Genomic DNA, 288,358 nt, shown 5'->3' with positions numbered 1-288,358 from the left:
TGTCACTCAAGCTCTCTGATCTCAGACACTATGAACTTAGCAGCTTTCCTCTGCCATGCCCTCTGCCATGGTGGGCTGCCTCACCCGGGGCCCAGGGCTATGGATTTGGCCAAACATGGACTGAAGCTCAGAAACCATGACAAGCTTTGCCTCTCTAGGCTGTTGGGTATACTAGTCACAGTGAGGCAAAGCTGACTAACAACCTTTTGTTTGGATAAAAAAATAAATAAACGCTGCCCCAAACAGGCAGATTAATGACCCCAGAAGGTAAATTCAAATTATGGGGTGGGGAGGATGGCTTAGATTGTAGAGAGGTCCTTGGTCTAGGAAAACAGCCAGACCCAACAGGGTCGTAGCAGGACGCTCTGTGGCCATCTCCATTCTGATCCCATCTGCTGGGCTACATCAGGGGCAGTCCGACAAGTGGGCCAAGGCTGTTTCAAGGAATGGGACCCAGCCAAAGGTCCAGACAGCCTCTGACACGGTGCCGTTCAGTGAGCATGCCCATGAGCCCTACATCAGAGATGCGCGGGGCCAGCAGACACACGGCAGGCACTAAATGGGCCATGTGCCTGGGAGCCTGGCACTGTGACACCCAAATCAGACCCAGCAGCTTTCCAAAGCATCAACAACGGCACTGAGTCCTCCATGACTCTCGGGCTGGGCTGCTTCAGTCCACTTGCCAGTGGTTTCAGGGGTTCCACACCCAGTGTCTGTGACTTTGTTACTTTACATGGCAAATGTGAAGGTGCGAATGTCACTAAGTTAAGAACACTGAGTTTCAAAGACGTCCTGGATCATCCAGGGTCTCTCTCGCAGCTGTGATCAATCAGGGAGATGTGACATTTCTGGCCTTGAAACTGGAGGAAATGGCAACAAGCTAAGGGACACAGTGGCTTCTAGAAGCTGGAAGAGACAGGAACATGTGTTTTCCCAAGGACCTTGGGAAAGGAATGCAGTCCTGCCAACACCTTAATGTTAGACCAGGAGAGCTTTTGTCCAAAGTCTGACCAACGAAACAAGATGACAGATCCGTACCGCTCGAAGCCTTGAAATGTGGCAATTTGTTATGAAGTGATAGAAACACCCAAAGTCACTTCACAGGAAGCAGCTATGGTAGAAACCTGTGCTCACTGACATCCCCAGTGGAGTGGTCCCACAGGTGACAGGGGCAGTGCAGGGGTCCAGGGAGCAACCTTTTCAGACCCTCTCAGAAGCCTCAGGCTCTCGGATCCATGACACTCCCAGGGTGGGGACAAGGCAGCCTCACTCCCAATTCTGCCTCAGGCTTCGCACTGCTTCTCCTCTGCGCATCCCTGCCAAGCCCCCATCTCTCTTTCCCTTACCAGGAGACAATCAGGATAATTCAGGGAAAAGCCCCATGTGCTCATCTTCCTGTGCCGAGGCCCACTTTATATAGGTCCTGATTCTCCCAGGCAGATCCAGGTGGGCGCGGAGACCCTGAGAACCTGCCTTTTCCTGTAGCTAACTCCTGTTAATCCGCACACTCACTCAATGCAGAGGCCACTTCTGTCAGGGCTGCTTCAGTCAGCTCAGCCCAGACCTCTACCTGTGCACATCAGCCAGATCTAGTTTAAATTCCAACTATTGAAAATAACTTTTCCTCTGCAGAGAGCCTCTGCTCTGCAGGGCACGTGCCTACTTCATTTCTAATCCCACAGCCAGTTAATTGGTGACTGTAATATGATGTCCCTGTTTACCACTAAAGAACTGAGAACTCTAGGAACGCATGCCTCCATTCTCATCCACAGCCTAGGGGAGCAGGGAGGGTCTGCCTTCCCGTTAGCCTGGCTCAGAAGGTTTTCAACACTGCTCACTGGGCACTGTTGATTGCAAGCTTTTGAAGCTGAGGGACTGTGTTTCATTTAATTACAAGGGCCTAACGTGATGCTCAGCCCAGAGCCTGGCAGAAGGCAAGCTGCTCAGTAGGGTATCCTCTGCTCAGGTGCTCATTAAGTGTCAGGAAGGAATGGGAAAGATGGGCAATGTAGGGCTCCTCACCTCTGTGGATGGTCCCATAGCTGTAAACACAGTAGGCTTGGATTCCAAGTGATAGTTAAACTTAATTGAAATGAGACCTGAAAAGAGGATTTGAAGTATAAAACATTTTTAGAAAAGTGCAAAAAGCTACTAATCATTTTTTGAGTCTTCTTGTTTTAAAGAGATATGTAGTAGTGATGACATGCTAAAGACATGCAGGTCAAATTAAACCTCTCCGTGTGTAATAAATCCTGGGCTCTTGCTAGAAGGACGCTTTAGAGAAGATGAATAATGAGGGATTGAAACGCAAGGCTGTGGTTGGCACCCAGCTTCCCACCACTCCCTGGTTGACCAGAACTCCCTTTGACTTGCTTGGCATTTCTGTGCTGAAATGTACTCTGTTTGGCTCTCAAGGTTTCTCTCCAGGCCACAACCTTCTCTGTGTCCCTATCTTGCCTCCACAGATGACATCAAACAAGCTCCCTTGTCCTGCAGCACTAAATTGGTCTGGCAGTAGAGGAGGAGCAGGATACGACCTGGTGAGGTGGGGGTGAACCCATGGCCCAAGCTCACCTTCCTGCCCAGGGAGTGCAAGCCCTGCTGAGTTCTCCACAGAGCATGGCTGCTCTCTGGGGGGTTGAGATCTTTGCAGCCCTCATCAACAGCTGTCTTCCCATCCTCTAGGCCCAGAGACAACTCGAAGTGTCTCTAGTTCTGAGTACAACCATCACATGTAGTCTTCCTCACCCATGTCCCACCTTGGAAATGACCCTTCAAGGAACCACTTGCTCACAGCATTAGCTCACCAGCTGTTCACTGCTCACTACTGCAGTCACTGAGAAGACCCTCAGATCTCGGTGGCTTAACCCCAGAGTCGATTCCAACTCAGATAAAGTCCAGTGAGAGATTTCTGTAGGTTTCACCAAGACCCCTTCTACCATCTAGAGATGGAGATTCCATGGGCCAATCTTGGACATGGCATCTATCACTTCCTAGAGTTTTGTTGGTCGGGATGTAAATGCAGAGGAGGCTGGAAGCAGTCACCTTGGACCCTGGAGCAAAGTAGATGGTCCTGGAGAAAAGTCAGGCAATCTCTGCCACACTGGTTTAAATTTTAATCACCGAAGAAAATGGACATATCTTCCATGACAATGTTTGTGTCCTGCACTGGGAGCTCTTGGGAGGAGGCATGATATAGGTAGAACTTGCTGGATTCCTGTTCAAGGAAGCACCCAATTTTGCCACGAAAGACCTGTGGAGGACCACGATCTTCATGTGTGAAGGCTCTGGCTCAGGACGTCTGACTGTCGACCCCTTGCACCTAGGAGCCAGTGGAAGAGCAGGAGAGAAGCAAAGGACACACATTACAAGTTTTCCCAGGACATCTCCTTGGAACTCAGCTCCGTCACCCTGGAGAGAGGATTTGTCACTCTACATTCCATCAGCTGCCTTCCTGCCGAGCCCCTGAGACCAGGGCAAAGGACAGGTAGCTGATTACCAAATAAAAAAAAGATGAGTAGGTGGCACTCCCCATCCCCCTGACGCTAACAGCCTCCAGGGAGGGGAAAGGTCCGCACTCTCCAGCGCAAGCCGTCCTCCCAGGACTGCTCTCTTTCCGGCCTTTTGTACTTTGGGTCGCCTAGGCAAGATCAGAGGAGCAATGGTTGTGCAACTGATGTGATTCTGCAATCTGTATATGGGGTAAAAATGGGAGTTCATATCCCACTTGAATCAAAGTGTGAAATATGATATATCAAGAACTATGTAATGTTTTGAACAACCTACAATAAAAATTAATTAAAAAAAAAAAGATCAGAGGAGGAGGACACAGGAGAAGAAAGGAAACCTGAAATCTGTCAAGGGATAGGATGTCTCCCCCCTTGGACACCAGCTCTGGACCCCTTCTTCTCCAGAGGAGTCTCTCGCCCCCCCCCCCCCTTCTGTTTCTTAAATAGAATTTACTTTTCCCTCTTTCCTCAGCATTTAATCTTCAAAACCAGAACGAGGAGCTGATCCTGAATTCAAGACCCATTTCCCCACTTCCCCAAGCCCTACCGAGGATCCCCACTCTTCTCAAATAATGGACCCACTGAATCGGAATCTTTGGCTGGAACTCTTCCTCTAAGGGGACTGATGAGGTCTAGGCCGTGGCACTACCGGGATGGAGTGGGGCCTGTTGGACGTCTTCTGGTCACTAGGGTGCTGGCTTCTCCCCCGCCTCCCTCTCTCTCTCCACTGCCACCCGTACCCCCTGCCATGGTGAGTGCCTGGCCCAGGAGGAGGGGGAATGGGTCCATGTCAAAACCTTGGGATGAGAGCCTTGGTGGGCCCCTTTCTGCATGTTTACACAGGAAAGATGATGGAGGGACACTGCTGTTGGCTGCAGGGAAATGGGAGTGAATTAGGAGAGAAGGACATGAAGGCTTCACTTCTGGAAGGAGAAGAGGAGCTAGTGACACCATGACAGGCAGCGAAGAGCTTGGGGGACTGGGCAAGACCCTGGGTGAACAGAAACAGCAGGAAGAGAGAAATCAAAATCCAGTTACTTTGAGACAGCCCCAGCTCTCGTGAAGTCACTTTGTCACCTCTTACCCTATACAGACACAAAGGCCACAGACCCCCCTCGGAGCCCTGAAGGGGTCAGGCTTTCCTGCTGTCCTGGGCTGCCCAGTCCCTGCCTTCCCATCCCACCCTACTCTCAACCTCTTGTGCATTTTTTTTAATCAAAATGCACCCTAAGGGACATGTCTGTGCCTGCCACTTGTACTGACATAGGCATTAGGGCCAAGTGGTACCCTGCTGGGGACTCCAGTGTCAAAGTCCAACGTGGAGAGAGGAGCTTCAGCTTCACCCCTCTGGAGAAGTAGACATAGTGACAAATGTGCTCGTGAGACCCCGACTGGGTTGTGACTTCCCTCCAACCAGTCCCCATGGGTCGGCTGCTCCTGAGCTCCCTGCATCCTGCACCCTCTGAAGCCACCTGGCCCAAGTTCACTGACCTGCCTGTGTGCTCCTCTGACTGCTCACACCTGCAGAGTGTGGGCTAGTTTTGTAAGAACTCTGATTCTCAGTGCCTTGTGCAATGCTGGGTGCTCAGGGACAGGTGCAAACCACATTGGCAGAGACCTTTGAACTTTTGTTGTCTCCATGGAAGTTCTCTCTGTTCTTTCTGGCTGTGTGTTTTGAACTTCTTTCCTCTGTACCTATTCTCATGATCAACCATCTCTCTCAAATGCCCAGCTCCTGCCAGCTGCTCAAGAGACTTTTCAAACTTTCCTGTTTTTAATATTCCCAGAGTTGAGATCACCTGTCCAAAGACAGAAGAATGATGTTCAGTGCCCTGTGTGGTGGCCACACCTGTCATCCCAGCAATTTGGGAGGCTGAAGCAGGAGGATCTCAGGTTCAAAGTTCAAAGCCAGCTTTAGCAACTTAGAGAGGCCCTAAACAACTTAGCAAGACCCTGTCTCAAAACGGAAAATAAAAAGGTCTGAAGATGAGGCTCAGTGATCAAGCAACCCTGGGTTCAACCCCCCCTACCAAATATGTGGGGAAAAGGACTGGGGATGAAACTCAGTGCACCCCTAGGTTCACTTCCGGTAAAAGGGGGTGGGTAAGGGAGGGAAGAGGGGCTGGGTCGTGGCTCGATTGTAGAGTGCTTGTCTATCATGAGCAAGGCACTGGGTTCCATTCTCAGCACCCCATATAAATACATAAAATAAAGGTCCATTGACAACTAAAAAGAAGAGAGAAATGAAGAGAAAGGAAGGCAGGCAGGCCCAGGATTTCGGCATGGAAACCCACTGCATGAGCCTTTCCCACCTTGGTGGCCTCCTCCCACCTGCTTGCTTTACACGTCCCTCTGTCCCTCTAGGTTTTTCTAGTGGTTCATTTCTTGCTTTCCCCCCCTTCCCAGCTGCTGTTCTCCTCACGAATGTGTGTGGCAGCTTCATGTCTCTCAAGAGGCTGGCAGGCTCCTGTCCCTTGGGCTGAGGCTCATTTCATCCCCAGGGCGCTCAGCTCCTGGAATCCAGGACACCCGGCTTGACTTCTGGACACCTCCTCGGCTTGCCAGAGCCACCTGCAAACCCAGTGCTGAGGAAGGAGGGAGGAGGGAGAGCAGACCTGCCCGGGCCTGCAGGGCCCTCGCCAGGTGCATCCATCCACCAAACACAGGAAGACGTTGCCCGTCGTGAAAGTCAGACTGCATCTACAAGTGAGTGGTAAAAGTACTGCCTCTTAAAATAAAAATCTATAAAGATATTTAGAATTACAATAACATTTGTAAAGAAGGGTAGAAAATGTTCAGTATTATCATTATATTCAAAATGTTAGAGGAAAAAAAAAACACCTTAAAACCTAACAACATGCAGAAAGAAATTAATAAAAAAAATGCATTTTTTTAAAAAAGGAAGAGGGTAAAAATTCAAAAAACTAGTTATTTGGGGAAAAACTTTAATAAAACAAAAAATATTTTGCAAAACCAATAAATTTAAAAGTTTTAAGAGCCATAAATTCATAGTTTTAAAATTATAAAGATTAGGGATGGAAAATAAGTTAGAAGAAAAGTGTAGTGTCCTTGGATGGGGAGATTAAAATTTAAAAATAACTAAAGATTAGGAGTGAATTATATGGAAGTATAACTATAAATAAATGAATCAGTATTTAGAAATTCAACAAAACCCAGCCAAACAAAAAGCCCTCCATTCCAGACAATTTTAGATAAAAATTCTAATAATACTTCAAGAAACAAATATCCTACCACTTTAGAAATTGTTTAAAGGACTAAAAATAGAAAGTCTTGTCTCAAAGCTGGTATTAAAGTTGTTTAGAATAGGGACAAGGACGTTATGAGAAAGGAATGGAATAAAGTGATCTCATTATTGACCATAGAAAAATGTTATATATATTAACAAACTAAAACTACTGCTATACATAAAAGTAAACAAGATGGACACAGCAGGTAGCCACCAAGAGTGCAAGAATGACAAAAAATCAAGCACTGAAATGCAAAAATGAGATGAAAATCCATTAACTTAAAATGTACATACATGTGTGTTTGATAAATTTAATATACACTCAAAATAGCTTTGTAAAAACATGACAAGAGTTTTCCTATTGTAATGAAAGATAAAGCCTTGCAATAAATCCGGTAATTAGTTCTGAAAAAAGAAAAACATTATCTTTAAAGTCAGGAGCAAGAACACAATGGCAATTTGTTTCTAGGGATTTTTTGTTTGTCTGTTTGTTTGTTTATTGGGCATCTAAGATAGCACTCTGAAGCAAGCATACCAAAGTAACTTTTACAGACTGGAACAGTCAGTATTTTCATATGCATAGAAAATGCTCAAGAACCTTGAACCAAATTATTGGAATTAATAATACAACTTACAAGATGTAAAATCAATTTATGAAAACTGCATCCCAATAAAGTATCAATGAACAAAAAATCCAATCATAAACACATCTTTTACAAAAAATATATATACTATTGAGGAAATCTAACAACACATATGCAATAACTTTATGGGAACAAATATGAAACATTATTAAAGGACATAGAGTAAGAGCTACATAATAAGAGCACACGGTGGAGAGGAAGATGCAGAAATCAGGTTGGTCAATTAACAACAGTGACTTGAGACGTGACGATGGCACAGGGAATGAAGCACAGGTGAACACAACACAGACGGTCCAGACAGACTCCGACCCACACAGAGACGGACACTGGCATAAGACGGCGGCCACAAAGACACTGACATATTTAATAAAAGGGACGAGGAAACTAGTCACCAAAAAATACAGAAGTTTAAATCACAATTTAAATTTCAACCATTTATCAGATTATCACTCTCATCAGGGTAAATGGGGTAAAAATCTAAAGATAAGATACAATACTTAAAAAATGTGTCACTGGAGGTCCTTATGCTCAGGCCATGCGAAGCCAAGCGCTGGGGGACGTATCCACACTCCAAACAATGGGACGCTTGACAAGACAGATGAGATGGGCACACGTTTTAATACTGGACAATACGTAGCTGAGAACCCTGACCCCTGACAGAGGAGATCAAGTCAGGGGATCCCTCTCCCCAATTTTTGCCTGCAGGAAAATTCTGGACTTCTGTTCAGGAAGAGAAGTCCACGCAGAGCCCTGTATCTTACTGGGCTGGAGCAGGGATTGCACTTGAAGGACCCTGAGGGGCTGGACGGAGCCGGACGGCAGAGGATATAAGTGGTGGAAGAAGGTGGCCCCTCGAGTCTTGGTCTGACTTCTCTTCTGCCCAACCAACAACGGAAACTCCTTAAGACTGGAAATAGGACTGCTGCCGAATTCAGCCAAATTACCTCTGAACACTGCCCACCCCCACCACCCCCCGACACACAGATGAAGATCTTTTGAGTTGCCACCAAGAATGTATTTCATTGAGTGCACACAGCATTTTGGTAGAGTTCCCAGGGAGTCAATAAGGATCTAGAAGACATAAGGAAGTGAGGATAAAATATTCCTAAAGTAAAGACTATTTCATCTATGTCCTAAAAAATGCATGAAACTAAGTTACCAAAGGTTAAACTGACTCTTAGTGCTGAGTGTCTGCTGTGTGCCTGCCAAAGTCCACCTTACACTCAATTTTCAAGAGCCCAAAATCATAAAAGATACAATGTTTAGAATCCAGTCAAAAATTACTAGAAAAATAAAACCAGAAAAAAACTAAGTCAATCAAAACAGACTCAGAAAATATCAGAGATTACACAAGCTCTTTTAAACAGCTAATTATAATATGGTCAGAAAGAAATCATAATGAGGAGAAAAAACTGAAGGTATAGAGAAGCTCTTGTATCTTTTAGAGATAAAAATACTTCATAGCTATAAAATGCCGTGTTCAAAAAATTTTTCCTCTGGGAAAATTTCACTAGATAGTATTGACAAAAAACTTACATATTGTAAAACAAGTAGAAAACATTAAAATAATAACTATAAAATATGAAGCATAAGAGAATTATAAGGTTTGGAAAATAGAACTCATTAAAACTTATTTAAAATCCCCAAACTGATACTTGCATTAACTTCCTAGTCAAAAGAAAATCTAAGTCATTCCATGTACACAGCACCAGCAAAAAGAGAACATTCTCTCTTTTTATTTTAGCTCTCTTTTGTTTAGTTTTCCTATTATAAATAAATTTTCTTATTATGGTCAATTTAATAACACTTTTTTTTGCATTTTTGTGTTTTGTGTCATAATTTTGTTGAAAATGGCCTCCCAAGCATATGCCGAGGTGCTGTCCAGCATTCCCAAGCACAAGAAGGCTGTCTGGTGCCTCATGAAGAAAATGAACCAACTGGATGAGCTTCATTGAGGCATGAGCTAAAGAGCTCTTGTCTGTAAGCTCAAAGTTAATGAATCAATGATACAAAACAAGTAAGAATCAAAGACACAGGAAAATGCAAAGTCAAGTATTGATTCATTGATGAACATGTCAGTTCAGAGAAACCTAACTACTTAGCCTGTGGAAGAATGGTTAGAAATCCATTAATTCAGTATCCATGATGATTTCATAGAACATAATCACCATAAATAAGAGAAAAGAGAATCTTCCTTATATCAATGAAATTGATACTCTTTCATGTAGAACTATTATAGCAACTGTACTAAAGAAGGTATGCTTTCTAGTATTAGAGAAATGCTTTGCATCATACTAACTCTAGTGCTAACAATTATAAATTTTGCACAAACTTGAGCGACCTTTTGAAGGCATGGGAAATTGAATAAAATTTGGCATAAGCTAGAGGCAGTTCGGCCATTGAAAGAAGAAAACCATGCCTGGTGAAATCCACATTTCACGCAATCTTTCCTCTAAGAAATTTTCTCATTTCTTTGCCATGTCAGAGTGAACCAAGTAGCAATCCCCAGTCATATGGAGTTGAGAAGTCAGAGGATGGAGCTCAGGCAGCTACTTTTAGTGGAAATGGTGGGGAGACAGGAGAGAGTCCCACCCTTTCTGCTGAAATGGCCCTGAGTCCTTGGCTGACCCTTAACTACATGGAAGAGGCAGAGGAGAAAAAGATCGAGCAGAAGATCCAACAGCTCCTCAGGACGGGAAGACAGGTTCTGGAGTTGAATTCCAGTGCTCTGAAGGCTTGTTACGTTTTACTTTAAATGGGAAGTCAAGAACAAATATCACTGGAAGGAAATTGAAAATAGATAAGCATACACAAAGATAGCTTGAAGATGTCTAGGGAAGATTAGTTACAGCTCGGTTCATGGAAAGAATTTTGTAACAAGATACAAAGCCCAGTAAGTAACCTGTGGAATATTTGCAAGAATGCATGCATTTTATGCAGAAAAATTAAATTCTTAACATTATGGATTGTAATCAATCCCCTGAAAAAAGAGGCAATGGATTGAGTGGGAACAAGGAAACAGCAATAAGATATAGTCTCTAGTACTAGTCATTAAAACTCAAATCCACAGGGTGATTTTTGAGTTTTGAAAGCCTCACTAGAATGGAATATTCTAAAAGAGTGATCAATGCAGAGTCTTGATTTCAGCAGAGATTTGAAATTAGTAGACTAAAATTTAAAAAAAAAAAGAAAGATGAAGCAGTAATAAATTTAACTGAGCACACACCCGAGCAGGGTGTATTTGAACTCTGCACTATTTTCTGGTGTGCAAGAAGCAGCTCCATCTCATCTCAGCACATACTCAGCACTGGATCAAGAACCATCCCAGGGCACGCAGGCCACACTGGGCTGCACTCAGGGGGAGGCGTGTACATACGGGTAGTCATGGCTGCCCTCAGGTGGGAAAGGGGCCATCCTTACCCTGCTCGCTTTATTGATTTATTTGTGTGGGAAATTCTATTCCTAAAATTCTCTTCCCTCAGGAATCTGAGTAGAGCATCTCCACATCTATTAGATGAGGCTTCTTTTGGGTTTGTGCACAACATTTAGTTTCAAACACAATTAAGGAAAGGAGGATTTCTAGAGGTAGGAGGTAAGTGTGATCCCCATATTCATCATCCCCCTTAGTCTAATTAAAAGGCAAATAGCAAGTGTTGGTAATTCATCCTTTTACATAACAATATTGATGCCATGGGTTCCCTTCTCATGGAAGGATTTTTTTTTTTTTTTTAAGTCAAAGTAAAGTCAACTGTGAGGTTATAAAGACACTCATGCAAAGTCCTTTTGGAGGGATCTTGGTCACACACACGTGGCCCCCAGCCTGCAGACATGCTGACCATTTCTATAAATTTCCAGAAGCAGCCTCTATGTGTTGATCTCCAGGCAGCATACAGGACGAACCTGCACACAGCGAGACGGCTCTCTGACACGGCCACTGCTCTCAGCTGGCTGCGGGACTCACTTTCCAGATGCTCATTTGTAAATCCAGACTGTGGTTTAGGCCCATGAAGACCCGACCAGCTCAGGGTCTGAGCTCCTGTGCTCTTCGGATCTCCAGTGCTATTTGCCAAGAGGGGAAGGAGCAGATAGTCACAAGCCGTGCAGGGGACAGAATTTAAGATGCCTCGCTCAAGCCAGCACTCCTGGGGCTGTGGTTTCACTCTTGCAGAGAGAGCTCAAGGAGCTGGGAGATGTGCACAGGAAAGAATCTTGTTCATCTTGGAAAGCTGGGCAAAAAGGGTATCTACCTGGCCTACTGAATAAATGGGGGTGGGTGGCTTCTTATATTTCTCATCAATCTTTAAAAATTAAGGTACATTAGTTTTCAAAAACTGTGTTTGTTTGCATATTCATTTATTTTAATCCAATGAGGCTGCGAGTTGCTATGCTTTTCCAAGATGCCACATAGATTTTACTCTCCAAGTATTATTTCTTGGATGAAAATTATGAAGAACTCTGGCATCCATGTCAGTAATTTTTAAAATGGTTGCCACTTTGTTCCCTTCTGCAAGGATCTCAGGTATAAATGCTCAGGTGTTAAATAAGATATTTGTAGGCAGTATACTGAATCATCATCAGAAAAACACAAAGTACTGCAAAACATATTTTAGAGGAATAATCCTAAAAATATTGCTAATATATTTCTGAAAATTCATGAATTGCGGAAAACTTTTATAATGATGATGATATAGTGAGAATTAACTAAGTTTTAAGTTCTTACTGCAATTTGGGAACTAAGTGTTTCATAAACATGGTTTCTTCTTAAGCTTCATGAAATAGGTAATATAATCACCTCCATGATACAGATGAGTGGACTGAGAACTAGAGACCTAAATAATTGGTTATACAACCATCATGTGGTTATCCAACTAGTAAGTGGAATTCAGCCTCAGAACAAGTGATAAAAACTCAATTCTATACCACTGAATAATCTGTCAAGTAGTAAATTCTCTTTTCCTTTGATCTCTCTGAATAAATTTATAATTTTAAGAGAAAATGAGATCATAGTACTCCCTCTCCGTGGGTCAATCTACGTTGCTAATGACATTGTGAGTCAATCTCTGTTTCAAAGTCGGTCTTACAAGTCATTGTTTTCAATAGCCCCATGGCATTCTGATAAATGGGAAGTTGTAAAAGGTGTTAGTTAGCTATTTCTCTGCCATAAATTACTCCCAAAATGCAAAAGCTTGAGATCACAAGCATTTATGTGGAGTCTTTGAGGGGAGGGCTTTGGGGGAAGCTGAGCCGGAGGTTCTGGCTCAGACTCCCCTGCAGGCCACAGTCAAGGTGGTGAGCAGGGCTGCAGTTAGGAAGGCTTGACTGAGGCTGGGGGAGCCACTTCCAAGACAGCCCCCTCCTCACCACGTGGACCTCTCCTTAGAATATAGAGCTGACTCCCAGGGAGGGGGACATAGGAGAATGCAGGGGCCTTGGATGGACTAAGGCACACACCATCACTCCCTGTTTATTCTCTACAGCACAAGAGACTTCCGAGTCCCATCCCAAACCCCAAGAGAGGGGAGTCAGTTTTCTCTTGCAAGAAAAAAGTATCAAAGATATTGTGGGAATACTTTCAAAACAGAACATGAAACAGCTCTGTGTTTGCACTTAAATGTTTTCTAATTGACTTCTAATGGTTTCTGCTGTTAATAACATCACTACAAGCCTCTTTGTGAACAAGCCTCTGCGTGTTTTGCCTTAATTTCCTCAGGATAACATCCAAGGGAGATGATTGGGATGAAGGATGTAAGTATTTTGGAGGTTTATGACACACATTGCCTCTTAAATGAGAGTCAAGAGAACTAGCTCTGGGACCTCTGTGGAATACAGCATTTTCCAGAGATAGCTGGAAAAATAAATTACATTATAGGTATTATTCTTACCAAGTGATGTTGACACATTGCATGGGACGCCTGAGTCCTACTGTTTTGTTTTAGTTCAATGACAAAATACCTTAGACTGGGGAATTTATAAACAACAGACAGTTACTGGTCAGCACTGGGATGTTGGAAGCCCACTGACCAGAGCAACGGCAGATTCAGGGTCTGGTGAGAGCTGCTTTCTCATAGACCATGCCTCCTCCTGGTGACCTTACGTGACAGACAGGGAGAGCCAGCTCTCTGGTCTCATTTAAAAGGACACTATTCCCAAATTTGAAATCTATGCCTTCATGACCCAATCACTTCCCCCAAAGCACCTCTTCCTACCACCATCACCTTGGGGGTTAAGATTTCAACATTCAGCTACCCCCCTTGAACCTAAGTGAAGTTTGTTTAAACCAATGAGAGACGACAAGGACAATACTTTGTGACATCTGAGTAGGTCATTAAAAATGCCACTCACTTCTGCCCTGAGCTCCTGGGACACTTGCTAGTGGAGCCCCCCCGTCATGCCTTGAGGAGTCCAAGCATGCCGGGGGCAAGGCCTTGGGTACATACTCCAGCTGAGTGTCCAGCTGAGGCACTGGCTGTCCACAGCATCAACCACCAGATATAAAGGGAGCACGTCTTCCAGGTCTTCAGTTCCCAGGGACCTGGGTGACGCTGCTTGGAGCAGAGGCAAGCTGCCCACTGAGCAGGATCAAGTTGGAGACTTGTCAGAAAAGCAAATGACCAGAAATTCCACTGCAGAACATCTACCTACAAGAAATGAAAACATGCATCAACAAAGAGACTTGAATGTGAAAGTGTTATAGTTCCTAAAAGCTGGAAAAATCCTGTATGTCCATTGACAGAAGAGATGGGTGTTGGTGGTATGCCCATTAAATGGAGAGTTAGCAAAAACAAGAGTGAAGTAGTAACACATACAGCATAGGTAAATCCTACGAAGGATAATACACTGCATGATTTAACTTGAGTGACATGGGAACACAGTGAAAACTAACCTGTAGCAATAAAAGACAAGGCTGTGGTTGTTGGGGACCTTGTGTGGGATGGACTCAGAGGGGGCAAGTAATACTTTCTGAAAGGATGGAAGTGTTGTGTATCTTGGATGTGGTTAATAGGGGTTTACAATTGTCAAAATTCATCACACTGAACACCTATCATCTGTATATTTAAGTGTATGTGAATTACAACTCAGTCTTTTAAATGATACCTGCATGACTGCATCCACCTTTCTGAATACTTTTGCTCTCTCAGTCCAGACACAGTTAACAGCACCACAGAGGGACACTTTCCATTAGCAGTAAGTGGATGGAAAATGAGAAGTCATATTTATTGAAGTCCACTTCCCATTACCGAGGCTTCATTAATTCAACTTGGGAGCAGATGATGCCAACAAGTAAAGCTAACCACTTGGTGAAAAATGGGGTCCGAAAATAGGAACCTAAGCATTAGCAATTCTGGGAGATGAAGATTAAATTGGGCTCTCCTACTACTAATGTTCCCACATGAATTTATGAAAAGGGAGTTAGCACAGGCAGTCGATGTATTGCTTAGTCTGCTCTGCTCCTTTTAAGTCGCAGGAAATAATTTGGGTAGAATTAGGGTTATATTAACATGATTGATATTTGCATTCAAGGTCCTGAAACACGTTTCTAATTGACAGAGAAAAACCTATCTTAGTTACGTGGCAGTGCTTTTGTGAGAAGATTAAATTCGGTCTGGATCAAGGGAAATACCAGAATAGAAGTGAGTCCCCCAGCCTGCCATCTTGATCTTTCAAAACTGGAAGCAGTAAAGAAAGAAGTATTATTTGTGGGGAGCAATTCCTCTCTTTACTCAGTGAAGTGGAGAGTGGTTCTGTGTTGTCTTCTGAAATAAAAGCTGGCCCAGTCTCATCTCTGTATCTTAGCACATCTAACAACAGAACATGAAGTTCTCTGTGTCTCAGAGAGTAGACCTGGAATGACATCAATAAAATATTGAAGTGGCACCACTGGTTCTGTGGGTCCTGTTATTTCCTCTCCCCTGATATCATCAGCCATGTGTTAGTACAAGGAATCTGAGGGAGAGAAAAAGCCCTCAGTCTGGATTTATCCACAGTTGTCTTTCAAAGTCAGATATGGAGACCCCAGAGCAGGGCAATGAGGTGAGAAGATGAACCATTGGGCTATGGAAAGAAATGTAAAAGCTTACCTTGATATTAATTTTAATTTAAAAAGAGGCAGCCATACCTAATGTTTAATAGCAGGTCTTCAGCCGTGCCCTCGACAGATCAGCCTGCCACTGCACCTCACAAGGTTATTTCTTTATGGTTGTGCTTTCTCACTTAAGTGTGCCAAACCAAGTGCATGTAAATAGGTGCATGAAATTGTATTGCTTAATTTCGCTCAGCAATCTTTTACCAATAGAAAACTGGCTTCAAAAAATGTAGGCACAGACACCAGCTGCTCCCTATTAGTCATGAGCCCCTGTCAACAGGTGAACAGAGGATCTGGAAGGAGCCCAGGATGCCCCTGTGCATGCCTCCATGGGGACAGAGCTTCTGCCCTTCTCAGACAGGGGGACTGAAGAAATGTCCCTTGAAACAGCCAAGTTTAGGAAGGATGACTCCCAAGACCCAGAAGGTGGACAATAAAGGACAGGCAGGAGACAGATGGTGTGATCCCTTACAATGTCCATGGAGTCTCTCTTTTATTTTGTATCAGGGATTGAACCCAGAAGCCCTTAACCACTGAGCTAAGTCCCCGGACCTTTTTATTTTTTAATTTGAGACAGGGTTGCTAAGTTGCTTAGGACCTCACCAAGTTGCTGAGGCTAGCTTTGAACTTGCAATCCTCCTGCCTTAGCCTCCCTCCTGAGCTGCTGGGATTACTGGAAGTTTCCAGACTGCAGCTCAAAATAAAACAGGTGGAGGAACACAGTGAACTGTCTGAGGAAAAGATAATGTGGAGGGCCCGGGAGTTCAAGGTCATCAGAGTTGACCTGACAGAAGACAGGAGACAACAGGGCCCTGGGAGGGAGTTTCAGAGAGGTGCAGAGGGCTGTCCTCAAACACTCAGCTGTTTCCTGGTGTCCAGGAAACTCTGCAAACCCAAGGAAAGGACTGAGAAACTCCAGAACACAGCCCGGTCCTCCCACAGGCCTGGGACAGTTCCCTTTCCTACCCGCAGCCTGGAGGCTGCATGACTCACAGGACCTTGTGTAGAAACCTAGTGTGGTTCTGCCCCAGAGGAGAATGATTATCCCTGGATTGAGCACTGCTGCAGTCCTGCCCAGCACATCCTAAGAGCAAGACTCAAAAGGATCAAACTGTTTGCCAGGAGCTTAGCTGTGCCTCCAAAGAAAGCTCCAGAACATTTATAGGAATGCAAAAATATGCGGGAGCCCACAAGGCAAAACCCAGAATGCCTGGCATCCAGTCAGAGTGACAGGCACACCATAAATCAGAAAAATGTCATCTCACTGGAAAAAAATAAATCCACTATTCTACTGGAATATTGTAATCTGTCTCTCAAAAAATGGTAGCTAAAATTGACAGAAGATCAGTAAGGATATAAAAGCTTCAAATAACACTAGCAACCAACTTAATCTAATTAATATTTATAGAAAATTCCACCCAGTAAACAACAGAATACATAACCTTATAAAATACCCACAATCTTTTTTCCAGGATAGATCTATTAGTGCCATAAAATAAGTCTCAATGAGTTTCAATAACTTCCTACAAAGTACGCTCTCTGACCCCAGTGATTTAAATTTAAATCAAAAGTAGAGATATTTTAGAAATCTATGTATGTAGAAAGTAATACCTGTGAATTAAAAAAATTTACCTGGTTAAAATGAAATACATAATATTTATGTAATTACACTAATGCACATTTAGAGGATGGAATATTTAGCACAATATATCAGTATAAAAATTTCAAATAATCAGCTTATGTTTTCATCTTAACTAACCAGAAAAAGAAAAGAGCAAGTGAAATCCAAGGTAAGCAAATGGAAAGAAATCACAAATAGTAGAATCAAATCAAGGAAAAACTAAAAAGAGAGAAATCAATGAGATCAATATCTGCTTCTACAAGAGTATTGGTAAAATTTGTCAATTTCCACCAGACTTGTTTAAAAACAGGGTAAGATACATTGTACTAATGCCAGTAATAAAAGAGGCAATACCATTACTGATCACATAGATATTAAAGGAATAACAAGAGGATCCAATAAATGACTTGACACCAATAAATTTGACATTAAATTGGACAAAATACTTGAAAAACACAAAATACTGAAGCTCATTTAGGAAGAAAGAGATAACCTGAATAATGCTATTTGAATTCTATATCATGTACAACCAGAAGAATGAGACTATACTTCATTTATTTACAAAGTGTCAAAATGCATTTTACAGTCACATATAATTAGAACAAATAAAAATACATTTAAAATTTTTGAATTATAGACATTTCCACAAACAAAACTCTAGACTACATTTTTTCCCTAGGGAATTCCACCAAAAAAATAAACAAGAAATAATATCAAGTCTACATAAATTCTTCCAGAAACTGAAAATGAGAGATGGTTCCCAAATAATTTCATAAGACCAACTGTACCTGTTACCCAAACCACACAAAAATATTAGAAGAAAAGAGACTGCAGATCAAACTCATTCATAAACATTAATTTGAAAGTTCCAAACAATTTTTTTGCCAATTAAATTCAAATAACATCTAGCATCACATCATAAAGCATCACAACAAAGGTGGATTTATCTTAAGAATTCAGAGGTGGATCTACATTCAAAAAGCCCTCAATGCAGTTCACTATATTCACAAACCAAAACAGAAGAGTTACATGATTATGCAAACAGACACAGAAAAGCATCTGATGAATTTCAGCAACCTTCATAAAAACTTTCAGTAAATTAAAAATAAAAGGAAACTTCCTCAATCTAATAAAGGTCATCTCTGAAAAATTGTGCTACATCCCTTACATTTAAACTAATGATTTGCTTAACAGTAAAAGGCAATGTTTCAACTCAAAGATTAGGAAGAAGATGAGATGTTTGCCCTCAAAACTTCTTTTCTACTGTGTACAAGAGGTTCTAGCCAGTGCAATCAGGCAAGATTTTTTTTAAATATACTTGTTGAAGCAGGAGAAGTAATACTGTCCTTCTTCACAAATGACAGGATCATCTATGCAGAATATCTAAAATAACCTATTTTCAAAAGCTAGTAGGACTAATAAGTCAATTAACAACTTTAAAGAGTAGAAATCAATGCACTTCATGTTTCTATATATTTGCAATAACAATTGGAAACTAAAATTAAAGCAGAAATACCATTAGCAAGAGCATTGAAAGAATCAAGTAATCATGGATAAACCTGACCAAATGCATGAACTCTCTCAAGACAATAGGACATTGCTAAGGGAATGTCAGGAAATAAGTGGCAAATCGTGTTATGTACAAGAGTCAGAAAATTCTGTATTGTTAAGGTGTCTGTTTTTCTGAAATAGAATCAAAGCTATCCCAGTCAAAAATCCCAGAGGAATTTCCGGTCATTTTAATTGACAAAATGATAATAACATTTGTATGGAGATGGAGATGTCTGGTAGAAACCCAAACAACTGCAAAAGAAAAACAAACCTGGATGATTACTACCGCCTGATCTCATGGCTCATTATGAAGTCACAGTAACACAGAGAGGGCAGAACTGTTGTAAATGGAGACAAGCTTATCAGTGAAACAGAGAGAAACAGAAATTGTACAGACATATATGTACAACTGATTTGGCAATGGGACAAAAGCAATTCAGGGTATAAAGAATAGTCTTTCTGTACTAAAATTCTTGGATGTATCTATCTCTCTCTCTCTCTCTCTCTCTCTCTCTCCATATATGTTTAAAAAAAGTAAAATTCAAACTATATCCTGTGACAAAATGGACCATAAATCTAAGTTTAAGATCAAAAACTAGAAAACTTCTAGAATAAAATGTAGCAGAAATGTTTGTGACCTTGTGTTAAGAAAAGGCTTATTCAATAACCACCAGAAAAGTACAGTCACTAGGGGAAACTGATAAATTGAACTGCCACCAAGTTTAAAACACGTCTGTTCTTGGAGGGCAATAAAATGTTAAGAGAAAGAAATGGTAAGCCCCAGACTAGAAGGAAGTATTTCAAATCAGATACATGAAAAAAGACTTGTAGACACACAGAGAACACTCAAAACTCATGATAAGCACAGAAACAAACCAGTTAACAAGGCAGTAAGAGACGTGACCATCCATTTAGCAGACCCTCCTCTAGAGAAGCTGTGTTACGCCAAATAACCACCTGCAAAGATGCAAACCTCATCACTCATTAGGGCAATTAAAATTAAAATTACAAGGAGACACCACCAAGCTCATATCAAAACAGCTGAAATTCCAAAATCTGACCTTTCCTGGTAATGAGCAGGGTGCAGAGGAGCCGAACTTCCAGAGGGTGGGAGGAATGCAAAAGCACTTGGAACACAGTTTGGAAGTCTCTTAAGCAGTTAAACCTACAGCTCTCATTTGATTCAGCCACTTGGACTCTAGGAACTCCCCCAAGAAAAGGCCGTGTAAGTGAACGGAAAACTAAGCAGAGCATACCCTCATTCTTAGAGTAAGGCTTTTGTAAAATGAATCACTCTGTAGCCACTCTTCACATTTGCCTTTTCTCTGGGTCTGAAACCCTCTTCATCTACTGTCTTTAGAGTCCTCCTCTCACAACATCCAAATCATGGCACAAATGTCACCATCTTGTTGAAGCTTTCTCTGGAAACCTGACTAAGAGGGCACCTCCCCTCTACGTCTCCCCTCTCCATGCACCCTCTCCCAGGAGTGCTCCCACCACTAACAACAAACACATCAGTAAGCAATTCCCCGCCCACGCACACCCGGCAGAAATAGCCAAAACCAGAGTGGGTATTTGATGAATGACGTTGTTGCAAAGTTGGCTGAAACTTTTGAATTCTTCAAGAGGCTGATTTTAAACATGAATTTATATACACTACTGTTAATTAATGACTTTGCTCAAAGTCTGAGAAATGCCTTGAGATGCTGACTTGTGATGAAATAGGAATTGTGAACTACAAATACCTAGGTAAACATACACATACTTTCAAACATGGTCAATAGCAACACACTGTCCCCAACACACTATCCCCAATACTTGGTCTAGGTGGAGGCCAAGTACAGGGCATGGTGAGTGTGTAGCAGCCCCCCCCCCACTTTAGGGAGGTGGGGATTGGCTTCCTCCAAGAGTGATGCCAGACCTGGCTTGGAGGATCACTGAGCAGATTCATTTTAACATTTTTATTTCAATTGAAATGTTTTGTTTGACATTCTTCCTACAAGATGGGAAAGGAAGAGGAAGGTGGAAGAGTGATATTGATTTTTTAAAAGCATTCTTCGGTGTCCCTGTGGTTGTCTCTTGAGGTAGGCTCAGCTTTCCCAGACACCTCCGTAGCAAAAATAGCCATGAATGGCGTGTTGGCTGAGCTCCCTGGTGTGGTTTTTTTTTTTTTTTTTAATTTCATACATCATTTACTGTTTGCTGCAGTGATTACACAACACAGTCCATAACCTCCAGAGAGGAAAGATGAAAGAAAACCAAGCACTGTGCGTGGGCTCAGGCACACACAGCACACAGGGTCCACGGTGCCTACACAGAGCTCGGCTGAGGAGGGGGAGGTGCACTTGAACCAAGGACTTTTTTTCCTCCTGAATTTGCTGGTTTCAATAATTTTGTAAGTTATCTAACTGTTTAGGAATATGTTAAGTTTTTGCTTTTATATTTAGAACAGAAAAATAATTTAGTTTTAATGTCTGTGACTTGGCAGGGCACAAGCCTGAGGGACCCACTTGTATTCTGACTCAGTATACAGAAAATCAGTTTTGATTCTACACACATATGCAAATTGACAACAGAATCGGGGCCATCATATTTCCTTCTGAATTCTGCTTTGGGGAAACCATGAGACCATGATCAGAATAAGAAAGGTAACTTTTTTTTCTTAACTCAATATTTCTTATTCTTTTACAGATCACAAGTTATGGGTACACTCCCAGGAATGATGGTGAGTGAAGATCACAATTTTTTTTTTCTATACCATTTCCAGAGATGTGCTGTCCACCGGGGAGAGTCCCTGCTCAGTATCTAAAATTCAGCCTACGCTGACAATGATGATGACTTATAATTCAGTAGGAGAGACGAGGGGAAAGGGACCTTCATTCTCGTAACAATAAAGAGCAGCTGCTGCGTTTCCTGGAGCCTCCCCAAGGCCAAGGCCGGTCTTGGATTCCCTGTCGGTTTCTACAAGGCCTACGGCTGTAACGGTCCTATGCCCAGCCAGCCTCAGAGAGTGAAAGGGCTGAGCGCTTCTCCAGCCCTCCTGTGTGGCTCTTTTATGTGGGAACAATTCTAACCTGGGGCCCAGTCAGGAGGGAGTCAGAGTGATAGACCTGCCCAAGATGCCCACCCACTCTCTCTGTTGCTCTGGTCACTGAGTTCTTCCTTGTGCCCCCTGTTCTGAGGAGGGGCCTGGCCTCCTAAGCCCAGTTATAGTCAGAAAACCTTTTTTCATTTCAGATATGCTTGGCAGCATTCACTCGTCCTGTAAAGTCTTAAAATGAGAGGTTTAAAAGGATAGCACGTCATGGAAACCTCATGTCTGCCCAGCCTTCCCCCAGGTGAGAAGGGTACAGAACAACAGAGCCCTCTTCTCTCCTGCTTCCAGATTAATCCCTGTGGTTACCTGCAAGCTGTTGTTCAGAGGCAAGCTTAAGTATGGAAAATCATGTGGTGGTGACGTTGGTTTGGAGGTCCCTAACCAGCATGAGGGGCTAACAGCACCCATGGATCTGTAGCATGGGCTCTTACCTGACTGTGGGCCTGTGACCCCAACAGGCTGGCCTACAGGTGAGGCTACATATCCTTTTACCTCAGGAAGCCTCCAACCTCCTGGGAGCTGTGAGGGAAGCCCTGCTCCCACCACCCAGAACCTTCAGAGACTCATACTGCAGGAGGAGGCCCCTGCCTGTCATATCTATGCAGGGCCCAGCATGGACAGATAGAACCCCACTCTGCTGCCATCCTGCCTCACTGGACCTCCTGGTGCTGACAGTCACCTTCACGTCTGAACCGAACTTCTCGACCTTCTCTAGGAAGGCTTTGGTTTCCCCGAGAGAACAGCTTTCTCTGCGTCCCCAGCCTTCTGTCTAAGTCTCATTTGGTTCTGCTTCTTCATCTTCAAGAAGATGCACGGCTCTTGGCCCCAGAGGACACAGCCTGAGACAAAAGGATTCTATTGATCGCTGTTTATTAAGAGGCGGAATCCCAGGGAGCAGGAGGGAGCATCGCTGAGGTGCGCCACCAGACAGACCCCTTTTTTGTTCACACAGCCATTTATTCAAACTTGAGAGCCCACCTTCCCAGAGGCCATATGGCTTATCCTAAGTGCATGGATTATTATTCCAACGATATATCGCTGATTCTGAGAAGGAAAGAGGATGAAATGGCTCCCAGCTCCTCTTGGGATGAGAAGTTTCCCCACTGGGCATTCTTTACCTCTGACCTTCAAGCTGGGTGTGAGTGGAACCTCAACAGAGCTTGAAAAAAATTGATATTGATAGAAAACAAGGGCTGAGGCCCTCACCTGAGTCACCGGGCTATTGAGCTGTGTCATCAGGAGGTGCTTGGAAACCAGATGAAGTCGAGCACCACAGTGCTGAGAGTTGGGGCTGGAATCGATTTATGGACCATCTGTGGTGCATGATAGGTATCTAGTATACACAGGTGTGCAGCCTCCATGTCCAGTGTCACCTAATTAAGTGGGTACATGATAAATGTGTTACTTAGAGAAAATTCAACCATCTCTGAGTTGGAAGAGAACTTGATCTAATTGACAACCCTCTGCCGCACCCTTGACAGAGTCCTCGAGACCAGGCTCAAAGATGCAGTCTCCTGAGGTGACCATCAGCTTCTTGGGGCTGTAAGTCTTAGAACCTGCTTTCCCTGGTAAGCAAATGGTCGTCTCTCTGCTGCATGCAAGCCCTTCCCATGCTTCTAGAAACCTGACGCTGAGCAAAACCATCACAGGTAAGAAAGCAGATACCGTTTGATGACATTTATGTTACGTCCACCCAGCCATAGCTACCTATGCCTATGGAGGAGGATCCAGTGAGAGAGACATGTTTGTCCAAGAGACTTGTGAGTTCCACCAGTGTCCCAGTCCCTGATCTGGGTGCTGGCCACACGGTTGTGCTCATTTGTGAAATTCATCAAGCCATTTGCTTATGCTGTGTGATTTCCCTGATTGCATACTTTCATTAATATTTTCTTGTGATGTCAAGTCTCATCATATTATTCTTGTGAACCAGTGTCCATTAACTGTTCACCATCTGTATTGTCTCTACCATATGGTGCCAAGCTGAAAGTATGACCTGTTGGGCTGAGGGTGAGGTGAACTCCTCAGCTGCAGATGTTATCGAAAAACCATTTCCATAAAAAAGACTCTATACTTCACCAGTGCACCCTGAAGCCATTTCAGAAGTTTGAATATTTTTCAAAATAAGAAGCCCATAACTTTTCACATCTACTTTATTTTACTTATCATGTACTTATCAAGAAACTGAGCATATGGGCCAAATATTCAACAAATACAATAAGAAATTCAATGGCTAACATACAAATTTTGCAGAATGATATGAAATGGAGCATAAGGTTTTAAGCATTATGTTTCACCTTAAAATTTTCGAGTTCAAAGCCAGCCTCAGCAAAATTGAGGCACTAAGCAACTCAGTCAGACTCTGTCTCTAAATAAAATGAAAAATAGGGCTGGGGATGTGGCTCAGTGGTCAAATGCCCATAAGTTCAATACCTGGAACCCCCCCCCCCACAAAAAAATTTCTAACTTAATCATAACCTTTCTATTTTGTTTACACTCTGATAAATCATAATATACCCATGTGAGGGGATTTTATTAAGGTATTTCCTGAGGTTTGGATCAAGAATGTCCCCAAATACTCACGAGCTCAGAGACGGGGCTGTTGGACTGTGACTGGGTCATGGGGACTCTGATCTCATCAGTGGTGGCTGCATGGACAGCTGGGAAATGGGACCTAGTGGGAGAAAGCAGGTCACTGAGGGCATGTCCTGGCTTTATCTTGTTACTGTCCTCTTCTCTCCCCGCAGCCCCGGGCACCGTGAGCTGAGTAGCTTCCTTCTGTCCTGCCCTGCCTCCAGGATCTTCTCAGATCCAAAGCAATGGGGGCAGCCCACCATGGACTGAGACCTCCGAATCCACAACCAAATTAAAGCTTTCCTCCTGTGAGTCGCTCTTGCCAGGTATCTTAGTCCCAGCGAATGTGATCAAATGACACCTGAGTTCTCAATACGAAAAGTATGTCGGCTCCTGAGTGCACGTGAAGAGCAAGAAACCTAGAAGGCTGCAGAGAGCGCCGCGGCGACGGCTGCCCTCTTATGAATGTCCCTCCAGGGTGCTCATCCTCAAGCCAAGGAGCTCCCAGGCAGTGCGCCTAATCCAGTGTGTGTGGGGGGTGGGGGGGTTGGGAAAGGTATCCCTGGTGCTGTTAATGATGAGCCACATCCAAGTGCCCCATGACAGTTTTCTGTCATAGAGAAAACCCCAAAGGTAAATGAGAGAAAGGAAATATTTCAGTGGGACTGGAAATGATTAAGAGTGAGTAGGGGAGCTAAAAGAAGGAGGTGCAGAGGAAAATGTGGGCTCATAGACGAGAGTCAACTCCTGAAGGCCTGGGGAGCTACAGAAGGCTTTCTGTGGAAGAGCGAGATCATCTGTTTTGAGTGTTCAGTAGCACGAGTGAGATGCAGTGTTAGGAGAGATGGAGGATGGTCAGAGAGGGTGGAGTGGCACACAGGGAGCTGTTCAGTATCCGTGATGGCACACCTTGACCTGCATTGAGCTGCTGGTGTCGTGGAAGGACAGGGGAGTAAAGAGTGTGCATGGGGTGGGGTCTGCCAGCCCCACTTGTCCCAGAATGTGGAATGTGGGTGTAGAAGATGACAGCTCAGGAGCATCCCCTGGCTCCCGGCTCGTGCATGTGGGCTGATGGTCTTCGTGTACCAAGGAAGAGTTGGTAGACGTGTAAGGCAGGACGGTTGCTGCATGCATCTGTGCCCACTGTGACTTCACACCCCTGTGGGACAAGCACTTGGAGAATTTCCCATGGCAGCAGGGTCCTGGGACCAGGATCTCCTGGTGAAAAACAGGTGATGGTTCAAGACTCAGACCCGGGAGTAGCAAATAGGATCCTAGATGATTTAGACCAGGTGAGGGGATGCTGTGGTGCAATGTGGTTAAAGGGAAGGAAAAGGCCAGGGAGAAGCTGGACACCTCATGGACCTAGAGTCCAGGGACAGGCCGAGGAGGAGCCCAGAACCTGAGCAGCAGCCTGGAGGTAGGAGGTCAAGGAGAAAGGTTCAGCATGGAGCACAGAGCAGGAGCTTCCCCAGGGCTGGGCAGGTTGGTGACCGCTGCTCAGGCCCCAGCCCTCACATTCTGACCAGTGAGGGGGAGCTCCCTGGGGCTGTCTCTGGAATGCTGGAGGGTCATCTGCTCATCAGCTTGGACCATAGCTCCTGGCTTCTGTCCAGATGACTGATTCCTACTCATCTCCTTATGGGAGGGTCCCTTTCCCACTCCCTTGTTCTTCCTGGGACAGTCTTCCATATTTTTTTTTTCCAATATGATTAGTTGAAGAATTTTCCAAATCTTTAAGTTTTACTTCCTTTTCGATTGACAATCAGACTTTATTTTTTCCATGTTTTTATTGGTGTGCTCTAACGGTACACAATGGTGAGATTCACTGTGGCATATTCATACATCCACACAGTATAACAACGTGATTTACCAGTAGCATTCCCCAGCATTTCCCTTTTCCCTGTCCTCCTTCCCTCCCCTCATCCCTTTCCTCTATTTACTGAGCTCCCTTCAATTTTCATGAGGACCCTCCCCTTGACTCTCTGAGTTTGATTTATTTCACTTAACACAGTGTCCTAAAGTTCCGTCCATTTTCCTGCAAATGACACAATTTTGTTATTCTTTATAGATTAATAAAATCCCATTCTTCATACACCACATTTTCTTTACCCATTCATCCATTGATGGACACCTAGGTCAGTTCCGTGATTTGGCTATTGTGGATTGGGCTGCTTTAAACATGGGTGTGCGTGAATTGCTACAGTGTGCTGACTATGATTCTTCAGGATAAATACAGAGAAGTGGCACACTTGGCTCATATGGTAGTTCCATGCCTAGTCTTTTGAGGAACCTCCATACTGATTTCCATAATGGAGGTACCAATTTACAATCCCACCAACAGTGTGTTCCTTCCAGCAGAAGCGTTCTTTCTCCTCCGCATTCCTCCCGCATTTGTTATAGTGTGGTTGCCACCGATGGCTGCCATTCTAACTGGAATGAGATGGGTTCTCAGTGTAGTTTTGATTTGCATTTTCCTAATTGTTAATGTTGAACTTTTTATATAAATATTTGGTGGTCATTTATATTTTTTCTTTTGAGGAGTGCATGTTTAGTTCATCTGCCCATTAATATTGCGGGGATGGGGTGGGGGTGATGTCAAGTCTTTTGAGTTCTTTATATATTCTGGATATATTTTTTTTTCAACAGAACAGCTAGCAAAGATTTTCTCCCATTCTGTAGGTTCTCCTTCACATTTCTAATTGTTTTCTTTGTTGTGCAGAACTTTTTAATTTGTTGCCACCCTATATTAACTCTTGGCATTATTTTCTGTGCTTTAAGGATCCTATTGAGAAATTAATTCTTTGTACCTATATGCTGGAGTATTGAGTTGCATAGTTTCTCCATAATTCCTAGATCCTTGGTCCATTTTGAGTTGATTTTTTATGCAAGGTGAGAAATAAGGTCTAGTCTCATTCTTCTACATGGCAATAGCTAGCTTTCCCAGCTCCTTTTGTTAAAAATAGTGTGTTTTCTTACACATGTGCTTTGACCTCATTGTCACAGACCAGATGGTTCTAACTGTATGGGCTTGTCTCTGTGTCTTCTACTCTGGACCACAGAGTTTGACATGCAGCTTTATGGTATAATTAAGTCAGTATTGTGATGCTTCCAGCATCGCCTTTTTGGCTTAGAATTGTTTGGCTATTCTGGGTCTTTAATTTTTCCAAATGCATTTTAAGACTTTGTTTATTTGTTTTTATTTTTTTGAAGAATGTCATTGATGTTTTGATGGGAATCGCACTGAATTTGTATATTGCCTTTGATAATAAGGCCATGTTAACAATATTATTCCTCTCTGTCTATGAACATGGGAGATCTTTCCATCTTCTTGGGTCTTCTTCAAATTTTCTCCAGTGTCCTTTGTTTTAATTGTAGAGGTCTTTCATCTCCATGTTATATTTATTCCTGGGTATTTTGTTATTGTTGTTTGAGGCTATTGAGAATAGGATTGTTTTCATGATTTCTTCCTTACCAGGTTCATTATTGAGGTATAAGAAAACTATTGACTTTTAATGTTGATTTTGTAACCTGCTACTTTGCTGGATTTATTTATTAATTCTAGCAGTCTTCTGGGGAGCTTTTTGGATCTTCTAAGTATAGGATTAAATCATCTGCAAATAGTGATGATTGAACTTCTTCCTTTCCTATTTTTATCCCTTTAACCTAATAAGTTGGAAAGTCTAGAAGAAATTGTTCCATCTCTAGACACTTGACATAGTTTAATTAAGAAGACACAGAAAGGTTAAATAGACCAATAACTAGCAATGAAATAGAAGCAGCAATAAAAAGCCTTCCAACAAAGAGAAACCCAGGACCAGATGGAGTCTCAGCTGAATTCTACCAACTTCTTTGAAGAAGAGATAATGAAAGTGCTCTTCAATGTATCTACCATGAAATAGAAAGGGATGGGACACTTCCAAATTTATTCTGTGAAGTCCCTATCACCCTCATACCAATACCAGACAAGGACACATCAAAGAATGAAAACTATGGACCCAGATCCATGATGAAATTAAGTGAAAAAATACTTAATAAAACATTAGCAAGTTGTGTTCAACAATACATTAAGAAGATTGTATACCACAACCATGTGGTCTTATCCCAGAGTTGCAAGTGTGGTTTAACACATGCAAATAAACATAATTCACCACGTAAGTGGCTTAAGGACAAAAATCACATAATCATCTCAATAGATGCATAGAAACAATTCAACAAAATTCAGCATACATTCATGATAAAAATAACAAAGAAACCAGATAGAAGAAACGTCCCTCAACATTCATAAAGACCATACAACAAACCCAAAGCCAAAGCCAACATCATGGTAAATGAAGAGAAATTGAAAATGTTTCCTTTAAAATTTGGAACAAGGCAATAGTGTCCACTCTCACCCCTCCTGTTAGCTGAAATACTGGAAATTCTAGTCAGAGCAATGAGGAAACACTTCTGTCTTTAAGTTAATGACTCTCTTCTTGAATCGACTGTAAGCAGGTTAGTGGAGCGGGGCTGTTTCTTTAGCACCTTGCCTGGGTACCTCCTCAGCCACATGCCCAGGCTCATTGCTCACAAGTTCCACTGTCCACGAATCACCAGCACACAAACACAGCCCAGCCTCATTATTTGACACTTTATAACCAGGATGGCCTTTCCTCCGTTGTCCAATAGATGTTCCTCCTTTCCATCTGAGACCTCTCTGGAGTGGCCTTATCTCCAGCCTTCTACCAGTATCCTGCCCTGGTTATGTAGCATCCTCTAAGAACACCGCGGTTTTCTCTCCCACCCTCCTCCTCTCCTTCTGCACCATTGGAAGAATCCACACAGTTTGCAGCCATATAGACTTTTCCTATAATGTACATCAAAACTCTTCTAGCTCTGTCCATTACCCAGTTCCAAAGCTATCTCCACATTTTTTTAGGTATTTATTATAACAACACCTTTAATTATTGATAATAATTTCTTTGGGGGGTTTTCCAGAGAAAAAGAATCAAAAGGATATATAGATTAGGTGTAGACACAGACCTAGACAAAGGTATGTAGAAAGAGGTTTAGCCTGAGGGATTTGTTTCTGGGATTATAAAGGCTGAACCCAGAAGAGCAGGGTATTTCCAATAGAAGCTCAAAGGACTAGAACCAAGGGACCCAATGGGTAAGTCCAGGACTGAGTCTGAGGCTCAAGACACAGGAGTGCTGGTGTGGAGGGGTAGAGGATTTGAATGTCCCTGCTCAAGAAGAAAATGACTCCATTCTTCCCCTTCTCTCTTTCCCACTTGGTGCCTTGGCAGGGGGGACAGTTCTGTCCCACACTGGCCAGGGAAATCTTCTTTAGTGAGTCCACTGATTTCAATGCTATTTTTTTCCCTCAGAAATACCCTCACAGACTCAAATAAAAATGGTGTGTTGCCAGTCATCTGGGCATCCTTAACCTAGTCAGAGGGACACATAAAATCATGCTTACGGAAGGCACCCCAGGCCCTGATACCAGTCACCTGACGACCTCGGGCAAATGGTTCAAGCTCTCTGTGCCTCACGTCCTCGCCTGGTAATGGTGACAACAGTGAAATCACCTCCTGTGGTTTGTCATGAAAGGCATTGGGACAACCACAGCTATAAGATGTGGGGCAGCCTGGTGGGTCCCGGGGTACCAGGGGTAGGCCTCCTCCACTCTCTGCCCAAGTCATGGGGCCCCCACCACTGAGCACCAGCTGGAGACTGCACACTCTCCCATGGAGCAAGTGCCAGTCCAGGAGGAGACTGAATATGACTCAGTTCTTCATGCTGGGCACAGGATGAGGTCACAAATCAAGTGCTGTTTTTGTCAGACAATCCCGAGGAAGTTTTCTGGTTTCCTCTTGTTTCCTCTTGATGGTTTCAGGATTAAATATGGTAGAATCAACAGGGCATTCAGCACCATGCCTAGCATACAATACTTTCTTATCAACTACTTTAGTAATTTTAGCACTTTTACATGCTTTACATTTTTGCTTCTGGAAGGATTCAGTAATTTAGTTTCCATTTTTTCAGGAGACTGACGTTCCGACGAGCTATATGATTTTCCCACGCTCACTAATCGTCCTCAGTGTTTCGATGCAGTGATTGACACTTGGCATGCTCATCGGTAACTACTGAACTGAACTGGTAATTAAGCGAATTAGTGACAGAATAGGAGGCTACACCCTGAGCTCTGACTCTGGGGTGAGCGTGTGTCTGCGGAGAAGCCCTTTCCCTTTCTTACTCCTCTCCTTCCTCAATTGATCCCGACTTCAGAATCTCCCTGAAGGTTGTTCCAATTGTGCTCTTGACCTATGAAGAGTGGCAATGTGTCTGACTTCCTCAAAACAATACAAAAATCTCACTGACCTTCTGGAACATCCTATGGAAAAATGCAGGGAGGAGTCTGCATTATGGGCTCCCGTTGTTCCCAGACTCTGCTCCCACGTGCTGCTTGGGCTCAGGGTGATCCATCCCTGTTTTAAGCAGCCAAGAAAAGCACCGACTGCGGCCCCCCAGGGGCCCATGGAGTCACGGAGACTTCCTCTTTCACAGCTCTGCTCCTCTGTGGTCCCCGCGCCAGATGTCTCCTGCTCGTCACTCTATTGCTTACACTCTAAAGCTTTCGAATTTTTCTGGGGTCTTAACTTTAGGCATCTGAGTCACAGCTAGTTAGTCTTCAAATCACCAGGCAGTGGCTCATGAAATCTAATTCTCCATTACAAAATGGCCAGCTCCTGGGGTGCTGCGCTCTGAGAGGCGTGACTCCACCACCACCTTCCGGGGAGATCCCTCAGAGCTATGGAGCTGCCTTAAAAGGGAAAGTCCAACAAGTAAGATGGCTGTTTCCAGCTGGACAGAGAATCCTCAGCCATCTGCCTGAGCTTCAAGAGCTTCCCCTGAAATCGAGGATCTGGATTAAGCCGTATAAGGTAAGCTTTGTCCCTGCAGAGTGGTGTGCTTGTCTTCTGATCGCATCCCATTTCAGTAACAAAACCTGTCACAGGAAGAGCTCCCGACGTTGGCTGCAATCACATAAGGACATCTGAGTCACACATCTGCTTCCTGTCTGCCTGCACTGAGGCTTCTCCAACTGGTATTCGTGAATGCCGTCAGTCTCTCAAGTCCAATAGTGCACTCCTAGGGCATGGAATAAAGAAGAGACTCGCTTCTCTGCTATGAAAAAAATCAAGATAGAAGAGCCCTTGTGTCCTGTAACCAAACAATAGAAATAGGATATTGTACATAAAGTAAGGGTTACAAGAATTTTGGATAACAATGAAAGAAATCATAATATCATCGTGATAAGCAGAGAGCTCAAGTTCAGAACAATAATCACCACAAATCAGAGGTTTTAGAAGTCACCTTTCAGGCAGTTTATGTACCAGTGTAGTATGAGTGTGTGCATATCTGAATAAGGGAACTACCTTCAGCAAGCACTAAATAGAGAAATCAATGATGTTTGAACCATTGAGTGTTTTTGTTTTGTTTTGTTTTTTAGTTTTATTGATGTTATTTTTTTAAAATACACAGCAATGAAATGCATTACAATTCTTATTACACATATATAGAGTACAATTTTTCATATCTTTATACATAGAGTATGTTCACACCAATTCATACAGAAGGCACCCCAGGCCCTAATACCAGTCACCTGACGACCTCGGGCAAATGGTTCAAGCTCTCTGTGCCTCAGTGTCCTCACCTGGTAATGGTGACAACAGTGAAATCATCTACTGTGGTTTGTCATGCCTTTATACATGTACTTTGGATTTTTTTTTGCATTACAATTCTTATTACACATATATGCCACAATTTTTCATATCTGTTTATATAAGTATGTTGACACCCAATTCGAGCCGTCATACATGTACTTTGGATAATGATGTCCATCACATTCCACCATCCCTGATAATCCCCTGCCCCCTCCCTTTCCCTCCCACCCCTCTGCCCTATCTAGAATTTATCTAATCCTCTCATTCTCCCCCTCCCCACCCCACTATGAGTCAGCCTCCTTATATCAGAGAAAACATTCAGCATTTGTTTTTTTGAGATTGGCTAACTTCACTTAACATTATCTTCTCTAATGCCATCTATTTACCTGCAAATGCCATGATTTTATTCTCTTTTATTGCTGAGTAAAATCCCATTGTATATATATGTCACATTTTTTTTTTATCCATTCATCCACTGAAGGGCATCTAGGTTGGCTCCACAGTCTAGCTATTGTGAATTATGCTACTATGAACATTGATGTGGCTGTGTTCCTGTAGTATTCTGTTTTTAAGTCCTTTGGGTATAGTCTGAGAAGAGGAATAGCTGGGTCAAATGGTGGTTCCATTCCCAGATTTCCAAGGAATCTCCATACTACTCTCCATATTGGCTGCACCAATTTGCAGTCCCACCAGCAATGTATGAATGTGCCTTTTCCCCACATCCTCACCAACACTTATTGTTTGTCTTCATAATAGCTGCCATTCTGACTGGAGTGAGATGATATCTTAGAGTAGTTTTGATTTGCATTTCTCTGATTGCTAGAGATGATGTGCATTTTTTCATATATTTGTTGATTGATTGTATATCCTCTTCTGAGAAGTGTCTGTTCAGGTAGATCCTTGGCCCATTTGTTGATTGGATTATTTGTTTTTTCGGCACTTAGCTTTTTGAGTTCGTTATAAACCCTAGAAATTAGGGCTGTATCTGATGTGTGAGGGGTAAAAATTTGCTCCCAGGATGTGGACTCTCTGTTCACCTCACAGATTATTTCTTTTTCTGAGGAGAAACCTTTTAGTTTGATTCCATCCCAATTATTAATTCTTGGTTCTTGGTTTTATGCCACAGAGCAGCTAGAAATGGAACCTCCTCTATTCCGCCATCTTGGATTCTTTCCTCTAATGTTTTTTGAAAGTAATTTTGAAATTTAACATTTGAAATCTAAAATGATAAAATGATATTTTAACAGGGTTTTAATTCATCATTTTTAACTAGCATATATCAATTCTTGACAAGCAACTGATTTAAATTTACTTGAGGGAATCTGAAGAAAAATATGATTATATTAGCATACAAATTTATAGGCATAGTTATTTTCTTATCAGTGTCTTTCTTTGCTGAGAACACCGTACACTAGTCATATTAAACAACCAAAAATTATAAATTAGGAGATAATTATCAAAACATTATGCATTTATAAGGAAGTTAAACTCTTAAGATATAAGTGTATTTTTTCTCAAAATAGGTGTGTGTGAGTGTGCGTGTGAGCTGAAGAGTCTCAATATCTTCAAGATAATATAGAAATTCAATATAATACAAAAGAAGAGAAGAGAAAACACCAGCTTCCCACACTCTCTCCGCCAAAGCTGCACTCGAGATCTTCCCCCTCCTGTATATCACTTTCTAACTTTCTAGTTCCTGTCAAAATTCTCCTTCTTAATAATTGTTAATCAGCATTAATATTTTTCCTTGTAGGAATAAAAGTGTTTAATGATCTTCAAAGCTGGGACAGTGTTCCAAACGGGTGTTTCTTCAAGCCTCAAGACAGTGAGGCGGGCGTGACACTGTCCTGCTGCAGGGCGACTTTTCATGCCAGGTAAGTCCCATGCCATGGCAGGTGAACTGCTCAGGGGACAGTGTGTGGTGTAGCAGCCCAGGTAAGAGCACACATGTCAATTCATACATTGTGTTCTAGAACCCGACACACTCATTACTGTGGGTGCTGGTTTTGCCTTAGGAGAATTTGGGGATTCACCGCAGGTGTCTCTTTTCCCTGGTGCGTAAAACACAAGATCATGGCCTTGGGAAATGATTTTACAGGGATTCCTGTTGTTTTAGCCAGCTTTTTGCTGCTGTGACTAAAGGACCCAACCAGCACAATTATAGAGGAGGAAGAGCTTATTTGAGGGCTTGTGGTTTCAGAGGCCTTAGTCCATAGAAGGCCGGCTCCATTCTTCAGGACTCAAGGTGAAGATGAGCATCAGGCAGAGTGTGTGGCAGAGGGAAGCAGCTGACGTCATGGTGATCAGGAAGCAGAGAGACTCCACTCTCCAGATACAAAACACACACCCCAAGCCACGCCCCAATTCCCACCTCCTCCAGCCACACCCACCACTTCAGTTCCCTCTCAGTTAACCCCTATCAGGAGATTAATCACTGATTGTGTGAAGACTCCTGCACCCCCTCATTTCTCCTCCAGACCTTCTTGAACTCTCTCACATGTGAGCTTTTGGGGGATACCTCACATCCAAACCATAACACCTAATTTCAGAGAACAGACATGGCCTTGTGCTTTGTATAAAAGGCACCTGGAAGGATGACTTTGATGAGGGACATGAGGAGAGACTTGAAAAGAAACTTTCAGGTCACTTTTTAACACTGAGAAAGATCCAACCTGAATCAGTGTTCATCACACTTCAGGTGTCCCGAGGGCTTCCTAAAGGAAGGTCACCATGGCTGTGCTGTTTATCAGACAGTCTCTGGAGGGTCCTTCTTGCAGACTGGTGTGTTCCACAGTGCTTGGACCCTGTGGGCTACAATGGGTTGGGCACGGTGAGGTGTCCACAGCTCCTGAGGATAGAGTCTCTGTGGTTCAGGAGTCTGGGGGATTCAACGTGTCGGGTTCACACACCTGATGTCTACTTAGGGTAGCGTAGTGGGTGAAAGGGCTTCTGCAGCTTGGTTGAATCTTTATCACATTCTGTGAGCAGTTGTTACTGTTCCCATGTTATAGCTGAGGAAATTTAAACTCAGAGAATGTAAGCAACGTGCACAAATTGCCAGCTGATGATTGCACACGTGACTGCAGCCACGTCAATAAAGACCAGCAGGGACGAGAGCTCAGAGAGGCCAGCAGCCCCTCTGCAGGCCAGCGTGGGCCCCCGGAAGGAGGCTGCACTTTCTTCTGCTCTGCATTTCCCTTAAAACACCGTGCGTGGAATTGTGTTGGGTTTTAATTCATTCAATACTTGCTTGTTTAGATCAACCCTCGTCTTCCCCAGCTCTACTGCTCACAGTGTTCACTGTTGCTTCCCGGGTCCAGTCCTCATCTCCGAACAATTCCCTGTTTCCTTCTGTCACTAAGAGATGCTCTGCAGAAGCAGGTAGCTCAGAGCTCTAGCCTTGGCTTTCTGCTTCCTGAATTGGCAGGTTCAAGTGTTCAGCGCTTTGAAGGGAACTCCTCTTGTCACTGGGGGAGACACCACCGATACCAGCTGTCACTCCTTCCCGAGCAAGCTTTCCTCTCTGTCTGTCTTTGGAGCTTTTTTCCCTGATATTTGACATGAAGAAACTGCATAACAAAGTGTTTATGGGTGTGTAACTTCTGTATCTGGCTCAGGGCTTGGTGAGGTTCCTGAACACGTGTCTCTTCTAAGTTTTTAGTCACTATTTCTTGAATAGTTTGCTTCATCCAAAATTCTATTAAAAATGTGCTAAACTTTCTTCTTTCACTAAGTTAAAGTGAGTCATTTTCAAAAACCTCCTGTCTTGGTCTCTCTGTGTCTAATTCTGAGTGACTCCTGCAGGTCTGTTTCCAGCCGATCATGGTTTCTCTGAATCCATCTCATCTAATGCGTCCTTTGCTGCTGGCTCTTTCCTGACCCTTGTCATAGTGACCTGCCATTGCATCAGGGACTCTGCCCGTTTTGTAAGTTGCCTAATAACTTTAAACATTCTTTATCCTATGACCTCTCTCTGAGTCCTTGGGAGTTTGATAATGCTGTCTATTCTGTCTCCCGGAGAGCTGACTCCTTAGGCAGTTGTTTTCATTTTCATTGTGCATTCGTTTTTATGGATTCTTTTCCTCCACATTTTATTGTAGTGGTGTGAACTTTGCAAATCCTACCTACACGTTTCTGGGTTACCCTTAAACGTCTGACTGTTCGACACAAGCATTTCATCAGTGTCTATCAGCCGCACCCTCTGATTCCCCTCCACCCCCCATCATCTCCCACGTTGTCACCATCTGTGAACTTATTTTAAAGACATAATGACTGCCGTACTCCACTCAATCACATTATTCAAAATCAACCCACATTTCACTGGTACTGCTCGGTACCCAATGTTCATGTCTGATATCTTCTCTCTCATTGTGTTCATTTGTGTTTTATAATAATAAATGTTAGATAGCGTCTCTGGAGAGGGTGTCTGGTGTGCAGCCTGTCACATAAGGTGTCATTACCATGACGGGAATTCTTTGTGGCAGCTGTACCTCAGGAGTGATGAAGGTCACTCATCCAGAAGAGGTCATTTATAATGATTCTACCTGGGTTCAAAACAACTGTGAGTGAGTACAGCGTTCTCCCTCTGTTTTTCTCAGTCACACTGGTCAAGTATAATCCCATAATCACCAAGACCTTATAAACAGTGTTAAACCTTTCTGTATTCTGTGTGCTTATTCTTTTTCTCCCTGGCTCTCATACCAGCCAATAGCATTTACCTCTTTTTATTTATATGAATGAGTTAGAAGTTTCACATTCTCTTGCAAGTCTTATGTGGCATATTTTAAATTTCAACATTAGATATTTGACTTAACAACAGCGCAGGCCACCAAGATCTCTGGGTCACTCATGGCAGAGGGCCGCGGCCGAGATCAGCGCCCTCCATGTGTGTGCTGCTGCAGCTCAGCGCCCAGGGGCCCTCTTCACCGGGGGCCACAAACCGTGATTACTGTTTGTGTTGTCTTAACAGAGGATGTGCATTTAGATTTACTCGTATTTTCTCTTTGTTGTTTATTCTGGCTTCAATGATCTTTTTTTTAATAAGTGTGTTTTCTTCTTTTACAGGAATTTAGTTAGTGGTGACATTCCCCAGTCTTGTCTGAAAGTGACCCTATCTAACTTCTCCATCAAACAGTACTTCAGCTGGGTATAGAATTCCATATAGAAGATCTTTTCCTCTTTTTTCTTTGATACTTTGGACATTATTCTATTACCACATGATTTTTGTTCTTTCTTTCTTTTCCTTTTCCTTCCTTTCTTTCTTTCTCCTCCTCCTCCTCCTCCTCCATCTCCTCCTCCTCCTCTTCCTCCTCCTCCTCCTCCTTCTTCTTCTTCTTGGAAAAAGAAACTTTAGTGTTTTGCTAACACAGAAAACACCACAGGGTCTCCTATCCCAGAGGCTGTGGTCCTCCCCATCAGGGGACACAGGAGGTCTTTAAGTAGGTTAGTTAGAAGCTACGTTCCATGTGTTCCCTGTCTGGAGTCGTAATTCCCTTGTGAATTTAGGAGACAGTCATTTCTTAGATCTTCTGGTGCCATCCCTGAGTCTGGATTGCTTCATTCCTGTGGTGGGTGTGTCTGAAGGACAGAGGATCCTGCCTAGGGTGGGGAAGAAAGACAGTCCTGCTCCCCGAGATTAGGGAGGGGAAATTAGGAGGGGAGGGAGGAAGGAAGAGAAAGGAATATGTTGGTGTTAACAGTCACAGTGGCAGAGCAGGGCTGTATGCAAAGCATAACGTGGCCCACTGTCACATCTCTTCACAGTCAGGTTCTAGTTCCATTTCTATGGGACGACAGGTGACAGCTCCAAGCTGCTTGCTGCTGAGAGGGGGCAGGGTTGGAGGGAAGTGGCCTGAAGTCCTCCTTCTCTATCAGGTGGTGCGTGGAGAGCTAAGGCTACTTAGCATCAGGGCTGTGTGGGGGCCATGGTGACAGTTAGCAGGTGACTGGACACGGCCCCAGGAAGGGCCGGGATCGTGACATCAAAGCATTGCTTTCTTGTAAAGAATTAGCACAAAAGCAGTTAGTATTTCAGCCAGTCTCTGAAAACCATGGAGATGAGTCACCCTAACTTCAGGGGAGATCCAACGTGCCCTTGATCCCGAGCTACCACCTCATGGCTTCTGCTGTTGACCTGGAGAAGCCTTTCACCAGGCAGATTTTGATGTGATGTAAGTAAATCTCTCTTAGGCCGTTGGTCCAATTGGAGGGAGGGTTTATGGTTTATAGAGTTTACAGTTGCCCTCTGATGGCCTAGTACATCCATCTATCTTTCGTGTGTTCAATTAGATGCATTAGAATTTATGCTTAGGAGAACTGGTATTTCCCTCAATTCTGAAAAATTTCTAGTTATTATATTTTGGAGAGTTTTTTCTTCCATTTTCTTTATTTCCCCATCTGGAATTCCTATTCCATTTTATGACATTGGAAAGTAATTTTTCCCTGCATTTCTGCTAAATCTTGAAATATATATTTATGTGCATTTCATGTAAATATTCAATTCTATGTGCTATGTATTTATTTAATGTATTTAAAAACGATTATTCAGTACTTACATTTTCTAGGTATTACATACATACAATTTGATTCTTTAAAACACCCCTTGAGGTAATATTGAGCACAGCTCTGGAACAATCATTTTATCTCTACTCTGCTTTGTATAACATCCTCACTCCCGTGATTTTTTATTTCTTGTATTTGGTCGTATTTTATATCTTACTGGCTTGTTGGTTATAACTGTCACAGAAAACTTGGTCCTTGACCCTAATGCTCATCCAGTAACCAGGAAATGATTTTGAGAAAAAGGAAAAAGAAGATTTATTGCTTTGGTAGCAAAGGAGAAACACAGGGGGTCCTGTCCCAGGGGCTGTGGCATCAGAGGGAACAGGGAGTTTTTAAAGAGGTGATTCAAAGAAATCCTGTTTCCTGGGATTAGGGAGGAGAAGATTAGGGAAAGAAGGTTGGGGAAAAGGAAAAAAATACAACAGTTTTAGAGCAACAAGCGATATAGTCGAAGCCTAAGTTGACCACTGTGACATAACTTGGCTTTTCTCACACCTCGACTCCCTGTCTGGTGCTTCTGCTGAATTAAGTGTCCTTGTCCCGTGGCTTCCCCAGAAGGTCCACCTCTTGAGTCCTTGGACATCTCACTGGCTGGTCGTGTTTCCAGACTCTTGCCATAGTAGGTTCTCTGTCTCACAGCTGGGTTGGGAGTCATCTCGGGTGGACATTATGTCCAGGACTCCTGGGCAGACTAGGTTGCAGGTGAGCTCCTATAAGATGGTCTGGGGTTTCTTTTGTGGTACCCCTGGACTTTCGGGCTGGGCACCACTTTGTACCAATTAGTCATTTTTGGAATACAGGTAGCATTACTTCAACAGGTAGGCTGCCTGTGTTATATATTCTTAGGAAGTACCTTTTTCTTCCCAGTCCAGTTCCAGGCAGGAGAACTTGTTTGCTTGCTTTCTGAGGTTACTTCGCCTTTTTTTCTTTTCACCTTTTCACTGAACAGGCCATTTTGTGCGCAGTGAAGTTGTGCCAGAGACCTGACATTCACCCGTGGTACGGTCACAGAGTGCCACTCCTTCCCGGGCCTTGTCTCCTGCTCTTGTATCCCTGAGGCTACAGTGACAGCTACACCTCCACCCTTCTTTTCAAGGCTCTCTCAAATTCTGCTGGACTTTTCTCTTACTTTCCTGATGTCTTTTCTACCTTTAAAATTATATCCGCTGTAATACAGCCAGCATGTCTATTTCCCAACTGATTGGCAATGCTGCGTAGCATCCTGATGATGTGAACCCTGAAGCCTGTCTGCCTTGGTTCAAACCCAGGCCTAGCACTGAGCAGACTATTAAATGCTTTATAACTTCTCTGTGCTTCAGTTACCCCGTTTACAAATTGGAAAGGATCGTCTTGCCTGGCTCATCTTGTGCATAAGGAATAAATGAGTTCACATTTACAAGTTTTTAGAGCCATTCTCAGGCTCTGTGTAAGTGGCAGCTATCATTATAATTGCTTGATACTCAGGATTTTACAATGTTGCCAGAAATAGATGTCCCCTTCAATGCCATTTTAATATAATAAGCACCCTTTCAACTGTGTTTTAAATAATCAGTTCAACTCTGTTTAATAAAAGTTTCATTTTACACTGGTATATTATGAACATAAATTGTCTGGTAAAGTGCAATTTCTACATAAGACTCGAGAAGTAGATAATGTCTGTAGCTAGAAAATGGGGAAAGCGGAAATGCAGGTAACTCAGAGGCTCAGCACTGATGGAGGGTTCGGGTTTCTCTCTGTCTCTCGCCATCCTTGCCCTTCCCATTTGTTATGAAAACAGGCGTTCTCATCTCCAGCTTGGGGAACGATGTCTCCTTCAGGGCACCATGAGACACTGGCCCTACCTCCCCCCGAGTTCCTCTTGTCAGGAACCTGGGGTGCTAAGTCCAGGAAGGGAAAAGGAGAGAAGCCAGCGCTGAAGTTGAAACTCTAAATGATACCAGGATGCTGAACATCACACACAGAGTAGGCATAGGCTATGTTTAGGAACCATGGTTGCAGCCAGGAAAAATCTAAGACTGTCCTGCATTTACCACCTTTGGCTCTGCAGGTAGACCTGGCCTTATGGGCATTGGATGCAATGAGAGAAAAATATATTTCCAGCAGGCACTGGGAAAAGCCAATCTAACCCCATGCCCGCCATGTCTGGATTCAGGCACCTTGAAGGAGAGGGTTGTGCAGACCAACCAACATGAAACTCATCGCAGCACCATTCTGAGATGTGTTTTGCCATTTGAAATTCACTGCTGCTGCAACAGGGACTTCTGCATTTCCTCACAACCCTGTCAGAGACAGAGTATGCCCCCAGGTGGAGCACATGACATTGACCACACTCTAGATGAGCAGCCCTGGCCAGCTGCAGCTCACGCCCATTCTGTGCGAAGGCTTAAGCTGAGCAGAGCTCTGCACACACCTTCACGTGAGCTCTTGGGATTCAGTCTCCTTAAAAGTTACAACTGGTCATATGAACATTTGTTTTGGTATGTTCTTTTTCTACGAGCAAAAAGCCATTGAGTATTTCCCTTTGAACTCTTTTTCTTTTCCTCTTCTCCATGAGAATGAAATTCAGTTTAGTCTTGCTCACAGGAACATTCAGATGCATCAACAATGAATCACAGAATTGGAGAATATCTTTCCATCGGAATTCCTCTTTCGTTATTCTTCACATGTTCTTGAGGCTTCTATTTCTGGTGGTATTTTGTCCTCAGTCACTAAAAGGATTCAGCCAAATTGGATGGGTTCCTTCTCAAAGCCATGACTTCAGGGTTCTGGCCAACCACAGAGGCATGGAGATGTTGTGCTGGGGTGGAGGTGGGATGGGAGGTTGTGTGGTGTCCCTGCAGGGGTTGGTGGTACAACTGGAGGGGTTGGTGGGTAAAAACTCACCAGTGGTTTATGTTTTATCCACAGTGTTTTCCTTAGAGAAAAATTTTGCTCTGTGAATAGAAATATTCAGACAGGAGGTCAACAGGCGCTCTCTGCCCAGACCCTGTGTCCCCATGTTGGTGGCATGACCCTTCCTCCTGAGTCTTTGGAGAGGGGGATGCTGAGTGATCCTAAGGCCCCTGTTCTCCATGCCTCTGTGCCATGGTTACAAGGCTCTGCTAGCTTATTCTGCTTTCATGAAATTGTTATTTCTTCCATCCCGATTCCCAGGTGCTGGGAGACACTGGTTCATTCCTTAACATGGATCCATTCATCCTCCTGGATGAATAAAAGGAGTCCTCATGAGGATCGAGATCCAGAAAGAAGAGCCTGTAAGTCACAGGAGAGGTGACAATCCCCAGATGGTGCAGGATCGATCAGAGGCAGCACTAACAGGCAGAAAAGGCAGGGGCCTCACTGCCCACAGGCTGCCGTCTCAGCTCTCTTTAGGGGAAGTCGACGATGCAACAAAGAGCTCAGAACCACAGAGGACCAGTAGGTGCACCTGCGATGTCTGCGTCTCCTCTCTGGTTGTTTAAAGGCGCTGTCTAGACACACTAGGCTCTAATCTCATTTGCTCTGCCCTGTGATACGGCAAGCTGCGGCCCTTGCTGGGAAGCTGTCTGCCATTCTCTCCATCCTGAATAGAGGTTGAAAGGGACACAAAATCTTGGGCTCTGCCACAAGAGATGCTGCTGCATGGAGAATTCTAGAAACTGGTCTATGTAAGTTGGAATGGGGGAGGAGAAGTAATTAAGGGAAATATGCAGAGAGCATGAGTCTGCCTGTCTTTCCCTTAACTTTGCTGCATCCTGCAGAGGGCAGGGGGCAGAGGCTAGAGAGGGACAGAGATTTGTCCCAGCTTCTGATATGCCCTCTCCCCTGTATCACCCTGCCTTCCTTCAGCTGCCCCACCTGCCACCTTGTGTTAAGTGAATTTCAGTTGCTTTAAATTAAATGTCTTCATGCCAAACATAGACATGCAAAATTTAGGTACAGCCCCTCTCACATGTGGCTTGAGCTGCCCCCATACCCGGAGGCTGCCTCACCAGCCATCCCAAGGCTCCTGGCTCCAGGGTTCATCCTGCTAGGAAGAGATGGAGAGCTGAATGCCCCGCACCAGTGTCCAGCCCCCGGAAAGCAAGGTCTGAGAGGATGCTTTGTTTTCATTAGAACTTACGCAAATCTGTTACAAGTCCCTTTTTTTCTTTTAACTTACATTTTTTGATCAGGGAGCATGTAAATATTTACCTGTAAAGGTAAAAACATTAAGTCTTCTATTGGTCTGTGTCTTGAAATCCCAAGTGATTTTGAACTCACCTGTTTTCTGTTTGTTTGCCACAGTGTCCAGGGCCAAGATTGAGAAGAACGGGGGACACAAGAGACCTCTGGCTGCCTGCTCCTGGTGTTCTCCTATAGAAAGCCAACAGTGGGAGCAGGGCAGTGGCTCGCCTGCCCTCCCTGAGGAGCTGTGGCTCAGTCCCCGACCTGAGGCCAGCACGGCTGTTCTCTTAGGAAGTGCTGACTCTGGGCTGGCCATGGGCCACCACTCCCACGCTCAGGCCTCCTGTCCTTAGCTCTAGTCTGCCTGTGGCCCCAGTGACACACTGCATTTTGGTCCAGAGCTCTGGCCAGACTTAATCAGGGGGTGCACTGGACTTTCATTTTTAGATGCAACTGATCCAGCAAAATTTTTAAAATCATACTGTAATTGTTAAAATTTCAAATATAATCTATATAGAGTTTCCAAACATTCTTTGGAAAAATGTCAACCCCCCCCCTTAATTACATCTGTTTTCTATAGTCTGGGGGAACAAATATGTACAAAAGGAGTTCAAGGTGTATATGTGAGAGGAATATAGAGGTCTCATGTCACTCTGGGCTGTGGACCTGTTTCATCATCTGCGTGCTGTCTTCCTTCATCACAGGCTGTGATAAAACCTCCCTCCCCCATCTAAGCCAGCCCTCTGCTGAATGTCAGTACTTCTGTGCCGCCTCTGTCCGCCACACTGCAGTCTTGAGACAGAGAAATCAAAGGAAGCAGCTGCCTGTGGTCTGCAGGTGGGTCCCCAACCAAGGCCGATCAACGTCCTCCCCGACTCCCGGTGGTCAAGGTCTACCCATCCTTCTGTGTGACATGATGCCATCCCACACTGTAGAAGCAGCAGGCCAAAGAGGTGGCTGGACAGGGCCCTGCACTACCCACTGGGCAGGGGCTGCTCTGGGTGTGGGTCCCAGTGTCCTTCATGAAGGCTGTTTTCAGCCCCCCTGAGCAGGACCGGAGAGGAGCAGGCGGGGGAGGAGGGCTCCCTGGACGTGCTCCACTCCATCTTCTCTGAAGCCTCAGGTAGACCCGCCAAGTTGGCAGGTAAATCAAAAGTTCCCGGCTTAAATTAAAAATTTTAATTTGATTAAATAATTAAAGATGGCTTTTCAGGAATAGCTGCCTTCCAAGTGCCGTCGCTGTCCTGGTGACGTGCACCCCTCCTTGTCTGTCCCTTCGCCTTTCCTGCCCTACCCTTCTCCCCCATGGCTCTGTTCAGGGGCAGCACTTGCCTAAGGAAATCGTGTTCCCCACAAGCACAGACCCTGCCAAAAGCCCCTGAGGATCGGCGGGCCAGGCCAGGGGAGTGGAGGGGCCCAAGGGGCCGCCTGGCTGGGGCACACTCGTCCAGGTCTGACTGTGGCCTGAGCTTGCATCTGGCGCCTCTGTGGCTGCATCGAGCTTTCTCTTGTTCTCACGGCTTTGGTTAGGTGGCTCCTGTGGTTTTCGAGGCAGATGTGCCTTTCTTCTCTGACTGGAAGTGCTCTGCCCTGAAAGGGGACCCTACAAAACACACGCAGCTGTCACTCCAACGCCAAAATTCCTGGTGCCAAGAGCAAACTTCACTTCTGCCAGATGAACTTACATCTCCATCTATTTAGCCAGCGTCTTCATTTCCAAGAGCCCAAAGTACCGTCACGACACTACTATCCATTAGGGGCTTCCTAGGCACACCCGGGGACAGCCTCTCTGAACCTGGAGACATACCCCAGGAGCCCTGGGTGCCGTGGCCAGTGTTGCTGTGCCTTAGCCTCCCAGAGCCCACACGCAGTGCCATGTCCTGTCCCTGGGCTTAAGGGCTTTCCTAGAAGAAGGCTAAAGTTCCCAAGTACAAGGAAGGGAGACAGACATCTAGACCCTCCCTTCTGTCCCAGGTCCCCTCACAGCCCCTGTCCTCACTTCTGTGTGGAGGAGGGAGTCAGTCACAGCCCTATGTAGAGGCCAGGAGGGCAACCTCGGAGCACCCCCGACTCCCACTGCCCTGCAGGACGCTCCTCCAGTAGCCCAGGACTCACAAAACTGTACTAGAAACCTGGGGTGGCTTCCCTGCAAAAAGTGTTTAACATTTTTAAAATGCCCAACCAGACAAATCACTCTCATTACAATTCTACCTATGCATATTAAATTGGGAGCTAATAGTACCCAGATGATTATATTAAAAGGGAAAAATAAGCACCCCAGCTTATTAATGAAACCAATTACACTTTCTTGGAAATGGAAAAAGCCCGTAAGTACTAATCTAGAAATAATCTCCATCTTCCCTTCGGTGCTCTTCCCCGCATGCCACGCCAGCCCAAGGGTCTGAAACCACCTGTAACCAACTTCCTGCGAAGCAGCAGCCTTCACAGCCCTAGCAGCAATGGAAGGACAAGGACAGACTTCTGGGGTGACCTGAGACAGCTCTAAAGCTGTCTGGCTCAGCTCTCTTCTGCAATCCTCAGAGCCAGCCAAGGATAGAAACTGGGAGAGGGCAGTTTTCAGACTTCACAGGTGCCAGAAGCATCTGGTGTCTCAGGATAAGTAGTGAATTAGCCCATGCACATCCCACCCTCAGGGCTGCTCTCGTGGAACATCTGTGAGCGAGGTCTGTACAGCAGTAGAAAGACCACAGCCCTGGACTGCGGTCTCTGCCTCGGGCTCCAATCTTCACTCAGAGAGATGTGCCCTGCACATTCACGGACTCTAGATGGTTACATTTGACAGACAGCTATGGGATAATATGGCAGGGCGTGGGGATAAGTAGGACCCAGAGTTCACATGAAATAAGTTCAGAATGGCTTAGTCAGCTAGGTGCTGAGGAGGAGGAAGCTTGGCCCCTGGCCTTTGCCCTGTGCGATATTCCCCGTGCGGCTCTCTTGAGCTGCGACATCTTCACAGGCAGGTCTGCTCCCCTCTGAGGTCAGGGCAGCCGGCAGCCCTGGCTTGTGCTTGATGAGTGCAGGACTCCACGCACGGTTCAGAAGATGCCCTGACCTTGTGCCAGTGGAGCTGTGTCGGAGACCAGCTCCAACAGGGGGTCTCAGGAGACGAACGGATGGTGAGGAGTCGGCGAAAGAGGGGTGGAGAAACAACACAGACACCAAAGTGCAGGTGTTGATCCCAATCTTTACTTGTGAACTTGATCATATATACTTTTCATTTTGGCAGGCTCACAGTACTTTGTGGTTACAAAACAGGAATCATTATTCAAAGAAACAAAATATTACCTAGCTACAATCAGAATAGAAGAATGTATCTTGGCTTATACATAAGCAAACATTTGTACTTTCAGTTCGTGTTTTGCTTTGAGCTGTTTTTGCTTAGTTAACTTTTAATAATAGTTACAAATGTCCCAAACTATTGGCCTATACCTTGACTATTCTTCCTTGACTTACTGACTGGAACCGGTGCCATGATTATGGCAAGTGGTTGACTTGTTATTAGTTTTAATCAAACAAGAGTAAGAGCACAAACCATTGTGCACAGGAACAAGAACAAGTTGCCCAGTACTAAGCACTAATCTGTCTTCTTAACATTAATTTTTCTTCTCTAGATTTTAATTTAATTTCTCAAAAACTTCCTTGACAGGAATACAGGGAGTTTTTCATTAGACATTAACAATTTACACTCCACAGCTGAATCATTGCATTTAGAGCAAACAGATCCATTCTTTAGAAGTAGTTGTATTAATTGGGAAAGTCATGTTTTTTCCTTCATACTTAATGGTCATATGAGAAGTCACAAGTATACTTATTAAAGGAATACAAAAACAAATCAGCCCATTCCCAGAAACATACTGCGCTCCTCCAGAGGATGGACGCCTTGCGCCATCCACCTCAGTAGGGCCTTGCCATTGCCTGAGTCAGGGGAGGGGCGCAGCATTTTCCCCTTTTTTATTTTTTAATTTGAGGTGTTCGATTTGGACGGAGATGCTTCTGATTGATTTCCAGACAAGTCTGAAGAGGACTGGAAGAATGAGACAAACAAGAACAATGAATAAAAAGCCAAAACCAATATTAATCATATATGACCACCAAGTACTATTGGAAATAGTTTTTTGTACATTTTTGTATAAATCTGCAGCAAAGTCAGCTGTAGAGTCAGTAGATAAATAAGCCTTACTTATATATTTTACTTGTTGTTGTAAATCTTGTATATTGGGGCCTATTTCAGTTTTATTCCAGATCCCTAATAAATGAGTTTGTACTTGATTCCATCCATATTTAGTTTGATTATATTTTAAGGGAGTAACACAGATCCATTTGAAATTAGCATGACATTTGGTTGTCATTTGAGTTTTTATGTTTTGAATCTTGTTTCCTACATATAATAAAGCTTCCTCTAAGGCATTAATTTGGGCCTCCAATTTCTTATCTATTTTTTCTTGAATAGCTAATGCTAATGAAACATTATGAGATAAATCATTAACATGATGAGCAGTATGAATTTCTTTAACTAAAGCTGTAGTAGATAAAGCTAAAGAAGTAATAATTCCTATTAATGCTGTAATTCCTAAAATTAATGTTGCAACAAATCGCTTAGGTCTAATTAATTCATTAAATTTTTTAAGAATTTGTGACCCTTCATCATCATACCAATCATCATTAAGAAGGACAGGAATCATTACATAGGAAGGCTGATGTATAATTATAAAAGTAGTGTAGTTTTTTGGAAGATTAGCATGTATACAATTAGTTAACATACATTGATCACAGGAAATAGAATAAACACTATTATTACGATTAATTGTCAAGGTATTATTATTACCTACTAAAATAGCATGAGGAGCATTAATGCAAGCACGAACATTGAAAGGTTCTGGAGTTTTACCAGGTCTGGTTAAAAGAACCATATTAGTAGCTGCAATTAATCTAAAAAGATCTGGGAAGTATGAAACCTTTCCATTAGGGAGCTCACTCTGAAATATGGGAGTGACCCAACCAGGTGAGAACCATCTATGAATAGGAGAACTTGTATACATTCCTTCAGTATGATTAAATTTTTGAGATTTAGTCTTAAAATAATTTTTATAATCAAAATGAGGGGCAGAAGCAGACCAATCATAGATCTTAACATCTGAAGACTTAGGCTGAAAGACTTGTGCCCTTTGTATAAATTCACATTGAAACCAATGAGGAAATTCTTCCCAAGGATCAATCATATTATTCCAATAAAAATCTTTTTTGTTATTCTTTAATCCACATGGATCAATGGCTTCAGGTAATGTTTTATTAACATAGGTTTCATTAACTATATAATATCCTAAAGAAACCATTTCGAGGAGCCAAAGGCTCCTCTTTTTATCATCCATGTCTGGGAAGCCAGGAGGGCAATCAGTAAAATATTGTCTATAATTAATAGGCATACATCCTTGAGGGATGAATTTATTATCAGTAGCAAAGCAAATAGGAGTCTCTTCTATTAAACCCTTGAAATTAATATTATAGGACATCTTATGAGGAATAAGGGAGTCAGAAATCCCTCCTAACAAATCAGGATTATCAGTAAACACCTTAATATTAAGTTTTCCCCAATCAGTAACTCTTAAAAGAGGAGGGTCAGGAAAATAAGCCCAATAAGATTGATTAGCAGAAATCAGTGATACCTGACAGGATAAGAGTGCTAGCATAGCAAGAAACACCTTTTCAGGAGAGGCAGAGGCACCTTGGCTAACAACCAAGTTTTGTGCCTGACTGGTCAGATGTTTTATTTGACCCCAGGATGGTAATTTTGATGTCAATGTTGCTCGTGCCTGTCGAGGGGAATGAAGGTGAAGATTAGTCATGTCCTTGGCAAGTTCTTCATCCTGGGTCGATGGCATCCTTGGGTATGGCTTGGGGAGGAACCTCCGCCTGCGATATGGGTGAGTCATAATGTCTGATGAGTCGATCTGGAATCCACAAAGGTGAAGTAGCGTCCTGTGGAAACACACAAGCGTATCCTCGACCCGATGTTAAGAGAATATCAGGTCCTTTCCACTGTCCAGTAAGAAGATCTTTCCATTTAACTAAAGGTTTTTGAGTTACTGTTTGCTCAGACCAATGACGTTGCATTGGAGTTAATTTAGAATCATTTACATTTAAATGATTAATAACAAATAGAGCATGTTGAAGAATTTGATGAGGAGAGCTATAATGTAGTTCCCCCTCTTTTAATTTATTAATTTGAGATTTTAAGGTCTGATGAGCTCTTTCCACTATGGCTTGTCCTTGTGGGTTATAGGGGATGCCTGTGGAATGAACTATGTTAAGTGTCTGACATAGGTGTTTAAAGGTTTTTGAAATATAAGCAGGAGCATTGTCTGTCTTAATATGAAGAGGTAATCCCATATATGCAAAGGAGGCAAAAAGATGTTGGGCAATATCCTTATAAGCTTCTCCAGTACGTGCTGTAGCAAAAATAACATGTGAGAAAGTATCTACACAAACATGAACAAAAGATAACTTTCCAAACTCTTGAATATGAGTAACATCCATCTGCCACAATTTGTTAGGTAATAAACCCCTAGGGTTGACACCCATCTGTGGAGAAGGAAAGTGAGTAGGACAGATTTGACATTGTTTAACAATTTGTCTAGCTTGTTCTTTAGTTATATGAAACTGTGCTCTAAGAGCAGCAGAATTTTGATGATGTAATTGATGATCTTTAGTAGCTTGTTCAATAACGTTATAAACAGTCCTAGTTAATAAATCAGCTTTAGCATTTCCTGCCACTAAAGGTCCAGGTAAGTCAGAATGTCCTCTAATATGTCCAATAAAAAATTTATAGGATCTCTGTAATATTAATTTTTGTAACTTTTGTAATATATTAATAATTGATGAATGAGAGGACAAAGAAGATGTTTCTATGGCTGGAAAGAGATTAACTATATATTGGGAATCAGTATAAAGATTAAAAGGCTGTGTAACCTTTTCAAAAGCAGTTATAATAGCAATTAATTCCGTCCTTTGAGCAGAGGTTTCAGTTGTTTGTTGAACTATTGGCTCTTGGTCATCTATAATAGTAACAGCTATTCCATTAGAGGATCCATCTGTAAAAATTAGAGAAGCCTCATCAAGGGGCACATGAGAAAAGTTTTTAGGAAAAATAGTATTTACCTTAGTCATAAAATGTAGTAATGGGTGGTTAGGCAAATGAAACAATATTTCTCCATAGAATCCCTGTAATGCTATAGGCCATTCATCATTAACATTTAATAAGAAATCTAATTGTTCCTTTTTATATGGAATAATAATGGAGGATGGATCTCGTCCAAAGAGCTCTCTACTTCGAAGTCTACCTTTACAAATTAATAATGACACCTGGGTGGGATACGAAATATTAATCTTTTTTGGAGTAGAAGGCAAATGAATCCATTCTAAAGGATCATCCTGCCATAGGCATCCAGTAGGAGTGTGTGAAGTCTGTAAGATTATTAACATCAAGGGCTTATTGTAGTCTATTTGTTGTAAATAATGATCTGAAATAGCCTTCTCCACCTTAAATAAAGCCTTCTTTCCCTCAGGAGATAATTGTCTAGGTGAATTTGGATTTGAATCTCCCTGTAAAATTTCAAATAAAGGTTTAAGGTCAGCAGTGGTTAATTTTAAGTGAGGCCTAATCCAATCAATATCCCCAAGAAGTTTTTGAAAATCATTTAAAGTATGTAAAGAATCAACCCTAATCTGTATTTTTTGAGAAGTTATATTGTTGGAATTAATTAATCTTCCTAGGTAAGAAAAAGGAGCCTGAGTTTGAATTTTATCAGGAGCAATTTTTAATCCCCAGTCTTGTAAACTTGTAATCATAAAATTAAGTATTTGTTGGAGTATCAAATAATCAGCATGAGCTAATAAAATATCATCCATATAATGAATTATATATCCAGATGGAAACTTACTTCTCGTGGACACTAAGGCTGCATCAACAAACTTTTGACATAAGGTGGGGCTATTTTTCATTCCCTGAGGCAAAACTTTCCATTGAAATCTTTGGAAAGGTCTTTGTAAATTAGAAGATGGTAAACTAAAAGCAAAACGTTTACAATCCTGTTTTGCAAGAGGAATGGTAAAAAAACAGTCCTGTAGATCTATAACTGCAAGATATTGTCCTTTTGGTATAGCCACAGGAGAAAGGAGGCCTGGTTGTAGAGCTCCCATGGTTTCCATAGTTTTGTTAATAGCTCTTAAATCCTGTAGGAGTCTCCATTTGCCAGATTTCTTTTTTATAACAAAAATAGGAGTATTCCAAGGACTAGTAGATGGTTCTATATGTCCCAACTCTAATTGCTCTTTAACTAGATGAGAGGCAGCATCCAGTTTTTCCTGAGTTAAGGGCCACTGATCCACCCAAACAGGGTTGTTGGAATTCCAAACAATAGGATCAGCCTCTTTAAGGACAGCGGCCCCTAAGAAAAAGGCTGTTTTGAAATCTGAGGTATATCATTTGTCAGAACAACATTAAATTGTTGTAAAATGTCTCGTCCCCATAAAGTAAAAGGCAAAGAGGGGATGACATAAGGCTGAAAAGTCCCAGTTTTTTCTTCACATTGCCAATGTAATATTTGTGTACTCTTGGCAACATTGGAGGCAAGTCCCAATCCTATAAGAGTAGAAGGAGACTTACTAGTGGGCCAAGAAGGAGGCCAGTCTTTTCCAGCTATACAAGAAACATCAGCTCCTGTATCCAAAATACCTTTTATTTGTAAACCTTCCACAGAAATATATTTCATAGGTCTAGATTGTGTAATCTTTTGTATCCATGCAACAACATTACTAGAACCAAAACTTTGATCTCCTCTATTACTTTTAAGTACAGTATTAGGATTGTTTAAATAAGGAATAATTAAAATTTGTGCAATTTTTTGCTGAGGTCTAATTTGAACAGTTTTAACTGGAGGTTGAATTATAACTTTAATTTCTCCCTGGAAATCTGAATCAATAATACCTGGCAAGATAAAAATGCCTTGGGAAGATAGAGAACTTTTTCCTAATATTAGACCAAAATAGCCTTGGGGAAGAGGTCCATAGACCCCAGTTGGAATCAAAGTAACTTCAGAATCTGGAGTAAGTATAGCATGAACTGAAGAGGGCAAGTCTAATCCTGCACTTCCTGGAGTTGCTCGGGCCAAGTCGCTAATTGAGAGCCCACGAAAGAAGGGATTTGTCTGGGAAAGCCCCTGTTGTTTTGTGGGGCCCGGGGGGAGCCCCATTGCCCGTTTTTTGATTCCGTTGGATTCTGAGAAGTAGGGACTATAGGGTTTCCATCCTTGTCAAATTTTGATCTACAATCTTTGGCCCAATGAAAGCCTTTATGACACCTGGGGCAGGGAATTTTTGGAGGATTATTTTGTATAAAAGGATTTTTATTAGATAGCTTATTTGGGCAATCACGACTAAAATGTCCTGTTTGTCCACAAGAAAAACATTGACCTTTAATATTAGGGGTATTATTTTTTGAAGGAAAATTTTTATTGTTATTTTTAGTACTATAACCCTTTAAAAACTGTGAGTAAGTCTTGCCTTGTAATGCAGCAGCAATAGCAATCCCCTGAATATGGGCTGGAGTAGAATCCATGCATATACGAATAAAATCAGATAAAGACCCTGTTTTTCTAATGGGTCGAAGTAAAGCTTGACAAGTGGGATTAGCATTTTCAAAGGCCAACTGCTTTATAAGTATATCAGCAGCTTCAGTATTAGTAATAATCTTAGAAACAGTTTCCTGTAGGCGGGCCACAAAATCTTCATATAACTCTGTAGCCTGTTGTTTAATGTTAGAAAGAAAATTTTGTTTTGTTTCAGAACTGGGTAAGCTTCGCCATGCAGTAACAGCACACTTTGAGATTTCAGTTAAGGTTTCTTTGTTAAGGGAAAGTTGGCTCTGAGGAGAAGCATAATCTCCAGTACCCAGTAACATACCTAAAGTATATTTTTGTCCTCTTTTAATAATACCTCTTCCTATTAATTGTTTTGCTTGATCTTCAAATTCAGATTTCCAGAGTAAATATTGTCCAGGAGGCAGACAGGATTTGGCTGTCTGCTGCCAGTCAAAAGGCGTAAGCCATTCAGCAGCAACTGAGTCTACCAATTGTAAAGTATAAGGGGAAGTTGGACCAAAATTAGTAACAGAGGTTTTTAATTCTTTTATTAATTTAAAGGGAAGAGGTTCCCATTGAGGTGAGTCATCAAATTCCCCTTGAGGGATAACAGGAAAGCATAAAGAATAATCACCCTGATTTTTTGCTTCAGTGATGGCTCCCAGAAAGGGAAGATTTTTAGGTTGTTTTTTAGGTGTCTTATATTGTTGAGAATAATCAGGAGGAGCAGAGGGCTGTGTAGGAGGCACAGGAGACATAGAGACTAACAAATTTGGTGGCCAATCAGAGTTATGATATCGAGCTGCAGCCTCCTCTAAGTCCTCCTGATCTTGAGGAGAAAGTTGTTTATCCTCCTCTTCATCCCCTTGTTCATCATCAGATTGAGACTGTTTTTGAGGGGATGTAGTTTTATAAAATCTAGATGTAGCAGCAGCCCCAATTAAGGGGGTTTGTTCAGACTCAGTCACTTGACGAGCCAAACAAACTGCCTCATGGGTCGGATCCAAAGCATCTTTAAAAACATTCCATAATGCAAAAGCATCTACAGGAATCTTTTTTGGCCCATGATGATCATAATAAACTTTCATCTCTTTACCTAGTTTTTTCCATGTTTCTAAATTTAAGGTTCCTTCCTCAGGGAACCAAGGAGAGCATTCTTGAATAAAATGAAAAAAATGTCTTAACTGCTTAGAAGAAACTGAAATGCCCCGTTTATGGAGTATATGCTTAGCTATATCAATAAAGAGTCCTCTTTCTTTAGACTCTTTATGGCCCATGACTTCTCAAAATAAGTTCTCTGATTACTTACCCTTCACTTACTTAGCACCTTGCTAAGGGGTCTGCAGTACCCTAGGTAAGAATCCTATCCTCACCCGGAAACTTCTGAATGAAATTAATGCATCAGACTTACGGATTACCGATCGTCCCTGTTCGGGCGCCAGATGTCGGAGACCAGCTCCAACAGGGGGTCTCAGGAGACGAACGGATGGTGAGGAGTCGGCGAAAGAGGGGTGGAGAAACAACACAGACACCAAAGTGCAGGTGTTGATCCCAATCTTTACTTGTGAACTTGATCATATATACTTTTCATTTTGGCAGGCTCACAGTACTTTGTGGTTACAAAACAGGAATCATCATTCAAAGAAACAAAATATTACCTAGCTACAATCAGAATAGAAGAATGTATCTTGGCTTATACATAAGCAAACATTTGTACTTTCAGTTCGTGTTTTGCTTTGAGCTGTTTTTGCTTAGTTAACTTTTAATAATAGTTACAAATGTCCCAAACTATTGGCCTATACCTTGACTATTCTTCCTTGACTTACTGACTGGAACCGGTGCCATGATTATGGCAAGTGGTTGACTTGTTATTAGTTTTAATCAAACAAGAGTAAGAGCACAAACCATTGTGCACAGGAACAAGAACAAGTTGCCCAGTACTAAGCACTAATCTGTCTTCTTAACATTAATTTTTCTTCTCTAGATTTTAATTTAATTTCTCAAAAACTTCCTTGACAGGAATACAGGGAGTTTTTCATTAGACATTAACAATTTACACTCCACAGCTGAATCATTGCATTTAGAGCAAACAGATCCATTCTTTAGAAGTAGTTGTATTAATTGGGAAAGTCATGTTTTTTCCTTCATACTTAATGGTCATATGAGAAGTCACAAGTATACTTATTAAAGGAATACAAAAACAAATCAGCCCATTCCCAGAAACATACTGCGCTCCTCCAGAGGATGGACGCCTTGCGCCATCCACCTCAGTAGGGCCTTGCCATTGCCTGAGTCAGGGGAGGGGCGCAGCAGAGCTGCAGTGACCTCGCACACCTCCAGCCTCCTCTGCCCCTTCAGTGCCCCATCCCTCTGCAGTCCACTCCCTGGAAAACAGGATCCATAAAGCATGAAAACTCTCCCTTACTCCTCTCCCTCCTCCCTTCTGCCCTCCAGTCGATTGTCAGAGCTGGTGGCTCACCTTGTTCCCTGCCTCTTTGCGACAGCCTTTCCCGGGGAATCCAGCGCTGAGCTGACTAGGCTACTTTGAACCCATTTCCCTGGGCCTCTGTCCAGAGAAGTCTAACCTTGCCCAGCCTCCACCAGCCCTTGGCCCTGCCAGGACTCACGGTGAAACTCAGGCTGCCACTCTGGTGCTGCGCTGTCCCTGGTGACTGCTCCCTCCTTCATACACTCTCCTGCCTCCCTCTCTCCTACAGGTTGGAAAGGGCTCGGACAAGGCAGAGAGAGGTCCAAGCCAGGAAGGAACACTGAGTGAGGATTAAAGGCAGCCAGAAAACGGTGCACAATGAAGCCAATTAGGAGTCCAGGATGAGCGATGGTAGCTACAAGAAGAAGAGACTTGGTACGGAGCTTACCACCAATAGTGGCTCGTGTCCACTGCCATAGCTGTGGGATGAATAGGTGATAGGTGGGTAGAGAGATGTGATGGACAGATGATAGACAGGTGATGAAAAGATAGGTAGATAGATAAGATACATAGGTGGATAGAGAGATAGATAAGGAGGATAAATTAGATAGATGATAGATAAGGTAGATAGATAGATAGATAGATAGATAGATAGATAGATAGATAGAAGGATAGATAGATAGATAAGCAGACAGAGTGAGCAAGCCAGGGGATAGATGGCTAGGTAGATCATGAGTAGATAGATGGTGGAGAGATAGATGTTGGACAGATGAATAGATAGCCAGTTAGATAGGAGAAGATAGGTGATAAATAGATAAATAGATCATAGGTAGGACAGATTAACAGAGATAGCTATAATAGATGGAAAGGGACCTGGGCAGACGATCATTTCTCCAGCCAATAGACAGAGAGCTGGGGGAATAGGAGGACTTACTAGTTGGCAAGTGTCCCGCTGAGACTCCAGCACAGACTTCCTGTCTCCAGAAGGCACACCTCCCTGCAGTCCCCAGCAGCCTGGGCAGACCCCCAGCCTCTGCAGAGCCCATGCACTCTCTAGGTCCTCCCTGAGTGCAGCCCTGTCCATTCCTTCTCCTCTCACAATGTTTCCTTGGTGGCAAGGATCTCCTCCCTCTGGACCTCTGTGCCTGGTCTCCAGCCCACCACAGGTGCTTGGCAGGCGGTGCGTGCCCAGTGGTCTTTTATTGAATAACAGTGGACAGGCAGCTGATGCCCTGCAAGGGGATCTGGAGATACTCCCTCAGAAGCCCAACCAAATCTAAGTGCAACACAGGCCTCTGCAGCCCTGTCCAGCGCGCAGTCCTGCAGGGGTACACAGAAGAGTCCTCTCGCCTCCCCCGCAGCGGAGCCACACCGTACGCACAGTGAGTTTTGCGGGATCTGTCCCCTCTGAGGAAGCAGGTGGCGCTTTACCCAGTGGCAAAGGGAAGAGCAAGGAGAGCTCTAGTGCCTCAGGGACATCCAACAGCAAGGCCACTCCCCTCACCCAGGCACTCAGGGTGGACGCCTGGATTAAAAGTGAAAACATGGCCTCGTGAGTGCACTGGGGTCCCACTCATGACCAGTGGACTTGGAAGTGGACAGGACCCCCACCTCTGAGGGTAGGCAGTTTGTGCGGGAAGCCTCTGGGTCTTCTGTGGAGGGCGGATCTTCCCAAGCCCAACTTGATGGTGGAGCACAGGTGTGGCCTGTCTTTTCCTTATATCTTCATACCGACGGGTTAACAGAGGAAGTGAGGGAGACTCGGCCGGCAGCCCGGTCAAATCACAGGGTTCTCCTGAACTCTCAGGCCGCTGACCCACCTCATTCATTTTCCAGATCAGTGTGTGACCTTTTGAAAACAGGAGTCCATCTTCTCAGAGCAGTGTCCCGGGTCAGTGTGGTGGGAGTAGGGTCAACCGTGACTCCTCCTGTGAGGTCTCAATGGCCCGGGATGCTCTGGGAGCCCCTCAAAGGAAGGAGAATGAAGCCCCCTGTCAAAGGTCTGGGCAGGTGGTCAGATCATCATGGTCCTGGACCCCCAGGGCAGCCTGCCAGCTCCCTGTCCCGCTTCTCCCTCTGCATTATGAGGGTGTGGAAGCCCGTCCCCACTGACTTCCAAACAGCAAATCACACTCCCACAGGAAGTGGGAAGAAGACACTGACCAGCTCATCCCACCAGCCTGACCTCCCAGACCTGCCTGCAGCCCTGAGCGGAGACAGCCTTGCAGCATCCCATCCCCAGCATCCTGCAGGACTCCCAGCCCTTCCTCCCAGCATCGCACCTGACTCTGCCAGTGTAGCTGCTTCCAGATGTACCGTACATGCTAACAGCAAGAGGGAGGGGCCCGTGGGATTTTCTAAAACTGCTCAGACCAGGCACCTGGAATGAGACTGGGTTTGTATCTATTTCCAAATCGTGTGTGGCTGCTCTTTGGAAGCAGTCCTGAAATGAAGCAAAGCTGCTCCAGCCAGGCAGCAACCTCCCCTCTTCCCAGCCTGCTCATAGCACAGGCGAAGTTCTAAAATAAATTTCCCCTGGCTGGGTGCCAAAATATTTACATTTAGTACAAGTAGTTAATTCATTAGAAAGGATTTAGAACTGATTTATTATGTGATAAAAATGTGAGGAGATAATCTCTCTGGGTTACCTGTATTTTTAATTTGCATATTATATTGAAATCCCAATTAATTTGCAAATAAAAGCAATATAAGTTTAAAGCTTTGCCATTTATTTAGAAAAAAAAAACCCACATATCTCCCTTGTCTTGGAATTTACTGATTTTTTTAAGGGATCATAAAACTCTTTTATATTTCATGTGTTTATTCATATTTGTGAGGTGCTCAGAAGTCAAAATTAGCTCTAATGTGACTTTAATGTACCTGACTTAGTGTCAAAAGCACAATGTCAGCACATTCTGGTTTGTCATCTTATCAGTGATCAAGGTCTGCAACCTCATGGTAGCCCTCTTTATAAAAACAGAATGCTTTTTCTGTTTCTAGAACTAAAACATGCTCATTACAGAAATTTTGGAGGGAGCAGAAAGAAATAATATTACTCTTCATTCCAAAAAATCGCTCTTAGACTTGTGAGAAATTTATAACTCTGTTAGTTTATAAAGGCAGAAGGTGAACCCTCAAATCCACAGCACCCAACAGTGTGTAAGCCCAAAGGGTTCCCCTGAAGCTTCAGAACTCTGTCCAGAAAGGCAAGTCAAACATGGCTGGGTTCCATCCTGGGCAGACGTCATCAGAACACCTGACTTCACAGTTAGAAAGAGGCTGTCATCTGCTGAAATGTGGAAAACAGAACTCATGCATTATTTGTATCCCCTGAAGAAATGCTATAAATCATTCAATCAAAGGGAGAGTTTTCCTGTGAAATTCAATCTGCAAGGAGATTAAATAGTACGTCCCAAAGAAGGAGTCAAAAAATGTCACCTTTGCTGGGGCAACTGCGGGCGCCCTTGAGTGATGACCAACACTTCCTCTGCAGGGCCCACAGGACAGGCAGCCTACCAGACAGGTAGAACAAGAGTGCTCCTTCAAAGACGGCTTCGGCCACTCCACACGTGAGACAGGTGAAGGGCTTAGTCCATGCTTACAACCTCAGGTGCGTGCACGTGTTTTCCTTCTGTCTGTAAGTGAACATTGAAGGTGCACATTTCTCAGGCCCCTCATCTTTTGGATCTTTGGTCTAAATGACACAAGGAATTGTTCCCCTCTCTGTATGTTTGTCAGGTAGATACAGTATTGGGTCCTTTAAAGCACTGAATCCTGTAGGGATGGTGTTCATGTGTATTTAGGGTCTAGAGGAGTTTGTAGTAGCTGTACGGTGTGCACCGGCAGGTGCCCCCTCCCCCACACACAGGAGCGAAAGCTCTGAACCAAGCACTTGGCCAGGAACCCTGCGGTGTGCACTGCTTGTTCTCACAAGCAAACTCCCGTCATCCCCATTTACAAGCAATGAACCCAGACCCACAGAGGTTCAGCCATTTCATTCAAAGTCGCACAGTGGTGAAGCCATAATTCTGTATACCTCCCTCAATTTTAACATTACAATACAACATGGATCGTTTAAAACGTGTCATCAGAATGACATTAGCCCAACCACGGAGGAAGTGGAGGGACAGGCCTCATGATGTGAAATTTGCCTGAGTTCACCATGTACTGAAAGAAGACGCTGCCTGTGTAGGAGCTATCTTAGAAGCAGAGGATGCTGAATCATGCTTTCCTTTTTTGCCTCTTATTAGCAAAATTATGAGATGGACATTTTTAAAATCATTCATCCATGAGACAGATCTTTGTTGCCCACTAAGGGTACCCAAGGCATCAGGGTAAGAACAGAAACCATCAAATGTGGCCAATATCACCTCCCAGAACTTCTGCTTTCTCTCCCCTGCTGTGTTCACGAACAAATATGTAACACGGAATCCCACCATTATGAATCATTATAATGGGCCAACAAAATTTCTGGGAAAAAAGGAAATGAAAAATAACATTTGGAAAAATGCATTTATACTTCCCAACTCTACGCACCTATGTCCAATGGGGCTTGGGTTAAGGATGATAAAAGTACTTTTACTAAAATGACTTGTGTGTGCCTGAAACACAGAGTTTAAGGACAATGATATTTAGCCTTCATCTTGGGAGGTAGCATGTTGTGCTCCATGTGGCTCTCCACGTGCCGGTGAGCATGACTCACAATGTCCCCTACCTGCAGGGATAACTGCAGAATGGAAGCAAGCACCTACCCATGCCCTACAAATAAATTGTGATTATTAGCATTTCTTCACCAGTATTGCTTCATAAAGAGTCCCTGCTAGCCTGTCTGTCACTTAGAATACTATTACACAGATTTTTACAGTATATTTTATATTAAATAAAATTCACTCAACTTAAATTTATAGTTTGATGTATTATGATTAAATGATATCATTGTTCAAATACCATTACACTCAAGTTTTTGAATAATTACATCAATTCTCAAATTTCTCTCACATCCCTTTTCCATAAAAGACATTTTACAGAACTCAGCACTTATTCACACAAAACAAAAAACAAACAAAAATACTCCGAGGAGTGGCAGGGAGTGTCCTCCACCTGGTAGGCTGCATCTACAGGAAACGTCCAGAAAACGGAAAAAGACTAACACTTCCTCCTTATAATCACGAGTAAACCCAGAGGTCTATTTTCATCACTCTACATGACATTGTGTAGGAAACACTAGCTAGGGCAATAAGACAAGAAAATGAAATATCTACAGACTAGAAAGGAATAAGTAAATCTTTATTTGCAGGTAACAACTCTATATATATTCCTAAGGAATAAAAAAAGTCATTACAACACATAAGTTAATTTAATAAGATTGCAGGATACATAGTTGAAATAAAAAATTAACTATTACATTTTTCTGTATTAGTAGCCCAGAATTTAAAAAAATAATTCTAACATCACAAAAATAAGAATAAATGCAATAAAAAATTGTGAGTCTTCCTCTGTGAAACAACAGAAATGAATACGTAGAGATGTAGGGAGTTCTTTGATCAGAAGACTCAATATTGACAATATGGAAAATTTCCCCAAGTTTATCTGTAGCTACAGGACATCTCTATCAGTATCCCAGCAAGAATTTTATAGAAATTGGCAAACTGGTGGCACAATTCATGTAGAAATCAGAGGGCCTAGAATAATAAAACAATTTAGAACAAACTAAGCAGACATATATTATCTGATTTCAAAATTTTCTATAAAATCATAGCAAGAGAAGAGTGTATTGCTGTAATAAGCAACATATAGATCATGAAAACCTGACCTGTGGCTTAGCATGAAGTCTGTCCTGGTGAAGGTTCTGTTTGTCTTTGAAGAGGTATGTGCTGTTGGCTGGAGTGTCTCACAGGCCCCACAGCCAAGTCTTCAGCATGCTCACGGGTTTGTTCTGCTCACCAAGGGTGGTGTATCCCAGTCTTCAACAATGCAGAATGATATGGAGAACTCCTTTTTCAGTTTTTTGAGGTTCATTTCATATGTTATGGGAGTGTTTTTAGGTTCATAAACATTTACAATTGTTGTATGTTCCTTCTTCAGTTCCCCTTTTCTCATTATGGAATGCCTGTTTTTCATCTCTGGTTTTGCCTTCAGCTATGTTTTGTCTGATATTTAAATAGCCATTCTATTTTCTTTATGCATAGTGTTCACAGAAAACATATTTTGGCATCTCTTTACATTTATTCTAGGCATGTCCCTGAATTTAAAGTGCATGTCTTGGGCAGCCTGCAATGCTTTCTCGCCCAGCTTGATAATTATACCTTTGACTCTATTATTTATTCCACTCATATTTAATGTAATTATTGACATGACTGAATTTCTACCTGCCATTTTTCTGTTTTTCTTGTCATGTTTGTTTGTTTCTCTGTTCTCATTTATCCAGTCCTTTGCTTCTTACCTGCCTTCTTAGGGTCTCTCACCTGCATGTGAGGTTAACAGTCACCAATGGATGTGTGGTGCATTATCTCAATTCTTATATTTTCCCCTTGCTCCCAAATCTCCACCTTGTAGCTTCTCTGCCTTTGCATCAGTCCAAGTTTGCCACCCACAAGCAAGAGAGCTTCCTGTTTTTGCTGCTTCTGGGTGGAAATGTCCATAGAGGGCTGACGCTCATCATTTTAGCCTGACGCAGAGCCACTTTGTCATGAGAGGGCGTCCCTCTTGTTGTGGCCTACCTTTGGTCACTTCACAGTGCCCTGAGGTTATAGTTTTTGATATTTTGCCTGCTTTTATTCTTATTTTCTATAGGAGAAATTGACCAGCATTTTCATATAATTTATAGTGGAATTTAAGTCCTTCAAACACACACTTTAAAATAATCCTCATAAATAAAACCTTGACTTATTGAGATTCAAGGTTTTCCATAATTTTCCCAACACAGAAGAAAAAAAAAAAACATTGTAATGAGCTGAAATGATTCTCCCCCAAAGTATTGACAGATGGAATTAATAATCAATAAAATGGCACTTTCTTTGTATCATCAATGTGCCAAGTACTTTGTCTCATAGCCCATATGAGGAATCCATATGAGAAAAACACAATGTGCCAAGTACTTTGTCTTAATCCCCATATGACGAAGCCATGTAAGAAAAGCATTAACATACTGTCCTCGTTACGGGTGGTGAAATGGATACAGTAAGAAAAGTTAATTTGACTAAAGTCATACAACTATTGAGCAATGAACCCAGGAATCAAAATCCAACCCCTCTGGCCCCTGGGTCCATGCTGGCGCGATGGCACCTTCTGCCACCTGAGCTTCTGCAGTGGACCCAAGAAAATCTGACTCAGGTCTACAAGGACACGTCATCAGGCCAGCTACCCCTCATGCTGGCTTCCTCCTGATGCTGCCGGTGAAATCCAGCCTCACAAAATTCCTTTAACTCATACATAGAAATGAGGGCTGTGTTTTTGTGCATTTTTACAATTTGCACATTCGGTATTTCAGCTCTGAGAACACGACAAAATTCATGATCTTTGTTAAATAAATGAGAGCTCCTGGTCAATCCAGAGACCTGAAAAACCTCCCTGCACAGGAACACTGGGACGCCACGGCTGGGTTCCTCCAGCAGCACACAGGCAGGCGTGGATTCACTCCAGGTGTGGATTCACTCCAGGTGTGGCTGGGAAATGCTGGACAGAGGGGAGGAGGCTGTGTGGGTGTGTGAGGAGTCAGGGGGAGGTACAGGAGCCCCGAGGATGGGACTGGACGTTCCAAGACTCAGAGATGGAGGGAGATTACTTGTTTCACATTATGCAAATTACCCAAACTGCTTCTGAAGAGGGGTCCACTTCGCCTGCCCTGTGGTCACCTGCAGTTGATGCTCCGATCACCTGACATGCCTGGGAGCTTGGAAGGTCACACAAAAAGTAGAAGACATGCTGCAAGGTGACACTTGGGCCCCAGGATTCTCACAAATGCACCTTGGGTAGTGGCACCGTCCTGAGGGTGCAAGCTGTGGAGTCCTGCAAGGTGCTCATCAGGCGTGCGGAAGGCCTGGCTGCCTCCCTGGCCCCCGGCTCCTTTTCCGAACCGATCTGAATTGACTATTTGTTGTCCTTGGCATCGCCTCCTATGTGGCACCAATCTAGTGTACTCTCCTCTGTCTCTCCCTCGATTTTTCATTTGTGCTTTGGGATTCTTTCCTAGCTTATTGAATCAAGTACAATTATTCTTTTTATTTAGCATCTCTTCCTTAAAATGATAGCAGACTTTTTATATGCAGCATGAATTTTTCTCCATAGATTTTGGTATTTTTTTTTTTTTTACTGCTTTCTAAGTAATTTTAACTGCGATTTTGGTTTTCTCTTTAATCCATGAGTTATCTAAGAGAGTTATCTAAAGAATCAAGGCTTTTGTTGTCTTTTATCACTTATTTCTAACTTTTATCAGCTCATAAATTAGAGAATATGAACTGCCAAAATCTCAATGATATTGAGTTATGATATTGGGTTATTATAAATGAGTTGTCTTTTACAACTAAGTACATATCAATTTTATAAGTAATACATACATGAATTTATTAAAAATAATCTTTAAAGAATGTACATTTTTCCATACTTTTTTCTTACTTATGCAGGTATAAATGTGTAATTTTTTAAATTAATGTGATTTTCCTGGTAGAAATATCTGAGCAAAGTTTACAAATGCCTTGTACTGTACTTCTACTTTTTCTTTACTTGTTGAATGTTAGGTTGTTTTGTTAATAAAATTTTATTACCAATGGATGTTTTCATAAATTGCAACTGTTGTTATTGGTAGAATAACCTTCTACTTTGTTTAGAATGTTCAATATCAAATTCACTCTGTCTGTCTGATATTAATATAGCTTCTATAGATTTTTATTTGTTTATGTTTTTCCAGAGTCTCTTTGTTAATCTCTTTTCAACCTTTTGCTTTTTACAGACTTTGTCCATTACACGTCTCATAAGCATAATTTAACCACATTTAATTAGGATTTTGTTTATTTGCATTCATTTTTTTCTGACCCAATCTAAAAGTTTCTTTTCTAGGCAGCCCAAGGATAACAGCAACTACCTAGATCTGAAAGCCACCAAGATACTTTATAAATGCAGAAGGAGGAGAAAGAGGAGGGGGACAAATATAAATTTCTCCATGTAGTTAATGTCACCACGCTGTCCTGACACCAAGCCACGACCCTGGTGCTATCCTCAGCTATTCTCAGTGGCTCAGCACTGAGTTCTGCAGATCCCAGCCCAGCAGTGGGAGCCCAGGCAGGCTCCTCCCTTCCCAGGACCAGGCCTGCCTTTCAGCCCCTGCAGCCTTTGCAGCCACCCAGTATCCAGTAGAGCCTAGGCTGTCCTCGTCCACTGCGTCACCACCTGTCCATGTGCTAGGTTTCACGTGCAAATATCTGACGCTGTCACTTCTGGACTTCAACACACACCCCATTATTTGAGTGAAAAGTCAGACAACATGAAGACCACAGAGTCCCTCCTGTTCGCAGACCAGACTCGGGAGCCGCTGACTCCTTCTGCTCCAACTATCAGGCCCAGAGTGCACAGGTTTCCATGGTTTCCTCCTGGATGCGAACCCAGTTGTGCACTCACCTTTCAGGCTGGGCCATGGTATTAGTCTTCCCTTCCAAATGATCACAAGAGGACAAAATGAAAAGTGGCCACACTGTGAAGTTCAGGTTGAGGATTCAGAAGAGGATGTTCACAAAGACCCCGGCCTTGGCCTGAGGAGCAACCCCCTTGGAAGAACCTGAAAAGCCCCCAGGACAAAGGCAGCCAGCAGCTGACTATTGTGAACAGAACCGGACACCGGTGGCTCCTGACCCTCTCCCAGGCTCGGCCTCCCTAGCCTGCTGCACAGCCTGAGGCAGGTCTTATACCCAAACAAGGGAGAGAAAGCAGAGAGCATCTCAATAAATCCAATGAGATTAAAAGTAAAGCAGAGTGCTACAGGGATTTCCAATTTGAGGGTCCAGAGGAAGAAGGAGGGTGGGTTCTTAATGGCACCCCAGTGGCCCTGAGTAGATGGAAAGCCATTTCCATAAATTATGGAGGCAGGCGCTGGCCTCAGTGCATCCATTTTTGTATTGTTCTGCTGCCTTAATGACACAGGCTATTTTGTGCATCTGTGTTGGGGACCCTCCCTTCCTCCCCCGCAGCATTGACATTCAGCAGTGCTCCTGCACAATCAGTGGGTGCTGGCGCTGGGGCACGTGGATGCTCTGCCGTGGGGCTGTGCGGTCATGACGTGGGAGCTGAGATGGGGTCGCTCAGAGCGTGTTCTAATACGGCCCTGGACCAAGAGCTGGGTGGTGGCCACATAGGTGGATAGGCCTTCCCTGAAAGACCAGAGCTCAGGGCCTGGGGAAGATTTCTGGAAGCAGGTGGATGTTGTGTTTACCTTTCCAAGCAGCAGTTTGAATTCAGCGAGGCTGATCTAGACAGTGCTTGATGAAACTTTAAGAAAATTCTGATTTATACCTCACAGTACCAGCACTGCATTTCTTAAAGAAATAGCACACCATAAAATTAAATTCCAGCTGTCTGATTTCTCTAAGCAGCACGAACATAGTGTAACTGTGAGGGTCTGTGTGATTCATGACAGTTCCGCAGCTTCAGGTGGCTGGAGAGTGGATCTGCATGGAGACACCAGGTATTAAAGTGGCAGTCACAGAGCACCACACTTGTCCTGGGGTTGCAGGTGAGCAAGACAAGGAAGAACAGTTGGCAGGTAGGAAAGAAGAGGAAGCACAGGAGCAACAGAAAGGGCCGACCCTCCACAGCCTGCCGCACAGTGGGGCCAGACCAGGCCCAGCGGGGAGCACACTCAGCTCTCAAGGGACCCAGCACTCCCTGGGCACTGACCTCCAGTGTCCAGGAAACACCCCTGTGTGACCCCAGGGATAAGGAGCCGGAAATGAGCTGAGATGGGCTTTCTGGATTCTTCATATCCTCATTTTATTTTGCAATTTTGAAATCTGTATTTTGGTATGAATTTATAGGTCTTCACATCATGAAGATATGGAGATCGATTTCCTAAAGTATAATATGTAAATCTGAATTCCAAAGGAGAAAATTTGAAAATCATATTACTTTTGATTTCTGAAGAAATGAATCCATCATGTTGTAAGCTTAACAGGTTTCTGGCTCCATCACACTTAAAATGGAATTGAAATTAACCGTCTCCTTTTGTGCCATGCCCCACTGATCTGCCTCACCCTCTCCTTGCCTTCCTCCAGCTCCCACCTGGTTCTTTTAAGTGCACGTAATGCATATGTGCATGCGCACACCCACATGCACACACATGCACACACATGCACATGCACACACATGCATGTACACACACCCATGCACATGTGCACGCACACACACACATGTGCATGCACATACATGCACACACATGCACACACATGTACACACATTCATGTGCACACGCACATGCACACACGCACACACACACATGCACATACACATACATGCACATAGAACATGTGCACTCCCTCCCATGCACCCTGGTGCTCCCTCATTGCCGGTTGGTGTGTGTGATTCTGGAGGGCATCATGCTCTGCTACAGTTGTGGGAAGGAGGGAGGGAAGGAGGATGGTATTTCTAGCTCTGATTCTGGCTTGGCTATCTTGTCCTTCTGGCCTGGATCCAAAGCTGTGTCTGCATGGAGGCAACTGTCACCATGGGCCTGGGGACCCCTGCATTGCAGTAGCGGTTTGCAGCCTGAAGTGAAACGGATCTGCTGATGGATTTACACGGCTGCCTCCTCACTTAGTTTGCCATTTGATCCAGACATGCTGCTGAATTAAGAGGCTCAAATCCCACTCCAATTCAGCCAGAAAGTCCACTCTAGGCAGCAGCACAGGGAAGGACAGAGGATACGCAAGTCCCAGACAGACTATGTGATGAGGAAGTGGACTGCCCTCTGCAGAGCCTCTGTTATGAAATAGAGGAAAGACAGGATACACCTGTCTTACTGAGGTGCTACAAAGACCAGCTCCCTAAAACCATCAACTAATCAAATGCCTAGAGCCAGGTGGCTAGCTGGGAAACAGCTTGGAACAGTTCCATCATATTTAAAATGAAGACAGTCATCCCTGTGGAACGGAACCATTCCAAAGATCATCTTAAATAAGGGAAGTGAGTGGCCAATGGTTCCTCCAAAGGAGAGTGTGTGTGTGTGTTTCTGAGTATGCCTCTGTGTGTTCTGCTACCGGACACGGTTCTCTTTTCCTCCCAAGAGAGCTTTAAAAGCTGATTGTGGAAAGATTGCTCTGCTGGAGAAACCGCCTCTGCTCATGTTTCCCGTCTCTGAGGTTGGCATACCCCCAGGAACTGGCAGATCTGAGCACCTCACTGGAGCACCTCTGCACTCTCTTTTCTGAACAGGAGACCCTGAAGTAAAGCCATCTCCATCCAGGGTTGGAGCCCACGAAGAAGCAATATCCACTCCATGCACAAGTCCCCAAGCTTCAGCACCACTGTGGTTTGGAGGTGACCTGGTGAAAGGTGATATTGAAGATCAGGGTCCTTGTACAGCAAAGATGCTCACTTGTTGGCTCTGGGGTGTCTGGAACCTCCCTCTGCCTGAAGCCACTGGGCAGTGGCTGCTACTGCAAACGTCATCTTTCTGTGCCTACAGATTTCTCTGGGATGAAGGATCATCCTTATTCGAGGAGCCCTGGGCAGACTCATCTCTGAGGTTTCAGTCCCTTTCTTCAATGCCTGTCTTCAGGACCAGGAACCCGCCCTGCTTCGAGAACACAGGGACTGTTTCTCTCCTCTCACTACTCCTCACTCAACCGGCTATCTCGGCAGACGTGGGCATTGCTGACGTTGCTCAGCAGCAGGATCACGGCGATTTAGAGGGAGCATGCTGCCAAGAGAAGGAGCAGTCATGGGCACAGGAAGAGACCAGCTCCCTCTCCAACATCCCCCCACAAGGACCTGCAGAGCTTCCCAGGATGGTGACTCTGCACCCTCACACAGCAGGTGCACTGCACGGGTGGGTGCCTAACCGAGCAGGCTTGAGCACGTCCTTCCTGTCCTGTCCTGTGAGGTGGGCTTTTTTTTTTCTTTTTAGAGAGAGAGAGAGAATTTTAATATTTATTTTTTAATTTTCGGCGGGCACAACATCTTTGTTTGTATGTGGTGCTGAGGATCGAACGCGGGCCGCACGCATGCCAGGTGAGCATGCTACCACTTGAGCCACATCCCCAGCCCTGAGGTGGGCTTTGTCCAGGTGGAAGCACGTGTTTGGGTTTAACTGGAAATGAAGATGATAAATGCCCACAACATTTTTCCAGCCCCTGATGGTAACACACTGTGAACTCTTTGCACTCGGTGTTTCTTTCCTTGACCATATTATTATTATTTTTTTCAATGAAAGGCTGACATTTATACTCTGACATTTTAGAATGCCTCTTCCGTTTCTCTCTTCTAGTTCTGTACTCTTGGCCTGGTTCTCCTTGGCAGGTGAACTTGAGGTGAAGGGAAAGTTCTTTGGCAGAGTTGCACTCTAAAGTGACATGAGCTATTCCTGGGGGACTTCAGTGTCCCCTCTGGATGGCGGCACTGAAAACACACAATGGTCTTCAGAACCGTAAGTGCTCACCTATTTGAAAACAAAATTACAAACAGTTTTAGTTAAAGTTTTTCACACAGGCAAGGACAAAGCATCTTTTATCATAAAAACAAAAACAAAAAAGTGAAAGACGCTAACTCTACCACATCAATGTTCTCAGCTTTATTTGCATTATATGTTAGGGTTCTGGTATGACGTGTCCCCCAAACGCCCCTGTGTGAGGCAATGCAGGGGAGCTCAGAGGTGAAATGACTGGTTATGAGAGCCTTCACCTGATCAGGCCTTAATCCCCTGATAGGCACTAACCGGGTGGTAGCTGTAGGCAGGTGGCGTGTGGCTGGAGGGAGTGGGTCACTGTGGGTGTGCCTTTGGGATTTGTATTTTGTCTCTGGGAAGTGGAGCTCTCTCTGCTTCCTGGTGCCATGTCCTGAGCGGCTCTCCTCCACCATGCCCTTTCTTCATGATGTTCTGCCTCACCTGGGCCCAGAGCAATGGAGCTGGCCATCTATGGACTGAGACCTCTGAAACCATGAGCCCCAAATAAACTTTCTCTCCTCTAAAATTGTTCTTGTCAGCTCTTTTAGTCACAGTGGCAAAAAGGCTGACCAAAACACGACACTTCATGAAGAAAATTATGTATTCTTCCATCTGTAGGTAATATGCCATCTTCAACTTAAACTCTAAAATCATTAGCTGTTCTGCAAGCTTTACAAGAGTCTAGAAAATACTTAAAATTAGTTTGCAAGGGTTGATTTCTTTCACTAAGACCATGGATGAACAATTACATCCTCAGGTTTATCCCATGATCAATGAACGTGATTGATTTTCAAGATGTTAAAATTGGAAATATGGTTATTTGAGCCATATTTAGACCTATTTTTGTTCTTAATAAATGCTCATTGAGACAAATTCAATGGCATTCTATAAGAGCATAAATTAAGATTTTTTTTAAAAAAATCCTCAGTTTAAACACAGGAGCATGACTGGGAAGTAAACATTGGGTCTTTGGGGAGGGATATACTGGGGTACAGGGACACTCAGCCACTGAGCCACATCCTCAGCAATTTTTCATATTTTATTTAGAGACAGGATCCCACTGAGTGGCTTGGCACCTCACTTTTGCTGAGGTTGGCTTTGAACTTGCGACCTCCTGCCTCAGCCTCCTGAGCTGCTGGGATTACAGGTATGTGCCACCACACCGGGCATAAACATTATTTTTTCAGTTGAAAATAACGATGAAAACTATTGTTAAAAGGGGAATTTCATATAAGTAAGTAGAGAAATAATTCCCATAGGAAAAAAGTAATCAAAATATAGGAAAATGAACTGTATTTGTCTATTTTCTGTTGCTATAACAAAATACCAGAGACTGGATACTTCATTAAAAAAAAAGAAGTTTATTTGACACATTATGTGTCTAAGATACAAGGGCCACCAGCTCCGGCTCAGCTCTGGTGAGGATCTCCACATGACTGGACCAGGATGGCAGGAGGCATGAAGGGACAGCTCTTTTCATTTCTCCTGAGTTACTCCTGGTTACTTCCAGGCCCTGGGTGGCCGGAGCTGAGGGACTCCCAGCAGTCCGCGGAGGCCGACCGATGGCGCTTGCCCTCCCCGCTGAAAATCCAAATCGTATACATAATAAAAACTACCAGTAAACTAGGGATAGAGAGGAACTTCCTCAATTCAATAAACAATAGCCACAAAAACATACAGCTAACATGATACTTACTTTGAAGAAACCAGACTTACCATCAAGACGGAAACAGAAAAAAGATATCTCTTCCTCTCATCACTCTTTTGCAATGTCATTCTGGAAGTTTTATCTAATTTAATAGGGAAGGGAGGGGGCAGAGGGTTAGAAATGATGGTGAGATGTGACAGTCATCATTATCCAAAATACATGTATGAAGATATGAATTGGTGTGAATATACCTTGTATACAACCAGAGATATGAAAAATGTGTGTTCTCTATGTGTAATATAAATTTTAATGCATTCTGCTGTCACATATAAATAAAAAATTAATAAAAATAGAAAAAAATGAAAGAAAGATAAGATATTGGGAAAGAAGCAAACCTCTTCATATACAAGGAAAACTACAAAACTGTATTGAACTACATCAAAGAATTAAGTAAATACAGATATTGCATGATCATAGATCGAAAGACTCAGTTTTATGAAAATGTCAATTCTCTAATTGATCTATAGGTTTGATGCAATACCAATTGAAATCATAACAAATTTGTGTGTGTGTGTGGAGAGAGAGAGAGAGAGAGAGAGAGAGAGAGAGAGAGAGAGAGAAAGAGAAAGAGAGAAACTGATCTTAAAATTTATATGGATAGGAAAAAGATTCAGAATAATCAAGACAATGTTGAAGAAGAAGCGCACCATTAGGCTGACTGCATTCGACTTCAAGTCTTACTAAAATGGTACAATAACCAAGACAGTGTGATATTTATAAAAGAGCAAACAAACAGAAAAATAGAAAAAAAAATGAGATTCCAAAAATAACAAAAATGTGGTCTATTGGCCTTTGACACAGAAGTAAAGGCAATACAATAAAACAAAGATAAACTTTCCACATGTAATAATGGAACTTTCATATGAAAAAAATATTAATCTAGAAATATCTTACACCTTCCACAAAAATTAACTAAAAGTGGATCATAAACCTAGACATAAAACAAAACAAACAACCAACCTATAAAACTCTAAAATGATAATGGGGGAAATCTAGGTGATCTTGACTATGACAATGACTTTCTAGATACCACACCTAAGGCATGATCCATGAAAGACAGGCTCAATAAGCTGGGCTTTATCAAAATAAAAAAATTGTATTTTGTAAAAGACAATTAAGGAGAATGAGGAGGCAAACTAGAGACTTGGTATAAAATATTTGCAAAAGACACATTTGATAAATGAATGTAGTTTAAAATACCAAAAAAACCTTCAAAACTCAATAGTAAGAAAACAGACAACTCAATTATGAGCCAAATATTTTAACAGACACGTCAACAAAGGAGATATACAGGTGACAAATAAGCATTTGAAAAAATCTTTCATGTCCTATATGATTGGGTGAGAAACAACTACTACCATCTATCTGTTAGAATGCACAAAATCTGGAACATTGATATGGAGCAACTGGAATGCCCATGGACCAACAGGGAACTGCAACGTGGTGCAGCCCATTTGAAAGGCAGTGTGGAAGTTTCATACAAAGCTACATACACTCTTAACATGCAATCCTGGGATGGTGCTCCTTGCCACATAGCCCAAGTGTTGAAAACTTATGTCTACAGAAAAACCTGCACAAGATTAACTGGGGCCAGGGAAGTCATAAAGACAACCTTTCCAACCAGAGACCAGCAATGAAGACATGTTGTAAGATAATCAGCATATTCTTTCCATTGCTTAAGTCTCATTCAGTTTTGCAAATAAGAGAACAGATTTATTCTATACCACGTTCCATCCAGTACTACCAGGAGATGAAATGCTCAACAGAAAGAAATTCCTCAGTTTCCTGAGGTGCACCCTTTCCTGTACTCATACTTCTCTTTGTCCCCGTCAGTATGTCCCTCCAAAAGCACATGGTGCATGCCCTGCCCTCTAAGGCTGAGCTGCTGGCTTTCACCTACCCTGCTCACTTTCATCACAATGAATATATTTAGGTAAAGCCATGTGCTTTGGGCTCCCTGACCTCTTCTTCCCAAGTCCCTGGCTACCTTTGTGCCCTAGTCCCATAGCCTCCCCAGTGCCCCCTGGCCCAGTGCTCCCAGTGTGCTGAGGGGCAGGACCTGGGCCATGACTCAGACTCAGGTGGCTTACCAGCTGAGATTTGATTAGACCCTGAGTGAGGGCTGGAGGTTAGGGGTCTGTTTCTGGCACATCAAATCCCTCTTCAGTCTTTCTTTGAGAGTGGCCATGTTCCACATGAATGAGGCTCAGGACTTCCAGTTGGTAGGGTTACTCTAAACAGTAGCCATCAAACATGGCTGCATGTCTAAGAAGCTTTGAAGAACACGGGTGCTTAGTCCACCTTGAAAGAGCGTCACTTAACTGGTTAAGATGGAACCTGAGCATCCACACTTTGTAAAGTCATCAGTTTACAACATGAGGCCCCCTCTGAGACTCTAAGTGCTAACACAGGTCTTGTGTTGAAACAGGATCTTGAGTGACAGGGGAGAATTTGGTCTAGGATCATAGTAGTTCTTCATAGGTGTTATGGGTAAAATGTGCTCCCCCCCCCAAAAAAAAATTATTTGTGGAATTCCTAACTCCCAGTACATCACAATGTGAGCTTGTTTAGAAGTAGGGCAATTGCAGACGTAATTAGTTAAGCTGAGGTCAAACTGCCCAGAGGTTGCAGGTTCTGCCACTCAACCCTCTGCTGCATAATTCAGGTGACAAAGCCTGATGAAGGAAGACAGAGGAGACCTTCTGTGTCTCCAGTCTCTATCTTTAGGGCATTGGAGGGTATGAACAGGAAAGAGGGTTCAGTGGGATAAGAGGCAGGAAATACGCATATGTAGATTTAGCTAGGCAATGCCAGCCAGAGAAGGTTACAGTTCCAGGTTTCAACCCTGCTGTTGCCTGCCCAGGCTTTGAGGCTGGTTATTCAGTTCCCATTTTCAGCATGAGAAAGCTTATGGGGAGATTGGTAGCTTACGATGCTGGGGAGAAGGGCCCTAATGCAGTGACTATGCCTCTATCAATGTGGGAAATTTGCACAGAGTAGTACTTGGAGAGAATGTAACACAGGATGAAGGCAGAGAATTACAAGCCATGGAAATTCAAAGATTGCCCGCAGAACCCCAGAGTCTACAGAGAGATAGGAGTGGGCCTCTTCCTCATCCCCTGGGAGGGGAGGCCTTGCTCCTGCCTCCATCTCGACTTTCCAGCCTCCAGGACTCTGAGGCAATACAGTTCTGTTGTTTAGGAACCTGGTTGGCAGTGCTTTGCCCTGGCAGCCCTAGCAAGCTAATAAGCATAGCTATAAATTCTCAGAATTTGCTTCTGGAAGGTGCACGAGATACACCACGCATCTGCCACAGATCAGCCTTGATGGAGGTGTTGAGAAAGTACACTGGGGACTCAGGAAAAAGAGGGAGCTCCGTTCTGAAACTTACCTAGGAATTTCTGCCTTGCATAATCAAATCAGATAGGCAACGCACTAGGAAAACAAGACTCCAAATAAAAAATCTACAGGGACACTCTGATTTGCATGTGCAAACAGCATGGGGAGCTGTGTGTTTAACTAATTCACAGTCATAAATGTAGAAGGTTCGTAAATTTGCATTGCAAAATATTCTTGCTCCAGATGCTGAGTTTACAAGAATTTCAGTTGCTTTATAAATTGTCATCCTTCAATGACTCTGTGAGATCTGATATTATTGGATCTATTTCATTTTAGGACCATCCTAAATCATATTTCAGACTATTCATCTATGAAAGAAAACCAGTTTTATGTAGTTTCTAAAATGACCACTGACTGGTCTTTTGTGAAGTGTATGTCTCTGCCTGTTCTTGTTCAAGAAAAGCAAGCATAGAAATATGATTTTCAAGTGTTTTGAATAAGACAGTAGCTTTGGGAAAATTAAAATCTTTTTTCTCAAAAAAAGAGAAATTAACATTTCATACAGCAGCAGAATTTACCATTTTCATATCACTGATGTCATATTGGCATAATAAACATGAGATGTTGAAATCCCAATGACTTTATTTTATAATATTTGCTGCTCGGATTTTCTAAACATCACTCAGGAAGGTACTAGAATTAAGAAAGAACAATATTGGGAACTTCATGAGACACTGATGCCCCCGTTGGTCTCCAGAGACCACGGACTCCCTGCCATAGGAGAAGAGAGGACCCTGGACCCCAGGGCTGGGGTGCAGAGCCTCTTGGCCCCCGTCTGCTGTACCTGAGGAGGGGAGACTCAATGATCAACCGCTTGGAGCAGTCGGGGTCTTGTTCCTTGTGCAGTGAGTTGGGGCTGGGAGCTGTCCATGCACAGTTTCACACAGTCCATAGTGAAACAAGGTCTGTAATAGACACTTCAATAACTTGCTCATCAGGCCTTCTTTCAACTCATACCTAGGAGATAATAATTAAGATAACAATGCCAGGCACAGTGGTGCACACCTGTAATCCTAGGGGCTTGGGCAGTTGAAGCAGGAGGATCGTTAAGTTCAAAGCCAGCCTCAGTAACTTAGTAAAGCCCTAAGCAATTTAGCAAGACCCGGTGTCTAACTGAAATATAAAAAGACTGGGGATCTGGCTCAGTGGTTAAGTGCCTCTGGGCTCAATCCCTGGTACAAAACACAATGCCACATTTCTTTAGATGTTTCTTTGTAATCTAGCATTTTCATTCCTTAATCCACCCACATATTAATCTAAATTAATGAACATTTACTGACTTTTACGTTTCCTATCATCTCCCCCAGTAATTAATGCATTTTAAAATTTTGATCAGTGAAGGAGGACTTGAGTTCTGTTCTAAGAACCTAAAGGACAAAGAACCTAAGAACCTAAAGGACAAAGCATAAATAATACTCTGGAACTCCAGAGTATGGATTCGGGGAAGGACAGAAGGGGTGTTCCAGAGCAAGGCGACAGATTTATCAACAGCTTTTCTTTTTCTTTATTAGGGCTTAAACTTTGCCTTTGTTCCTGTCTGTGTTGAATCACTTTCTCCAGTCAGCTGGATTCAGATTAAACTGCATTTAATCTGATTTTAATGTTGATCTCTTTTCTTGGACAGGTTTCAGGAGCCCTAGCCCAGCTCCAGACCTGGTTTCCTTGCCTTCACAGAACATCACAGCGTCTGCGCAGGAGGGTCTTCCCATTCCACTCAGGGTTGGTACCACTCACAGTGTATTCCTGTGCACAAAGGGCACGTAGCTAGCTTCGGGAGAGCAGGAGTTTGGACATTCTGTGCCCACTGCTTTCACAGTTTATGGTCTACTAAGAGTTGAAACATGGTCACAGAAATGTGGTTCAAGGTAGAAAGGGGTGAATCTCTCTGAAGGAGTCATGCACAGTGTCGGGTTCCAGCGAACAGAGAGGATTAGAACAAAGCTGTGCTGCCGGGTGCCCCGCAGCACAGACTGAGGATCCCCATGGCTTCGGGGAAGGATCCACCCGCAGGGTTCCGGCTGCAGAGCACGCGTCAGGTCAAGCCAGACTTGGGAAGGACTTACCTAAGTCAGCCAACTAGAGAAAGCTCAGAATTTTTATGGGAATTCCAGGGCAAAGACATTTGTTTTCTGCTCTTTAGGGATGAAGAACGTGTGTGTCCAAAGCTGCAGGCGGGTCTTGGCAATGTGGGAGAAACTTCCTGGGCAATAATCAGAGGAGCAGAGAGACAGTGCCATACTGCCCCTGGGCCCAGGACAGAGCTATGCAGGGTTCTGCTCTGGACTGCAGGGCTGCTCCCTTCCTTGAGGCCTGGTGAGGATGACCTTTTATCAGGTAGTAAAAACCTTTGGTGCTGTGCATCACACAGTATCTTTGTAACTACTCCACTCTGGTGTGTGCCTGGGAAAGCAAGCACAGAAAAAGCATAAAGGAATGAATGGGGTTGTGTTTCAATAAAACTTTTTTGATGACACTGTCCAAATTGCATGTAATTTTCATGAATCATGAAATATTAATCTCTCCTTTGATTTTTTTTCAAGCAACAACAATAATGTAAAGGTCCTTCTTGGGTCAAGGACTTTACAAACACAGGCAGGGTCTAGATTTGTCCTGTGGGCCATAGTGCATAGACCCTTGATTTAAGCAAATGATTTCTTATTTCTGTTTTTTGGGGGAAGGGTTTTGTTTTATATCATTCCCAACTTAAAACATCCTAATGAGTAATGAAGATTTTATTTTTTTTTAAAAAAAAGGAAATATTTAAATAAAGCTTCCAAGAATCAGAAGGATTTTGATGAGGAAAGTAAGAATGAGAAGAAATAATGTGAAAAAATAATGAAATAAAAAATGCTTGTGTTAAAAGTAGGATGTTTTCTGGGGGTGTAAATACATGTGCACCAACACACAGTGACAACAGGGGACCATATCAACCAGCTTCTCCAGAAAACGGAACCAAGGGAATTTGTGATTCAGGAGGGACGGTCAGACTGGTCACGTGGTCACAGAGGCAAATGTGTCTGCACCAATGGATGGTCTCTGCTCCTCACCTGGGTCGCGGGGACAACACCCACCGACACATCCCACAAGTGTGCACACACGTTCCTACATGGCAGTGCTCAGCATCTGGTTTCCGTCTTTCCATCTGTCTCCTCCCTGCTGCCTTCGTCTCCCCCTCCTGTCCTCCTCTGGCCTCTTGTCCTTGTTCTTTCCTTCCACGGGGAGGGGACGCTTTTGAAAGGCCGTGGCTGGCAAAGTAACAAGGAGAAACTGGTGATCTTGGTCAGGTTCCACAGATTGGACCCTCCCCATTTAGCGCCTGTCTGTGTAGGGAGTCTTTCCATGAGTCCCCCTAAGCCCTGTGCAGTGCATTGGGAAGGGGTCCTTAGACTGTGGCTAATCGCTGAGGCACCAACTTCTGCTGAGATGGTTTTATGATTATCATTTGTCACAGGTGTAGCCAGTGTGCAGGTCAAGCTGCTGGTCGTCTTGCGTTTTGATCCTTCTCCTTCAGCAAAGGGGACAGACACAAGAGCACACAAGACACCTGAGCTCTGGGCTCTATGGGAGCGTCTGCTGCACATCTCAGGTAAACCCTCAAGAAAGGGCCTGGAGTCACCTGAGAACCAGCAGCTGGCTGGCCTCATTCCTCAGGAAGAAAAGAGAAGAGCGGCGGACTGACTGTCGTTTACCCCTTGCCAAGTCCCTCATTGATTAGGGGCCCCCTGAATCCTTCTCCACGTGTTATTAGGCAAGGGGTAAAACAGGAAAATAAATTATCATCAAGCACAGCACAACTTGACCTGCTACCAAGTTTTTTGAAGGCAAAGAATTAGAGATATGTTGCCTGGACTTTATCAGCTGCCACCCCCGCCCCCAGGAACAGACTCAGGGCCTGGCCTGTGCTGTGGTGGTCAGGAGCAGCTCACGCCTATCCCAGGGTTCTGCCTGGGTCTTGCATGAGGAGCTCTCACTTTGGTTGGCCAAAGTTGTGCAGCCATGCACTGGAATGCGCCCCACAGTCCCCACGTGCTTTTTGTACCCTGCAGCATCAACGGTGTTAACTATGGACATAAGGGTCAGGAACAGGACCCTTAACACTCCCCTGAACACCACCATCTGCAGTCGAGACGGTGAATGCTATCTGTAAATGGGTCACACACCCTCACAAGCTCCACATATTTCTCAAGTTCTGCTTCATTTATTTATTTATTTATTTATTTATTTATTTATTTTGGTGCTGGGGATTTGAATCCAGGGGCACCTGAGCACTGAGCCACATCTCCAGCTCCCTTTTTTTAATTTTTAATTTTGAAGTAGGGTCTCGATAAGTTGCTCAGGGCCTTGCTGGTTGCTGTGGATGACCTCGGACGTGTCATCCTCCTGCTTCAGTCTCCCGACTCAATGGGGTCACAGCCACATGCCCCTGTGCCCAGCTCAGGTCCAGCATTTCTAACACACGATCAGGTAATGCTCATGGTGCAGGCCCAGGCCCCGTGTTTTGAGATGCAAACATCTGGATGCTCCAACTAACCTCATAGGATAAACTGTGCTTTTAAGACACAGGCTCTTGGCACATGGATTTGGGAGCACCAAACTTGTATGTATGAAATTTAACCTTTATTCTGCAAACTCAGCATCAAGAAACCACTTTTTTTTTTTTTTAATCTTGAAAGAACTTCTGAAATACCCTCAGATAAAGCCCTCACTGCTCGATAGAATGTCATCACCTAGAAGGGGAAGGGGAAGAGAAAGACTTTACAAAGTGCCAACGCCTCAGCCACACTCTTACTCAGATCAGAAGAGCTGGGGCGAGGCACGGCTTCCCTGGCCACGGCCCCCAGGTCTCCTCCAGGGCTCTCGGGTTGTCACCACTCGCTGGCACTTTTCCCTTTGCTCACTGTGGGGACGAGCGCCCACTGCACAGCCCCTGTCAGACAGTAGAGCCCAAGTCACCTTCCAGAGTTAGTTACTCAGCCATCTAGCCTCCTCCTAATAACTCCCCGCTGAGGCTCTTTCCAAAACCTCTGCCTCACTGGCAGCTGAGCAAGGGGAAGTTTCACCTGGAATCCCAGCGTCTGCTTGAGCCACTGTAAATTTGAGTAAAGTAAGCAAAATGAACTGGAGTTTGCAGGTTTGTGCCTTTATTTTAACCTTACAGTTTTCTATTTCTTATTTTTATGTGAATATTCGTTTCTCTTCCTAGAGGAAAGCCACTAATTTGAAAAGGATATGACTCGTAAGGAGTTGAAGTTCATTCTTCAAAGCTTTTCTGAATGGTCCCTGGAGAGTTTTCTAGACCAAATGGATTGATGGCTACTCTGCTCACAAGTTGAGCTGGGATCTCCCAAGGGCAATTAGAGCAAGCGGATGAGTCACCACTCAGTTTCCAGGGCTCTGGACAGAAAAGCAGCTTTCGCAGCAGGAACAAAGGTAGCCTGGGAAAGGAGAGGGTCGATGGGCAGGGACCACGCCGCTCCACCCACAGGCACAGACCCCAAAGAACTGACAATCAGACAAGACCACGCACATGTGCTCTTAAAGCAGACAAGAGAGTCCAGCAACAGACGAATGGACAAGCAACTAGACAATGGACTATTAGTCAGCCTTAAAAAAGGAATGAAGTTGCTACTGCACAATGAACTTCAAAACCTAGCGTTGTGAATAAGAACTAAAACATCACACCCTGTGTGATCCCATCTATATGAAATGCCTGGAACAGATAAATCAGTGGAGATGGAATGTGGACTGGAGGTCGCCAGAGGCGGGAGGCTGGAGATGCAGATGTGGAGAGGAATGGGAAGGGAGTGCTGAAAGGGTACAGGGGTGAGATGTGTGGACCCGGGGGCACTGGAGTTATGGTCGCACAACATTGCAAGTGTGCTGAGTCCCTCTGGGTGGTTCATGTTACAATAGTTTATTGAGCACATTTTGATAATTTCTAAAATATGCAAGATGCTTAGCATATCTAATGGTACTATGGCTATGGAGAAAATTAAAACCAAAAGAAGACGCGTAAAACAGGGGAGAGTGGTGGGGTTTTGGCGGGGGCAGGGTTTACTGGAGATTGAACTCAGGGCCACTCAACCTCTGAGCCACTCCCCAGCCCTATTTTGTATTTTATTTAAGGACAGGGTCACACTGAGTTGCTTAGCACTTCACTGTTGTTGAGGCTGGCTTTGAACTCATGATCCTCCTGCCCAAGCCTCCCAAGCTGCTGGGATCATAGGCGTGCACCACCTCACCCAGCAAGAGTGCCATTTTAGACCAGGTGGTCAGGAAAGTCTTCTCTGTAAAAGCTGCAGCTGAGCCAACCCTGAGGGCAAGGGCAGGAGCCGCAGGAACAGCTCAGTGAAGACCACTGGGGCAGAGGGCAGCCTGCACAGGACAGCACCATGGCCACCATGGCTGGCAATCGGCAGATACACCACACACCACACAATACACACAGACACTCAACACACATGCACAAACTACACACACCACAGTACAAACACATCACATACCATGCACAATGCATACACAGTCACACACATGATCACACCACACAGAACACACATGCCACCCGTGTACACACCCACACACACATACATAAACACTACACCCACATGCACACCATGTACACACAAGTGCACTGCACACATGCACACACCCACGCCCTGCACAACCCGTACACATGCACACACCCACGCCCTGCACACCCCCACACACACTTGGTACAGCGCACCTGATTGGAGCTCACTGAGTGGAGAGTCATCTCGTCTGCTCCTCCCAGGCTCCCTCCCCTCCTCATTCCGTCGCTCCCTCCTCCACGCTGTGCTCTGTCTTTGCATCCCTCCTCTCCACATCTGCTTCTTACTCCTGCCCACCTCCTCTCCAAGGCCCTCGGCCCATCTTTCCATCCCATTCTGTGCTGAGGCCACTCTGTGGCCTCCATTCTTTTGCTCAGAGACTGAAAACAGCAGATAGTGTTGGTGTCTCAGAAGCTGAGAAGGACCTCGAGCTGACCTGATCCAGCCCCGGACATTCTGGGATGCGAGGGGATATCCTTAGGGAACGGGTAGAAACCCTTCTGTGGGAGGTGGTCTCGCCACACGACCGGCATTCTCCTTCCCGTGACCGGAAGAGGCTCTGTGGGTCACTTTCATAGTGACCTGGATATTGATTGCCTCGATCCTGGAAGTAGCAGAATGTGTCTTCAGGGGTAGGCGTCTTTCCTACAGATCCATGGGTCGACCTACGCCCACCTGTTCCTTTGTGATGTTACCCCCTTGCCCTGTTTGGGATAGAATGTTCCATGGAAACGCCCTTTGTGTGTCCCCTTCTCTTGCTCTGCCCTTGGGTGTGGCCTTCCTAGATGTCAGTCAACCTGCTGACAGTGGACATCAGGAAGCTACACTCAGCCCCCTGAAACCTGGCCCCTTGCCTCATTTGAATGGCTTCTCCTCAATAAAAGGGGTCACCCTAGCTCTCTCTCTCTTTCTGCAGACCCTTAAGGTCGGAGGAGCCGTCACAGGACCCCCAAAGATAAAGGTGTCTCTGTCTCTTGTGTGGTATTTGACGCAGCCCAGTTCCCCTGGAGTGACCCTGAGTGTTTTAGTCGTGAGGAAGGGGACACCCTTCAAAAGCCAAGACCTGGTGTTCGGTTTCTAAAGACATAGAACCACCAGAACCGATCCCGTGGTGACCCGCGATGCTCTCAGGTTCTTTGTTGCTCTATTTCGTCTTTAACTGCTTGGCGCTCTTCTTTCTGCTCCCGGAGCCCTGTTTCCGCACGGATCCTGGCAGGGCCAGGCTGTGCACCCAGGAGGCTGCTCCACTCAGCTTTGGAGCCTTTCCCAGGGCTCCCCGGCAGGGCTGAGCGGGGAGGGTGGGCTAAGGGAGCCTGCTGATCACCCTCTGCACACGCCTCTGTGGCCCAGAGATCACGCCAACAAACCTCCTAGGACCTGCTTTCTAAGCCACAGCAACGGCACGAGCACCTCCCAGAAAGTGTCACGGAGCCTTAGAGCTCAGTGGAAGGAAGCTGTGGCAGAGCTGCTGTGTTGTGAGGTGGCAGGAGGATGCACGGCCCTGGGTCCCACACAGCCCCAGGCCAGCAGTACATGGAAGTGAAGCTGTCATGGGAGGTGGTCTTTGGCAGGTCTGTCGCTGGAATAAAATCTCATTTGGGCTCCTCTAAGATACCACAAACGGACAAGGCGTCACCCCAGAGGCTGCTCCAACAGGTCAGGTGCCACGTGTCAAGCTCTGCACACCTTTGCAGCTCCCTGATCTCAGCGAGACCCTCCCCACAGAAACAGGAGAAAGCAGTTCAGATCCCTTCCACTTCCAGCCCCAGACAGACCACCCCACCGCCATCATGACCCACACTGGCCACTGTGCCCACTGACAGAGCAAAGACCACATCCCCCTAAAAGCACCGGCTCCCAGTCTTCCTGTCCCTCAGTGGAGGAGACAGAGCATGAAACAGGGTGGCTGCCTGGTCGCTCTAGAGGTTTCGTACTGGTGCTGGGGCCCCTGTCAGCACCCAAATGTCTAATACCCAAATGTACCCGTTCAATGCCTCCTCCACATCAGAAATCTTAACTCATTCCTCTGAATTACAGTGTCTCATTTTGAAAATGTCCTAGTCCCGAATGATGTAATAACATGTATTTATTATTATCATTATTAAGGTGGTTATTATTATGATTAAGTGCACCACTGTGTACCTGTGCGCCAGGTACACTATTCTTAGCATGACTTATTATGCTTAAGACTTAATCTCAGGGAGGTGGGTGTGATTATGGATGAACTGCAATCAGGGTACTTGGGAAAGCACAGGGCAGGGCAGAGAGTGTGTTTAACCAATTAAAAGGAGTTAGATCTCCACCAGGGTGTGATGCTCCCTGCTGGCCCACTCCCAGGCTGGGTGCTAAACCACCACTCGTCCCTTGCTCCAATTAAACACCTCTTCATCTACCACACATCAGGACATGATGGACCCCCACTGACCCTGCTTATCATGCCAAGGTGACCCCTGGGCTGAGGGTGAGCCAGTCCAGCCAGGCTTCTGGGGCTCCCACCCTCTCCAACTTCTCCTTCTGCCAGGGTCAGGCTCCACTCTCCTGTCTCCCCACCCCACAGCCTGGGCTGCAGCACGGCTGCCTTCAGGTCAGCTTGGAGAGGACCCTCCTTCCACCATCCTCCTCTTTCCGCCCTCCAAGGCCCAGCTCTGAGATTTCCCCCTAAAGCCATTGTTCCATGAATGATCTGAAATTCCATGCCTAAAATAACAATAATCTTGGTCAAAAATATTGCCTTTCTTTGATCTGAGTTATTCTTTAGGGGTTTCCTTTGCATGTGCTAATTCCAAAATCCGTGACTCACATTTCATTTCTTGGCTGAGCACAGAGTTAGGACTTTATATGCCAAGAATTAACACTGAAAGAAATCCTTGCTAGGCCTATTACAACTTCAGAAAAATAGATGGTCGTCATAGCAGGAAAAATCTTGACACATTGTTTTAGTTGTCTTTTTTTCATTGCTGTAACCAAAAGATCTGACGAGAACAACAAAGAGGAGACAAAGCTCACGGTTTTACAGGTCTCAGTCCCTAGACAGCCACCTCCACTGCTCTGGGCTCAAGGTGAGGCAGGAACATCTTGGCAGAAGGGTGTGGTGAAGGAAAGCAGCTCAGGACGTGGCAATCAGGAAGAGGGAGACCTCTGCTCACCAGAGACCAAGTACAAACCCCAAAGGCACACCCCAGGGACCTACCCGCTCCAGCCACACCCCACCTGCCTTCAGTACTAACCAGTTAGTCTCTGATTAGGTTCAGGCTGTCCTAGAATGTCCTTTCACCTCTGAACTTTCTTGCATTGTCCCACAGGTGAGCTTTCGGGGGACACCTTGTATCTAAGCCATAACAGGTTGTTTCCAGAAAGAATCCATCAACCCTCACTCCCTAGGCAGACACAGGCTCCCTCTGTGCTCTAAGTACCATCACTGTACCTTCACGCTCTTCCTCTGAGCCTCAGTGTCCACACTTGACATACCAGACAACTGAGAATGGCCCAAACTGGACTGATCCCCTTCCTACCCACGCCCTCCAGATTGCTCTTGCTGTTCCCCAAAATCAGTGGCTCTAACTCCCTCCATGCATTTGAAAACCTTAAAACTGTCCTTGGGTGCCCCCTCCTCCTCCCCTCTGCCTTACTGCTTACCCATGCCAAGCCTTTGTTTCCAAAGCTACCCCTGACCTCCGACTTCCATCACTCCCACCTGTGAGGTCATATTGGGGCTCCTGAAGGGTGGACACTGCCTCCCACCTGCTTCCCTCAGCTGTCATTTCTCCTGCAGTCCACACTTCACGAGGCCCCAAGTCACCTTGTCACACAGACTCAGGTCACTTACCTCCCAGGGCTCTTTTCTCCCTCCCAGGAAAGCAGAAGCTTCCCACAGAGGGCTCTGGTGGGCAGCGTGTGGCCCCGCTGTTCTCTGACATCACTTAACACTTCCCGGGCTCTCCTGCTCCTGGTGCAGCTTGCTGGTCCCCCAGGGTGGCAGCACGCCCTCCCCTGGCCCTCCTCATGCCTGGCTGGGCACTCTCTACTCATCCCATGGCTCACCCTGCTGTTCCCAGAGCTGGGTCAGGGACCCTGGATAGAGTGCTGTCCACCCTGCAGGCCTGGCTAAAATCCATCCCAGGTCACCACCTGACCCGGTCCTAGTGCGCGCCTCCGTCTATGTCCACGTCACACAGAGACAGAGGCACTTTTATGGAGCACATGCAGTGCGAGTTGTCTGCACTGTGGATGCTTCCTGCTGCCTTCCTCTCCCCTTGAAAATGCAGCCCATGAAGAAACTCGGGTTAGTTCACTGCTGGGTCCCAGGGCTTGGAGTGCGTCCTGAGCACAGAGCTTCTCATGAATACTTAGAGACAGAATCAGGGGAAATCAAAAAAGGAAGCAAGGGAAAGGAAGAAAGAAGGAGAGAGAGGGATGGAGAGAGGAAAGGGAGAAAGTGAGAGAGAAAGGAATGAAGGTGAAAGAAAGAGAGAAAGAGGAAGGAGGAAGGAAGGGAGGGAGGGAGGGAGGGAGGGAGAAAGGGAGGGAGGAGGGAAGGAAGGAGGAAGGAAGAGAGGGAGGGAGGGAGGGAGGGAGCAAGGGAGGAAGGCAGCGTCCAGCCTGCAGACACTCAGTCCACCCTGATGATCTGCACTGAAGCTGGTTGCTTCTGTAATGTCAGAAAAAGATGCTTCCTGCAAATAGCCAGGCTAGAAAGATTCCAAATGGATAGCCAGCCTCCTAGAGTGGCAATTAGGGGAAAAGATGTTAGGAGATCCTTTGGAGTGGCTTTCAATTTGATGGGTGAGGTTTTAGGCAGAACAGATGGATATGAAATGTCGGCTGAAACACAGAAGAATGAGGAACAATTAGCAAATGTGTAAGTGGTAAATGGCTTGAGGCCTGTGACAGACTCGTCCCCATGGGCCATGTGAAAATAAAGCCCTCCCTGAGAAAGGGGCGAAGGCACACCTTCACCACTCCCATTAGGAGCCTGCGCCCACAGCTGCTGGTGAGGGTACGGGGGACAGGCTGCTGTGATCGCTTTATTGTGGACAGCCCATTAAGAAGCTTCCAGAGCAGAGGTGGCGGCTAATTTGAGGAAGCCTGTGGGTCAGTGTTCATTTCAGAAGTCCTGTCCCAGTCACAAATGCTGCTTGGAAACGGACATTGCTGTCCTTGGGACGATTGTTCTGTTGGATAAACTGCCCACATCTGCATGTGTGCTTTTTGACTCCAGACAGTTAAATATTAGCAAATATCACCTGGCACCCAGAGAGACGGGCTCCGTGTACTATTTCTTGCAAATTTTATGTTTTCTTTGCTTCCACGTTCAATTAAAACGCTTTCTCCAGTGAAGTTTCATTGATTTACTGTAATACATGCCTAAAACTCAGCCAGGGCACAACTGATTTATAAAGCACAATATCCTGTTTATGAACAAAACATGCCGTAGAGTAACTGACAGCTCTGCTGACGGATCATTTTGCTCATGTTATGGGAGACCTTTTTTTTTAATTTTCTCCCCAAGATTGCCGGCATAGTGGTATAATCGATCATGTAATGTGTGTCATCAAAGGAACCAGAGACAAACACATCCTTCTGACCACCACAATGAAATTAAGAATGGCATGCAGTTTTCTTTAAAAGAAATGAACACCTCTCTCCACCCTTCCCAAAGTCATTTCTGTAAGCTCTAGGGAGTGGGGTGAGTGCCCAGCCCCCCCCCCCCATCCCTGCTCCACCCCAGCTTCCCAGTGGGCTGTGAGCCTTGGCAGCCGAGAGGGGAACCAAGTGGAGCTGGGCTCCCCTGGCCCCTGGAGATGCTGTCTGAATACAGACCTCATGCCAGGCACAGAGGTCGACCTACAGACGTCCATCCAGCTGAGGAGACGGAAGGACTTTTTATTGCTTCTTTTAAACAAATTGGGAAGTCAGAGAGCTTGCACAGCACACTCTGAATTCTGAGAGCTTTGAGTTGTGTGGAGCCCTGCTCGCTACCTTGATCTGATGAAGCACAGAGACACCAGCATAATATAGACCAGCAGCTCAAGTGAAGAACTCATGGGGGAAGTAGAAGATTCGAGAAGTGGAATCTGGACATTTTCCTGCCCTTTCTGGACACTCAGATTTCCCCTCTTCATCCTGGGTGACAAAGGCTTGGCCACCGAGGAGACAGAAGCAGTTCCAAGTAGATCTGCAAAGAACTGTCAGGGCCACGGACAGGTGGCCAATTTTCGGAGGAAAGGGAGATGCAAGCAGGGAGACGCTTCTTGGCCCCCCACGGACGTTCGTCTGCCCTGGAGAACTACAGCTGGACTTCTGGTGGATGTGTCCCAAAGAAGGGTCTGTGTCACTGCAGCCCACCACAGGATCCCAACCCCTGGAAGCCCAGCCAGACACATCCTTCACCCTCCTTCTTCCCACCATTTTGTCTCTGTGGACAAGAACACATCTTGCGCTCTACCGCCAACTTGCCCAACAGTTTCTCCTCCTTGGTGGGAAGAAATCTGTGTGGATGATGATCTTGAATCATCAGAGGAGCAACACTGCTGGCTGATCTACACTGGGGAAAGCACTGTCTTGCTGTTCTCCACACTTTGTTCCCCTTTGGTCAGACTCTGGTCTTCTTCACCCTGTTACGTCACAGTATTACCAAGTACAACTAGGTGGTACCTCTTGCAGTTGCAGGACACAGCATGTGCTGTGAAGTTCTAGAACTCCCCGTCTCCTGCACCAGGCCATGCTGTGGCGGGCAGCCTCCATCGTACATGGGGCCCGACTCTCTAGGATGGGTGAGATGAGAGAACCTGCAGTCAGTGCCCCTCAGAGGAGCACGGCAGGGGCCGGTGGGTGCAGAGATCCCAGGCCTTCTCCTGCCCACCTGCATGCGCAGCCTTGCTCCTGACCAGGCACAGGTCGTTGAGTGAGTGTGAAAATCCACGTTCTTTGCTTTCGTTCTGTCCTTTGGTGTTCCTTTTGGATCACAGGGCCCGGCACAGCCCCAACCCCCAAGCATCTCCAGACTGTCTTTGGACTTCCATCTGCCGACTCCCTCTCTGCTCAGGAGTAGTCTCTGGTTCCTCGAAAGGTGGCCTCTGTCTCTACCCTGCCAGTCACCTTGCTCCTGTGGGTGGGAGTCCCTAGTTCTCCTTGAATGTGCAGAACTCTGGTATACCCTTCCATCGTAGCTGACTTTATGTGTTAACTTGGCCACAGGATGTCCAGAAAGCTGGTTAAAGGTTAATTCCTGAGGTTGTGAGAAGATATTCACTTTGGAATTAGTAGATGCGTAAAGAAGCCCCCCCCTCACCAGTTTGCCAGAGTATCATTCTCTTCATCAAGGACCTGACCAGAAGGGTGCAGAGGAGGGTCGTGGGTTCCCCCTGACTGCTTCAGCTGGGCTTGGGACTAATGCATCTGGAAACGTTAAAGCATGTCAACTTTAACAACATGATATTCTGTGACACTTGGAGCAAAGCGTACCTTTCCTAAATATGTGCCACTAGTGGCGATGAGAAAGTAAAATAAGTAAAACAACTGGGAACCATTACTGGGGTCAAATGAAAATTAAAAAGTCACAAATGTAAGTGGGGAAGGGCTTCCCAAGATGTCCTCGGCCTACTCCCTTGTTTAACATTTTGATCGTAAGCATGTGATAGTGAGTCACAAAAAGCCACGCAGCATCTCAGTGGCCACATATCGGCTGGATCCGGGGAGCACAGCATACCCGTCACTGTCTCTCCCCATAAAATACACCCTGGTTGTCCTCAGCAGTTTGATTCATCGCCTTTTCTTGAGTCCAAGTGGCACCATGCTGAGGGAGTGCGTCTCCAACGTCACCCCAGACAAGCCACTTGCCTGGTACTCACGCTCTCATGCGGTCCTTCCACCAGGATCTGAACTGCCCCAGCATTCATTTAACCCAAAATCCTGTGGTGTGGACAACTCTGTACCAGCTCTGTGCCCAAACCCTGAGAAGGTGGGCTTGCCTCTGGGGAGCCCTTACTGCCACATGGGAAGTGCCAACCATATTACAGACCCTGGGTGGCAGGTGACAGAGGGGCTCAGCTGGACCAGAGTTTAACCAGAGTCCCAGGCCTCTGTGCGCTCCTGTGGTTGGATCAGCAAGAGCAGCCTACACATCGCCCATCCTGCTGACGTCGGGCTCTTCATCCTCCACCCACCCTCGGGTGACATCGGGCGGTCACCTTGCCTGCCTTCAGCAAGGGTCCTGTCAGTTCTCCTTAGCCAGCCCCCCTTTTTTTTCTCTTTGATGTTTTCTCTCAGTACTTCTCTACCCACTGCCCCGCACCCTGCTTCCTGGCTATAAATCCCCGCTTGCCCAGACTGACCCTGATCTGATCCCCACTGCAAAACCCCAACGCCATCGTGAGGGTCCTCAGGAAACCTGCCTTACTGTGTGTGAAGCGGTGCCACTGCAGAACTTCTCCTCGACCATGGCCGGGCTGCGGGGTCGCAGAGACAGCCAGAGGCCCACTGCCCTGTCTCAATTCAGCCTCCAATGACTCAGGCCCAGCCGCCCTCTAACTGCGACTGTCCCAGGCTGGAGCAGCAGAGGGACAACCAGCTGAGTGTGCCAACGTGGAGCCCCACGAGAGACAACAAAATCGCCGACACTTTGACGTTTTGTCAGGGTTTGTTACATGGAAATAGGTGCACATGGTGCAGATGGCTGGCCTGCCCCGGATGAGACCTTTTATTCTGAATTCTCCAGGGAAAAAAACAGTGTGTCCTTGGGATGCTCCAGGGTAGCATGAAATCATTAATTGCAGATACTTTAATTCCTGGAAAAAGTGAGTTAAGAAAAGCAGCAATGAGAAATGATTAAAGGTAAATAAGTCTCTACAAAAGCAGGCGCTGTGAGGGCAGGGAGCAGGCTGCTCGGCTTCTCAGCCCAGGACTCTCAGAGACACGTCCCTTGGCAGGGTCACCACGGGCTTTCGTCCCAGTATTAAGACACGTGTAAAATCCCAAATATGCAGATTGAACACAGACCTAGCAATATAATTGAAGGCTTTCTCAAGACTGTGGGTCTGCAAAGTTTTCAATCACATTCCACGTTAAGAAACATACTTGCCCACATATCATTAACATTCTTGTTGTGTTGTGTCTACACTATTGCATTGACCTGAGGCCGTCTATAAATTAAACACTAAAATGAAATATAAACAGGGATGTCAACAGAAGCTCTATGCTTTCCTTCCGTACCGCTCCATATTGTTCTGCATGCCACTTTGGAGATCTGGGCCAAACTATAGGATTAAACCTCCTCAACACTCGAGAGCGATGTACAGTTCAAGGGACTGAGGTACTTGGTTAATGGCAACAAGTAGCTTCTGTTTCTCCAGTTCAGCATTTGTTTAAAAACTGGCGAGTGTTGACTTCCTCATTCCTGTTTTCTAAATCCCATTTCTCTTGCATCAGAATATTCAGCCCATTATTTGGGATCATGCAGCCTTTGCTCTCTCCTCCCTGCAGACAAACTCCATGCTATACCCTCGGTCGTCACAGCTCTGTAGAACTCAGAAGCACACTTCCCAGACGAGTGTGGAGACTGAGGTCAGAGGGGCGGGGGGACTGTGCTGTCTGAGACGCACACAGTACCGAGCAGGGTGGCTTGGAAGCACCCATGACCTCCTACCCATGAGAATCAGGATGGATGGGCACTCTGAGTTGGGTTCCTGCCTGGCTTGACTTCACCCTTCTACTCCTGCCTGCTGCTCCTGGTCCCATCCTGCCAACTAGGCAGAGCACACCTGGAGCCAGCCTTCTCCCAGAGACCACTCTGCTCTGAATCACCAGGTGTGCAGATGTATCCAAATGACTACTCCTATTCCTTCTGCATCCGTAGAGGGTGCAGAACTCATTCTTCCCTGCTGTGGAACACTCATCTTACAGCACAGATGGTTTTATTTAAAGAAAAGGCAAAGCAAAAAGTATCACTCAACAATACAAAATGATCTTATATTTAGATAATATTAACAAACCTACCAACCAAGGTTGCAGAATACAGTAATACAAAAATTAATTGAATTCTATCTTCTGGTAATGAAATATTAGATTTAGAAATTAACAAAATAGTACCATTAACAGGAGCATCAAAATTTGATAAAATAACAAGATTAAATAAGAATAAATTTAATAAAAAATGTTCAAGACCGACTCGTACATTGAAAAATCACACAATATTTACTGAAATAAAAAGGACCTCAATAAATGGAGCTATATATCATGTCCTCAAAATACTAAGCCATTGATTATCCATAACTAGATTCAATGTAACTTCAACCAAAATCCAGCAGAATTATTGTACATTATAAATTTTAGAATTCATACATGTTATGGTTTGGATACGAGGTGTCCCCAAAAGTTCCCATTAGTGCAGCAATATTCAAATGATTAGATTGTGAGCATCATGACTTAGTCCATCCTAGTTTGAACAGGCTGCCTGGGTGGATTCTGTGGACAGGTGGGCATGGCTGGAGGAGGCGGGTCACTGGGGTATGTCCTGAAAGGGTGCTTCTTCCCTGAAGCCCCTTCTCTTTCTTCTCCTAGCACTGCCACGAGCTGAGCAGCTGTCTTCTGCTGGGCCCTTGCACCATGACATACTGCCTCCCCTCGGGTCCAGAGCAGTATAAACAGGCTGTCTATGGACTGAGGCCTCTGAAACCATGAGCCCCAAATAAACTTTCCCTTCTCTAAGTTGTTCTTAGTGAGTATTTTGGACACAGCAACAAAAGCTAACTAAAACAGTATGTAAATGCAAAGAACCTAGAGGAGCCAAACAACGTTGAAAAAGCACAAAATTGGATTTCTCACACGATTTCATTTCAATATTTACTGTAAAACTACAGTAGTCAAAACAGTATTAGCATAGATACAAACATATAGAACAATAAACAGAAGAGTAAGTCCAGAAATAGATTGTGCATATATGGGGAATTTATTTTCAACAAAATGCCAAGGCATTTCAATGGGGGAGATGATAATCTTTTCAACAAATGATGCTAGAACACTTGGAAATCTATGCAAACAATGAATAAACCTGTACCTCAGCTCATACAATAAAATATTAACTTAAAAGGGATAATAGATCTAATCATAATAACTATGATTGCAAGGTAATAAAAAATTTTCTTTCTAATCTCAGGAGAGTGAAGGATCTTTAAAACAGGACATAGAAAGTAAAAATGATGAGAAAAATAATGACATATGTTCAGTGTCATAAAAATTAAAAAAAACTTTGACCTCAAAAGATACCATAAAGAAAGTAAAAAGGCAAGCTATAGACTGGAAGAAAATATTTGAGGGTGATAATGTTCAAGAAAGCATTTCTATTCAAATGGTAACACACAGAAGCACACACATTCTTAATTCAATAATCAGGAAACAAACAATCCACATTTTATTAGGCAAAAGATTTAGACAGCTACTTTAACCAAAGATACATACAGAAAGGATATTCATACATTAAAATATTATTATAATTCTAGATCCATTAGGAAAAAGTAAAATAAACCACAGAAGGGCTAAAATTAAAAATCAAAAAGACAGTATTGACTGGTGTCAAGGATTTCGAGCTACTGGAACTCCCCACCTTGCGGTATGATGGGGAATGGCACTGCCCTACTGGGGAACAGTTTGCAAATACCTAACCAAGCTAAATATGTGCTTGACATAGACATTATCAATCCTACTCCTCAGCCATTATCCAAAAGACATAAAAACTTATGTCCACATAAGGATTTGTTTTTACATATTCTTATCAGCTTCATTTAATAAAGTCGAAATCAAAGAACTCAAATGTCCAACAGCCTGTGAATGGATAAACATAGGGTAGAACATCCATACAGTGGGATGCTACTAGGTAATAAAAATGAATGAATTAATGTTATGGGTTGCACATGCATGAATTTTCAAAGCATTAGGTCAAGTTTTAAAAGTTGCACACAAAAGACTCTCCAGTAAGATTCCACTTATATGCTCATCTAGAAAGGTCAGCACCATAGTGACAGAAAGCTGGTGAGCCAGGTGAAGGGTTTTGATTATTAAATGGGCACAGAGAAAACTTTTGGCACTTTTATTTATTTATTTATTTATTGCAGGGCTGGGGATTGAACCCAGGGCTCCCACTTGCTAGGCTAGCGCTCTACCAATGAGCCACAGCCCTAATCCAGTAAGTTTGGGGGAGAAGAACATGTTCTCTATCATGATCTTGCTGGTAGCTCAACAACTATATACTTTTATCATACTGATCAAGTTATGTACTCAACCCTGCTGATTTTATTACATATATCTCCATAAAGCTGATGAAAGAAAGAAAATAGATACAGTTTGATCTGTTTTTAAAATACATTTACAAGGGTCTAAAAGATAATCTTTAGACAGTCAAAGGTAATCACGTGTTTTTCATTTTTTTGACTAAAATTATCTCTTTAAAAAATTTCCAAGATCATTATATACTGTTACCAATTAAATTTTAATTTAAAATATTATTACTATTTGGATAGAAGGTGAGCAATAATTTCTCTTTTTCCTTGATTATTGTAATCATTAATTTGAATTGCCGGCTTGATTAGATTAAGAGAGACAGAAGACTGGGAGCCTCTTAGTCAGTGAGGGTGTGTGTAGGAATGACTGGCAAGTGGGTAGGAGCTGAAGGGGAGACCGTCCCTAAGGGTGGGCAGCACTGTCCAGTAGGTAGGAGGCTTGGATAGAACAAGAGTCGGAAGAACAGGGAAGCAGCCGCGGATGCAAGAGGGATTCTTCTTGAGCAGGTTCTTGATTGCAGCTGCCATCATCGGAGGAAATTACACTCTTGCTCCTTCACTCTTCCAAAGTGGACTCTGCCAGTGGTTCTTTAGGAAGTTGGATAGACCTCCCCACTGTGTGGATCTCCCCACTGTGTGACCTCCTCACTGTGTGACCTCCTCACTGTGTGACCTCCTCACCGTGTGGACCTCCCCACTGTGTGACCTCCTCACTGTGTGACCTCCTCACTGTGTGACCTCCTCACTGTGTGGGCCTCCTCACTGTGTGACCTCCTCACTGTGTGGGCCTCCTCACTGTGTGACCTCCTCACTGTGTGGGCCTCCTCACTGTGTGGACCACCCCCACCCCCAAATGAGTGGCTTTTTACGATTCTGCTCATGAAAACTCTTCCTTTCCTGAACTTTGTCCCTCCTTTAAGCTCCACATGCTGACAGTTAAAGACTCTCTCTCAGACCCAGCAGCAGTCTTATTTCATTTCTTTGTACATTGTTGATAGATCCTTGAGAGAAGCCTGTTTGAGGATATGAGGTAGGAAGTGGGGCAGAGAGAAGACCGGAAAGCTCTTCTATCTCTATTTGTCTTCACTTTGGTATCAGATGCTCAACCACTGAGCCACATACCCAGTCCTTTTTATAATTTAGTTTTGAGACAGATTTTTGCTATGAGTTGCCTAGGACCTTGCTAAGTTGTTGAGGCTGGCCTTGAACTCATGATCCTCCTGCCTCAGCCTCCTGAGTCACTGGGATTACAAGTGTGCACTACCATGCCTGGTGAAAAAAGAGTTCTTATAAGCCAGTAGACACTTTGTGCAAAAGAATAGCTGGTGTTGGTGGCCCAGTTCTTACTAGGATCCTTGGGCTAGTGTCACCATCTCCATGTGTGTAACGTCACACTATCCTGGAAACTGATGAGCCATGAGGAAGGTGGAGACAACATGAACCCAAAGGTGCAAAATTCCCCTCTTCCTGGGCTTTTATCTAGACCCCAAAATAAGGCCACATATGTCGCTGGAGTTGAGGCAACGGTGCTCAATGACAGTCACAAAAGCCAGCATCTTCCCCTTCCCGCTGGGTTCTCCAGCAAGTGCCCTTCACTTGAGCCGAGATGTGCATTTCTCAGCTTGCGGTTAAGGCTACATGACAGCAAATTCCGTTATCTTCACCTGAAATATAGGAAATCTAGGGCTGTGACGAATTACAGAACCAGCTTCATCCATACTGTGATTAATTTGGATTCAGTGTCCGCTCATGAAATCCTGTCTATAGCTGAAGAAGACACCCAGAATTCATAAGGAGTGGGAGGATCCGTGTGCGTGCCCTCACTCACACGTGCACACACACACCAGACTATCATCCTGGTGCAGATGCCTAGAAGCTCTGTGGGGTGGGGGTAGGAAGGCAGGCCCTGGGGACAGGCCACCTACACTCGCACACTTGCTCTTCTGCTTAGTGCTCTGTGGCTGGAAGCAGACTTCTTGAGCTCTCTGGGCCTGAGTTCTCTCATCTTCAAGTGGCCAAGGATGAAGGAGAAAGCCCATGAGCAGCCCCACCTGGCAGTGCCTGGCTGAGTCGGGCAGAGTACAACATGGAGTCGTGGGCTTTGGGAATCCCTCAACTGGAACCTTGACTCAGCAACCCTCGGGGAAGGTCAATTTGCAAGACCAGAGGAAAGCCTGAGCCCTGCAGGATGTGACGGGGCCTAGCCCTGCACTGCCCAGCACTTGGGTTTGGAGCCATGGTGTCTGGCATTCTCTCAACTCTCCTCCAATAGAACAAGAACACCCAGGGACAGAGCAGAGCATTCCCTCTGGGAACCAGCTCCGTGTCCTCTCTGCATCCCCCTCTCTAGGCCTCAGCAGCTCAGGGCTTCAGGAGCCCTGGGAACACAGACTGGCAGGCAGTCGGCCTCGCCTGGCATCTGCTGACCTCTGCTTTCTCTCTGACTTATGACCTGCTTCCTCCTTCCCCAGGGGTGACAAAGGGGAAGCTGAAGCTCCTGACACAGACTCTGTACCTGGACACCTTGGGCTGGCCAAGGGCTGGTCACAGGCTCCCAGGAGCTGAGGGTAAGTCAACCTGCCAGCAACACAGTCCAGTCCATGCTCCGCTTCACTCTGCTCTAGGTGCCGCCACAGCTCTTGATGGATCCTGGAAGACACATGGAGGTCCCCCACCTGAAGCATGATGGTAGGTGGAGCTGACCAGGCCCATCAGGTGGGACGGTCCAGCAGTGGCCAAGCCGTGCACATCATGAGGCAAGAACACGGAAGAGCCCTCCCTTCTTCCACAGCCAAGCGCCTTATGTGCCTTAGTGCTATGCTGGTCTGAATGTGGTCCCTTCTTTAAGGGGCCTGAACTCAATGCATGTGACTTCTCACGGGAAGAGAATCTGCATGGGTGTCCGAGTCCGTTTGAGCTGCTCTAACAAAATGCCATAAGTCAGGTATTTTGATGCTGCCATTTGTGACTGTCACTTAGCACAGTCGCCTGAACTCCAGCGATAAGTATGGTTCTAACAATATGAAAACAGAAATTTATTTTTACTCTTCTAGAGACTGGGAAGCCCAGTGTCCAGCAGCCAGAAGATTGGGTGTCTAGTGAGGGCGTGATTTCTGGCTCATAGCAGCACCTTCTTGCCAGGTCCCTACCTGGGGGAAGGGACTAGCTGGCTCTTAGGGCCTCTTTTATCAGAGAACTAATGCTATTCATGAGGGGTCCACCCCCATGACCAATTTCCTACCTCTTGGGGGCTGGGGGACACAGGCATTCAGCAATTTGCAGCAGAAGTAAGCAAGCGAAGGATCTCAAGATGGAGAGAGCCAGACTTCTGGCCTCCACAGCTGTGAAAGCAAAGGCTTTGGTTGTTTGAGGCTGCCTATTTGTGGCAGGTGGTATGATAGCCTTGGGAAGCGGGTGACCTGCTCAAGAGGAGGTGGTCTGAGCTCAGCTCCTGACTAGGGCCAGATATGTGGGGATGCTGAGGCTCCCCTACAAATGGGCACGAGCTGTGCTTGTTAACGGACCTTGCAGCGGCCATCCTTGAGGCCTGTCCAGCACTGCTGCAGCCCCTCCTGCCTTTGTGGGTTGAAGGGGGTGAGAATTCCACACTGCGCCTTCCACTTCACGTGGCCATCTGCATGTTTGGAGAGAGAAGAACCAGCAGTGGAGCTGGGAGCCAGGGCTACTTAACGGGAGCCTCAATCAGACGGCGGAGCACTGCGCTGCAGGAGACAACAAGGCCGGCAGTCACCCGCTGGACTTCCGTCCTCTGGTTTCCTCCCACATCAAGCCGTCACCCTCTCCTTTGAATGCAGTTTGTTGGTGCCAGGCTTTCTGCTCTGTCTCCTGCTTTTCCTTCTTTGCGACCCTGAGGCCCACACATCCCATAAAACAGACACAGGTAAGATAACAGGCTGGGAGGAGCAGCCCTGCACCTCCCCAGGAGTCTGGTGAGGCCCCCCAACGTCCCAGCTCACCACAGGCTGTGAACCTGTGCAAACCCACAGTGGCTGGAGCGACTTGTGACATCTCCCCAATGACTGTCCCTCAACTCATCGTCCCCCCATTGTGTCCACCCCCGCCTGCCCCAGTCCCCATGTGCATCTGCAGCCCTCCTAAACACGTCGCCTTTCCTTTGAAAAAGCTGGTTCAGAGATTGAGGGGCCTTGCATTCAGTTGTTTCTTTTCAGGGTTAGGAATGAGCTTGGGCGGAACCTGGGTCCTGGATCTGGAAGTGTCCCCTGGACTCCTCGAAACAGAGTCCTGACAGGGAGGAGTGTCCCTTGGCTTCACCCACAGCCACACTAAATTAAAACTGTTTGGCAGCTTGGCCTTCCCTTCCCCCAGGGCACATCATCTTGTCATCATCTTGGAGGGGTCTGCTGGGCCAGGTACTGGTGGATGTTGCTAAAAGGCCTTCCAGGCCCTGGACTGTCCCCATAACAAAGACCTAAGCATCCAACATCAGTCATGCAGTGTCTGACCAGAGGCCAAGGGCTCTGCAGGCTCTGTCCTCTGAACAGCCCACACAGCCCTGGGGCCATGTTTGAGGTCCAGTGCTCCAGATGGACAAAGGAAACACCACACCCGAACAGAAGCCTCTCCCTCCGTCTTTTAGTTGGAGAGACCCTGTCCATTCTGTACCTATTGCAAAGCAAGGGAAAACAATCAGGAAATATAAAATAAGGAGAAGAGTAAAATGCAAGACCCCACAACGTCCTAAAACTCCATCCCAGCCAGTGAGTCTCACGGCACTGTGGGGAGGACAGTGTGGAGGACTGTCCTCCAGGACAAGGTAAGAAGGCCAAGGTAGGATCTGGGCCATGCATATGACCTGAAATGTCATCCACTCACCTTAATCCAGGGGCACAGAAAATGAGCAAACATGGCACCTCCCTCACAGAGGCCCGGGATCTGGGGCCTGAGGGCCGTGAAGAGAACAAGCGAGGTGAAGGACCGGAGAGGGCAGGCTGTGGGGGGGGGTGCATCAACCGTGAACAGAGCGAGAACCCATCTGTGATGGACCCACATGCCAGCTTACCAGGCCAACCAGGGGACAGTCCCGTGATGGAAGGCCCTGGCACGACTCCTGTCAATTCAATTAACCCAGAACTCTTCCCACCCACCACACATTGTGTAAGGTGATGCCCACAGCAATGCCCAGTGTCAGCCCAGTGCAGAGCACCCCAGAACCCACCTGTCAGAACCAGGCTTGAGCTCACCCTCTTGCTAGGGTGGAGTGGACAGTTGGCCCCAGGGCAGGTCACAGTCAGGCCCCCGTGGAGTGGATATGTGTCCTGCTTACCAAGAGAGGCTGCACCCAGAACCGGCTCCATCATTAGCTAGAAAGAAGCACTGAAAGAAGCTTAAGTAGGCAGGCGTGAGCAGGAAGGTTCATGTTCCAGGACAGCTTTATTTGTGAGGTTCACACCTGTGCTGTGGACGATTCCGAGGTGGAAGGGCAGCAACCATCAGACAATCTCCCCAGTCCTTGCTCATTTCTCCAGCGGGGGCGCAATCCCTTCCATGCCCCTCTCTGCTCAGAGGGTCACATCAAGCCCCTCCAGGGCCAGCATGCTGGGTCCAGCTGGGAAACAGCGAGGTTCTCTGTTGCTGTTCTCTGGGTTTGCACTGAGCCCCTGCATCAGAGCCCAGCAATAGGTGGAGGGGGAGCTGGAGCTGCAGAATGTCCCCCACCTAGTCCGAACATGTTGCGTGTCGGCTGCTCAGCTTTACCTCCATAAAGACAACTCAATTCTCACCTCTGCGTGCCACCCTTCCGGAGGCTTCTCTCACAGTGAGTAGACAGTGCAACATCGTGTGAGGCAGGAGCCACCCAGAGCCCTGATCCCCATCGCCCCCTCTGCCACCTTCAGGTTGCTGGGAGGACACTTCAGGCCCCAGATACTTTTGTAACAGTGCAACTCTCTCAGCACTGCCTTCAAGGGCCCGCCCAGGCGCCTGCCACCCTGCCCTCAGCCACACTCCGATTCCCAATGGAAACGCCTCTTTGTGAAGACCGCTGTGCGGGGGCAGAACTCCCCTGTGTCCTCGTAGCACCCATGATCTGCCCTTTAGTGGGCACTTCCTGCCCATTTCCAGCTCTCACTGAGAGAAACAGTTGCACAAGTTCCACCCACAGAGAAAGTTCTCCGAGACACAAACCAGGGTCTAGGCAGTTTTCCTCTGGGCTCAGGGAGCGGGTACGACATTAGGCTTTGTGTAATGACAGAGCTCAGAAATCACACATGAGGGCGTCTGGTAGACACGTGCCCATGCGCATTCTTACGTGCTATCTCACCTACAGTACGGCTGCTTGACTCCACCATACTTTGTCCCACATTAGGGTTAAGTTAGGGACAGCACCTAGTCCCAGGAAGCATCCAGGTCTCAAATGGGGCTAAGATCAGTGGCAATGAGCTGTCAGAGGTGACTGTTTCTCCCACTTAAACACATGGCACGCGGGTGAAGACGGTTTCTTGGGCTTCTTGGTGGAACCTCCTGGAGGGGTCACCATGGTCAGAGGCCCGTGTTTTACTGCCCAGGGAAAGGTCAGCTCTGCTCAGCCACAGCATCAGGGGGGCTGCTCCAGGGGGGCTGAACGGATCCAGTCCAGCTCTCACAAGGGTTCTGAGCCTCCCTTCTGTTTGCAGGACACTGGATCCTGTTGACCTCCTGGTCCTTTCCTCCGCCCCCCCCCCCCCCCCCCCCGCCGCCCAGTCTCCTGAGGCCCCGGGAGTCTCCTGAGGCTGTGTGCCCTCTGTCTGCCTCCAGGCATGGGCCGTGCCCTTCTCTGGGGGATTTGTCCATCCTCAGCACTCGGGGTTCCAAGCCTGACCCTCTCACTTGACCCCACATTCCCATCTCCCAAAGTGCAAGATGGAAGCCACCCATGGCACAGACCACACTGCCTTGACCTGGCCACTGTGTGGACACTGTCAGTAGCTAACCCAGAAAAGAGGAGACCTGGCGCCCTGGGAGGACAGGCTCAGAGGCCCCATGAATCAGAGACCATCATCACTCGGGCTTATCTAGACCTCCTCTACAAGGACATCGTGATACTTCCTTAATCAGGCTATTGTTTTGTCCCCTGGGGGGAAGATTTATCTCTACGCCACTCACTCTCATTGGAAAAGCTCCTTCCTTGATCTTTTTAAAGGACAAAATAAATGCAGACTCAGGCCTACAATGAGCCTGGAGTCTCAGGGGAGATGATAAATGCCTCCAGAAGGAACGGATTAATAAATGAATGAGTCGAAGTGCCCAGTCCTGGCTGGGCTGTTTCATCATCCAGCTGGAGTTGGGCAGGACAGCGCCTGGGTTGACTGGGACAGAGCCTGGGGGTACTCAGAATTCAAGACCAAGCCTGGACTTCATCGTCCGCTAGAGAACATGAGCCAGCCCTCACCCGTGGCCACAACCAAAGCCCAGCTGTTCACCCACATTACTGAGTCCCTTTGTCCTGGACAACAGAGACACACAGGCCAGAGGCAGAGGGGGAGGAGAATGTGAGGAGAGTGAATTTGATGCTGAGTGCCTGCAAGAGTCTTGGGCATTGATGGATTAGTTCATTCACTCCTCCAGCAAGGGCTCACTGAGATCTGAGCACACACGTCCCTTTACCTCTGCTCTGCTTTCCTTTTTCCATAAGTCTTATCATCCCTTAAAAGTATACATTATTTGTGTTTTTCTCTCTATTCTTTATCTGTGTACGGGGATTGACCCCAGGGCACTCCACTACTCAGCTACAGGCCCAGTCCTTCTCATTTTTGTTTTGAGGCAGGGTCTCATTAAGTCAAACTTGCAGCCTCCTGCCTCAGCCTCCTGAGTTTCTTGGATCCCAGGCATGTGCCATCATACCCAGCTGAAATAGAGATTGGTTTTTAAACTTACTACTTTGTAAGTTTTGTGTCTCTCTGCTGCAGGGTTAGGCCCGGGAAGACAGAGATCATTGTCAGATCCATTCACTGATGTTTCTAAGCACCTGGAAGATGGCACGCGGCCAGTAAATGCTTTCTGATTAGCCGAGTTCCCCTCTCCAGGGTGGGAACCACACAGGTTGCATGTCTTCTTCTAAATGCTCCCGTCCTTCCTGGTCCTTGGTCCAGGGGCTTTGATCCTGGACCTGCAGCTCTACTTACAGGGGAGGCCTCTCCACCTGGTGTAGTTCCTCCCACAATCCTTCCTGCGCCTATCCCTGGGACCAGCGTGCACCCCCACTGTCCACCCCAGCTGGCCTGGCAGGGCACTCCCACCTTCCACCACAAGGGTCTTTCCGAACCTCCATCTCTACCCTGGTCAAACCCCCAGGAAGACAGAGGGAAGGGCAGGGATTGAGGGGAAGGCCCAGAGGTCAATGGGGGGGGGGACGAGGGCATGAGTGGAGCCCGCTCCAAGCCTGGGATGTGGCTGGCAGAGGACAGGTCATCCTGCGATGGGTCCCACCCACACTCCATGAGGTAACATCTCCATAAAGCACAAGCCATTGTGTCTCCCAAGTCACAGCCCCTTCTACCCAGTGGTCCCTTCAGCCTGCCGGGGGCCCACTGTGCGCCAAGCCCTAGGTCAGGAAGGAGAGCTGTTCTGAACCTGCAGACCACCCAAGGAAGACCACCAAGGAAGCCGCCGGTCACGCCACCGAGTGGCAGCCTGGCAGGACCGAGGGCTGAGAAGGTATCTGGAGTGGGTGGCATCTGGGTTCTGAGCCTGGGAAAAGCACATGTGCCATGAAAAGGCCTCTCCTGAGGGAGGACAGGTGCCCGGAGCTGAGTGTGGCTGAGAGGACGCCCCCAGGGAGCTGCAGACAGGGCCGGGCTCAGCACCGGCAGGGCATCCTCACGAAAGCCAGAGGTTCCTCACTACTGTGCAGGCTGGACCTCCCCACCCGGCTCTGTACTGGCCCCTCCTCGGGAGCATGCACAGAGGTGTGGCTCCGGCTTCTCTCCCCTTCCCTGGGGCAGATTAGGGTCCTACCCTCATGACCTCATTTAGTGATGCCTGAAGCCCTCATCTCCAGCTGTGGTCACAGTGGGCACAGGGCTGCAGCAGAATGCTCGGGGGCAGGGGACTGAAGCAGCCCACAGCACTCACAAAGGAGTTGGCACTTTCTCCTCTGAGCATTTTAACCAGCAGAGGCCCCTGGGATGGGATTCCTGGTTTAACAGTAGGATTGCAATGACGTGTTGGTGGGAGACGCCTGTCCTGTTGTCTTCCTGCTCAGTAACAGGGAAAAAGGAAAGACCACCCACCCACCTCCCGGAGGAAAGGGCTCTCCCACGCTGCTCCCCTGTCACCCTGCAGGATACGGGAGAGACTGTGTCAACGTGTTTTACAATGCCCAGCACAGCTCATAAAGAATGTTTTTGAGAAACAAAAAGAACGCTGTGCTTTAGGGACCCAGGCAGTGGCTCACGCAGGAGGAGCCGGGCTCTGGGATGCGGGTCTCCACTCCAGTGGCTCATTGGAATGAGTCTCCGACTTCATCACCGTGCACACATATATTATGCATTCGGCAAACTTTCAATTATTCAAGAAGCAAACAGTATTTCCTAAGGAAACCACTGAAATTAATGAAACCCTGTATTTTGTGGACTGATTTATTATTATCATCCCTTCAAATTTACTTAGATTTTTTTTTTTCCTTCATGCTGTGCAAAGAATTTTGTGAAAGGTTTGCTATTAGACTGCAATTCCAAAGTCAGCCCTGAGGTAATTAGGATGAAGAAATACACAAATTAAGTGGAAGCACAAACCATTCATAAAGACATGCCTGTTTTCATCTAAAATTAAAAATTTAAAAATGCAAAACCAACCATTAGCTTACTTGGGTCTGATTCTTTACCCGTATACATTCCAAGAGCTATTGACTTAACCCTCATGGGGACATGTGGCCAGCACTTCCACAGAGAGATGGATGTCCTTCGTTACTAGAATATGGCCAGTTTAGAGTTGGGATTGACTCTCGGGCTTGATGCCTAGAATTTATTGGTATCCAAGTGATCAATAGTTGTACTTGGTGACCTGCTTTTTTATTTCCTTCAATAAAGCCATGCATTTCATTAAATTTATATTTTCATGAAGTAAATACATGATGACATCACTACTTTTTTCCTCTTCCTTTTATCACTTACCATGTACTTTTAAAACCAGGTGATTTGGGTGTGACTTCAGTGATAGCTGAGTTATGAGTGACGGGCTTCAGAAGTCATCATTCAGAAGAAATACACGCAGAATCATGGGGACGTTCACAAGCCACCACTCAAGGATTTGGTGCAAAACAGATGCTGGTCCCTAGAATATGTTGAATCAGCCCAAATCTCCTGCTATTGGGGTTTTGAACGTTGCAGGAAACGTCGCAGCAGAGAGAGGGTCTGGCCCCTTGTTCCACTGCCCTGACGCTGTGTGCAGACGAGGGTGGGCGGGAACCCCTGTCCAGGGAAGGACAGGCCTGTCCCAAAGCAGCGCTCGTTGTCTTGTTCCTGCACAGGCCCTGCTTTTAGAGGTTGAAAGGGAGGACAGTGACAAACAGGGACAACAGCAAGCTGATGTGGCTTGTGACAAGCCAGCCTCAACTGGACACAGGGCCATCTGAAAACCACTGCACAGATGGGCACTGCCAGAGCTCCCAGCGTGTAGAGTCCTGATTCAGAATGTCAACACGGTGTCTCTGAGCTTCTCTACGTGTTCAGTATGAGCTCAAGTGACACAAAGCAGAAAAGACTAAGAGGTATGAGGATTGGCTAGGAGCAAGACCTAGAGAGCTCAGCTGTCCAGGTGGGTGGCCCTGCTTTGTGGCTCCCAGGTTGTGTGACCGGAGGCAGGTCTCATGGAACCTTTGCATCTCCTGCCTCCCAATGGCCCTGATGATCCAGTGAGTCTGTGCTGATCCCTGCACACAGTGAGAGCTGTTGTGGCTGCTCTTAACACCAGTGAGGTCGCGAGTGCCACAGTCTGGCTGGGCACAAATCAGGAGCCACTGAAGCAGGAACAAACTTTATTTCTGAACTCCACCAGCACACTCCACACACGCTCCCTGGGAACTCTCCTGAACCCCACGCAGCTCCTCCAGGAACCACCAACCAGAAATCCCTCCTCCGGCACTTCCCCAACCAACGCGAACTCTTCAGGAATCCCCGCGAGAGCTCAACCAGAACTCAACGGGAACTCCGCGAGAACTCAAAAGTCATCATCTTAATGGCTCGCTGGCGTCACCTCTCAACCACTACTTCTGGCAAAAATGCCATGGGTCCTCCCGACTCGGCTGTGGCCCTCAACACGCGAGGACCTGGAGGGGACTTTGCTATTTATAGTATATTTAAAAAGAGAAGGAGATAACAAATTAGATAACAAGGGAATATGCCTTCCTTCTTCAATTCTTGTTTCTTACTTATTTAATTTTCATACAAGTAAGAGAACAATCAAAGCAGAGATGGCGAACATATTTCGGATGCAGGGATCGGGACAGAACTTGGGCCCAGTGGAAGCGCCTGGGAACCTCAGGTGATTGTGTCTTGGCCTTTTTATGTGATTTTTGGTGCCCACTCAGTCGGTGTTAAATCTCCCTGGCTGGGATGAGGACTTTTCTTCTGGACTCGCGCAACGTCAATGAGCCCGTGGGGATGACGGCAGGATCTTCCCAAGAGGTCGACCCCGGGAAAGTCTGTATGCTTGGACCCTTGGGCAGTGGGTCACTCAGCAACGGCTGGGTGCATGGGCCAATGGAGACCTCAGCGCTCTGCCAGATGTGTGCTGGGTCCCCTGCTCACCCCCAGCCCCCAGCTGCCCACCTCACTCATGTATTTACTCACTTAGTTATTTATTTACTGTTGCAGAACACCTGAAGCGTCATCTACATGCTAGTCCCCAGTCCCCACCCCTTCTGGTCCCCTTCTGGGGAACCTCTGTCCCATACTAGGTAGCTACCACTTACCTGTGTTGGGTCTCATCTCTATTCTGATCTCTGACAGGTCTCACAGACCAAGGTGGTCCCTATCATCACCAGCTCTTCTGACCCTCTACTTTCTCTCTTTTTAAATGCTTTTCAATTGACTCTGAGTCAGCTGGGGGCAGACTTGAGGCTGGCGTGTGATAGACGACCTGCAGTGTTTGTTAAATGCATAGTGGAAGCCTCCACCCAAAAGTCCCCACGAACACACTGCTGCTGTGGTCTGGATGTCTGGGCCCCGTCAGAGCCCATCAGTTAAAGTCCTGGCTGACGGGACTAGGAGGTGGGTCTCAGGGAAGAGGACAGGCCATGAAGATGGAAGCCTTATCAAAGAGCCAACAGTGAGACCTCACCCATCTACCCTGTGGGGTTGGACTGAGAAGATGGCCTTGACCAGATTCCTGACCTGCCAGCACCTTGGTCTTGGACTTCCAGAACCATGAGCAACAATTTCTGTTTTCACAAACTACCTGTTTGGCTGTATTCTGTCACAGCAGTGTGAACAAACAACCACGACTGTGGATAAACAGGATCGAGTTGGTGACTTGTGGCATCAGGGAGAAGAAGAGCCGTGGGGAACTGTGGAGTGTGTCAGTAAGAGGGCTGGGAAGGAAAATAAGGGTCTGAGGCTCATGTCAAGTGGGTCTAGGAGGTTTCAGGAGAGCTGAGTTCTTCTCATCCCTGAGGGCTCTCGGGACGTCAGGGTGCCACTGTGGTTGGAGGGCACTCAATCTATCCAGAAGGCAAGAGGAGAAGAGCGAGGCTGAGGTTGTGACGTCGCCCTGCCCACTGCCAGGATCAGGATGTCAGGTGTTCTAAGGTTTGCACGATGCTCCTGTTGTTTGCTCTGACACCACGGTGGCTGGGCCTTGTCCTCTGCCACCGTCGTGGCCACAGCCTTGGTGTGCTGTGGAGGCTGGGTCAGGCACCTGCTCTGGCCTTGGCACTCTGGGAGTTTTGTGTGTTGACAGGAGGAGAGCAAGCCCTGCTGGGTCTGCCAGGGAGCTCCTGGCCCCCCAGGCCTGGTGGCGGGAAAGGCTGTGCTCCAGCAGCCTGCTTGCTCCTCCCGGCTTCCTTCCCCTCCGAGGTCTTCTGCAAACCTCAGCTCCCGAAGACTCCTTTGGGTGTCTGTGAGTCCTCTTCCTGTGGCAACAGACTACCCCCTGGTTTTCCTGGTGCAGTGACTGACTTTCTCTTCTGCTGTTCTCACCTTTTCCTCCTTTACTGCTTTCTACAGTGTCTCACTGATGTCGTCAAAACCAAAGTGTGACTTTAGGGGTTTTTCTTAGAAAAAAGGGAGGAAGTCTTCAAATGCAAGGCCTTTCCTCGGTTTCTTATGGTCCTTTCCAATAATATGACTCAACATTCCTTGATTTAGGCAGGGCTGGGCTGTCCTTTCCAATCAGGGGTGTGTCCACTCCTGCAGGGTAGCTGAGGTCCTCTGGCTAAACTGCAATACTGGCCACAGCTGTCCTCCATCGACTCCCATAGAAGTTCATTGAGGTAGAGAGCAGCAGTGTGTGTGTGTGTGACAAATGAAGGGAGATGACCAACATGGGATAGAGCACCCTGCCCCTCACCCACTTGCCCCAGTCCCACTTGGAGATATTAGGGATGTCCTCTGCTGATAGGAGGACAGATCTCAGGAACCACAAAAATCAGGTGGGAGTGTCGGCTGCTCACAGAGTGGCATGTGAGTCAGGCTGTGTCCTGTGATGGTTCTCCACCAGGTTCCTAGAGGTGGATGGGCTCTCCGGACATCCTCTCCTAGAAAGCAGGTATATGCAGGCTGATCCCACCTTCAGCGCCAGGTAAACCCCAGCATTCCTCTTTGAAGGGGGCAGGAGAGGCTTTGTTGAGTCTTCTGACCCCAGAACAGACACAGGGCCCCACAAACCTGGGTCCCCTGCAAGTGGGCCTTTCGTGGCTCTCAACACCCACCTGGAGTCCATCATCTCCACCGACCACCATGCTTCAATGGAAAGAAAGTTTAGGGAAGCCTCATCTCCTCCCGATGATTCAGACAGGAGACAAGAAAGGTGCTTTGCCCACTTGGGGAAGGGAAACCTGCTGGATTCGCTGCAGGGGAACAAGCCCGGGTCCAGAAGGAGGCGTGTGAAGGGCGTCCTGCACTCCCCGGTGGTTGAGTTTGACTCCCCCTCTGTTGTGATGGGAAGAGTATGTGAAGATGCTGAGTCCCGGGCCTTCCCGCTGTTCTGTCCAGACTCGGTGAGGCTGGAAACGGTGGCGAGGGGGAGGCTAAGCAGAGCCAGGTGTGTCCCTAAGACCCTGTCCTCCCCAGCTCAAGCCCTGATGCTCTGCTGTGGCCTCCCGGCCTGCACCTCCCCGAAGGCTTCATAGCCACTGTGATGGCTGCTTGTGTGTGCCAGCTGCACTGGATGAGGTGGTGTCCAGATGCCTGCTTCAAACTTATTTCTAGATGTTTCTAGAAGAGACTAGCATTTGAAATAGTAGCATGGTCCAAGTCATTGAGCGTCTGAAAAGAACAAAGAGTGAGAGAAAGGAGGATCCACTCGCTCTCTGCCTAGGTGAGCTCACACGTGGACCATGTCCTGCCCTTGGCACCTCGGATCTCAGGGCCTCCGAACGGGACTAGGATCTCCACCCCTGGCTCTCCCTCTCGGCCTTCCGGCTACACCACCAACCTTCCTGCAACCACAGCTTGCAGACCACGGGACTTCTCAGCTTCATAAGAGGCAATATTGTACATATTTTAAAATACTTTATAATAAACTTCACATACATAATATTTCATGTATCTTAGAGTATTTTAGAATAAATCACATGCGTGTATGTAATTGTATATTGGTTCCATTTCTCTAGAGAAGCGCGAAGGGTTCAGCTCACACTGACCCCCACCCCCTGGCTGACAGGGAAGCAGGGGGCTGCTGTCTTCCCCAGAGAAAATCACAGCCCTGGAGCAGCAGCCCTGGCACTGTGGAGACCGGCCAGAGGGAACCGAGAATGCAGAGAAGGGGTTGCGCCAGTTGGAAATTGAAATGGGTTAAACACACTAATTTGAGGTTGTCTTTTTCAATTTCCCAAATTTATTGAGCATGAATAAACTATTGTTTGAAAAGTCGGATGATTTCATGATTCGCAGGACAACCAAATACTCTGAACCCTCACTGGGAGACACAGCAATTCCTCCTCAGACTCATAAAAATGCAGAGTGAGCTTCTTTGGACATTAGCACCCAAGGCACACCCTGTAATAAAAAGGTACAATTCACTTGGGGAGGTTTGTTCCCACTCTACTTGAAGTGCAGACCGTGTTTCTATAGGAACCTGTGGATGTAAAGTACCTCTGTGGGTCTGAAGACGCCTTCGGTGGCAAGTGACAGCTGGAGGTAAGGGGAACTTTGGTTCTGGGAGCACACAGAATGAGCCCCGAGAGCATCGAGAACAAAGTCCCCTTGAAATGAGGCAGCCGGGTGCTGGTACTTGGTGAGCTCTCAGCACCAGCTTCCTGTTCAAGCCTTAGGGTCTGTAAACAAGTCAAGATGGCGCCTGGATATTGCCAGAGGGAGTGGTCTGTGAGATGGCGCCAGCGAGCCATTAAGTGTGGAGATTCCTGATTGGTTGACTGCTGTATCTAGTTTATGTTAATTAGATAAGCTGTGTGGAATGTGTATATACCCCTCCTGTCCTACAGTAAACGGCTCCCACTCCTGCTGTATCAAGGTACACAAGTTGCTCGTCACCCCCTGGTTATTTTGCTCAGCCGGACTGCGGCATTTAAGGATGAAGGGTGCAGTCCCCCCACTCAGGCCTGTGTGCTGGATCCCCTGTGAAGCGCACCCTGGTGGCGGTAACTGGATGGGACTTGCACCAAAGCTACTCCTTTTCCCTTTGGGGACAACTTGGTTCATCTGAATTTCGATCCTCCAATTTGCTTAAACAGAATGTCTGGGTTCCAGTGACCAGAAGCAGCAGGAGACTGCAGGAAAATGAATGCACACAGCCTTTGTAGATTTTTGAAATTTGGGGGCTGGGGTTGTGGCTCAGCGGTAGTGCACTTACCTGGCACGTGTGAGGCACTGGGTTCAATTCTCAGCACCACATATAAATAAATAGAATAAAGGTCTATCAAAAACTGACTCTCTCTCTCTCTCTCTCTCTCTCTCTCTCTGTATGTGTATATATAAAAGAGTGTGTGTGTATATATACAATTTTTGAAATTTGCAGTGTGCTTAGGACAAACACAATGAAGATCTCGGTGTTTTGCTACTACATGATGCTCAGGCACGATGGAGAGTTTTAAGGGATCAGACATCTCAATGACCAGGTGACCTGAGGGTCTGGAGTTGGTTTTGTTTGATCAACGCCCCCCGCCCACCTGGTGCCACCTCTAGGCACCTGAGCACCTTGGAGCAGATGCTGCTGCCAAGCTCCCCCGCCCCAGCCCCAGCCGAGGACGTGCTGACCTGGCCCCAGGTGCGGAGTTCACACAACAAAGGTCAACACAGTGGCCACCAGTCCTGCTGGTCTCAAATAAAAGAGGAGAAAGTTAGCCATTCCCTGCCCATAGTCACCTGTCAGTCACTTTTATCACTTTGGTTCTCTTACAGTGACGTCAGGCGGGTGATCTGAGAGGTAAGCAGGCATAAGCAGCGCTGCCTTCTCCCACCTACTACGCCAACTTGACTGCAGGATCCTGAGCCCCCTCTTCCTCGGGGCGGACACTCATGGTCACCTTCACTCCTAACTGCTTTTCCTGGGCTGGAAGAGAAACTGCTTCTCCTGCAGGGGCTCCTTCTAAATTGTTGGCTCAGTCACTTTGGGAGCCCTCCCAAAGTGTCATCTTCAGAAGCAGAAGGTCTTTCAGTGTCCCTTCTATCTAAATCCTTGACCCAGGGAGTCTGGCAGAGTAAGCCAAGCCCCACAGTGGACAGCATCATGACAGAGCCTATCGCTGGCCCTTGACAAGGACGCTCATCCAGGGAGGAAGAAGCAAAGAGCCCACATAAGCATCTGTGATGTGCCCAGAGCCTGGCATCTGTGCTTCATGGCTTCCACCCCCAGAATCAGAGAAGGCAAGTGAGTGCCACAGAGACACACAGCTTGTAATTCCGATGCGGGGACTTGATATCCCATCTGTGCAATTCCAGCTCTGCTGGCTCCAGCAGGGCTTCCTTGATCCAGATTCCTTCCCTGTGGCAAACACACGGCTGTGACACCTTCTCACAAATCAACTAAAATGACATGTGAAGATCAGAGCCCAGGATTCCACCGTGCAGACCTCCGTGTGGATGACGGAGGAAGAGCAAAGGCTCTGAGTCCCCCTCCACCACCCTGCAGGTCCCACAGCGGGCAGCACCCTGCTCTCCACAGAGCTGCTGGGAGACAAAACCGTCAGCTATTTCTCCTTATGGAAATACCATCTTGGGTAGCACAGAACTCCTTGATTGAAAGGCTCTAGTATTTACAGCCACGCTGTCAAATTAATGACAGAGTCAGAAGAAAATGATTGCAAGAATATTTCTCTTTCCAGAAGGTTAGAATGTGACTTAATAAATACACCCATCACGAGAACCTTGAGATGCTCCGGCTGGTACTGGTAAAAGCTATGTTTAGCTCAACAGAAAAAGTACAACCTTCACCAGGAGGCGTCAAGCTTACGGATGGACGGCTCTGGGGAGTGGGAGGAAATGGGAGTGTGCTTTTCACATGAGCAGAGAGGTTCTGCAGGGCAGTTTGCTGAAGCAAGCCGGAGGCGAGGGAGGCTTCACCCACAGGGAAGGCGGCCTGCCCTCTGCACAGGGGGACGCACACCGTGGGCTGGTCCTCGGAAATCATGCATCTGTTCTTCTCATCCGAACCCAGCCTCATAAATATAAGAGATTCTTCTTGCACAAGGGAAAGCGGTTTTTGCAAAAGTTGCTTTTATGCCCCATTTCCTTCTCTTTGCCATCAGTGGGCAGGACTCCCAGAATGAACCTTTCCAGTCAACACAAGTGGAGCTATTTTTAAAGTGAAATTGGGAGTCCTCTCCAGAGCTTGGGTTGGATCAGATTTAACCAGAAGTGGTCACCATGAGCACATGTAAGGGCCACTTCATTTCATGGTGACACACCTAAATTCAAACTAAAATCATTCAATTTCTGTCAAGGAATGACAGATTCACCCAGAGTCTATGTGGGAAGAGAAAGAAGTAACATCCGATCAAACTTCATCACTCTGGAATGAAGAAACTGAACCCACCCTGGAGGCCTCGGCCAGCCTAGCAGGCCCTGGAGGGTGTTCTGGGCTCCACTCTGCTTTGCTAACAGCCACTGAGACCTGGAAGTAGAATGTGAAGCAGGTGTGGGCGGGGGTGGGGGGGTCTGGGTGTTGCCTGCTGGGTCTTCAGCTTTTCATCCTTATTTATTGGTCAAACCCTGCTGAGCATATCTTAGTAGCCTGCTCAGTGCATTTGGAAGAGTGAGATGGCTGCAAAAGTGCTGGCATGGACACAGTACCTACCATGTGCCGGGTTCCAGACACCATGTGGGAAAGAAACTGAGTCACTGTTCACAGGAGGTGCAGAATGTACTAGCTGAAAAATGTCCTAGTGGCCATCATTTTCTGCATAAGATTCTTTTTTAAAAATGTCTTTAGTTGTAGACAGACACAATCCCTTTATTTTATTCATTTATTTATTGGCAGCGCTTAGGATCAACGTGCTCCACCACTGAGCCCCAGCCCCAGCCCCTGCATAAGATCTTGAGAACTGTCTTTAACATTATTGGGAATCCCTTCCTGGCTCTCCATCTCACCATTCAATACAATGACTCTGTTTGGGATTATTTTGGTTCAAACGCTCCTCTTTTAGCAGCAATAATCACCACTTCCCCTTCATGCTTCTTTGAAGATAGAATCCCGTTTCCCTGAACCCGGTGGGCAGCGTCCCGTGGGAGGGAGGAGCACACTGGGTGGGTGTTACATTCACCTGCCCGACAGGTGTCTCCAGGTGGAGGTTCTCAGCAGCCTCCTCATCCACTGAGTCTCTCCTAGACACTAGGTGCCCTTCAAGCAGCAGCCAGTCTTCCCTCCCCGACCAGGAGCCGGAAGCTTCTCCAGGGTTCGGGTGAATCCCCTTTGTGCTCCTTTTCCCCTTTCATCCAACTCGTGTGTGAGGGTGCATCTGGCTGATTTCCAGGTAGGTTGGGAACCCCCCAGGGATGGTATCCGCAGCCGGTAGCTTAGCATCCAGCACATAGCAGGTGTTCAGTAAATATTGTCTTAAATGAAGGTGAAGACGGTAATTTATTCTTTCCCAATAGGCACATTTCCTCCGGTATGTATTCATTAAGCCACAGTGTGAATGACAAGTCTAGGGACAAAGAGAGCCCACTCAGGAAACAATCTGCTCACAGGTGGGAAGAACTGCAAGGATGGCACTGCAACTGTCTGTCCCTGTTACTGTGGTCAGTAGATTCATGGAGCTTCTCTTTCCCTGTGCTTGATTGCAAGGGGCATCCTGCAGAGCCTGCGGGGCCAGTGGGGTTCTTCGTGATTGGGGAAGTGCCGAAGGAGGGATTTCCGGTTGGTGTGTGGCGTGTCCCAGGAGAAGGCTTCGTGCGGGGCGTTCGCGGGAGTTAGGAAATAAAGTTTGTTCCTGCTTGAGTGGCTTGTGATTTGTGCCCAGCCAGACTGTGGCAAGATATAGCCAAAGAAGGGGGGGCTTCTATTTCATTGTTCAAATATGTCATGATATTTTATTTAAAAAGTCTAAAAGAATCTACAGTAACAGTTTTAAAACTAATAGATAAATTTAACAAGTTTATTTGGTACCATATTAGCCAAGATGATTAGAAAATGAAAATGTACAGTGATATTACACACAATGTATTCAAAAATATCAAAACATAAGACTTCACAAAGAAAAATCACAAGTTAATACTGAAAAAAAATAAAGAAAATTTAAAGATTGAAGTATTGGAATATTCAATATAGTAGGATGTCAGTGCTCTCTAAAATGATTGAAGAATTTTTTGCAATTTCAATTAAAATCCAACGAAGTATGTATTTTGTTATTTATTTGGTTTGCTGAAATTTGGATTAAGTATGTATGAATTTTATAGATCAGTTTGGAGTTAATTAATATCCTGACAATACTGAATTTCTACTGTGTGTAAATGGTTTATATCTTCTTTTATTTAGATCTTAATGTCTCTCAGCAAGACTTTTTGGAGATTTTGGTAAGTAATTCTTTCATGTATTCTGCTAAATTAAACCCTAGTTTCTTCATGTTTTCCTATTTCCTTCCAATGATGTTGTATGTTTCATGTTCTAAATGTGGGTCAAAGAATATGAAATATTAAATTAACAACAAAATTACCAGACCTAATTAATGAAGACATGCTATCATACCTGAGAAGAACTGCTAATAATTTTCTTTTGTAATTAGCAAAAATACCTCAAAAATTAATTACATAAAACTTGAAATTACTATTGTTGTAATTACTAGTATTTAGAAAACAATGACCAAGCCTAAAACCTGCATGTGGCAGAACATGTTGGAAAATAACTTGCAAAGTTATCAAAACCACTTCACAATAATCAGATCTACAAAAGTGAACCTGATGGAAAAGTGGCCCAAAACAATAAATCTCATGGCAGAAGGTAAAATTTCATGTGTATAATAAGTTATTGGTGAATCAATTTGTCAATATAACAATTTCATGAAATAAAATTTATCAGAGTAAAAAATGCCAACGGTTTCTCTAAAGCCAATACACATTTGGATGAGTTAATAAGCTGCTGAAGGCCCGGGAGGCAGGCCCCAGGAGTAACTTCGTCCATGAGCCCTCTTCCTTGTTGGTGAGAGTGGCCAATGTGTTCCCCCGACACCAAGTGCAGGCATTCCGGGGACTGAACCAGGGGCTGGGACTCTTCATCACCCTCCCGGCCACCATTGCTGGCTCCTGATGAAGGACCCGCAGCCTGAGGGTGGGTGGACACGGGGTAGACACCAGACCCTGCTCCACAAGGGGGAAATAAAGTTACAACCTGGCCTCCGACGAGGGCAGTAGAGTTTGTGTTGGTTAACTGTGATGTGGAGCAGAGAGGAAATCAGAAGAACAGGAAAGGTCTGTTCCAGGAGGAGGTCTAAAGAGAGCAGGCTTGGGACAGATGATTAATGACCTCATCAGTGACCATGGCCAAGCCTGGAAACCCCCCACCAAGGGCCCCCTGGGGGCGGGCGCTGGCCATTACAGCCCCACCAACAGCAGCTTTCTGGGTTAATTTAGTGTTCGCAGGAGCTCTGATCCCTGCTGATATGTTCATTAGCTCTTCCAGGCACAGGCGGGGCAGCTTCTTCACTCAGCAGGGAGAAGCGTGTCCTGGAGCTGCACAGGCCCTGTGTGCGCAAGGCCACGCACCTAAGGCTTGGAAGAGACTCGCGGGAGGGCAGGCTGCCCTGAACAGACCTTCTAAAACCCACAATGCTTTACAGAGGAGGAAGCTAAGACCCCAAAAGGTTGGCTCCTCTAAGGCCCCACAGCCCAGCGGTGGAAGAGAGAGGACAGGAGCCCGGAGCCCAGGTCACCAAGCCCAGGCCCAAAGTGTCTCCTCCCTCCTCTTTGCCACCCCTGGGCTGGGAATCCTAGGGCAGTGCAGGAGTTCCTGCCCCAGTTCTGCATTGCCTTGGACTGAGCACACAATGACACGCACGCCCAACACAAGCATTCGCACACTTTCTCTAACACACACCACGTTGTGTTAAATATGGAGATGCTGCAAAGGTTGTTATGATACAAAATTGGTTCAATGTGTCCCTGGATTTCTATCTTTTATCATATTTTCTCAACTAGTGTTTATTAAAATAAAGGTCAATCAACAACTAAAGACATTTTTTTTTAAAAAAAGTACAACCATCCCTGATTAAAATTATCAAAGGGATTTTGCTGAAATTCACAACTGCTTACCTGTGTTGCATTCCTGTGCTGACTTATTGCTAACTTTCAACTCTAAAAGAAACAGGTCAAATTTAGGTGAAATGCAAGAACATTTGCAAATCGCATTGTTTCCCCAGTCCAAGATAATTAGAAAGTCCTCACTCAACAGCCTATCTGCATGGTAAGTAGTGAACACCTACACTTTCTCCTGAAAGGCAATGATTGCCACATTGACTTGCTCTGCTGGTGCTGGCACATACCTGTGAATTACCATGTAAATGCACACAAGATGTGCAGGAGAAAGCCTCCATTCCATTAAGGGGGAAATCTGGAACTCCAAACCATTTCCATCTTTGTTCACACCAGAATTACTTTAAACGCATCTTTAAAATGCAGCAAAGAAACAAAGTCACAGATGTTTTAGTTATTTCCTTCTTAGAATTGACTGTCTTCCAGTATCAATAGAGGAGTTTACGTGTCCAGATAGAATACCATCTTTCGTTGCAGCAGGCCACATTTGATGCAATTGCCTCAGAAGATCCGTGGGCTCTTATCAATAGCCTCTGATGTAAGATCTGCAGTCTTACATCCGTGGATATTGGAATCCAGCTGAGACCATCCTCAGACAGACAGGTTTACGAATGGGAAGGTAACTTTTAAATCAGCCGGGAACCACAGCCAAGAACCCTCTGCTGTTTCTTACATAGACCGTAGACTGCTTCTGAGTAGGGACCAACCAGACCGAGGTCAGCACGTCGTGCACCCTGATATCTAACAGTGGAGCTATTTGGTGGACCAATAAGTATTCTAAATCACAAGAGTTTCTGCAGAGTGCATTGTTCCCCCACGGACCCAGTTACATAAACCATTTCAGTCAATTTTCTCATCAAAGACCTGACAAGAGCAACTTAAGGGGACAAAAGTTTATCTGGAGGCTCAAGGTTTCAGAGGTCTCAGTCCATAGAGGGCCAACTCCATCTGGGCCTGACGTGAGCAGAACATCATGGCAGAAAGGTGTGGCAGAGAAAAGCAGCTCAGGACGTGGCAACGAGGAAGCAGAGAGCTCCCCTTACCAGAGACAAACATAGTGGGATCAGCAGGCTCTCCCACTGAGGGGTAACCCGGAGGGTTGAGTCCCTTCATCCACCAGCGCCTGGTCTCCCTCTAGCGCCCCCTATTGGCAGAGCCTAAGAGGGAACAACTGGCAAAGCAGATGGGCAGTTTGCAGAGCCCACCCACCCTCAGCACCACGCAGTGGCCCGGTGGTGTGAGCTATGAGGTGGTGCTTAGTACACAGCTCTCTGAGATCCATACGACCTAGCGTGCAGCATGTGGCAAGGCTGGGATTTTACCTGGGTGGCTATACCTCTCAACTCAGTGCTTTTCCTTTGATTCAATTTCCCTTAAAACAGATATTAAGAAATAGGTGAATGCATACTACTTTCATTCTTGGAACCATCACAATCTAAGAACCAATCCTGGAAAAAGATGGGTCTAATTAGATGACATTGGAACTTAAGAGTCATTGTGCTCTGTGTCAGTTAAGATTGCGTCTCTATAACCACAATACCCCACAAGAACAATTTAGAAGAGGAAAGATTTCTTTGGCTCACGGTTTCAGAGGTTTCAGTCCATGGTCAGTCATCTCCAAGGCAGAAACATCATGGCAGAAGGGTGTGGCCAAGGGAAATGGCTCGACTCCTGGCAACCAAGAAGCCCTGAGAGAGAGGAACAAGATGAGCTCTTCCAGGGCACGTCCCCCGTGACCCACTTCCTCCAATGAGCTCCCACCACCCAGCAGTCCAGTAGCTCATCAAGTGGATTTTTCCACTGATGAGGTCAGAGTCCTTATGATCCAATCATTGCCCCTAAGCCCCTCCTCTGAATCTTGCTGGTTTGGGGGACCATGTCTTCAACACCCGAGCTCTTAGGGGGACATTCCAGACCCAAACCACAGCACGTTCTCTTACACAGTTTACCTTCAGTCTGAGGAACCTGGCTAGAAAGCTCCTGGCCCTCAGAATTAAAAGGGAAACACAAGGTTCCAAAGCCTAGTAAATCTAATTAGTTTCTTCAATCAAATAAAGATGAGAAACAATTGGATTTAGGTTTGCAACATGTGAAATTAATTTAGTAAACCTAGAAGCAGATGAAACGTTTGTGTGATAAGAAGCCAACAGAAGGTCCTTTGGTGAGGAGCCAGGGAAGTCAGCATTCTGCAGCGGCTGCGGGTCTCTTCACGTCAGCAGTACACGCGTCTTCCCTGGGCTGCCATACCTTCACTCCATCCACAGATAGTTCTTGAAATATTGAAGCTGAGTGTTTGTAAATCAAATCGCACTCTGCCTGCCCCTCCCTTCTGTCTCCAGGCTGCTCTGCTTGGTAATGATCCACCTCCCAGTCACACCAGTGTTGATGGCCCGTGTGAGCAAGAGACCCCGTGTTCACCCTCTGTTGCCGACTGTCCCACAGCAGGACCTTCCGGCCACTGGCCCACTCTCTGTTTTCTACACCTGATACGATTTCCTTTCTAACTTTGCAGGATGGTAGCAAGTCCATCACTCAGTTGTGTGGCAACTGAAAACACGGAAACAACCAAAGCGCTTCACACAGGCAGGGAGCAGAGGCGCCTGGCCACTCAGACTGCTGGACAACGCGCCATGAACTTCTCACGGTTCTGCAGGGTAGAAGTCCACAGTGGGAACCGTTTCCTGCATTGATGGTGCCTTTTTGCTCTGTCCTCACCTGGTGGGAGGGGCAAGGCAACGCTCTGGGGCTTCTCCCAGAAGGTCCCTGTCTTTTCTTCTGATGTTGTAACACAGCACCTGAGACAAGGTATTTATCAAGAAAAGAGGCTTCGGTAGCTCACGGTTCTGGTGGCTGGGGAGTTTGAGATCAGGTGGTCCTATTTGGGGGGAGCCTGGTTCTGTCGTCTCCTGGTGGAGATGCGTGTGAAGTGTGAGGATGGGCTTCCTTTTAACAGACCATGCCACCAGTAACCAATCCAGTCCTGCAGGAACAAGAGCTCACTCACAGGAGGTAGGACCAGCCATCCACGAGGCTCCGCCCACCACCCAGCTCCCCTGCCCTGCACCCTGCATCCAACACTGCTGCATCGAGGAGTGAATCTCAGCATGAGTTTTGGTTGGAACAATCCATACTCAAACCATTTCAGACACTAATCTCAGTCAGAGGGGCTATGCCCCTGTTACCCAGTTGCCCTCTGAGGCCCGCCTCCTAGTGAGCCATACTGGGTTAGGGCTTTAGCACTCTGGCATCCAGGAGGTACAGATATCCAGTCCATGACAGAGACGTTAACTGGGGCCAGAGGGAGGAGGCACTTTGTTTAGTTTCCTGCCCTCTGAACAGGGACCCCTTGCTCCTGACTTTCTGCAGAATGCCCAACTCCTGCTTGTTTCTAATTCAAGATGTGAACCCTGACCAGCAGCAACTCACACACAGCCACCAGGGCCATCTCAGGGGCCCTAATGCCAGGGAGCTCGGGTAGTTTCTATTAAGATTAAACAAGATTGAGGGAAGACTAGAAGTACTTTGAATTGGACAAAGGGGAATGGAGGGAAGGGAGAGGGATTGGGAATAGAAAAGAGTAGAATGAATCAGACAGACAGAGAGAGGCCTTCCACGTGGCCTCCATCTCTTCCAGGAGCAGCCCCCCTGCACAGACTGGCTGGCAGATACAAGAAAGGGCTGGCTGTGTATTATCTCATTTAGCTCCCAAGCCACTCTGGAAGGTGAGAGTGATCCCAATTTATGTAAGATACAACAACCATGCCCAGGTCATCCAACCAGCCAGCAGCAAGGCCAGGCCTACAGGGTGCCCAGGCTCTGTCTGACTTGTTGCACTCACCCTATGAGGCTCCTGGGTTTTGGATCTGTCATGACCATTATTCACAGGGTGGATAGACACTGAGGAGCTAATCACAAGTGGGCGTTTTGTTTTGTCTAAAAGAGGATCAAGTGAGAATGAGCTGATCCCATGAAGGTCAATTGCCTGAGTACAATGGACAAATGGGCACATGGGTGCATGCGCACACACACACACACACACACACACACACACACACACACACAAACATACACATGCATTTGTGTCAGCTGGGAGCTTGGAGCTAGGGATGTGGCTGGCCCTGGGGATGCACTTCTGACTATAAAGCCTTACGACATTGCTCCTAGTGGGTTGGGTCTGTTCAGAATCGCCTTCTTGGCCCTGAATCAGGCGCCTGGGATTGACATCCTTTCTAACAGCAGGTGCAGTGGGAGGGGAAAGAGGTCCAGAAGAGGCCGGGCGAGGAGGAGGGGAGAAGGGAAGCCCAGGGGCTGGTTGGCTGAGCGAGCCCTGGGGACTGTGGGCTGGAAGTCAGCAGCTGCTCTCGAGAGCCAGAAAAGGAGGGCTGAGAACTTTGGTCTGTCTGGGAACTGACAGCCTCAGCATATTTTCATTTTAGTGTCCCAGGGAATGTAAGAGAAAGAAGAGACGAGGAGAGCTGACTGGAAGAAGCGTCATGGAGCGTAGAAGCTCAGAGCTCTCGTCGCTCCTGCCACAGAGAGGAGAACTGTTGTCCTTGTCTATTGGTGCAGCTGAAACAAAATCCATTTCTGACCATTCGGGAGGCCAGTAAGATCAAGGTGCCAGCCTCTGGTGGCCACTGCGGGCCTATTTCCTGTGTCCTCACACAGTGCAAGGTGGAAGGTGGGGAGGAAGGACTTTTTCAGACAAGCCCTTTTCTGAGGGCACTAACCTCATTCACAAGGAGGAGGGCTCATGGCCTGATCACCTCTTAAAACTACCCCACTAGTGGCCCCTCAGTTTGGAGGGTCAGACCATGGCAGCACTTTTCATACAGTGCAGGCAGAGGGGACCCAGGCAGAATATCAGAACCCTAGGGAGCCAGGCAGGCACAGATCGGCTTCAACAGAGACATCTGTGTGCCCTGAGGTATTAAAATCGCTCCCCAGGGACACACTTTCACTGCCTTTTATACATCCTGGAAATCAATGGGCGCTGTGCTTCACTCACCTGGACGTCTGAAAGCATAATAAATTAATCAGGGCATTAAGCCACTGGCATGAAAGCCCTCTTCATTACGGTGCTCTGACAATGGTGACTCGAGATTTAACAGTCGCCAGAGTTTGGGGTGACTGTATTTCATGTCCTGTACCCTCCTATCAAGATAGCTGAGTTCACTTATTTGATGTTGCCACTTTTACACTCACTTTCGAACTGTGTGCTCAAAGTGGATGATCAAACTGAAAAGTCAACATTCTTCTAATTTGAGGAAAATGCCAAACTGTAATTGTGACCCGTCAGCTCAGGCTTCTTCGGAGTTTCTACCACAGTTAAGGACTACAAGATTAATATTAGAAACCTCATGCCGCTGGGAGCTGCTTCCTAAGCCTTGGCACTCATCGAGGGAAACGAAAAACAAGGGTAACTTCCCTCCCTTCCTGCAGCCTTGGGCTCCAAGCAGGCGTGGCCGGGTCAGCACTGCACCTGGCAGTGGCCCTGTGGCTCCTTCCGGGCACATGGCCCTCCTGGTGAGCCTCAGGTCCCACCTCCTTCCCCTTTCTTTCTTGTTATACCATCTCCCTCAACTCACCCTCCTCTCAAACTGTTCTGTCACAATTTTCCTAACATTCAGGTTCAAAATTACAACCTGTTTCAAGAAGAAAAAATAAGAATAAATTCACCCCAAAATCCTGAGTTTGATATCCAGAACTCAAAGATAACAATTTTAAAAGTAGCCAGGGGAAATATAAAGAGAGAGAGAGAGAGAGAGAGAGAGAGAGAGAGAAACTGTAAAGAAAATGAGACTAATACCTGACTTCTTCATACTACCATTGAAACCAGATGACACACACTTCCATCTTCAATAACTCAGTGAGGGTGGGAGGGGTAGGGAAATTTAAAAATATATATATATATACCCATTGAAAATATTTTGCAAGAATAAGAGCTAAGCAACAACAAAAAGTGGGAATGCTTACAACAGCAACTAAAACAAACTCTTTTTTTAATTTTAATTTTTATTTTAGTCGTACATGACAGTAGAATGCATTTTGATATATAATACATACATGGAATGTACATACATCAATCATATTGTCTATTCTGTTCTGCTGCCCTTCCTATCCTCCCTACTCCTCCCCTCCTCTCCCATCCTTTCTCTCTATCCAATCTAATGTGACACACTTTTTTTCTTTTTCTCATTACAACATCATATATGTATTCTGTATAACAATGAGGTTCTCCTTCCATCTTCTGTGCAACTCCCCTTCTCCCTCTTTTTTCCTCCCACCTCGCTTCCTTATTTAGTGGTAGTCTTCTTCTCATGCTCTTCCTCCCTATCCCATTTTGAGTCACCCCCCTTATATCAGAGAAGACATTTGGCATTTGTTTTTTGGGATTGGCTAACTTCACTTAGCATAACCTGCTCTAATGTCATCCATTTGCCTGCAAATGCCATGATTTTATTATTTTTTAGTGCTAAGTAATATTCCATTGTGTATAAATTCCACATTTTTTAAATCCATTCATCTATTGAAGAGCATCTAGGTTGGTTCCACAGTCTAGCTATTGTGAATTGTGCTGCTATAAACATTGATGTGGCTGTGTCCCTGTAGCATGCTCTTCTTAGGTCTTTTGGGTATAGTCCGAGAAGGGGAATAGCTGGGTCAAATGGTGGTCCCATTCCCAGCTTTCCAAGGAATCTCCATACTGCTTTCCAAATTGGCTGCACCAATTTGCAGTCCCACCAACAATGAACAAGTGTACCCTTTTCCCCACATCCTCGCCAGCACTTATTGTTTGTTGTTTGACTTCATAATGGCTGCCATTCTTATTGAAGTGAGATGGTATCTTAGAGTAGTTTTAATTTGCATTTCTCTGATTGCTAGAGATAGTGAGCATTTTTTTCATGTATTTGTTGATTGATTGTATGTCCTCTTCTGAGAAGTTTCTGTTCAAGTCCTTGGCCCATTTGTTGATTGGGTTATTTGCTTTTTTGTTGTTTAAATTTTTGAGTTCTTTGTATATTCTAGAGATTAGAGCTCTATCTGATGTTTGAGGGGTAAAAATTTGTTCCCAGGATGTAGGCTCCCTATTCACCTCGCATATTATTTCTCTTGCTGAGAAAGAACTTTTTAGTTTGAATTCGTCCCATTTGTTGATTCTTGGTTTTAACTCTGTGCTACAGGTGTCTTATTAAGAAATTTGGGGCCTGCCCTCACGTGATGAAGATTAGGACCAACTTTATCTTCTATTAGACGCAGAGTCTGATTCCTAGCTCCTTGATCCATTAAAACAAACTCTTAAGGTCAGAAGCATTCAGGAAGTAGCTTGTCCAACACTGAAGGCTCCCTGCAAGAGTGAAAGGAAGGAAATGAAGTGGGGGTATAGGCACAAGTCTAAAATCTACAATATGAAAATAAAACCTCCCTTTAGGATTAAAACACAGCAAACAATTCTAAACAACGATACCAAATAAGGCAAGAGAGGGTAAAATAAGTTCAAGTGCTATCAGTTTCTTCTCTTATTTGAAAGAATGTCAAGAATACCGAAGTGCTCCACAAGAGGTAAGGAGTCATGTTATAATTTCTAGGAAAAGGATTAAATGTGTGCTTAGCTTTCAAATCACTAATGAAGAAAAGTGAAGTGCTGCTCATCTAAAAGAAGTTTTTAAAAAAGAAAGATATAGGAAAAAATGGTAAAAAATTAGTCACAAAGCAAGTTGATTTAAACCCCAAAATATCAGTAACTGCATTAAATATAAACAGGATATATCCATAACAAAGAGATAAAAGCACGGACATAAGGAGAAAGTGTCACACATCAGGAATCAGTCAAGTCCAGCTTCACGTGGAAGGCTGGGTGGACAGGAAATGCCATCAATGTCACACAATATATCATGAGGAAAATAAGGCAGCATGGAACTGATAAAATTTTCATGATATAAATTATAAATGGCTAAGAAACTAGGAATAGAAGGCATCTTTCTTAGTCTAATAAACAGCATCTATAAGAAAATCAGAATAAAATTTATATTAAATGGGTAAACCTTCTGTTTTGAAATGAGGACAAAACAACGTCTCCTTGTAACACAGATTCTTTTCAACCTTGCATTGGGATGCCCAGCGAGCCTATCGGGCAAGGAGAACATGGAAAAGTAAAATGGAACCATGAAGGGAGATGATAGGATCTCAGAGACGAGAACTTTTTACATAGGAAAAAAAAAAAAAAAAAGATCCATAAAGAATTCATTCAAATCTATAGAAAAACTTAACAAAATTTAAGTTAATTAGGACTCAACATGTGAAAATTGACTTCATTTCTACATGTCAGCAATGAAAGATCACAAAACAAAAAGAAAAGCACTGACTACAATAGCAAAAAAGAAAAAGAAAGAAAGAAATATCTAAGGGAAAAAACAATAAAAAGAATGCAAGGAAATAAAAAGTAACAGGGGAATTGTAAAACACCTTAAAAGAAGGTCCAAACAAATGAGAGTGACACCTGACTTCTTCATAACACCATGGAAACCAGAATACAACACAGCTGGTGACGGAACTCCATGAAGATCGTAATGGTGCCCAAATTCACTTACAAAGTCAACAAAATCCCAACTTATATTTCAGTACGATTTGGAAAATAAGACGATTCTAAAATCCACATACCAATGGCTACAATTTGGATGTTGAAAAGAGTAATGTTTAATCCCAAGCAAGCTTCAGCTTGCCTACTGTGAATTTGTTTGGGTTTGGACATATATTCCCACTCTCTGCTCTGACCTTCCTCTTGTAACAGGGCCTTTGTGTCAAGGCTTGGTTCCGGGAATGCTGCTGGGAGGTGGTGGAACCATTAGGAGGTGCCGGCTACTGGGAGGTCTCAGGTCGCCAGGTGCCTCTTCTTGAAGGAGATAGTGGGCTTGGGGGATATTGTCCCTTTCCTCTTTACTTGGAGGCCATGAGGTGAGTTAGTTTATTACTACTGCTTCTGCCATGATGTGTTGCCCCCTCAGAGGCCCAAAGCCAGGGGGTCTCCTGACCATGAGCTGGAACCTCTGAGCCAAAACAAATCTTTTCTTTTGATGGGTTCACTATCTCGGGTGTTTTATTATAGTGGTGGAAAGCTGACTAACATAAGAACCTAGAAAGATGTGAATGTGCAAGTTACATTTGAAGAAGAATTCAGGGATGGAAAATCTTCACTGAATCCGCAGCATCATTACAAAGTCATGGTGACCAAGACTGTGACACGGGAACACAAAGAGACTAACAGCATAGATGGAGGAAAACTGGGCCTCGAGACAAACCAGTACTATCTGGGCTCTTGGCATCAGCCCAGCTGCCACTTGAGACCAGTGAGGAAATGGTGCTCTTTCGATAAAGACTTCTAGGATAATTAGACAGCCATACAGTAAAGCTTCCCTTTAGATAGATCAACGTCGTAAGTGAAAAGGGAGATCATAAAGCACATGGAGAGCTACAAAAGCCGACGTCTTTATGACTTTGGGGTAGGATTTCCTGAACAAGACAGGAAAATTGTCCTGTCACTGGCCAAGTGTGACTACATTAAACTTACTTATTTATTATTGTTCTTTTTATTTATACATGACAGTAGAATGTATTTTGGCAAATTATACATACATGGAGTATATCTTATTCTATTTAGGATGCCATTCTTGTGACATCTCCTGATGGACAGTTCCCTGGTCGTGTATTCAAACGGAGCCTAGGAAAGTCATGTCAATTAATTCTACTGTCCCTCCTGTTTCCCTCCCTTCCCTTCATTCCCCTTTGTCTAATCCAATGGATTTCTATTCTTCCCCTCCCCGCCCTCCCTTGTTTTGAGTTAGCATCCACATATCAGAGAGAACATTTGGCCTTTGTTTCTGTTTTCTGAGATTGGCTTATTTCACTTAGCATTATATTCTCCAGTTCCATCCATTTACCAGCAAATGCCATTATTTCATTCTTCTTTATGGCTGAGTAACATTCCTTTGTGTATATGCTCCATTTTCTTTATCCATTCTTCCATTGAAGTACACTTAGGTTGGTTCCATAGCTTGGCTATTGTGAATTGAGCTGTTATAAACATTGACGTGGCTGTGTCACTGTAGTATACTGTTTTTAAGTCCTTGGGGTACAGACTGAGAAGTGGGATAACTGAGCCAAATGGTGGTTCCATTCCAAGTTTTCTGCGGAATCTCCATACTGCATTCCATAGTGGTTGCACTAATTTACAGTCCCACCAGCAATGATTGAGATTACCTATCTCCCCACATCCTCACTAACATTTATTGATAGTTGTGTTCTTGACAATTGCCATTCTGACTGAAGTGAGATGGATATCAGTGTTTTAACTTGCACTTCTCTAATTGCTAGAAATGTTGAATGGTTTTTCATATATATTTTGACCATCATATTTCTTCTTTTGTGAAGTGTTTGTTCAGTTCCTTTACCCATTTATTAATTGGTTTATTTATTTTTCTGGTATTGAATTTTTTGGATTCTTTATATAACCTGGAGATTAATGCTTTAGAGGTGGTAAAGGTTTTCTCCCGTTCTTTAAGATCTCTGTTCATGTTCTTGATCGTTTCCTTTGCTGTGAAGATTTTCATTTTGATACCAACCCACTTATTGACTTTTGATTTTACTTCTTGTGCTTTAGGAGTCTTATTGAAGAATTCAGTTCCCAAGCCAACGTGATGGAGAGTCGGGCCTACTTTTTCTTCTAGTAAGCGCAGGGTCTACAGCAGAGGCTCTAGTGCCAGGTCCTTGATCCACTTAGAGTTGAGTTTTGTGCAGGGTGAGAAATAAGGGTTCAATTTCAATCTACCACATATGGATTTCCAGTTTCCCCAGCACCATTGTTGAAGAGGCTGACTTTTCTCCAGTGTGTGTTTATGGTGTCTTTGTCTAGGACGAGAAAACTGTATTTAGGTGTGTGCATATCTCTGTGTCTTCTATTCTATTCCTTTGGTCTTCAAGTCTGTTTGGGTGCCAATGCCATGCTGTTTTCTTAGGTTTATAGAAGACGTGATAAAAACATATAATGAGGGGGTTCAGGTGTTCCCCAGGTTTCCTGGGTGCTGGCTTGGCTGGTTGTTATTTGGACAAGGTGGGAGAGGTGACAGAGAATGATGTGTCACAAAATGCCTGAGTGGGACCTGATCTTTGCAAAGAGAAGAACTTGTGCCTGAAGGGCCACTGTCTCTGGAGGACAGTTGTGCCCTGGTGTTCCCCTTCACCATCCTCTCTGGGGCCTCTTCCACCCTTGGCTTTTCCCATCACCCACATAGTGACACTTCCCTCTCCCGCCTAGAGTTCGCCGGCTGTCAGCACACAGCCACTGCCCCGGCTCATGGGACCTGCAGTCCTGGAACACCTCACTTGCAAACATCACAATAGTTCTCCCTCTGACACCCTATTCCTCCTGCTGTCACATTCATTAAGACATAAAACACTGAGTCGTCCTTGATTCTTTCTTTTTCTTTCCCACTTCCCTTCGTGGTCAGTCACCAGGCCTTGGGAGAGTTCCCGTCCATACGTAGGTCCACATCTTCTGTCCCTTTCATTCCATTCCCACTGCCCACTCTCTGGACAGCCATGAGATGCTTCCCACCACCTCTCTGCCTCCAGATCTGGCTCACCAGATCATTTCTTCTATGAGTATATCTCTAGTGCTAAAAAAAAAAAAAAAAAAAAAAATTCAAGGGCTGCTGTTTCCAAGAGCAAACTTGGATCCTTCAGGGGATTCTGGCTGCACCCTCAGGAGCACCGAGGCCCTGTGTCTGGCCTGTATTGTCATCAGTCATAGTAGGATGCTCTTCCCTCCTTTCCTGCCTCTGTGCCTCTCATGTACTTCTTGCCCCCTGTCTTCTCCTCCATTTCTACTTCATAAATTGTATTTGTTTTTTGATAATTTTACTTAAATATCTGCACTCAAATCACCCAAGTCCACATTATGCTCACCTAAAATGCTGGACCACGTGGTCTTACTTGCAGAGTGATCTGGTTTTAGTGATCGGTTGTGGTTTCCCTGTGGGTGTCTTTACCTTGACTCACTAGATGGTCAGAGACTGTAGGTCATGTCACTTGATAGCCATGTGGCCATGCCATATAGGGATTTCCACATAATGAATGAAAAATGTTTATTTAATGAAGAGTAGACATGTTTTCAACTCCTCTGAGCAACAGAGGTGACACAGACAGAGCTGCTTAGGAGGGCTCCACTTGAAGCACATCCCCATTCCGAGTTCCCCCATCTTGTGCGCGTCACTGGTGAGCACCCACCTTCCCCTAGGTAATTAAAGATCCAGGAGATTATCCAAGAAAACTCAGCTTTCTGTGTGGATGGAAAACACCACCACTGAAATATTGATTGTTGCCAAAGAAATTACTAAGAAGTCCAAGAAATCACAAATTACAATGGTTCTTGAAAACGTTGAGTCTTCAGGCTTCTCTGGGGGGGGGGGGTGATGCCTGCTTCAAAATGAGGAAATAACCATCAGGTCCAACCAACAAAGAGAGGGGAAGAGGCCTCGGGACAGGAGTGTGACCACCCCCCATCTAATCTCACTCTCTCTGCTCCTTCTCTGGGAAGAAAATGCTCCCTGCAGAGGGTGGGCTTGGGCTGCCCGTGCTGCGTTTGCGGGGAGTCAGGATGGGGAGATGGGGAGCAAGCAGAAAGTCATGGTGTCCTCTGATACACCTACTTCAGCTGTTAGTTCTGACCTGGCCACATCTGTTTATCATCCAGCTCCCATTCCCTCCCATGGGAGCCAGGGTTGGTGCACCTGCCTGTATTTCTTCCCTGGAAGCTCGATGAGGTGTAGCATGCACAGTTCTCAGTGCTAGAGGTCCTCCTGTCCACCCAGGGGCAGGGCCCACCAGCGCCCTCTTTCACTTCCAGAAGTCAGTGCACGTCTGGGACAGGCTGGGGCTTCAGACTCTCCCATAGGGAAGGAGCTCAGCCACCTCTGAGGCCACAAATACCTGGGGAAGGAAGGCTCCCAGGGCCCTCACCGCAGAACACCTCGAGAGCCTTCGGAAGAGTTCAGGTTCCTGGATTCTTCACAGGGAAACCACCCACGTCTTCCCTGGCCAACTCCACATATTCCCTAAGTGAAGACAGGTCCTTCAGTGGCTAGAAGCTTCAAACTCCCTGAAGCTCACAAGTGGGGGTGGAGGAGGGGATGGATGACCTCTTACCAGAGGACACTGGAGATGGCTTAAGTCCACTCCTTTCCCAGTGACCCAGCATCACCTGCCAGATGCTGCAGAACCTGAGATGGAGAAAGGAGCCCAACGCCTGAGTTAGTAAGTACTCTCCCGGGCTTGCCTGGCCTTGGAGTGTGGCTGGAAGGACCCCTTCCATCTAGTCTTGGGTGGGCAGAAGGATGCGCAGACCTGGTCCTCACTGATGTCCTTGGTAGATGCCTCACAGAGCCATGGGGCTCACCCTCATTCTGGTTCCCTTTTTATTGGCCTGATACTAGAGCCACTGGTGAGGCCTGTTTATCGCAATAAGGAAAAGCACAGGCCTCCTGAGGGTGACCGATTCCAGTGTCTCTCTCCTACCAACACACTCTACTAACTACCTTCTTCCTACATGAGAAAGAGAGGAAACAAGAAAAAGAAGAAGCCAGCAAGGTGTTTGATAATGGAGACCATGAAATTACTAAAGACAGAGAAGGGAACTGGAGAAAGGAATGGGAGAGACACAGAGAGAGAGGGAAGGGGGTGGGGGGGAGAGAGATAGAGGGCTGGAGGGAGAGAGGGAGACAGAGGGAGTGAGAGACAGAAATGGAGAGAGAGAGAGAGACAGAGGGGGAAGAGAGACAGAGAGAGAGAAAGAGCATTTCACCTCTGAACAAAATAAAAGAAGCCAATTTATGTGCTATATCACTAAGCCCTGGCCCTTAAAAAACCCCAATCCCATAGCTCTTGTTGCAAGTTCTGTAAGTTTGGAGGTCAGAAGTGAAGATGCAGAGTTGTCCACGGGGATTTTGGAAGAGCCAGAGAAGCATTATCAACACGAGGGTCTTTGGACCCTGTACAACACCACAGCTCTGAGCAGCATGCGCAGGTGTCCACAGGCCGGACTCCTGAGAAGCTCTGTAGACAGGAACATGGAGAGGTCCAGTCAGCACCCAGCACCCTCTCCTCCAGGACCAGCAGTGTCCACTTGGGCTCAGAGTCCCCAAGACAAGCAAAGATGCAGCGGTCTCTCTAGGATGCCTACTGTCCCCTGACTTCTCTTCACACTCTACTGGGCAATCACTTGGAGTAGGACACAACTTCAAATCCCAAATCCCCATAAAAACAGTGACCAGGATGGCTGTCTGCTGCTTCCTACAGAGAGTCTCTTAACCTGCCTCTACCGCTCCCCACTAGCCCACGGTCCTGTGGTTCTTCATCCCTCACCTGATGCCTATTTGCAGCCTCCTGAGGATACCCAGGTCTGGTGAGGAACATAGCTGGTCCCCCTGCGCCCCGCTGCCCATCCTACACCACGAGCCTCCAGACTAAGGTGGTGCCCAGTAACTGCAGAAGGACAGCCTGGATTCTGACTCCAGTCTAGGTGCCCAGGGTCCTACCTCAGGATTTGAAACCTTCCTCACTGTTGTGTCGACCTGCTCCAGCTGGACAGCATGACTCTGCAGCACACAGGAAGCCAGACACCACAAATGCCACCCAAACATGACAGAGCCACTCGGCACAAAAGACCATCAGAGAGCCACTCTCACAAAGCACCTGCATCACTTCCTGTGGACAAAGAAAAACTAATTTCAAAAAGGCGGGAAGTATTAAATCCATACTAGGTGCACAGCATCAAGCCCCGACTTCACAAAGGAATAGAGAAGAGCTTTAAGACATCACGTGCATAGAACCTGAGAATCAGATTGGAAGAAGTAAGAGCCACTCAGTTTCCCATGAGTCTGCTGGTGCCAGTGACCTGCCTTTATGAAAACACAATCAAGTGAGGATGTAAACCCTCGCTAAGTGGTAAATTGTGTAAATTGAATATCACACTAGAAATGAACAGAGGTGATGTGCTGGGTGAGGAGGGAAGTGGGCGGCCCCATCCCCTTCCATGTGCAAGGTTTAATGGAGGAAAACCAGGGGAGGTGAGCCTCAGGACCATGCCCGAGGTCCTGGACACAGGAGAAGAGTGAACTCACACAAAGCATGGCTCAAGTCACTTTCCACGCTTTCAGCCTCTGAGGTAAAGAACAGAAGCTTTGACCTAAGCCACACATTCTCAATGGAAGCCAGAGGGCAATGCTACTTCAGGGGCCAAAGCTGATATTAGGAGGAAAAGAAATCTTCTCTACCACCATGGCTTGTGGCCCTTCAAAGCTCAAAGCTAAACAACAAAATCTCTGCCTTAATATTTAAGTTAACTTGAAAGACCCACCGATTCCCTGTCCAAGAAAAACGCACGAGGCACTGGCTGCAAACGCAAGAGGTTTATTCAGACACAGACGCCTGTGGGTGCTCAGTAAAACCTCAGCCGGAGCTTTGGTGAACTGGCACACCGGGCTTTGGGGTACAGGTCTTTTATAGGATAATGGGGCAGGTTTCGCGCGCGCGGGAAGTGACAGGTTTCTTATTGGTTATTTTGAACCCAACATATAGATTACCTAAAGGGCAAAGTTGTTTTTCACTTTATGTTCCTGGATAAACCTCATGACAGTTACATATTAACACTCTGGTTTTTCTGCTCCTGCTTATCATTATCAGTTCCTGTTTGTTCAGGCATGCCTTGGGATCTGCTTTTCTGTTCTTCCTCAACCATCCTGTCCTTTTACAATAGACTACCCTTAACTGATTAACAGATAGACATCTCTGGTGTCTGCTTGGGTTTGCAACACGCCCTGATGGTTTCACAATGGGGCCTGGGGTTTCTGGGCTGGGGTCTTTCATTCCCCCCTTTTTCTATTTCATGGATAGAATCTTATATCCATTGTTCTGCCTGTTCAGGTTCTTGAGCCAGATCGGTCTGTGACCCTGTTTGCTGCTGGAGCAACTGATACTGCTGAGTAAGAACCATGGTCTGAATAATGGACAGTCTTTCTTTTATAAATCGTATTAATCTGTTGAGAATGCAAGGCCCAAACGTTAAGATTATCAGTAAAATAATCAAGGGTCCAGCTACCGCGGATAACAAAGTTGTTAACCAAGGGGACTTACTGAACCAGTGTTCAAACCATCCCTGTTGATTTTCAAATTCTTTTTGTCTATTCGCTAATCTTTCAGTGACTTTTTCCATGGTCTCTCTAACAACCCCCGTATGGTCAGCGTAGAAACAACATTGTTCTTTTAGGGCTACACAGAGGCCACCTTCTCTAAGGAACAGTAAATCTAATCCTCTCCTATTTTGTAACACAACTTCCGAGAGGGAAGAGAGAGATTTTTCTAGGGCTGTGATAGACTTGGCCATTGCAGTTAGATCTTCGTTCATAGCTGCTTGTAAATGTAAGAATTGGTTTCCCTGCACTAAGGCTGCAGTTCCTGTTCCTACCCCTGCAGCTATTCCTCCAACGCCCAGCAGTATGGCTATAGTCAGGCTTATGGGCTCTCTAGGGTACCACTTCTGCCCTTCTAGATGTCCTAGGACATAGTCTGATCTTAGATATGATATCCTGGGCCATAATTGTATCAACACACAAAAATCAGTGGTTGCGTTGAGGACAGCCGTAGAAATGCAGGGGGTCAGCCCAGTGTTGCAGGCCCAGTAAGTTCCAGGGGGGCCCCATAAATAGCTATTTTGTGAGCCTGTCGTTGGGAGGGTAGTATTAAAAAGAGGTTGGTGTGATAGGGGTACGTTCCCTATACAGACCCCTTGTCCTGATACTTCAGTGATGGTAAGCTTATAGCTGGGTAGGGATACACACTTAGGGTCAGGGTTTGTACTACTATTCCAGTTAGACATCATTGCTATCCCTTCATAATAGGGTGGACTGGAGGTGAGACACAGCCAACAATCTTGGGTGCGATCTGGGTTGGTGGCGTTGAGGGCATAAAATGCTCCTCGAATCAAATCTAATAGTTGATCTCCAGTCCCTGGGTAAACGGGTTCAGGGAAAGAACTAGAGGATTGATAGTCCATGGTTACAATTTGAGGCACGGGTGGCTTACTGGAGGGAGTTGTTGCCAAGCTCTTGGGCTGTTTAGGCGGTGAAGGGATCTTTTGGCCCCCAAGTACAGGGTTAGGTCCTATAGAGCTAATTATAGCTGGGGTTTGAGATAGTCTAATTTTGAAAATTACACCTCGATCATTTCCAGGCAAGTGCCATCTGAGTCCCCATGTTCTTCCAGTAAGCCAGGGGTCAATAGTCTCCCTGCCTTTGTCCGTGAATTGTATCTTAAGGGGCAGCGACTGGCCCGCCTGAAATTGTGAGTTTTTCCTGTAGCATGTATGGCCATCTGAATTGGGGGTCGTAAAATTTTTGGCCACCTGTATCAGGTCCCAGCTTGAGGTGGGGCTCCAGTATGCATCTCCTGTGGTTTCGCAGCCCCAGGAGGAGCAAAAGTATGCTTCATATCCCCCACATCTATAAGCCTGTGATCTGTCTCTACCGTCCCGAGGGCAGACATAAAAGTCAGTTTGGGCTAGCCGGCACCTAGCGACCTGGGTTGAGCATCCATAATTAGTGCCTTGCTGAGGCCTGGGGGCCATGTAGGTCTGGAGTTGGCCATGTGATTTGTCAGGAATATCCCATGAGTCTAATCCAGCGGCTAGTTGGCAAAAATCTGGGGTCAGGGTAGGCCACCATGTGCCAGGGGTATGGGTTGCTGTAATAGACCAAATTACCTCCCCGGTTTGAGAATATACCTGCCAAGTCAACTTCATGGGAGCATGGGGGTTACTACCTAAGACAAGGGGAGTAGAGCAAAGAGCAAGAATGGTTAACAGCGTGTAAGTCTTATCTTTAGTGGGTTTGGAGTGCGTTGTAGCTTCCATCCTGATGTCTCCGGGGTGTTGGTCAAGTCCGGTGGATGAGCAGCTTTCACGTGAGAGGCGTGGATCCAAGCAGCTATGCCGTCTACCTTCAGTGCTGTCGGTGTGGTCAGCAGGACGGTGTAAGGTCCTTTCCACCGTGGTTCAAGATTTTTGGTCTGATGTCTGCGTACCCAGACGGTGTCTCCAATCCTGAAGGGGTGTGGCACCGAAGGAGTTTTGAGTTCTTCCTTATATGCCGCTGCCAATGGTTTCCAGACCTCGTCCTGGACTAGTTGCAGTGCACGTAAATGAGTCTGCATGGATGGGGTAAGGGAGGCATAAATTTCAGTTTCATAGAAGTTAACAGCAGGTGGTGGAGCACCATATAGGATTTCAAAGGGGGTTAGTCCCTGAGAGTTAGGAGTATTCCTGACTCGATATAGAGCTAAGGGTAGGAGTTGTACCCAGTCTCTAGTGCCAGTTTCAAGCGTTAATTTAGTTAAAGTCTCCTTAATTGTTCTGTTCATTCTTTCTACTTGCCCTGAGCTTTGGGGTCTATATGCACAATGTAACTTCCAATTAATCCCCAGCGAATTGGCCACTGCCTGACTTACCTGGGAGACGAAGGCAGGCCCGTTGTCTGACCCAATTGTTCCAGGTACCCCATACCTTGGGAAAATTTCTTCTAATAGCTTCTTAGCAACGACCTTGGCAGTTTCATGTCGGGTGGGAAATGCCTCTACCCATCCGGAAAAGGTATCAACAAAGACTAGAAGATATTTATATCCATACATACCAGGTTGGACTTCAGTGAAGTCTATCTCCCAATGTGTTCCAGGTTTGTGTCCTCTAACTCGGACTCCTGTCCCAATCTTAACTTTACCAGCATTTACCTGAGCACATGCTTGACAATTTTCTGCCACCTGTTGGAGGAGTCGATCCCTGTTTGGGAGATATAGAGTACCCTCTCCACGGTCCAAGAGTTTTCTCATCTTTTTAGCCCCCAGGTGGGTTAGTCCATGTAGTGATTTTATTAGTTCTTTGGCATTTTTAAGGGGCATTATGGTTTTTCCTTGATGCTCCCAGGTATTGTCCTCTGAGTTGTAAGTGGCCTCTAGCTTCTGGACGATATCTAAGTCCTTATCCTCATAGATCCATTGGTCCTTATGGTCTCGTAGTGAAGAGTCCACATGTGGGTGTGCTGGGGCAATAGGGTCATCACCAAGAGTTGGGGCCCCAAAGCTGCCTTTCTGGCTGTTTCATCTGCCAATCTGTTTCCCCTGGCTTCTGGATTGTCTCCTTTTTGATGACCAGGGCAATACATAATGCTTAACTTTTTGGGTAGAAATAAAGCTTTAAGCAAAGCCAATATTTCAGTCTTATTCTTAATTTCCTTTCCTTCTGAAGTCAGTAATCCCCGGCGTCTGTAAATTTCTCCATGTATATGAGCCGTGGCAAAAGCATACCTGCTGTCTGTGTACACGTTTAGTTTCTTCCCCTCTGCCAATTTTAAGGCTTGGGTCAGAGCTATCAGTTCTGCCCGCTGGGCTGATGTCCCTCCCGGCAATGCACTCGCCCATATTACCTCAGATTCAGTGGTGATGGCTGCTCCCGCACGCCGTTCTCCATTGAGTAGGTAACTGCTTCCGTCCGTGTACCAGACCAGCTCTGCATCTTTCATGGGTTGGTCTGTGAGGTCTGGCCGGGTTCCCTGTGTCTCTGCGAGAATCTGCTGGCAGTTGTGAGGATTAGCTTTTCCTGGGAGCGGTAGGAGGGTCGCTGGATTCAGTGTGACTATGGGGCCAAACTGAATTCGGTCAGTGTCCAACAACAAAGATTGGTAATGGGTGAGTCGGGCATTTGACACCCAGCGATCGGGCGGTTGGCGAATTATTGTCTCAATAGCATGAGGGGTTAATAAAGTCAATGGTTGTCCCAAAGTTAGTTTGGTGGCGTCTTTGATCAGGACAGCCACAGCTGCTATCATCCGAAGACATGGGGGCCATCCTGATGCCACTGGATCCAGTTTCTTAGACAGATAGGCTATGGGGCGCCTCCATGGCCCCAATTTTTGGGTTAAGACTCCCTTTGCATAGCCCTGCTTTTCATCTATAAATAGGTCAAAAGGCTTGGTAATATCTGGTAAGCCTAAGGCGGGGGCAGATAAAAGGGCCAATTTGATGCGATCAAATGCCGATTGGTGTTCTTCCGTCCAATCAAAAGAGTTACCCTGTTTAGTCAGTGGATACAGGGGGGCTGCTATCTCAGCAAACCCAGGAATCCAGAGTCTACAGAAACCTGCGGTTCCTAGAAACTCCCGCAGCTGCTTGGGACTCTGGGGGGTTGGTATGCTCGAGATAGTCTCTTTCCTGGCAGCTGTCAACCATCGCTGGCCATCATGAAGTTCGTAGCCAAGATAAGTAACTGTTGTCTGACAGATCTGGGCCTTCTTAGCTGATGCTCTATACCCCAATTGCCCCAAAGTCTGTAGTAATGCTTCCGTACCTGCCAGGCAATCCTCCTCGGAAGTAGCAGCCAGCAAGATGTCATCTACATATTGAAGCATAATTAAGGAGGGGTGTCTTACACGGAAATCGGCCAGATCCTGATGTAAGGCCTCATCGAAGAGCGTCGGGCTGTTTTTAAACCCTTGTGGCAGTCTTGTCCAGGTCAGCTGTCCAGAGACTCCTTCTTCGGGATCCTTCCATTCGAATGCAAAAAGAGCCTGGCTTTGGGGAGACAATCTTAGGCAGAAGAAGGCATCTTTTAGGTCCAAAACGGAATACCAAGTATGGGTAGGAGGCAAGGTGCTGAGGAGATTATAAGGGTTAGGCACCGTGGGGTGAATATCTTCTACCCTTTTGTTTACCTCTCTTAAATCTTGGACAGGTCTGTAGTCATTTGTTCCTGGCTTTTTGACTGGCAACAATGGGGTGTTCCAGGGTGACCGGCAAGGAGTTAGGATGCCTTGGTCTAGGAGGCGTTTGATATGTGGTCTGATGCCCTGGTGAGCTTCCCTCGACATAGGATATTGTTTAATGTTTATGGGAGTAGCGGTTGCTTTTAGGTGAATGACTATTGGAGGTTGTTGTTTAGCCATTCCCATTCCTCCAGTTTCAGCCCAGGCCTCCGGGTATGAATCAAGCCAATAGTCCATGTCCTTCATAGGTACAGAAGGTTTGTCAAAAAGTTTATATTCGTCCTCTAATTTGAAAGTCAATACGTGTAAAGGGGCCTGGTTTGGTCCCGTGATGGAGGCACTCCCATCTTTAAAATAAATTTGGGCTCTCAATTTGGTCAATAAGTCTCTTCCCAGTAATGGATACGGACAATCAGGCACATGCAGAAATGAATGGGAAACTTTACCTGTGGCAAGGTGTACTTCTCTTTTGGTGGTCCATCGGTAAGGTTTGCTCCCGGTGGCGCCTTGGACCCATGTTGTCTTGTGGCTCATAGGTCCTGGTGCCCGTGTTAGCACCGAGTGTTGGGCTCCCGTATCTACTAGGAAGGTTACAGGTTGCCCCCCTACTTGCAGGGTTACCCGGGGCTCAGGGGGGAGCTCCTGGCCCTGACTCCCCTAATCTTCATCCAAGGCTAGCAATTGAGAAGTCCGGTTTGTACCTCTTCTGGGGTTGGGGGGTTTCTTTGGGCAGTCCTTTACCCAATGTCCTCTTTCTTTGCAGTAGGCACACTGGTCTCGGTCTACACTGGGTCTGCCTTGTTCCCTTTCCCTACTTAGCTTATCTCCTTGTTGCCCTGCCTGTGTTACAGTGGCCAATATCTTACTTAATTCTTTATCACGCTTTCGATCTCTCTTGTCTAATTCTTCCTTAAATTTGAGATCTCTCTCCTCCTGCATCCTCCTGACTCTTTCCTCTTTTTCCTCTGGAGTTTCTCTCTTGTTAAAAATCTTTTCTGCCTCTCTCAATAAATCTGCTAGAGAAAAATCTTGTAAGTTATCTAATCTCTGTAACTTAGTCCTAATATCTGGAGCGGACTGCCAAATAAAGGCCATAGAAACATTTCCTCTCTGATCCTCACTGTCGGGGTCAAAAGGTGTGTACCTCCGGTAAACTTCCTTTAGTCTCTCTAAAAATGCAGTCGGAGTTTCTGTCGATCCCTGAATAGTCTGTCTTACCTGAGCCAAATTAGTGGGCCGCCGCCCTGCTCCATGGAGACCCGCTATGAGTAACTGGCGATAGAGACGTAGGTGGTTCCTACCTGCATCAGTGTTATAGTTCCAGTCTGGCCGAGTCAAGGGGAAAGCTTCATTAATCAAATTTGGGAGTTGAGTGGGGCGCCCGTCGTCCCCGGGCACATTTTTACGGGCTTCCAGGAGAACTTTCTGTTTCTCCTCAGAAGTGAGAAGGGTCTGTAGGAGCTGTTGGCAATCATCCCATGTTGGCTGGTGAGTCACTAGAATAGATTCTATCAGAGAGGTTAGAGCTACAGGGTCACTGGAAAAGGATGGGTTATGTGTTTTCCAGTTATAGAGATCAGAGGCAGAGAAAGGCCTGGTCCTTGAGCAAGGTCACCTTTCAAGAGTCCTTCCACTAGACAGCATGGGAGTAGCTGGCAAGGAAATTGTCATACCTACTTGGCTGATGGCTCCCAGCAGACCTTACTGGTTTTTTTCATTGAAATAAACAAGAAAAACGATCTCAAGTGAAGAGAAGCATTTGGTCAACTAGGATGTTGCTCCTACCACCTAATTGCACAAGGCGCTGTGATTAATCTATTGATCGCTCCTATCTCCTCCACTAAGCAGGCATGACCATGCCTGATAACTGCTGAGAAGATTAATCACTGAGCAGGCCTGGCAATGCTAGCGACGAATGTGTATGAAATCAGAGAAGAGATGGACTCAGATTTATATGGAGATTAGAGGAGAAAAACAATCAGCGGCTGTGTTTACTCTGTGACCAGCCTCAGCAGAGGCTCAATAAGTGAAGTTCATCTTCCATGACAGTGCGCCAAAACAAGAAATATTAACACAAGGAAAAGTGCCATCAGAAAGTGATAGGCATCGAGATCCCAGGACAAATTGTCCGCTGATAACCACTTTTTGAAGCAGAGCCTTTTGCTGCATTACATGAACAGCCCTATTCTCAGATATCAGGAGGCTCATCCCCAATGTCATCAGTAACTCACGCTCCAGATTCAGAGAGCTCTGTTTGCTGCTTCAGAAGTGGTTCTGAAAAGGGGGTGTGCTCTGTTCTTTTCCATTACAGATCTCCTTGGAAGACTGTGCCTGGGAGGTGGCTGAGGGAAGAGAGAAAGAAGACGTGGTGGGGGAGCTTTGCTAGAGAAGAGGGGACTGGAGCTTGTCTTAGAGGTGGAGCAGAGGTGCTGTGAGCCTCATCTGCAAAGGCGGGAGGAAGATCTGCGTCCCTGCACAGCTCTCCTCCAGATGAGCTCTTGCTCACCTTAGATCTATGGCCACCATCCAGAGGCAAGGCAGACTCAGAGCAGCCCCTGACCTCCAGGGGGTCCTGCCCCACCCATAGTCTTCTGAGACAGCCCCCAGGAAGGCAGTGGCCTCAGCCTTAGGGTCTCCAGGTGGGATGGTCCTTTGTTCCCTCTTTCCAGGTCTCCAGTTTTCATAGCTGACATGCCCCACAGCCCCTGGCCCTCCCGTCACTCCACGTCCTGCCTCCTGCTGCCCGAGAGCTCACTTCCTTTTGTTCCAGCTTCCCTAGCAAAGAAGGGGCAGCTGGCTGCCTTAGCATAACAGCCCCTTTTATTCTTGAAAATGGCTATTCCATCACTAGAATAAATCACGCTCTTCCGTCCTTCCCCACAGTCACAGTGTGTCAAGCCCTGAAGCCTAGTCACCACTCTGCAGACACCGCCCTCCCCAAATTGCCCCTTTCACTCAATTTGCAGACTCTCCAGTGGGACGCTTCTATTTATTGGCCTCTCATTATGGGAATGAGCATGAAGATTTAGCTAAAGCCTCCGTCTGCATTTTAATACCAATCCAGAATAATCCCCGACTCTGACCTCTAAAGGGACCGCTGCTTCCTTGTGCCCTAGCAGACCCCCTGAGCCACTAATGAGCAGCTCTTCCTGCTAATTGAACTCCACCTGCTCCCTCCCTCCCTCTGACTCTGGGCCTGATGGATGTTTGTCAGGGTCCTGCAGATGCTCAGCAGTGTTGCCACACCCAGGGGAGATCCTGAGACAGAACAATAGAGCCAACTTCATGTTCCAAATCTTTTTTAATTTTCAAATCTCCTAATGCAGATGAAAAAGGGAAAAAAAGTAGCTAAAACTAGCCATTCACATTTTTAAATGTTTGTTTTGTTTTAAATGGATTATAAGAGTTATAACCAGCAAAAAAAAGAAAAAAGAAAAAAAAAACAGTCTCAATTCTTTTACAGTCATGAAACTGTCTCTCAAGGTGTGACTGTGAGAGTGTGTACATCTACAGTAAAGTCCTTGGCCCCACAAAAACACGTGAGATGCACCTGGTTCACCCAGCCATGATGCGCTGAGGACTCCCACAGTTTCTCTCTGGCCACCCTTGTTTGAACCATGTCTCACTCACGGAATACCCCAGACTGCTTCACTGGACACAGTAGAAGTATAGTTGGCTAATGGTTGTGGAGGCTGGGAAGTCTAAGATGAAGGGACTGCTTCTAGTTAGGGCCTTGCATGGCAGAAGGTATCCCCGGGGCAGGGGGCAGAGAGAGAGAGAGAGAGAGAGAGGGAGGGAGAGAGAGGGAGAGCGCCCGACTCTCCCCTTTCCTAGGTAACCCACTTCTGTGATAACTAGCCCACTCCAGTGACCCCCTGGACCTAGTAACCTGCTAATACTGTCACAATGGCATCAACTGCAGCCTGGGTTTGGAGGAGCCACCCCAACCATAGCACATGGCTTCCTCTCGTCATCTGTACCTGTCCAGGGAGCTTCTCACCACACAGTTCCTTTCATAAGCACAGGAGGACCTTCCTTAGCACCAGTCTCTAATGATAGCCTACCTTATGGACTAGGTCTTAATGATATTTCACACCTGGAGTTGGTGTCTTTAGACCCTGGCCCTTCGGCCTCTTCCTTTTGTCTTCTTAAAGCCTAGTAAGAACTTCGACCTACTGCGTCTCATCAGCATCTGTTTATTCAGTGACCAGAGCACAGCAGCATCTTCTTCTCAGGTCCTTCTTATTTGTACAGATGCAGTCACCAGAGTGACAGGGGCTCCATCTGAAGGACATAGCTACTGGCCAGTTCTTCCTGTGAGAAATAGCCGTGTGGCTTTCTCATAAATTCTCTAGCTTCCCCAAAACTAGAGGCCGTGGCTGAAAGTAAACTGGCCAGGGATGGGTGCCTCCATTGAATTAACAGCAAAGAGAATGTAACTGACCGATGAGGGGATGGTGCTGGACGGTCCACTCTGCAGCCAATTGACTAAGCTGACATGCAGCCTGGCTTTGTCTAGATGCTGGAAAAGGCTCTGTAATTAGATCCCCATCCTCCTGGAAAATGAGAGTCAACTGTTTTGCATGGCTAATCACTATGACAGGACCCCAATGCAGGCTCAATCCATATGCTGAGGAATTATAGGGCTTTAAATGCTCACTCCTGATTGTTCCCAATGGCAGGATTTCATCTGAAAATAAGTGCTGATTTACATGAATTTACATCTAAAATGCAAGTCACAGAGTTTCCCAATGGGGAGCAAAAGGAAAGTTGAAGGCGGTTGGTTTCTTCCTTTATCTCAAAGTGCAGGTCCCATTGGCCCTGAGAGTAGGGGTAAAAAAAAGAACAAAAAGCCAAAGATGCCCATGGGCAGCCTCATACAAAATGTAAAACAACGGATTAGGTGTCAGCAGATGCCTTGACCTGCCCAGTGGAGAGCCAGAGCATAGGAACCGCTCCCACTTCCACCCATTGGTACCTGGTTTACATGGCTTCCTGCTCAGCTGCCTATCAACACGGAGAGGCAATGCCAGGAGAGGCCCTCTGGCAAACTCTAACAGTTGGCTGGGTCTTGTGGCTTCTGGCAGAGGTCAGGCTGGGTCTGTTGGGTGTCTTTAGTTCACATCAGTAGCTTAGAGACGGAGCATGGTACCCAGAATCAGAACTGGCATTCTCTAAGAAGGGTGGGGAGGTGTGTTTGTGTTTGTGGCCACAGTCTTCTCTATACTACAGGACACACTTAACTATCCACAGCAAGGGGAAAGGAAATCTAGTTGTTAAAATCTGAGGCGTTTTTACTAAAGAAAACACTCCATGTACCTGAACGTGTGAAGAGTTGCACTCCACACCTCCCCCTGGTCCATTCCCCCTGGCCCTCCTTCCTGGCCCTCCACGCATGCAACATGGGTCACTAGAGAATCCAGATGAGCCCTGCTGGACAGCACAGGATGCAGAAGGGCGTTGTGTGCCTTTATCATTCTAGTCGGCCTGGAGGGGAGGAGGAGACACCTCTTTAATTAGGCACAATCTCTTTTTCAATACGGATTTAATAGATTTAATATTCAGACTGAAAATCAATACCTGACCTGGAGGCTGCATGTGGCTTCCTCCTAGAGGCTGAAGCACCACAGACCGTGAAGATGCAGTCACAGGGCCATCTTGTCACACCCCCTCCTCTCCTCTCAGTCACGACAGGAGAAAGCCACCCACAGGAGAGGGTGGCCTTTGGCCCTGAACAACAGGCGTCATCCTGACGGTTCTCCAGGAGCTGCGGGAAAGTGGGGCTGCCTTTCTGCACTGACCCTTCTCTGTCATCTGTCCACAGGGTGTGCAGAGCTTAAGGCTGAGAACGCTTCCCGTCTTCCCTGCGTTGCAGAGAGCCGCCCTCTGAGGAGAGAGGGGATCAGACATTTGGAAGGCACAGGGGAAAAGACCCAAGAGGATTTGCGGCATTGGGGTGAGGGAGGGGCAGGGCTCTGGGGTTCATCCACAGCTCTCCAGGAAGGACAAGAGACATTGGATTAAGAAAGAGGAAGTTGGCTTCTTCATGGGGATTGCAATAGCTATTGCTTTGCAGAGTGGGTCTCTTGACCTTCCTTTTTTAAAAAGTGGCTTTACCATTTTGGAGTCCTAGAAAGGACGTGTCTGCCTATGTCAAGTACATGAAACAATGCCGTAAAAGGGGAAGCTGGCTGGCTCTGTGCCCACCTGCCCAGGCCTCCTCCTGGCTCTCCAACCCCACAGCCTGGTGCCTGTCACCCCCATGAGTGGGCAGACACCTTAGGAAAAGGCCAGATCTTGTGACCCTAAAATGAGATCACGGCACACCTGTCGTCTATACCTTGATTCCGTCAGCTGTGACAGGCCTCCCTTTGGGGAAGCAGGTAGAGAAGGGATTGTGTAGATGTCCACCCCATCTTCATCTTCATCTTTTTACATTTCTTTGTGGACTCACAGGTTGCATTTTCATAAATTGGGTTATACTCTGACGGTCATTCGAACTGCAGACTGCTTTCTTTCTCCTTGCTTCCTCCTCATTTTCTCTCCCCCCACCCTCCGCTCCAGCCTTCCGCCACCCTGCCCCTAAGAAAGCATGCCCCACATTCTCTGCCCTCCTCACATGGTCCACACCACTGGTTCCACCAAAATCACAGATACTATGGCTGCTCCTCCGCAGCTCGGCTTCCTACATCAACAGCACCCCACAGAAGCCCTCGCAATCCCTCGGATGTCGCGTCTAACACCTTCTTTTTACTAGCTGCACGCTGGTGTATGCGCTGAAGCTCCTCAGCTGTTCAGCAAGGCCCTGCTGATGGGCAGTCCTGGGTGTCAGTCTTGCATTCGTACCTGCAAGGCCCCTTGGTGCTCCTGTCTGTGAGATGGGTTTCCAAGAGGGAGGCTGTGGGGGCGGGCGCAGGTCTCCCACTCTAACAGCTGGTGCCAAGAGAAGCAGCCCTTCACAGGTCTCCCCGGGAGCCTCCCTGCTCAGGTGGCTTGTCTCCCCTGGCCCTGGGCTCTTGGCTCCATCTGAGTTGGTGCCAGTTGGATATGCGTACAATAACCATTCTTTTTTATGCTAATTGGCACTCCTCTGATTTGGGTGAATTTGATCTTTTCATATGTTTATGAACCATTTAGATTTTCTCTTCTCTGAATTTGTTATCCAAATCTTTGCCCATTTGTCTCTGGAGTTGTTTTTCTTCCACAGTGCAGTTGCAAAGCTTTTAATATATTTAAAATAATGTTCTGGTTAGCCTTCTGGGCTCAGGACCCTCTGGAGGACCTGCACCTTAGGTCTTCCTCTCAACCTGTGCAGCCTTGATCTGCACCTACCCTTCTCTGTGCTCAAACCCGGGGGTCCTGGTCTTCAGGTCAGGGTAGGTAAAGGCCCACCTTGAAGGGATACTGAAAGGCACATTAGACTGATCAAAACATATAACACACAGAGTGGGTTAATTTAAACCATCATTCCTATTTATTTGACATATGAACTACTTAGGTTTATTTAAATTTTTAATTTTTATATATTAAAATTATGTTTTGTGCCAAAGCCTCCAGTTTTCCTGACCTGGTCACAGAAGTGTCCTCTCCTTTCAGTCTGTATCCGGCCACACAGGTTTCCCTGCCCCAAAGGGAGCTTCTGTTGTAAGCCCGTCTCCTCCCCAAGTCCAGCTTGGCTGGGGCCCATCCCCAGAACCAGTTTTCCCCTTTGATGCAGAGTGTATAACAGCGGTTTGGGGATGGGCCAGGGGACCCTGTGCAGCGGGTCCTGGGGAGGGAGCAGCCCCAAGGCAGCCCACCTGCAGGATGCTGGCCTCCCCCCTCTGCTCCCCAGGATGAAGTATGTACAACCAAAGGGGATTTAGAAGACACCTTTGGTGTCTTTAGTACCCTGAGCATCCTCTTGGCTTGCATGTTGATTCTAAGTACACAGCATGGTGAGTGTCGTTTTTCTAAAAACATTTAAACAGAAAACCGCATTTGTGCGGTGCTTTCTTTTCCATGATTGCTACCAGCTCTTCTCTCTAGTTCTCCCATGAGGTAGCAGCACAAGGACCCTCACCCAGCTGTGAAATGGATAACTTAGACACTGATATCCACTGTATGCCTCTTGGCAATGACTGTCACCTCCTTCTCGGGCATCTTTCTCACTGCTACTCATACTTTGATTAGTATCAATTCCTGACTAATTATTCTATTTTGTAATTAACTGCTTTGGTAAGTAAAAGCAATACAAATTAATGGCACTCCTTCGTATTTAATTGCTGAATTACTGTTTTAACTGAGGTTGCAAATCATTTTGGCAAATATATATTGTCATTCTTTTTATTGCCAATGAATCAAGAAATTAAATTAATGATTTAATTGATTAACTCAGTTAATATGGTGATTGATATTGGCTGCAGTGGTGTTCAGATGAACGGAGAGCCCATCTTTCCGTCTTACTGGGTCTCATCCTATTTTCTTCCAGACTTAAAGTGGAAAATACACATGCATGCACACGCGCGCGCGCACATGCACACACACACACACACACACACAAACAGAGTTCCTAAAATGAAAGCTACTGAGCTCGTATTCTATCCATCTGCACAACCAATTCATTTCAGATTACAAATTTGTGCCTGCAATCCACAACTATTTTGCACATAATTCTTCATGACTAAGGAAGACACAATGAAAACACTTTATAAAGTGGCATTTTCTGTCAAGGACAGAGTCTATGATACATTCCTTAATATCCTCATGACATTCCGTACAGGCCCAACAGGTGTCTGCTCATCAGATTGGAATTGGGCAGGACCTGTCTGACATCGAATCTCGATGAGTGTTGGCACATCAAAGCCGCGTGCAGCCCTCCAGCTCCAGACCACTCACGGCTCTCCTCTGGGGACAAATGTGTTCTGAAGCACTAGTCTGGCATCTGAGACCCTGCACCACTTCACCCTCTTGCATCTTTCCAGCTCAGTCTAGCAGTGTTTCCAGGAAGTCCTCACCTGAGGCTGGGAGTCTCCCCATCTCACCTCTGCAGACCAACACAAGTGCCAAGTGCAGGCTTAGGCTGGCTCCCTTCACTTCTGCCAGGAGACACACCAGTCGTCCTGAGAGCCTGCCTTCTACCCTCCCCAACACAGCCTCCATGACCATGCCCTCCTGCTCCAACCAGACAGAGGGGCTCTGCCTCTCACCCAAACTCTCAGCTTCTGCTTTCCAGGCTCTGACGTCCTGCTGAACACCATGCCCTGGGCATGTGACATACCAAAGATCTCCCATGCCTCTGGACCCGTGCAAAGCTACAGCTCCCGGGGCCTTTCCTGGGTTCCTTCCCCTGCTGGAGTCTGCTGAGCTTCACCTGCTGACCCCATGTGCTCACGAGTGCCTTCAGGGAAGGGGCACTGCTAAACTGCATGCACAGCCCTAATCCCAAGATGTGGGCAGCTGGCTGGCCTCAGCTAGGGCCTCGTCAGGACTAGGTTTTGGCTGAAGACATCCCTGTCACCTGTGGTCATGCCCCAGTCTCAGGTGGAGTCCATGAACAATGACTGGTCAGTGAGGCAATATGAAGACCCAGCCTCTGCACCCCAATGGATGGCAAATGAAGAGCCATCTTAGTACCAGGGCTCCTGCCAGGATCCGGGGTCATTCCAGCGTCTGGATAACAGGATCGGGATAACAGCTCAGCTCCCCAGGCTGCCCAATCCTGCCACCTTCCTCCCCACCACTGTGAACCCCAAAGGCACTCCCAGATCAAACCCATACCCCAGTCTGCATGGCAGAGCCACTTCCTAAGAATCCCAGTGAACCAAAGTTCTCTAGGGCACTCCTTGAAGTCAGGAATGTCTCGTGGTGAGTTTTGCATCCTAGAGAGCAAATGTTTGCCTTAGATACCAGAAGACTCTAATGATACCTTTCCAACTGAGCTGACCCCTTATGTGATAGACCAAAATGAACTACTTCATCAAGTTCAGACTGCACTCCCTCTTCACGTTGAGAACCAGGGACAGCTGGGGAAGCGGGAGGAAGAGGAGGCAGCCATTTCTTCACACCCCACAGGCAGGACTGAGAGTGTCCACACCATCCCCAGCATCATCACAGAACAGGTGGCAGCCCCAGAGCAAGCATGAACGTGACACCCAGTCAGCAAGAGACAGGGCCCAGGAACTGGCCCCAGTGTTCACTGCTGCTCCATCTCTGCCTGACCAGCAGGAGGCGTCCTGTAGTTCATTGTTATTTCTCCTGGAGAGGAGGGGCTGGACGAAGCAAAGAATTCTGTGCTCTGGGAAGGACTAACACAGTGCTAGGAAACACATCTGTTGCAAACTGTCACATGTGAAGGTTCAAATGCAATCGTAGCATTCATCTACATTGATGCCTGTCCAGGGCCCTGTGGTATCATGCAGTAAAGCAGTTGAGGACTCACAAGTTAGGAAGCTGAGGATGTGTTTAGGCATAAATACTACACCCTCCACCCCAGTCACTATCATCCCAGGAAGAGAGCAGGCTGGCCACTCTCCGGTGTGTCTCTTGGCAGCACACAATGTTTCCTCCAGTAACTACTGACCGGTGACCCTGCTGAACATTTTCAAGGGCCTGGAACTGTGCTGAGTGTGTCCATACATACACCTTGTCGCGTGTAATCCTCCCCAAAACACCGTGAGATGAGGATGATTACAGCTGCCCCACAGAGGAGAAAATTGGGCTGAGACATCAAGTCACTGGCTCAAGACCCCTGGCCCATAGGTGGAGCAGGGAGGGCATCCGTTGGTGCCCTAGTGCTCAGCAGACTACGTCCCTCCTTTATGGAGGTCCTCCCACCAAAGCCCAGCACCTGGGAGGATTGTGTGGCCCTCCAAGCCGGAAGGTCAGATTGCTCATTTGTTCAGAGACTTTCGCATCCAGCTGGGCATGGCCAGGGGTCTCTCAGCCTCTTCCAGGAAATGACCAACCCAGCATGTTCCTCTCACAGGGAACGAGACACATCAGGTGGCCCTTCTCAAGACTTTGGCCAAGCATGTGCAGGTGGGCAGGTCAGGGCGCCATGGTTGATGGACATCTATCTAGCATGAGACTGCAGGGCAGGCAGTTGCTGCTGTCTGTCCCACGCAGGCCTCATCCATTGGCAGATTGTTCACAGCAAGAACCCTCATTGACGCCTCTCCACCCCCACATCTTTGACCACTGTGGAGTCAATAAACCACTTTAAATAGATCAGCATGAGAGACAGACATCAGTTGCAAAATATTTATTTTGCAATACATATTTCAATCCAAAGCATGAAATCTTTTTTTATTATTCATTGCTTTGGATTATCCATGCCTCTGCTTCCCTTCACTTACATGACTAGCCAAGATGTGTTCTAGTTTTGAATTGTTTAAGGCTAGATTCTCATACAAACGTTTTGGCCATGGTCATCCCTGCTTGCTGTAAAGTAATAAATGTTGAGGGGACTTACTTATAGCATCATTTTTCTGGCATCAGCGTCTTATTTTGGCAAAGCTAATATGTTAATACATGGTAAATACATACCAAAGAATCACTAGTTACATGGAAAGTCGGCAATGAGACTTGCTTGGCTTTATTACCACGGTTGCATTTATAAATGTTTTAATGTTAGAAGCTTACATAACAGAAAGGTTTATGATATGCCCCATAAATAGGGGAGAGTGAAATATAATTGCCAATTTATAGCCAGAGCCACAGAACAATGTTACGGCTTCCTGCTACTGTCACATTGAAAGATTGCTGTGTCACCTGGTGGCATTAGCCAGCGCTATTAACAGAAGCAGGGTGGAGAAAGGGAGCCATGTTTCATAACCCAAGGAGGCTCTGAGAGCCAGACAGAGGAAAGTTAAATTTCTGACATGACAGGTGTCAACCAGTGAGTTAGTGTGGCATGCAAACAGAAAGTGCTTATGGCTCAAATGCAAGGAGCTTTGGGACGTGGGAGAACTTCTGGGGCAGCAGAGGGAGGCTGGAGCTCAGAGAGACAGGGCTGGCCAATGCTGACGGCCTCATTTGACAAGTCCCTCAGCAAGACACTGATTAACAGGAATTTTGAGTTGGGGAAATCTGGAAGGTTTAGGGAGCAATAGAGATCCACTTGGGGTTCAGCTGATTTGAAGGAATTGTTGAAATACCGTGGTTGTGTTGATGGAGGCCCAGCCTTCTCCAGCCTCCCTCTGCCAGGCAGGCCTTGCTGCTGTGTGTCTGGGCTCCCTTGTACTTGTGAGGTCTCGGTACACAGCCACCGCCACCACTCACCCCACTCCACAGCCCTCATCCTCTAAATGGGCCTTTTTCTGGTTTTTTTTTTCCTATTTTATATTTTATAATAATGATTCTGTTTTGTAGTAATGACTTGATTTTGGAGCGTGAAGACGGAAACATGTAGTCCCGGGAAGGGAGGGCGCATGGCCAGGTACTTGACTGAAGCACCAAGGGAAAAGGGGAGGGATTCCCCATCCTGGTGGCCAAGTGGAGAAAGCCAGGGGAGAGGTCAGTCGCACGTGAGGTGAAAGAAGAAGTGTGTCAAGGAAAAGCTCTGCCAGGGACAGCCCTGTGGACTCGGCCCTGACCTTCACTGCCACTTAAAAGAGTGAGGGCAGAATGATTGCTTCCCCAAGTGCCCGTATGTGACGGCTCCAGGCTGCTCCATGCACGAGGTGGACAGAACATCTCTTGCAGAAAATTATGGATACGTCAGTTTACAAATAAGAGGTAATATGCGTGTGTAATTTAAAGATGGAGAAATGTGGAAGGCCGGGGTGGGACGCTAGAATAAGCTTAATCTCAAAATGTGAAGATATAAATGCTGGGTCCTAAAATCTCATTGCCAAGGGCAGACCAGGAGAAACTGCAGGCATGTGCAGTTGGGGGACCCCTGGGACCTCCACTGTTCACCATGGAAGACACCCTGCAGCAGCCATCATTTAAACCCCGCCCTGAATTGTCCCAGGCAACTCTGACAAGGGCAATTTCTCACTCAGTAACAGGAGAGATAAATCTAAATCTCAGAATAGACAGATACAAAGGAGAGAAGACATGGGGTAGATAAATATGTGGGCAAATAGCCAGAGGGAAAGCACAGGCCTTGACAGAGACAGAGCCACCCCACTTAGAGGGAGAGACCGAGGACATGCCCGGGCAGGTAGGGAGGGTAATGGATTGTGGGGGAGCCTGGCTCAGCCAGGCTGCCGGAGATGATGGATTCCCGCCCAAGGCAGGCAGGAGAGGCGTCCAGAATTGATGCCTGATCATCGCCCCTTGCTGGTCTTGGTAGATCCATTTTGAATCGTTTGTTCTCTTTTGAATCTCCCATTATCGCAGGGCACTTGAACCATTCGTCGGAAGGTCACAGTCACAGGAGATGGCGTGATCCTCCGAGAAAGCCCTGATCCTGGAGGAGCAGCTGAGGGGAGGAGAGCAAGGCTGCCCTTTCACAGCTCAGGGAACACCCTGCCTCGACCCTGCTCGGGTTTAACCGGGGCCAATTTTCAGCTGTGTGCACATAGCAGCATGTGGCCCTGAGCTGCTGGGCTCCGTGAATGGTGTCATCGGGGTCCAGGTGACCAGGAAAACAGTCCCAAACACCTGAGAGGGGTGGGACAGACACAGGCTTCTTTCTCTGCTCTGACAAACTGCTCAGGCCAGTTGTTCCCAAATCTGCTGTACATGGTCATCACTGGGTGGCTTAGAACTGACCCCAGGATGGGGGTGCCGTGGGTGTGGAGGTGGCCAGGCTCTGGAATTTTCAGAGGTTCTAATGTGTAGACAAAGTTCTGAACCCCTGTTCTAACAAATCTTACTTTGACATTGTTGGGTATGGTAGCATGTCACACCAATACACCTGCAGAAGCAGCTGTGGTGGCCCTGGAAGCAGCTGTGGCATTAACAATGCTGTCCTCCACCACCAGCACCCCCCCAGCCCTTTACAGAAGCAATTCCAGGAGGTTTGAGTGAGGCTGCTCTCGATGTTTCCCAACTTACAGGTGAGAAGACCGGAGCAGAGGGCAAGTCTGCCACCTGTTCAAGGTCACACAGCCAGAGGGAACAGGCTTCCACTCCACATCCTCAGAACAAAGACCTCTATTCCCCCTCACTCAGCATGAGGAACAGGAGCCAAAGCCCCTGGAGAATGCCGTGTCCCTGGCTGCCCTCTCCCCTACAGTGTGACCTCCACCCAGCCCTGCCTCCTCCCCTTCTCCGTCCTGAGGGGGTGCAGTCACTCTGGTCTCAGGTGACCACAGGGTGCTGACTCTCTGTCGCTCCTGCAGACACCAAGCAGTGCCCTGGCCACTCTTCTGAGGACAGTCCAGTCCGTAGTTCTCAGATTCCTCACCGGCTGGCCAGTGCCTCCTGTCCTCCTGCCTCCACCCCCGTCCTGCATCCGTCATAGGAACAGACAGGACCCAGTGGGGCCCAGCCTGGGCTTCAGACTGGAGGCTCTTCCTGCGCCGCACCCCAGGGCTGCTCCAGCAGGGAGCTGGTCAGAGAGTCCCTCTGCACAGGGCTGCCATTGTCCTCCTTGGGATGGAGCACCTGCCCTCTCAGGAATGTCCTTTGGCTTGCCAGGCTCCCTTTGTTTAAGCAGAGGGTAGGAGCTCCCAGTGTCTAATTAATTAATATTCAGGACAGGATTAGGCCATGCTGCAGTTTTCACAGCCCATTAGAAAATTGAGATCTGGCACTTACGTTTGTGCCCAGCATTGTCTGTGAGAAGCAATTTACATTCCTTGAAGCTCCATCTATTAGGAGACTGAAACTTCAGACAGCAATCACAGCAGATTCCCGTGGAGAGCCAGGGTGCCCCCTCAGTAGCAGGAGGGACAGAGCGAGGCTTTGAAAAGTCTGCAGGGGCTGCTGGATGGAAACGAGGCTCCAGGTGCCAGAGTGACCGGCTGACATTGAAGAGTGCAGGTGTCCTGGCCCAGGAACCCTCATTGGGCCAGGCCTGGTTCCAAAGCCGGCAGACCCCAGGGGTGATGGTCCTAGGCCAACAAAACAAAATGTGCAAGCTGACTTTAAACCAGCCTCCCCGACTCAAAAGCCTGACTCTGAGCCCCATGAATGGTGAGGTCCGCTGGCCACGTGGACTCTGCTGGTGCGACAGAGGCAAAGGAGGAAATCTGCTGGGTGCCCAAGACTGGTGTCCAATGTGAGCCGTGTGATCTGTCTAGAATGCAAGCCCTGCTCTCCCAAAGATGCCTCTGGGGTAATCAACCCTGGATGCTCCTGCCGGGGCTCCTGGACCTGCTGACCACTCAGCAGGGCTCAGAGCTCACACACTCAGGAAAGCCAGGGTCACCCTGAGCAAAGAGCTTGACAGTGTTAGCCTTGTGACTTCCAGAGGATCAGAATGCCCCCTCTGGCCTGTGCAGCACACCGTGGCCTGGACCGTCCACCATGCTCAGGCAGCAGAGCATGTGGGACACTCTGCTCCAGAGGTGAGAGGAAAGTCCAGCCCACAGCTACTGCTTCTTGTTTCTGGAAAAGTACCGCCCTCCTGTTTGGGGGGATGAAGTGTGCTTGGGGCCAACGCCGCCACGGGATGGAGGTGAGAAGTGCAGAACCCCAGGCCCAGGTCCAGAGGTGCCCTGCCTCATCCCTGAGGGTTCATCTCTGAAATCATAAACACAAAGACAAATAATGCGTCTCCACAGTTTCCAGGCAAATCATGTGGAAAATTGGGACCAAGAAGAGCCATGTCCTGTCTTTATCAGTTAATCTATAAAATGGGTAATAGATAAATAAAAGCAAATGCGAATGTGTGCATGCATGATATTTTTATTTTTAATTTACAAAATATGTCAGAAACAAGTATTCAGTACCATGTCTACCACCCCCAGTTTTAAAACTCAGGGCCTTCGGGGACTGAAACCTCACAGAATCAGGTCACTCGACAGCCCCACATCCTGTTGCTCACAGTCCCCCTATAGCTGTGGGAGGTGACATCGCTGCACCTGGATGAGGCAGGCCATCCCACATCACTCCAGGCCCTGTAGGCCAGGGACCCAAGTCCCGCTCTGAGGAGACACCTCTGAAGCACAGTCAGTACAGTGCTTGGCATGGGCAGCTGGGCAGGAAGGACATGGTACCACCCACCATGTCCGCACTGTGGAATAGAAGCCTGGTCTGAGAGCAGAGAACACCAGCACTCACAGTCCTAGGAAGCCAGACTCCTGGACCCTCCTCCCCACAGAAGCCCTCCCAGCCGCTCCTCAGAGTGTCCCTGCGTGCAGCCCTGAGGGGTGAGGTCCTTCTGCAAGATGACCACGTCCAGGGGCTCCTCAGATTGCAGGGGGACTGCTGGGAACGGAAGAGGAGGTCTCCCCTCCACGGGACTGCCAATCAACCCCAAAGGCAGGAAACCAAAGCTTCCTACCAGGAGAGTGAGGAGACCCTGAGCTTTTGAGAAGTGTCCAGAAAGGACAGGACCTAGTAGGCAGCCATGGCTCTTCAGAGAATCAAATGTGGCAGAGGAAGCTCTGTGAGACTTCTGAGGCCAGAGCATGAAAAGCAATATGAAATCCCACTGACAACAGCTGTCTCTGTCCATCATTCTCTGCTCTCACTTTCCCTAGCCTGTCTGTATCTCTCGGGTATCTCGGTGTCTTCCTATCTCTCTGTCCTGTCTCTGGCTTTCTATTCTCTGTCTCATTCCATCTCCTCTCTTCTCTCTCTCTTCATTTCTCTCTCTCTCCCTCTCTCTCCCTCTCTCTCTCTCTCTCTCTCCCTCTCTCTCTCTCCCTCTCTCTCCTCTCTCTCTCTCTCTTTTCTCTCTCTCTCTCTTCCTCTCTCTTCTCTCTCCTCTCTCCTTCCCTCTCTCCCTCCCTCTCTCTCTCCCTCTTTCTCCTCTCTCTCTCTCTCTTCCCCCTCCCTCTCCCTCCCTCCCTCTCTCTCTCTCCCTCTCTCTCTCTCCCTCTCTCTCTCTCCCTCTCCCTCCCTCTCTCTCTCCCTCTCTCTCTCCCTCCCTCTCTCTCCCCCCTCCCTCCTCTCCCTCTCTCTCCCTCCCTCTCTCTCTCCCTCCCTCTCTCTCTCCCTCTCTCTCTCTCCCTCTCTCTCCCTCTCTCTCCCTCTCTCTCTCCCTCCCTCCCTCTCCTCTCCCTCCCCCTCTCTCTCCCCCTCCCTCCCTCCCCCTCCCCCCTCCCTCCCTCCTCTCTCTCCCTCCCTCTCCCTCTCTCTCTCTCTCCCTCCCTCTCTCTCTCCCTCCCTCTCTCTCTCTTTCATTCTCTCTACCTCCCTCCCCCCCCTCTCCCCTCTCTCCCTCCCTCCCTCTCTCTCTCCCTCCCTCTCTCTCTCTCCCTCTCTCTCTCCCTCCCTCTCTCTCTCCCGCTCTCTCTCTCTCTCCCTCTCTCTCTCTCCCTCCCTCTCTCTCTCCCTCCCTCTCTCCCTCCCCTCTCTCTCTCTCTCCCTCTCTCTCTCTCCCTCCCTCTCTCTCTCCCTCCCTCCTCTCTCTCTCTCTCCCCCTCTCTCCCCCCTCCCCCCTCCCCCCCTCTCCCCCCTCCCCCCCTTCTCTTTTACATTGGAGCATTGGCAGCCCTGAGCACCTCACAAAGACCCAAGTCAGGCTCCAGAGACCATAAGGAGAGACTGTCCAGCTGCTGGAGTGTGCCCAGCCCAGAAGCCATATATATGTGAACAAAAAATAGATAAATAGACTTTAACACGACCTCATGACTAAGTTCATACAAAAGCCCAAGTCAGAACAGTCCAGCAGAATCTCTCCTGAATCCCTGCCCCATAGAAACAGGGAGAGGTGATGAAAGGTCATTGTTTCAAGATGTAAAGGTGTGGGGCACACTTTTCCTCGAGGATAGCTAGCAAATACGAAGCAGGTGTATACACCCTGGTCTCTGCTTCTGGTTCGTGGCACAGAACCCTTAAAGCTCTTGTCATTTCCCGAGTGACCCAGACTGAGGGCCTCTCCTTCCAATATGTGGTCTTTGGGCCTGGTTGTGGACACAGGGCTTGGGATATAAGAGGCTTCTTTGCTCTGATAAAGCTACTTTTGGTGGCTCCTGTATGCAGGATGGTCACCAGAAGACAAGATCACAATTAGAAGCTTGGGACTTTCAGTCTGCCCCTTCGCCAGTCTCCAGAGAGGAGGCAGTTGAAAATGGAATTAACACTGGTCCTGCCTGCACTATGTGGTCTCCATGGAAATCCCAGAAGAGGTGGCTGGGACAGCCCCCTGGCCAATTAACACAGGAACTGCCTGCAGGGTGGTGAGCCCGGAAGGGCGTGAAGCTCCACACCCATCTCACTGGCCTATGCCCATCTTCTATCGGGCTGGTCATCTGGATCCTTCATCATTCCCTTTATTAATATCATAAATCAGTAAATGTCCATGTTTTCCTGAGTTCTGTGAGCTTTCTTAGCAAGTTTTCAACCCCAAATGGGAACCCCAGTTCATAGCTGGTAGTCCAGAAGGACAGGTGACCACCTGGCATCTGAAGTGGGGCCAGTCTTATGGGGTTGAGCCCTCTACTTGTCGACAGTAACTCCACTAGTGCCGGAATAGAAGGTTAGGAGGCACTCAGCTGGTGTCCCCTGTAAAATCACTTGGTTTGGGAATACCTCCACGTACCTTGTAGAGACCAGAAGTGATCTGTGCTGAGACCTCGGCAGAAGAAAACAGTCAGTTTCTTGGCTTTTCCTTACTGTGAGGAAAACCTGTGAATATTTCCACTTCCAAGCACCATCCTTTCCACACGGGGGCAGCGGGCGGAGGTCTTCTCTGCACACAGGGGCAGCGGGCGGAGGTCCTCTCTGCACACAGGGGCAGCGGGTGGAGGTCTTCTCTGCACACAGGGGCAGCGGGCGGAGGTCTTCTCTGCACACAGGGGCAGCGGGCGGAGGTCCTCTCTGCACACAGGGGCACCGGGTGCAATGAAGACTTTGAAACAGAAGCATCCTGGCAGGGAGTGCAAGGGTGACGTGTGGGGACTGCCTCAGAGAGGACTGCAGGCCTGATGGGAGCACTTGCCTCGCCCTGGGGGATGCGCCATATGTCCCCAGGAGCCACCATGAGGGGAGGTCCCTGGAGAAAGGACACCCTGTCCTCACACCATTCACTGCTGCCGTCCACACACAGCAGCGGAGGAAACCGCTGTCTAGATAAATCCACTCATCCCGCCATCTTTAAAATGACTAGGCTGTGAGAACCGTGAGGTATGCAAAGAAAGCCATCGGAATGAAAGAACAGGGACAGAAAGAGATGGGCACAGCGCACCTGACCTCAGGGGAAGAGGAGGGATGTGATAATTCAGAGAAGACGAAAACAGAACCAAATACCTCCAACAAGAATTCTCAGACAGATTGATGTGACCAATTGTTATGTCCATTAAATCGTTTGCCACGACGTTCCCCTTCCCTTCCTTTACTTCTGTGTTCCAGGGTCCCATGGAGTGAGGCCCTTCCTGCCCCCACTTTATAAAATAGCAACCCCCCCGCCCGCCACCTCCACAGCCCTGCCAACTGGCTCCATGAGACCTGCCAAGTGGCTCCCTCCTGGGGTCTCTCCCGTGGGGTGTCAGCTCCCAGGGCTTGTTCCCTGTTAAGTCTCCAGGGTTAAAGCAACACACAGTGGATTTTAAGTCCACAGGTGCAAAACTAGTAACTTAAAAAAGAAAAAAAAAAAAAAACAGTAGTTTTGCAATAAGAAAGGAACCGAGACTAAGAAAGTACTCTTGGAAGTTAAAAATAGTTATTATTCAACTATTGTATCCAAAGGGAGTGCAAGGGTGACGTGTGGTGACTGCCTCAGAGAGGACTGCAGGCCTGAGGGGAGCACTTGCCTCGCCCTGGGGGATGCGCCATATGTCCTCAGGAGCCACCATGTGGGGAGGTCCCTGGAGAAAGGACACTCCCTGTATTCGAAGTTAAAAAGTTTAATTCTTAATTTTCTCTCTGTTCTGGGAAGCACCCTAACCCGACAGCTGCCGGAGAGAACATTTCCTACCGAGCCCGAGGAATAGACCAGCGTCATCACGCTCCCCAGCAGGGACTCTTGAGATCTTTCTTTGAGCCTAAAGTTCTAAACCTGAACACTTTGCCACTCAAGTTTAAGGGAAAACGTGGACTCTCAGAAAACAAAAAGCAGATAACAAAAGTGCAATGCAAAATTACGGTCTTTCTGGACAATAGAAAAAGAAACAGAACTAGGAAATATTTTTAAAATCAAGGTCAAAACAGGAAGCAAATGAAAGTGGCACAATTGTGAGCAATTAAATAAGATAGGGAAATATAATCATTTATCATTTATGATAGAACATTGTCCACCAAGGGACATTGTCCACCAGTCACGACCCTGGGCCTGTAGAGAGGAAATGTACCATTAGTGCAACACCTGGATCCGCAGGACACTGTGCTCACGAAGGCATAATCATGTCAGTGTTCTGCAAAGATTTGTTTCTTTTTATATCCACGGATAAAATGTGGGAAAAGTAAAATATAATTTCAGAACAGACCATAAATGTTCCCGGACTTGACAGTGTAAAACTAAAGCACCAATAAAAATTGGGAGGAGAAGGGGAAGAAAATTCATTACAATATTGTAGAAACTGGACATTGAGAAACTTCCAGAAGTTGATGGATTATATTCTGTTTTTCAAAAAGCTTTTATGGCAATGAAATGATTCTGTATGACACTATGATGGTGCTTATGTGAAATGATGTCATGAATCTGGGACAAAAATAAGCCACTGTTATACAACACAGTCAGGGAGCCCTAATGTAAGCTGCACACATGGACGTGGGTTGACTGATGGTAACCGATACACCACACCAGCTCAAGATGACAGGGAAAACTGAAGTGGGGGCAGGGAATATAGAGGAATTTTGTACTTTGTGCTTATTTTCTTTTTCTGTACCTAACACTGCTCTAAAAATAACCTTTACTTAGTTAAGATAAAAGATAATTAAGAACCAGAGACAATAATATGGCAATTTTAAATTGATCTGAATGAAGGGGAGTAACTGAACCAAAAATGCGTCTTTTGTGAAGAGGAGCAGCTACACATTTGGAGGATCTGCGTAATATATCACCTTCTGAAGCGAGTCTGCAGCAGTGCCATGCAGGCCTTTGTTTAGAGAAGGGCCAGGGCGTGGTGGCCAGGAGAGCGGGCTCTCCTTTACGCCGTACCCTGTGCCTTGACATGTGCCCTGGGCTGGACTCTCTCAGGGAATCAAGCCATTTCTGTTCCCAGTGCTGGTCCCAAATGTGGCCTTTCTCCAGAGCACCCAGGCCTTCCAGGAGGGCAGCAGTGCCCGTCAGTGCTGGGAGGCTGGGTTGGTCCTGCCCTTCTGCCGTCTCTCACCTTCTCCACCACCCTCACCCTCAGAGCCCCAGATGCTCACTGACCCTGCACATGGAAGGTCTCGCCACAATTTAGACACGTTCCCCCAGGGCTGTCTGCTCCCCCGAACCCCAGGGCTCCTTAGAGTCACTCACTCTCTCACTCGTTCGTCCACCTGCTCACCAGGTGCACTGAGGGTTTGGGGAGCCGGGACCTGGCCTCCTCTGAGTGAGGCTGGACCTGGGCTGTGGAGCCTGCCCAGGAGCTGTGGCTGAAAGGCAGACCCAGGGCCACGGGTACAGGCAGGGTAGGGGCACTGAGGACAGCATGCTGGCACTCAACCTGTGTTCGAGGGGCAGGTGGACGATAAGAGTCAGCAAAGTGGGCGGCAGAAAGCAGGCTGAGGCCAAGGGAGACAGGAGACCACGCCGCGCACTGTGCTCCCCCAGAGGGACAGAGCCAATGTGGGGTGTGTGTGGAGAGAGATGGATCCTAGGACTGGCTCATGCAACCCTGGGGTCAGCAGGTGTGAAATCCACAGGGCAGGCCCCAGGCTGCAGACCCCGGGAAGGGCTGTTGTCACCACTCAGACCCAAGGACAATCACATGCAGAATTACTTCTTGTTTGGGCCCTTCTGTAGACGGTGAGAGGCACACGCCCATTATGGAAGGTTGTGTTCATTTCCTTCACAGTGACATGTGGATCTGTGTTTGGCCAAAAGCGAGGTGTCCTGATCCAGCCATGTTGACATCAAATTAACCATTAGCAGTGTCCCAGGATCCCAGGTGCCACCGTGTGAATGTAGAGAAGTAGAGTGAGGGGCAGCCCTCAAAAGCCCTTGGACCTGGCCGTGAAGTTGACAGTGGTTCTCACAAGAGTTGTTTCTGGAAGCTTCCAAGTTCTGCCACAATCTTGGGCAAAATCTAAACCTCAAGGATTCTTCACCTGCCCCCCCGCCTTTGAAATGCCCCCACAGCTTGCTCTCCAGGCCCCTTACCACCACCAAGGCCAGTCCCTGGCCTTGGCCCAGAACTTTGGCCTCTGTGCTGGTGAACAGCAGCCCTAACTCCAGATCCTCCTCTGTGCCAGATCCTCGTTCCCAGTAGTCGCTGTCCCCTCGGTGGGCCAGCTTTATCGTAGTCCCCAGCACAGCCTGGACAGTGCCACTTTCTTCACTATCTCCTGGGCAGACACATCCTCTTTCCTGTCCTCCTAGAACAGCTGCCTGAATGCCACTGGCCCCATGGGTGGCCACGGCACTGAGAGCAGCAAGTGGGCTGCAGGTCGGACTCTACCACAATCTCACATGGTTCCTCTGCACCCACCAAAGTTGGAGTCTCACAGTGAGGGGCGTGCAGCAGCTCTCCAGTTAAGACGCATCAACCAGTTGAGCAAGTGCACCAGAAGAGATGCCAGCCCTCATTTCACCATTTAATCGGTGGTCCTGGGAATCTTTTGGAACCCACGTGGATGTTGAAGTTCAGCTGTGTGTGAACAAACGTAGGCCTTCTCTTTTAGTTACAGTTCTACCCCTAATTTCTGGGATCTTTACAACCATACATTGATAATATTTTTAAATAACTAAATTCCCTGAAATAATACAGTTTAAGTTTTTTTGGTTGGGGGTTTTTTATGGTAAAACTGGGCAAGTTCTGGCCCTGACTTGGTGGCCGACTGTGTGCAGGCCACCTCAGAGTGATCCTTGAGATGCCACTCCCTGGCCTCGAGGTTTCCCGGGCCTGGGAGCAGCAGAGTCTCAGTGGTCCCTGGTTGTGCTTCTCAGAGAGGCTGCGGACAGCCGTCGGTCCCCCTCCAGCTCTAATGAGCAGCTCTGGGAGGGCAAGGCGAGGGCCCATCCCACACTGCCTCTGGTGCGTCTAATCAGTGCTAAGAAGCTTCCTGAGAAACTGGCACTGATCACCCTCCCTCAGAAAACGGTACTTGGTGGCTGCCCTGCGCTGAGGAGGCTGAGAGGAGCAGCTCACAGAGCCACAGAGGGAGGGAAGCAGGAGGGCTCCAACGGCCTGAGACCCCGAGTCGCAGGAAGCTGGCTCAGTGCCCGCCCAGTGTCCTCACAGCTCCTCCAACAGGCCCAGTCCCCGTGCACCAGAACCTCATCCAGCCCAAAGGGAGCCCGCACCCTGCACGGGCCGCCCTGGGGATCCAGCTCTGGCCAGGTCCCCTAGCCCCAGGAACTGTCTCCCCTCCCTGGCCCAGAACCTTGGATCCCCAGACTTGGGCCTGGTAGTGTACCAGTGTCCCGGACACTGCCAGCTTCACAGAGGTGCTTGCTCACCTGCACCCTGTTCTTCAGGGCACTTGGCCCGTCCTGCTGGGTACTCTGGGCCATCTGAGAGGCCCACTGTTAGAGTCTGTAAACAAGTCAAGATGGCGCCTGGCAAAATGCGCCTGGCAAAAGGGAGTGGTTTGTGAAGTAACGCCAGCGAGCCATTAAGTGTGGAGATTCCTGATTGGTTGACTGCTGTATCTAGTTTATGCTAATTAAGATAAGCTGTGTGCAATGTATATCTACCCCTCCTGTCCTACAATAAAGGGCTCCCACTCCTGCTGTATCAATCTACACAAGTTGCTCGTCACCCACGGAGGGGGGAGGGTAGATTGATACTTCACAAACCACTCCCTCTGGCATTTTGCCAGGCGCCATCTTGACTTGTTTACAGACCCTAACAGCCCACCAGGTAACTAGACCCTGTCCAGTACTCTTCTGTGGGCCCAGCACCAGGGACCTTGCTTAGCATTACTAAATACAGGACGAAACAGAGGCATTTTCTAATTTGTCTCCCATTTCAATGAACTCCCAGTTGATGCTACTGACCTCTGAACAATTAATTATCTTAGGACCAGTAGTGATTTCAACTGCTTATTGAGGTAAGGGACAAACTCCTTACTGAATATTCAAATTCCTCTAAAGTTGATCCTTAAAACGAGCCAGTTCGGACTGGATTGTGTCCTGCCCAAAATTCACATTTTGAGCCCTAACCCCCAGGACATCAGAAACTGACTCTGTTTGGAGACAGGACCACTTAGGAGATGATCAGGTTCAAGTGAGCTGTTAGAGTGGGCCCTGAGGCAGCCTGACCAGTGTCCTGAAAAGGATTAGGACACCAGAAGGGACAATGGTGGGAGATGCAAAGGTAAGGAGGCCTCGGGAAATCAGCAAGAGGACGGCCATCTGCAAGCCCAGAAAGGAGCCCAGGGACGGCCAGCCCTGACAGCTGGGACTCTGTGGCCCTCCAGCCTCCAGGACTGCAGGTAACAAGTGCCACTGTTGAAGCCACAGCTGTGTGGCACGTGCTGGCTTTGGCTGCAGGAGGCACATCATCTTACCTGCGACACGCAGGCTCAGCATCTCCGGGCAGCCCTCGGTATCCCCTCTTTTACCCTTTCTCATGCCATTTTATTCCTGTTGGAGTGCCCTGTCCTCTATAGCCCTGGGAACCCTATTATCCCCTAAGCACCTCAGTTTCCTGTGCCCCGAGGACCCCACGAGGCATGGGCCCTGCCCTGGGAGCACCTCGCGTGAAGACTCCTGCAGGGCATCCACGGCGCTCATCAGTTCCCCTCGCAGGCCCTCAGAGCCCACCCTGGGCTCCGTTCAGCATCTGCGATGAGAGTCGCCAGTTCACCAGGTCTGTGCCTGCTCTGCTCTTCCAAGACCCTGTGCCTCACGCTGCATGCCACGCACTTCCACCAGGAGCCCTGGGCCCTGCTGTCCCTGGGGCATGCAGGTTAGGCCCCCTCTGAGAGTAGTCGTCCCTGCAAGGGCTCCTCCTCCTCCTCCAGGCACTCACAGGAGCAGCCACAGCTCTCAGACACCCACGTCCCACTCTCCTGCCACCTGTAAGTCACCATGCTGGGTTTCCCGATTCAGGACCTGAGAGGCATCAGGCTGACTTGATTCAGTGGCCAGAGAGGGGAGAGGAGCCACCAGGCACCCTCTGCACCCTGATGAGCAGGCCATAGAGCTGAGAGAAGGAGAAGTGGGCAGTCAGTGGAGGTAGGAGGGGAAGGAGCGGAACCTCAGAGACAGAGGAGGGTGAGGGGCTGAAAGAGAGAACCGAGGGTCCGGCTCAGTCCGCCCTTTCCCGTGCTCCTGCTTCACATTTGCTGGTCTCCATGCTGTTACCCCAGGGAGTCAAAGATCTGCCCACGACCTTTCCAAAGACTCCATTTTAGTGTGAACTGGTAGAATTGGGTACCTGTTACTGAACGAGTCCTTCCTATTAGAGGCACTTAGTGTATTCTTTTTTTTTTATTGGTTGTTCAGAACATTACAAAGCTCTTGACATCTCATATTTCATACATTAGATTCAAGTGGGTTATGAACTCCCATTTTTACCCCAAATACAGATTGCAGAATCACATCGGTTACACATCCACATTTTTACATGATGCCCTATTAGTAACTGTTGTATTCTGCTACCTTTCCTATCCTCTACTATCCCCGCTCCCCTCCCCTCCCATCTTCTCTCTCTACCCCATCTACTGTAATTCATTTCTCTCCTTGTTTATTTTCCCATTCCCCTCACAACCTCTTATATGTAATTTTGTATAACAATGAGGGTCTCCCTCCATTTCCATGCAATTTCCCTTTTCTCTCCCTTTTCCTCCCACCTCATGTCTCTGTTTAACGTTAATCTTTTCTTCCTGCTCTTCCTCCCTGCTCTGTTCTTAGTTGCTCTCATTATATCAAAGAAGACATTTGGTATTTGTTTTTTAGGGATTGACTAGCTTCACTTAGCATAATCTGCTCTAGTGCCATCCATTTCCCTGCAAATTCCATGATTTTGTCATTTTTTAGTGCTGCATAATACTCCACGGTGTATAAATGCCACAATTTTTTTATCCATTCATCTATTGAAGGGCATCTGGGTTGGTTCCAGAGTCTAGCTATTGTGAATTGTGCTGCTATGAACATCGATGTGGCAGTATCCCTATAGTACGCTCTTTTAAGGTCTTCAGGGAATAGTCCAAGAAGGGCAATAGCGGGGTTAAATGGTGGTTCCATTCCCAGCTTTCCCAGGAATCTCCATACTGCTTTCCATATTGGCCTCACCATTTTGCAGTCCCACCAGCAATGTACAAGAGCACCCTTTTCCCCACATCCTCGCCAGCACTTGTTGTTGTTTGACTTCATAATGGCTGCCAATCTTACTGGAGTGAGATGATATCTTAGGGTGGTTTTGATTTGCATTTCTCTGACTGCTAGAGATGGTGAGCATTTTTTCATGTACTTGTTGATTGATTTTATGTCCTCCTCTGAGAAGTGTCTGTTCAGGTCCTTGGCCCATTTGTTGATTGGGTTATTTATTATCTTATTGTCTAATTTTTTGAGTTCTTTGTATACTCTGGATATTAGGGCTCTATCTGAAGTGTGGGGAGTAAAAATTTGTTCCCATGTTGTAGGCTCCCTATTTACCTCTCTTATTGTTTCTCTTGCTGAGAAAACACTTTTTAGTTTAAGTAAGTCCTATATTTGTTGATTCTTGTTATTAACTCTTGTGCTATGGGTGTCCTATTAAGGAATTTGGAGCCTGACCCCACAATATGTAGATCGGAGCCAACTTTTTCTTCTATCAGACGCAGAGTCTCTGATTTGATATCAAGCTCCTTGATCCACTTTGAGTTAACTTTTGTGCATGGCAAGAGAAAGGGATTCAGTTTCATTTTGTTGCATATGGATTTCCAGTTTTCCCAGCACCATTTGTTGAAGATGCTATCCTTCCTCCATTGCATGCTTTTAGACCCTTTATCAAATATAAGATAGTTGTAACTTTATGGATTAGTCTCTGTGTCCTCTATTCTGTACCATTGGTCCACCCGTCTGTTTTGGTACCAGTACCATGCTGTTTTTGTTACTATTGCTCTGTAATATAGTTTGAAATCTGGTATTGCTATACCACCTGATTCACACTTCCTGCTTAGAATTGCTTTTGCTATTCTGGGTCTTTTATTTTTCCATATGAATTTCATGATTGCTTTACCTATTTCTACAAGAAATGCCGTTGGGATTTTGATTGGCATTGCATTAAACCTATAGAGAACTTTTGGTAATGAAATTGAAACAAAAGAAACTATTGAAAAAATGAACAAAACTAAAAGTTGGTTCTTCGAAAAAATAAACAAGATCGACAGACCCTTAGCCATGCTAACAAAGAGAAGAATAGAGAGAACTCAAATTACTAATATATGGGATGAAAAGGCAATATCACAACAGATGCTACAGAAATACAGACGACAATTAGAAATTATTTTGAAAACCTATATTCCAATAAAATAGAAGATAGTGAAGACATCGATAAATTTCTTAAGTCATATGATCTGCCCAGACTGAGTCAGGAGGAAACACACAATTTAAACAGACCAGTATCAATGGATAAAATAGAAGAAGCAATCAAAAGACTACCAACCAAGAAAAGCCCAGACCGGATGGGTATACAGCGGAGTTTTACAAAACCTTTAAAGAAGAATCAATACCAATACTTTTCAAGTTATTTCAGGAAATAGAAAAAGAGGGAGCTCTTCCAAATTCATTCTATGAGGCCAACATCACCCTGATTCCTAAACCAGACAAAGACACTTCAAAGAAAGAAAACTACAGACCAATATCTCTGATGAACCTAGATGCGAAAATCCTCAATAAAATCCTGGCGAATCGAATACAAAAACATATCAAAAAAATTGTGCACCATGATCAAGTAGGATTCATCCCTGGGATGCAAGGCTGGTTCAATATACGGAAATCAATAAATGTTATTCACCACATCAATAGACTTAAAGATAAGAAACATATGATCATCTCGATAGTCGCAGAAAAAGCATTCGACAAAGTACAGCATCCCTTTATGTTCAAAACATTAGAAAAACTAGGGATAACAGGAACTTGCCTTGACATTGTAAAAGCTATCTATGCTAAGCCTCAGGCTAGCATCATTCTGAATGGAGAAAAATTGAAGGCATTCCCTCTAAAATCTGGAACAAGACAGGGATGCCCTCTATCTCCACTTCTATTCAATATAGTTCTCGAAACACTGGCCAGAGCAATTAGACAGATGAAAGAAATTAAAGGCATAAAAATAGGAAAAGAAGAACTTAAAATATCACTATTTGCTGATGACATAATTCTATACCTAGAAGACCCAAAAGGGTCTACAAAAAAACTACTAGAACTAATAAATGAATTCAGCAAAGTGGCAGGATATAAAATCAACACGCATAAATCAAAGGCATTTCTGTATATCAGCGACAAAACTTCTGAAACGGAAATGAGGAAAAAACACTCCATTCACAATATCCTCAAAAAAAATAAAATACTTGGGAATCAACCTAACAAAAGAGGTGAAAGACTTATACAATGAAAACTACAGAACCCTAAAGAGAGAAATAGAAGAAGATCTTAGAAGATGGAAAAATATGCCCTGTTCATGGATAGGCAGAACTAACATCACTTAGTGTATTCTTACAGTCAAGTTCAGCTGGAGTTGCGCCAGAGGTTGTGCAGATGTGATTGTCACAGTGATGGACCCCACATGTTTGCTGACCAAAGTCCAAGCACAGCAGGGAAGCTTGGTGGAGTCAATGAGGCCCTGACCTGTGAATCATCCGTGTATAAATGGCGGCTCTAAACACGTGGAAACCCGTGAATAAATGTCCTCTTTGGTTTTATGAAAAAATCCATTCACTTTGTACCATCAAGCTATTGAGAGCAGTGCCATCCAGGAGGAGAGGAGGTCTGGTTCCGGCAGCATAGATCAGGGTTCTGTGGCCTTAAGCGGAGCAGGCACAAGAGCATGGTTTTTGTCATCCCCCTCTTTTGTCTCCTAGGTGATCATTGCGGGCAGTCCTCCTTCCCAACACCCTACATTGGAAGGAGTGGGTGAGATGAATGAGTTCTTATCAACCAAACAGTGTCCAGAGCCCCATGGCCAAACAACCTGTTGGTCTGAATATCGCGACTTGTTAGAGGAAGGATGGATTCCAGAAACCAACTCTTCTTACCTCCCCTAGGATCTGCAGAGGATTACCTAAATCTGCCCCTGGCTGGGAGGGCTGAGGGGGTGGGATGTGGAGGGAGCTGGGCAAGTCCTACAGGCTGAAGAGCAGGCTGTTGCCCCTGCCCCTGCCCCTGCCCCTGCCCCTGCCCCTGGCCCTGGCCAGCTGCCCATTCGTTAAGACAAAGAGTAAAGATGGGTTCTAAGCTTGCATTATGTGCACACATAAAGTCTGGCCCTGTATCTGCAGACCAGTGCCAAAATGTGTCGTTCCTTTAAATTTTTGTATTTATTTTAATTAGACACCAGCAGAATGCCATTTGCAGTGGCATATTGAATACCTTTGTAATTAACAATACCAAGCCAGAGAGATGGGCTTCCTCCACATTCTTTTAATTAACTGCAAATGGTTCAAGGACAAATCAGTGATGATTCTTTCATGGACAGAATGTGGAGGCTAGGGAATATGCCCTTCATGGCTAATAAGTGTAATTTTTTTGAAAATTCAAGGATCTATCAGAATGTATTTCTGCTTTCATGTCATTATCAGAAGTAAGAGGGGCTGGGGCTGTAGCTCAGTGGCAGAGCACTTGCCTAGCATGCGTGAGGCACTGGGGTCAACCCTCAGCACCACATAAAAATTAAAAAACAAATAAAATAAAGGCATTCTGTCTATCTACAATTAAATTTTTTTAAAAAAGAAGTAAGAAAGATTAACAGATGCAATTCATGAAATATTTTGAGTACAACATTTCACTTAATATGGAAATGAGGTAGAACGTCTAATTTGCTTCAGTGGGGTAAATGACAGTGACAGTTTGAACCGTTATGTCGAGTTCCGTGGTCCAGACAGTCATCTGGCATCCTGACCCAAGCTCTCTCATCAGGGCTTCTGAGAATTAGGGTGCATTTTCTATGTCCCCAACCCTCTTTCCTTTGTGTTGCTAACATTGCTTCTTCTCGACACCCTGTCTGAACCTCTCAGCACGTTCGAGTATTTAAAAGAAATGTCTGTTTTCCCCTTAATCTGTGGAGCTGGACTCTGTGGATGTCAGATGCTGTTTCTTTTAGTCCAAAGGGAACATCCATCAGTTTGGAGCGGTGATGCTACTTCTCCTCTCTTGTGGTACGTTGGGCTCATCTTCAGCACCACTGGGCACAGGAACGAAAAGAGTTTGCTGTAGCCAAAGAACATGACGCACAGCAGGACCTTACTTACCCCCAGAAAAGAGAACACCATGCCAGCCCTGGCCCAGCGTGGGCACTGCTGAGTCGCCATTTAGCTCTGAAAAATGGCAGCTACAACCTCATTGAATATGGTTAGCTGCTCCTGAACACAAAGAAATCAAGCCCTTCATTTGCCAAACGCATCCTCCCTAAAGAAGCCGCAGAAGCACACGCGTGCCCATGTTCACGCTAAAAGCAGCCATTGCGAGCGCTTAGGGGAGGGGGCGTTTTGATTCATGCTCTCTGTGCTGGATATAAACTCTGGAGATTCAGCAAAATTTCTTTTTTCATTTGCTGAGTTGAACAACCTCTTCTCTTTCTCTCCTCTCTCACGCGCTACAACTCTGAACTGAATTTTTATAGCTGCAAACTGCCAAGTGAAATCCCTTCAATATTAAATTTTGCAACCATCATAAGAAAGGGGAATTATTTGCTGTGCTACGGAAATGAAATATACTTTAAATTGAATAGCCTCATGAATATGCTAACAAGTCCCCGAGAATTTAATAATAATAACAGATCTTGTCTTCATGCGGCCTCTTTCTCCCGGTAAAGACTGACAGCATTTTTTAAGGGGGGCAGCAGGGGGAGAACACAGTCATCACAATTATGCTATCCTATGAACAAAAGGAGTAAAGCCGTCTCTCTACATGAAATCGGCAGCAAGCACCTCTGTGTTTTCATCTGGGCTCTCAGAAACACAGGACTGAGTCTTGGCACTTGGGAGGGTTTCTGAAACCCTTAATGGGGCTCTCCCTTTGACTTAATCTCAAACCCTGCAGCCCGTGTGTCTTCTAGGGCCAGCCCAGATCACCACTTCCCCTGCTCAGGATGGAACTGGGTCTCAACTCAGTGTGGACAGCAAAGCAGATTCCTCTGCACTCCCCAAGGCAGACACTAAAGCAGTGTCTCCAGGTCCTCCTCCTGGTCTCCTGGCCTCCTGGCTGCTGGAGGGAGGGCATCCGCGTGGCTGAACACCAGCCAGTGTAGCTGAGGGCAGATTCAAAGGTAAACAAGGAGACTTGGGTCCAAAGAAGGGCTGGGGGCTCAGGGAGCAGTCAAGTTCAGGTGGATTCTAGGCTTATCCCGGCAGCCTCCTCGTGGGACCTTCTGGCAATGAGGCCCAGGCTGGAGGGGCTAAGGAGGGACTAAAGGGTGGAAGCAGACCTTTCAGGAGCAACCCCATGGGGCTTTGCAGCATGCAGAAGCAGCACTCGATACTGTCCCAGGATACAGCACGCAGTGCCTCTTCCAGGGACAGGTTGTGGGATGAAGGCAGGACTCACTGGGCAGATGTTCTGGCAGCGTCTCCCCAGCTCACCGCCCCAGCGGGGACCCAGCAAGCCCTCTGCTTCTGGCTCAGTGCTGGGGAAGCCACTCAGCCACTCAAGGGCAGGAGTCTCTGCTGGGAAAACCCTACAGCTCACAGCTGATTCAAAGGTGTACAATGATTGTGATCCTGTCGTGTTGACTACACCCAGCCCCCTGAAGGAGGGGCGCCCTGCTCTTCTAGCCTGGGAGGACCCTGTGTCCTTACACGGCATTCCTGGGCTGGTCAAGAGCCTCCAGCCCCTGAGAACACCCCTGGCTCCAAGAGAGAAGCAGCATTCTCCTACCAGCCACCACCAGGGTCCTGTGGGGCGGGGGGATTTGGCAGCAGGTAGATTTTTCATTTCAGGAAAAAGCTGTCAGCGGCAGAGAAGGCATTTTGTGGTATGATCCCTAAGTTTTCTTTCCAAACAATTATAGGAGGAAAATGCAATATGGGCATTGAGACGAAGCAAGAGACAGGAGACGTCATAGGAAGACTGCAGCATTCCTGGGGAAGTGCAGGTCCTTGGTGTTCCCACTGCAGAGATGCTGTTACCATTTGGAGCTGGAGTGTCCCCAATTCTCATGTGCTCAAGGCTTGGTCCCCAGCTCACGGTGCTTGGGGAGGCGGTGGGCATTGAGGAGGAAGTTGCCTAGGGGAAGAAAGGGAGGCCGTTGTGGGGCATGCCCTCCGGGGATCTTAGAACCCTAGCCCTTTCTCTCTCCCTCCCTTTGGTTCCCAGCCACTTCACGTGAGGTCAGCAGCCTCCTTCACTATGCAGCCCACCTTGATGTTCAGCCTCACCACAGGCCCAAAGCCATGGAGCCAAAACAATCATGAAGCAAGATAAACCTTCCTCTTTCAGGTTGATTTTTCTCAGGCATTTTGTCACAGCGATGTAAGCTAACACAGGAGGTAAAGGTCCAGACTCGATGATGACCAGAGACAGGGGAGTACAGGACCAAATCCTATACCTCTAAAGAGTGGAAAGACAGAGGGGTGTGGGCTGACACCCCAACTCTAAGATAGCAGAATGGGCCTGTCTTCAGGGCAGGAACCCTCAACCCACTGGTCTCCAGGGCACCGAGCCCCACTTCCTTTCAGACATAAGCAACCGGTAAGACCCAAGCCTGGGATGTAAGCCTGATCCCCGAGCCACTGGCACTGGGGCAGACAGAACCATCCTGACTGGTGCTGACTTCCTCCTTGTCCCTGGAGGCCACCATGCTGGTCCTTGGTGTGATGATCCGAGCCCCCTGGCATGGCCTGGAATGTAGACCTGCTCGGTCATTTGCTGCCCGATCAGGGCCAGTCCCCAGGGGCAAACGGTGGATGTAGATGAATGGCTGTCCCTGAGCCACAGGGGGTTCCAGGCTTCTGGTGGCCTGACAGACTGCAGCCCCCGCAGTGCCCTGCATCAGGTCATCCAGACTCCAGACAGCAGCCCCAGGACTGAGGAGGCGTGCCTCATCCCCCACGCACACTGCAGCCATTGGCGAGCCTCAGGAGGTCCTCCACAAGGCCCCCATCAGCACAGCAGCGAGCCGTGCCAGGGCTGTGGGACCAGGCAGAAAGCAAGCCAGACCCTCCCCCAGGCACCTGGAAAGGGCGGCCCTGAGGCAGGGTCCTGGACCTCTGCCTGCCATGTAGGGGTCACACTTGCCAACTGAGGCAGGCTCCCCTGGCCTTTCCTGTTTAAATAATAAAATAATTCATGCTCCACATTTCATCCAAACTTCTGCTTCTGAAGTCTCTCGTTTTAAAAGATGGAATTCCGTTGGGTGGACCCAGTACGCATTCCCAAGGGACAGCTCCCACAGTGGGTTTCTGGGCTGTGATGGCTCCTAAGAGGGGTCAACCCCCAGGGACCCTGAGATTTGCATTTCTTCAGCCTTTCATCCTGCTGACCCTCATCCCCCTCCGGTTCAGCCCACTTGGCCCCACCCAAGAGGATTGAAAGCATTGTGACCTTGGGCTGCAGAGCACGGGGCACCTGTGGAGTTACCCGTGTGCTGTTTCTGGGATCTGCCTTGTCCGTCTGCAAAAGCAGATACTGTTGCCTTCTACCCCCCGCTCATGGCCATGGTGTGAGGGTTAATGAGCTTCTTGTTCTGCTCAGAGAAGGGCCCATGTAGCCCACTGCTCCCTGGCTCTGGGCGAGAGGCTTTCTTTTGTTAGAAAGAGCTGTGGAGTTCTCCATGGGGAAATTAACTGCTATCCTGACTCATGTTTTCTCTGGTTTGGGGGGGGTGGGGAAATCACAGGTTAAAAGAAATATCTCCCGATTTTGCAGGCTTTTTCTTTTCTACTGCAATTTTGGGACAAATGCTAAAAAAGACATGGCTATTAATTATTTTACAGAGACAAATCTCTGATTTTTTTTGAATAGTCACCAGCCAAGTGTGCATTTTGACTGTTGCCATCAAGAGCCACTCATTACATTAGCATTGTTTTGCACAAAAGAGGAGCCGACTTCCGTATTAATGTGGACAAAAAAGGGTTGCTTTTTTTATTTCATCTCCTTCACATCAAAACATTTTATGTAAATTCATGGCTCAGCTGTAAGTAATTGGAGATACTAACTCAAGTTCTGCACCCCAGCTCTGAGCCTCCTGAAATGCAGGGTATTCTCAGTCCCTGATGATTTCCAAAGTCATAGTCCCAGCAGGCACTCAGGACGGTCTTAGGTTCTGTCCTTTCAGGATTCTAAGTGACTGGGACATGAGAATGTAGACTGTTGAGGGTCTCTTGCACTGAGGGCCTCATTCTGCAGGGGTTTGTCCCGTGCTAAGACAGACCCCCAGGGTACTATTAGTTCAGGCTCAGACCCCACAGCCGGCCCACAGCCTGCCCCTGGGGAGGGTCCAGCAATGTTCATTGGAGTTAAGTAGATTCCTGGGAGATCCTGAGTTCTCACAACTTCTGAGATGAGGTCTTGCTAAATTGCTTGAGGCCTCAATAAGTTGCTGAGGCTGATTTTGAACTTGTAATTCTCCTGCCTCAGCCTCCCAAGTCACTGGGATTATAGTCACAGGTCACTGCACCCAGCTAGGTCACAGTTTTGAAAGTGAAAAGCCCAAACAGTTGCCATCATTGTGGGAGTGCAAGGAAGGGGAAGTGCTCCTACGGCCAACAGGAAGCCAGGGAATGACTCAGGGGCCACTCTCACAATAGCTCTCTTTGCAAGAACCAATTTAGGGTCCTATGGGAACTGCTTTAAATCCTTGTGAGGGATCACCCCCAGTGACTAACCAGGTCCCACTAGAACCCAACTCTCAAAGGTTCCATCACCAAATAATATTATCTCGCTGGGGACCAAACTTCCATCAAATGAACTCAAACCACGTCCCAGCCCTGGCATCAGATAAGAAAGCGAGTCTCAGGTCGCTCAAGCGACATTCTCCAGCCAGGAGCAGAAGCCAGCCCGCTCTCCCCTGTGCCTGCAAACAGCACTCCTCCTCTGGGATCAGTGAGCCAAGAGCAGACTTCCTGTTGAGACATTCCGGAGTCCCACTGCCACAATCTAGAGCATAAATCACAGTCAGGGTTCTGAATTCCAGAAGCGCAGCCCACGGAGCAGAGAACAAAGTCACGGACGCAGAGAATGAGAGGCGAGGGGGAACCCCTCAGGTGGAGGGGCGACGGCAGCCTCTTCTGCTGCTGCACAGGAATGTGCTCATTTAGCCAAGTTTCATGGCAAGACAAACGGCTTCCGTCATCAAAAGTGGCCGCGGAAATCGAAGCAGCCACTTCTCTGCACTAGATGGCATTACCGTCCATCTGCCACCACGGCCCTGAAGTACTGGCTCTCTCCACTCCGTTCTTTGGAATTTAATGAAACAGCATCCTCCTATGATCAACCTTCCAGCTAAACAGTAGGAGAAATGTGGTCACAGAAAAATTGAAAATTATAATTCACACATGCCGCACTCACCAAGTACTTCTGACCAGTTACACCACTGTGCTGGCCGACAGCTACCGGCTGCACAACAGAGTTGCAACTTCACCCTGCAGAGACACTTGCTTCTTTTTCCTGAATGTCCGGATGGTACTGTCCTTTGCCAAGACTCGGATTCTAGCCAGGTTGCCATGGAGGGATCTGGCTCCCTGGCTCCCCGGAGCCCTGACCTTGCACTCTGTTGCCCGGATGCAAAGGAAGCACATGTCAGGAGCTCAGCCTTCGCATTCCTCAGAGTGACAAAGCCCTTCAGTCCTTCCAACACACATTGCTCCTCAATGGGACACTCCACGTGCCTGCTTTCACCTGGGTCTTGGAACTCTCCCTCTGTAGAGGGAATTAACTCTCCCAAGGCCTCCCATGGCTACCTGGCATGGCCATTCTCCTCTTGCATTCAAGGATCCTCTGAAGGGTGCACACGCTGCCTCATGCTATATCCACAAGCCTCCCACCTCTTCCCCTCAAACAGAATCCTTTGCTCCCAGCTGTTTCCGGTGCATTCTGAGTATCAGTGTACAAGTCCTCATGCTTTCCTGAAGGCACAGCTCCTCACGTGGACCATTTGAGCTTCAGTCCCGCCCACCATGCAGGCCCACTGACCGCCATTTGTCAGCCAGCTCCCCTCCCCTCCACGCCATCTTCCACTCAGGTCCCTGGGACCCTGAGTGCTTGATAAGACATTGCTCATTTCGGAGGGTCAGTGGTACTTGTCAGCCTGGAGGCTTGTACGGCCCCCAGAGCGGGACCTCGGGAGGCCCCATTCACACCACTCACAAGCAGCAGGGGACTCACAGCACCCTGCCCGCTCAGGACTGAGCACCACAAGAGCAAGGGCAGGACTTATTGCTGTGGGGTCTCGCACGTCTCTCAAAGGCTCATGTGTGGAAGGCTTGGTGCCCAGGGCAGCGTGGTCCAGTGGAGACCTTGGTGGGGGCGATGGGATCGTGAGGACCCTGACTTCACCCATGCATTCATCCATTGAGGGATTCGGAGTTTAATGGACTCCTGGGCTTCTTCTCCTTCTCCTTTGTCTTCTCTCCCTCTCCTTCCTGCAGCCATGAGCACGGCTTTGCCCTCCCTGTGCTCTCTGCCAGGATGCCCTGCCTCTCCACAAGTGAGGACCAACAGAGGCAGCCAGCCAAGGACCAAAACCTCTGACGCCGTCAGCTGAAATAAACCTTCCCTCCTTTTAAGCTGCTTGCCTCCGTTTCCTCTCACTGTCACGAGGCTACTACTCTCACTCACCCCAAGGCTTCACCTGGCTCGGTAAAGAGTTCAACGCAGGTTGGCAGAAAACGTTTTCTGATTTGTCTCTGAACCAGACGGTCCTATCTGGAAGCTCCTGGAAAATCCCAAGGATCCAGGAGGCCTCTGTGGGGACCAGCAGTGTGGCTGTGCAGAGGACAAGCTGGGCAGACCCAGGGAGGACAGAGATGCCTCAACCTTCCACACAGCCAGCCTCCTCTCTGGTAGCTCAGGGCATCTGCCCTCCCAGGGCCAGGGTGGGCACACACAGTGGGGTCAGCTCCCAGACCCCATGCCTTCTCACACGCAAGTCTTACCTGTGTACAACAGCTCAGATCATTGGGACTCTGTGGACACCTGGCTCAGCCACTTCCGTGGTATGCCACACGGGCAGTTAGAACAAAATGGTGATCTTAGTAGCAAAGACAAATGAATCTCAGGGATAGAAGGGCTCGTTCAGCTAAATTCATTCCATGCTTTTTTCCTTAACTTATGCTATAGGCCAAATGTCTATGTCCTCCCCAAATCAATAGGTTGAAATCTAATCCCCAGTGTGATGGTATTTGGAGTTAAGGCCTTTGGGTCTGCTTGGGATGCTATAACAAAATGCCATAGGCTGGGTGATGTATACACAACAGAAGTTTATTTCTTACAGTTCTGGAGTCTAAGAAGTCCAGATCAGGGCAACAGCCGAGTTGGTGTCTGAAGAGGGCTACCACTGGCTTCACAGATGGTGACTTCCTGCTCCCCTCACAGAGGCAGGGGCACTAAGCCCTCTGATGACGGACCCTCCCTCATGACCTCACCTCTTCCCAAAGGCCCTGCCTCCTAAGACCATCATACTGGGGGCAACACTTCAACATCTGGATTTTGTAGGGACCCAAATGTCCAGTCCATAACAGAAGGGACTAGGAAAAAGGAAGGAGAAGACCCACAGAGAAAGACTCCACCCCCTCAAACGTGCCAAAGCAATACTGGACGGTGCTGGCAGGGTGGGGACAGAGGCCGCTCGGTGGAGGGCATGGATGGACAGGAGGACCTGTCGCGGGAGACTGGAGAAAGGCCCCTCCTTACAGACTGGCCAGGAAGTTCTCTGACATGAACTTGCCCTCCAGAGTCTTGTGAAAGGCGGGCACTGCAAGGGATGGAACTGAAGTGTTGGACCTACGTTTCTTCCAGTAGTGCAGGACTCCTGGTCTGTTCTAGTCTTTGAATCACGTGGAGTTGACTTTTGTGCAGGGTGAGAGGTAGGGTTGAATTCACTCTACCACAGATGGATTTCCAGTTTCCCAGCACCAATGGCTGCAGAGGCCCTCTTTTCTCAAACACAGGTTTCGGCCCCTTGGTCTAGTACGGGATGACCGTATTTATCTGTGGGTTGGTCTGCGTCTGCTGCTCTGCTCCACTGGTCTTCATGCTTTGTCTTGGTGCCAGTCCCATGCTGTTTTGTTATGAGAGCTCCTGAGTATAATTCGTGGTCTAGTATCGTGAACCCTCCTGCTTCACTGTTCTTGCTAAGGATTGCTTTGGCTATTGCAGGTCTCTTATGTTTCCAAATTAATTTCAGAACTGCTTTTTCTAGTTCTGCAAAGAACGTTATTAGATTTTGGTGGGGATTGTGTTGAATCTGAGCAGAGCTTTTGGTAGTACGGCCACTTTGACAATATTCTGCCTATCCAAGAACATGGGAGGTCTTTCCATCTTCTAAAGTCAGGAAGGGCTAGAAATAGAATAAAAAAATAAAAAAATCAGTAAGTAGGGTGACCTCAAGTTAAAAAGCATCTACATAGCAAAGAAAACCTTTAAGAGCATGAAAAGAGAGCCTACAGAATGAGAAAATATCTTTGCCACAGGCTTCTCAGGTCAGGCATTGATATCTAGAATATGCAAAGAACTCAAAAACACAAATAACCCAATAAATAAATAAGCAAAGGAACTAAACAGACACTTTCAAAGAAAGAAATGCAAATGGTCAACAAATAAGTAAAAAAAAAAAAAAAAGTCAACATTTCTAGCAATTAGGGAAATGCAAATCAAAATTACATTGAGATTTCTTCTTATTTTCATCTGAATGGAAATTATCCAGAATACAAATAATAATAAATTTTGGCAAGGATGTGGGATAAAAGATATCCTCATACATTGTTGGTGGCACTATGAATTAGTATAACCACTCTGGAAAGCAGGATGGAGATTCCTCAAAGAACTAGGAATGGAACCACCATAATATCCACTTATCCCATAACAATTTAAAAACAGCATACTATAGGGATACAGCCACATTAATGTTTATTGCAGCACAATTCACAACAGCCAAACTATGGAACCAGGCTAGGGGTCCATCAACAGATGAATGGATAAAGAAAACGTGGTGTATATACACATGGAGTCTTACTTAGTCAGAAAAGACATATTGACATTTGCTCTTAAATGGATGGAAGTGGAGACTATCATGTTAAGTGAAATAAGCCAGTCCCCAAAAGTCAAAGGTCAAAAGTTTTCTTTGATTTTTGATATGTGAACCTAATCCAAAATGGGGGGGGGGCAAGGATTAAAAAAAAAAAGTACCAAAAGAGAATGAAAAAAAAAGAGAAGAGGGAATTACATCAACATAGAAGAAAGATCAGGAGAGTGGATGAATGAGGTTGAGGAGGAAGAAGAAGGGATGGGAAAAGAAAGAAAAGTGGAATGAATGGACAAAAATGTTGTATGGGTGTGCATGGATGTGGCACAGTGGGTCCTAGCATCCACAGGACACTAATTTATTTTTTAAATCAACTTTAAAAGTATTGAAGAGGAATCTGTGGAGTGGAGGGAGAGGAGTGGAGGTGAGGGGAGAGGGCTGGGGCCTGAACTGCCGCGGGCTGCGCTCCATGCTTTTGTGATCACATCAGGGAGTATCCTGATGTTGTATATCACTAAAATAAATTTTTAAAAAGAAGAAAATCAATTAATAGAATCTGAACAAAACAAAACAAAAAAAGGATAAAGCTGGATGTTTAATTGAAGATATTTCTAAGCAAAACATTGAAGTTCAGGCTTGATTTCTGGTTGCTTAGAGTCAAACGTGAGAAATGACTTAAAGACATGTGGAGAGTGGGGATTTGGATTATACTCTCTGATTGCCTATTGGCAGTGTTGCTCTGGGAACTTCCTGTGCAAAGGTGCAGGTAAAGATGGCCCAGTTGCTATGGTGACACTCTGTGCAAAGGCGCAGAGCTGTATCAGTCAGAACCTTGAGCTGAGTACCAGCTCCCCAGGGAGAGAATCCTGAGCCCAGGAAGATGACCCTAACACCTCATCAGTCCTGCAACCTTCAGACCGTCTGCTTTGCTGAAACTCTCCCACAACCATATAATAAACTTGCTGACCTAGCTCTGGGTCACTGCTCCTCCATCAGAGGTCAGAGCCCACCTGGCCCCAGCTTTTTTCTCTACATGTGTCTATATTCTCTCTATCCCTCATCACCCCTTGCTGGTTTCTGAGTTAATAGGCATGCTGGTCATGGCAAAGACATGGCAGCTGTCTTTAAAAATGGAAACAGAACTTAATATTTGGGGGATTGGAAAGAACAAGACACCCTCCTCAGAAGAGAAGACTGAGGATGTGGCTAAAAGAGACCAGGTGGCCCTTTGACGAGAAGATTTGCAAAGATCAGCCAGCTCAGCAGGGAAAAGGACACTGGTGGCAATGCATGGATCACCAGCTGCCTCATCTATCACAGGCCCAGGGGGCAAGTGCTGGGGCAGGGGGATTTGGGGCTTTCAGAGGAGGAGCCAGCACCTGCACACCTCTGAGCATTCAGCTCCCCTTGATCCTGGACCACCTCGGGTGCAGCTCTGGCAGGTCCTGGTGCAACGTGGGCCTAGGACTCACCCCTCGAGCGGCTGCAGTACATGTTGATTAAACCCCCGTGATTCATCCTGCTTCCAAGCACAGCACAAAGGCTTGGGCCACCACCGCCAACTCCTAGATGGCAAAGGGTGGAGCCACCAAAGACAGGGAGATGCTCCCAAGAGAGTATCCAGAGAAGCCACGTAGGTGGGCCTCCCAAAGCTGTAGAGGTGGGGCTCCCTGGAGGGTTGTGGGTCATCTCCTGCCGGAAAAAGCCCTGCCTGCATCTCTGAGGTGAGACCTCAGCCCCATGTTGGGGGACTGAGCCGGGAGCCAAGAAGGATGACTCCCAGCCTTACGGATTCAAGTGCTTTGCCCTGTTGAGTTTTGCACTTACCTGGAACTGCCACTCCTTTCTCCTTTCCTATGTTTTCCTTTAAGAATGAAATTTGCCCTATGTCTGTCCTCACTGAATTCTGGAAGTGCATGACTGGACTTCACAGGTTCACAGTGGAGAGCAATTTGCCACGGAAGAACCTGACCTTGAACCTCACCTTATCCTACTCAGGTCCTGTTTCAGGAGATATTGGTCTTTGGACGCTGAAGGAGTTGAGATTTGGGGGGCTGGGGGATGGACGGATGTTCTCTGCATGGGAAGAGGTCGTGGATTTTAGGAGAAGCAGGGACTGAATGCTTTGGTCTGAAGGTCTGTGCCCCCCACAAACCCATGTGTTGCAACCTAATGCCGAGTGTGATGGGATCCAGAGACAGGCCCTTGAGACGTGAACAAGTCACGAGGTGGAGCAAGTTAGCCCTGCCACCCATGCCCTCACACCACTGAAAAGCCATTATACCCCAATGAGCTGGGTGCTCCTTTGGCCTCAGGTTATTTATCAGTAAACAGGGATCCTGACTCCCAGTTACATTCCCACACAGAGCTTTCCCAAGTATCAAATAAGATAACAGGTGAATGAGGCTTTGATAACAATAAGAAGCCAAAACTTTGTTTATTGCTGACAAGAGAGAAGTCCTTCCACTTTCAACCACTGGGGGCACTAATAAAGGAGCCGTGTCAGGGCACCTGGATGCTCCTGCGCACCAGGACAGGATGAGGCAAGGTGATTCAGATCTCCTCTAGACCAGGAATCCTTGTGCCCTGGATTAATTAAAATTTTAACTGGTGAAAGTGAGGTAAGAAATAAAATGTCTATATAATTTTCTAAATACAGAGATGAATACAATTAAATTGGAATTAAAGTAAAGATCATAAACCTTATTTTATAGGGTGGTCAGAACTAGAATTATGAACTTCAGCCCAGGGTTTGCTCACTGTGAAAGCACTACTTCTTAAAACAATAATCATACCAGTGACAATGATATTAATGATGCCAGTGGTAAGTACACACTAAGCATCTGCTGCAGACCAGGCCTCGGGCCCCATGCTCTGGATTCAGCCAAGACTTTCCATCACATAAGAGGTGCACTAACCTGGTGGACAGCACTTCGGTTTATGGACTCCAGGGTAGTCAAGGCCAGAGGAGAAGTCAGTGTGTCTGATTTTTTTGGTGAGGGGTGTAGCTGGGTGGTAGAGCATGTGCTTAGCATGTGCAGGACCCTGGATCAGTCCCCAGACACACAGCCATACCTACAAAAGCACATTTATACCACCTGAATAAATTACATTAGACGGCTCATTATATTAAGAAATTCATTCTTCTGGTAAAACGGTCCACTCACCACATTGCTTCCTTTCTTACGAAGCTCCAGATGGGCTGTGGGTCTCCCTGGGGTGCCCCACTCACCCCTCCTCCAGACCCGCCCCTGCCTGGGCACTGGTGCGCTTCCCCAGTGACTCTCTTCGAGGGATGTCCTATGTCCCCTCTCCGGTATCTCCCACACAAACTGTCTCCTCTGTCCCGTGATTGTAGTGTCACAATTGAAGTTTGACATCTTTAATGATGTTAAGGTGACGTCCATTAAGAGTGACAATGTCCCCTGGCCATACCTGTGCTTTGTGTGGCCTTCTCAGTGTGGCGGTCCCCCGTGAACTGTTTCTTGCAGTTAGATATTTACTGAGTCAATGGAACATTCTAAAAAGGCAAATCCTGGCAGAGCAAGAAAAAATCAGGTAGATGTTTGACAGGGAAACAACAGGGACTCCGTAGCTCTGATGACCTGCTTATGTCCCTCCAGGCCCCCCACACACCCGCAGGCCCATGGTGGAGTAGACAGCTCCATCCACACTGGACGTGACCAGCTGTGCTGAAGTGCTCTGAATGATGGGGGCAGGGGTCGCACCCTCGGGCTGCGACTGGCTTTCTCCGGCGCCACCAGGGTAACCACGGAGGAAGATCCCTAGAGTTAAGCACAGCCCTCTGGCCCAGCAGCCCAACCAGCACGGCCACACCCAGCCCAGCTCCTCCTGTGGAACAGCTCTGGAAACGCAGGAGCGGAGGGTAACACAGGAGCAGAGTGGAATGCACGCCCAGGGGCCTCGGTGAGCGTGACCGGACCAGCTTTGAACCCAGCTCTCCCAACTCCCGTCCCAGGCTCCCCCAGCCGTTTGGTCATGGCTGGTTGCTAAGCAGCCCTGGAGAAAATGTGATAGAAGAAATCTATCTTCATGCCTACCAAAGGTTCCAGTTTAGAGGCTCTGATAATGGTGTTGTAAGTTAGTCTTCTCAGCAAATTTTACATAACAGCTTAGTTATAGGAGCATAGATAGCATAGTCATAGTAATCTGAGCTTTTAACTAAAAAATCACTTTTAAGGTGAGGAAAAAAAGTATTTTCTTATGTGTTTGAGAAAACCAAAAAATAAATGAGATGAAATTTTATATAACGAGTAATGAGAACAAAGATGTGAAACCTCACATCAGGGATGGAGTAGAGAACTGAGAAATTCAAATAAATACTGAAATTATGCACTTTTTGGTTTATCTATTTGGGGTGATAGAATAAATGGCAATGATATAGAAACATCAGATAGACGTAGTTTATGTGTTTGACAAAGCTTATAGCTTTAACTTCCATAATGACAACCATTGAGACTGATCAAGAACTTCCTCAGATTCCAGCACAGCTGTGGAGGTGGATACTGGATGAGGTCTTTGGGGTAGCATACCCCAACACAGAGTTGCCAGGGATTCCATGTGCTGAACACAGATGGGACCTCCTGGGTGTCATGGGTCAACTTTGTCCTTTGCAAAATGCATGTGTTGAGCTTCTAATCTCCAGTGCTTCAGAGTGTGACCTTTGTAGGAAACAGGGTCCTATGGATGCAGTTAGCTCAGATGGAAACGCAGGAGCAGAGCAGTCCTTAGATGGGCCCTGATCCAGCAAGACTAGTGTCCTTAGGAAAGGGAACTGTGGTCACAGACAGGCACACACAGAGCAAATATATTGTGAAGAGACGAGAAGAAGGCGGCCATCCACAGTAGGGGGAGGCTGGGACAAACTCTCCCGGCAGCCCCAGAGGGAACCCACCCTTGGCCTTGCTTGACCTGGACCTGAACTCCCAGGCTCCAGAAGGTCAGCCATGCACTTGGGTTGTCCAGGGCCCAGTCTCTGGGCCCTGTGGAGGCTGCTGTGGTTGACTAAGGCAATGGGCACTGCCCCAGGTTAGTGCCCCCTGGGTTGGTTGGTGGCCATGCTGGTGGCTCCCCAGAGGCAAGGCCCCTCCCGTGGGTGAAGTTCTGCCACTGGACCTGGGTGGGCTCCGCAGCACCCACTCGCCTTTGATCCCCTGCCACCCCACCCTGTGGCCTTGGCTCTCAGAGGGCTCACACCCACACTGAACCAAGCTGTCTTCCCCCAGCTCTAAGGCCAACAAAGTGGGAAGGAATGTGCACAGAGGGACATGAGAAAGACTGGTCACCCTGGTAAGAGTGACCACTATGGCCAAAACCTTCCCGGGGTGATAGCAAATGAAGAGACCCTACCATCAGGCAATATGAGTTAAAACTGCTGTTTACTTGATTTCTACACTAAGCGTGAATCAATTACAGGATCAGAAAAGTGAAATAAAGCTCTGTTTTTCTGGAGAAGAGGAAAGCATTTAATAAGCTCCCCGGTCACATGTCCACTGCCTCACTCTCCTCGGGAGGGGAGGGCAAGATACAGACCTGAGGGGGTGGGGTGGGGGCTCTGCCCAATGCCCTGGTGTCCCCGGAGCAGGAGGGGTGGGTACGACAGAACGTGCCCCAGCCAGGAGGGCTTCTCAAGTGGCAGGCAGAGCACCAGGTTCCACTCATTCACCCCCAAAGCACCACTCCTGTGTCCCGCACACGTCGGGGGATGCAAGTGGTATCTGCTGCTTGTCACTGGAGCCTGAGCAGCAGGCGGGTGTCAGAGCTGCCACAGGAAACGATGCGCTGAGCCTGAGAGGGCAGCGCTGCCCTCGGACGGCCGAGGCAGAGCAAGGTCAGCTGGGGCAGCGGGCAGCAGCGAGACCCTCACACAGCTCACCTGGGCCATGGTCCTGCACACACCCCTCTGTGCTGCCACAGAAGGACCCATCCCTCCCCACAAGGGACAGAGAGAGCAGTGGGGGGCTGAGTGTCATGTGTCACACTAAAGCAGAGCAGACACACTGAGTCTGAAGCAGAAAAGGACAGTCTTCTGCAAGGTGACTGTGGAGCACACCGTGGGGACACTGCCTCCTGGCAAAGAAGTCTCTGCTGCAGGGCCCCTTCCTGCGAGGCCAGGCAGGGGTGGGTACGCCTGTGCTCAGGGCTGCCTTCCCCAGCAGGGGCCACTCTCTTCCACCCAGTGTAGCCCAGCCACCTGCAGAGCTGTGCAGATGGTGGCCTGGCCAGCAGCCTCCCAGCAGGGAGCGCAGTGGGGGCTGGGGAACCCAGTGCAGAGCCAAGTTCAATGGCTGCCTGAGGTGAGTGCCAGCACAGACCCAGGTCTTGAGGCTGGAAGGAGAGGCCTGTCCAGGAAGAAGCTGCCTCATTCAAAGGAATCTGAGCATCTAGCTTTAGTGAGGAGCACCGCGGGGCTGGGAGAAGTCAGCAGCAGCTCATGGGAGGCTCAGAAACCCATCAAGCCTCCACCTTGTCCCTCGCTCTGCCTGTCTCAGGACACCCACCCATCATCACCCCACCCTGGAGTCCACAGGTGGAGAAGAGCCATCCACTGAAAGGCTCCCAGGAGGTGGTGTGTCTGCCTGCCTGCTCCTCCCTGGCTCTGGCCAAGGACACCTGGCTTTGCAAGCCCAGGGGGCTCTCCCGCTTCTGTCGGCCCTTGTGCCCTGAGCTCCTGCTTGCTCCCCTCACTGAAGAACACAAATCCTGACTTCCCCCAGGTACCAGCAGCTCTGGGCGTGCAGAAAGCCCATCTTCTCAAGCCTCACTCTGGCCAGGTGGATGGGAGAAGAGAGGATGCCGGGCAAGCTTCAAGGCTGGACCTTCCGCTTTGCTAATCCTGAGAATTAGGCAAGGGGCGGGAGGGTGTCTCTCAAGCCTGGTAAGCCCAACTTGCTGGCAAGGAGGGAGCAGGCCTCCTCCACGTGACCCTCCGTGGCTCCCTGCTGCTGCCTGCAAGCCACTCCTGATAGCACAGGGGGAAGCGACACGGAGGCAAAGAGCAAGTCAGCTCTGACACCAAGGAGACAGATGATAAATTGAAATGATGAATTTCTGGTGCCAGCGCAAAATCAGGTAGCAGGGGTCATTTATCACATCTCCAGCACAGCGTACAGAGAAAGATCTCGGAGGTTTTCGGTTGGGCGGAAGTGAAATTGAAACATTTACCAAGGGTTTAGATAAAAATCCAATGTGAGGTTTTAATTTAGTAACCCACACTTTGGATGTGATTGAGGTGGCTTAGCTTGATCCAAGTGGCATTGCTATGCACTTGTGGTGCCATGTAACCGTTCATCACGTTTCCTGGTTCCTATGGACGTGTCACTGAGCACGGCACAACCCGGCTCCCTCAGAAGCTGAGTTCACATAAGCCTGCAGTGTGGTACCCGGCTCCACCATGTCTCTGTGGGCACTACCCATGGAATCAAGGCGAGACTCAAAAACCGTGGGGATGGCAGGCACCCTTGCTCATGCCAGGTGATCCAACCCTCCTCACGTGGGATCCACACCCAGAATCTGTCAAGAGTCCTTAGCAATTAGCATTTAGGCTGTTGGACTTAGTGTGTTGGGGACAGCTACGCACTGGACGGGGTTATCCTCATCTGGGTGGCCACACAGGCTGTCCCAGCCTCTCTCCCTGCTGGCTGGATGACACAAAGGCACCGTGACCACCATGTCTGCTCATACTTCCTCCCTAGGTGGCAATTCTTGGTCTTTTCTCCATTTCTGATTTGCATTTGAGAACACAAAGGGGTGTTTCTGTGTTGTGCCTAGACCTCGACCTCAGAGAAGAACAAGGATATTGTAAAACTATGAAATTTTAAGTAGGAAGTGGCCTCATTACACAGTGGAGTGAAAGAAGGCCGGTGTGCCACATCTGAAGTTACGGGAAGTCCAGGGGCCAGAGTCCAGGTCTCTGGGCTTTCAAGCCACTGCGCTTTCCATAATTGGCCCTTGTTCCCACTTTAACAGCCTCACAAGCTCTCACTGAAAACTCTCCCTGTGAGTGAGATGGTGCCCAGCACTTAACAGAGTCCATTAATTGGCGACAGTGGCCACTCTTATCAGTGGACGACACTCCACATACGGGAGCTGTGCAGAATGAAACCTTTGCAAGTGACTGCAGGGTGTATGTTCCCGGCTTTGGAAAACGTCCAGCCCCATGAAAGCTGTCCTTTATTGCCAGATGCTGCTGGGTTTGGGGCATCTGTGGGCATCATAGGTACTTTTGGGGGAGGCACTGGAAGGACAATGCGTCCCACCCTACCCTTCCCCACTCTCTCCTCTGCGAGGTCTGCATGTCTCAGACGCTGTGTCCAGGTACCTGGCTGGGGCCAAGCTAGACAAACTCTGAGCTCTGCCTCTTCCCACCTCAGCTAGGCCCAGGCCTGGCCACACCCTGCTGCCTGCTCACAGGGGATGGCACCGGAGCCTCTGGAGTCAGGAAGTGCAGCACCAAGCTTCCTGGAGCAGATAAGCTTGCAGAGTGGCACCTGACTGAGGCAGCCCTGCCTATGGGACCGGGAATCTGGCTGCTGTGGCTGCCTGACAGAGCTCCAGACAGGGTCCTAGACCACACAAGTCACATTCTCACGACTCTGGAGGCTGGGTGTGAGACCAGCGGGTGGCCAGGGCTGGCTCCTGCTGAGGGCTCTGAGAGAGCTCACCCCCTCCCTTGCTCTGGAGGTCACTGGCAACACTGAGCCTTGGCTTGTAGACATGTCCCCAACCCTGCCTTCACCTTCACGCCTTCTTCTCCTGTCTGTGTCTGTCTCTGTATAAATTTCCCACTGCGACAAGAGCCCCAATCATATTGGGCCACACTAACAACTTCATGTAACTACCTCTGTGAAGACTCTCCAAATACACAGGTCACACCCTGAGGTTTAGGTGTTAGGACTAAGAGGTGGCACAATTCAACCCATGACAGCAGGGGTCAGAGAGAGTTGAGTGAAGTGCCCAGGGCACGAGGTCCACTCTCAAGGTGCACCAGGACAGGGCTCTCCATGCCATGGAAGTTGCCTGCCCACACCGGGTGCCTTCAGCATGCCACTCACCTTGCTGTTGGGAAGAGACCAAGACATCCTCCCAGGAAGCCAAAAACATCTTCATGGTGATACTGCAAAGTCCATATGGCAAAGAGAAGAAAGAAAACTGAGGACGAAGGGCCTGGGAGTCTTTTCCTAGAGACACCATAGAGGGACTGAGCAGAGAACTCACCGCATATATGCAAACAGATCACCAGGAGCTTTCTTCTTAGGCCTCTTAGGACACTGATTTCAGCCACCTGGGCACAAATAGGCATCACCACTGCCTGGTGTGGTGGACAGCAGGCTCCGGGTGCAGAGGCCCCCCGAAGCCCCAGCTCTGAGTTAGAGCTCATGTGGACTAGTCCCATCCCACCTCCTCTGCCTCTCACCTCCTCATCTGTAAAATCTGGTACAGCAGCTCCTACCTCGCTGGTTCATGGTGAAGTTCCAACAAGTGACGTATATGTGTGACTTGGAGCAGCATTGAGCCCGTAGACTGACACTGCTGTTGAAAGCTGAACTGGGAGGCCTTTAGATGACAATGGCTCCAGTGTCCTTGTTCCTATATAAGCAAACCCAGACCCATCTCAGAATGTGTGGCCAACCTCAGAAAGGAAATCAAACTCGCCCAGTGAGGACCTGCTATGGAACCTCTAACCAGAGATTGAGCCGACCTGGTACCGCTAAACCCACCTGTAACCAGGACTCCCTGCCTCCACCTGTCAAGTGCTTCCCCGATCTCGCTTTCTCCCCTCACCCCTCCGTGAGCCTGAATCTCTCGGGTGCTGCTCGACTCGTGACTTGCTAAAATGATAAGCTATAATGCGCCTCGGTGTATCTTCTAACATTGTTCTTTAGACCTCGACTAATTTAAAATGAGATTTTTTTTCACTTCATAATATCAAATAGTCCACAGTCCACACCCAAATCTTTAGAAAGCAGCATCCACGCATGCTGCAAGGCCACCTGCCGTGACGTGGTGGAGGATTCTGGGAGGCCGGGCCTGACTGGGGGTCACTGTGTCCACTGTGACCACTCAGAAGGCCACAGCACTTTGATGCTATATTGGCTGACCCTGCTCCTCTGAAGGGACCCTGGAGGAAGCGGCACTTCCCGCAGGTCCAGATCCTCATCTTCCCTGTCTCCGTGCCCCTGGGTCGTTTTTCCTTAAGGCAGGTCCCTGGTGCTGAAGTCCCATGAGAACCCCTCGCGGCTCTCTTGCTTTGTTCCGAATTTTGCATCCATTTTCTTTCATGAGGTTCAAGAACTCTTTGGGCACTGCTTTTCTTTTCATCTCTTTCAATCCAGTCCTCTCTGGTCCAATTCAATCTGGATATAGAGATAGAGTTATGACTCTCCATTCCATTTCCCATTTTACCATTCTCGTGGGGAAAACTGATGAGCCCTTTGTTCAAAGCATTTTGAAGACAGCGGCTTTTTTAATCTACCTTGTGCCTGCATCTACCTTGCTGCCAACCATATGCTCCCCGGTACCCGTGGAGAAGGGTCTTTGTGAGGCATGCTTAGAAATGTAAATTATATGGCGTAGAAAAGAACTATATCGGGAAAAAGAAACAAGCAGCAGAGGTTGGGTGACTGCCTTTGGGAGACAGACTGGAAAAAAACGGATCGCAGAGCTGAAGGCTGGGTCAGGGCGGAGCCCGAGGACAGGCCAAGGGGAGGAAGCTCAGGAGCCACGGAGCCACGGCCCACAGACCACGTGGAGAGGGCAGCCGTCGGTCCGTCCTCACAACAGGAGCTGATACGTGTGCCTCTGGGGTCTCCAGAATCATAATGGAGGAGTGCGTCCAGAACACAGCGAGCTTGCGCTACTCTACCTGAGCACCCAGAACAACATACTAGAGACTCGGCGTCTCAATGCCAGAAATGTGTGTTCTCACGGTTCTGGAGGTGGAAGTCAGGACCAGGAGCTGGCTGGGTGGGTTTCTGGTGCAGGACTCTTCTTGATCTGTGGATCGCCTTCACACTGAGGGCTCATATGTGATCTTTCCTTATCCCAGCTCAGAGAGATGGGGAGAGCTCCTCTTTACATATAAAGCACCAATCCTGACTGATTAGGGGCCCATTCCTATCCTTAATTGTCTTCTAAAGGCCTGTCTTCAAGTGCAGTCCCAGAGAAGGGGAAAGACGGCATTGACTCTGGTCACTGGCAAAATACCTGAGAAAATCATCTCAAAGGAGGGAGGTTTATTTGGGCTCACCGATTCAGAGGCTTCAGTCCACGTCAGTTGGTTCTGCTGTGTGGGCCTGTGGGGAGGCAGAATGTCATGGCAGAGCTGAGCTGTTCACCTTATGGCGGCCAAGAAGCAAAGAGGGAGACAGAAAGAGGCCGGAGACAAAGGCACTCAGCAAGGATACTGCCCGTGACCTACTCCTCTAACAGGCCCGCCTCTACTCGGTGTTGCTTCCCAAGAGCCCATTCCCTATGACTCCATAAGGACTTGTCCACTGGTCAGAGCCCTCCTGATCCAAGCCCCCAATCCTGAACACTGCTTTCCTGGGGACCAAGCCTTCGACACGCGAGTCCCTGGGAGACGTTGACAATCCAAACCACAGCAAAGACTCAACCTGTGAATTTCAGGGTGAATTGGCACAGTCTATAACATCCTTGTAGAGAAGGGGGCAGCCAAGGAAAGGGTGCTGAATTTATTTTATATACATAGAAAAGAAGTACGTGCCCAGTGATGACAAAAGACCAGATTCCACTGAAATATTTCTGTTCGGATCAGTTTCCTTGGAAGTAACTTAAGATCATGAATTATATTCAAATACTCTTTCTAAAATCTCGCAAAACTGTTTATCTGGGATATTTAAAAGAGAAGATAAGCTTTCATGTAGAATATACATGCACAGGTTTGGCTGGGACTCTGAGATCTGAAATAGATGAAAGATTCCAGAGCACAATTATGAAAAGGTAAGCACTGTGTTTCTGGCACACGGCCTTGTTCCCATGTGCACCCCGGGGATTCCCATGCACTCCCCTGTCCCACTGTCCAGCTCCACAGCCATGGGGGGGGGGGCTGATCTCAACCTCCCCAGAGAGAAGAGAAATCTCAGCTCTACGCCTGGAGCCAAGACTTGGTTGCAAACACCAGGACCTATCCTGGGACACAAATCAATCCTTCCAGAAAATGCAGAACAAACATACCAAGACCTTGGCAGTCTGTGGGGAGTTTTTCCTTGCTAAATAAATTGCTTTTGACAAAAGCATTAAGCATCTGCCAGAGAATGTGTCTCATCTTCATGAAGCTATTCCAGCCCTCGCTGCTCTCTGCCCCAGACCTGGACCAAGCACATCTGTTTGGTTTCACCTCTTTCCTATTTCCAGAAAGAGAAAGGCACATTGCTCCATGTTGACTGTAATGAAGACACTGCAGAGAGCGTCCTGGAATTTGGGCACAGCTCAGGCCAGGAGCGGCTGGGTGGGCTGCTCAGAGTGTCCTCTGTGGGTGGGGCTCAGCATCTCTGCCTGACTTGTTTCCTCTGCATCCTGCACAGGCTCCAGCCAGTCCCGCCCAGTCCCTCCCTGCTTTGACTGGCCTCCCCTTACTCTCGCATCGCACCCCCTGGGTTCCCAGTGACGGTGCTGGGAGGTGAGTGATTATCATTTCTTACCCTTAAGACTTTGATGACATTAATCAAATCTGTGTGGCCTTTTACATGGAAACCATGACTGTCGTATTTAAGGCAATCAGTTGGGGATTTTGCTGAGTATTTATGGGTTCCTTTAACTGCAGTCACAGTCCATATTAAGTAATGGCTTGGTCTTGTCTGAGTCAAACCACAGTGTACTATTTGCCCCATGATATTTTTTCTGTTTATTAAAAACTCATTTGTTTGTGTTCAGAAATCAGCGAGGTAACCCAACACTTCATTCCCTCTGCTCACCCAGCATTCTCCTGACCTCTGACTTGTGCTGTGCACATGGAGAATGCTCTCCCTCTCTAGCTCCAGCGGCCCTTGTGGTTTCTTTCACTGGTTTGGTCATCTGAGAGCAGCTTGTGGTGGTGCATCTTCTCCAGTGGCTCTCCTCCAGGAAGAGAGACAGCCAAAGTCTCACTGCCGAATTTCATTGGGGAAATCTTTCTGTGTGTGGAGGCTTTGAGACCAGCACCAGCAATCCCTGACCACAGCTGAGCCTGGCATGGCATCCTTCTCCACTGTGGCATCATCAGGGAAGGGGTGGAGAGGCGTAGGAACTATGCACTTTTTAGTCATTTTAAGCCACTAGCTACAAGTTAGTTGAATAATGACCCTAAATGGAACTGGAGTCTCCACTTTTGAATCTTTTTTTCCAAACTTGCCTTCCCAGGGATTAAATTTTCAAAAAAAATCTAAATAGAATTTCTAACTAAAGCATAATTTTTTAGACTAATGCAATGAATGTAGAGACTAAAAAATCCAATTTTGAATAAATAATAACTGACTAATGGTTTTGAAAAACTTATGCTGCTAACTTTGCCTGTGCTTCAGCGGAGGACAGACCTCATTCATCCTCCTTCATTTATTCCCTGGCTCTTTTGCTCAAAGCCACCCACACTTGTGAACAAACGAGTATTTGTAAACTATTAGCTTCGATGTGCTCATTTTGCTTTTAAAGATTTTTTTTTTTATCAAGCAAAATAAGTGGACACTAAATTATGTTTAAAGAAATGAATTACTTTGCTATCAGTTCTCAACAACATAATCTCTATTTAGCAGATGTAATGTTTTAATGACTAATTGAATTAGTCAAATTTTCCCAGAGAAGCTAAAGGGTGATGTGGATGTGGAGGTGTGTGATTGTCAGCTTCCTGATACTGTGACAAAATACCTTAGAAAATCAACTTAAAAGAGGAAAGCATTTTGGCTCACAGGATCAAAGTTTTCAGTCCAGGGTCAGCTGGCTCCGCTGCTTTTAGGCCTGAGGAAAGGCAGAAACATAGCAGAAAAGCATGGCAGAGAAAAGCTGCTCACCTCAGGGCAGCCAGGAAGCAGGAAGGAGCCAGGAACAGGTGCACTCTTCCAGAGGACGCCCCAGTCACCTACTTGCTTCAACCATGCCACACCTCCTGCTGCTCCCACCGTCTCACAACCATCCTGCAAATGGATCCTTCAAAGGCCAACCTCTGATGAGGTCAGCACCCCGTGGCCCAACCACTTCCCCAGATCCCCACTCTGAACACGGCTGACTCCAGCCTTTGGGGACATTGCAGACCCAACCATAACAATGTGTATATTCACGTCTGTCTGTCAGTCCATCTGTATCTATACCACAGAACTTTGAGGACTGAGAAGTCCCAAATCTTCAGGGCATCCCAGCAGACTGGAGACCCAAGTAAGAGTCGCGGTTCAGCCCCATGACTGTGGGCTTGCACAATCCCCTCATCTTCTCGGGGAAGTCAGTCTTCCTCTAATAAAATCTCAACTGGTGAGAGGAGGCCCATCCATATTATGGAGGATCATCTGCTTTCCTCAATGTTTTTTAAAATTTTTATTTATTCTAGTTTGTTATACATGATGGCAGAACGCAGTTCATTTCATACTACACATACAGAGCACAATTTTTCAAGTCACTATACACAAAGTATTTTCACACCATTCGTGTCTTATACATGCACTTAGGGTGATGATGTCTAACTCATTCCACCATCATTCCTGCCCCCTGGCCCCCTCCCTTCCCCTCCCTCCCCTTTGCCCTATCTAAAGTTCCTCCATTCCTCCCATGTTCCCATTCCTATCCCCATTATGAGTCACTATCTTCATATCAAAGAAAAAATTCAGCCTTTGTTTTGGGGGGCATTGGTTGCTTCACTTAGCCTTATATTCTCCAACTCCATCCATTTACCTGAAAATGTCATGATTTTATTCTCTTTTAATGCTGAGTAATGTTATACCTATCCATTCATCTACTGAGGGGCATCTGGGTTGGTTCCACAATTTAGCTATTGTGAATTGTGCTGCTATAAACATGGATATGGCTGTTTAGTGTGCTGTTTTTAAGTCCTTTGGGTATACACTGAGGAGTGGAATAGCTGGGTCAAATGGTGGTTCCATTCTAAGTTTTCCAAGGAATCTCCATACTGCTTTCCAGATTGGCTGTGCCAATTTGCAGTCCCACCAGCAGTGTATTAGTGTGCCTTTTCCCCACATCCTCACCAACACTTATTGTTGTTTGTTTTCTAATAGTTGTAATTCTGACTGGAGTGAGAAGAAATCTTAGATTAGTTTTGATTTGCATTTCTCTAATTGCTAGAGATGTTGAACATTTTTTCATATGTTTATTGATTGATTGTATATCCTCTTCTGAGAAGTGTCTGTTCAGGTCCTTGGCACATTTATTGAGTGGGTTTTTTGGTTTTTTTGGTGCTAAGGTTTTTGAGTGCTTTATATATCCTAGAGATTGGTGCTCTATCTGATGTGCTTGTGGTAAAGATTTGCTCTCATTCTGTAGGCTCTCTATTCACCTCACTGATTGTTTCTTTTGCTGAGAAGAAGTTTTTTAGTTTGAATCCATCCCATTTATTGATTCTTGGTTTTAATTCTTGCAGTACAGGAGTTTTATTAAGAAAGTTGGAACCTAATCCAACATGATGGAGATTTGGGCCTACCTTTTCTTTGATTAGGCACAAGGTCTCTGGTTTAATTTCCCAGGTCCTTGATCCACTTTGAGTTGAGTTTTGTGCATGGTGAGAGATAGAGGTTTAATTTCATTTTTGTTATATGTGGATTTCCAGTTTTCCCAGGACCATTTGTTGAAGAGGATATTTTTTTTCCAATGTACATTTTTGACACCTTTGTCTAGTGTAAGACAACTGTAGTTGTGTGGGTTAGACTCCATTCTGTCCTCTATTCTGTACCATTGGTCTACCAGTCTATTTTGGTGCCAATACCATGCTGTTTTTGCTATTATTGCTCTGGAGTATAGTTTAAGGTCTGGTATAGTAATGCCACCAGCTTCACTCTTCTTGCTAAGAATTGCTTTGGCTATCCTGGGTCTCTGATTTTTCCAGATGAATTTCATGATTGATTTTTTTCTGTTTCTATAAGGAATGTCATTGGGATTTTTATGAGTGACAAATCCACTGAAAGAGAAGCTAGGAAAATCACCCCATTTACAATAGCCTTAAAAAAATACTTGGGAGGGCTGGAGATGTGGCTCAAGCAGTCGCGCGCTCGCCTGGCATGCATGTGGCCCGGGTTCGATCCTCAGCACCACATACAAAGATGTTGTGTCTGCAGAATACTAAAAAAATAAATATTAAAAAAAATTCTCTCTCTCTCTCTCTCTCTCTCTCTCTCTCTCTCTCTCTCTCTCTAAAAAAATACTTGGGAATAAATTTAGCAAAAGAGGTGAAAGACCTCCACAATGAAAACTACTTACACTCTAAAGGAAGAAATTAAAGAAGACCTTAGAAGATGGAAAGATCTGCCTTGTTCTTGGATAGGCAGAATTAATATTGTCAAAATGACCACACTTCCAAAAGCACTATACAGATTCAATGCTTTCCTCAGTGTTTACTGACTTAAATATAAATAGCATATAAACTATACCATAGCAGCACATCTAGACTGCTGTTTGACGAAGTACTGTTGCCCTGGCCTGAGATGTCACACACAGAATCACCCATCGAGGTAGACAATGGTTTGCTATGTCGGACCAAGTTTCTGAGAGTTTTCCTGGGATGCGCTTCCATGAGGGTCCCATGGAATCTTACTAGGCATGTCTTTTTCACTGCTATTACCTAAAGACCTAACAAGAACTATTTTAGTAGAGGAACAGTTTATTTGGTAGGCGCAGTTTCAGAGGCCTCAGTCCATGAACAGTCAGCCCATTCCTCTGGGCCCCAGGTGAGGCAGAACACCCCGGGGAAGAGAAAAGCAGCTCAGAACATGGCACCAGGAAGCAGAGACACTCCTCTGCTCACTAGGGACCCAATATCTACCTCCAAGGCACTTCCCAACAGAGCCCCTCCTCCAGCCACTCCCTACCTGCCAACAGACACCAACCAGCTAATCTGTTCATCAATGAATAGATGCACGGATCAGGTTAAGGTTCTCACAACCCAATCATGTCCCCTCTAAACTCTCTTGCGTTGTCTCCCACCTGAGCTTATGGAGGACACCTCACATCTAAACCATAACATCATGGCCTTGGTCTCTAAAGTTCTCCTCCCAAACCCTGTGCTTGTTCATTTCAGAAACACCTGTAATTCAGAGGCTTCGTTGGCAACATCTGAGTCTGACTTCAGAGAACAGTGACTTGGACAATTCCCAGAGACCAACAGCATTGGCCTTGCAGGGTCCCTGTTAGCAATTCTCCCAGACACCACCATAAGGACCAGGTCCTCATAAACTCACCCTGAGCCTGTGGTGGCCTCCGCGCTCATCAGGAGCCTGCTTGAGTCCTCACTGGATGAGTGTCATCCATGGACTCAGCAGGAGCTGTGCCCACTCAGCTGTGCCCTGGCCGGCCTCATGGAACAAGGAGTCAATGCATATGGATAAATCAGTGACCTGACAGCAGGCAGCAGTCTGGAGGACAAGGGTGTCCTCCACGGCCCCTTCTCTCCCTCTCCACAACCTCACTCTCCCAATAGTTCAACCAGGGCTTCAAACTCTGGCCATCTTAGTGGAACAGGCAAGACAGAGAGCAAGCAGACACCAGGACTGAGCCGGAGAGAACAGGTACCCTGACATGGTGAGGTCAGTAGTGCTGGGACCACAGCACAAGGGTTTGGGGGAGAAGGTCACTGGACACCCTCCCACAGCTGCAGACCCCTTCTCTGCCCAGCTCCACCCACTGTGCCCTCGAGGGTGATCTTCCCTGGGTGATGATCAGGACCACCTTGCCCTCCTGCTTCATCCAGGGGAGTCACTGACAGACTCGGGGAAGGAAGAGAGGAAGGTCCAAGCTTTTGTTCATTATCTACCTGCTCTGGCCCCAGCGTCGGGGCAGGAAATTCTTCCCACAAGGTCAACGGCTCCTACCCATCTCCACCACGGTGGCCCCTTCCACAGCTGCAGTCACTGGAGATGGAGTGGTGGCTGGCAGCAGCTCCGATGGCTGCCCATGAGGGCCTCGCAGCTCTTGCTGCCCCTCAACCCCGAAGGCCCCTCTAGGAACTAACTGCTGCAGGATCCTGGGGATCGATTCCTAGCACTCCCCTTATCTACCTAATGAGCTCAGGATTTCCATATAACAATTCAGACCTTATAAGCAACGAAGTAAAATGCAGGCAACTCCTTGGAGATCTAAGACATCAGAAAGACTCGCAGGCCCTGGCACCAGAAGTAGAAATATGAAGAACAACAGAGAGCTGTGTCGAAAAATAACTAAACTTCCTTGGTCTAAGACCCCACCGGTGAAAAGCATAATGACAATGACGCTCACTGGGCAGACACTCACCTGGGCCTCTTCGTTCAGCACCCAGTTCCCGCGCCTCCCTGTTCCTGGCAGAACCTGGCTTTGTTCAGGGACCCACTCAGGCAGGTGATCCTGCAAGGGGTTTGCACTTGGGTCTCTGTGCAAGTGTGTCTGCACCTTGCTGACCCCTTATGCTGGCAGCCTTTAGTTTGGGCGTGATCACGGGCGCACCTGAACCCTGGGAAGTGCGGGGACGTTGGCCAACCGCATCCACCCGCAGTGTCAGGTCCCCCCTACTCCTCCTCACGCTGGTGGCCATCCATTCATGAGCCCACCCACTCGTTTGCTGAATCCGTCTTCACCTACCTGAATATAGTCAAGGCTTCAGGACCAACGTGCAAGGTGATATTCGTGTGTAACTGTTGAGCCAGGCAGGAGTGGAGACAGATCTCTCCACCATGGAGAGCAGTCCTGAAGGGAAAGCAGCCACGCCGGATCGTGAGCAGAAACCCTGGTGCTGCCCTTGACTGCAGTCACCTGGGTCAGCTGCTCAAGATCATCTCACAAGTTCAAAAAATATAGAAAGGACAAGATGAGATCAAAGGGCAGCAAGGATTATGGGAAAGTGCTGTTTAATATGATGAGAAAAAAAGAAGAGGCACACTTGCTCTCCTCCATTAGCATCCCTCAGGAGGCTGAGCCAAAGCCCAGCTTCCTCTACAACAGGAGCAGAGGTGTGAGAGCAAGTGGTCCTGACCCACAGAAATGGATGTGTCCGCCGGACCGTCCCACGGGCTCACAGGGATAGGCTCAAGAGCCCTGGGATGCATCCTTTCCCGCACTGGTGGGAATTCGCAAATCGATCCTGGAGCATCCCTGGCTGGTAAGCAACGGAAACGGAGTTAATGAAACAAAAGTCCCAAGTGCCTTGCTGATGTCAGGGGTGGGTGACTCATCACTGCTGGCTAGGGAGAGGGTGACACCAGCCATCTGCACACCCAGTGACCCCCGGGAGAAGACACCTGAATTTCAGTGTCACCCTGACATGTGCCTCATGCTGCTTTCTGGGGCCGAGCCCCTTACCTGCTCCCCATCAGCACCTCCTCCTCTCCGGTCAGCGGCTCAGGCCCACTGAGCACATTAGCCCATTCCCAATTTGTCTGAAATTCTGTTTTCAACCCAGGAAATTTAGACATCTGTGGCATAATATTCAATCAGGTTGTTAAGATACTTAATAGAAAATTTTCAAAAAGCCATAAATAATTTAAATACATATATGCTTATGAGTTGTATACATGTGTCTATTTGCTTAAACATAATGATTATTACCAATTTATTTTCTTTTATCATTAACTTGCCTTGATATTCCAAATATGAGTCAGAATGCAACTAAATAATATATTCTTAAAAAAAAATACTCTTCTAACCCACAGGGTACCAGGAAACGTGAGGATGGCAAGGTCAGAGCTGGCTTCTTCTAGGCAAGGACCCCTCTCCTGGAGGAGCTGTCTCTTCTGCTCACTGTGAGTTTGTCAATTTGGAGACACCAGCTCCTTCCTAATGGAGTGGCATCATTACCCAGTGAAGGGACAGTGGTCATGCACCTGTCCATCACCTCACACACTATGACCCAGTGACTACCCATTTCTCTAATTCTTTAAAACATTTGCTCTAAATTAGAATGATTTTATTGTCAGAATATTTCATAAGTAGCTGTTCTCACTTATAGAACAAGCTTGGGATAAAATGTGGCCTTGTCTCTTTCCACATCAGTTCTCCAGGTGTCTGCAGTGCCAGGTCATCGGGAGTCTGGATTTCCTCCTCCTGAGTCCTTCCCTCAGGTCCAGCTTGTCTGAGAAGCCTAGTGGACTTGCCCCAATGGGGCACCCCGCCTGCCACCCAGCAGTTTGGAGGAGCAATGCCAGCATAGGGGGACCCCAGGGCATCTCCTCAGCACCCTCCTGGGGCTCTGCAGCCACTCCCAGCAGGTCTCTGCCCTAATGCCTTCACTCCATCTAGAACATTCCTTCCTGATCCTCTGGATCCTTGGCCCCCATTTCCTTCACAGTGGACAGCACTGCCTGCCCTCACATGAAATATATGACTTGTTCCCTCACTCAACCCTAAAGCCCTGTCTCTAGGACCCAGAACAGGGCCTGGCACAGGAGAGGAAAACAGCAAATATCTGTCAGATGAAGGAATGGACGACTAGCAGGCAGGTTGGCATGAGTGGAGGTAGCGGGCAGGTGGGCAGGTTGGTTTGGTGGCAGGGCTCAGCTTGTTTGGGGTGGTGGATCATGACAATGAATTTGACTTCATCCTTCAGGGGATGAGGAGCCACTGGAGTTCCCGTGCAGGGGAGTAACCATATGGTCACACTGAAAAAGGCCACCATGCCTCCTATAAAAAGGAACATGGAGAAATATGGCGGACTCCAACAAGCAAGTGGGGAGTTTTGTTGTAGCCTCCTGGGAGAAGCTGAGAGCCACATTGGAGTAGGCACCTGGACAGAGCAAAGTGGCCCACACTATACAAATTTGTGAGCCATAACTGGACAACCTGGCCAATGGATTGGAGGTAAGGTGTGAGAGCAAAACCAAGGGGCACCCAGGATTTGTGGTCACAGCCTTTGGCCATCCATGGACAAGCTGTCTACTGAATAGGGAGGGTGGAAGGAGGTGCTGTTTGGAGTGGAGGTCATTGCTGACCTTCCAGAAACACTGGACCAAAGCACCAGTCAGATACGTAAATGGAGGTGGAAAGCCACCAGGCACATGGGCAGAGTTCAGGGAGAAGAGGGGGTGGGAGCCGGTGGGGGAGACGCCAGCCTACTACGGCCTCTGTGAGGGAAGGAGGTGGTGAGAGGAGTGGGACCAGATGGAGACCCACATCAGGGAGAGAGCCACGGGCTGGGAGGAAGAGGGACAAAGGACCGGCCAAGAGGGCTGATGCATAATGGGAAGCCAAGGAAAGTCCAGTTACAAGACCTGCGGAACCCGGCAAGGTTCCTATTTTCTCTCTCTTTTCCCTCACTTTGAGATGAGCTACAGCAGGGCAGTTTTCAGTTGCTGGGAATGAGCCAGGACGGAGGGAGATATTAATGCAAAAGAGAGAAAGGATAATTGCAAGAACCAACTTTAGCAGTTACAGCTTAGAACAAGTCACATTACAGCAAAGATGAAATAGGTGCTTAAGTCCAGAGGCTGACAGGGGGTGCTCAGATAGAGAGATCTGCTAAAAGGACTAATGGATGAGAGGAACACATTGCTGACAGAGGAGAGCAATAAACCGCTAAAACTATGGAAATGCACTGCCTATAAGTATCTATAATTTTCCTCGGGAACAACTGAGTGTTTCTCTGGAAAGTATTTGTCCTACATAATTGCTCTTAAAGTACAAAGCAAAACAAGCCTCCCGCTTCCTTGGATGAGCAGCGCACACTCACACGCCAGGCATATGCATCATGAGTTTCTGGAGGCGTGACTCATGCCCCCCACATCACACAGCCAGGAGACGGGCGTGCACGATCACACGACCACCCTCCCTTCCCTCATGGTACAGGGGCCTCTCAGACCCTCCAAGGCCTGCTCCCAGAAGAGTACTGCTGATGGATTCACATGAGCTACAGGTTCATCCGATGTTTACTGTCTTCAAGTTTCAGGAAGGTATTATTTGTCCCTTGACAGAACAATGTAATTACAATCTGCCTTAAATGGGTTTCCTTTGATTTCTCCTAGAGCTAATAATCTGTTTCTGGCTGAAAAATATCCTCAGTAGAAAAGCTAGATGTGGAAATGGCTCAGCCACTGACTAGTTTAGGCCCCCCAAATTAGTCAGTTCACCTCTCTTAGCTCTGGATTTTTCTCCATGAAGAGGTGCCATTGCACCTGACTCTCACAGCTGTCGTTTAGAGGAAGTGAGACCGAGCTGTGGACACACCTGACGGAGTGGGAAACAAGAACAAGGCCAGAGGGTGACTGAGTAAGGAACATTAGTGGCTTCAAAGAGCTGCCAAGGCTGAGGTGGTCGGGCCCGACCCCATGGTTCTTACCAGGAATCATTTCCCATAACCATCCATGCAATGGCCATTTTTTTCTTGTATGTGTCTTGTATTTTCAGAGACATCACAGTGCCAAGCCTCCTTCCCCATTAGACATTTTGCAGTTGAAAATTCTGCATCTGAGTGACACAGTAGGTTTTGTACTAGTTCCCCAGAAATCACCAGCAAAACTGACTCTCTGATTTAGGCTTCAGCAAGCATTTATGATTTCAGCCTGGCAGTCTAGTTTGCTTTCCTGAATTTGACCTCTACAGCCAGAAGGAATTCCAGACCATGGAAGGACTTGGCAGCCCACATAGATAGTGAGCCCAGGGACAGGTCTGTGAGTAGACACCAGGAATCACACGGAGCAGCTGAGAGCAGCCAAGAACCCATGTCCCAGACACCCCGGGCATGGAACTGAGTTCCCAGTGTACCACTGACTTGCTCCGCCACGTACCACATGGGACCGTGCATTTAGAAATGGGCACTTAAGGGGAAATTTGTTGCTGAAGACTTTGTACCAAGGCACAGAGGCCCCCCTAGAAGGCAGGCTCAATGACCCTGGGCTGGCAGGGGGAGAGCTGCTACAGGCTGTCAGGTTCCCTGAAAGGTCGAACCACAGGAGAAGTACTGCGCAGCACAAGGAGACTCTTATGAACTGGTCACCTTGGGTAGGCCAGCCCAAAGAACCCCTGGACAGGAAAACAGGGGAACACAGTATCCCCCTTATCTGGGGATACATTCCAGGACTCCCAACTGATGCCTGAAATCATAAATAGTACTGAACCCTATGTATTACTTTTCCTGTACATTCAACTAGTGATAAAGTTTAATGTCTAAATTTGGTACAGTAACAGACTAGCAGCAATAGATAATAATAAAATAGAAGATTTGTAATAATATACTTCAATAAAAGTTATGGGAATATGGTCCCCCTTCTCAAAATATCTTATTGTACTCCAGGCACCCTTCTTCTTCTTGTGATGATGAGGAATGATACAATTCCTACCTGATGAGCGGTGACTGACTTAGGCATTGTGACATATTGTTAGGCTACTATGTAAGGGTTACTTGAACACAGCATAGTGATAATATTATAGCCCATCTGATAGCTGAGAGGACTGCTGGGTGACTAACAGGTGGGTAGCATATAGAGTGTGGATACACTAGACAAAAGGCCAAGTTGGAGAGGAGTAGGATAGCATGCAATTTCATCACTCAGCACACAATTTAAAATTGCTTACTTCTGCAATTTTTCCTTTAAGATTTTTAGACTGTAGTTGACAGCAGATAACTGAAACCACAGTAAGAAAACCACAGGTAAAAATGACTAAGGTCCTCACCTTATATCCTGACTGGGAAGACCTTTTAGGACAGAGAGTGTGGAAGCAGGGCAGGTTGAGGCTGCCAGGACATGCTCTGTGAGGAACTGTTCCATCCCCAGCTCCTTACCTGGCAACATGGCCTGTGCCATAGAGATCCACTCAGCTACAGAAAAGCATTCAACAGATCTCAGCACATTCTGCTGCAGCCTTAGAGGTTGGTGCTGCGCTCCTCTACCTCCCTGGGTCATTTGTGTCTTACAAGACGTATTTGGGGGAAGAACTAAGATGCTCCCAATCATGTCTCAACTTCCTCTCTGCTTCGGCATTTCTTCAAGGAACATCAAGATGAATTCTTAAGGAACTAAATCAAAGAAGGGCGAACGGGAGTGGTAAACGACCCACAGAGAAAGCAGTGTGTGAAAGCCAGAGAGGATAACACGTAGGAGCCTCTGAAGTCCAAGCATTTCCAGAATGCTCGCAAAATTGGGGGCAGCGAGGTAGAAAATGAGGTCAGCAAGAAAAGTGGGGTAGAACTGGGGAGCACCCCAGATGGCCTGTCACAGGGTTGGAGTTTGATCCTGTAGGCAGGGGAAACCTTGCGCATTATTTTAAGCAGGATTGTGACTTCACTTTTATCTTTACAAAAAGAACCAATAGCCTTAGGAATGACAGAGATGGCAGCCATTCAGAAGATAACAAAGGAGTATTGTGAAAAACTTTATGCTTATACGTTTAACACTTTAGAAGGAAAAAACCACTGTGGTTTTCATTGTTAAGGTTTCTTTCTAGTTTGCGTCTTTCTAGTTTGGTTTGCTCTGTCCAGGGTAGCCAGAAGTCAAGATAGCCACTGTCTGGAGAACTCTGATGGGGACATGAGGCTCAGGTGGGCCTGTCCTTGATGCACGGTGAGGAAAAGAGACCACAGTGCATGAAACAAGACGTTTATTACTCACAGGTCCCCGGGAGATTAGAGATGGTGACAGTGAATTAATAAGAAGTCCAGAGGCAGCAGGGAGCTCAAGCTGTGTGGGGAGAAAGTATACATTCACAGAAGAGAGAGAGACGGGAAGAGGCCTGGGGAATGGTGCCTTTGTCAGGCTCTGGTGCCGTCTCTCTTAGGCCCCCGTGGCTGGGAGATGGTTATCCTAAAGAAAACCCACATGAAAGGGGGATTTTGGCTGTAGCACTGACCACTGGGTTTTAGTGGCCGTGTGGGCCAGGGGTGTGGGGTTTGGATCAGCAGGACGAGGAACAGGCAGGCTACATCAAAACCAACCACGCAGGGAGGGGAGTTTTAACTGGGCCAAAGGTGGCCGGTTACCAAGGGGTTTCAAACAACTTCTGTCCAGCCTAAAAACCTACGCTGAGGCCATGTGAAATAAACTTAGGACAAGGAGGAATTCCTAGGATCCACAGGCTACTAACTCAACCAAGACCAAAGAGAGGCTCTGACCCGTCATATAACCACTGAAGACATTTAGACTTCCACCAAGGTCTAGGGCCTCCGCCTCCCCTGGCTTCGCCTGGTGAGCGGGGAAGGGAGGGGGAGGGCACACTCACACTCAGTGGCACATATCACTTTGACTCACACCCACTGGTGAGAACCAGTCGTGTGGCCTGAGTTTCAGTCTAGGAAGGAAGGACATGAGTCACGGCTAGTGTGGAGGGAGAACTGTGAGCCCTGTCTCCTCACATTCAACCTCCTCATCGCTGTCATCATCGCTGTCATCATCAATATCTGAAACGCATTGTGCCCAGACAACCTTCTGAGCCCTGTGGTCGACTGATCTGCTGGAGCCCCCCAGGAATCCTATGAGTTTGATGCCATTTTAACTTCAGCTGACCCAGAGAGGCGGGGACACTTGCTGGGAATCACATGACCAGGAAGTGGTGAAGCTGCAGGGTGAGGCCACGTGGAATTGATGCACGTCATTCCACAGGCCCCTCCTTCCATGGGTCACCTCTGAAACTCTCAGTCATGCGCGTGACACACAATTCTGTCTCCTGTTAACGGCTCTCAAGCAGCAGCGTGTGTTAACTTGGGAATTAGAAAAAGAACACCAGGAAGATGCGGAGAGGTCAGCCACCCGCAGGGAAGGGCATGGTAAGCGGAGGCAAGCCCTGGAGCCAGCGGCTGGGCATTGGGAGGGGCTCTTGGAGCAGAACCCAGACCCCTAGAGCGCACCAGGCCAGCCAGCTAGGAGCAGCTGCCCCAGGAGCAGGCCCTGGGGTGCGGGTGGCCCAGGAGCTCTCTGGGGAAGCTGCACGGCTCCTGCCCCCTGGGCTGCAGTTCGGACGTCTGCGCCAGCTTTCTTGCCACGGTACTAGAGCTTGATGGGGTCTCTCGGCTGATTTTTCGGTGGAGAACATTTTCTATCTTGACATTTTCGTACTTACTTCGGCTCTTCGTTTCAGTTGGCATAAACGTTGTCAGAGGTGAAAAAAAAAATGGACATTCAGGTCGTTTCCTTTAATTATGTAAAAACTCAGGAATCACTGGCTTTATGTAGAGTTCTGGGTTGAGCGCCCCTGGCCGGCTGTCCCTGACTTCATCACAGCCACACTACACAGACGTCGGCCCACAATAGGAGGGACTGCCCTCTGGCGGGACATCACTCAGATCCAAAGGCCAGTGCACAGACCTGGCACGTAGAGTCAGCCATCCCACCTCCCTCCCTCATCTGCAGGAGATTGACTTGTAGCAAATGAACGAGGTCCAACGCCCCGCTGCAGGCCTCAACTGCTTCAAGTGTCCATACTCCTCTGCTGTGTTGTTTCCTCTTGTTCAGACCCAGGAAATAAATAACCCGTATCTGCCAACCTGGTCTGGAGACGCTGCCTACGCAGAAGCAGCCCTTGCTCACCTCTCTGCCACCCCTGGATCCCACCTGGATGAGTTATAGAGATAAGTGAGTAAGGCACAAACAATCGACCCAAACACAAACATTTAAGTTTTTCATGGCATATGAAATGTCTTTGTAAAAACAACTTTTTTAAAGAACATCAAATTGTAGACTTTATTCATTTATTGTTATCTGATGCTGAAAATTGAACCCAGTGCCTCACACATGCCAGGCCAGGGCTCTACCACTGAGCCACAGCCACAGCCCCCTCTAAAAATAACTTTTAAAACTACATTTTTATATATGCCATTGTAGACTAAATAGGATTTCTATGCCAAATAAACCAAAGTATTAGCAGCCACAGTAACATGTCTGTGTATGGAAAACTGAATATGGGAAAAGGCTTGCTTTCCTCCCAGAGGCCCCACTGATAAAGGGCGAACAGAAACAAAACAGTATCCTCCCATGAGGATATTCTCATGTGTATTTTTAATAATGGCCAAATGTGCTCATGCTCCAGAACCTACAAGAGTAACTATAAGATCACATCCGCAAGTGGCTCTTCTTAACATGCCAGGTATCCAAGTCCATGGAGGAAATATATGTGTAAATAAGAACACACACAGAGTTCGCTTCATAGTAAATTAGATCATCTGCTCAAAGTAGAGTGAGAATTCTTGACTTGCCTGTAATATGGTTCCCAGTGTATGTGTGCTTCCATATGTCAAACAACACAATTTCAACAAATTGAGTTTTAAACATGTGACTGGCTTTCATTAGCAATTCATGAATTGGGCAGCTTCCCATGCGACAACAGGGAGATGCTCTGTTGGACATGACAGACAGAACAGTTGGCTTCTGAAAAGGAGCTTGAGCAGAAACAAAGAAATATAGCACAAAAATGCAGATTGGTTAACATCAGGTGATTTCAGGTGCCTTTCCCTATAATTGTTAAAGCAGAGGGGGTGTTCTTAAAGTCCTCGCTCAGGTTACCTGAGCCTTTCCCATTTGTTTTTATGAGTCTCCTGAGTCTTGCTGTTGTTGTGGTTGTTTTATGTTTTTAAGTCTCAGTTCGACTAGTTAGCACAAGTAGCTCCATTTTGATTAGATCTACTGGGGCCTAATGCAGGAGAACAGCCCAAAACAAGAGCTTTCCACAAATTTTACTTAGCAGATACCATTCAGATAGGAATGGGGCCTGCAGATTCTCCTAACTTAGATGTTGTCCTTCAATTTCTTTGTGGGTCTGAGCTTCCACAGTCCTCACTGTTAGGCTAGAAGAGATCATGGTTCAATGGCAACAGGTATCATCTCAGTCCACAAACTAGAGATTAAGAATGATTTTAAAACATCTTCTATCTCTGACTCAAAGCTGTCACCTTGATGGGGACAGGCCTTTCCTCACAGTCATCATTGCGTCTCCCCATCTCTAGGCCACTCAGACACCAGGCATCCCAAACCAGACCAAGGCTTCACTTGGCCTCACCTGTAAATGATCACTAGTGCCCACTAGTGACCAGGAGGACATCCCCTTCCTCTGTCTGAGGTGTATCCTGTGACAGTGGCTCTCAGGAGCTTCCATGTCACATCAGCATGGAACCCTTAGAGATCCAGGAAATCCCCGAGTCTGTTTCCTGTGACCAACCATGGAGTGGCTACTGCTGGGGAGCAGGCCCAGGGGAGCAGCTCCTCTAAGGCACACTGTGCTCCTCCCTTCACCAGCTGCCGAGCCTCAAAGTGCCTAGCCCCTCCCACTAGCCACCCAGCTCTGCCCGCGGTCCCCCAACCTTCCCTCTATTAAGTCAGAGTCAAATGTTCCCACCAGAGAGAGCACCAGCGAGAACAATTTTGCTTTTCAAACTTCCCAAAGATGAGAGAAACAATAGGATTTCATCATTGTGATGCAAAAAAAAAAAAAAAAGTAGTGACAGAGCCATTATATGGCCACATGGAGATGGCCTGAAGTGTTTTGTGGGGCCACACAACTATGACATTGTAGGTCCCCCTGAGTGACAGTTGTGTTGTGGGTAGGCCTAGGCCATGGACAACTTGCATTCATGAAGGATTGTTTTTATAAAGGCACTTTTAATCTTACGTCTCTTCTGTTGATTAAAGGTCTGTTGACAATACTGTTTCTTTTGTTTTTTAGTTTACAAGTTTTCACTAAATATCATTATGGTTTGTTTTAAAATTGGAGTGCTGTGTAAGAAATACGTGAAACAGCGTTGCTTAGAGATCAAATACCCATCCCGTCTCCACCTCCTTCTCACCTGTGAAGCAGAAAACCCTATCCTACCTCTGGGGCACCCACATAAAGAGGCCTCTGAGAAGCCTGGGCTCTTGCTCTGGCCATTTCACACGTCAATAATAAAAGCCCTTGTTGAGCTCAGGTGTTCTGGCTTCAGTAAATCACATCTCTAAATGTCTTTGAAAATTCTATGCAATCATTTGCCCATTAGGACTCTCGAGCACACTCCAAATCATATGCACCCAAGCTGATAGAAATTTTAAAAATGTCTTGCTTAAAGAAGGCTCATGTACACAACACACACACACACACACACACACACACACACACACACGTGTCCATGGGCTACAGGAACACTCTCCTCCCTCCAGGCACAACATGTGGCACAAAGCAGACATTTGAAAACTAAACCCATAAATGAATAGCTGAGTAACAGCTCAGAGCACCATCTAAAGGTGTCAGCAGCTTAAATATTAAAAAAAAAAAAAAAAATCAGGACTCTGCAGAACCTGCAGAGTGCACTGGGAAATGTATGTGTAGATAAATGCCCTTGAGCACAAAGAATTATTTTTCTTTCCTCAACCCATGAAACTATCCACCTAGCTTATTTCCAAAATAAGAAGTTTATAACCAAAATCAAATATTGTGTTCAGTCCAAACCAGACAGTTCAACTTCTATAGGAAGTCTCTATGAAGCTTTATAGAAATGGAGAAAGGAAAAAAATCAAATCCAGGAAAAATAATTTATCAGCCACTCCCTCTAAAGCCTCTGGTGAAGACTCTTTCCTCACCTCTTCTGGCTTCCAGTGGTGGTTGGAGCACAAGACCCTCAGTGCCCTCTGTCCATGCCTTGATTTCTGGTCTGGCCCCCAGCTCTAAGAGATAGGAAGTTTCTGTTACACAAAGCCTCCAAGTGTGTGCTACCCTGTCGTGACAGCCACAGGAAACCAACCTACAGCTGCATGCAACTCTGGGGTCCTGTATAAGCCACATGCATGGAAGAGCTTACCCAGACCATCTCCAGCATCACTTTTGTGGGGGGCTTCTGGCCCAGGCTAGCAATCTTGCTACCCTCCTTCTTCCTGGCTTAACATGTAGTTCACCAGAATTCCCTGCCACATTCACCAGTGCACACGTAGGTGGCTTGGATTTAGATTCAAGGTTCAGAGCAGCAAATGCAACACATGTGCAGAGAGGCCAGGGTCATCACAAGGGCACCACAGAAACTGCAGAGTCCAACGAAACATGGATGGCAGGTTTGTATACACAGAAATGCCCCCCAGCACTCACCCTCTACCAACTGTCACGCAGGCTCATCTGCATGTTCATAGGACACCACCACTGTCTGGTTTGGAGTCCATGTCCTGGGCTTGCAGCCTCCCAGGGCCACAGCCACCGGTGGGATTTCTGGGCTTGGGGAAGGCTGGTCCAGACCATTACCCCTCATCCATCCACACTTTGCTGCAGCAAGCCATTGGGAATTGACATTTAGTATAAAGGTTTTATAACCACAATCCATATTTCACTTCTTGCCATAAAATAATAATTTAGAAACGCAGAAAAACACACTGCTAACAACTTAACATTTACTTTCAATAAATAGGAAGGCTTTACAGGGAACTGCCGCCCATTATGGAAATCATAACTTGTGTTGGTGCCAGGAAAATGTGTTCTAAGTTGCACCGTGACCGGGACCCAGCTACAAAACCCAAGGCTTCCTTTGCATTATAGATTTTTATTATGATATATTAACAAACACAGTGTAAAAAGATGTCCTGTTGAACAAAGCACACACCGTTGAAATGAAGATGCCAAAAATATGTCAGCCTTTCTTGCAGGAATGGCAGAATCAGAATTGCCCCTCATTTCAATGAGGCAACTATCAATGCTGAAACACAGATTCCTGTGTGTTCGCAATGACCCTGCCTGTGTCCTTCCCCTGATGATTTATGCATTCTGCAGTTCCCACTGCAGCAAACATCTTATCTTCTCCCGAACTTTTCAGAAAATAATAGTCTTTGAATCTTGAAATTAAATTGCATTTAAGCAATACCACAAATTCTGCACCTGCTTATATCCTTCCAGCACTCTCATGACTTGCATTTATGAAAATCGGCACCAATCTGCCATCTATTCTGGAATTCAGACCTAATAAGACATGAAACATCAATAGCACAAAGACAGCAGCATTATTCATCTTATAGTACCAGCAAAAACAGCAAGATGTCAGGTGATAGAAGTATCAGGAGCTCATTGAACTAGAATTAGGGGTGAAAAGTGAGTCAGCTGTATATTTTTCTGGTCAAAGAAAGTTCATTTTTGTTTTTGTGTTTTTCCTATATCCAAGTAAGAAGTGGTATTCAAATGCCAGATGGCCACCAGTACAAAAAAAAAAAATGAGTGAATTGAACCTTTAAGTGTATCTTTGTGCCTACAAAGAAATTCCCAGACCAAGTCAAACTCTGTTAACCATTGCTCTAAAACAGAAGGAATTTTCTTCCCTATCTTCCAAACAAAATCTGGTGTATACAAAAGTGGATACCCTTTAGAGACATCATTTCATGCTTCTCAGAGTTGAGATGAAGTGGATAGAGAGAGATAAAATGGGGGAATAACAGTCGTTTGGATTCCCAAGTTAATAAACACATCACATTTCTGTACTTTGCTATTATAATGGTAATATCACTTGACTTAGCTGTTTTAAAATGTGAGATTGAGCACAGAGTGTTTGTATCTTTCCCACTGAGGCCCTTGTGAGTTAAAGGGGTAGTATGCTCACTCCTTGTGGATGTGAAATTCATGAGATTCCCCGATGGAGGACCAAGGACACAATAAGAAGGAAGAAGTGAAACTTGTATGGAACTTAGAGCTGGACCAAGTGGATAGAGGGCAGGGGAGACCAGGTCAAGGTCCCTCCTGCCCCTGGTTTACCAGTGACCTTGAGCTTGGCCTTGCCAGACTGGGGTGTTCTCCACTGTAGATATAGACATCACCTTGCCCTCTTCTCCACGTTGTCAGGACTCTAGGTGAACTAAGTGCCTACTCCTGTCATGTTCCCCAGAATTGAATTCTTAACTCAAGGCTAAATTGGGATGGAGTCTTCTCACGGCAGCACAGGGAAATGAACAGAAGCAGCCAAGGGCTGCTCGTGAACCCCCTGGTCAGGAATCTAGGTGATTACTCTGAACGATTATCCAGAGGAAGCCAGAGGCAGACGAGTCTCCTGGCCGTAAAGGAAGAGCTTCCTGGCAGTTAGAGGTGCTGTGGAGGAATGGGTTCTCTGGATCCAGGAGTTAGAAGCAGAGCTTTGGCAGGAGGGTCCCTCGTTGGAATTTTCTTCATGCAGACCAGCCCCATGGAAACTGTTGGGAACTCTGAAGTGTCCTGAACTGGACTTTACAAGTTGGATGCATGGAGAAACAGCAGGACATACCCTGGCAAGAACAGCATCTCTCTGGTGACGGGAAGAGAGACAAGTCGCACTCTGGCCCATCGCCACAGCATGGGTTTCTATTGGCCAAAGCAGGCCCTTCTGGAAGACAGTGTTAACGTGAAATGGAGAATCCCCAAGCAGCCAAAACCAGGTGCACCCTGCAAGAGAAAACCCAGTTATTTTTTGTAAATATCTACAATAACCATAAATGATGTCATGTTCCAAAAACAGTGTAAGAAGCTCACTTTCAACTAGCCCTTGCTGTCTGAAAACCCCACAGTAACAAGGTTGAACGATTTTCTCGCTTTCATCCTATAAGCCAGCCATGCCTCTGAGCTTCCTCTCACCACTTTGGTGTGGATGCTTCAAGTCCTCAACTATTAGTTGAGCATGACAAACTTTCAATTTCTTTTTTTACTTGATCTGATTTTATTTTTGACAACAGTCACTGAAGTCTGCCAGTTGGCTTAAAGGACTCTGAGTGACCCAGCGGGAATTTCCCAGTGCTGAGTCAGCACAGGGTGAGGACACCACAGAAAGCCAATGGGAATCATTCCAGCCCAGGGTGAGCTCAAGGCCCCCCTGTTTACACTGGCCATACGTGGGACCTTGGGAGGTCACTTAACCTCTCTGAGCCTTACCTTGCTCATTTGTAAGAGAAAGAGAACAATACTTTATCACAGGGTTGTTATAAATTTTAAATGTCCCTGGCGGTTAGGAGGCACTCAATAAATTATAGCTGTTATTAGGTTAATTGAGAATGCTATAGATTGAATGTGATTTCCATCTCGCACAGAAAAGCCTTCCTAAGCATTTTTCCGAGTGTCTTGATTTAACTTCAGCCGATCATGTCAATCACAGGAAGAGCCATCCACTACCCCCAGAGAGCAATCCCCAGGACTCACCTAGAGTCCTGACAACGTGGAGAAGAGGGCAAGGTGGTGTCTATATCTACAGTGGAGAACACCCCAGTCTGGCAAAGCCAAGCTCAAGGTCACTGGTAAACCAGGGGCAGGAGGTACCTTGACCTGGATGTACTCCCTCTCTGAAGCCTGGAGTTTTTAAATCTTTTTTCCAAAATTCTGCTGACCAACAAGAACCTGTGGTGATCCAGCCCCAGATCTCTCCGCAGCCTCACAAAGAAAATGAACAATGCTGACCGCCCAGCTCAGGGCTCACCCACACACAAGCCCATCTGAGACAATCGTTCAAACCTTGGTTGGCTCTGCAAGAAGCCATCCAGATGCAGCTCCAGGTGTCTGAAGCTGATGATTCCCCAGAAAGCTTGAGATGCCCAATGCAATTTTACTCAATGATGTGTCATTTGTCCTTAGTATTTTTTTTTTTAGTTAATAAACTTTATTTTTAGAGCAGCTTTAGGTTCTCAGAAAAAATGTGCATACATTCCAGAAAGCTTCCACCTGCCCCCCCAGGTTCACACATGCACAGCCTCACCCACTATCAACACTGTGTGCCAGAGCACCGATCAGCCCCATCACACATCATCACTGTCCAAAGTCCAAGACCACATTAGGGTTCGCTCTGGGTGGTACACTGTGTGTGGGTCTGGGCAAATGTAAACTGCCACCTGTCTGCCAAGAGACTATCATATTGCATTTCATTGCCCTGAAGATCCTCTATTCATCCTCCTCTGCCAACCCCTAGCAGCCATGAATCTTTTATTGTCTCTATGATTTTGTCCCTTCTAGAATGTAAGGAGCTGGAATCATATATTACATGACCTTTTCAGATTGGCTTCTTTCACCCAGTAAGATGCATTTAAGTTTCCTTTCTGTCTCTTCCCATATTGATAGTTCCTTTGTTTTTAGCACTGAACAATATCCCATTGTCATATGGACCACAGCCTCAGGATCCACTCAGCTTCTCACTTGCCGCCAAGCAACATTGTGCATGAATAAAGCTGCTGTTGTCGACCCTGGGCAGACTTTTGTGTGGACACGAGTTTTCAGCTTATTTGGGTAAAGACCAAAGCACGAGATTGCCCGATTGTATGGTAAGAGTATGTTTAGTTTTGTAAGAAACTGCCAGACTGTCTTCCCAGGTGGCTGTGCCATTTGCACTCCCAGCAGCAGTGAACAGGAGTTCCTGTTGCGCCACATTCACCAGCACGTGGTGGTGTCTGCATTTCAGGTTTTGGCCATTTTATCCAGTATACAGTGGTACCACATTGTTGCTTTAGTTTGCAACTTCTTAGTGGCATATGCTGCTGAACATCTTTTCGACTATTTGCTTTCTGTGCACCTTTCTTGATAAGGGATCTGTTCAGGTCTTTTGCTCATGTTTTGCCCAATTCTTTCCTTTCTTATTGTTGAGATTCTAGAATTCTCCATATATTTGGGTAACAGTTCTTTAGCAAATGTGTATTTTTCAGGTATGTTCTCCCCATCTGGAGCTTTTTTTCCTCACTCTCTTGACAGTGTCTCTGGAAGGACAGTTTCCCATTCCATCATTACTGGCCCTTTGGGAATTTTAAAGTAACATCTTTGGGTTTTGACCTCACGTAGTCTTGACCACTGGGCTTCAACTGCGGCCCTCGTTGTTGTAGGTACTCCTGTCCACACGTGGTCAGGCGACACTGGGATTGTGTCACCAAGACAGTTTATGTGCCCATCATCCCCGCAGGTTCCCTGCAAACACCCTGCCACATTCATCTGGATTTAGAGGATCTGAAGCGCCCATGGGAACAGGGCCTCCAGCAGAGAGGAAGAAGAATAGTAGCCCATCATTGCCAGCACGAACCTCTGCGATTCCTCCTGACCGCTGAATGATGGTGCTGATTAAATAATCAAGTAAGCTGCAGGCAATGCAATTACAATAGTTACTTAACACTTAATGAAATGCTCTTGTGAGTCCTAACTTGGTGAGTCTTCCAGCTCTCCCCAAGCAGCCCCCCCCCAGCGTCCCCCACTTTCCTGTGAAGATCCATGATGCGATGGGCAACTCAGGGTTCCCTTGGGGACTGAATCACACAGTGGAAAGGAGCCTCTTTCACCACCGCTGTGCGCACACCAGGCTGGCACTGAAAACTCACACCAGCAGTAGGGTCATCCAGCACCTGAGGGGCCAATGGGAATCCACAACCTGGGAGACCACAACAGGAGAGTCAGCTCCATGCAGACACAGGGCCAGCAGCTGGACTGTGGCACCCTGATGAGGGGCATTCTCAGGCTCAACCAGGCTGGTGACAAAGAAAGAAACAGAGGCAGAGGAGTGCCACAAACAGCTAGTCCTTGGCAAGTGTCCCTCGGGCTTCTAAATACTACCCTCTGGGCTCGGGCATCTGTGGTCAGGTGCCAAGGACAAAGCATTCGAAGTCACGTTCAAGGTTTTACTTGCCTTTGCTATGGCCAGTGCCCATTTCTTCCTTCCAGATCTGTCTGATGAGCAGATGTCGGCATGTCAACAGTGCTTTCAAGGAAAGAGCCCTTCTCAGAAACACAGCATCTGCCCTCAGACCTGTTCATCTTGACGCGTTCCCATGAGGGGTATAAATGAGTCCAGGGGACCAGAGGTGTTGCTGTCACTCAGCAGTTAATGGCGTGCTGTCTGGATCTCCAGTTAGCCCTCTGCCCCTGCTCTGAGCATTGCTGAGCAGAGGCTGGGTGGGGCCCAGGGAACCTGTTAGAGAAGCCGGCTCTGCTCCTCCACCTCCATGGAAAGGGTGGATTGCATGTGGTCCCAGTGTCACGGCTGCAGAGTGACCCCAGTGCTTTCTAAGACAGTTTGGCACTTCTCCTTCTGTGTTCCAACCCTCAGGTAAACAAGCCTCCCTTTGCCACCCTCAGCTCTGTGCAATGAGAACTGTGAGTAAGAAACCCATCCGCAGCGCTGCTGTAACCTCACTGTCTGGGAGCTGCACGGGGCTGGCTCCTCTGCGCCTCTCCCCCAGCTGCCCCATCTATTCATTGTTAGGGGAGCGTTGCTATGGCAATGGAGGGCAGTGGAAGGCAAAGAAATCAACAGTCACCCACACAAAGCAGGCTAGATCTGGGGCTAATTAAAAGGTTCTGTGCTTGGGGTCACCAGAAAAACAAGAAAGATCCATCAGAAGCCCTCAGGCACAAACTACTCCACCCAGATGCCCCCGGAACACCTAGCCACCCAGGCAGGTGCTGGATGTTCCCAAAGTCTGTGCTGCATTTCCAGGGTGCCGCACCCATGGGGCCATCATGGCTCCTTGGCTGGGCCATCTTATTAAATGGACTCAATCTACTTTCTGCCAGTGAACCAGAGAAATTGATTAAAAGTCGCCTACTTTCCTCAGGTCTTGAGCTAGATCTGATGTCATTTATAATTGAAATTGCTTTCAAAAGCTTATGCAGGGTCTTTAAGGCCAGTTCTCGGTGTCTCAGAGTGTGGCAGGCACCACGGGGTGTAAACAGGGCTGGAAGCTCCCTACTGCTAAGAAGGAGTTAGCACTTCCTTGAGCTTTAATGGTTTTCTTCCTAACTGGGGGCCCTTGAGGCCGACTGGCTCTGCATGTCCCTAGCAGCCAAATAGCTTCAAGAACCTGCCTTCAGAATGCAGCTCAAAGAGCCCTTGGTGCCCAGTGGTATTGTGGTGCTCCGTGAGCAGCCAGTGGGGCCTCGGGCTGAGCCCCCTAATACATACCCAGCTCCAAGTAGACAGACTCACTGAAAACCCAGGAGGGCTTGGATTCCCACCAGAAGCGGAGCTTTGGCCCTTGAGAAATCTCTGGAAGCTGAGAGAAAATGAAGTCCCCAGAAGAAAGAATGCTACCAAGGAGCGATCAGAATGTGACCCAGGACCCTACACTTAGAAAGGAAGCTGACACCTTCAGGGAAACAGGCAGACCCTGGAGACCAACCTTCCCTGTCACCATCTGGGGTCCCAAAGGCCAAGGCAGCGAGCTCCTGACCAGCTCAGCCTGGGACGCTGGACTCTCCCTGTAGCCCATACCCAAAGTCACCAGAACCACCGGTAGAATCTGGTGGGATTTAGATCTACAATGATAATCTCACCCATCTGCTCCTCTTCCAATGCCTGAAGTTCTTTCTGAAAGATCCACGTGACTCAACTCCATGGTTCTGCTCTAGTCTTGAGACCTTGGGAAAGCTACCTGAACTCTGCCTCTGCTTCACCCGCTCTAAACTGCAGCAACGAAGTCACTGAGGAAACTGAACACGGTCATCAAGACAGTGCTGAGAAGGATGCCCGAGCACAATAGTCCTCAGGACACCGGGTGTGTCCACTGGGGTTCATGGTTGCAAACCTGACCTCAGAGCCTTCGGCACACAGTAGCTCTGAAAAGAAGTTTCCTCTCACTGACCTGGAGGGGCATGATGGCCCTGGGTGGACAGAAGGGCTCCACCCTCCCCAGGGGGCTCCTGTCAGACTGCCTGGTGCGGGGTGCCCACACTTCCCTGGCCTTGCTGTGTCTGCTGGCCATGCCCTTGGCTTGCCCTGGTTCTGATCTCCCCCTGTGTAGTTCAATGTGGGGGACAGTGCAGACCCCTGGCCATGCCCTGGGTCCAGCTTCACTGCCCGGGGAGTAGGCAACTCCCCACAAACCAGAGCTCTGTCTCCTGGCAGCCCTTCCCCTTCAGATGCTCCAGGCCCCTGTGGGCAGCCAGGCCCTTCCACCTGACCCTCCTGGCTCTCAACTCCTCCAGGCACCTCACCACAATGCAGGAGAGCAGCCTTCTGACATGCGGCCGGGCATTCCACGTGCAGTGAGTGCTCCCGAGCTGGCAGGATCCCATCCCTTAGCACAGCAAGCAAAGGGACCTCCCTAGCAGAGGCTCCAGGACCCTCCAAACACACATGGCCAGGAGCATCCTGGCCGAGCAGGCCCTGGCTGCTCTGGACTGCAGGGCCCTCTATCCGAGCAGTCCATCTTCCAGCCACTGGTCTAATTGCTCCCTGTGGCCTCGAGCAGCTCAATTTCCATTTCTTTAGTGGCTGCAGGACTTGGCTCACGTCTGGCTGCTTTATTAGCATCTACTTTTACTCATAACTAAGAGATGAATAGGTAAGCATTTCAAAATTAACATAAATCTCTGTTAAAATCAGCCATTCATTACTAACCGCCTTAGAAATGAGAACCGAACCTTGCACCTTCTAAAACAACTTGAAGCATAAAGATGCAACTGTTTATCAATTAATTTAGACCTAAGGGAGGCTTTTGCTTACACAGGAACTTTAGGATCTGGTCTAATGGATTGAATTTAGACTGCTCCACAAATGAATTCCGAGATCCTGGCTATATATATTCACAAAGCTGTGACTTCCTGAAGTTTTCTTGGCAAAGTGAAAGAAGATATTAAGACCTGGACTCCTGTGTGCTTCCCAGAGAAATCAACACTCAGTTTCCTCTGCCATAAAATTCATCTGACAGTAAATGAACATAAAGTAAGAATAACCCCGTTGGGGCTCAAAGGGACTCAATGCCAAAGCCATCCACCAAGTTCTTGCCTTGTCATTCTGAGGTCTTTGAAAAACAGGCCAAATCTTATCAAATCAAATTTAAAACAGACATAAAAGATTTTCAGGAAGCTCTTGTGTGGATTGAAATCAAGATTTATAGCAATGAAAATAAATCTGATTTCCAAAATGACTTCTGATAACATTGCCTTAAGACCTTTAGCGAAATTCTTCTAGAGAGAAGTATTAGTCCCCAGTGTTCAGCCAGGAGAACAAGGTTAAAGTCGGGAATTTGCAAATTAAAGATAGCACCGTTTGTCTCAGATCAATAGGCAGTGATATTACGGGAACAAAGCCCCCCAAAATAAAGCAAAAAATCAAACCCAATTTGACCTGACATCACCCAGCCTTTAGTGACATAAAGACCACGAGATCTTATTCCAGAGATTCTGGGCACAGATTGATGATCCGAGGCAAGGGACACATGATTCTACACCAGGAGAGGAGACGGAGGAGCCAGAGAAGGATAAAGAGCAGAGGGAGAGGGAGGAGGAGATGTCTACATGAAATGGGCCGAAATTCTACATGTATGCTCCCAGTAAGTGGCAAGAAATCGCCCCAAGAACTATTGTGTTCGGAACTGGGAAGATTCCATCTCAGACTCCACAGAGTTAGCCTGGGAGCTGCACTGGCCCCCGCACCTGGACCGCAGAGGAGAAAGTGGCCTACTCTCCTCTTTTGCAGTGACCTTAAGCCCCCAGAAGTCTGCACAGAAAACCCACAAATGGGGAGAGTGGTCAGAGACCCCCTGCCTCAGCATCAGGTGCCCGATTCATGGGCCCCCAAGCTCCAGGTCTGTCCAAGGCATCTCCACCCACCTGAGCACTCAGCCACATGTAGGACCACACAAGGCTGACCATCTCCATCTCCAGTCCTGCTCTTCTGTCTTTTCAAAGGGTGGCATTGGATCTGGAAGCATCCCACTTGGCAGGGTTACTAAACTGGACCTGGTCTACTGTTTGCTGGGAGTAAACATTAGCGACCTAGTATGTGATCGTATCACATAGAACAAGCCCAGTTTGGCTCCCCCAGGTAGGGGTCAGCATAGCCCGCCACCCCGTGGGTTCGTGGGGCATCCAGGAACCCGACCCATTAAACCTGGCTCCCCTCTGAGGGAAGGGGTCACAGGAAATGTTGCCTGTTCCTGCATCACTGTGGCACAGTCTCACAAGCACAGCACAGAAAACCCCTTGATCCAGAAAGATCAGAGCAGAGCCTGTGTATCAAGATGGGAAAACAGAGGAGACAAAACAGGAAATACTCGCTGCCTCTGTGAATCTTCTCAAGAGCCTCCCTCCTGCACGTTAGCCCTGTGGGTAAAATCCAGGGATCACTGGGCAAATCCAATGGGCCACTACGAACAGCAGAGCCAGCGAGCTGGGATCCAGAGAAGAGAACATTGGTTGACATAATGACAAAGGGCACTTTGCATAAGCAGTTAGCTGTGGCAGCTTCTGGGCAGACTAGTAAAGGCACGGAAAGAAGGGTGCTTGGGCAGAGCATCCACCAGGCCTAGAATCTTCCAAGGATCAAAGAGCCCCTTATGCAGTGGTCACTAAAATGGAATGCTGAGGCCGGAGCTCCTGCAGCAGGGGATCCGTCTTCACTGTGCTGATGCTGAGGATGAGGCAGCTCAGCCCCTCCCAGCACAGCCTGGGAAGCAGGATGGAGCGGGAGCGGGAAGGAGGGAGGGCTGGTAGGAGCAGGAGAAGCACTAGAGTGCCCATTGGTGTCCATTTCAACCTTAATTTATCTGGATAATCCTGTGTGCATGGAGCCAGGACAGAAGAGACAGAGGGAGATGCATTCTGAGACCCACCTCCTCCTCTCCTGCCTGGAGATGGTTCAAAATGGAAGGTGGATACAGATAGCTAATGTCAGTTCCTCATGACAGATGTCCCTCCCCTGGTCCTGGGCTGTCCAAGGACTCTACCCTGGTCCTCAGCTATGGCACCCAGAGCTGACCCTCTCCTTGGCACATCCACTTGGATGTCTGATGCGCATCTCAACTGCGACAGCCTTTCCTAAGGAACCTGCCCTCTATCCAGGACCCAGCTCTGAACATCACACCACTGTAGTCCCTGTTGCTCAAACATCTGAGAATTATTCTTGAGTCCTGCGTTTCTCTTACTTCCTACCTAGCCATTCAACAAATGCTGTTAACTCCACCTGCAAAACAGGGCAAAGCCAAGAGTCTGAACCAACATCTCCCACTGGACCATCAACTTGATGCCGTGTCCAGTCTCCCCACTGGCACAGGCACTGACTCCAACTCTGATCCGTTCGCTGTGCAGTAGTCAGGGAGATCCTTAAGAAACCAACCAGGCCCTGTCACTGTCCCCCTTAGGCCCTCGTTTACAGAAATCCCGGGGCCTATGGAGCTTGTAGATGTTCATATGGTGACAATCAAGCTACGAAGGGTGGCTGTGGGCCACTCACGCCTGCCACCCCCACCCCACCGCCCTGTGCTTCAGATGCAGAACTTCCCAGAGCTCCCAACCCTGATGGCCTCACCCAGACGTCTCAGCACAATCTCAGGCTTCACATGTCACATGCTGGCCTCCTCATCCCTGCACACTTCCCTCCAATCACAAATAGTCCCAAAATGTACCCCTACTCAGTGCCTGTGCTGCCCACCCCCTGCCCCAGCTGCGCAGGTCACAGCCCGCTGTGGCCCTTGTATCTCCTCTGCCCTCAGGTAATGCACTGTGCTGCATAAACACTCTCTCTCTGCCCTAAGAGCTGTTGCACAGAGACCTGTCTCTGCAGGAAGACCCAGCAGTGCCCAGCAGGGTGGCATGCCATTCACCTGCATGTGGGCTCCTCATCTCTGACGGTGGCTTGCAGGCCGACTTAACCTTGAGTGCCTCACTAGCCTCTGGAGCTGTCCTGTTCCTCCCTGTGCTTCTGCCCCCCTCTCTGGAGGCTACTTTCTGTAGCTGCTTGTTATAGCGCATAGTCCTAACCTAATCCTGCCTCATGGAGCAAGAGGGGTGCACCCCACCTGCAGAGAGGTGAAAAGCCCACCAGAGCCCACCTGGGGAAGTCTTTGGCAGCAGCACCCCAGGCCTCTCACCGACCCAAATCAAAGACTCACAATGGTGCGTCGGAGAACCACCTGGTGAGCTTCTTAACATGCAGCTTCCTTGCTCCCGGCCCGGACAAGGTCTTGCGTGTGACCATAAGGTGGATTTTTAACCAGCTCTCCACTTGATTGAGAAGCGTGGGTCCAAGGACCAAACCAGGACCTGGAGCTTAGCCTTCCCTGTCATGCTCAGCACCTTCCTGTATCCTCTGAGGTCTAGGATGGCACCTGGGACAGCCCTTGAGTGCTCCAGCCTGCCCTGTCCATCCCGGCCACCCTTGTCTCCCTGACTGCTTTCCGCGGTGCCCTGGGCCCGCCCGGGTCCTGAGCTCTCCGCCAGCAGCCTCCCCCGCAGGACAGCGTCCCTGGCGCCTGGCAGCTGCCTGCCTCTCTTGACCTCCCCGGTTCCCACGGGGCTGCCCAAATACATCCGCGGGGCATCGGAGTCCGTCGTGGATACGCAGACGCGGAATTTTACAAAGGAGATGGAGGTTTACTTTGGCTCAGGGTTCTGGAGGCTGGAAGTCGAGGAGTGTGGCCAGCGTCTGCCCAGCCGCGGTGGGCAGCCTCGTGCTGCTTCCAGGGAGCCTGGAAGGGAGCCTGCCCAGGAGACCGAGCACAGGGCGCCTTCCTGAGAGTGTCCTGCTCGGGGCCGGTGCAGGCCCGAGAGCAAGGCCGGCCTCCGCCCCTCCTGGGGACGTGATCGCTCCCCAAGTCCCCCCTCCTCATTGGTGGCTGGATTTCAGAGGGGGCGGGCCACAACTGGTCACCCCCGCATGGCCTTCTCGTCCCCCACCACTGGCTTCCCAGAGCAGCCCGCAGCCCCACCGACCCACGGAAGCCCGCCACAGAGTGTGAAGACTGTGTGAGTCTCCGCTCACCCTCCGGGTGGCCGAAGTCCACCCCAGGAGAGATGGCGCTTCCATCAGACTTGCTGTCTACCCGTGGACTGAGAAGGGATGCGAGAGAGGCTGAGGCCCTGGAGACCTGGGCCTCTCGGCAGGTGTGTGCCGTCCCGAGTCCTTCCTGTGGCCAGTGTGCTCCCCTCTCCTCTCTCGGGGACACGGTATTCGCAGCTCCAGCTGCCGCGACAGTGTTATGCCTGGGGACTTAACACCCTGATAGAGCTGAGGGTCCAGGACCAAGAGGTCAGTGACGGCGCTGCCTCCTGAGGCCTCTCCTTGCTGGGAGAGGGCGCTTCTCCCTGTCCTCGCCTGACCTTCTCCCTGCGCATGCGTGTGAGGACACGCCTCAAATCCAAGGGAAGCCCCGTTCTTAAGACCTCTTTTTATTTATTTATTTATTTGTTTATTTATTTATTTATTTATTTATTTATTCATTCATTCATTCATTTATTCATTCATTCATTTATTCATTCATTCATTTGTTTGTTTATTTACTTATTTATTTATTTAATATTTTATTTTATTGGCATTGGGGATTGAACACAGGATCACTTAATCACTGAGCTACATTCTCAGCTCTTTCATCTTGAGACTGGGTCTCTCTAAGTTTCTTAGGCCCCTGTTAAGTTGCTGAGACTGGCCTCAAATCTGTGATCCTCTTGCCTCAGCCTCCTGAGTTTCTGTAACTGCCAGAGTGTCCAGCAAGATCTCTTTTAAAACCCTGTCTCCAAATATAGTCTCATTCTGAGATACTGGAGGTTAAGACTTCACCTTTTGAATTTTGGGGACATGCAGTTCAGCTCATAGCACACCCCAATATCTTCATAACAAATTCCTCCTTTTGGATGAAGCTCCTCTGAGTTGGCAGAGCTACTGCAAACCCCACGTCTTCCACACTGATGGGCAGGTCCCCAGCAGGAAAGTTTGGGGATTGCTGACTCAGTTTGCTTTGGCCCCACTGGATGGGGACTGCCTTAGGTCACAGGCCATGGTCTCCTGGACTGAGTCTCCCCAAGGGACATTCAGCTCAGTCACAGCATGTGACATGTGAAAGGTCAGCACCATCCACCCTCTGCAGGACATTCAGAGGAGGCGCTCCATTAGGAAGGCTTGATTAGATCTGCAAAGCACCTGTGTTTATGCCTGGCCCCACTCCTGAGGTTCTGTAGCCAAGAAAAAGTAATGCTAAGAATTATTGCTTAGAGATTCGGAATTTTTACTGGAGTTATAAAAAGCCAAGGATTTCTGAGTAGTCTATGAATCACAGGAAAGAACCCTGATTATTTTGTACCCAGGATCTGGCAGTATTTGGTGGTGGATAAATGCAATATCTCATGAAATCCGCTTCCTGTGGTGTTATTTCAGAGTTACCATGGACCACCCTTGCCAAGGGGGGAACTGCTGAGCAGCAGCCTATCCTCCCTGTCCTGTCTGCCCTGAGCTGCACAGATTGCGACCAGGAGGCCCACGGCCTGCCTTCAGGGAGCTGGTTTCCCAGGGGCATGCATATCTAAACAAGGGGGAAATTAAGAGAAAGACCTCATTCTATTCAGATCAATTAAAATGAAAGTCTGACAGGGTCAGGCAATGTTGAGGAGGTGGAGAAGTGAACACCCACTTCTGGTGGGTTATACAGTAGGTTCAACTCAGGAAGCATGCTGGTTGTGCCTGGCAGAGAGGAAGATGTGCCCACATCACAGACCAGTACGTGTCCTTAAAGGTATCGAGAAGCATGCTTTTTAGTGCACTATCATTTGTAATAGAAAAAAAATGGAAACAATGTTTATTGACAGGATACCATACAAAATAAATATGAGCCATATCTAAATGCACCAGATACACAAATCTTAAAGTCATACTGTTGAGCTTTCTCTAACGCAGCTTGCAATATGGATACTGTGCAGGCAAGAGTCATGGCAGGGCCAGAAGCACTACTCAGGAAGGCTGCTTGCAAGGGGCCCTTGGCCAGCATCTGGGATGTAGATTCTGGGAGGGTCCCACATGCTCAGGCAGATGCCAGTCACGCGTCCAACCTGTGCAGACAATATGGCCCACCTCAGCTCCTGCTTTCCTTCCAGGAGGCCGACACGTCAGCCAATGGCCAGTCTCCAACATAAACCCTGGGCACTGAGTCCCTAATGAGCCTCCCTGCCCAGCAGCACTTCACACGTGTTGACACAACACACCGCTGGGAGAAATTAAGCATGTCCTGTGTGACTCCACCGCGAGAGACCCCCGGAGCTCATGCCTGGTGTCCCTTGTGACCCCTTGTTGATTCTGCTTTCTCCCTCCCCTGCAATAAACCATGCACACAAGTGGGACTACCTGCTCTGTCTCCTGCGTCCTCCTCGGGAACCACTGGACCCCCCCGACGTGGGTTGGGGACCCCAGTACAGATGCAAATAGAATGACAGGAAGTGTTTTGAGCTTAAGAACATGCAAAACAAGATTATTCATTGTTTATGGAGACACATGTATGATGTGAAAATATCAACACGCCCCAGAGTGGCACGTGAGCTTGCATCATAGATGCCCTTGAAGGAATGCAGCAGACTTGGCAGCTTTACAGTTCACAGTGTTCTCATCTTGTTCTCTACCTTGTTCTGGGATTTAAATAATTTCATAATGAAAAACATCCAAAGGACACAAACTGAAAACACAACCAGGCACCTCGATGGTTCCGAGGGACGTATCTCAGGTGCGGCTCCCCTCCCCCCTTGGTCACGGATCCCCCTAAGGCTGGACAGGAGGGCGAGTACCAGCCATCATTCAACACCCACACTGGGCTGTGAGGGAGCAGTTCTCTTCTCCAAAGGATGTGCCAGGACAGAAGCATGGAAAGAGAACTGGGGACCGAGGGTATTGGCAATAATGATAACAGGATCATGACTCTGAGCCCTGCTCACCTGCAGCAAGCGCAGTGCAGCCAAGTGCCTGTTGGTGCTCACAGGGCTCTGCACATAAGGGACAAGAGAACCCGAATCAGGGACTTTGACTTCCTGGGGCTCCTGGCCAGTGGATGAGGCACAAGTGGACAGACGTGAGGACCTGGAGTGGAGAGGAACGGTGACGGTGGCCCAGGTCTGGCTTGCTCACCACTCATCTCTCTACTGTACGCCTTTAGGATGGGGACACCACTTGCCCTCCATGATTACATGCTGAATGAACTTGATCCTGGCAATGAGAGTCGTGTGCCCTTGTACAAGCAAGTCTCAGTCACGCCTAGTGTCAGTCCCAAGAGCCGTGCCTGCACAAGTTTCCCCTCACCCACAGAGCAGCCCTGGCCCAGCGCCCCCACCTGGCTGTGAGTTTCCTGAAAGCCAGCACTGAGCCTTGGCATAGATCTCTGTGGCCACAGAAACCCACTCTCTACCTCCTACTGCAGGGAATGGCCCTGACCAACAAGAGCAGCTGCTGGCCCTCTGGATCCAGCCCTGTGCTCTCCCACCTGGCCATGCCAAGCATCCGGGCCTGAGAACAAGGTGGGTGCTGGTGCCGGCACAGTCCTGCCAGACCAGGACTCCTGCAAAGAGCAGCTCTCCCTTGAGCACACGGTGCCAGGCGGCAGGACCTTCCTCAGCTCTGCACTGTGAGGTGAGGGTCCCCACGGGTCCTTCCTCCCACCTGGTTCATGGCATCAGACCCAGGCGTGCCTGCCTCCTGTGCTCCCCTCCTCCCCCACGGCACTGCCCTGACAGTCCTCACGTCACATCCTCCCATCTGCTTCCCAGAGACCCAAGGAAGCACAGTTGTGTGCCAGCCCCAGCAGGAGACCAAGGCAGAGTAGGATCCAGACAGTAATTTTTCAATGACTAGATGGCTTCTTGGAAAAAACAAGTTTTAATGAAAATTAAGCAGTGTTCTACAAGGAATATAGGAATTATTCCCTGATACGGCTTTAGGGCAGAGTATTTTGTATGATCAGTCTACTGTCTGTAAGGTACTCTTTCTTTTCAGCAACATCTTTATTCATGAGTGATTAGCAGTCAGTGACAAGACCTCAGCCAGGCCTGGTGGCAGATGCTTGTGATCCCAGCAACTCAGGAGGATGCCAAGTTCAAGGCCAGCTGCAGCAACGTAGTGGGGCCCTAAGCAACTCAGTGAGACTCTGTTTCAAATAAGAAATAGAAAGGGCTGGGGCTGGGGCTCAGGGGTCAGCACCCTGGGTTCAATCCCAGTACCCAAAGAAAAAAAAAACAAATCATGCCAGGTGGAAATACCGACTTATACACGTCATTGAGCAGACTCTCGGCCTCACTGATGTGGTGCTGCTCCCAATTCCCCAGTCAGCAGTGGGAAGTGTGGGCATCAGGAGAGACGGCTCGAGTCTTGATCAGCTTGTGCTCCAGGGGCATTAAACTTGTTTAGAGGTGCCATCGCTGGCCTTGGTGACACAGTCACACTACTTTCCGCTGTCGGCCCTGAGAGTCCTCTGCATGAGGTTTCCAGTGGCTGGGGAACGGAGGAAGGAGCAGGAGTGCTGCATCGGCTCAGCATCCTCCTGGCTCAGAGTCCTCCCCGTGTCCTGTCGAAGGAGAGCAGGAACTCCACTGCTCCCCGGGAGATCCCCAGGGAGGGGCCAGTGCCCACAGGGGGCCCCTGACCAAGCCCACTGGGGCGGCTCTGACTTTGCATTAGGCAGCTTCCCAGTTGCACAGTGTGCAAAGGAGCCACAGCCCTGAGTATGTCAGCATTGCAGGCTGCAGTGCCCCTGCCCTTCGCCTAGCTCTATGTGTGAACAGAGCTTGCTCTCCTTAAGGACAGCGACCACTAAAAACATTCACTGAGCATTTGCTGCATGCTGATATTTCCTTTTTTATTTTTCATCACAAGCCCACAAGCTCAGAGCTCTTATTATTGCCATTTCCAGATGAGAAAAATGGAGACTCAGAGATGTTAAAGGTCTTGCCCAAGGTCACACAGCAAAAAGGGCGTCAAATTTAAAACCAAGCAGTCATATATTATGTGTCTGCCTTTAACAACCTGTTTTCATTTTGATTTGTTTTTTTTAAAGCCAATAGTCTAAAACATTTTTAAAATTTAATTTCATCATTTCATAAATGATAATAGAAGATTGGGGAGATGTCATCTTGGGAAATGAGAGTGGCCAGCAGGTCGGGGCGTTGGTGATAAGGTTCTCCTCTATAAGAAGCCTGCTGCTCAACCTTGGTTGAAAACATGTTTGGGATCCTGTTCCAATCCCCTCCACATGCAGACAAGAGAATGTGGGTGATGGCCAAATCAGCGGCCAGCCTGAAGGTCAGGGAGGAGGGAAAGACAGAGCTTCTCAGAGCCACAGTGACACTGAGAAAACCTGACAAAGACATGGAAGATACAATAGGACAGACCTCAACCTCCCTGTGTAACAGGTTTTCATTAGAAGGTGTGCTAGTCAGATTTTTATTGCTGGGACAATGAGATACCTAAGGAAAAAAAAAAGAACTTAGAGGGGGAAGATTTATTTTGGCTCGCAACGGCAGACGTCGCAGTCCATGGTCAGCAGACTCGTTGCTCTGGACCTGGGGTGGGAGAGAGCATTATGGCAGAGGACACCTGTCAGTTCATGGCAATCGGGAAGCAGAGGGGGTGGGAGGGGCTGGAGAGAAGAGAAACCTTCCAGGGCCTGCCCCCCCCACCCACCTCCTCTAACAGCCCCCCACACAGCTTCCACCACCACCCCAGTGCCAGCAGCTGGGAACCATAGTGGGTCAGTCCACTGAAGAGGTCAGAGATCTCCTGACCAATCTGGCCCCAAAGCCCCACCTCTGAACACTGATGCATCAGAGACCCAGCCTTCCACACGTGAGCCCCTGGGGGATTCTAGATCCAAACCATAACAGAGGGGTTAAGATTGTTAGAGATTTGAGCTTTCTTAAGTTAAATTATTTGACCATCCAGCTATCAGCCAGGGCTATCTGCTCACTGAGCCAAGGGCCCTTGAGCGCCTTGGCTGTGCTTCCCTACGCAGGCTGGAGAGCAGTGGGCAGGCAGAGACGCCAGGGGGGAGGGACGTCTCAATTAACCTTGGGCTTCAGCATTTTCCTCAATTTTATCCACCAGGTTTGAGAAGGGTGCCAACGTGCAGCAGGTGGACAGAGACGGCTTGACGTCTGCGAGAACCACCAGTGCTCAGCTGGGCTCTTGCCCCCAGTCCTGCAAGTCTGCTAAAGCTCAGCACCTGCATCCCCTCTGCCATAAGGAGGGACACCTGATTTCTGTGGGGGCCGGAATAGCAGCTCTTTGAAGCACCTTGCAGAGGCCCTGGGAGACAGCATGTGCTGAGAAGAGGGGGCTCCTCTGCCAATTAGGAAGCTCACCTGAAGAATGACCAGGCAGGTGTGGGTGACCCAGTGGAGGTGCTTCTTGTCCCAGTTCTGAGCTCCTGGGCGTTTCACATCTCCCAGTGTCCACAGGTAATTCTTTTATTCCCAGAATTTTCAAGGAGGGGTTTCCAGATAAATAAGTTTATGACTTCTCAAAATTATATCTAAAAGCAAAGGGGAGAACTTGTGGAATAAATAGGGATCCAACCAACAGAGCTTTTTTTGAAGGGATTAGTCCCTGCACCAGGCCTGGGGCGGGGGGGTTCTGATGGCCCTGGACAGACTCTGCTTCGACTTCAGGATTGCCCATGCAGAGTTCAAGAGAGTCACTGAACTGTGTGCTAAAAAATATCATGAGTTACGAAAGACGACTCTTCTACCCATGAAGAGGCCAAAACCCAGAAAAAGTGAAAAGGTTGTTGGAGCTCCTACAGCCACAAGAGGAAGCGCTGAGCTCCCAGCCCCACCCAAGGCCCCCACCAGAGGCTCTCGGGAGGGTGGAGAAGGAAGGCCTAAACCAGATCTCACAGCCCAGATGTGTATTTTAATTAATTCTGAACACATCAGTTTGAAGAAGTAACAAAACCATGATTTTAGCCAATGAAAATAATTATGTAAGACAGACTTATTTTGCTGCTGATCTCACTCAACAACATATGAATTAAATGTAGAAATATGTCAACATTTTCACTTTATTGACAAACTTCATATGAGATATCAAAGCTGATTCCAAGGGTAGCATTCAAAATACAGAGTCAGGAAAAAGTGTGAAAGACTTTGAAATAAGCAAAATTAATTCTATTCCAGAGTATCCTTCTAGGAGATCTCTGCCGTCTTTGAGCTGCTATACCACTGTGTGAGTGGTGGATGCAAACGGTAATGCGAATGGGTAGTGCGCACCTTACGGTTTGGATATGAGGTGTCCTGTGTTGGTGCAGGAGGGTTCAGAGGTGAAATGATTGGACTGTGAGAGCTCTGACCTGGTCAGTCCCTCCTCATTGGAAAGGAATACTGGTGGTGACTATAGACAGTGGGGTGTGGGGAGGAGGGGGTCCCTGGGGGTGTGTCCTAAGGGGTGTCTCTCCCCTGCAGCCCCTTCCTTCTCTCTCTCCGCCTTCTGACTGCCATCAACAGAGAAGCACTCTCCCCCAGCCCCTCCAGCCATGATGTCCTGCCTCACTGTGGGCCCAGCGCGATGGACTCAGCCCACCATGGACTGAACCTTGGAAACCATGAGCCAACACAAAGCTTTCCTCCTCTAAGTTATTCTTGTTGGGTGTTTTGGTTACAGAATCATAAAGCCAACTAACACTCCAAAGAAGAGCAAATCATGCCTTGTGGAGACACACTTGATTACACTCAGTGATAGTGACCAATTTTGTGTGTATTTGTAGATATGTGTCTATATTCTTGATGATCTTGTGTGTGTGTGTAGTTTTCTTGCTTTAATTTTCCTTTGAACCAACAACATCATTGGTTCAAACAACATCATCCTAGCCCCCTCATTAAAGAGTTAAATAAGGTCTTTGAAGCATGCTTATTGACTATTTCTGAGAGTCCTTATTTTACTATTTCTCAAAATTGTCATGCAATAACATACAAAAGACAACGGCCAGTTTTCATCCAAAAGGTAGAATTCAAGCTTGATCTCCATCCCATGAAATGTCACTTCTGGCTGTAGCCTCTCCAGCTTCAGGCTATTTTGGAGACTGGTGTGCTCACCACCCAAGCAGCTACAAAACAGTGTAGGGACCCATCAGCCATAGTGTGGCAGGTAGCCCATTTCTCAACCCCACAATCAGGAGATTCTGTTTCCTGAATAGAAAGAAGCCAGCCCCAGGTAGAATGAGGAAGCCAACCTATTGTTAGGCCACCCTGATGCCAGGGGAGCCTGACACCTGCACTCGCTCACATCCTATTTATTATCTCTGCCATCTCCATCATGCAGAACACAGAAGTCCTCCTCAACCCTGGGAGGCAACCTGTCCCGTACGAGATGCTTTGTGAACTTGACAGAATATACACACAGACGACTGTTGAAACTCTTGGGTTCTTCCTTCTTGCATTTGTTAAAATAATCTCAAATGAAATGACCTCAGAGGGACCTTGCCACTCTAGCCACTCACACTGCGCCCTGTGGATGCATTTAAATGGCCACGGACGTGCGTGTTTTGTTTTCCAAATCTGTCAAAAAGAGGTGAAGGTGTCAATCTGATGGGAACAAGGATGAGTCTAACGTCATCATAACACATGGGGGAATTCTAACAAGCAGCTAAAATTTTCACCTCTGCATGGAAACTACAAGAAAGTTGTCAATCTGGAGTTAATTTTAGAGATGTTTTAGTCAAAATGGAAGGTTAAGTCGGAATAAGACAGTTCCGGGGAGGGGAGCATAAGGCTTCCGACTGGCATCGCCCTGGGACACAGGCACAGCTCCTCCTTCCTCCCGGCACTCAAAGGTTGTAAATGTCACTCATTCCGAGGGAAGCAACAGGAAGTTGACAGCTCAAGATCCTGGAGAACTGGCGAAGGTAATGATTGTCTCAAACTGTGTTTATATATAGTGTCAGCGCCGTGTGTCAACACCCCAGAGTCCTGTGACCTCCTTGGAATCTTACCGATAAGTTTCATTTGGAATATGAACAACTTTCTGGTTTTACCTTAGTCTCTTTGAGTGTGATTGACACACGAAGCAGAAGGAATAAAGTCTGAATAAATGTACTGAATAAAGTAAATTGCCTATGTGCATCCCTCGGAGACCGGAGGCTTCTGCTCCCAGAGAGGAGTCTCAAGGACACAGCTTCCAAGACTAAATGTGAGCTTTGGGGCTTCTGACTGGTGATGTCTAGGATTTAAAAGGACTCCAAGCTGGGTGCAGTGGCACACGCCTATAATCCCAGCAGCTCAGGAGGCTGAGGCAAGAGAACAGCAAGTTCAAAGCCAGCTTCAGCAACTTAGTGAGGCCCTGTCTCAAAATAAAATACAGAAAAAGGTCTGAGGATGTGGCTCAGTGGTTAAGTGCCCTGGGTTCAATCCCTGGTGCCAAAAGTACAAGTTAAAAAATAATAATAAACAAAAGGACTCCAAGACCACTCTACCCCTAAATATCTGTAGTCACCTTCTGGAAATCTGAAACCAGAGACACTAGAAGGGGCAGCCTGCCAAGGTCATCATCTTGGGCAGGTGGGGCCAACTGGGCAGCAAGTCCAGGCTCCTGAGGAGCTTCCTCTGCACCTCTCATCAGGGCACGAGTGGGATCATGGAGCCTGCTGAGGCTGAACTGGGGGTTCCGAGCCTTCAGTCTAGCTGCTGAGCCTGTTTTAAAGTACGGCGGTTTACAGGAGTGGCGGCAGAACTTTGAGGAATCTGGCATTTTTACCTTAACGGGCTTTGATTATCAAACTGGCAGCTGTGACCCTCTGCTGGGTTAGACTGTGTCCCACGCACACATGCACCAGACCTGTGAATGTGACATTACTCAGAAATAGGATCTGTATGATGCTACCCCGTTAAGGTGAGGTCAGTGGGTTACCCCAATCCAGTGTGCCTAGGTCCTTATTAGAAGGGACAAGACACCCAGAGGCAGAGCCTGGGTGCTGGGTCTAGAAGCCAAGAGTTGTCAGCACCCACCTGAAGCTTAGAGGCCAGGGAGTGTTCTCCCTGGGGGCTCCCCAGAGAGCCTGGGGACACCTCGGATCTGGACTTCCAAGGCTTCACGACTGTGGGAGAACTTCTGTGGTTTTACAGCAGCTCCGCACACCTGTTAGAGGTTGTGGGATCAGTCAGTGCACCTGGTCCAACCAGGAATTCTGGGGAGACAGGGAAGGGCGAGAGGCCAGTGTGGCCCTGCAGCAAGGACAAGCACCTCCCGCGGAGCCCGGGCTTCGGTTTCTGTGAACAGCAGATCACAGGAGAACAGGGCTTCTTGCTAGCCCACTTGGCCAGAGAACCACCAAGTGCTCTCTCTGAAGGCAGGTTTGAAAAAGAAGGAAGAAAGGAACAAAGGCCTCCTGCACGGGCAGAGAGGGCGGGAGGAGAATCAGAGACCGCCTTAGCCAGGCACCGCCAGGGAGCCGGCCCTGGGTGGAACTCGGCTCTGCTTCCTGGGCAATCTGCGCCTCGGCTGGAGCAGCTGTGATCAGCCCTCCCACGTTCTGGGGAAAAAGAGAACTGAAGGGCTGGGGATACAGCTCAGTTGGTAAAGTGATGGCCTTGCATGAACAAGGTCCTGAGTTCAATCCCCAGCACCCCCCAAACAACAAAACAAAACCAGAGAATTTAAAGCAAACAGTGTCCTGGCACCACCGTCAGTTTTCATAGCCCCTTTGGGAGTGTGTACTTGCTGTGAAGTCCTGTTCAGCTGCAAGGGCCCAGCACCTACACCCTGCTGCGCGGGGACCTCTGGAGCACGGTCCCCACATCTCGATGTGCTATAGGTCACAATATCCTAGAAGTAGTCACTTCTGTGCCCAATCTGTGCCAATCAGTGAGAGGATAGTCCTCCCTACCCCACAAAGGCAGACCTGATCATATATATGACTTGCCTTGACCTCCAGGGAGCGGCAGATGTGGGGCACATGGTGGAAGTGACATGGGACCTTCAAACAGAAGCTTTCAAAGACATTCTGTGGCCCTGTGGCCTCTTTCTCTCTGCCTGGAGCCCAGTAAAGTCCAAGGACTGATGTCATCTGTGATCCAGAATAAAGAGTCCATAGACCAGAACTATAGGTGGCCTTTCTTTGACACTGAGTGTGGGTAAGAAAAAACCCTCAAATAAGCCACAGAGATGAGGGATTCTTTGTTACTGCAGTGTAGTGTTGTCTAAGCTGACTAGTGCGCTTTCTTCCTGAGACTGGTGGAAAAACCCAGTGAATGGTGTGGTGGGTCTTTAGACAGAACCATGGTGAACCTAGTGGTTTATGGCTTAGATACCATGGCTTCTGCAAATAGCCTTCCACCACCCTCTCAGGGATAGCTCCAGCTACAGGGAGCCTCAGCAAGCAGACCTACACCCTGCCCAGGGAAGGTCTCCCCCAGTTTTGGTCAAGGATGGGATGTGAAGGACCAGCTAATCCCAGACAACTCTGCTGGGTCATTCAGCTCCAGAGCCCTCTTGGAGCTGAACAGAGCTCTCACCAGGCCTGCATCGAGCCTGATTCTCCATCTGCCCAATCCCGTGGCCCCCTCCCTTCACAGCTGTTGGTCCCAAAGGACCCCCCACTGAGCATTACCTCCAGGCCTGCTTCTGAGAACTCAGCCCTCCAGGGAGCGGCAGATGTGGGGCACATGCTCTGACTGGGACCTCAGAACACTGAGGTCACCCTGAATAAAAGCCAGGCAAATCCCTTACAGCCCCCAACTTGTTGCTGCTCGACCTCAGTAAAGGGCTCAGAGGCCACTTTCTGCCTGGCACAGAGCATAGTACAGAGACTTTCTGGAAGAAACCCAGTTTGCACACAGCTCCAGGATCCCGATAACAGTGCCAGGTGAGAGTCCCTTCCCAGCACTTATAGCCTGAAAATGGACAAGGGCCACTGTGACTGGAACAGGCTCTCCTGGGCTTCCAACACGCCCCCTAACAGATGTCCTAAGGGGACGGCTCAACAAGTTGTTGGGATGGATTTCTTTTTTAATCTTCATAAAATAGAGATATGGAAAAAATTAAATCTTTAATTCCCATAATATTAGCCAACCACATAAGAGAAAAGCCAATCTAACGTGTTAAATATCCCAACATAAAGAGGCCCTGGAATCCAGAGCTGTGCTGCTCAGTTGAGAATGACACCAGCAAATGGTTTCTCCCATCTCCATCTCAAAGAGCCAAGGTTAGAGAGGCATGCATTCTAGGAGAACATGTGGAGCAGGTGTATGCAGGGTCTGTGACCCAGAGAGGGTTTGAATCACTATCTACTAGTAAAGCCGGAGCCACCCTTGGAAGAAACAGGTGGAAAACATCCATGATATTGAATGAACTTTATGTCATTAAAGATGCATGCTGAGAAAGGTCTTCTGCACCAGTCCGCTTTGAGGATGGAGGAATGGGACACAGCGCACCGACCCTACTCCTAGACACTATGTACCACCAACTTTCTTCAGCTAGTTATCAAGGGCATCATGCTCAATCACCTCAGGACCCAGGAATTGGGAAACGTGGGCTCTGTCAGAGGCGCTCAGGAGTGTGGGGTAGCCCTGTGCTCGTGGGAATGCAGAGCATGGCTGTAACCCACAAAGCCGGGCAGCACTGACCTCTGAGTACATTAACCTGTTGGGTCTACACGTACCTCATGCACTATTTTCAAAGTCCCCAGAAAAGGAAAGAACCTTTCAGATGCTCTCAGCTCTCAACACACAGAGGCCGTGGCAATCCACAAAACCAGCTCACCCAGTGCTCTTTCAGTCAGGCACACCTACGGCCCCCCAGTCCTTCCTGAGGAAGCTGCCCACAGGGACAGAGCAGAGGAAGGAGCTCTTTCACAACAGGGAAAAGTGCATCTGCTAGGAAACAGTTTTTCTTTCTCTGAGATTTTTTAAATTGTTGTAAAATATACATAAAATTTACCATCTTAGCCACAGAAGTTCAATGGCATCAAATACATCCCTAGTAATTCACAGCTGCCACCACCTCCATCTCCACTACTCTTTTCATCTTGTGGAACGGAAACTCAGAATCATTAGTTACTCCATCCTCCTCTCCCAGGCCCTGGCCACCACCATCTTTCTGTCTCTGATCCTTTCTGTCACAAGCGCCTCATGTAAGTGGAATCATGCAGGATTTTGTCTCTCCGTAACAAAAAGCTTATATCACTTGGTTTAATGTCCTCAAGGTCCATCCAAGTTGAAGCGTGTGTCAGAATCCCCTCCCTTTTTAAGTCTGAATAGCGCACGTTGCGTGTACATGGCGAAGTTTTTCTGTCTGCTCATCCCCCAAAGGTCCCTTGAGTTGCCCCCACACTTTAGCTCTTATAACTAATGCTGCTGTGAACAGCGAGGGGCGAGCGTCTCTTCAAGACCCTGCTTCCAATTCTTAGCTTAGTGAATGACCAAGCATTTAGCAAAGTGTCTACAGGATGAGCTCTCGATCCACAGGCAGAGATGAGGCATGAATTCTAAGAGAAAGACCTGGATTCAGCCGAGTAAGAAAAAAAGAGAAGCTGAATTTTCCAGCAGGGGTCTGAAGGCTGAGACACGACCTGACAGGTGGTTTGGATCCACATCAGAGAGGGTGGGTCTCGTCTCCTGAGGGCTTTGAAGTGAGCAAGGCACCAGAGAAGTACTGAGGGGCTTTGATCACTACATGGCGTGGCTGCTCGAGATGGTCGGAATGGAGAATGGCAGCACTGAGCGGAGGCTGGGGGAAACCAGACCATAAAGACGAGCCATAAGCCCGTGGTCCTTAGGATGTGTCACTCACAGAGTGGGGTCAAGAAACAGCTGTTGTCACTGAGTTGGGAAGTGGCAGTGGAGACGGGGGCAGATTTGAGACAGAGAGAAGCAGAATCTATTGGACTCATCAGGACCTTGGACTTGGAACAGCTACTGCAGCTGAGGGGTGGCCACCTGTCCAGGCACAGCGTCCATCCTCCAGGACGAGGGTCAGTCTCCCTCAGGTAGCTATGGAGAAACTGTTCTGGAATCATTAGTCTTTCATAGCCTCAGTCCCCAAGCGCTGTTGCTGGTGCCATTTAGGGGCATTTATTATGTGTTTTGCTTTTGTTTCTGTTTTTACCTTCAGGGTTCCCAAAGCCCACTCATACTCTATCTAAAAATGGACACCTCATCCAAAACTGGGCAAAAGTCATTGCCCCCAACGGGCTGGAGGAGTCTCCTGGACGCAGCTGTGGTGTGCTGAACAACAGAAGCAGGGCTGTGGTTTAGTGCTGCCTTCTGAGAACCTGTAGGCAGAAGAGATCCCTGCTCAGGGCCCTCCCTGACCGTGGAGATGCTCAGCACCCTGGCCCAAGCCCCTGCAATGCAGTATCTCCCCCAGTAGCAAGAAGAGTGAATACCTTCCACTTGGTTCCAGATACCCCCTGGGAGAGCAGTAAGATCCTGGGAAAGACCCCCGCAGCACACAAGTGAGAACAAAGTCGTGTGGCTTGTCCATAGCCGCCCGAGGGAAACAGTCAGGAGCCAAGAGCACAAATGACCTTCCAGCAGGACTCGGGGCTGTGGCGGGCGGAACTCCAAGATGACCCAGTGAGGGCTCACATGCCCTGCTTGGTGGGGACAGGCTCAAATGATGAGCCACATCACGGTGCACCGCTGACTTGAGAGACGAGGTCATCCTCGGGGGCCGCAGCTGATCAGAGGAGCCTCAGCAGGATGTGGATGTTTCTGGAAGAAGGTGAGAGGGGTCTGCTGGAAAGAAGTCCCCCACTCTGACTGTGAGGATGCAGGGAGCCACAGGGCACAAGGAGGGCTCTTCTGGTGCTGGGACCAGCCACGTCCGGTGGCCGCAGAGAATGGAAAGAGCTACTGCAAAGGACAGAGGTCTGTCATCAGCCTGGTGACCTGGGGAAAGCCTCCAGGAAACACCTCAGTTCCAGTCCCCTGGGGTCCCCAGGGAGCCCAACAGCACATGCCTGGCCTTGGGTCTCCAGCACTGTGAGCTAACCAGTCCCGCAGTTTTAAACTCCAGGTGGGTGGGATCTGCTGTGCAGCAGTAGACAACCAAAACAAAGTTCATGTGAGATTCTCCTCAACACCACTGACTTCCTTTGGCTGGATTTTTTTATTTCTGTTGCTGTTATTGCTACATCATTATTTGGCTTCTCATATCACAGCTGGGGTTCCAGGGAGGAACGGCATGAGCAGTAAGTCCACCTTGGGAAGCACTATTTATGGAGGTGTGGACAGAGTTAAGAGAAACCGTCAAAGGAGCACGTGGCACTACAGAGACAGCAGCAGCACCAGGGGACCAGAAACCCAGACCCAAAGGAAAAGGAGGCTAATTCCCAGAACCCAGAGAGAGAGATACTAGATAGACAGCAACTGTAGCTCTCGGGACAGAAATCAGCCAAGATGTGGGGACCTCACAGTAGGACCCAGAGGCCCTCTTCCTGTGCCTCTGGCCAAACCCAGGAGCAAGGCAGAGGGCAGGCAGCAGAGCCAGGAGAGCTGGTCCCTGGGGGTAGAGGAGGGCATGGGAGGAGACAGAAAAGCAAAGGAAAACCCTCCGCACAGCAGAGATGTTGATACTGAAGATGGCCCTGAACTGGGCAGGGAAGGGCTGCGTGACAAGTTCCTAAGTCAGCAATGCCCTATGAAGCTGGGCCAGGGCAGGGTGGAGACCCAGGCCCCGCCACACAAACATCAGGCAAATGCAGAGCTGAAGACACTCCCGTCTCTCACACAGCCGCGCTGCAGCTCAGCCTGGTTCCTCTCCACAGGGAAGAGGCGCAGAGGCTGACAAGGAAGCAGCAGCTCCGTGAGCGCATCATAGACAGAAGTGATGTCCTGCGGAACCTGCATCTGGGGAGGGACATGGCATGGCAGAAGCTGCAGCTGGGGACCTGCAGAGAGGAAGCTGCATTTGCATTTGGGTGGGGCAGGGCCACATGAAACAATCTAGGTCAATCTGGTAGCTTTGCCTGCTGCTGCAGTTTGGTATGGTCTGTCCCTAAAGGTTCACAAGCAAGGCAGCTTGGTCCCTGCTGTGGTGTTGAGGCAGGACAGCCTTTAGGAGTTAAGGCCAAGAGGAAGGTGATTAGCTGTCTGCTCAAATTCACTATTTGTTCTTCAGCCTCCTTGTGATGCACACCAGGCTGTGCTTTTAGGGCCTTTCAGCCACCAGACCTGGAGGCCAGATAAGCCTCTTTTCCTTATAAAGCAGTCAGTCTCAAGTATTTTGTTATAGCAGCACAAAACAAGCTAAGATACATGGCTTTTTGGATCTGCACATGGCTAATTCTTTCATGCAGATCTTGATCCAAGGTCCTGATCTCTGTCTCTCAGCTCTGATGACAGTGCCTGGCCGAGCAAGAAGGAAGGTCACCCCACACGTCTCAAGCATGGGGCCCTGCTTTCAGAAGCAAGACAATTCAGTGAAGTGCTGAGAAGGAAGGAGGAGCCAGAGAACCGAGCACCCGAGGCAGAAAGAATCCCTGGGAAGGAAGGAGAAGAGGAGCCTGAGGTTCCGTGGATAGATTCCTGCAGGAAGCCACGCCGAGCAGCCTCCGTTCCCAGTCCCAGGATCCGCGCGGCTGCTGGCTGTCCTCAGGAAAGCTGAGGGTGGCGTCCTACCCCACCTTTCTCCCCGAGCAGCAGAGAAGCCAACGTCCTACCTCCTTTACACCATCTGCTGTGCCCTTGTCCCCATCCCTCGGCCACAGCTGGTTCCGGAGTGGCCATGCCAGCACTTGCCCTCCACACACCCACGTCCTCCACAAGGTGGATGGTCTTTCCAAACACAGCTTTTATCACACCCTCCTCGGCTAAAAACAGATCATGACTTTAGTTAGGGACAGGGAAAATGAAAATGATCCTGGGGCATTCTGTGGTCCATACAGTAAGGAAATAAGATGGATGGATGGGTGGACGGGTGGGCAGGTGGGTGGATAGATGGCCTGTCGAAAGGACATGGAACCCCCAAATCAGATAATACCCATGAATGAATAGAATACTGACATAAATGACCGCATTAGTAAACAAGTGTCAAGTCCTCCTCATGGAAAAATTCCAATCATCAAATATGGAAGGAATGAGGGAGCCAGAAAGTCACCATTGGAACACCCTAGTAAAACCTGGGGCCAGTGTCCACCAGTGGATGCTCAAATCAACGTGCCAAGAATTAAGGAGGAGCAAAGCATCCCTCTCTGAAATTCAAACAGAGAACCCAGCTTCACTAGAAGCCCCACAGGAAACACTGCCATATGATCCAGATTAAAATCACCCGTGGAGGCTGGTCGGTGTCAGGAACACCCACTGTGGTGCTAAGAAGGGCACTCCTCCCTGTGGTTCCCTCTCTGAAAGCCCACGACCTCTCTCTTATCACGAGGAACCATCACACAGCCCGAGCCGAGTAGGTTTTACCGAATGGCCGGTCATCTTCAAACATGCCAGGGTCACAGAAGATTTAGGGAACCCCGAGGAGCTGTCTCAGGCTGGAGGAGACGAGAGGGTGAAAAGCCGTTGAGACCCTGAACTGAATCCTGGATCCCAAAAGAACCATGTTGGAAAAGCTGGGAAAGTCATAACCAAGACCTCAGGTTAGTCACCAGCATCACACCAGCTTGATTGATGAATTTTGAGGACTATACCGTGGTGACATGAGAGGTTGAGATTGGATGAAGGACATGGGGGGGGACTCTCCGTGCTACCTTCACAAGAGTTGTGGACATCAAAAATCATTTCAAAATAAGAAGTAAATAAATAAATAAATAAAGGTCACTCCCCATGGTACTGAGATAAAATGTGAATGCCTACGGTGGCCTTTAACTATCATGACCTGGCCACCTGGTTTCTCTGTTCTTCTGTCACAGTGACTGCTGCACAGATTTCCTGAACCCCACCTCCACCACGGCAGAATGCACCTCACCCGCCCCGTGCTCCCCAGGCCTGAGAAAGCTGTGCTGGCCCCTCTCCTGGCCCCTAGTGCCCCGACCTGCTTTTGCAGAAGTCACCCCCCTGGTAGACTCCAGGGGCCTTGAGGCAAGAACGGAGTCTGTCTTCCAGTCCTCCATCAGGGCTGACTGCATGGGTCAGTTGGGAAGGAGGGGGAGCAGGGTAACTGTCTCCATAGTCAGCATCTGGTTAAGTAGGAGCCTTCAGACAGACCCGCCACGGGCATCCTGGGAGATGGCCCCACTCCCCACTGTGCTCACAGCCACTCCCAGCCTGGGACCTGCCCGCAGTCACCTGCAAAGGGCCAGCCAGCAAGTGAGGCAGAAGGGTGGACCATGCACAGGCAGCAGGAAGAGGGTCTTGGAGAAGAAAAGGGGAAAACAAGAAGGGTCAAGCTTCTGACCCAAGTCCTAGCCACAAGGACAGTTCCTGAACATCCCCTAGCAATGACCAGCCAAAATATTCCCTAAAAAGCACTTTTTCTTGTGACAACCAGTCCTTGTGCTGATTAAGGCTTAGAATCACTTTTCTCTAGATTGGCTGAACAAGGCAAAATAGAGAGAGTTGATTGACCCCTTTCTAAATCCTATATTTTTATGTCAACCCCCCAATTAACTATAAGGACAGATCAAGCCCATAAAAACTCGCAGCCAACAGACACCCATCAGCAACCCTCTCTTGGAACCCCTCTCCTTTGGGAGCTCAGCGTTCTTTCAATTACTCTAATAAATACTCTTACTTGGCTCTCACCCTTTTGTCTGTGGATTTTATTCTTTGAATTTGTGAGACCCATCTATAGGCCATGTTACAGAGGGTCACCTCCTTGGGCTCAGTGGAAAGCCAGCATCTGAGCTGCTCAGTCAGCACCAAAACGACCCTCCTCAGGAAACAGAATTGCTCGTGTATATGTGAAAGCATCAGCGTGAACAAGGTGGCTGGGCTAGGAACAGAGCCTAGAGTTTCCTCATTAAATCAAAGCCCCTTCAGAGTCGCTCTTTCCATAGCCGGCTTGAGTGAGGACACATATTTGAAAGTAGTAAACCTAAGCAAGCTCAGTGATCCACCTGGGATCCCAACTATTCCAGAGGCTGAGGCAGGAGGGTCACAAATTCCAGATCTGCCTCAGCAATTCGGTGAGACCGAGTTGGGGGGAAAGACAAAAGAATAATGGGATTTCTGGAGCTAGAGTCAAATGTTAACTGTTTTCCTGTTAATGAAAAATAAAATAAAAAGAGAAAGAAAAAAGAGTGGCACTCATTTAAAGGCACTCTTAAAAAGGACCTGAGATGTGGCTCAGTGGTAGAACAACCCTGGGTCGATCCTGGCTTAGGAAATAACAAGTGATAAAACTGCATCCTTTTATAAAAGGAAAAACTTCATTTGTCAAAGTTTTGTTGACCTGCTCCTCAGTGCTCTCATGAGCCCGAATGACTGCAGCCTCCAGGCTGCCCGCTGCTGCCCAGCTCACCCTGCACTCCCCCCCTGGACATCAGCAGCTCTCCCAGACCACCAGGAGGAAAGACTGTGAGTCTTCTTCTAGGTCAGTGATGACAGGTTTTTTCTTTCTTTTCTTTAAGTTGCTCCCAGCATACACTTGTTTCACATTGATTTCTTACAATTCCAAAAGAGGGTCCAAGCAGTGGGCAGCAACAGGGCTGGGATTTCAAAGCCTGCTCTTGACTCGCAGCAATTAATGTTCTATTCGTGTGGCTCTTCCGTAACGGCTCCTCCGCCTCAGGATGGATTTTCCCACATCCATGTTCAATACTGACCATAAATGGGGGGAGAGACCAAAAGAATAATGGGATTTCTGGAGCTAGATTCAAACGTTAACTGTTTTCCTGTTACTGAAAAATAAAATAAAATAAAAAGAGAAAGAAAAAAAGAGTGGCACTCGTTTCTCAGGAGAGGAGCCAACCGTTTTTGAAAACGATGGTCTTGTTGAGCCCGTGTCCACAGCCTTCTGGAGGAGAGCTGAAAGTAGCCCTCACTGACGCAGCTGGCATCCCCTTGCTCAGGAGTACCAGGCGGCCGGGGCATCTGTGCCGTCCATCCCTCTGGATCTCCACCCAGGAGGGGATGAGGAACACCTGACATCCACCTGCCCCCAGAAGGTGTCCAGGGACCTGTCTCGGGGCCCCTGTCCCTGCTCTCCTGAACCCCAACCTCAGAAACAGAGACGAGCTTGCAGGGAAGCTTCTTGCAGTTGAAGGCTTCCTTGAACTTCCTACCTTTGTGGAAATACCTATCAGGTCTTCAGACATGTTCAGGAGCCAATGGTTAACCCATCAGTCATCTAACTAAAAGCGTGAAGTCCTTTCTTTGGTCCTTAGCCCTCCCGTCCCACTCACCCCCCTAGGGGCTGAGTCCTGCAGCTCCCTCTCAGAAGCACCTCATCCACAGAACCCTGTTTTTCATCTGCATTATACTGGTGAAGTGTCGGCTGTGACTTTTCTACCCTGGAAATGCGGTGAAGAAATGCCGAAGTCTGACTGGGCACAAAATCACGAGCCACTCACAGCCTTGAAGATTCAAACAGCAATTTTTTATTCCCAAACTCACACCGCCACTCCACAAGCACATTCTGGGGAAAATCCACACCTCCACCAGGCTCTGCATCCCAAAATACTCTCTGAATCCCCCGAGAACTCAACGGCAACTCAAGGAGTGGGCGGGCACCTGAGGCAGCAGGATACTCCCTATTCCCAGCAGGGTCCACCTTAAACCTGGACCCACCCTAATCCAGCAGGATCCTCCCTAAACCCGGATCCACCCTGGTCCTTGAGCAGGGTCACCTTTCTCAAACATTCATGCAATGTCCCTGCAAATGACCTGGTCCAAGGCAAGCCCATTTCCACAATGGAGAGTCCTCCCTCTAAGCAACATGGGGTAGGCTGACAAGGAAATCGCCATGTGTCATTCTTACTTAACTATGGCTCTCAGCAAAGAAAGGCTCCTGTGTTCCTTTGCAGAATAATGAAAGATAGACAGTGTTGGGAGAGGACACAGAAGGGGCTGCAGTCCCAGGGGCAGAGGGACCTAGAGGACTCATAGGGGGGTAGACAAATGGTAGCGAGGAAGGTGAGCCACGTCACACCTTGCTCCATCCCTCCTCCCACCAGCAAAGAGCAGCCAAATGGGGTCAACGTGCCCTTCCTCCATTGCTGGCCACCGGTCATCCTTTCTGCCTCTTCATAATGAAAAGTAATTGGCCTCAGAACATACCAAAAGGTTTGTGCTGTGTGTGTTGGAACAGGGCCAGAGAGAATGGAGGGGAGGAGAAGAGTCAGAGGCTCCCGGAGGAAGACTTTGCAGCCACACCTTTCTCAGCAGAAAACCTTACACGTGAGGTGACCTCAGAAGAGAAAGGAAGAGAACTAAGAGGCTATCCTCTTCTCGGTCTTGCAGAGTCTGGCCTCTGCCCTGAGATTCGTCACATACTGTCACGACTTTAGTGTCCTACATGTCCCCAGCAGTAGGCTCTCTGCCACAATCTCCTCCAGTCAGATGCCAAGGTCCCCAGCAGGAGACAGACCAATGCCAAGGAGGTGCTCAGAAGCGGTGGATACCAGCAGTCATCTTGGCCCTCCCAGAGAGGTTAAGACATCGCTGAGCTTGTGTCTAGCGCTTTGAATGAGGCAACCGCCAGAAACATAGCTCTCCCATGACAATTCCCTAATCCATGAATTTGTTTTAGGATTAGGGATTTCTTAAGATTAAGACTTAGGTTCAACCATCTTTTTAGCACCTTTGTCTCATTTGCTAGGAGCTGAATTTTTTCCAAGTGCTCTTCAACTTGGGTTTGCTCAGAGACACAGAAATATCAACTCACAACTTAAAACACAGCAGAAAGCATTCTGTGCCATGGAAAACACCCTGAGCTATGGTCTAGGCTCTTAGGGCACAGGCCTTTTGGACAAGCTTGCTGTTACATGAACTGCTTTAAATTTAAAACATTTTCGTGGCCTCCTAGTGTTGCTATAATTTGTCATATAATGATTCTTAAAAATGTACAAACATTAGTAAAAATAAATGTGAGATTTTTATGTTTATTGCTTTTATACAACCATAAAACTGAAATAAGTTGAAAAATCAAACTGTCATATTTAACCTTAATTTGTGTTATATACTTTTGTTGACTTGAATATAGTTGACCATTATTTTATCAACTTTGAGGAAGAAATGAGCTCAAAATCAAACATTAAAACACACACAAAGAGGAAATCCCCATGATGAGCCAGCAGTGGACACACTGAGCAGGACCAGCAATTTGGACGACAAAACAGGATGCAAAGACAACGGAGAAGACCTGGGACCAGATCACCAAAATAAGAAGAACAAGAGATTCCTGTCTCCAACAGTGACGGAGTAGGTCATGGAAAACCACTTTCTCTGAACAAGTGTACAAACATAAAAGTGAAAAAAGAGCAAACGGAATAGTGAAGACGACTGGCCAAGCTCCAATGTGGGGAATGTGGAACGAACCACGTTTGGGGTTACTTTTCCTCTAGGATCATGTGCCAAGTCTGGAGTGTAAGCTGCAGGCTATTGGAAAATTTGATGAATTCTCAAAGCTGAGGAGATAGAAATGAGCATCCAGAGCTTGCAAGAGGCTAAACAGGAAGTTTCCTGGTAAAGTGTATTTCTTGAATTGAACTCCAAAAGGCTACAAAAGATGTGTGTGTGTGTGTGTGTGTGCGTGTGTGTATGTACATGCATGAATGTGTGTGCATAATTTTTTATTAAAAATAAGATTATCTAGTACTGAAATATATAACAACTTAGTAAATGCAATGGGTTATTTTATCAACAGATTAGGCACAACTAAAGAGAAAATCAAGATATTGCAAAATAAATTCAAAAAATATAAAGTATATATCTTCAAGGAAGATGGAGGGACCAAGGAATGGAAAAAATAACATAAAAATATAGAAAACTAGAACATAGTCTGCATGACTATCACAGATGCGTTTGGGGAAAAAGTAGGAAAATAGAGGATAACAACAACATTTGAAAAGATAATGGCTGAGAATTTCATTACATTGATGAAGAACATTTTCTACAGATTCACAAGTCCCCCAAATCCAAAGTCAGATGAATTCTTGGATTTACTCATATCATTCCTAGGTATACACACAAAGCAAGTGAAGTCAGCCTACAAACGAGGTACCTGCATCACAATAGCCAAGCTATGGAATCAGCCCAGATGTCCATCAGCAGACGAGTAGATACAGAAAATACAGTATCTGTGCATAATAGAGAATTAATCAACTATAAAGAAGAATAAAATCATATCATTTGTAGGAAAACTGATGGAATTAGAGGTCATTATGTTAAGTAAAGATTCCAGAAATAGAAACATAAACATGATATGTTTTCTTTCATATGTGGAAACTTAAAAAAAGAAAGAAAGAAAGAAAAGTTTACCTTAATGACTACTAGGGACAGGGTAGTGGATGCAACTGGGGACTGGGCAGGGAGCCAAGAAAAACAGGGTAGTAGAAAGTGTGGACATTGTCAAACCATACATGCAGGGATGTGAGTGAGACCCATGAATGTGTGCAATTAAGATGAGTTTATAGTTATAATAAAAAAGGAAGATACATGTGTGTGTGTGTGTGTGTGTATCTTTGTTTTTATTTATTTATTTTTATGTGGTGCTGGGGATTGAACCCAGGGCCTTGCACGTGCTAGGCGAGCACTCTACCACTGAGCCACAGCCCCACCCAGGAAGATACATCTTGATTCAAAGGTTAGGGAAGTTTGTACTGGATCAGCCCTCCAGCTGACAACAGGTACGAACAAACAAACAAACAACAACAAAACCACTTGTTTGGAGAAGAAAGTGAAAAAGAAAGAAACTGGAGGGACACAGCCCCTGAAAGAAGGGGAGCCAACGTGTGACTGCACACTAAACACATAACCAGGCTTTTTCTGAAGATAGTTCTGGCCATGGCAGACACAAGTGGAGAGTGCTAATGGACAGTGGCCATCTTACTGGAACAAGACACATGAGTCTGGAAGCACCAGAAACTGAGAGGCGGATGCTGGATAGCCTCAGAGCTTCCTGCTAGATGAGTTGAGTCTGACTCCGAGAAGCCCAGCAGAAACCTTTCCAGGCCTCTGCCTAGTGCCAGGGGACACAGGGCAAGCTGGCCACACACCTCTCCATCGAGTCCCTGCAGAGCCACACAGTGGGACCATGTCCTACATCCCAGCCCTAACAGATTCACCCTCAGATGAAGCAAAAATCTAAATAAGCCATCCCTGGTGAAACCTACACCAAGCCTCAACAGGCCCAGCCAGCCAGCCTTCCAGAACAAATTCAGCGTTCCTTAGGGAAAGTGTCAAAATGCAGAGCCTGTATCAGGCAACACACCAGCACAAAATCAGCATCACTGGGATGGGGGGCGGGAAGGAGAAGGAAAAATGGGGAGTAGTCAACGGCGGGGGAGGGGGGGACGGGGAGAAGCTGACAGACACAGAGGTGGTGCAGGCTTCAGAAGAAGCAAGATGGATTTACAGGCTTCACCAATTATGTCCCCTGAAGAAACGGAACACATGAGGTGGCAGAAAATGTTTGGAAAAAAAATCATTTTAATGGGCCTTAATTTTGTCAAATCAAGTAAATCAGTAAAAATGAATCAATTAGAATCTCAGTTAACTTCAAGTGGAGAAAGGGGGGAGGGAGAAGTGAGAAAGAAATGAAAAAGGAAGAGCGAGCCTGGGCGCCTCAGATCCGCTTCGAACCAGCAGTCTTCCTGCTTCAGCTCTGACAAGCACAGGGCTTGAGGTGCTGGAGGCCAAGTGGCCTAGCAAGAGACAGAGAACCTTCTGGAAGCTGCGGTAGGGGTGGAGGGGTAGGGAGCCCAGCCATTCCTGGGCTTCACGTCTAGGACCTACACCAGGTTCTCCTGGAGAGGATCTGGAGCAGATCCCTGTGTGGCTGGGGAAGGGGCCAGGGAAGAGGTATCATGGAGAAGAAGCACAGATCTCCAAATGCCCAGCCTCCAGCAAAAAACACCAGCAGCTGGACAGAGTGCATCCCGGGTGGACCCCACGCCAGCCCTGGCCATCCCTGATCACTAAGGGGAACTGTGGACAGGGTCCAGGCTCCCAGAGAACCTGGCCAGGGAGAGGGAGGGAGCAAGGTGAGAACAGGAGGGGAGAAACCTGAGAGGCCAGCCCACAGCCCAGCCCAGGTCTGAGATTCAGTCAGACCTTACTGACCACTCCCTCGCTCTCCCATCACACCAGGTGGTTCCAGAACTCAGTGGACTCAGGAAAGTTGCCACAAGACACAGACTCTACCTAAGGAGAGCTCTCAGGGAAACTCAAAGACAACATGGGGGATTCAAACCCAAAGCCCACGAGAGAACTTTGCAATCTCCGCCTCTGCACCTAGAACCACAGCAAGTGTTAAAACCAGTCCGATGCTTGGATCAATGTAGATCCTCACACGAAGGGTCTCCAATGACAACAAGGCTTCGGTTTCCATCACCCAGCTGGAAAAAAATTACCAGGCCCACAAAGAGGCAAGAAAAAACATAGTCTGAGAGCAAAAGAAGCATCAAAACCAGACTTGACATGACACAGATGTTGAAATTAGCAGCTATTGAATTTAAAATAACTCTGATTTGTATGTTAAGGGATCCAGTGGGGAAAGTAGGCAGCGGGCTGGAGCAGATGGGGTGATGCAAGCAGAGGGCGGGGTTCTAAGGAAGAAGTGCAGGGAAAGCTGGAGGTGGAAGGCCCAGAGAGTGCCAAGAGTCCTGGTGGGCTCAGAGGTAGACAGACGCAGCCAGAGGAAGGACTGAGAGCCAGACAGTGTGTCCACAGCAACCTCCCAGACCCCAAGAACTACAGGGACTCAGAACAGGCTCAATTGGAACCAGAGACTGGGAGAAAGAAAATCAGTAGAAGAGATACTCGAAGAAGCAATGACCAGGACCTTTCTAGAATCAATGACAGCACAAACCACACACCTAGGAAGTCCAAGGAAGACCAGGCACACACTCACACGCACACCCGCACACACACAGAGACAGACATACACACAGACACACAGATTGACACATACACACACACACAGACACACAGACACACACACAGGCACACACATACACACAGACACACACATGCACATAGACACACACAAACAGACATACACACAGGCACACACATACATACACACACATAAATACACGCAGACACACAGACATACACACAGACACACATACACACAGACACTGAGACACACATACACACACACACACACACACACACACACACAGAGGCATACTGTAATCAAAGTGAAGGAGGTAGGGTATGACAAAGAGAAAACTCCATGAAAGAGATCAGAGTGAATCTAATCTATAGAAAACAAGGGGGAAAATCACAGTGTTTTTCATCAGAAAGCAAGCAAATAAGAGAGTGGAGAGTGAAGTATTTCAAATGCTGGAAGGGGAAAAAAACTAGAATGTTTTTTAAATAGTTACAAACATTATTTTGAAGAAATAAAAAATTTATAGTGTCAGGACTATTTTAGAAAATGGAGAAAATACAAATATTATATATTTTAGACTTTTATTGGTGCATTATAATTATTCATAGTAATTTTATTTATTGTTACATATCCATCCATATATACAATGTAACAATATGATTTGAGCCCTGGGAAAACCTAGAATTTCAAGTGCATTGCAACCATCCATCAAGAACCAAGGATAAATAAAGTCTCAAACAAGGTGGGGAGCTGACTGCCAGCAGCTTGGCCTTGGGAGAAGGTCCGATTTCCCTCTCCAGGAAGAAGGAACGTGAGGGAGATGAGAAACTTGAGTGAACATTTTTAAAGCAAGAGCTTCAAAGAGGAATAAATGATCTTCTCTTGCCTGAGTGTGAGGCATACAGAAACTCTCTGCTACCTGCCCAGCTTTTCTATAGATCCAAAACTATTTCACAATTAAAACTATATTTAAAAAAATAAGCTATACAATAAATGGCATACAATTGATGAATGTCTTAATTTTTCATTTGCTTTATTTACTCAATTCTTAACTACAGATTCTTCTTTTAAATTGATCAACTCTGGAACATTGTAAAGAAAATCCAAACTAGCCGGACACTGTTCTGTTCAAACCGCTCTCTGCGTAGGTCTATCATGATTCAAAGTGGACTTGGCTGTCAGCACCATCTTCGTCACAGTCTTTGGAGCACACTCATTTCCTGGTTCTTACATTTTACTGGAATGTCATTTTCACCACACTTCACATGAGAAAAACCTGCTGTTCTCCAAAAACTCTTCCAGACTATGCTAACCCCTTAACAAAAAATATCTAAATTTAGATTTGGGTTCTTGTGAGCTGTCCTACTTCATCATTGGCAAGCAGCAGTTCAAACCCAGTAGCTGTCGTTGCCACGGACTCAGCCTTAGTCTCGTTTGTCTGCTGAAGACCAAATGGACTATTTACTGGGGGTCAACGGTTGATTTATTGAGCCCTTCTAGTGAGCATTTTATCTTGTCTAAATAAATCAAATTTCTCTAAGAGCATGCATTTGACACTCCTACTTGTGTACTCAAGAATTAGTAAACTCAAATTTGATCAGAGATTCCATGTTTGGGAAGATGCAAACAATAGCACGTATTAACAGCGCATTGCTGCAGAAGAGTCATCGCTGTGGCGCGAGCTGTGCTCCCAGAGCAAGGGCATTTCAGCCAGAGTTCCTGCTGGGTACTACTCTTTCCTATCACATGCCCTCAACTGCTTTCCCCAGTTACATTGTAATAGAACTGACAAATAAAGTGTATATGAAGGTATGCAACTTGATGTTTAGATACACACACACTTTGTGAAGTTATTACCGTAGTTATTACCAAGTTAATGAATGTATCTATCACGTAGCTACTGTTTTTGTTGTTGCTGTTGCTCTGAGAACACTTAAGATGGATACTTAAAACTGAAAGTTGTTCAACCATATTTTCCTGAGGTCAAAACATATTCATTTCTCAACAGACACAAAACCAGTGACATTGTCACCAACTTTGATATCCTGGTTTTCTTTTTAATTTTTTTTTCTGGCACTTAGGAATGCACATAATAAATGCTAATTAATCAACACAACGTCCTTGGTACAGTCTGGTTGAAATGCACAGTGTTTATTTTGTTCAGTGTTGACGTAAGCTTTCTCCTCCCTCCTGATTGTTGTGATCCAAGCATGAATCTCGTTTTCATTTTCTCCCTTGGCAATGTTCACATTCAGGTTTCCATTCACATCCCAGTTTCTGCCATCCCAACATCTGATTGTGAAATAATTCCACTGTGCGTGCTCTACCAGGGTTATCTCATGCGTCTTCACATCCCCGTAAAGCTGATGAAACGTCATGTGAGTCACATCGACTAGCTTCTGCGCCCATTTGCCTTCCATGACTGCTCTCCATTGGGTGAGTTTTTCAGACGTTTTCCCAGGGTAGAAATTACACATATGTGATTTTTATGTCCTAGTGATGTGTTACGTCCTCGTAGTTACAAGATACACCATCTTAGCTAAAGCTGTTACAAAATATGAAAAAAGGAGTTACAAAATACTTTTTATTTGAAATCAAAACATAAAATTTGGCTTCTACATTTTCTTTCTTCACTTGAAATTTCTTGATGTAAAACAGTAAATTTTCTGCCACACTTTCAAAGGGAAATCAGGACCACTGTTTTGAATCCAATCATATTGCAAGAAACACACTCCATCAGCTGATGGGATGAGGCTCCCTCTTTCTTGCCCAATTTGCCAAGTTCATGAGTACCATTTTCCTCCTGGTGGAACAGTGCACTGGAGATATATTGTTGCTTCTAGTCATGGACAAGAATCACCCTTATCCATTCTCTCTGCCTGACAAAAACTCTACCTTCCTTTAATAATAAGGCTTAAGAGATTTTATCTGACTTATTCAAATGTCATATTTTCTGAATAATCCTCCTGCTTATTTTCATTATATTTTTCAATACGTGAGGCTGAATAATCAAAAATTATAATATTACATTTGCAAATTTCATGTGAGTCACACTCAGCAGAAGTCTGCTCAGTTTTTTGGTTTCCAAATATTTTCGAATTTAATCAGAAATCTCTGAGGATTTTCCTCTGTGCTCCTTACCTTTTCATTTGTGAACTCTGCTTCCATATTTTCTGTTTCTACAAAAAATAAGTTTTGGCATACTTATTCTCTATGGTTAAAGTTACATAATATGTCAGACTAAAATATAAAGTCAAGTGCTTTTTGAAATGAATAAAATTCAATACATATATACCAAAAATATAAATTAAATATATAAAATATATAAGTACATAATATACAAATTAAAATAATATGAATAGTTGAAGATTTAAAGTATTTCTTATGTATTTTATCAAAAAAATCATTCTAAGATATCTAATCTTATTTTTTTTTAAATTAGAGATCAAATGTAAATTGTAATTAATAATCTCAAAAACACTATGGGCATGGTGGCACATGACTGTGATCCCAGCTACACAGGAGACTGAGGCAGAAGGATCACATATTCAAGGCCAGCTTGGGCAACGCAGCAAGACCCTGCCCATGACAGAGCACTTGCCTAGCAGGTGCAAAGCCCTGGGTTCCATCCCTAGGCCAAAAAAGAAAAAAGAAAATTTAAATCAAAGTTATGCAAATAGAGTTATAATCATGGAAATTTTTTTACTGCAATTCAATCCACTTTCACTCTTATGTTGAAATCCTCTGGCTCAAGTGAAGAGCTGTTGCCATGCCCCGTCAAGGCCTGGTGTCTGCAGGCCCCCCCCCCGGCCCTCCCCCTCACAGTCCCCACACTTGGCTGTTGCTGCCTCTGACAGCAGCCCAGGTACTACTCTCGACTTCTCCAGCTTTCAAGGGTATCCTCTTGGCCTGGAGAACATGAGGAAGAGGTGTGGGAAACGTGATCTTGAGGCTTAGTGAGTCAGGCTGGGTAAAGAGGTTCAGGGTTAAGGGCCGGGCTGCCCTGGTACCAAAGGCTCAGGTGCTGAGTGGAGAAGCACCCATGTGTGTGTCAGTGTGGTTCTGTGCACAGACCTCCAGAGCGGGGCCCAGCACAGGGCCCTTGAGCCTGGTCTAGCACAGTGCCTGTACTGCCCACATACACCATACGCAACCCTGGGCCCACGCAGCAGAGGGCCCTACACACCATGTAATGGTGATGCTCAGGGAGGCATCACCCCCAGAACCAAAGCCCTGTCCACTCACAATAGGACAGACAGAAAGACTGTCACACATCCATGCAGAATACCCACAGCCATGACCAGGGGAGAACAGTGACGTCCTGCAGCAGCAGAAGAGAACTCATGCACATACAGACATGAGAGCAGCCAGACTGAAGAGGGGTGTTGACTGGCTCCATTTACAAAACCAGCTCCTGAGTTTAGAGTCGAACCTACCAGGTACAGCTCTCAAGGGAAGCCAGGAGAAGGCCTCCAGGAGAGTCACTGCTGGTGGCCTTTAAGGGGGGAGAGGGGCAGAGCCAGGAGGGGGCACGAGGTGGGGTCTGGAGAGCTGAGAAGGTCTCTCACTGAATTCGGTGACTGTTGCATGGATGTTTACTGATCTGGTTTGTGGTGTCATCTGTCAAATGTCAGGGTTACACTTGGTTACTTTTCTGTATGTGTTACACTCCAAGAGGAAGGATAGGAGAAGGAGAAAGGTAAACTCCAGACAGTGTATTTAACCCTCATCAAGCAGACATTGTCCACACTGTGTGTCAGGCTCTTTGGGAAATGTTCAGAAGCAAACTTAGAAGCTGAGGTCCTCTTTTTCTAATGCAGGTACCTTGTACTTCCCCTCCACCCGTGACAGAAATCCTGCAAAGAATAACAGGTGTGTGTGTGTGTGTGTGTGTGTGTGTGTGTGTGTGTGTGTTCCTTGCAAAGTGGTGAACTCTGCCCTTCCTGAGAGCCCATCAGAATCCGTCTTTCCCTCTGAGAGCCCTGAACAGAAACCCACATTCACTCTTAGCACCCTTCAGGCTCCCCTTTCCACTGCTGTGGGCGGGGAAGCCACAGTGGCAGGGTAGTGGAACTGGCCTGGGTGCTGAAACCCCCACAGGAAGCCTCGGTGGCTTCAGGTTCACTGCATCTTCCAAATCTCCCTGTTCTCAAAACTTGTTTTGTTTTGTTTGTTGGACTCAACCATCTAAATTTTGAATTTCTTGTATTACCATGTGATCATGGTGAACTTAAAACACAAATTCTTTCTCATATTCCCAGTGGAGAAAAATACCCCACATCAAGAAAATGATTGATCTAAACCAAACTATTATGAACATTCTATTCTCTAATAGACCAAACTTTTTGTTAACTCCAAATGCATACCAATATCCACGTTCAAATGAATGAGCTAATAATTCCCACTGTCCTACTATACTCAGGAAACTCAGAAAGATTGTTTAGTCTCTAATTCAATATGTGAGATGGGTGAAGTTGAAATTTGCAGACCAGCATCCTAGAAGAGGTGGCCAGGGAAAGAGAGGAAATGAATTCAGATCCTGTGGAATGTCACAAGCTGGATGCCCTGCATTTCTGCTGAGCAAGCTCAGAGGCAAACAACCACCCTCCGATTCCAGGGTTATGCTTGGTGAACCAGCATGGATAGTACTTCAGCTCACAAAATTTCAAGTTAGCAGAAAACTTAATATAAATAACTGCACTTGAAACTTTGTAGACTAAGTGTTATTAATTTTTTCTTGTAATTCTCAATATCTTTCTTGATTTCTTAATATCTTTTTTTTACTGCACTTGGAGAACATTTTCAAAGTCCCCTTGGAATTCATTTTATACTGATGAATTTCCCATGGATATTACAGAAAGACTGTGCAGCTTAGGAGATTAAGAACTTTACATTTTATTACAAAGGTACAGGCTCAAAATATATGAAGAAAGGGCTTATTATCTGAATAATGTTCCCCCTGTTTTAAGCTCAGCACATACAATGGGTTATTTTAGAAGAGAAAGTTATTGTTATAGCATGTCACCATCAATAAAATACTGTAAATGCAGTTCAAAGACTAAAAGTACAATAAAATTAAAAGAAAGCTCTAATTCTAATAAAATACCCCACTATATTTATAGAACATCCCTTTTAACTAAGTAGATATTCACGTAATCTTGGGTTTCTTACTCTACTGCTCATTAATATTATCCTAAAGAAGAGCTGTTCTTTCTGTTCTGTATTGTTAAGAACACTTCCGAAATTTGAAAATTTAAAATTTGCAGACCAGCATCCTAGAAGAGGTGGCCAGGATGCCCTCTGTCAGGGAAAGAGAGGAAATGAATTCAGTTATTTTTAAGTTTTCTGCTAACTTGAAATTTTGTGAGCTGAAGTACTATACATGCTGATTCACTGCTGGAATCAGAGGGTGGTTGTTTGCCTCTGAGGAACTCAATGTAAATAAGTTTAATTAAAAATCATCTCCATGATCTCATTGGATCAAAAATGAAGTAGGCATGATGCTTTGTTGGCAAGAATGGACATGCACCTGCAAGAGAAGCTCAGGTGAAGAGGTGGCCTTAGGGAGGCACTGGCACACAAGTGTGTCAGTGCTCCCTGGTTACATGCTTGCGTCTACACAAGTGTAACCTTAGTGGTGTCATTCAACCCTTAAGGAAGGTGATGCTCTGGCCAGGGGTCTCCCGGGAGCTTGCTCATCACCTCCCAGATCCACGTGCAGCCGTCATACTCACTGGTGTCCAGGGTGAGGGCAAGCAAGGTACCAGGACACTCGGTATATGGAGTCCTCATAGACACCATCTTCTTGCTGTGTTCTCACACAGTAGAAGCCACAAGGTAACAAGTAGAAGGTAACTCTCTGGTGTCTTTGTTACTGGGGCACCAGTCCTAATCAGGGAGGCCCACTCTTTGACCTACTCACCTCCTGCAGACACCACCTCCTAGTAGCATCACCTTGGGCTAGAGTTTCAACATATAAATTTCTCAGGTGGGGGAGAGGGGGACATTACCATTAAGACCGTAGCAAAGGAAGGGAAGGAGGAAGGAGGTCGAGGAGAAGGAGAAAGAAAAAGCCCAGCAGAAGAAGCCAGAAGAAGTAGAAGGTAGAAGTGGTGGGTCCATCTTACCCATTTCCAGCGAAGACCCAAAAGTCCAAGAAAACAGTGTCTTAATAGACACATGCCTGTCTCAACAAAAGTGGAGAAATTGTTCGTATTAGTGCTTTTTGTTTCTTCAAGTCATGACTCACTTAAATTACAGAACAGATCAAATGTTCAGAACCAGCATGACTTGGGGCTTTCAAAGAACATGGCCATTCTTTGTATCTTATATCATCTCTTTAAAAATCCTTTTGATGATACACCATACCCAAAGAGTACACAAAGCAAAAACACAAAATTTGTTAAAATATTGCATATTAAACACCAGTGTACCCATAAACTTGATCAAGAGATTTCCAGCACCTCAGAACCCCCCTCACAGCTTATAGTAAGCTGGGCATTTTAAAATGAAAGATGTTTACATCATCTTCCTTGTTTTCAAAATTGTCTTGACATTAAACTTCCATATAAAATTTAGAATCAGCTTGTCAAGTTAAATACACAATTACATACACTGTCAGATTCTGATAAGAATGGTAGGGATTGTATTCAGCTACTGATTCATTTGGAAGAGCTGACATCCCTTACAAAATCAAAGTCTTTGTATCCATGAATATGGTATGCCCATCCATTTATCAAGTTTTACATTTCTCTCATTAACAGTGTTCTCTATAAAGTATTACACATGTTGTGTTATTTAGTCTTAGATATACTTACTATTAATCCCAATAGTTTTCTTTGGAAAAAAAAATGTCACTTGTGAGAAGAGTTTTGCTACTCTCTAAATCTTTATATTTTTAAATTTCATTATTATGACTATTTTTACAGTTATTGCTACTGGAAACCCAATGCCAAAGTGTGTACTTATGCACAGTTCCTGATGCAATTCTTTGGATAGAAAGTGTTCAATTATATTGATCAATTGCTGGTTCTTTTATTGGTACCAAGGCAGGTGGAGATAGTATCCTCATGCTGTCTGGTTAGTTTCACAGCATTCTGTAGTGTTTTATTCAGCTTCTCCACTGCTGTGACTAAAAGGCCAGACAAGAACAATTTTAAGGAGGAAAAGTTTATTTGGGGCTCATGGTTCAGGAGTCTCAAGTTCATAGACAGCCAGCTCCATCCCTCAGGCCTCAAGGGCAGGCTAAACATCATGGTGGAAAAGTGTGGTGGAAGGGTGCAGCTCACAGGAAGCAGAGAGAGACACTCCACTTACCAGATACGAAGTAGATACCCCAAGACACCCTCAGTGCTCACCTTTTCCAGCCACACCCCACCTGCCTTCAGTTATAACTCAGTTAATCCGCATCAGGGCATTAATTCAGGGATTGTGTTAAGGCTTTCCTCTTCCAATCATTTCTCCTTTAACCCTTCTCACATTGTCTCACACATGATATTTTGGGAGACACCTCGCATCCAAACTAACATGTAGCTGTCGTAACAATCTCAGTAAGTTACAAAACTGATCTTGGGAAACCAGATAACAAAGGACACCCACTACAGAAACACCCACTCAGCTCACTCCTTACAGTATAATTCCAAAAGCTTCCTCAAGTTATCACTCTGGTCAGGCAAAGGAGGTGTATTCCCAGACCACTGGCTCTAGTTACTCCCTAAAAATGGGGTTTATTCAGAAAACCTACAAGAGGGGCTATAGCATAGTGTGGGGGTGATCCTCTAAGCTTTCATTACCTGGGGACGGGTGTACACTCACCTTCCTAGAGACAGAAATGTCTCCGTATAATTGTGTGTGTATTTGCAAACAGAGGCTGGAGGACATCTGGGCCTTTCTAACACTAGAAGCAACCTTGCAGGAAGGATGAGCCTCTGGAGCACACATCTGTCCATTGGACCAGCTGGTCTTACTGGCCCAGCTCTCTGGAAGATTCCAGAAGGATAGGAAACAAGGCCCTGGGATCCCCAGATCTGACAGGGAAGAGGTCTTAGAGAAACAAAGGCCCTTCATCCACCAAGCCTTCTGCTGAGTAGAGTTTCTTTCCTTAACTTAGAGCCTAATGTCTCTTGACTTTTTGTTTTGACAAAAGGGTCCCCTTAGAAGCACAGTGGCACAATGACCAGGGGCAGTGCTGTCTTCTGGAAATGCTTTGAAAAGACCTGTTCTAAGATTCTGTCCTGAGAACACAGTGGGGGAAAAACCCACAGGCCAATGTTCATGTATGAAGATAGTTGATTGCAATGGGGTTGCTTCCAAGAGAGAAAAACCCTAGCAGGAAGCATGGAATGTGTGCTTCACAACAGAAGATCACTCAACCATAGTACTGACAAGTAGTACTGAGGAGTATAACAAAGTGCTCCTAATGAATTAGGTGCAAAACTGGATGAAGAGTGAAGTTAATATGAAACAACCTCACATGTGCTTTGGAATGGTACGAACATTTAGGAGGAAATCAGGTATATCTAGATATGATGAGGATTTTACCTTTGTAAGGGAAAATAGTTGGGTTTTATTCTTATGCGTACCCTGACATGTTTTCCAGGTTTTTAACAATAGGCATTTGTAATTTCATCAACAAGAGAATGTAACGTTTGAAAGGCTCTGTGGATTAAGGAAATGCTTCATGCGAGGTGGAGATGACTACCCTGGACCAGCTCTGCAGAGCTGGTTCAAAACCAGGCTAGATGGTGTCCAGATATGTCTCAGCCACACCCTTTCCCCCCACTGGCTGCAAATACAGACAAGTAGGGAAGACAATCGCTCCAGTCATGGGGTACTGAGGAAGATAGAAAGCCAGACAAGTGGAAGAGGGCATTGGGGGGCACCCAACTCTTCCTGAAGATGAGCAGGTTATTTTAGCTGAAATACATAAGTCACCATTCAAGCAAGACCTTGATAATGAACTCAGATCAACAACCCTCACCACATACCTGTCTTGCAGAATATGCTAACCACAACCAAGTAATCCTGAAGACACGAAGAGGAGCCGGGGCAGCTCAGATAGGAGTGCTTTAAGGACACAGGCACTTCATGGGAATGGGAAGGAAGGGGGATATCCTGGGAAAGAGGCATGCAGAGGGACCAGCTTAGACTCCAGTTTTCCTTGAGCCAAATCCACATGGGGCTCTGAGCCCTTCCAGAGCTACACTTAGTGCCTAGGGCATCCTGTGTGGGGCCTGCTGTTCTGGGCACTCCACCCCTGTGCCCCCTGCACTTCCTTGGTGAAGGTCCTAGGGCAGAAAGCTGTGGAGAAGGAAAGTACCATTCTACCCCACCCTACCCACCATGCCTCAGCATCTGATGCCAGGACCCTGGGCTTCCCACTTGGAGAAGCTCGCACTTGCTGCAGGTCTTCTGACATGTGGACATGGATATATCGCTAGTGCAGTCTGCTTAGAAGATCACAGAGCACTGGATCTAATTAGCAGATACACAGAGTATTCTGGAATTCAGTCAGCTTGCAGTCATTTTATCTGTCCCAGGTGTAAATGAGCAAGCAGTTAGGCCTGTTGTTCTGCCAATACTGCTTTGGGGAGAGGCAGGCGTGTGCTGTCCGCTGGGGGCTGGAGAGGCAGACACTGGCCACTGAGTAGCCAGCCGTGTGCTGGTACAAAACCCAAGAGGAAGGATGAGTGATGAAGAGGGAGGAGAGAAGCCAGCAGCCAGAGGGATTTCTCGCCCTCCAGAGACAGCTTTTCCCTGGATCCATGGAGCACAGTGTGCAAGAATCATCCCTCTAAATGTGCACTTGTTCACGCCACCAGCAGAGTTCACTCCATACTTCCCATTAGGGGTGGAACTCTGCATCATCAAGGATATAGGGCAAGGACCCAACTCCTTCTCCATGATGCTCAGTGGTTGTAAAAAATAGGAAGGAGACAGGTTGTCAAGCTATAGCCCTCCTTTCCCTGAGTCCTGACGCTTTCCTCCTGCAGTGGGAGGCTGGATGGATGGGAAGTGCGAGAACACTGCTGGGGGAGGCCAGGGAGAGTAGAGAACTGCACCATGAAGGCATGCCACCACCAGGTCCTCAGAAGGACATAGAAGACCTTGCTCCAGTGTCCCAGCCCCAGTGTCCCCTGATGTATAGGGCATGAGCTGTGGAGGGAACCAGGATGAGTCCTTCCAGACACTCATCTGTGCCTATGAACCTGTGAATGGTCACCTTAACAAACACCTTTATTCCAAATAAAATCACGCTCAGGAAGTTCTGGTTGGCCATGAATCCTGGGGCAGCTGCCACACAACCAACTACACCTGACGTTTCAAGGACAGGTGGAGAAGAGAGGGCTCCAAAGACCCAGCCCTCCTCTCCCGGGCTCCCCCCAGCGGATCCTTACCGTTTAAACACAGCCTCAAGGACACCCCCTGGCACACCACTCCCCAAAGGCAGCTTCCAAGAGCTCACTTCATCCCACATTCCATGAATCAGAGCAGGAGGTCTGAAGCCCGCGTGGGGATTGCGGGGACAGAGTTTAGAGGAGGAACCTGGCTCGGCAGGCAGTGCACTCGCCTTTGCCTGGCCTTTGCTCTCCAGCATCACCCCTGAGCAGCTCTCCGCTTGAGCTCACACCAGCTGTGCTCCTAAGACACACTGACTAAATGGCACGGCCATGATAGACGTCACCGAGCGGAGCTCCACTGCGACTGTCTCCGTGGTGCAGAGTTGGGAGTTACCCACTTCCCTAATTAAACAAATTTATTCATGACTTTTCTGGAGTCCTCTGGCTTTAACCCAAAAGACGTGTTAGAATCCAATACATCAATGTCAAAGTGTTAGGGTAATAATGTAGTCTGAAAACTTCTACGCACCCAAATACATTCCTTCATAGTCATAATTGTGGGTTTTTTTCCCTAGACCCATTTCTTCCAGGGGCGGATGGTTGTGAGGTGTAAAACGAGCTGACTCTAATGCTTGAGCCTCGAGCGCATCCCCTGGCAGGAGAGTGCGTGCACAGGGGAGCAGCACAGATTGACAGGGCAAAGTGCCACATCCTTAATCCTCACTGCTCCCTCAATAATGCAGACACATGAGCCCCAGGATGAGGTCTAGGAAGCTCCAGGCAGCCCTTCCAGCTGCTAAGCAGGTAAGTCCACCCTGCAGGCTGACTTGGGTCTGGCTTCATCAGCACACATTCGAATCTTTTGATTTTCCCAACTGCAACTTGAGAAGGCTTTTAAAAAGTGATGGTTTTTTTTTCTGCCATTTCTTTTTATTCATTAAGTGCCAAGAAAAATGCATGACAATAATTAGAAATTAGTGATGATGCAGTGCTGATAATCAAACAAAACATTTAAGAAAGGATGCTAGCAGAATCTCTTTTTTGAAAGAGGCAGCTGCCTTTCCGAGATGAAAGAGGGTTCAGTGCCACATATTGAAAGCAAAAGTTAAATAGAATTATTTCAGGCCAAAAGGGAAAGTGTTCTTGACAAGAAGGCAGGCTGCTCGCTCCCACAGCTTTCCAACCAAGCGTACTTGAGAGAAAGTGGCTTCATTTGAACAGCTTGCCCCAGACCGTTTTAGGAAGGAAAGTGTTTAGGAAAATGCTTTGAGGGAAAGCAGAACCCTTGGAGGAAAAGCAAAACTTTAAGGACACAAATCATCAAAAGAGGCAGGAGGACTAAGCAGGAATCCAGGCTGAGGACAAGAAAGGGAGAGGAACAAAGGAGACTAGAAACTGGAGACCACAAAAAAGTGGAGAGAGACTGCCGAGAAGAACCCTCTAAAATTAGTTGGCATCGCTGCAATCTAACTCTCCCAAGTTCTTCAAGTTTCCCTGAGGTCTCCTGCATACTAAAATACTTAGGGAGTGCCAGGAAGCTGGAGTGTCACCCATGCTAACCAGTAAGATAATCACACTTCATCCACAAGGGACTAAGTCGTGGAAGTAGGATCCTCCTGGCCCCAAGGCAGCCCTGGGGGTGAGCACCATTAGAGAATTTATCAATTTGGAAAAAACATTGCAGTCCACATGGGTCAAATCAATCTGGGTTAAGTCATGGGTTTAAACTCAATCTGGGTTTTAAGCAGGCAAAATTATCCTAGCAAGTATTCAAGTAAAATAATGATCATGGTGATAGTGGTCATGATTTTGACTGTGTTGCTGATGATCATAGGGATGGGGATGCTCCTGATGGTAATGGTGGTGATGGGGATCATGGAGATGATGGTGGTAACAGAGATGTGGTGGTGATGATGAATATGAAAATCATGATGATAAGGGTGGTGTTGGTGGTGGAGATCATGGAGATGACAGTGACCGTGGTGACGATGTTAATGAAACATCATGGACACAGGATGGAGAAAATGGTGGTGCAATCTTGGAGACTTTGATAATGGAGATGCTGATGGTGATGATCTTCATAGATGATTGTGATCAGGATGCAGAAGAGGCTAACATCTCTGAGATCTAGATCCATGACACCTTATTAGAGTTATTGAATTTAATTCTCACATTGTATGCAACTAGCTTTTAACTATCACCATGTTGTAGATAAGAACAACAGTCTAGTCGCCTGAGAAGCTTGAGACAGAGAGGAGACTCAAACCCAGATCAGCCCCAAGTCTGTAGTCTGCAGTTATTCACACTAAAATGAGAAGTCATTTCACAGGGGAAAGTGACCTTGGAAGTCACAGGGTAAATCCTGGGCCCCTGCTGTGAGGCCAGTTGCCTGCAGAAAGACATTGGAGTCCAAAACACTACAACTGTCAAGTCAGTAAGTCCTGTTTAAGGACCTTACTGTGTGAGGCAGACTAATGCTTTAGAGAAAGCAAAGAAGAGGCAGAAAGGGAGGAAACCATGTAGAGGAGCAGGAGAGCTGGCCAGTAGAGAGGAACCCTGGAGCTACTTGAATCCAAGAAGAAAGAGCAGAAGGAAGCCAAAATGGCCACAGCATATGCCCTGCTTCTCTGTCCCTACCTCTCACACCTTAGGCTCTAGGGAGATTTGCCTGGAACCTTCCATCATCTATCCAACCTACTAGGCTCCAACCCCAGCAGTGCGGCCAGCCAGACGACAGTGCAGCAGGCAGGATGCCAGTTACATTTGAATTTCAGATAAACAAGGAATGTTTTCTAGTATAATTATGTCTCACATAAATTCAAATCCATCCAGGCATCCTACATTTTTATTTTCCGTGTCTGGCAATGCTGCCCTCTGATTAGCAAGACCACAGTCTTCCCATTGTGCCTCCTCTTTCTACTGCTTATTAATCTGAGGAGGCAAGAGAAGAGCAAATTCACTGGGTGTTTGCACAGGCAGATTCTGAAGCACGGGGACTGGAAAGACTGTAGACTATACGCTCGCCTGATTCTTGGGTAAAGGCTCCCTGTGCTGCCTGTGAGAGCCTCTGGGGTCTCAGATAATCATCTTTCCCTCAGTCATTAAGCAGATAGCCGAGTACAGTCCTGCCCCATGAAATAACATCTCAGTCAATGATGGGCGGCATGTACAATGGTGGACCCATATGATCACGTAGCACTGATCCTAATAGCACTAGTCCTATTGCCTAGTGCTGCTGTGGCCACGGCGATGTTTCCATGCAACACTGCTCCTGTGCTCGTGGCGAAGTTGGTGTGAATCAACTACTGCAGTGCTGGTCAGATAAGAGCATAGTCCCTGCTACTTGGTAATGATAAGTGGCTGTGCAGCCAGATCTTGTGTTACTGGGCTTTTTATTGTTATCAGGGAGTGTACTCCTTGTGCTCGTGAAAACATCAATGGTTAAGTGAGCAAGCTGTGCCACACCAGCAGCAGCCTGGTCCACTCGTGGATGCTGCTCCTCTGAGTGTGTCGCCAGGCACCGGGGAGGACCGACCTCTCCCACCTAGGCTGTGTGGGTACACTTGATGATGCTGCAGTGAAGGCATCACCTAATGGTGCAGGTCTCAGAAACCTATGAGGGTATCCCTTTGTGCAGAAGCACATGCCAGGCCCCGAAGATACACTGAAAACAAGCTCAAAGCCTTACAAGGTACGTTGGACCTGCCACTGGGTGGCACAGGGCTATGGATTGAATGGTGTCACCTCAAACGAAACTTCAGAGTTCTAGTCCCCACAACGTAAGCTTATTTAGAAACAGGGTCCCAATAGGGATCATAGGCCAAAATAAGGCCAATCACCTTGGGGTTTAGACCCCAATCTAGTGGCCAGTGTCCTTTAAAAGGGGATATTTTTATCTCTAAAGTATGCTAAGTTTAATTCTTTGGGATAAACATTGAGGAGTGGCACAGCTGGATATAGATCCAGGCATCCCCATGTTTATAGCAGCCCAATTCAAAATACCCAAGTATGGGATTAGCCCAGGTGCCCATCAGAAGATGAATGGATAAAGAAAATGTGGAGTTATTCATCCATAAAAATGAATGAAATTATGTCATGTGCAGGAAAATGGATGGAACTGGAGAACATCACACTAAGCAAAATAAACCAGACTCAGAAAGTCAAGCATCATCTATTTTCTTTCATAGGTGGAGGCTAGAGGAAGGGGAGGCATGATATGAAAGCAGAGGGGGTCATTGGAGGAGGACCAAGGGAGAGGGAGGGGAGGGAGGGGAGGGGAGGGGGCGGGGGCGTTGGGGAGAGAAATTGATCCAATTATTTTACATTCAGATATGAATATGCCACAGTGAAATCCACTCTTCTGTATAATTAATATGCACTAATTAAAAGAGGGGTTGGGGCACAGACACACACAGAAGAAAGACAGTTTGAAAATGCAGGAAGAAAACAGCCATCCGAACTGGGGGGAATAGAGTCAGTTTCCACAAACCAAGGAACTGAGGCCAGCAGAAACCGGGAGAGAGGCAGGGAACAGACCTGTCTCTAGGACCTGGTGAGGGAGTGTGGCCCCATGGACACCCTGACCTTGACTTCCCGCCTCCAGAACTGTGAGGCTGTAAACTTGTGCTGTTCTAATTCATCTAGTTTATGAGCTAGCTCTAGAAAACTAATATGCACATTAATGACATAAAACTCTAATGGTGGGTAAAGTGATGATCCCGAGCAATAGGAAGGGTGTGAGTTAGGAGCTATTGGGGGTCAAGGTCAGCAGGTCTCTCCTGACCAGGAGATGCAGAGACCACATCCCAGAAAGCTGGACTTGCCTTGGGAGCCCAAAGAAGCTGTGGGCCCACAGGACGAGAGGCAGGGAAGAGGGAGGGCCTGTGAGCCCCAGGGGAGCAGATAAGCTGGGTCCATCCAGCAAATTGGGACTTGCCATTGGGGTTTGAATCACTCATCAGCAAAAGTCTTCCCAAAGCAGCCCTTTTGAGGATAAGATGTGTAAATACAACCTGATGAGATTAAGGCACCGCCTCACACCTCATCAGGAAGCAAGTGATGGAAATGTGGCTGATGAATGTCGAGAAGCAGTCGGAAGGCAGGAGCCCGCAGTGCTGGGGGGGCTCAGGCCTCGGGCGGGTGACGGGAAGATTTTTTAAAAGTAGGAGGGATGTGCACGCTCCTGCTCCTCCAGTGCTGTCTGGGAGGATGGATGCCCCAATTTTAGATGTCCCCTCCCTCCCAGGTCTTTTTCTGGAAATAGCCCCAGAGTCGAAAAGGACAGCGATTCCTGCTACCACAGCACATTGGAAGCGTCCCTCAAGACTACCCCGCTCTCTTTGCTGATTTTCTGCTCACTAAGCAACCTTCTGAGTTGTGACTTGTGTTCTAACTAGGTGACTTTTTCTCTAGGCTCTGTGCCAGGACTATTCACAGGAGCAGTATTCAGCTGCAAAGGGCCAGGGAGGATGGGGAAAGGCCAGTGTGCCCACACCAGGTGGACCCTGCACGCCAGGACACAGGCCCTGAGTGGCTGGGCAGAACCGGGTCAACTGGGAAGAGCAGGGGGTCCAGAGCACCCCCAAAACAGAAGCCCAGCTTGTCCAGGAGGCAGCCTTCTGTGGAACACTGGAATGTCCCAGTCCTGGGATCATCATCCACAGCGTTGGGGGCAAGCAGGTGGACAGCCCTGGGAAAGGCAGTGCCTGATGGATGGCAAGGCCAACGCCTGCTCTCAGGAAGGGCAGGGCTGCTTCAGAGTCACAACCAACTGCAGTCCTGGGGCACCGCCCTGCGGGCTCTCTCCTCTCAGCACAAGTCCTCAGGTTCTCCACATTGTCACAATGTAACAGCTGCTTGGAAAGGATGAGCAGACAGATCTTACCTACAGACAGACACACACACATCACCAAGAAAGCTTGAGGACAGCAGCCATGTTACAGCTTATATGCACACCAAAGCACCAAGTTGTAACTTTAAATATATGAAATTCCTACTTATCAACTAAACCTAAATAAAGAGGAGAAAAAGAAACAAGGATCTGGCCCATGGTTAGCTGGGCCAGGAAGCTGGGCCTCTGACCAGGCCCGTGATGCTCTCCCTGGCCTGCTCCCAGACACCACTCCCTGCTGCCAAAGCCATCCTCCCTCCCACCCTGACCCGGACCCAGGCTCCAACAGCTTGTGCAGGGAAGTTCCTTAAAGTCACTCGGCTCTGGGCCACCACTGAGAGCTGGTGAAGGCAGGAGAAGCTAGATCTCTCCGTCTGCCCACGAGGCTCCCATGGATTTCACTGGATTCAAAGCACACCTTAAATGGAGCACTCTCCTCCTACGAGTCCTGCTGGGAGGCTTTCTGACTCCCTGGAGCTCTGCCCAATGTCGGGCAAGGTGGTGGTGTCCATCTGTAGCATAGGAAGTTTGACATTTATGATCTCAAACCTGAAACTCAAATTTGGATGGTTCAACCTCCACCAGGGATTCAGCTGGATTTACAGTCCCTTCAGAGTTCCTCCGTTAGCTGGCTCCAGCAGCCTCCGTCCACCCCACCCATTCCCACAACAGTGACACCTGGGCTCAGGGGAATTACATAGCAACATCATGGTGCCGTAGAAGAGGGGAGCTTTGGAGGAGACATTTTGTACCCTGCCTGGTGTCCATGGAGGAGGACCCGACCACATGTGTGCTCTGTACCCAAAGGCCTCTCTGAAGGCTTCTTGGTGTGTACCCCAAGACACCTGCTTCAGGAAGTGGAACGGCTGCAGGCTGAGAGGCACCAAGGGTCGCCCCCCACCCGGGGAAGCTGGAGGAAAAGCCTTCTGCCTTTGGAGGGTGTTTTCGTCAGCTTTTTCACTGTGGTGACTAGAAGTTCTGACCAGACCAATTGTAGAGGAGGAAAAGTTTATTAGGTGCTCACAGCTTCAGGGGTCTCAGTCCACAGATGGCCAGCTCCATTGCTCTGGGCCCAAGTGAGGTGGAAAAATCATGGCAGAGTGTGTGGCAGAGAAAAGCAGCAGTGGGGATTATGGCACCAGGAAGCAGAGCTCCGCTCAACAAGGAAAAAATATAAACCCCCCAATATAAACATTCTCAGTGGCCCACCCCTTCCAGCCACACCTGCCTGCATTCAGAAACTCCCCAGTTAATCCCTATCAGGAGATTAATCCACTGATCAGGAGATTAATCCACTGATCATAACCCAATGATCTCGCCTCCACACCTTCTCGCACTGTCTCACCCATGAGCTTTGGGGGGACACCTAATCTAACCCATAACACATGGGCACCACCCTACTGACACCTTGTTTTCCGACTTTTGGTCTACAGAATTGTGGGAGAATATTACTGGTGCTTAAGGCACCCAGTTTGTGGCCATTTGTCACAATAGTCCTAGCACACAACATACTCAGAGGTCATCTTCCTGTTCTCCAAAGCTGACTTCTGACTTTCAGAAATCTCAGCCTTCCTCTTCTCTCTTAAAGCCATGAAAGATAAAATGAATAAGAGTAGAAAAGGAGTCGTGTGTAAAGTGACCCAAACTGTGCAGCTGACGACGGCGGCTCAGGCGGAGCAGACTGGCCTGGCGGAGGGAACCCAGGCCCTGCAGGTCTCCAGCAAGTCCATTGCCCAGGACCATGGCACACAAGTCCTGGTGCAAAGTGTCTGGGGCCTGGTAGGGCAGTGGGGCTCCAGCCCCTGCGGCTGTCTGAGGAAGAGGAGGAAAGGCTGTGGGAGGCAGCAGGTGGAGCACGCACACCTGTACTCCTGTTCCTCCCTTTGGCTAGATTTGAACAGAGATCATTTCTATTTACACCTGGATCAGATCAGCAGAGGAGGGCTCAGCAAAAGCCATGATGTGCACAGGGATAAATGTCCCCCAGGAAGTCAAAGAGCTTTTGGAAATGTCCTCCAGGAAATACTCACCCCAGGTGGAGAAAAAGAGGAGCCCGAGTCAGACACCATCAGACAAGGAGTTATGGCCCGGAGGAGCCTGATGTGGAGAGAAGTCGCATCAGCCCTGAGGCGGAGGCTCCTGCAGAGAGGCGAGTCAACTCCGGGCCACACTCAGCCAGGGCAGGGTGAGCTTTCAAAAGGAGGCAAAATGGTGTGCGCAAGACTAACTGTCCTGCTTATAATGGCCGGAGCCACACCCACTCCTTCCTTCACCCTCAGCTCATCCTCGCCACCCCCTCTCACGGGAACAGATGTGACCAGGAGCTGGCCCCTCTGCACCCAGGGCCCTCCCCAGTATCCAGTCTCCTCCCTCTGGGAGTGAACCCACCCGTGGCCTCACAGCCCGCTTCCTCCTGCTCCTCGTTGACCTTGAACTTGGCATCCCCACAATCAGCTCCACTCCTGGTCTTGCACAGCCACCACAGCTTTGATGACACTTTGGTGACTAAAAAAAGTCTTGGCATTATGTGGCATCCTCTGTGCCAGAACACAAGCCATGGAGGCAAGACCAAAGCTTGGGACAAGGGACACAAGGACCTGGGATGGAAACAGCCAGGTGAGCAGGGGCCTGTTCACAGCCTGGACACATCCCAACTACTGAATGCAGGAATGGCAGAGACCGGCCAGCAGCAAGGCCGAGGCAAGGTGGCCTTGGGAGCACAGGGTTCCCCTCTCTCTGCTGCACATGGGGCCACCTTGGCCTCAGAGACCGAACAAGGCTGAGCCAGGGTGAATGGATCCTTGTCAACGTAACTTTCAGCTCCAGGGCTTACAACTAAGTACCCATGACTAAGAAACGTGTGAATAAATGCACAGAAACCAGGTGTTGAGCTACAGAAGGGGCGGGATCACTTCTGAGGCAGTGACACTCCTCCACTGTGCACCTCTCATGTGGACCTGAGTCCCTGTCCCCTCCAGGGCACATGGGCAAAGGGTCCTGTTCCCAGCCCAGGACCCCTGAGAATACGACAGGTTCATCCCCGCTCTTCCTGCCATTCAAGGAGGCTCTGGAAGTCCCCAGGAGAAACTGCTGACCCGCTGCACTAGCTCTGAAAGGAGCTCCAGGACCCAGCTGTCCCTCCCTCCTGAGTCGAGGGGCCCTTCTATGTTTGTGGCAGCTGCAGCCCAGGTATATCCCCCTAAGTTAAAGGGCCAATGTTCATTTAGGTCAAGACCCAACAAGCCGCCGAGCTGTGCTGACCGTGGAGTAGAGGCAGACCCTCCACCCCAGGACCCCTGCTTTTCCGCCTCTGGGGAAGGGCATTTTGGATTTTAAGGTTTGCCTGGAAGTCTGTGGGCTGCCGTGAGTGACAAAGCAGGGTACACACCCCAGGTGGAGCCTGCTCCTCCGCAGGCTCAGGATGGTCAGGGCAGATCCCTTCTCAGGAAGTCCAGCTGCCACGGCAGCCCTCAACCCTGACCAAGGTGGGTGCTGGGTTCCCCTTGGCTGGCTTCCTCCTCGTGGCTTCTTCTGGGAGGATTTGCCACCTAGTGCTGTAGCCAGGAGGGGTGAACCGCATTCTCACGGTTAGACAGCAGGTGTGCGTCTCCTCTGGTAGTCAATTCATTACCACCCTCTCCCTCCTGCTGCCCAGTCCCTCCACATGCAATTTTTAATTGACCTGCTTTATAGTTAAAGACAGGAGGAGGAGGAGGAGGAATAGGGAGGCGTGTAGATAGTTCATTGTAAAATATTGAAACCAGAGAGGGCAATTGGCTGGTCAAAACTGAAGCCATCTCAATGTCCATTCAGGGATTATATTGATAAATGGCATAAAAATGGCTTAAGGCCATCTTTGTGATGGAGTGGTCATTACGGATTTGCCAGGTCTTTATCAACCTGGGCTGCCTCTTTCTTAAATGGAGCCGAGAAGGCTGTCTGGACAGCTGCTGGACAGATGTGAAACACTCAGGTTCGACCCTCTGGGATTCTCTGGCCTTCTTTCCCTGGTGGTTGTGAGCCACATGTAGAAACACGAGGGGCACTTCGGGGAAAGGCCAGGATGGTACTTGCATGTTTGTAGATCGGTGTTTTGTTGGGAGCATGGAGACTCCGCCCTGTGACCCGGGCCAGGAGCTGTACTCCTGGGAAACATACCAAGCACCGCTCTCCCCTGGCTTCCCCTGGGGTCATCAGCTACGCCACACATCTCCATTGGCATCTGCAGTGGTGACAGCATTGCTGTAAGATTATTGTTCTAAATTTACAGCCTGGCTTTATCCCTCCCGTATTCATAGAAAGAATAAAGCCATTTCAATATCGCTGTAAATCCTCCACTCCCGTGGAAAGGCTTAATCAAGCCACTTCCATCTGTTCTTTCTCCCAAGATGGTTACGAAATCATTTTCTTTCTGCAAGAAATAATTTTGGAAGAAAGGAAAGTCCTACATAAATTCAAAACCCATTTTGGTTACTCTGTATTTGCCAGAAAGTTCCCAGAGCTGTAGACAGTTGGTTTCAGGATTTGCGAGCAGTTCTGAACTCCATGGTCCTGAAGGAGGAGAGCAGATGCTCCCAAGGACCTGGGGCCTCCCCATTCTCTGGCAATCTCTCAAGCACAGACTGTGCCAGAATCCATCCCCTCCTGATGAGATCAAAGGGGCCAGAAGAAATTACTATGCCCGGGAAGTACTGTGGGTGGTGGGGCTGCAGGAAAGCTGGCTCACAGGAGAACCAGGTACAGAACACACACAGGAAAGCACATCCCTCCCAGAGCCCTCAACCACAGGCAAGTGGCCATTCAGCCCAGAGCACCTCCTGCCCCTCGCACTCAAATACCCCGGCACACAGCACCCAGGGCTTGGACCTGAGCCCCAGATGGGATTGCTCTCTTTCCTGGACTCCAGTGAGGCCGTGTGTGTGTATCTATTAAAGCTGGTTATATTACCTATTTTCCTCCAAGACTCCTCTATTTCCTTTTCTATCAGATGGACAATCCACATTCTCTTTTGTCTAAGGACATTTTAACTCCATTTCACCCCTTACTGTGGTATTGGTCTGAATGTCCGCATCTCCCACTCCCACCAGATTCACAAGCTGGAAACATCCCAACCCTCCAGACCATGATATTATAGAGAGTAGGACTTTGGGAGGGCCATGAGGACAGAGCCTCCATCAGTAGCATTAATGCCTTTATAAATGGGGCCCTAGGGAAGCCCCTCACCCCTCTGCCACATGAGGTTGGAGCAAGAAGATGACCATCCACTAGGAAGTGGGCCTTCACCAGACAATAGGTCTTCCGGAGCTCTGATCTTGGACTTCCAGACTCAAGAACTGTGAAAATACATCTCTGCCCTTTATAAACCACCTATAGATATTTTACTGTAGCAGCCCCAATAGACCAATAAACCCCCAATGTTATTTGGTATCTAGGCAATGATATTTTTCTGATCACTTGGTGCCAAACATGAGATGGAACCTGGGCAACTGTGTCCGTGCAGAAATGCCTGGCTGCGCCCTGAGTGCTCAGCGCATTAGAGAACTGCATGCCGAGATGCCGAGAGCAAACATCTCACGGTCAAGAGCAAGGCTCCAGAGCAAGCCGAGTCTCCGGATGCTATTCAAGCATTACTTGGACTTCCAGCCGTGGAAGGGGTCGTCTCTTTCTGGATTCAAAAGTTTCTTTCTTGAGCGAAACAGAGATGACAATTTTCCCAGCTCCTATGGAGTCCCAATAGGCAAAAATAAAATATTCTAAAAGGGGTCTGTCTTCTTTCAGTTACTCAGTGCCCACAGGGCACCTATGACAGATGGTGGCATTGATCAAGGCCGACGAGAGCAGTAGAGGAGTGGGGGGTATTGAAGGGAGGAGGTTGGTGATTCCCACGCACCTCCACTCTTCCTAGAGCCCACAGTCGTCAGCCCCAGCCCCAGGGAGGGGCACAGTGCGTATCTGTGGCACCCCTGCTGCCGGATGCCTTCTGGGGGAGCCCCACAGGCTGCCTGCTCCTGGTTGATGATTACAGTTGCAGGGCCGCTGTCTTTCTTCAAAAATTCCAGAGTATGTTGCATTCGCCTTACTCACCATCACACAAAAGGATGACTTAAGCACCCGTTTCTAGCTCATGGAGAGAATAGGGTGTGCACCCAGGATAGGGACTTTTTCAGAGAGTGACACATGCCAGTTATGAACCTCCAACAGTTCCAAAGCTTTCCGCCTTCTGGTGGGTTGATTCCGAGACTCCTGTGTGCAGGTCTTGGTTGATAGTACTTTTTTAAAAAATTGATACATCCTGAGGAAAGGTCTCAAGTGGAAGGAAGAGTGTCACACTATCGTGCATCTTATTAAAATAAACCCTCTGCTGAAGTGGATTTCACACTGATGACCATGTCTCTTCACTATTCGCAGCCTCCCCTGCACCCTTCTCTCTCTCTCTCTCTCTCTCTCTCTCTCATACACACACACACACACAACAAAGTGTTTTGCAGGTCCTTTTGCTTAGGGGAAAACATGGCCCATTTAACAAGATGATTTCTTCCATGGCTGTGCAATTTCTTTGTAGTTTATGAACAATTTTTGTCCACAGGGATTGCAGCAAATATTAGTTACAATGTAATCAGATGAAAAGAGTCAAGGTTAGAAAAACAAATCTTTTGAATTATTTTTGCAGTTTCATCATGGACCTTGTGATTTTGAGCAGTCTGTGAGCCTTGATGTCTAAAGGTCAAACTAATCTGTAGCAAAGAAGAATAGAGAATTCAGAAACTGGATTGCCACATTTTTTGTTGCTTCCTAAATCTAATTATGTGAATAAATGACTTCTCCCCGGTGCATACAGTGCTTCCTATTGAATGAGTGATATGTGGTTTTAATTTGAATGGTGCATTCGTCAGCTCTGGCCACCCTAACAAACATCGTAGATTGTGTGGCTTGAACTTCAGAAGTTCGTTTTCTCCCAGGCCTGGAGACTAGAAGTCCAATACAAGGGTGCAGCATGGTTGGGACCTGGTGAGGGTCTCTCCTGGGCGTCTAGGCAGCTTTTCTTTGGTATGTGCAAGAGGAGGAAGAGAGAGATTTTTCCCTCTTCCTCTTCATATGAGGCCACGAAGCCCAGCAGATCAGGACCAACCTTCTTGACCTCATTTAACCTTAATTACCTTCAAAGCTCTGTCTTTGAACATACTTACTTTGGGAGTTGGGCCTTCAAAACATGGATTCAGTCCACAGCATATAGCCCCTCTGCACAAGGTCCCAGGTGAGTAACTTCCAACACCCAGTATTACTTTACACACACGTGTATCAGAAAAGGAGGAGGATATCACAGAGCAGCCATTTGGTAGAGGCTCCCTGTAGAATTCACAAGTATGTAGGAGGCCCGGAGGGACCCTGTGCCCGGGTGTAAGTACCTCTCCACAGCATGAGAGAAGCCAGAAGCCTGGGAGCCCAGAGGCGAGGCCAAGCATTGGAAAGGGACACAGGTATGACAGCCTGGGGTGGCCCCCATCAGAACAGCACTTCAAGACCACTGGCCTGAGAGGAGCCCCTGAACTGCTCAGCACCCACATTAGGAAGTGAGAGGCAGGGCACGGGCAGGTGGCACCGGGAAGCATTCTATGTTCTGTTTTTATGTTTACATATGCAACGTGTACATTCATTCCAGGGTGTCTGATTCAGGGCAGGAAAAACGTGCTTTTCATCATTAACATTGCTGATGACTCCAAAATCCTTCTAGAACCATCAGTGTAGGGACACAACAGCAAACCGATCCGTCACAGAGGCATCTGAAGGCTTCCCTTGCAGGAAGCATCAGAGTGATTAACTATTTAGGTACCACTGAGCCACAATATGGATTCTTGGGCCAAATAAGCTAATTGCAATACAAACTAAATATCATTTGCTGTACTCATGAAAATGACTGGATACACAGGAAGCTTTGGAAACCACGGGTAGTTACAGTGATCTACTAATGTGTTGGCAGCAAAAGTGAAAGAATAAAAAGGGGGTTATTCCTATGATTACCATGTTCAAATAAGTCATCTTATAGATCTTCTTAAATATTTCATGAATCACCACTATAGAAATGAAAATAAAACCAAATATGTTTTCTCATAACTTCAGATAAATGCCAAAAAACATTATTATTAAGATACAGTTTCTATTGAGACTTCAGAAGCAAAACGGCGGGCTAAGAATGGGAGCCCCCAGACCCAGCTGCTCCCTCACCGGCTCTCCTCCTCCATACGTGGACTCTGGGAGTGAGGTACGTGGGATAAGAGGGAAAGGGATAAAGGGGAATTCGATTTTTGCTAAGTTGGGAGAAAAACACAATTTTACAAGAAGAGCTTATTAAAGGATTCATAGGGCGACTGCAAATTTGTTCAGAGAGAAACACTAGAATCTAAAGCACACCAGAGGCAACGCTGTGCCTGGCCTTGCTCACGCACTCCTGGGGAAGTGAAGTGCCTTGTCCTCTTTCACAGATGGCAAACACAGTGAGTCTGAAACCCCTCGGGCACCTCCGTAGGTCAATAATGAGGATCGATGATGTCAGCTGAGGCCACCCCCTGGACACACCCCTGGTGGTGTTGATCACACTTCTGCATGGGGCGTGCGGTGGTTTTGCAAGGGGACCCTTGGAAGAAGAAGTAGGTGTGAACCACTTCTTGTTTTAATTGAAAGTGAAAATAGCTTGATGGAGGTGTCCAGTGGGGGTAGAAATTGATCCCTTGAAAATCAAGTCCCCTAATCTACTGAATGGCAGAATATCACAAGAAAGTTAAAATGGCTCTTCAACCATGGAGTGGAAGTGGCTGAGCTTCCCTGAGATGGCTAAAAGTTCAGGTAGCTCTCTCCAGGCTGATCCTGACCCAACTCTAGGACCTTCCGCGAATCTCACTTGCCGGTCACAGCAGGACCACTGAGAGACACCTGAGCTGCGTCCCCAGGCCCATGGCTGTCTCCATGCGGAACAACCTGGCTCTCCAGCTGCAGGGCCCCAGCTCGCCAGCCCCCTGGCACCTCAGGAAGTCCACACTCACAATAATGTTCAAACAACGCTACAAGGGAAGACCGGGGACGGTGGTGCCACCATGGAAAAGGAAATCCGTCAGTGTGCGCAAGCGCAGACACCACGTCTTCCACACCGAGGCCCCCTCTGACCCCCCAGGGTTGTGCACTGACTGGACACCACTTCAGCTCAAAGGTTCCCCCAGGAATGTAGACACAGAGGCCCCTTGAAGGTGACACATGAGGTCTGTGACATCAGAATAGAACACAGGGTTTGGAACCAACTTGAAGAACAGAAGGTCCAGGGCCAGCTGGAGCCTGGCTCTGCAGATGTTGCATTCCCTGAAGGAGCACAGTCATGCTGGTGGGCCAGTCAGAGGGAGGTGGGACCAGACGGAGGGAGGAGCAGCCATACCCACAGGTGGAAGGGGATCCCTGTTGTAAAACAGATGCCAAACCTGGTGCCATTAGCCATCCTGCTCAGCCACCTTCTGGTTCCAGGCTCTCTAAGGGAAGTGCAAATATGCAGTCTCCCACCCAGAACGACCCGTGGGCAGATGTGAGCTGAGGACACCAGTCTCCTATGCCCCAGGCCCTGTGCCTGCTGAACCAGAGCTTTCACTGAAAGCCTTTGGTGTACCCATCAGTACTGCTACTTGGCTAATGTGAGCCACCTCTGCTCTTGGAGGGCCACTCGGAGAGCTAACAAGTCCTCAGAGGCCTCTTGGCAGATTTAATTCCTGGCCAAGGGAAAGGCCAGGCCAGGTAGCTATGCCTCTGTGTGGCTGCAGGGATGAAAGCAGGTGATTTCTCCTTGAGATGCCTACCATTGCTCTCTCTCAGGCTTCAGAAAAGAAGATAACATAGAATGGAAGGTGCTAGACCTTCACTCAACTCCTTCGCACCAGGAAAGCATGCACCCCCCATAGCAGCCCAAGAAGGCCCAAGACTCTTGAGACGCCATTCTGGACAGAGTTTTGAAAGAACTAGGAGGCTTCCAAAAGGTGGAACAAAACCCCTGATTGTTTCCTGGGAATGGGGTTCATCAAAGGGCCAAATCCACGGTGTCCAATAAGAGAGATGGAAACAAGCACACAATAGATTCTTGCATTCTTAGAAGTCACAGGTCAAGACTTTGCTGCATCAGGGTGACTCAGACATCCTCATATTTGATCTTGGTGTAGAAACCAGAAAGGAAACCAGTGAACGGAAGAGCTATGCTGTCTTTCTTTTGGTAGAACACAACTGCATCATTCAGTGTGGGGAAGTGGGCAAACAGGCGGAAGGGTAAGCTTGCATGACCCCTGACATGCCAGATTTTGAAGACCCTTGTATGACTTAGCAAGACCTTCAGATATTAGAAATGCACCTTTGATCTGATGAACCTAGATGCAAAAATCCTCAATAGAATTCTGGCGAATCAGATACAAAGGCACATCAAAAAATTGTGCACCATGATCAAGTAGGATTCATCCCTGGGATGCAAGGATGGTTCAATATACGGAAATCAATAAATGTTATTCACCACATCAATAGACTTAAAGATAAGAACCATATGATCATCTCGATAGATGCAGAAAAAGCATTCAACAAAGTACAGCATCCATTTATGTTCAAAACATTAGAAAAACTAGGGATAACAGGAACTTACCTCAACATTGTAAAAGCTATCTATGCTAAGCCTCAGGCTAGCATCATTCTGAATGGAGAAAAATTGAAGGCATTCCCTCTAAAATCTGGAACAAGACAGGGATGCCCTCTATCACCACTTCTATTCAATATAGTTCTCGAAACACTGGCCAGAGCAATTAGACAAAAGAAATTAAAGGCATAAAAATAGGAAAAGAAGAACTTAAATCATCACTATTTGCGGATGACATAATTCTATACCTAGAAGACCCAAAAGGGTCTACAAAAAAACTACTAGAACTAATAAATGAATTCAGCAAAGTGGCAGGATATAAAATCAACATGCATAAATCAAAGGCATTTCTGTACATCAGCGACAAAACTTATGAAACAGAAATGAGGAAAAACACTCCGTTCACAATATCCTCAAAAAAAATAAAATACTTGGGAATCAACCTAACAAAAGAGGTGAAAGATTTATACAATGAAAACTACAGAACCCTAAAAAGAGAAGTAGAAGAAGATCTTAGAAGATGGAAAAATATACCCTGTTCATGGATAGGCAGAACTAACATCATCAAAATGGCGATATTACCAAAAGTTCTCTATAGGTTTAATGCAATGCCAATCAAAATCCCAACGGCATTTCTTGTAGAAATAGATAAAGCAATCATGAAATTTATATGGAAAAATAAAAGACCCAGAATAGCAAAAGCAATTCTAAGCAGGAAGTGTGAATCAGGCGGTATAGCGATACCGGATTTCAAACTATATTACAGAGCAATAGTAACAAAACAGCATGGTACTGGTACCAAAACAGGCGGGTTGACCAATGGTACAGAATAGAGGACACAGAGACTAATCCACAAAGTTACAACTATCTTATATTTGATAAAGGGGCTAAAAGCATGCAATGGAGGAAGGATAGCATCTTCAACAAATGGTGTTGGGAAAACTGGAAATCCATATGCAACAAAATGAAACTGAATCCCCTCCTCTCTCCATGCACAAAAGTTAACTCAAAATGGATCAAGGAGCTTGATATCAAATCAGAGACTCTGCATCTGATAGAAGAAAAAGTTGGCTCCGATCTACATATTGTGGGGTTGGGCTCCAAATTCCTTAATAGGACACCCATAGCACAAGAGTTAATAACAAGAATCAACAAATGGGACTTACTTAAACTGAAAAGTTTTTTCTCAGCAAGAGAAACAATAAGAGAGGTAAATAGGGAGCCTACATCATAGGAACAAATTTTTACTCCCCACACTTCAGATAGAGCCCTAATATCCAGAGTATACAAAGAACTCAAAAAATTAGACAATAAGATAACAAATAACCCAATCAACAAATGGGCCAAGGACCTGAACAGACACTTCTCAGAGGAGAACATACAATCAATCAACAAGTACATGAAAAAATGCTCACCATCTCTAGCAGTCAGAGAAATGCAAATCAAAACCACCCTAAGATACCATCTCACTCCAGTAAGATTGGCAGCCATTATGAAGTCAAACAACAACAAGTTCTGGCGACGATGTGGGGAAAAGGGTACTCTTGTACATTGCTGGTGGGACTGCAAATTGGTGCGGCCAATTTGGAAAGCCGTATGGAGATTCCTGGGAAAGCTAGGAATGGAACCACCATTTGACCCAGCTATTGCCCTTCTCGGACTATTCCCTGAAGACCTTAAAAGAGCGTACTACAGGGATACTGCCACATCGATGTTCATAGCAGCACAATTCACAATAGCTAGACTGTGGAACCAACCTAGATGCCCTTCAATAGATGAATGGATAAAAAAAAAAATGTGGCATTTATACACCATGGAGTATTACATAGCACTAAAAAATGACAAAATTATGGAATTTGCAGGGGAATGGATGGCACTAGAGCAGATTATGCTTAGTGAAGCTAGCCAATCCCTAAAAAACAAATACCAAATGTCTTCTTTGATATAATGAGAGCAACTAAGAACAGAGCAGGGAGTAAGAGCAAGAGGAAAAGATTAACATTAAACAGAGACATGAGGTGGGAGGGAAAGGGAGAGAAAAGGGAAATTGCATGGAAATGAAGGGAGACCTTCGTTGTTATACAAAATTACATATAAGAGGTTGTGAGGGGAATGGGAAAATAAACAAGGAGAGGAATGAATTACAGTAGATGGGGTAGAGAGAGAAGATGGGAGGGGAGGGGAGGGGGGATAGTAGGGGATAGGAAAGGTAGCAGAATACAACAGTCACTAATAGGGCATTATGTAAAAATGTGGATGTGTAACCGATGTGATTCTGCAATCTGTATTTGGGGTAAAAATGGGAGTTCAAAACCCACTTGAATCTAATGTATGAAATATGATATGTCAAGAGCTTTGTAATGTTTTGAACAACCAATAAAAAAAAATAGAAAAAGAAAAAAAAAAGAAATGCACCTTTGACCTAAGTATTCTACCTGCAGGAATTCTTGAAGGCATTTTTGAGGTTCAGAAAAGAACAGACAATTTTACTATTATTTATAGTAATGAAAACCATAAACTGGAAACAACAAAAACACATAAATATGAAACGAGTTCTGGCACCTCAACCCAATGGTATATTATACAGCTTCCTCAAAGGATGGGAAGGTGTCCTGTGTGCTGGGTGGAAAGCTCCAGGGTGTTGTTGAGGGGGTAAATACAAGATGCACACCCTGCATAGTTCACCTAGGCTGGCAGAGCGTGGAATGTTGTGGGGGCTTCTCTGTTCAGGGCCTGTGCTGAGCATGGGAGTGGAGTGTCTCTGTTCAGGACCTGTGCTGAGCATGGGAGTGGAGTGTCTCTGTTCAGGGTCTGTGCTGAGCATGGGAGTGGGATGTCTCTGTTCAGGGTCTGTGCTGAGCATGGGAGTGGAATGTCTCTGTTCAGGGCCTGTGCTGAGCATGGGAGTGGGATGTCTCTGTTCAGGGCCTGTGCTGAGCATGGGAGTGGAGTGTCTCTGTTCAGGGTCTGTGCTGAGCATGGGAGTGGAATGTCTCTGTTCAGGGTCTGTGCTGAGCATGGGAGTGGAATGTCTCTGTTCAGGACCTGTGCTGAGCACGGGAGTGGGATGTCTCTGTTCAGGGTCTGTGCTGAGCATGGGAGTGGAATGTCTCTGTTCAGGGTCTGTGCTGAGCATGGGAGTGGAGTGTCTCTGTTCAGGACCTGTGCTGAGCACGGGAGTGGGATGTCTCTGTTCAGGGTCTGTGCTGAGCATGGGAGTGGAGTGTCTCTGTTCAGGGTCTGTGCTGAGCATGGGAGTGGAGTGTCTCTGTTCAGGGCCTGTGCTGAGCATGGGAGTGGAGTGTCTCTGTTCAGGGCCTGTGCTGAGCACGGGAGTGGAATGTCTCTGTTCAGGGCCTGTGCTGAGCATGGGAGTGGAATGTCTCTGTTCAGGACCTGTGCTGAGCATGGGAGTGGAGTGTCTCTGTTCAGGGCCTGTGCTGAGCATGGGAGTGGGATGTCTCTGTTCAGGACCTGTGCTGAGCATGGGAGTGGAGTGTCTCTGTTCAGGGCCTGTGCTGAGCATGGGAGTGGGATGTCTCTGTTCAGGACCTGTGCTGAGCATGGGAGTGGAGTGTCTCTGTTCAGGGCCTGTGCTGAGCATGGGAGTGGAGTGTCTCTCTTCAGGGCCTGTGCTGAGCATGGGAGTGGAGTGTCTCTGTTCAGGGCCTGTGCTGAGCATGGGAGTGGAGTGTCTCTGTTCAGGGTCTGTGCTGAGCATGGGAGTGGGATGTCTCTGTTCAGGACCTGTGCTGAGCATGGGAGTGGGATGTCTCTGTTCAGGGTCTGTGCTGAGCATGGGAGTGGAGTGTCTCTGTTCAGGGTCTGTGCTGAGCACGGGAGTGGAATGTCTCTGTTCAGGACCTGTGCTGAGCATGGGAGTGGAGTGTCTCTGTTCAGGGTCTGTGCTGAGCATGGGAGTGGAGTGTCTCTGTTCAGGACCTGTGCTGAGCATGGGAGTGGGATGTCTCTGTTCAGGGTCTGTGCTGAGCATGGGAGTGGAGTGTCTCTGTTCAGGGTCTGTGCTGAGCACGGGAGTGGAATGTCTCTGTTCAGGACCTGTGCTGAGCATGGGAGTGGAGTGTCTCTGTTCAGGGTCTGTGCTGAGCATGGGAGTGGAGTGTCTCTGTTCAGGGTCTGTGCTGAGCATGGGAGTGGAGTGTCTCTGTTCAGGGTCTGTGCTGAGCACGGGAGTGGAATGTCTCTGTTCAGGACCTGTGCTGAGCATGGGAGTGGAGTGTCTCTGTTCAGGGTCTGTGCTGAGCATGGGAGTGGAGTGTCTCTGTTCAGGGTCTGTGCTGAGCATGGGAGTGGAGTGTCTCTGTTCAGGGTCTGTGCTGAGCATGGGAGTGGAGTGTCTCTGTTCAGGGCCTGTGCTGAGCATGGGAGTGGAGTGTCTCTGTTCAGGACCTGTGCTGAGCATGGGAGTGGAGTGTCTCTGTTCAGGGTCTGTGCTGAGCATGGGAGTGGAGTGTCTCTGTTCAGGACCTGTGCTGAGCATGGGAGTGGAATGTCTCTGTTCAGGGTCTGTGCTGAGCACGGGAGTGGAATGTCTCTGTTCAGGGCCTGTGCTGAGCACGGGAGTGGAATGTCTCTGTTCAGGGTCTGTGCTGAGCATGGGAGTGGAATGTCTCTGTTCAGGGTCTGTGCTGAGCATGGGAGTGGAGTGTCTCTGTTCAGGGTCTGTGCTGAGCACGGGAGTGGAATGTCTCTGTTCAGGGTCTGTGCTGAGCATGGGAGTGGAGTGTCTCTGTTCAGGGTCTGTGCTGAGCACGGGAGTGGAATGTCTCTGTTCAGGGCCTGTGCTGAGCATGGGAGTGGAATGTCTCTGTTCAGGGCCTGTGCTGAGCATGGGAGTGGAATGTCTCTGTTCAGGACCTGTGCTGAGCACGGGAGTGGAATGTCTCTGTTCAGGGTCTGTGCTGAGCATGGGAGTGGAGTGTCTCTGTTCAGGGTCTGTGCTGAGCACGGGAGTGGAATGTCTCTGTTCAGGGCCTGTGCTGAGCATGGGAGTGGGATGTCTCTGTTCAGGGTCTGTGCTGAGCATGGGAGTGGAATGTCTCTGTTCAGGGTCTGTGCTGAGCATGGGAGTGGAGTGTCTCTGTTCAGGGTCTGTGCTGAGCATGGGAGTGGAATGTCTCTGTTCAGGGTCTGTGCTGAGCATGGGAGTGGAGTGTCTCTGTTCAGGGTCTGTGCTGAGCATGGGAGTGGAATGTCTCTGTTCAGGGTCTGTGCTGAGCACGGGAGTGGAATGTCTCTGTTCAGGGCCTGTGCTGAGCATGGGAGTGGAGTGTCTCTGTTCAGGGTCTGTGCTGAGCATGGGAGTGGGATGTCTCTGTTCAGGACCTGTGCTGAGCATGGGAGTGGGATGTCTCTGTTCAGGACCTGTGCTGAGCATGGGAGTGGGATGTCTCTGTTCAGGACCTGTGCTGAGCATGGGAGTGGGATGTCTCTGTTCAGGACCTGTGCTGAGCATGGGAGTGGAATGTCTCTGTTCAGGACCTGTGCTGAGCATGGGAGTGGAGTGTCTCTGTTCAGGGCCTGTGCTGAGCATGGGAGTGGAGTGTCTCTGTTCAGGGCCTGTGCTGAGCATGGGAGTGGAATGTCTCTGTCCAGGCCTGTGCTGAGCATGGGAGTGGAGTGTCTCTGTTCAGGGTCTGTGCTGAGCATGGGAGTGGAATGTCTCTGTCCAGGCCTGTGCTGAGCATGGGAGTGGAATGTCTCTGTTCAGGGTCTGTGCTGAGCATGGGAGTGGAGTGTCTCTGTTCAGGGTCTGTGCTGAGCATGGGAGTGGGATGTCTCTGTTCAGGACCTGTGCTGAGCATGGGAGTGGAGTGTCTCTGTTCAGGGTCTGTGCTGAGCATGGGAGTGGAATGTCTCTGTCCAGGCCTGTGCTGAGCATGGGAGTGGAGTGTCTCTGTTCAGGGTCTGTGCTGAGCATGGGAGTGGAGTGTCTCTGTTCAGGGTCTGTGCTGAGCATGGGAGTGGAGTGTCTCTGTTCAGGGCCTGTGCTGAGCATGGGAGTGGAGTGTCTCTGTTCAGGGTCTGTGCTGAGCATGGGAGTGGAGTGTCTCTGTTCAGGGTCTGTGCTGAGCATGGGAGTGGAGTGTCTCTGTTCAGGGCCTGTGCTGAGCATGGGAGTGGAGTGTCTCTGTTCAGGACCTGTGCTGAGCATGGGAGTGGGATGTCTCTGTTCAGGACCTGTGCTGAGCATGGGAGTGGAGTGTCTCTGTTCAGGGTCTGTGCTGAGCATGGGAGTGGGATGTCTCTGTTCAGGACCTGTGCTGAGCATGGGAGTGGAGTGTCTCTGTTCAGGGCCTGTGCTGAGCATGGGAGTGGAGTGTCTCTGTTCAGGGTCTGTGCTGAGCATGGGAGTGGAGTGTCTCTGTTCAGGACCTGTGCTGAGCATGGGAGTGGAATGTCTCTGTTCAGGGTCTGTGCTGAGCATGGGAGTGGAGTGTCTCTGTTCAGGGTCTGTGCTGAGCACGGGAGTGGAATGTCTCTGTTCAGGGTCTGTGCTGAGCATGGGAGTGGAGTGTCTCTGTTCAGGGTCTGTGCTGAGCACGGGAGTGGAATGTCTCTGTTCAGGGCCTGTGCTGAGCATGGGAGTGGGATGTCTCTGTTCAGGGTCTGTGCTGAGCATGGGAGTGGAATGTCTCTGTTCAGGGTCTGTGCTGAGCATGGGAGTGGAGTGTCTCTGTTCAGGGTCTGTGCTGAGCATGGGAGTGGAATGTCTCTGTTCAGGGTCTGTGCTGAGCATGGGAGTGGAGTGTCTCTGTTCAGGGTCTGTGCTGAGCATGGGAGTGGAATGTCTCTGTTCAGGGTCTGTGCTGAGCACGGGAGTGGAATGTCTCTGTTCAGGGCCTGTGCTGAGCATGGGAGTGGAGTGTCTCTGTTCAGGGTCTGTGCTGAGCATGGGAGTGGGATGTCTCTGTTCAGGACCTGTGCTGAGCATGGGAGTGGGATGTCTCTGTTCAGGACCTGTGCTGAGCATGGGAGTGGGATGTCTCTGTTCAGGACCTGTGCTGAGCATGGGAGTGGGATGTCTCTGTTCAGGACCTGTGCTGAGCATGGGAGTGGGATGTCTCTGTTCAGGACCTGTGCTGAGCATGGGAGTGGAATGTCTCTGTTCAGGACCTGTGCTGAGCATGGGAGTGGAATGTCTCTGTTCAGGACCTGTGCTGAGCATGGGAGTGGAGTGTCTCTGTTCAGGGCCTGTGCTGAGCATGGGAGTGGAGTGTCTCTGTTCAGGGCCTGTGCTGAGCATGGGAGTGGAGTGTCTCTGTTCAGGGTCTGTGCTGAGCATGGGAGTGGAATGTCTCTGTCCAGGCCTGTGCTGAGCATGGGAGTGGAATGTCTCTGTTCAGGGTCTGTGCTGAGCATGGGAGTGGAGTGTCTCTGTTCAGGGTCTGTGCTGAGCATGGGAGTGGAGTGTCTCTGTTCAGGGTCTGTGCTGAGCATGGGAGTGGAGTGTCTCTGTTCAGGGTCTGTGCTGAGCATGGGAGTGGGATGTCTCTGTTCAGGGTCTGTGCTGAGCATGGGAGTGGAGTGTCTCTGTTCAGGGTCTGTGCTGAGCATGGGAGTGGGATGTCTCTGTTCAGGGTCTGTGCTGAGCATGGGAGTGGAGTGTCTCTGTTCAGGGTCTGTGCTGAGCATGGGAGTGGAGTGTCTCTGTTCAGGGTCTGTGCTGAGCATGGGAGTGGAGTGTCTCTGTTCAGGGTCTGTGCTGAGCATGGGAGTGGGATGTCTCTGTTCAGGGTCTGTGCTGAGCATGGGAGTGGAGTGTCTCTGTTCAGGGTCTGTGCTGAGCATGGGAGTGGAGTGTCTCTGTTCAGGGCCTGTGCTGAGCATGGGAGTGGAATGTCTCTGTTCAGGGTCTGTGCTGAGCATGGGAGTGGAGTGTCTCTGTCCAGGGTCTGTGCTGAGCATGGGAGTGGGATGTCTCTGTTCAGGGTCTGTGCTGAGCATGGGAGTGGAGTGTCTCTGTTCAGGACCTGTGCTGAGCATGGGAGTGGAGTGTCTCTGTTCAGGGTCTGTGCTGAGCATGGGAGTGGAGTGTCTCTGTTCAGGGCCTGTGCTGAGCATGGGAGTGGGATGTCTCTGTTCAGGACCTGTGCTGAGCATGGGAGTGGAGTGTCTCTGTTCAGGGTCTGTGCTGAGCATGGGAGTGGAGTGTCTCTGTTCAGGGCCTGTGCTGAGCATGGGAGTGGAATGTCTCTGTTCAGGGTCTGTGCTGAGCACGGGAGTGGAGTGTCTCTGTTCAGGGTCTGTGCTGAGCATGGGAGTGGAGTGTCTCTGTTCAGGGCCTGTGCTGAGCATGGGAGTGGAATGTCTCTGTTCAGGGTCTGTGCTGAGCACGGGAGTGGAGTGTCTCTGTCCAGGGTCTGTGCTGAGCATGGGAGTGGAGTGTCTCTGTTCAGGGTCTGTGCTGAGCATGGGAGTGGAATGTCTCTGTTCAGGGTCTGTGCTGAGCATGGGAGTGGAGTGTCTCTGTTCAGGACCTGTGCTGAGCATGGGAGTGGGATGTCTCTGTTCAGGGTCTGTGCTGAGCATGGGAGTGGAGTGTCTCTGTTCAGGGTCTGTGCTGAGCATGGGAGTGGAGTGTCTCTGTTCAGGGTCTGTGCTGAGCATGGGAGTGGAATGTCTCTGTTCAGGGCCTGTGCTGAGCATGGGAGTGGGATGTCTCTGTTCAGGGTCTGTGCTGAGCATGGGAGTGGAGTGTCTCTGTTCAGGACCTGTGCTGAGCATGGGAGTGGAGTGTCTCTGTTCAGGGTCTGTGCTGAGCATGGGAGTGGAATGTCTCTGTTCAGGGTCTGTGCTGAGCATGGGAGTGGAGTGTCTCTGTTCAGGACCTGTGCTGAGCATGGGAGTGGAATGTCTCTGTTCAGGGTCTGTGCTGAGCATGGGAGTGGAATGTCTCTGTTCAGGGTCTGTGCTGAGCATGGGAGTGGAGTGTCTCTGTTCAGGGTCTGTGCTGAGCATGGGAGTGGAGTGTCTCTGTTCAGGGTCTGTGCTGAGCATGGGAGTGGGATGTCTCTCTTCAGGGCCTGTGCTGAGCATGGGAGTGGAGTGTCTCTGTTCAGGACCTGTGCTGAGCATGGGAGTGGAGTGTCTCTGTTCAGGGTCTGTGCTGAGCACGGGAGTGGAATGTCTCTGTTCAGGGTCTGTGCTGAGCATGGGAGTGGAATGTCTCTGTTCAGGGCCTGTGCTGAGCATGGGAGTGGAATGTCTCTGTTCAGGGTCTGTGCTGAGCATGGGAGTGGAGTGTCTCTGTTCAGGGTCTGTGCTGAGCATGGGAGTGGAGTGTCTCTGTTCAGGGCCTGTGCTGAGCATGGGAGTGGAGTGTCTCTGTTCAGGACCTGTGCTGAGCATGGGAGTGGAATGTCTCTGTTCAGGGTCTGTGCTGAGCATGGGAGTGGAGTGTCTCTGTTCAGGGTCTGTGCTGAGCATGGGAGTGGAGTGTCTCTGTTCAGGGCCTGTGCTGAGCATGGGAGTGGAATGTCTCTGTTCAGGGTCTGTGCTGAGCATGGGAGTGGAGTGTCTCTGTCCAGGGTCTGTGCTGAGCATGGGAGTGGAGTGTCTCTGTTCAGGGTCTGTGCTGAGCATGGGAGTGGAATGTCTCTGTTCAGGGTCTGTGCTGAGCATGGGAGTGGAGTGTCTCTGTTCAGGACCTGTGCTGAGCATGGGAGTGGAGTGTCTCTGTTCAGGGCCTGTGCTGAGCATGGGAGTGGAGTGTCTCTGTTCAGGGCCTGTGCTGAGCATGGGAGTGGAATGTCTCTGTTCAGGGTCTGTGCTGAGCATGGGAGTGGAGTGTCTCTGTCCAGGGTCTGTGCTGAGCATGGGAGTGGAGTGTCTCTGTTCAGGGTCTGTGCTGAGCATGGGAGTGGAATGTCTCTGTTCAGGGTCTGTGCTGAGCATGGGAGTGGAGTGTCTCTGTTCAGGACCTGTGCTGAGCATGGGAGTGGAGTGTCTCTGTTCAGGGCCTGTGCTGAGCATGGGAGTGGAGTGTCTCTGTTCAGGGCCTGTGCTGAGCATGGGAGTGGAATGTCTCTGTTCAGGGTCTGTGCTGAGCACGGGAGTGGAGTGTCTCTGTCCAGGGTCTGTGCTGAGCATGGGAGTGGAGTGTCTCTGTTCAGGGTCTGTGCTGAGCATGGGAGTGGAATGTCTCTGTTCAGGGTCTGTGCTGAGCATGGGAGTGGAGTGTCTCTGTTCAGGACCTGTGCTGAGCATGGGAGTGGAGTGTCTCTGTTCAGGGTCTGTGCTGAGCATGGGAGTGGAGTGTCTCTGTTCAGGGCCTGTGCTGAGCATGGGAGTGGAGTGTCTCTGTTCAGGACCTGTGCTGAGCATGGGAGTGGAATGTCTCTGTTCAGGGTCTGTGCTGAGCATGGGAGTGGAGTGTCTCTGTTCAGGGTCTGTGCTGAGCATGGGAGTGGAGTGTCTCTGTTCAGGGCCTGTGCTGAGCATGGGAGTGGAATGTCTCTGTTCAGGGTCTGTGCTGAGCATGGGAGTGGAGTGTCTCTGTCCAGGGTCTGTGCTGAGCATGGGAGTGGAGTGTCTCTGTTCAGGGTCTGTGCTGAGCATGGGAGTGGAATGTCTCTGTTCAGGGTCTGTGCTGAGCATGGGAGTGGAGTGTCTCTGTTCAGGGTCTGTGCTGAGCATGGGAGTGGAGTGTCTCTGTTCAGGGCCTGTGCTGAGCATGGGAGTGGAGTGTCTCTGTTCAGGACCTGTGCTGAGCATGGGAGTGGAATGTCTCTGTTCAGGGTCTGTGCTGAGCATGGGAGTGGAGTGTCTCTGTTCAGGACCTGTGCTGAGCATGGGAGTGGAGTGTCTCTGTTCAGGGTCTGTGCTGAGCATGGGAGTGGAGTGTCTCTGTTCAGGGTCTGTGCTGAGCATGGGAGTGGAGTGTCTCTGTTCAGGGTCTGTGCTGAGCATGGGAGTGGAGTGTCTCTGTTCAGGGCCTGTGCTGAGCATGGGAGTGGAGTGTCTCTGTTCAGGGTCTGTGCTGAGCATGGGAGTGGAGTGTCTCTGTTCAGGGTCTGTGCTGAGCATGGGAGTGGAGTGTCTCTGTTCAGGGCCTGTGCTGAGCATGGGAGTGGAGTGTCTCTGTTCAGGACCTGTGCTGAGCATGGGAGTGGAGTGTCTCTGTTCAGGGTCTGTGCTGAGCATGGGAGTGGAGTGTCTCTGTTCAGGACCTGTGCTGAGCATGGGAGTGGAATGTCTCTGTTCAGGGTCTGTGCTGAGCATGGGAGTGGAGTGTCTCTGTTCAGGGTCTGTGCTGAGCACGGGAGTGGAATGTCTCTGTTCAGGGTCTGTGCTGAGCATGGGAGTGGAGTGTCTCTGTTCAGGGTCTGTGCTGAGCATGGGAGTGGAGTGTCTCTGTTCAGGGTCTGTGCTGAGCATGGGAGTGGGATGTCTCTGTTCAGGACCTGTGCTGAGCATGGGAGTGGGATGTCTCTGTTCAGGACCTGTGCTGAGCATGGGAGTGGAGTGTCTCTGTTCAGGACCTGTGCTGAGCATGGGAGTGGAGTGTCTCTGTTCAGGGTCTGTGCTGAGCATGGGAGTGGGATGTCTCTGTTCAGGACCTGTGCTGAGCATGGGAGTGGGATGTCTCTGTTCAGGACCTGTGCTGAGCATGGGAGTGGGATGTCTCTGTTCAGGGCCTGTGCTGAGCATGGGAGTGGAATGTCTCTGTTCAGGGCCTGTGCTGAGCATGGGAGTGGAGTGTCTCTGTTCAGGGCCTGTGCTGAGCATGGGAGTGGAATGTCTCTGTCCAGGCCTGTGCTGAGCATGGGAGTGGAGTGTCTCTGTTCAGGCCTGTGCTGAGCATGGGAGTGGAATGTCTCTGTCCAGGCCTGTGCTGAGCATGGGAGTGGAATGTCTCTGTCCAGGGTCTGTGCTGAGCATGGGAGTGGAGTGTCTCTGTTCAGGGTCTGTGCTGAGCATGGGAGTGGAATGTCTCTGTTCAGGGCCTGTGCTGAGCATGGGAGTGGAGTGTCTCTGTTCAGGGTCTGTGCTGAGCATGGGAGTGGAGTGTCTCTGTTCAGGGTCTGTGCTGAGCATGGGAGTGGAGTGTCTCTGTTCAGGGTCTGTGCTGAGCATGGGAGTGGAGTGTCTCTGTTCAGGACCTGTGCTGAGCATGGGAGTGGAATGTCTCTGTTCAGGGTCTGTGCTGAGCATGGGAGTGGAATGTCTCTGTTCAGGGTCTGTGCTGAGCATGGGAGTGGAGTGTCTCTGTTCAGGGCCTGTGCTGAGCATGGGAGTGGAGTGTCTCTGTTCAGGACCTGTGCTGAGCATGGGAGTGGAATGTCTCTGTTCAGGGCCTGTGCTGAGCATGGGAGTGGAGTGTCTCTGTTCAGGACCTGTGCTGAGCATGGGAGTGGAGTGTCTCTGTTCAGGGTCTGTGCTGAGCATGGGAGTGGAGTGTCTCTGTTCAGGACCTGTGCTGAGCATGGGAGTGGAGTGTCTCTGTTCAGGGTCTGTGCTGAGCATGGGAGTGGAGTGTCTCTGTTCAGGGTCTGTGCTGAGCATGGGAGTGGAGTGTCTCTGTTCAGGGTCTGTGCTGAGCATGGGAGTGGAGTGTCTCTGTTCAGGGCCTGTGCTGAGCATGGGAGTGGAGTGTCTCTGTTCAGGACCTGTGCTGAGCATGGGAGTGGAGTGTCTCTGTTCAGGGTCTGTGCTGAGCATGGGAGTGGAGTGTCTCTGTTCAGGACCTGTGCTGAGCATGGGAGTGGAATGTCTCTGTTCAGGGTCTGTGCTGAGCATGGGAGTGGAGTGTCTCTGTTCAGGGTCTGTGCTGAGCACGGGAGTGGAATGTCTCTGTTCAGGGTCTGTGCTGAGCATGGGAGTGGAGTGTCTCTGTTCAGGGTCTGTGCTGAGCACGGGAGTGGAATGTCTCTGTTCAGGGCCTGTGCTGAGCATGGGAGTGGGATGTCTCTGTTCAGGGTCTGTGCTGAGCATGGGAGTGGAATGTCTCTGTTCAGGGTCTGTGCTGAGCATGGGAGTGGAGTGTCTCTGTTCAGGGTCTGTGCTGAGCATGGGAGTGGAATGTCTCTGTTCAGGGTCTGTGCTGAGCATGGGAGTGGAGTGTCTCTGTTCAGGGTCTGTGCTGAGCACGGGAGTGGAATGTCTCTGTTCAGGGCCTGTGCTGAGCATGGGAGTGGAGTGTCTCTGTTCAGGGTCTGTGCTGAGCATGGGAGTGGGATGTCTCTGTTCAGGACCTGTGCTGAGCATGGGAGTGGGATGTCTCTGTTCAGGACCTGTGCTGAGCATGGGAGTGGGATGTCTCTGTTCAGGGTCTGTGCTGAGCACGGGAGTGGAATGTCTCTGTTCAGGCCTGTGCTGAGCATGGGAGTGGAGTGTCTCTGTTCAGGGTCTGTGCTGAGCATGGGAGTGGGATGTCTCTGTTCAGGACCTGTGCTGAGCATGGGAGTGGGATGTCTCTGTTCAGGACCTGTGCTGAGCATGGGAGTGGGATGTCTCTGTTCAGGGTCTGTGCTGAGCACGGGAGTGGAATGTCTCTGTTCAGGCCTGTGCTGAGCATGGGAGTGGAGTGTCTCTGTTCAGGGCCTGTGCTGAGCACAGGAGTGGAATGTCTCTGTCCAGGCCTGTGCTGAGCATGGGAGTGGAGTGTCTCTGTTCAGGGTCTGTGCTGAGCATGGGAGTGGAGTGTCTCTGTTCAGGGTCTGTGCTGAGCATGGGAGTGGAGTGTCTCTGTCCAGGCCTGTGCTGAGCATGGGAGTGGAGTGTCTCTGTTCAGGGTCTGTGCTGAGCATGGGAGTGGAGTGTCTCTGTTCAGGGCCTGTGCTGAGCATGGGAGTGGGATGTCTCTGTTCAGGGTCTGTGCTGAGCATGGGAGTGGAATGTCTCTGTTCAGGGTCTGTGCTGAGCATGGGAGTGGAGTGTCTCTGTTCAGGGCCTGTGCTGAGCATGGGAGTGGAGTGTCTCTGTTCAGGACCTGTGCTGAGCATGGGAGTGGAGTGTCTCTGTTCAGGGTCTGTGCTGAGCATGGGAGTGGAGTGTCTCTGTTCAGGACCTGTGCTGAGCATGGGAGTGGAATGTCTCTGTTCAGGGTCTGTGCTGAGCATGGGAGTGGAGTGTCTCTGTTCAGGGTCTGTGCTGAGCACGGGAGTGGAATGTCTCTGTTCAGGGTCTGTGCTGAGCATGGGAGTGGAGTGTCTCTGTTCAGGGTCTGTGCTGAGCACGGGAGTGGAATGTCTCTGTTCAGGGCCTGTGCTGAGCATGGGAGTGGGATGTCTCTGTTCAGGGTCTGTGCTGAGCATGGGAGTGGAATGTCTCTGTTCAGGGTCTGTGCTGAGCATGGGAGTGGAATGTCTCTGTTCAGGGCCTGTGCTGAGCATGGGAGTGGAGTGTCTCTGTTCAGGGCCTGTGCTGAGCATGGGAGTGGAGTGTCTCTGTTCAGGGTCTGTGCTGAGCATGGGAGTGGAATGTCTCTGTTCAGGGTCTGTGCTGAGCATGGGAGTGGAGTGTCTCTGTTCAGGGTCTGTGCTGAGCATGGGAGTGGAATGTCTCTGTTCAGGGTCTGTGCTGAGCACGGGAGTGGAATGTCTCTGTTCAGGGCCTGTGCTGAGCATGGGAGTGGAGTGTCTCTGTCCAGGGTCTGTGCTGAGCATGGGAGTGGAGTGTCTCTGTTCAGGGTCTGTGCTGAGCATGGGAGTGGAATGTCTCTGTTCAGGGTCTGTGCTGAGCATGGGAGTGGAGTGTCTCTGTTCAGGACCTGTGCTGAGCATGGGAGTGGATGTCTCTGTTCAGGGTCTGTGCTGAGCATGGGAGTGGGATGTCTCTGTTCAGGGTCTGTGCTGAGCATGGGAGTGGAGTGTCTCTGTCCAGGGTCTGTGCTGAGCATGGGAGTGGAGTGTCTCTGTTCAGGGTCTGTGCTGAGCATGGGAGTGGAATGTCTCTGTTCAGGGTCTGTGCTGAGCATGGGAGTGGAGTGTCTCTGTTCAGGACCTGTGCTGAGCATGGGAGTGGATGTCTCTGTTCAGGACCTGTGCTGAGCATGGGAGTGGGATGTCTCTGTTCAGGGTCTGTGCTGAGCATGGGAGTGGAGTGTCTCTGTTCAGGGTCTGTGCTGAGCATGGGAGTGGAATGTCTCTGTTCAGGGCCTGTGCTGAGCATGGGAGTGGAATGTCTCTGTTCAGGGTCTGTGCTGAGCATGGGAGTGGAGTGTCTCTGTTCAGGGTCTGTGCTGAGCATGGGAGTGGAGTGTCTCTGTTCAGGGCCTGTGCTGAGCATGGGAGTGGAGTGTCTCTGTTCAGGACCTGTGCTGAGCATGGGAGTGGAATGTCTCTGTTCAGGGTCTGTGCTGAGCATGGGAGTGGAGTGTCTCTGTTCAGGGTCTGTGCTGAGCATGGGAGTGGAGTGTCTCTGTTCAGGGCCTGTGCTGAGCATGGGAGTGGAATGTCTCTGTTCAGGGTCTGTGCTGAGCATGGGAGTGGAGTGTCTCTGTCCAGGGTCTGTGCTGAGCATGGGAGTGGAGTGTCTCTGTTCAGGGTCTGTGCTGAGCATGGGAGTGGAATGTCTCTGTTCAGGGTCTGTGCTGAGCATGGGAGTGGAGTGTCTCTGTTCAGGACCTGTGCTGAGCATGGGAGTGGAGTGTCTCTGTTCAGGGCCTGTGCTGAGCATGGGAGTGGAGTGTCTCTGTTCAGGGCCTGTGCTGAGCATGGGAGTGGAATGTCTCTGTTCAGGGTCTGTGCTGAGCATGGGAGTGGAGTGTCTCTGTCCAGGGTCTGTGCTGAGCATGGGAGTGGAGTGTCTCTGTTCAGGGTCTGTGCTGAGCATGGGAGTGGAATGTCTCTGTTCAGGGTCTGTGCTGAGCATGGGAGTGGAGTGTCTCTGTTCAGGACCTGTGCTGAGCATGGGAGTGGAGTGTCTCTGTTCAGGGCCTGTGCTGAGCATGGGAGTGGAGTGTCTCTGTTCAGGGCCTGTGCTGAGCATGGGAGTGGAATGTCTCTGTTCAGGGTCTGTGCTGAGCACGGGAGTGGAGTGTCTCTGTCCAGGGTCTGTGCTGAGCATGGGAGTGGAGTGTCTCTGTTCAGGGTCTGTGCTGAGCATGGGAGTGGAATGTCTCTGTTCAGGGTCTGTGCTGAGCATGGGAGTGGAGTGTCTCTGTTCAGGACCTGTGCTGAGCATGGGAGTGGAGTGTCTCTGTTCAGGGTCTGTGCTGAGCATGGGAGTGGAGTGTCTCTGTTCAGGGCCTGTGCTGAGCATGGGAGTGGAGTGTCTCTGTTCAGGACCTGTGCTGAGCATGGGAGTGGAATGTCTCTGTTCAGGGTCTGTGCTGAGCATGGGAGTGGAGTGTCTCTGTTCAGGACCTGTGCTGAGCATGGGAGTGGAGTGTCTCTGTTCAGGACCTGTGCTGAGCATGGGAGTGGAGTGTCTCTGTTCAGGGTCTGTGCTGAGCATGGGAGTGGGATGTCTCTGTTCAGGGTCTGTGCTGAGCATGGGAGTGGAGTGTCTCTGTTCAGGGCCTGTGCTGAGCATGGGAGTGGAATGTCTCTGTTCAGGGTCTGTGCTGAGCATGGGAGTGGAGTGTCTCTGTTCAGGACCTGTGCTGAGCACGGGAGTGGGATGTCTCTGTTCAGGGTCTGTGCTGAGCATGGGAGTGGAATGTCTCTGTTCAGGGTCTGTGCTGAGCACGGGAGTGGAATGTCTCTGTTCAGGGCCTGTGCTGAGCATGGGAGTGGAGTGTCTCTGTTCAGGACCTGTGCTGAGCACGGGAGTGGGATGTCTCTGTTCAGGGTCTGTGCTGAGCACGGGAGTGGAATGTCTCTGTTCAGGGCCTGTGCTGAGCATGGGAGTGGAGTGTCTCTGTTCAGGACCTGTGCTGAGCACGGGAGTGGGATGTCTCTGTTCAGGGTCTGTGCTGAGCATGGGAGTGGGATGTCTCTGTTCAGGGTCTGTGCTGAGCACGGGAGTGGAATGTCTCTGTTCAGGGCCTGTGCTGAGCATGGGAGTGGAGTGTCTCTGTTCAGGACCTGTGCTGAGCACGGGAGTGGGATGTCTCTGTTCAGGGTCTGTGCTGAGCACGGGAGTGGAATGTCTCTGTTCAGGGCCTGTGCTGAGCATGGGAGTGGAGTGTCTCTGTTCAGGACCTGTGCTGAGCATGGGAGTGGAATGTCTCTGTTCAGGGTCTGTGCTGAGCATGGGAGTGGAGTGTCTCTGTTCAGGACCTGTGCTGAGCATGGGAGTGGAATGTCTCTGTTCAGGC

Source organism: Callospermophilus lateralis, chromosome 5 (assembly GCF_048772815.1).
Source record: "Callospermophilus lateralis isolate mCalLat2 chromosome 5, mCalLat2.hap1, whole genome shotgun sequence".
Taxonomy (NCBI): Eukaryota; Metazoa; Chordata; class Mammalia; order Rodentia; family Sciuridae; genus Callospermophilus; species Callospermophilus lateralis.
This window is presented reverse-complemented; position numbering follows the sequence as displayed.